The sequence below is a fragment of the Palaemon carinicauda genome, chromosome 25 (genome assembly GCF_036898095.1).
Source record: "Palaemon carinicauda isolate YSFRI2023 chromosome 25, ASM3689809v2, whole genome shotgun sequence".
In the NCBI taxonomy this organism is placed as follows: Eukaryota; Metazoa; Arthropoda; class Malacostraca; order Decapoda; family Palaemonidae; genus Palaemon; species Palaemon carinicauda.
In genome coordinates this window covers 77,806,225-78,094,582 of record NC_090749.1, presented here as the reverse complement: position 1 = coordinate 78,094,582, position 288,358 = coordinate 77,806,225, and the positions used below count along the sequence as shown (strand labels likewise).

At 44.3% G+C, this 288,358-nt stretch overlaps 1 protein-coding gene, 1 long non-coding RNA gene and 1 pseudogene across 6 annotated transcripts; 2 read left to right on the top strand and 1 right to left on the bottom strand.

Moving 5' to 3' along the window:
* Nucleotides 1-38,057: 38,057 nt before the first annotated feature.
* LOC137618671 (uncharacterized) lies at nucleotides 38,058-64,893 on the top strand. Its single transcript, XR_011039783.1, has 3 exons — nucleotides 38,058-38,090; nucleotides 63,197-63,390; nucleotides 64,133-64,893. It is a non-coding gene; the product is annotated as an uncharacterized lncRNA (long non-coding RNA).
* Nucleotides 64,894-102,364: 37,471 nt separating this feature from the next.
* On the bottom strand, nucleotides 102,365-257,715 carry LOC137618667 (zinc finger protein ZFP2-like). 5 transcript variants are annotated; one of them, XM_068348806.1, is made up of 3 exons: nucleotides 257,584-257,715; nucleotides 213,170-213,294; nucleotides 102,365-106,131 (listed from the first exon to the last, which is right to left on the bottom strand). In XM_068348806.1, exon 3 carries the CDS (start codon nucleotides 105,921-105,923, stop codon nucleotides 104,748-104,750), a length of 1,176 nt encoding a protein of 391 aa, XP_068204907.1. In that variant the 5' UTR covers nucleotides 105,924-106,131; nucleotides 213,170-213,294; nucleotides 257,584-257,715; the 3' UTR covers nucleotides 102,365-104,747. The 5 variants fall into 5 exon arrangements, with proteins under 5 accessions (XP_068204907.1, XP_068204908.1, XP_068204904.1 ...); XM_068348807.1 differs by having other exon boundaries at nucleotides 257,575-257,685; XM_068348803.1 differs by lacking the exon at nucleotides 102,365-106,131 and adding an exon at nucleotides 118,741-123,599.
* Nucleotides 235,075-235,193, top strand: LOC137619354 (5S ribosomal RNA; annotated as a pseudogene).
* Nucleotides 257,716-288,358: the final 30,643 nt, after the last annotated feature.

The window sequence follows — 288,358 nt, the reverse complement described above, 5'->3', positions numbered from 1 at the left end:
GTACTGTACACTAAATGAGTTTGTTTCTTCATTATGATCAGAGATGAACGTAAACAAAACATTGGTTGCCATTTTTTATCGTGCTTTTTAGGTGTTTAGGAAACACATGATATAAAATCGCCTTTAATATTTGTGCCTGTTTTAGTTTAGGGTGCTGTAGTACATGCATTAAGTGTTCTGTACATTAAAGGGTGGTTTGTTAACAGTACTACGTATAAGGGAAGGTTTTAAAAGTCCGAATATACATGTTAAATAAATAGGTAAATATGCTGTCACTACTTCGCGGATTTTCACCTATCGCGCCCGCGTCTGGAACCTATCTACCGCGATAAACGAGGGTTCACTGTAAATTTCTTAACTGTTTTCAACTTGGGGTTTTACTAAACAATTTAGATGCTGTTAATTCTCTATACCTTTGACTTTACTGCATACAGTCATGCCCCATTCTTTGCGAGGGTTAGGTTTACTCAAATTTGCTGCCCTAAGGTGGCATAACTCCTAACCTAACAATTCTCTGCCTATCACTTATGCTTGGATAATTAGCACTAAGTACTGCTTAATATTGTTTCTACTTGGTTTCTATTACAGTAAAAGGAGTTTGTAATTAAATGAAGACATATCAGTAAGTGTACATTGCACGCGCACATATACACTACATACTGGACACAGTAAGGCTACAGTACAGTACATATCACTATAGTACAGTACAGTACATAACACTACAGTCTACGACCTTACGAATCCATGCTGAGATTGTGTTCTTGGTGACCACCCTCTTGGTCCCTCCTGTGCTGACAAAGAGTGCAGGCACACGAGGACGGGCTGCGGCTGTTCTCTTAAGGTACAGCCTCAAACTCCTCACTGGGCAGAGTAAGAGATGATCAGGGTCATCTGTTACAGAACGAAGACTTGAAATCCAGAAGGAGTCGAATCGAGGATCCACTATTCCCGGGTTCTGGGGCTTAACAATAAACTCAGCGATGAAGCTGAACGTTACCTCTCCCCAGCAGGAACACAGTCCTCCAAGTTAGGTGACGATCTGTTGCCTGGCATAATGGTCCATAGGGAGGTCTCTTAAGAGACCTAAGAACTCGAAACACATTCCATGGGGGAGGTCTCACTTCAGACTGAGGACAGGTAAATTTATAACTCAGTATGAAAAAGGAATGTTCTAGCGATAAAGAAATGTCCATTCCATTCAGTCTAAGAGTGAGGCTTAAGGCTGAGCGATAGCCTTTCACCGCCGACACTGACAGGCTTATTTCTTGCCGCAAATACACAAGGAACTCCGCTATTGCTAAAATAGTGGCATTGAGAGGAAAGATACCTCTTCCACGACACCAACCACAGAAGACCTTCCACTTTGCTTAGTAGACTGCTGCTGATGACTTTCGCAGGTATCCAGACATCCTGATTGCAACTTGTTGCGAAAATTCTCTCTGAGAGAGATGCTGGATAGTCTCCGGGCATGAAGTCATAGCGAAACTACAGCTTTGTGGAATATGTTGGCATGTGGCTGTTTGAGTGGATCGTGTTGTGGAGGAAGTACCCTCCTCATCAGACAGAACGGAAGAAAGGCGTAAACGTCGACGTTGTTCCACCGTTGTTGGAATGCATCTTGCCAGAGAGCCTTGGGGTATGGGACTGGGGAACAGTACAGTGGGAGCCTGAAGTTCAGGGCCGTTGTGAAGAGGTCTACTGTTGGAGAACCCCACAAGGTCAGGACTTTGTTGGCTACTAGATTATCCAAAGACCACTCAGTACTCACTATCCGAGATGTTCTGCTCAGGTTGTCGACAAGCACATTCCTCTTGCCTGGAATGAAGCATGCCGATAGTGGTATCGAGTGAATCTCAGCCTATCTCAGTATCTCTACTGCTAGATGGGATAGGGGCTGCGAAAAAGTACCTCCTTGCTTGTTGATGTAAGCCACTACTGTGGTGTTGTCGCTCATCGCCACCAGTGAGTGGCCCGCCAGGAACTGTTAAAACTGTTGAAGAGCCAGAAAGATGGCTTTCATCTCTAGGAGATTTATGTGGAGGTACTCTTCTGACTCTGACCAGAGACCGTGTGGTGCCACACATGGGGTACCCCCCCTTTTATTGAAGCCTTCTGAGAACAGCATCAAATCCAGGGGGAGGACGAGAAGATCCACTCCCTTTTGTAGGTTCTCGTCTGCCACCAACCATTCGAGGTTCGCTGATCCCATGGGGATCCAAATGTCCGAGGAATCAAGAGCCTGATTCCACCAGGACTTGAGTCGCCACAAGAAAGATCTCATTCTGGGGCGACTGTTGGGAACTAGACAGGCCAGCGATGAAAGGTAACCGAGGAGACGTGACCACGTTTGGGCTGGAAGTTCTCGACTGATCAGCCTTGCTATTCTGTTGTCAGATGGGAAGCCTTTGTGGAGATTGGTGTCTATTAACATGCTAGGTATATTAGTCTTTGCGTAGGAAGCAGGGAGGACTTCTCACGGTTTACCATGATCCCCAGATATTGGCAAAACCTCAGATGTTTGTCTCAATGTTGAAGAATGGTTGGCACAGAGTCTGCTAGGATTAGCCAGTCGTCCAGATAACGAAGGAGATGGATGCCAATCCTGTATGCCCAAGATGACACTAGGGCTAACACTCTGGTGAGGACTTGAGGTGCTGTGGAAAGACCGAAACACAGCACCTTGAACTGGTATTTTCTATTGTCTAAGCTGAATCTCAAGTACTTCCTTGACGACAGATGGATTGGGATCTGGAAGTACGTGTCCTATAGGTCTAGTGTGCACATGAAGTCCTGTGGTCTTACCACTAGTCTGACCGTGTCTGCAGTCTACATGCAGAACGGAGTTTGTTTGACAAACTTGTTCGAAGCTGAGAGGTCGATGACTGGTCTCCAGCCTCCAGACGCCTTTTTCACAAGAAAGAGTCGACTGAAGAAGCCTGGGAATCTGTCGAAGACCTCCTGGAGAGCGCCCTTCTTCAACTTCTGCCCGAAGGGCCAGCCGCATTGATGATCCCATGGCAAAGGAGTCTATAGACGGCACTCATACTCTAGAGCGATATTCTTTTGAGCGATCCACTTTGAGCGATATCTGTAAAAGAGCAACGTACGTTAGAGCGATAAGAAAAAGTCAGAATTATTTATTTAAGAATAGAAGTTATGCATTTAAGAACAATAGAACGACATATTTAAGAACGATGGTACTGTAGTTGTTTAAAATTAGCATGTAGTTTTCACATAATTGCTTTCAAACGATATGTTTAAGATGATCGTAGTCGTCTAAAATAGGAGTTCATTTTAAAAGTTTTGATAACAATTTCAAGTTAGACTATATAGATATTTTCAGTTTACTGTGAAAGTGTTTCTCTACACCCATAATGGAATTTGTAGACAGTCTAAAAAACCGTGGGAAACTTGTATCTCAAAACGGATATCTATACCACAGAGACAAAGAACACAAGACTACCGTAAATTGGCGTTGCACCGTAAAAGTATGTAAAGGTTGGTTGATTACCAGCGCTGTATCTAGTACAGATGAAATTCCATGTGTAAGAGGGGAACATTACCACCTACTAAATCCATCAAAGATTGAGGTAAATAAACCTCATTCTCGGTAGAAAGAAAAAGCTGCAGCTACTGCAGATGTGTCACGCAAGATTATTCAGGATGAGGTACAAACCTTAAGTCAAGAAGCAGCTACGCAAGTTGGTACAAATAAAAATTTAGCAGCTATTATCAACAGAAAACGAAGACGTGTTCAGCACTTACCTCCAGCACCAAGTACCAAAACTGGATTTGTCCGACCTATAGAATATACAATTACTTTTTCAGGGGAGCAGTTTCTTCTATATGACTCGGGTGTGGAAGGCAAAGACTGGATTAAAATTTTTGGAATAAAATGTATGGTAAAATTGATAAATTTTCAGAAATTCATCTAGCTTTCATATTTTTTAATCTACTTTTATTTCATTTTTATTATGCTCTTTTACATATTTACTTATATGAACTAAATAAAAATGATATTTTCAATTTAAAATAAATTTTTGAATATACTTACCCGGTGAATATATACTGTACTGTATATAGCTTACGTCTCCGACGGTCGACAGATTCCAAAAACTCGCGAGCGATCGCCATGAAGGTTGCTGGGTGTGCCCACCAGCGCCGACTATCGGCCAGATACTGCATATACTTCTCAACCAATTCAGTTCTTCTCAGTCCGTAGGGTCTCTATCGGGGAGGAAGGGAGGGCCTTTAATTATATATATTCACCGGGTAAGAATATTCAAAAATTTATTTTAAATTGAAAATATCATTTTTAAATATTAAACTTAGCCAGTGAATATATATATAGCTGATTCACACCCATGGTGGTGGGTAGAGACCAGTATTAAAACAATAAAGGCATATATGCTCAAGAGTTTTTGACAAATATTCAAAAAACAAACTTAAGTATAGGTACCTGATAAGGAAGCTGACTCTGATGATTACTCTGCCTCATTAGTCCGCTCTCCTCACGAAGCCCAGCGATCCTCTCAGGATGCTGAAAGACTCCCAGGAGCTGTTATAATCAGGGTGAACACCCCTACAACAGGACCTCATCAATACCCTTAATCTGGGCGCTCTCAAGAAACAATATTTTGACCACCCGCCAAATCAAAAGATTGCGAAAGACTTCTTAGTCTCCCGTACAACCCAAAACAAGATTAAAAATTTCAAGAGAAGATTAAAAGGATATTGGGATTAAGGGAATGTAGTGGTAGAACCTTCACCCACTACTGCACTCGCTGCTACGAATGGTCCCAACGTGTAGCAGTCCTCATAAAGAGTCTGGACATCTTTCAAGTAATATGAAGCAAACACCGACTTGCTTCTCCAAAAGGTCGCATCCATAATACAGTACTTCTAAGGGATCTACTTTGTTTAAACGCTACTGAAGTTGCTACCGCTCTAACTTCATGAGCCTTAACTTTAAGCAAATTACGATCCTTCTCACTTAAATGAGAGTGTGCCTCTCTAATCAATAGTCTAATAAAATAAGACAACGCATTCTTCTACATGGGCAAAGAGGGCTTTTTAACGGAGCACCATAAAGCCTCTGAAAAACCTCGCAGCGGTTTAGTTCTAGATAAATAAAATTTAAGAGCTCTAATGGGGCACAGCACTCTTTCAACTTCATTCCCAACAATCTCAGATAGACTGGGAAGTTCAAATGATTTAGGCCATGGACGAGACGGAAGTTCATTTTTGGCCAAGAAACCAAGTTGAAGAGAACATACTGCTTTATTAGCGGAGAAGCCGATATTCTTGCTAAAAGCATGTATCTCACTAACCCTTTTCGCAGAAGCCAAGCTCACCAAGAAAAGAGTCTTGAGGGTAAGATCCTTCAGGGAGGCTGAATTTAACGGTTCAAACCTGTCTGACATAAGGAACTGCAGGACCACGTCCAAGTTCCAAGCAGGAGTAGAAATATGACGCTCCTTGGAAGTCTCGAAAGACTTAAGAAGGTCTTGAAGATCTTTGTTATTAGATAGATCCAAATTTCTATGCCTGAAAACAGAAGCTAACATGCTTCTATAGCCTTTAATGGTAGACGCAGAAAGGGAGCGACCGTTTCTCAGATAAAGCAGAAAATCTGCAATCTGCGCTACAGAGGTACTGGAAGAGGAAATAGAGGAGGACTTGCACCAGTCTCTAAATACCTCCCATTTAGATTGATAAATCCTGATGGTAGAGGATCTTCTAGCCTTTGCGATCGCTCTAGCTGCCTCCTTCGAAAACCCTCGAGCTCTAGAGAGTCTTTCGATAGTCTGAAGGCAGTTAGATGAAGCGTGGGGAGGCTTTCATGAAATCTCTTTACGTGAGGCTGACACAGGAGATCCATCCGCAACGGTAGACTTCTTGGAATGTCTACTAGCCATAGAAGTACCTCTGTGAACCACTCTCTCGCGGGCCAGAGGGGAGCAACCAACGTCAACCTGGTCCCTTCGTGAGAGGCGAACTTCTGAAGCACCTTCTTTAGGATCTTGAAGGGTGGAAAGGCATAGATGTCTAGGTGAGACCAGTCCAGAAGGAACGCGTCTATGTGGGCCGCCTCTGGATCTGGAACAGGAGAGCAATAAGTCGGGAGCCTCTTTGTCAAAGAGGTCGCAAAGAGATCGATGGTGGGTCGACCCCAAGTCATCCATAGTCTTTCGCACACATCCTTGTGCAGCGTCCACTCCGTAGGAATCACCTGTCCTCTTCGGCTGAGACAGTCCGCTAAGACATTCAACTCCCCTTGGACGAATCTCGTCAAAAGAGAGATGTTTCGATCTTTCGACCATGTGAGAAGGTCCCTTGCGATGACGAAAAGGGAGTGAGAGTGAGTGCCTCCTTGCTTCGAGATGTATGCCAAGGCCGTGGTATTGTCTGCATTCACCTCCACTACCTTGTTTCGAACCAGACTCTCGAAACTCCTTAACGCTAGATGGACTGCTAAAAGCTCTTTGCAGTTTATGTGAAGACTCCTCTGGTCTGTGGATCAAAGACCCGAGCACTCCAGATTGTCCAGCGTCGCTCCCCAACCCAAATCCAATGCGTCTGAAAACAACACATGGTTTGGGTTCTTGATTGCAAGAGAAAGACCTTCCCAAAGCCTTATGTTGCTGTCCCACCAAGCTAGACAAGTCTTGACAGAATCGGAGATTGGAATCGAGATCGTCTCTAAACCCTTCTCCTTGTTCCAATGGTGGTTTAGGTGAAACTGGAGAGGGCGCAGGTTGAGTCTCCCTAGAGAGATAAACTGCTCCAGCGACAAAAGAGTCCCTAGGAGACTCATCCAAACTCTCACAGAGCAACTGCTTTTCTCTTGCAAGAGACGGACTTTGAGCAAAGCCTGCTCCATCCTGGTGAAAGACGGAAAAGCCCGAAAAACTCGACTCTGTATCTCCATCCCCAAATAAAGAATGGTCTGGGATGGAGTCAGTTGCGACTTCTCCATGTTCACCAGGAGACCTAACTCTTTGGCCAGGTCCAAAGTCCATTTGAGGTCCTCCAGACAGCGATGAAGGGACAACGCCCTGAGTAACCAGTCGTCCAAATAAAGGGAGGCTCTGATCCCCGACAAATGTAGGAACTTCTCTACATTCCATTTGAGCCTTGTAAAAACAAGAGGAGCAGGGCTGAGGCCGAAGCACAGTGCTCGGAATTGATACACCACCTTCCTGTACACAAACCTCAGATAATGTTGAGAGTTTGGATGTATCGGAATGTGGAAGTACTCATCCTGCAGGTCGAGAGAGACCATCCAGTCGCCCTCTCTGACCGCTGCTAAAACGGATTTGGTGGTCTCCATCGTGAATTTTGTTTTTACAACAAACACGTTGAGAGCACTTACATCCAGCATTGGATTCCAACCTCCTGTGTTCTTCGGAACCAGGAAGAGACGGTTGTAAAATCCTGGGGATTGAAGGTCCGAGACTTTCACCACCGCCCCCTTCTCCAACAACAGAGAGACTTGAAGATGCAACGCCTGTCTCTTTGTCTCCTCTCGATACCTGGGAGAGAGGTCTATCGGAACTTTCACTAGCGGAGGTCTTCGTACAAAAGGAATTTTGTAACCCTCCTTCAGCAACAAAACAGACTCCCGGTCTGCACCCCTCTTCTCCCAGGCCTGCCAGAAGTTGGTCAATCTGGCCCCTACCGCTGTCTGAGGACGTGGGCAGTCAGACTCTGCCACGTGAGGATTTGGATCCTCTCTTCTTACCTCGTTTGCTATCGGAACGAGAGCTTCCCCTACTGGGGCTCTGCCACGAAAAGGCGGGATAAATCTCGCCGCTGGCGTGTCAAACTTGGGTCTGCTGACATGAGAAGAAGAAGGCAAAACCTTACTAGCAGTCTTGGCCACTAAATCGTGCGTGTCCTTCTGAACAAGAGATGCCGCGATATCTCTAATAAGATGTTGAGGGAACAAAGTAGAAGATAAGGGAGCAAAAAGAAGTTCTGACTTCTGACAGGGAGTAACCCCTGCAGAAAGAAAAGAACACAGAGTTTCTCTCTTCTTAAGAACTCCTGCTGTGAACGTAGCCACCAGTTCATTAGAGCCATCCCTTATTGCCTTGTCCATGCAAGACATTATCTGAATAGAGACATCATTGTCCGATGAAGAGACCTTCTTACTTAAGGCTCCCAGGGACCAATCCAAAAAATTGAAAACCTTGAAGGCACGGAAAATTCCTTTAAGGAGATGATCCAGATCTGTGGAGGACCAGCAAACCTTCGAGCATCTCATGGCTAGATGACGAGGAGAGTCTACAAGGCTTGAGAAGTCTCCCTAGGCAGAGGCAGGCACTCCCAAGCCGAGAACTTCTCCCGTGTCATACCAGACGCTCGCACGAGAAGCCAATTTGAAGGGGGGAAAGGCAAAAGAAGACTTCCCTAAACCTCTCCTGGTTACTAACCAGTCTCCCAACAAACGCAAGGCTCTCTTAGAAGAGCGAGAGAGAACCAACTTCGTAAACGACGGAGTCGATGAAGTCATGCCTAAAGTAAATTCAGACGGCGGCGAATGTGGAGCCGCAGTAACAAAATGATCGGGAAAAACATCCCTAAAGATAAGCATAATCTTTTTAAAGTCAAGGGATTCCTTTTCTTTACAAGTGTCGCTTTACAATAATCGCTCTAAAGTTACATCGCTTAAGTAGGCAATCGCTTAAAAAAAAAAGTGCTTTAGTAACAATAGCTCAAATAAAAAGCGCTCAAAAGAATGATCACGCTATAGACACTGGATTACTGATCAGGGAAGGGAGAGATGTTATGAGCGGGACGCGATACCCTAGACGAATCACAGAAATTGTACAGGGTTCGGCCGCGAGTTGCTTCCACCTATCCGAACAACTTTGTAGGCATCCCGTACTGGTGGACAAGCAGGGGGAGTGTCTATCCTAGCGTGTGCGACCTCGGCCGCTCCCTCCAGGATATTTTCCTCCCATGGCGAACCTAGTGCCTTTTCTGTCCTTGGAAGAAAAGGGCTTCTTAGACACCATGGTCTTTGATGCTGTCTTGTTCGTCATGGTCTTGGCTGGACAGGACTGCTGAGGAGCTGGTAGTTTATAGGGCTTGGAAGTCAAAGCCCTATGGAGGAGGGAGTCCTGATGGGAGTTCCTCCATCTCTCAGCAGCCTATTCCACGTCCTTAGGCTTGAATAGATGGGCTCCCTCAAGAGAAGAATATCTGAGCCTAGCGATCTTGGCATTTGGGACTTGTTGATGGAACCTCTCAGACACCGTGTCCCGACGTTTCTGGATGGTATCCGCCCACAAGTTCAAAACTTGGTGGACGAGAAACTCGATCATGCAAGTGCCTGAGAGCAGGAAAGTCTCCCTTGCTTTCTTGGTACATTCCTTGGAGAAATCCTCAGTCAGTACCAAGATTCCCAAGGTACCTAACCAAACATCAAGCCACGAAGTACCCTGCATAGCATACTTCGTGACCTTCTGGTTAATAATCTCGGTTGCCGAGAAAGAGACCTGTCAGTTAGAGAGTCTCTCTACAGAAACTCCCTTGGTGAGTTCTTCCAAGGAGTGATGGAGAGGAAGAGCTGGACAAGGCTCATCCAGAATCTCAAAATACTTATTCTGTTGGACACGAGGAGGTGGGAGAAGCTTATTGGTAGAGTCGGAATGTTGGGAAGAGGTATGTTCGGAGAGCTGTAGGGAGATCTTAGCCCAGGCACCATTCAGCCCCTGAGACTAGGGAAAAGCTGCACTGGTCTTTGAGGATTTCTGGGTGCCAAAGACACAGCCTAAGACCATGTCTTTGCCCTCTCGTGGGGGTATGTCTGGGTCGGTAAACCCATTGAGAACTCTCCTGAGAGTCAGAACCTGCCAGAAAGCATGTTCCGACTCTTTTTGCTCTCCTTCCGACATTGGACTTGCAATGAAGTCTTCTTCTTCCATCCCGGAGAGCTCTTCTCGCGGTGGGTCGCGAACATCCCTCGAGTGACCGGCTGTCTCTGTAGACTTGAAAGTCCAAGAAGAGGATTTTGGAAGAGTCTTGGAGTCTTTTTCTTCCAAAAAAGGAGGTAGGACTCCAGCATTGAAGGCCGAGATGTCGTGTCCCTCCTGATTTCCATTGGTGGTGGGGAACTCTCAGCGTGAGGGGAGGCTTCCTACGCACGCGGAAGGGAGGAGGACCTTTCCTCACGCGACTCCCTCGGCAGAGGTGAGGTAGGAGAGTATCCGGAGGAAGATGCGAGAGGAGCTGGCCTTGATGGTCTAATCAGAGTCCGCTTTACCTCTTCAGGAGAGAAGAAGTCATGGTTCCTTGCAGTTTCTTTAAGAGTACGCAGGAGAGTGCGGGCACACAATATGATATTTTGATTATAAAAGGGATTTTGACGTAGGAAAAATCTATTTCTGGGCGAGGGACCTGTGCCGCCCAGTGAATAAGCTCCTATTAGCACTTATTCTTAGGTAATTTACTGCTAAATATACCAGAGAAAAAATGTAAAGGAGTGCTAGGTTGACTAGCTCGCTCACCTATTGGTGTCGGTATGGAATTGGGCGTATAATCCAGAGGTCCCGCACCATTTAGATTCATCCACGACAAAGACCCCCAATAGAGGAGAGCCGTTCAACCTCACTCGGCACCACCAACTCTGCATCCGCCCAGAACCCAACTCCTTAGCACCCAAAGTTTGGGGACTCCAAGGGAGAGGAGCTGGGAGAGTTCACTGGGCGGCACAGGTCCCTCGCCCAGAAATAGATTTTTCCTACGTCAAAATCCCTTTTCTGGGCTTGAACCTGTGCCGGCCAGTGAATATATACAAGAGAAATGTCACCAAACTTGAAAAATAAAGGAAAAAACATAAACACAAGGGAAACACAAGTTACTTTAATCAGAGTTGAGTGCCAGAAACAACTATAAAGGTACCTTAAAAAGAACATAAATCCACTTGGTAGAACAATTGACAAAAAAGGTAAGGTATAATAATGCCGTGAGTGATGATATATACAGATACTCAGGAGTCAAAAAATTAACAAATATAGGAATAGTAACCAGGTGCGAAACCAACGAATACAAATAGGGTATAAATGAGGCAGGTAAGGGGGGAGAGATAAAATGACAAGGAATTAACATGTGAGTTACCTGGGGGTAACTACGCTCCCTGCAGCTACCGTAGGAAATTTAAGGGCTTCCAAATGTTTAAGATAGTGTTTCTTGAACACTGACGGTGACTTCCACCCTGTGTACCTAGAAAGGTCCGTAAAATTCATGTGGTGAAAAAAGTTCACCGAAGTAGCAACTGCTCTAATATCATGTGCAAGAGGAAAAGAGTCAGGGTTAGCTTGTTTAATAAAATACAAAATTTGTTGCCTGATCCCTTTAATGGTAATGGTACCGCCTTGTTCTCTAACGAATAGAGGCCCGGAGGAGTTAGAGGAGGTCCGGGATAAATAAGACTTAAGAGTAGTAACAGGGCACAGAGAAGGATCTTGCGTGAGGGGAACAATTTTCCAGGAGGACCATCTGTTCCGAGGGTCTTCGTTCTTAGCTAAAAAGAATTTGTTAGGTGAAAGAAGGACCTCTCCCGAAGGAAGGAACTCAATATGACCCGGGTCTCTTGACAAAGCTGCCAGTTCAGAAATTCTTGCCCCGGAAGCCAAACTCACAAGGAAAAGTGTTTTCCTGAGAAGGGGAATATAATCACAAGAACTGTTAATGGTTTCAGAAGCCAATTTGAGCACATCATTAAGGAACCAGGTAACCGGGGTAGGACGAGTAACCGGTTTCAGTCTGGCACAGGCTTTCGGAATTGAAGCTAACAAAGAGTCGGTTAAGTCTATGTTAAAACCCACTAGGAAAATCTTTTTCAAAGCAGATTTAATAGTGGTGATAGTATTGGCTGCCAGACCTGATTCTAATAAAGTTCTAAAGAAAGTGACTGTAAGGTTCAAGTTCATACAGTGTACGTCTGAGTCTATCAGAAATTTAGCCAACTTTTTAACTGCAGAATCATATTGGCGGATGGTGGAATCCCGTTTATCTGATTCTAGGAACAGGGTGTTTTGAGGATCGATATTGGCACCATGCATGGCCGCAAACTTCATGAAGTCCATAAAGTTAGGGCGCTCTGAATGTTTGAGAAAGCGTACACAACACGTGTTTGTACTATCTGAGACAGAACCGGATTGGGTATCGGGTGAGGATGTAGTCTCAACTCTCGCAGGAGAGGGTACCAATTGCTCTTGGGCCAGTTGGGTGCGACCAAGGCTACTCGTCCCTTGAAGGATCTCAGTTTGTCTAGGACTTTCAGTAAAAGATTCACCGGGGGAAAGAGATAAATCCTTTCCCAGTTGTCCCAATTCTGTGACATGGCGTCTGTGGCGTAGGCCTGAGGGTCTAGATTGGGAGCCACATATACTCTCAATTTGTGGTTGGACTCCGTGGCGAAGAGGTCTACTTGGAGACCCGGAACCCGAGAGAGAATCCACCGGAATGACTTTTGATCGAGTGACCATTCCGACTCTAGAAGGGAGGTCCGGGACAGGGCGTCTGCAACTACGTTCCGGACTCCCGCCAAGTGGACAGCTGAAAGATGCCAACGGTTCGAGGCTGCTAGGGAGAATATGGCTACTAGAACATGGTTCAGAGGCCCTGATTTTGATCCGCCTCTGTTGAGGCAGCGGACCACCACTTCGCTGTCGAGAACCAGACGAAGGTGTTGTCTCTTGGATGGAGAGAGACGTTTCAGGGTTAGTAGAACTGCCATGGCCTCCAGCACATTGATGTGAAATTGGCGGAATAAGGGAGACCAAAGACCTTGAACTTTCCTGTGCTGAGAATAGCCTCCCCAACCTGATAGGGATGCGTCCGTGTGAATGATTAACTTCGGAGGCGGAAATCGAAGGGGAACTGACTTTGACAGATTGTTGGCCTTTGTCCAAGGTAGAAGTCTTTCCCGGAGAATGGGAGGAAGGCGGACTTTCCTGTTCCGGAGCTTCCGATTCGCCCTCGAACGCCAGACACGATTGATATCTTTCAACTTTGCTTTCAGAAGTAGATCCGTCACTGAAGCAAATTGAAGGGACCCTAGGATCCTCTCTTGGAGTCGTCTGGAACTCACTTTGTCTTTGAGAAAGCGTTTGGTGTTCATTGCAATCTCTAACCTCTTGGGTTTGGGAAGACACAGAGTGTGAGATATAAGATCCCATTGCAGGCCGAGCCATTGGAACTTTGATTTCGGAAGAAGACGGGACTTCTTGAAGTTGATCTGAAAGCCTAGAGATTGAAGGTATTGGATGACTTTGTGAGTGGCTTTTAGGCAATTTTGGGAGGTGTCTGACCAAATGAGCCAGTCGTCCAGATAGGCTACTACTTGAATCCCTTGATTTCTGAGTTCCTGAACAGCAACTTCTGCTAACTTTGTGAAGATCCTTGGGGCGATGTTGAGCCCGAAAGGCATCACCTTGAAGGAGTAATTTTTGTTTCCTAGGCGGAAGCCTAGATACGGACGGAAGTGTCTCGCTATCGGAACGTGATAATAGGCGTCTGTAAGATCGATAGAGGTGGTGACGGCCCCACGGGGAAGTAAGGTCCGCACCTGCGAGACGGTAAGCATTCGAAACTTGTCGCATTGAATGGACAAGTTGAGAAGGGATAGGTCTAGAATCACTCTTCTCTTGTCCGAATCCTTCTTCGGGACACTGAACAGCCGACCCTGAAACTTCAGGTGTTTCGTTTCTTGTATGGCGTTCTTTTGTAACAGGTCCTGGACAAACTCAACTAGGTCCGGAGTGGAATGCTGATGAAATCTGTTCGGTGGAGGAGGTCCTTGAATCCAACTCCACCCCAGTCCCTTGGAGATGATACTGAAAGCCCAGGGACTGAACCTCCATTTGTTGCGGAAGGCATAAAGCCTCCCCCCTACCCGCTGCACCTCAGTATTGGCTTGAGGAGTTGCCTCCACGTCCGCCTCGGAAGTTCTTTCCTTTGCGAAAGAATCTACCTCTACCTCTGTTCTGGTATGAACCACGGTGGTAGCCTCTACCTCTGTTATAACCCTGGGAAGAGCCTTGAGCCTCATAAGATTGGTTAAAGGCTGGAGAGGTGGTGGAGGCACCGGGAAGCTGGCTCTTAGGGAGCAGAACGGTGACGTAATCGTCCGAGGAAGGAGCCTGAGAGGTGGAAGGCTGTGCAGGAACAGCAGGAGATGGTGGGAGAGGCTGCCGGAAAACGGACGAGCTACTTTGCTGTTGCCGGAACTGAGTGGAGGTATACGGGCGGAGCTTCTTCCTACCACGGACTTGGTAACTTGCGGGATCATATTTCCGCTTAGGAGTCAAACCCCAACGGGCTTTAAGGCTCTGATTAACTCTTGTAGCTTCTGTCAAGACTTCCTCTACAAGATCCTCAGGGAAAAGATTTGGACCCCAACAAGAGGACCGGATAAGTTTATTCGGTTCGTGCCTAATAGTCGCCTCAGCCAGGACGTGTTTGCGGCACCTACGTTTAGCAAGAGCAAAGTCATATAAGTCAAAGTACAAAGACTGCAAAGTAGCCTTATTGAGAGACTTAAAGATACTCTCCGTATCATAAGTTAAGGCTATCGACTCCGTAGAAGTGGCCAAGTTCAAGGTTCGACCAACACGTAGGCGGGAATCATACTCCTGTTTAATAAGGGATTCCGGGAGACGGGGAAGCCGTTCACTAAAAATTACTGACGCACAGTCCGCTGTCAGCTTGCCGGAAGTAAAGGTGGTATGGACATTGTCCCAACACTCATTATCCGAAGGAAGAAGGAGGGAGATCGGATCTACCTCTCGGATGGGAGGCAAGGGCTTCTCCTCCAGAGCGTATTGAAAGGCAAGCTCTGCAATCTTAGTGACGCATGGAGTCACGGTATTCTTGTCCATTAGGAACATTGTAAAAGAACTTTTATGAGGCGTCAACATGGTATTGGTGCAACCTATGTCATTTAAAAACCTAGCCCAAACAGATTGGGCTTGTTCCTTTGGAAAAATGACGGTCTCTTTAGGGACCTTATCCAGCCGAACCAGAGCTTCCTCGGTAAGCCTGGCATAACCATGAAACGGAAATGCAAGACCAGGAGGAAAGAATTCAAAATCCTCTAGTGGACGAGTACCAAGACCTTCCAACGTTAACATCCCGTCTGAGAACGGGGAATGAAGAGCCATGCGCCAAGGGTTATTCTTGGTAAACGGAGGAAGCTTAGAGGCATCCGGGATGAGAGAGCTTTGAACTCGCTCCGGAGCACCATGCTCTAATGCCCCAAGTCTCTGACCAATGTTAGAAAACATCGTGTCCATCTTGGCCTGCATTTCTGACACAATCTTAGATTGCATCTCCGACACAATGCGAAGCATGGCTGATTCGGAAAGGCCCGGGTTAGGAGCAGAAGTGGCGGATTGTACTCCCGGGTCGTGAGACTTAGAGGAGGAGCCGGAAGCCTTAGATGATGGGTTTGTATTCGTTCTAGAACCATGGGAAGGCTTGTGGGGCTTACGAGCTTTTGGCAAAGTTCTAGATTTAGATTTATCTTTGGGGGGAACCGGGTGTGATCGGTGAGACGAATCGCGGTCCCCAGAAAAACCATGGAAAGAAGAGAGATCAGATGAAGAAGAAAGAGCGGGGCTGAGGATAGGAATCTCAGCGCCGGTAACACCTGCCTCACTTACCACCCTACCTGCATCCGGATCATCCAACAACATGGGTTCCACGTCCAAGTTCAAGGAGGCAACATTGTCTTCCAGATCTCCGGGGGCATCAGACGTATCCTGATCTTGATCCTGATCGATGAATCCCGAAATAGTGGCATCAATGTCGGCAATGATGGGTGCCGCAACAGCTCTAGCCAGAGCGGCTGAAGACTTGGCATTAGGGTAAATCATTGCACAGTAGTCTTCAGAGAGGACGTAAGGCTGCTTTGATTTCACATTTCGGGCAAATCCCCCAACCCACACTTTCAGTGTGGCCCGAGCCGCAGACTTCTGCTCCGGGGATGCCTGAAATAATAGTGGGAATTAAAGAAAGGAAGAGTCCCGGAGGTCCTTTAAAGACCATAGAAATCTTACGAAATAGTGTATGTATACCAAATAAAAGTAAGAATAATTAGAAAAGACAACATAGCCAACGGGACTCACCGAATCAGATCCATGGGTGGTAATGAGGTCAAAACAGACCATACAATTATCAGGATGCCAGACTACGATGTCTTCCAGCTGAACTCCGCAGAGGGCGTGAGACCTACACACCGTATGGCCACAAGGCTGGTGAAGAACAGCCGCACAGGCCGTCGTCTGACAATGAACCATCTATAAAAAGAATAGTATATGAGAAACTGTAATTCTCTTAAGTAGGGGCGGGTCCGGAGGACCCGGGTCTAAACATAAGTCTAACTTAAGACTAGAGCTTAACCGTAATACTCTTAAGTAGGGGCGGGTCCGGAGGACCCGGGCCTAAACATAAGTCTAACTTAAGACTAGAGTATAACTATTCATTCCGGACGAGCCGGGATCATAAAGAAGGATGCAACAAAGAATTAACACACATGGTGCCTGACTTCCCGGAGCGAGGTTAAGCCCCGGACCGGGAATATAAAAGTACATCCATAAACTAATACATATAGGAACTCCGGGGTAGTGATCTGTCATATATAATCATAGTAACTGTTATAAAATAAGGGGGGGCCGAACCGTAGATAAGAACCACCAACAGAACCCGGAGGTTTTCGTATAACATAATTAAAAGTGTGATAGGTGAACATTATAAAATAGGGTGCATCGGGATTCCTACTCTGTTGACCGGTGGCCAACCAGTCTAGACAGAGACAAAACCACCGGGACACCCGGAGGGAGGACAAAGTCCATAAACACTGAACTACCCCCTCTGTAGGAAGGGAAGGCAACGGTCCCCTAGGGGAGGGGGGAGAGAAGCCTAGCCACCAACCTAGCGAGAGGGGGAGCTTGGGGGAGGATCACGTGACACGGAGCAGCAGGGCTACCAACTGACGATCCCCAAACACTACCAAAACAGATCATACGGAGTAATAAGCACAAATATTCATTATAAAAGTAATAGCGTTGAAAAATATATAAATATACACATAAAAAAATTAGGGCAAGGCATGCGAAATAATAAATAAATCCCGAAGGACAACAACCTGATGGCCGAAGGTCGGCAAGCCACCTACGATACGTAATCTGATATCGGCCCTAAATATGAGCCACAAGGGCTCTAAACGCTAAATAATGAATATCCACTATAAAACATATAAAAATTAAACTAATAATAAAAATAATACACTTAGTAACACCGCGAGTGAAACTAAAAGCTCTCGAAACAGGAGTACCAACCGTAAGCGGAATCGAGCAAGACCGAGATGATCGAAGAGAATAAACTCTTATAACTTAAATATTAAACGATCTGGAATGCTCAAAACACAGCAAAACATAGCTTGGTACTTAACTTAGACGGTGTCTCCTGGGAAACCGATGTAGAAGCCATAATCCAAGGAAAATAAGGCAAAAACACGAGAGCACAAACTAGCGGGTTACCACACAGGCGTGCTAAAAAGGAGTTGGGTTCTGAGCGGATGCAGAGTTGGTGGTGCCGAGTGAGGTTGAACGACTCTCCTCTATTGGGGGTCTTTGTCGTGGATGAATCTAAATGGTGCGGGACCTCTGGATTATACGCCCAATTCCATACCGACACCAAAAGGTGAGCGAGCTAGTCAACCTAGCACTCCTTTACATTTTTTCTCTGGTATATTTAGCAGTAAATTACCTAAGAATAAGTGCTAATAGGAGCTTATTCACTGGCCGGCACAGGTTCAAGCCCAGAAAATAAATTTTTGAATATACTTACCCGGTGAATATATAATAGCTGACGTCTCCGACGGCTCGACAGAATTCAAAAACTCGCGAGCGATCGCCATGAAGGTAGCGGGTGTGCCCACCAGCGCCAACTATCGGCCAGATACCGCATATACATGTAAACAGCTCCAGTTCTTCTCATCCCGCTGGGTCTCTATCGGGGAGGAAGGGGGGGGCCTTTAATTTATATATTCACCGGGTAAGTATATTCAAAAATTTATTTTATAATCAAAATATCATCTTTAGATATTAAACTTAGCCGGTGAATATATAATAGCTGATTCACACCCATGGTGGTGGGTAGAGACCAGTATTAATACAGTTTACGGCGTATATGCTTAGAGTTTTTGACAGTTATATCATAACAAAACCCAAATAAATATAGGTACCTGGTAAGGAAGCTGACTCTAACGATTACTCTGCCTCGTTAGTCCACTTTCCTCACGAAGCCCAGCCATCCTCTTAGGTTGCTGAAAGACTCCCAGGAGCTGAAGTATCTAGGAGGACAACCCATACAACAGGACCTCATCAAAACCCTTAATCTGGGCGCTCTCAAGAAATGACATTTGACCACCCGCCAAATCAAAAAGGATGCGAAAGGCTTCTTAGCCTTCCGTACAACCCAATTAAAAACATTTCAAGAGAAGATTAAAAGGATATTGGAATTAAGGGAATGTAGTGGTAGAACCCTTACCCACTACTGCACTCGCTGCAACGAATGGACCCAGTGTGTAGCAGTCCTCATAAAGAGTCTGGACATCTTTTAAGTAAAATGACGCGAATACCGACTTGCTTCTCCAAACGGTCGCGTCCATAATACTTCGCAGAGATGTTTTGCTTAAAGGCCACAGAAGTTGCTATAGCTCTTACTTCGTGCGTCTTAACCTTAAGCAAGCAACGATCTTTTTCACTCAAGTGAGAATGAGCCTCTCGGATTAAAAATCTAATAAAATAATACAAAGCATTCTTTGACATAGGCAATGAAGGCTTCTTAACTGAGCACCACAAAGCCTCAGATCCACCTCGTAAGGATTTAGTCCGAGCTAAATAAAACTTCAGAGCTCTAACTGGACACAGCACTCTTTCAAGCTCGTTGCCTACGATCTCTGACAGGCAAGGTATATCAAATGACTTAGGCCAAGGACGAGAAGGCAGTTCATTTTTGGCCAAGAAAACCAAGCTGAAGTGAACATGTGGCTTTATCTGTAGAAAAGCCGATGTTCCTACTGAAGGCATGGATCTCACTGACCCTTTTAGCCGAAGCCAAGCACACTAAGAAAAGCGTCTTGAGGGTGAGATCCTTCAGGGAGGCTGAATGTAATGGCTCAAACCTGTCGGACATTAGGAACCTTAGGACCACGTCTAAGTTCCATCCAGGAGTTGCCATACGACGCTCCTTAGAGGTCTCGAAGGACTTAAGGAGATCTTGGAGATCTTGATTATTGGACAGATCTAAGCCTCTATGTCTGAAACAGACGCCAACATGCTCCTGTAGCCCTTAATAGTGGGCGCTGAGAGGGAGCGAACATTTCTCAGATGTAGGAGAAAGTCTGCAATTTGGGCTACAGAGGTACTGGAAGAGGAAATGGATGATGACTTGCACCAGTCTCTAAAGACTTCCCACTTCGACTGATAGACCTTGATGGTAGATGCTCTCCTAGCTCTCGCAATCGTTCTGGCTGCCCCTTCGAAAATCCTCTAGCTCTTGAGAGTCTTTCGATAGTATGAAGGCAGTCAGACGAAGCGCGGGGAGGCTTTGATGAAGACTCCTTACGTGGCTGCCGTAAGAGATCCATCCTTAAAGGTAGACTCCTTGGAACGTCTACCAGCCATTGAAGTACCTCTGTTACTCACTCTCTCGCGGGCCAGAGTGGAGCAACCAATGTCAACCTGGTCCCTTCGTGAGAGGTGAACTTCTGCAGCACCTTGTCTAGGATCTTGAAAGGTGGAAAGGCATAAACGTCCAGGTGAGACCAGTCCAGCAGGAAAGCGTCTATGTGAGCTGCCTCTGGATCTGGAACTGGAAAGCAGTAAGTCGAGAGCCTCTTTGTCAGAGAGAGTAGCAAAAAGATCTATGGTGGGTAGACCCCATGTCATCCATAGCTTCTCGCACACAGTCTTATGCAACGTCCACTCCATGGAGAAGACTTGTCCTCTTCTGCTGAGGCCATCCGCCAAGACATTCATTTCTGCACAAATCTCGCCAAAGGAGAGATGTTACTGCCTTAAAAGGAGTTCCTTCTGATTCGTGGATCAAAGAACCGAGCCTTCCAGACTGTCCAGTGGAGCTCCCTAACCCAAATCCGCTGCATCTGAAAACAACACACGGTTTGGGTTCTTGATCGCAAGAGAGAGACCTTCTCGAAGTCTGATGTTGCTGTCCCACCAAGTCAGACATGTCTAGACTGAGTTGGAGATTGGGAAAGAGAAACTCACTAAGCCCTTCTCCTTGTTCCAATGTTTAGGTGAAATAGGAAAGGGCATAGGTTGAGTCTCCCCAGAGAGATAAACTACTCCAGCGATGAAAGAGTTCCCACGAGGCTAGTTCAAACTCTTACAGAGCAACTGTTTTTCTCTTGCAAGTGAAGGACTTTTAACAGAGCTTGTTCCATTCTTGCGGGAGACGAAAAGGATCGAAAAATCAGACACTGTATCTCCATTCCCAAAAAAAGAATAGTCTGGGATGGGATACTGTAAGTTACGACTTCTCTACGTTCACTATGAGACCTAGCTCCTTGGTTACGTCTAATGTCCATTAGAGGCTCTCCAGACAGCGATATAATGACGAACGCCCTGATTTGCCAGTCGTTAAAATAAAGGGAGGCTCTGAATCCTCAAAAAATGTAGAAAGCTTGCTACATTTTGCAAGGGCCTTGTAAAATCAAGAGGAGCAGGAATGAGGTCGGAGTACAGTGCTCGACAGTGGTACATTACTTTCCCGTCCACAAACCTCAGATTTAGTTGAAAGTTTGGATGAATCGGGATGTGGAAGTATGCATCCTGAAGGTCGAGAGAGACCATCCAGTCGCCTTCCCTTAATGCTGTCAAGACAGCTTGGTATACTTCAACGTGAAGTTTGTCTTGACAATGAACACATTGAGCGCACTTGCATCTTACGTACTCCTGCAGTGAACGTGGCTGCCAGATCATTGGAGCCATCCCTGATAGTCTTGTTCCTGCAGAGAACGTGGCTGTCAGATCATTGGAGCCATCCCTGATAGCCTTGTTTATGCATGACATAATTGTACAGCAAAACTTCAAACGCTCGAAAAACTCCTAACAGGAGATGGTCTAGCTCTGAAGCCGACCATAAAATCTTGGAGCGTCTCATGGCCAGGCGCCAGGGAGAGTCTATGAGGCTTGAGAAGTCTATCTGGGCAGAGGCAGGAACTCCCAAGCCGAGAACTTCTCCCGTGTCATACCAGACGCTCGCTCTATAAGCCAGTTTAAAAGGAGGGAAAGCAAAGGCTGTCTCCCCCAAACTCCTCCTGGTGATCAACCAGTCGCCTAGCAAACGTAAAGCTCTCTTAGAAGAGCGAGAGAGCACTAGCTTAGAAAACAACGGCTTCGAAGTAGCTAGGCCTAGTGTAAACTCTGACGTTTAGGCGAACGAGGAGCAGCAGTTACAAAATGATCCGGACAAAGATCCTTAAAAATCAGCATGATTTATTTAAAGTCCATAGAGGGCTGAGCAGCTTTAGGCTCCTCTCCGTCTGACAGAGTCCCCAAGGGAATATCAGTAGGAGGGGGATCAGCAACTTCCTCATCTGAAGGAACCTCTTCCGACAATTACCGAGTCTCAAGCAAGGGAGAGACCTGCCGTGGTGGCAATGCTTGACAAGCAGAGTCCACACGCAAAGGAGCATCAGTAGCAGTCAAGGACGCTACGTCATGTAACTGCTTAAAGGACTGACCAGCAACAACAACAGGTGCGGGAGGACGCTCGACGTCAAGTCGAGACTGCCTTGACTGCCTAGATAGAGCAGTTAAAACAACTCTTGACTGCGGTGCTTGACGTTCAACGTCAAAACAAAGCAACTGTAGCTGGTTGGCGAGCGTCCTGAACGTCAACACGAGACTGCGGCAGCGGCTGAATGTCAACACGAGGCTGCGGCAGCGGCTGAAAGTCAACACAGGACTGCAGCGAGTAAGGATCCAAGTCACGTGACTGACGTGACAAACTACTGACATCACGTTTCATAACGTCAAACGGACGAGTAAATGCTCATTTGGGCGGCTGACGGCCAGAGTCTCGTTTAGTGTAACGGCGACTCGAAAGCGAAGGTTCATCGTGAACCTGCTCAACGTCATACTTCTCCATAAGGGAGGCAAGCTTAGTCTGCATGTCCTGCAGGACAACCCATTTAGGATCAACAGGAGTCGGGACGGGCCGAGACGACGGTAACGTCTGTGTTGGCAAAACATTGCCTTTACCGCGACCCTCGGACCCCGTGTTATGCTTGCGTTTAAAAGGCGAATCGTCTTCCGACGACTGCAAAGGGTCAGAGCTGTCCCCATGGCTACAGCCAGGACGCTGGACCTGTCCTGAATGGACTGACTTCCGCTTTAAGGGTCTAGAAACTTTGCTCCAAGATTTCTTTTGCGAGAAGCCTTCGGATGACGAGGAGAAAAACAGCCTCGCTCGTCTTATGGTAGGGGCGATCTTGCTAGACACGCCCGATACCATAGAGGGAACGTTTGTTCGTTGGTTAAAGCCTCTCGTCCCCATAAGTCCTACGACATTACTTCTCCCTGGTAGCATGGGAGCCTGAAAGAGGTATAGGACTAGGTGAACGACAAGCACGAACAGACGAACCCTCGGTCGCAACACTAAAAAACACTTTGCGCAATTATCACTTTATCACTACGATTTTCTGTTTTTGCACTTACTTCACTGAAATCGAATTTTTCAATAATTTCACATTAGGCATGAATAAAACTGATTTCTACCTGAAGCACGCAATTCTCCCCTACATCAAAAGGTTATAATTGCGAAATAAGTCGTATAATGTAAGCACATTAATACCAGCAAAAAAACAGTAAACATATACTGTATATCGAATAAAACGGAAATATATAAAGTTAAAAGGATCAGTGACTGGGGAGGAGACTAAACACTAGTTCATTAAAAACTACGTTTTCAATCTCTCACCGTACAGTGCCTAGGGAAGAGAATAAAAACTAAAAACGTTTTATCCTTTCTACCCGTAAAGAGCCTTGGGACGAGAGTAAAAAAATGACTCGAGAACAACGTTACTCGCTTGGGACGAGAATAATATCGGAACGTTCTCTCTTCCTCTCTCCCTCTCCGTCTCTCTCTCTCTCTCTCTCTTGATTTCACACAGAAGAGAAAAGCCCACTCACACTTCGTCAATAAACAGGTTATTTGACCAAAGGAAAAAACTGAAAGGACTAAGAAATTGAAAATTAACAAGTTCCTTTAAAATAGTATTTAAAACATTTCAGTTTTAAAGAAGAATGAACAAAACGTCAAAATCGATTTACTCTTTCTGCAAAGTGAAACCGTGGTTCTCTCTTTCTCTATCGTAACGATAGAGCGCAAACTGCGTAGCATAAATAAACCAAACGTTAGTTCATCTTTGAAACAGCACGAAGACTATTCAAAGAAAATCTTTCATAAAATATCTAATAAAAAATATTCATCTAATAACTCTTACAGAGCAAATGATTTAAACTTAACGAAAATAAAAGTTGAATGGGCTCAACGTTGTTTAACTTCGGTTTCCAAGTTAGGACCGCCTACTCTCGGACTAGGGGAGGAATAGGTAAGGCCGCACATAAACAAAACATTAAAATTTATCTTGATGTTTAGTATAAATGGAAAGCTAATCGAAGAGGCCTAATAAAGGCGGGTGAGATATAAAATATATAGAGGAAAATCTATAATTAACAACAACAATTTATAACGTGATAAGATAATTGCTAAAAGCCTAAAACACACTTCCGTACACTAAGGGAAGGGTCGGCCATTTTTACTCTATGGAAAAAAAAAAAAAAAAAAAAACAGAGATAAAAGAGCAAGGGCAAAATACTTTTACTCTCCTTTCAAAAGCATTTCTTTTGAGGATAGTATTGAATAATCCAACACGGCGAAAGCAATAAAACCAAAACCAAGTACTTCACCAATTCGGTAGAAAACTCGAGGTCATAATAGCGAGTGGAATCGACTTGTCGATGAAACCGACAGAGAAGAACTGGAGCTGTTTACATGTATATGCGGTATCTGGCGATAGTTGGCGCTGGTGGGCACACCCGCTACCTTCATGGCGATCGCTCGCGAGTTTTTGAATTCTGTCGAGCCGTCGGAGACGTCAGCTATTATATATTCACCGGCTAAGTTTAATATTTAAAAAAGACCATGCGCAGGTTGTTTTGCAGTCCCCTTAGATTGCGCAAGAGAGCACTGGTATGCAGTAGGGCGCTGTGCAGGATGTTGCTGGAGAGCAACTTAAGCAGAACGCAAGTGGGCAGGTGAGCGCTGGCGAGCTGCAGAGCGCGGCCGAGCTGGAGGTTGCTGAGGAAGCTTAGGCACTGAAGAACGCAAATGTGCAGAGGAGCACTGGCACGCAGGAGAGCACTGGCACTTGTGCTATAAAAAGCGTTGTAGTAAAGGAGAGCGTCGGAAAGCCGGAGACTGAAGTTTCGGCGAACACTGACAAGCTCAGGCTGGAGAGCGCAGTTGCGCTGGCGATTGCAGGTTAGCTGGTGAGCGCTGGCGAGCTGGCGAACGTTGCTCCCTAGAATGGCGAGGTTGCGCTGGAGAGCGCCGGCAATCAGGAGATCGCTGCGCGGCATTGCTGAGGACGAGCAGGTGAAGGCTGTTTGTCTAACAAACGGCGAAGTGATATAGAGCGATGAGGAGCTGGAGAGCGTGGGCGATCTGTAAAAAGTGACGGAGTAGGCTGGCGCTGACGATATATTGGTGAGTGCTGGCGAGCTGGACAGCATTGGCGCACAGCTGCACACTTAAGTAAAGCCTCAGGAGGTTGTACCAGACACAGGAACAGTAATGGTAGGTCGGCAGGTCGGCTGGTAGGAAGAACAGGAACAGGGATGTACTCCTTGGAAGGGCGAACATCCACAGATGGAGAACGCGAACAATCTACAGCGTCGTCGGGAGAAGGTCCAGGAACGGGCGAAGGTCAAGGAGACGACTGAAACGGAGACGGCTGCGAGCTCTGCGACGGAGACGCCCTCTAGGGGCTGTTGGATCGGCAAGCTAACCATGAGCAGCAGCAGTCCTTCAAAGAGAAGTCTCTATGAGAGAACTCCCCCGAGGGAGAGAAATAATCGCAGGAGAGACAGACGTAGGACCAAGGTTCCCCCGCGAAGGATGATCAGGAATGGGGGAAACTAAGTCGGCAGCAAATGTTGGAGAGTCTGGAGGGGCAGGGGCGTCAGCAGAAGCCAAAGAAGACACCTCTAACACCACGACGTCAACGAGCACAAGAGGATCTACCTCCGAAGTCGACGACGACAGCTGCACACTTGCACATCAGAGGATGAGCTGCAGAAAGGAGTCCAAGGACGACCATACCTGTAAAACAAAAGACAAAGACAATGCCTCACCTGGGGCGAGAGGTGGGACCACTTCGCTAGGGGAAGCAACACCATCTCTCGAGGACTGGGGTTGGCCGCAATTAAAAGGGCCTACACTACTACTCAACGGTCTCTCAGAAGAGGCCATACGAGTAGGAGTGTTGGAGGAAGGTCAGGAGATGGATGAAGAGGCCTTGGGTTTTTCCCTCTTCGAAGGAGAAATATCCCACTTAGACTTCTTCCATCGTCGCCAAAAGTTCTCCCACTGGGAAGCAGACCACTCCCGACACTCACTACACTGGTTGTTACTATCACACCGTTGACCTCTGCAGGCGGGACAAAGGGTGTGGCGATCGGTCTCCTCGGCTGACATAAAGGTTCCACAGGGCCGGCCATCAAGTCCAGGGCAGGTGCGCATGGTTGCAGACGTCAACATACACACACAATAACACAAAAAAAAAGCAAAAAAAAACTAATGGCAGTCCAATAATAACGGCGAAGGATGAGGAACAGTAACGACCGTACACCATCCAAGCCAAAAACAAAGTGAGCTAAATCACTAGCGGTATGGGTGGTTAACGCTCGCTAAATTTTAATGGCTAATCACTTCAGCTTCGCCGAAAGTAATACCCCTAAATAAATAGCATAGGTTTGTATTCCAGTTACAGAACAAATATGTTATTTTCATTAGTAAAATAAATTTTTGAATATACTTACCCGATGATCATGTAGCTGTCAACTCCGTTGCCCGACAGAAATCTACGGTCGGGATACGCCAGCGATCGCTATCCAGGTGGGGGTGTACACAACAGCGCCATCTGTGAGTAGGTACTCAAGTACTTCTTGTCAACAAGAACTCAATTTTCTCCTCGGTCCACTGGTTCTCTATGGGGAGGAAGGGCGGGTTCTTTAATTCATGATCATCGGGTAAGTATATTCAAAAATTTATTTTACTAATGAAAATAAAATTTTTCAATATTAATCTTACCCGATGATCATGTAGCTGATTCACACCCAGGGTGGTGGGTGGAGACCAGCATACATGTTAACAAAGAAGCTAAGTATCCCGTATTTCATTTTATCAGTTATTCAAAATAACAAACATAAAATAAATAAGTACCTGGTAAGGAAGTCGACTTGAACTATTACTCTGCCTTTTTTAAGTACGTCTTCCTTACTGAGCCTAGCGGTCCTCTTAGGATGCTGAACGACTCCTAGGTGCTGAAGTATAAAGGGCTGCAACCCATACTAAAGGACCTCATCACAACCTCTAACCTAGGCGCTTCTCAAGAAAGAATTTGACCACCCGCCAAATCAACCAGGATGCGGAAGGCTTCTTAGCCGACCGTACAACCCAAAGAACAACAATAAAAAGTATTCAAGAGAAAGGTTAAAAAGGTTATGGGATTATGGGAATGTAGTGGCTGAGCCCTCACCTACTACTGCACTCGCTGCTACGAATGGTCCCAGGGTGTAGCAGTTCTCGTAAAGAGACTGGACATCTTTGAGATAGAATGATGCGAACACTGACTTGCTTCTCCAATAGGTTGCATCCATAACACCCTGCAGAGAACGGTTCTGTTTGAAGGCCACTGAAGTAGCAACAGCTCTCACTTCATGTGTCCTTACCTTCAACAAAGCAAGGTCTTCTTCCTTCAGATGAGAATGTGCTTCTCTAATCAGAAGCCTGATGTAGTAAGAAACTGCGTTCTTAGACATCGGTAGAGAAGGCTTCTTGATAGCACACCATAAAGCTTCTGATTGTCCTCGTAATGGCTTTGACCTTCTTAAATAGTACCTAAGAGCTCTAACTGGGCAAAGTACTCTCTCTAGTTCGTTCCACACCAAGTTGGACAGGCTTGGGATCTCGAACGACTTAGGCCAAGGACGGGAAGGAAGCTCGTTTTTAGCCAAAAAACCGAGCTGCAAGGAACATGTAGCCGTTTCAGATGTGAAACCTATGTTCCTGCTGAAGGCGTGGATCTCACTTACTCTTTTAGCTGTTGCTAAGCACACGAGGAAAAGAGTTTTTAATGTGAAGTCCTTAAAAGAGGCTGATTGGAGCGGTTCAAATCTTGATGACATCAGGAACCTTAAAACCACGTCTAGATTCCAGCCTGGAGTGGACAACCGACGTTCCTTTGAGGTCTCAAAAGACCTAAGGAGGTCCTGTAGATCTTTGTTGGTGGAAAGATCCAAGCCTCTGTGGCGGAAAACAGCTGCCAACATACTTCTGTAACCCTTGATCGTAGGAGCTGATAGGGATCTTACGTTCCTTAGATGTAACAGGAAGTCAGCAATCTGGGTTACAGTGGTACTGGTTGAGGAAACTGCATTGGCCTTGCACCAGCTTCGGAAGACTTCCCATTTAGACTGATAGACTCTGAGAGTGGATGTCCTCCTTGCTCTGGCAATCGCTCTGGCTGCCTCCTTCGAAAAGCCTCTAGCTCTTGAGAGTCTTTCGATAGTCTGAAGGCAGTCAGACGAAGAGCGTGGAGGTTTGGGTGTACCTTCTTTACGTGAGGTTGACGCAGAAGGTCCACTCTTAGAGGAAGAGTCCTGGGAACGTCGACTAGCCATTGCAGTACCTCGGTGAACCATTCTCTCGCGGGCCAGAGGGGAGCAACCAACGTCAGCCGTGTCCCTTTGTGAGAGGCGAACTTCTGAAGTACCCTGTTGACAATCTTGAACGGCGGGAACGCATACAGGTCGAGATGGGACCAATCCAGCAGAAAGGCATCCACGTGAACTGCTGCTGGGTCTGGAATCGGAGAACAATACAACGGGAGCCTCTTGGTCATCGAGGTAGCGAATAGATCTATGGTTGGCTGACCCCACAGGGCCCATAGCCTGCTGCAAACATTCTTGTGAAGGGTCCACTCTGTGGGGATGACCTGACCCTTCCGGCTGAGGCGATCTGCCATGACATTCATATCGCCCTGAATGAACCTCGTTACCAGCGTGAGCTTTCGATCTTTTGACCAAATGAGGAGGTCCCTTGCGATCTCGAACAACTTCCTCGAATGAGTCCCTCCCTGCTTGGAGATGTAAGCCAAGGCTGTGGTGTTGTCGGAGTTCACCTCCACCACCTTGTTTAGCTGGAGGGACTTGAAGTATATCAAGGCCAGATGAACCGCCAACAACTCCTTGCAATTGATGTGAAGTGTCCTTTGCTCCTGATTCCATGTGCCTGAGCATTCCTGTCCGTCCAGTGTCGCACCCCAGCCCGTGTCCGATGCGTCCGAGAAGAGACGGTGGTCGGGGGTCTGAACAGCCAATGGTAGACCTTCCTTGAGAAGAATGCTGTTCTTCCACCACGTTAGAGTAGACCTCATCTCTTCGGAAACAGGAACTGAGACCGTCTCTAGCGTCATGTCCTTTATCCAGTGAGCAGCTAAATGATACTGAAGGGGGCGGAGGTGGAGTCTCCCTAACTCGATGAACAGGGCCAGCGATGAAAGTGTCCCTGTTAGACTCATCCACTGCCTGACTGAGCATCGGTTCCTTCTCAGCATGCTCTGGATGCATTCTAGGGCTTGATTGATCCTTGAGGCCGACGGAAAAGCCCGAAAAGCTCGACTCTGAATCTCCATACCCAGGTAGACAATGGTCTGGGATGGGACGAGCTGGGACTTCTCTAAATTGACCAGGAGGCCCAGTTCCTTGGTCAGATCCATAGTCCATCTGAGATTCTCCAGACAGCGACGACTTGTGGGAGCTCTTAAAAGCCAGTCGTCTAAATAGAGGGAGGCTCTGATGTCTGCCAAGTGAAGGAATTTCGCAATATTCCTCATCAGTCTGGTAAACACAAGAGGTGCCGTGCTTAGGCCAAAGCACAGGGCTTGGAACTGGTACACAACCTTTCCAAAGACGAATCTTAGGAAAGGTTGGGAGTCTGGATGGATGGGGACGTGAAAGTACGCGTCTTTCAGGTCTAACGAGACCATCCAGTCCTCCTGCCTGACCGCTGCTAGGACCGACTTCGTCGTCTCCATCGTGAACATCTGCTTAGTGACAAAAGCATTGAGAGCACTGACGTCCAGCACCGGTCTCCAACCTCCTGTCTTCTTGGCTACCAGGAAGAGACGGTTGTAAAAGCCCGGGGATTGATGATCCCGGACTATGACCACCGCTTCCTTTTGTAGCAAGAGCGACACCTCTTGTTGCAACGCTAGCCTCTTGTCCTTCTCCTTGTAGTTGGGAGAGAGGTTGATGGGAGACGTAGCTAGAGGGGGACTGCGGCAGAACGGAATTCTGTATCCCTCCCTTAGCCACTTCACAGACTGAGCGTCTGCACCTCTGCTCTCCCAAGCTTGCCAGAAGGTCTTGAGTCTGGCTCCTACTGCTGTCTGGAAAGGAAGGCAGTCAAAACTTGCCTTTTGCGGACTTGGAACCCTTCTTGGACTTGCCACGGTGACTGTCTGCACGGGTACCTCCTCTGCTGGAGGCTCTGCCACGAAAGGGCGGGATGAACCTAGAAGCAGGTGTGTCAACTGCTGCAGGGCGGAAGGGTCTAGGCACGGAAGGTAAGGTTTTAGCCTTACGTGCAGAAGATGCCATAAGATCATGAGTATCCTTCTGGATAAGTGAGGCAGCCATCCCCTTAATCAGCTCCTCCGGAAACAGACACTTGGAGAGAGGAGCAAACAACAACTCTGACTTCTGGCAAGGAGTGATACCAGCTGATAAGAAGGAGCAAAGATGTTCTCTCTTCTTAAGGACTCCTGATACATACGAAGCCGCAAGTTCACCAGACCCATCCCGAATTGCTTTGTCCATGCTAGACATGATCAGCATGGCCGAGTCCTTATCTGAAGGGGAAGTCTTCCTGCTTAAGGCTCCCAAACACCAATCGAGGAAGTTGAATATCTCGAAGGCACGAAAGACTCCCTTCAACAGATGATCTAAATCGGAAAAGGACCAGCAGATCTTCGAACGTCTCATAGCCAACCTGCGGGGAGAGTCAACCAGACTTGAGAAGTCGGCCTGGGCAGAGGCAGGAACCCCCAAGCCGGGTTCCTCTCCCGTGGCATACCAGACGCTCGACTTAGAAGCAAGCTTGGGAGGCGGAAAGACGAAAGAAGTCCTTCCCAGTTGCTTCTTGGAATGCAACCAGTCCCCCATAACCCTCAAAGCTCTCTTAGATGATCTGGCGAGAACAAGCTTGGTGAAGGCAGGCGCAGCAGACTGCATGCCCAGAGCAAACTCGGAGGGAGGAGAACGAGGGGTTGCAGACACAAACTGCTCAGGATACAAGTCCCTGAACAAGGCAAGGACTTTACGAAAGTCTAAGGAGGGAGGCGTAGACTTGGGCCCTTCAAAATCAGAGTGAGGCTCATCCAGATGTGCAGCTTCATCATCCGATACACCATCATCCGAAAGCTGAGTTGTAAGTGGCAAAGGCAGAGCAGAAAGCTGAACGGCTGAATCCGGCAGTACGGGTGCATGCGTACCTGCGGATCCAACATCATGCCGCTGCTGGTCGGTCTGCGAGCTGGCAACAACAAAAGCAGAGGGCTGGTGTGTGGGAGGGGCTGCGGTGGGTTGAGGAGCATGCGGTATGGTATGCAGAGCATGCTGTAAGGTAAGCGGCTCATGCTGCATGGTATGCGGAGCATGCTGTAAGGTATGCAGAGCATGCTGCATGGGCTGAGGAGAATGCCGCATAGTGCTGGAACCCGGCAACTCCTGATGCGGTAGCTCACGCATGTTAGCAGATGGTGCAGCAAGAACATGCGTCTGGCAGGGAGGACTGCGCATCGGTGGAGGAGCTCTCACAGGTGGAGTGTGGGAGCAGGCAGCCGCAGTATCTGCTGAGCGCACAACCTCGGAGGGTTGTAGGTTAACAGGAGAGGTGTTAACCTCTTCGGCATGATACTCCTGCATGAATGCCGCAAGCTGAGACTGCATAGTCTGCAGCATGGACCACTTAGGGTCTACTGTGGTTGGAGCAACAACAGACGGAGCAGTAGCCTGTTGAGGGACCACTCTACCTCTCTTGGGAGGTGTGCAGTCATCAGATGACTGCGGCGAGTCCGAACTGACCCAGTGGCTACACCTGGGCCGTTGGACTCGCTCGGAAGGGACCTTACGTTTGAGCGGTCGTGAGACCTTGGTCCACCGTTTCCTCCTGGAAACTTCTTCCACAGACGAGGAATGTAAGGGCTCATTCGTCTGTATGTGGATGGGACGATCCTTAACAGATACGTCCGCAACCACTGAGGATACATTCGTGCGCCGATCAAGGCCTGCCGAACCCTTTGGTCCTTCGACATTGCTTCTCCCCTGGGCTTGGGAGCTTGCAAGAGGTCCCGGACTGGGAGGACGACTGGCACGCACAGATGTACAGTGAACCCTCGCTACTTCGCGGTTCGACCATCGCGGATTCACCACTTCGCGGGGTTTTCCCATAACCCATATATATATACATATCGCGGATTTTCCGGAAAATTCAAAAATACCGCGAAATCTGAAGACAACCAAATACGATATTTTGTTACCTGTAATTCCATTAAATTAGTAATATCTGCTCTTACTGATTGTTCATTGCATTACATATGATATATAATTCAGCACAGAAAGAAATAAAACACGAAAAGAGAATGTGATCATACGATAATTCAGTACGTAGTAAAATTAAATCGAACATGAAACGCAAATCAGATGCAGTCATACCATATTAGAATGGTGTGTACTGTAATGGATGTGCTTCTTTTCCATGAATCTTTTGTATGTATACGTACGTAGTACAGTACTGCATCCAATAATATTCTTTGTTGCAAAAATCACAATTCGAATACTGTAAGCGTACGAGAGAGAGAGAGAGAGAGAGAGAGAGAGAGAGAGAGAGAGAGAGAGAAAGAGAGAGAGAGAGAGAGAGGCGTAAAATAGCGTACGTAAATTTTTATTATTATTGTTATTATTATTATTATTGTTGTTGTTGTTAATAAAATTATTATTATTATTATTAATCATTATTATTATTATTATTACTGTACAGTATTATTATCATTATTTATTATTATTACGGTATTGTACTTAATCTACGTACGTTCAGTGTGCGCGGGACATCTTCTATGAGTAACCAACGCACCATAGTACTGTATAAGACGGGTTGTGATTGGTTCAAGCGCTGATAGATGACGAATCAAAACTCAAGTTTTGTTATCTAGCCTGTGATTGGTGTTTTGCCCGCATCTTCTACCCGCAGCATCAAAGTTCTCGCGGGGCTGCATCGTTCACTTTCTCTTTCCGCGTATTGCTGAGTAGACGTTCTTAACTTTGTGAAGTTTAATCTGTGCTGTGTGCGACTGTTTTAAGTTGAACTTTTTGTTGAACTTTCTGTTACAATGCCTCCCAAGCGTTCTGCTTCTAGTAAGGCTGGTAGTGAGCCTAAACGCCACCGAAGGATGATGACGATAGCTGAGAAGGTTACGCTTCTCGACATGTTAAAAGATGGTAGAAGTTACGCGGCCGCCGGCCGCCATTTTGGCATCAACGAATCCACCGTTCGCTACATCAAGAAGGACGAGGTGAACATTAGAAAGACTGCTGCAATCACCTTTAGCAGATCAGCGAAGCGAGTCGTTACAACGCGTAATAAAACGATCGTACGCATGGAAGGTGCTTTAGCTGTGTGGATTGCCGACTGTCGGAAGAAGAACATAGCGTTGGATACGAACACCATCCGAACAAAGGCTTTGAGCTTGTATGAGAATTTTGCGGCAAAGGAACCTCATGACGACGATGGCGACCATGCTGAAGAAGATGATGATGTAGATGATCCTCAACCAGGGACCTCCACTGATTCCCAGCGTCAGAAACAACGTTTTTCCGCCAGCAAAGGATGGTTCGCGAAGTTTCAGAAACGCTTCGCCCTGAAAAGCGTTTCTCTGCATGGGGAGTCTGCTTCCGCTGACACTGCCGCTGCTGAAACTTACGTGAACCAGGCTTTCAAGAACATTATCGCTGAAGGTGGATACAAGCCGGAACAAGTGTTTAATATGGATGAAACCGGCTTGTTTTGGAAGAGAATGCCGTCGCGAACTTTCCTGTTCAAAGAGGAAGCCAAAGCCTCTGGCTTTAAGGCATTCAAGGATCGCGTTACCCTCGTGATGTGTGGCAATGCTGCTGGATTTTTGTTAAAGCCGGGGCTTATTTATAAGTCGAAAAATCCTCGCGCTTTGAAAAATAAAAATAAGAATCTCCTTCCCGTGTACTGGATGCATAATCAAAAAGCATGGATTACGAAGATGCTGACCTCCAACTGGTTCCACCAGTGTTTCATCCCGCAAGTCCATGAATATCTCTTAGAGAAGGGCTTGCCATTCAAGATCCTTCTCCTTATGGATAACGCTGGTGGACACGCAACTGACCTGTCGCGTGAGGGCGTTCAGGTTGAGTTCCTGCCACCCAACACCACGTCATTAATTCAACCGATGGACCAGGGGGTTATCAGGGCGTTCAAGGCCCTCTACACGAAGAATACCTTGGCGGACCTCGTTGCGAGTGTGGATGCTGCCCAAGATGACGAGGATGAAGATTTCAACTTGAAGGCGTACTGGCGGCAGTACACCATAGCCACGTGCCTGCAGAATATTCAAAAGGCACTTCAAGAGATGAAACCTGCAACCGTGAATGCGAGCTGGAAGAAGTTGTGGCCCGAGATTGTTTACGACGACAAGGGATTTACTCCGTCGGAAATCTGTGCAGTTGGCTGCCATAATTGGGGGTGACGGGTTTGGCGACATGACGACTAAAGACGTCGACGAGTTGTTGGACTGCCATTCCCAGCCCCTAACTGACGCAGACCTCGAAGACCTGACGAAATCGGCAAGTGAGGAAGAGAGTGAGGGTGCCCAGGAAGAGACCCAAGAAAATGTCGAAGAAACGGGCTTAACATTAGAACGGCTTGCCAAGTTCTGCAACCATATGAAGGAGGCGAAAGAAATGTTACAAGAGTGGGACGAGGATATGGTTCGCTCGATGCAATTCTCAAATAAGGTCGATGACATCATGACTCCCTACAGGATGCTCTTGGATCGAAAAAAGAAGCAGCGGCAACAACTTCCGATCACAATGTTCTTCCAGCCTCGCAAAAAAGAGCCAGTTCCTCCTGCTAGTACGCCTTCGGAAGAAATTGAAGAAGTTGAAGAGGTGTCCTAGGAAAAGGCACCTCCGTCTGAAGAGACGTAAAATACTATCATTGACTGCACAGTAGAACACATCATCAGCTTCATCATCATCATTTCTACTGTGCAGCAAATTCATCGCCATCGTCATTCAAGTTTTTCTTGAACTTCTTTCGTGGTGAGTACAGTAACAATCTTTATTTTTTACTTTAACCTGTTTTATAGTTTAGTAATGTACGTACTGTATGCATTAAGTTAAAGGGAAGGTTTTAAAAGTCTACATGTTGTAACCTATCATATTTTTTTTGTTTAAAATTTACATTCGTACGTAAAACAATCTCTCTCTCTCTCTCTCTCTCTCTCTCTCTCTCTCTCTCTCTCTCTCTCTCTCTCTCTCTCTCAAATTGTTTTCCTGCTTTGCTACGTACAAGTACTGTATAATTTATATTTGTAAGGTAACATATTTTGTAAATGCTTTTACTGTAAATACTGTATGTACTGTATCATTATTTATCACTATCATCATGCGCGTTAAATGCCTTGTTTGTTCTGAGCGTGGTTGTTTACTGAGCGTACACGCCGTCGTTTCAGGCGGCGTCATAAAGAAAAAGATTTCATTTGGAAGTCCTAAGAAAAATACGTAAACTAAAACATTGGTAATAAAAAAATCAACATACAGTACTGTATAATCAATATAATCGATGCAAAAACTAACCTATATATGTGTACTGTACACTAAATGAGTTTGTTTCTTCATTATGATCAGAGATGAACGTAAACAAAACATTGGTTGCCATTTTTTATCGTGCTTTTTAGGTGTTTAGGAAACACATGATATAAAATCGCCTTTAATATTTGTGCCTGTTTTAGTTTAGGGTGCTGTAGTACATGCATTAAGTGTTCTGTACATTAAAGGGTGGTTTGTTAACAGTACTACGTATAAGGGAAGGTTTTAAAAGTCCGAATATACATGTTAAATAAATAGGTAAATATGCTGTCACTACTTCGCGGATTTTCACCTATCGCGCCCGCGTCTGGAACCTATCTACCGCGATAAACGAGGGTTCACTGTACCCTCATGCGCAACACTGACACTGACACTTTGCACATCACTAGCACTAACACTTCCCACTGCACTCTTCGCTTTCAGCTCTCTGACATCTGCCAAGAGCTGATTACGGTCATTAACCAATGACTCCACCTTGTCACCGAGAGCCTGAATGGCACGCAACATATCAGCCATTGCAGGCTGAGCACTCGTAGCAGGTTCGGGAGTCACCACCACAGGGGAAGGAAAAGGTTGAGGGGCATGGGGAGAGGAAAAATCCACAGAGCGAGAAGAACTCCTCCTATCTCTCTCCTTCTCTAACCTACGTGCATATCTAAGGAATTCGTTAAAATCGAATTCCGAAAGCCCAGCACATTCCCCACATCGATCTTCCAATTGACAGGATTTACCCCTACAATTGGAACATACGGTGTGAGGATCTATAGAGGCCTTCGGAAGACGCCTAGTACAAGTCCTAACGCTACACTGCCTGTACTTAGGAACTTGGGACTGGTCAGACATCTTGAATTTAGAAGTAGTCAAGGGGGGATTCCAAAATCTAGCAAAGTTCGTTAACAAATAAACCAAATTAATTCCAAAAGCTTGCTAAACTAAGGATAAAGCTTCCTGAATAGCGAAGGCTAAACTTTAGAGCAAATACATCACCAAATCGTGAACAATAACTCCAAAATCAACAGCGTATCCAAGTAGGTCTTGCCGGCGGCTCGACAGAGGAAAAATTGAGTTCTTGTTGACAAGAAGTACTTGAGTACCTACTCACAGATGGCGCTGTTGTGTACACCCCCACCTGGATAGCGATCGCTGGCGTATCCCGACCGTAGATTTCTGTCGGGCAACGGAGTTGACAGCTACATGATCATCGGGTAAGATTAATATTGAAAAACATATTTTATACAACGACCACTAACCGTCGGCGTCGTCTCTTGCATAGTACTGTAGAGAATCACATAAAGCGGGAGCTGGCTGTGTTATTATCATTATCATTATTCCATTGCCAACAACCAGACAAACAGAAGAAAATGTATTAAGCAAAGAATCAACAGCTTGAAGAGCATTTATCACAGACATGCCAACAGCACAGCAAATGAAGCAAAATTGGATAGAGGACCGATTGTAAGGTGGCAGGATTTTGTCCCACTCCCTCGCCAGTCAGATCCTAATTAAAGGACAAGGGATTGTATGTTGCATTCGAATAAACGCATGAACAGCACTGAACTGCGGACTAACAACTACCTCGATAAAGTTTAAGGCCGTTCTTGCTTCACAAAGTCATTCTTTTATTGGGTGTATATATGACAGCAGCCACCTGTATGTATGATTACAGCAGTGGTAGGGGGGTTGCAGGGGGCATTAGTCCCCCCCCCACCTCCGTTAGGTAAGTAGGTAAGGACACGGCTTGTAGGTTAGGTTAGGGGGGAAAACTTAGGTTAGTTGATGTCAATTTTTAATCCAAATGGGAGGAACTAGCTGCTGATATATAAAGGCTCCCTCTTATCAATGGAGGAGTGTTTTGTATTTGTGTAGAAACAAATTATTTAGGTTTGTTTATAACTTTGAATCTGCGTCAATGACCTTTGATGTCAGGATGCCAGAAAGCTTCAAATCATTCATTTACTCATTATAAATTGGAAAATAAGGTTTTCAGACAATCATCATCAAAATTGTATAATACTAACAAAAATACACCCCCAACGCATCATATATTTTCCAAAAGGATTATTGGTTACTTATGCAATTTTGCCGATTTGCCTAGCCTACTGGTATGGCTCTTGAGTACATTCATGGATTAACTAAGGTTACACTGCATACGAAGGTTCCAGTGACATAATTTTTATCTGAATAAGATGAATGTACTTAAAAACTTAAGTAATGTGTGTTCCTTGATTCGTAAATGTGGGATAGGTTAAAGTCTGAAAGCCGCTATCAGAACTTACCTGAATTCGTCACTAGGCCAACTATTTGTTTCGTAACAGAACAAGTACAAGCAGTTTTATACTTCGTGAATTGCAGTAACTACTTCTACCTTAGGTTCTGTTAACCAAGTTTCATCTTAAACAGTTTGTTTAACATCAACAGCTTCAGGTGTTGGAGAGCGGTGGAGGGATTTGCCTAAATTGTCTTTTCGTCTGCAAGGGACAACAAACATTTAAAAGCGTTTGGTATTACCATTTTTTCATTAATTTATTTGTTTCATATAATAATTGTTGATTCATGCAACAAAATATATTAAATATCTATATCTAGTCTTAATAAATTATAAATTTATAATTTTATAGGCAAAAGATTATCCTATTATGGTAATAAGTTAATTTTTACTGGTAAAAAAATATTTTATAAGAAACGTTTCTATTGGTACTCAAGCGAGTTCGCAACGAATACGTAAACAGTTAAAGCTAGCAAGACCTAGAAAAGGAAAGTGAAAGGAAAGCGCCGAGGAAAGACAACGAAAGGATAACGGTAGGTGTGAACGGCTGTTCAAAGATAATATAGGGGTAAATGGAGTTGATGTAATGGAAACAATTAGGTTGGGTAGGTTCGAAAAAAGATAGACAAGACGTTAGAAACCAATGCCAAATCTAGTAAAATGAAAAGTGAAATGGAAAAGTGGACAATTATAGGAAAGGCCTAAACGTTGAGAGAGAGAGAGAGAGAGAGAGAGAGAGAGAGAGAGAGAGAGAGAGAGAGATTACAAATAAAACTACAAAATGGTGAAGATGGGTGGTGCATGAAAAAAAGGAAAGATACAAAGAAGAGAAAATTTTCGCCAGAGCGAAGAAGGATTATAAGGAGAGAAGAAAATTATAATCATATAATAAGATGACTTTTTAAGATTTATTTGAACATACAATGCTTAACCAAACAAAAACTGGTGGAAGTTGAAAAGGGATTAAATTGTAGAAATAAACCTATTTGCTTTACAAAAACACACCAAAAGTTAGAAAGAGTAAACTTTGTGGAAATTTTTGCCACGCTTTATTTTAGTCATCCCCGTTATTCCATTTTTTTATTTTTAGTTTGTTATTTTCTGGGTTTTACGCATCTCTTTTTTCTTTTGTTTCCTTTTTAACTTTCATTATTATACCCTTAAATATTCATTGCTGCTAACATGTCCATCATTTCCCTGTAATGTTTTACCTTTCATCACCTCATTCCTCTGTAGATGATTTTATCTCATTTCCCGAGTACATTGCTTGACGATGCAACCGACCGTCGACAATTTTTAAAGAACAGCTCTTGGTTGCGTTCTGAAGCTTTGGATGTTTAACCACAATTGGTTTGTATTTAAGTAACTCTTTAATTCACATAACTCATTGATCTTAGCTTATTGCTATTTACATCTAAGTACCTATTTATAAGTCTGTTTAGCTAGGATTGTTTTTTTGTGTTATTGAACATCACTAAACGCCACTTAATTTTTTTGTATGTATATTAATTTTTATAAGCCAGACAGTAGGATTTCTTTATAATTACTTTCCCCTGGAGTTTCAAAAATGATCCTTGTATTTATAAAAAGCACCCTTCAGCGAACCATGTACTTATGGAAATTTGAAGAAGAAGAAGAACTGGACCTGTTTGAACCAGCTCAGTGCGGAAGGGAGAAGCGTGTGAGCGGCCCACTTAAAAACCAGGAAGCGTGTAAGGCGGACGTAGGCATAGCCTCTTCATCTGAGACGTCGTTTTAACATAGGCGTCGGTCGGTTCAACTACCTGTTGGTCAACCAGATACTGACCAACAGTATGCCTTACTTTGAACCATTATTTAGCAGATAGGCATACGAAGATAAAACACGACTGTGCAGAACTGAAGATGCACCGTGTTGTTAACAGTTTACAAGATGCTTCCACTTCAACGACTAAAATCAACCTTCAAGAGTGTGAGTACAAATTAACAGTGCTCAACCGTGGCCAAGGAACTGTCCCCACCCCCCACCCCTTTTTTTTTTTTAGCCTTTATTTGACAATGTGCACATTTAGCTAGGAAGTCATGTTCAAACTGTCTGGTTTAATCATTCGTGGCGTGTCCATTACTATAAGTTGTGTTCCCATTCCCCTCTATCAAGTTTGAAATTTTATTGCCCGAGAGGAATGTGTTCAAAGTAGTGAATAGAACTTTTGGTATTATTTCAGTCACCATTTTTACTTTCATTGGTTGATTAGTCATTTGATTATTGATTTACGATTTAATTGATTTGACAATTTTCTTGGCATTTTTCATTTTTCATATGCCATGCGGTCTTTATTCAAATTTCAATTAGGTAGTTTTGCTGTTTTTTCCTGTGTCAGTTAGGTGAAAATTCCTGTTGTACTTAATGGAAATAAACGCCATCATTAGGTTAAAATTATTAACTGTTTTTAACTTTACCTTCACATTTTGAAATGACTAAATGAGTTATCACATGAGGTGAGATATGACTCAAGGGTAAGTTTATATTTTCGTCAATCTAAAGCTATCGGTGTCAATCCTTTATTGTAATGTTCTACGGTATTACCTCCCGGTGTTCCTTAGGACGTTTTGACTTTTACAGTACTGCTCCCCCTAACTCTTTGTGAAACTGTCGTTAACGTAACTGATTCAGTCCAACTACACTTGATTGGGATTTACTATTCTGCGTCCTGGAGTAGCGTCTGAACATCAAGGTGATATCGGTGCCGACAGTCCCGGTATAGAATAATCTTTGGACTTAAACATGTGTAGGGAAAGCAAACCGTCTTCATTGCGGTTCTCTAGTTTGTTAAGTGTGAGAGTGTTGGCGCTCTATCCTTCAGGCTCAGGTCCGGAAGTCAGAAACGAGGAGGCCTTTCCCGGAATTATTTCCCACAAACTGGGAAATGGATAATATGAGGAATATGAATACGAAAGGAGAAGGTTTAATGATACTTTATAGGAATAGTGATAGTCTAGAATTGGAAAAGATAGAAACTAAAAGTAAAGACATAATGTATGTTAAGTGTAATGCCTAAAATCGTACCTTAAGATTATCATTGGTCTATTTTTTTTTCCAGCAGGAAACACTGAAGACAAAAATAGGGATAAGACAATAAAACAGGAATGTGAAAAAAAATCATGAGAAATCCAAACGAAGGCGAGGCATTAATGATGTTATGGGATTTTATTGAGCATGTAGGATTTTTAGGTTACCAAAATTTAGACAGGAATTGTGATATTATTTTAGATTGGATGAATGATCATGGGTTAGTCTTATTGAATGGAGATTTAAGATATAAAGGGGTTTACACTTGGGAAAGATTGCAACAAAAAAAAGTGTGATAGACTACGTACTAGTAAATGAGCAAATGTACAAAACTTTATGGAAATTAATAAAGACGATGAAAAATCGAACTTTGATAATTCGTTTGGATCGTAAACTGTTCACTATAGAACAAGAATTCAAGTGATCAGAATAAAAACTTCATTAAAGGAAGATGGAAAGAAGTAAAATAGTTCAGAGCATGAAAATAGATTAAGGGAATGTACTACAGTAGAGGAAATGGTAAGCGATAGACAAATACAGCTACAGTATAGGGGAATAGGATAGGTGGGGGAGGGAAGGGGGTAATTAGGATTTTGGAAGGATTGGAGGGGAAATTGTTAAAGTGATGTACAGTGGGAGGTGAAAATATTAGAGCAAACTCAGTTTTTTTTTTTCTTTGTCTTCTTTTGTCAATGTCATGCCTTGTGGACTACCAGGAGGCGAGTCCTCTTGCCAGCCTCTGACCGACTTGTGTTTTCATGATTATTCCTTTTCTATGGTTTGTCTATTTATTTGTGTTTATTTAACTTTGTTTGTTTTTGGTACTCTGGATTTCGTTCGTCCTAAGCAATGAAAGGAGCTATCCTTTTCCACCAGGAATGCTCATTTTGTGTGTCTGTTATTTCCTCGCTTGTTCTTACTAGTTCTGGGTAAGGTTTTTTAATCTTTCCCAGGCTTGAGTGACTCTTCTCTGGTACCTAACGTTTACAAGTTCAAGATTGTATATGTTATGGAGTGTTTCATTATTATTGTTATGGTTTAGGCCATGTATGTTTCCATTTTCGAATTTTTGTAGGGTTTTCATCTTTGATTTATCCATTGTGCTGTTGCTATTGGATATTCAAATGAGAGTTCTTAATAGGCTTTCATAGAGATTTATTCTTTTGTGTTTATCCAATAGTCTGAATCGCTTTTCTGCCCCTTTCTGTGTTTTGCCATTTGGAGTTTTTGTTTAATATGGCAGCTTATGACAGTTCTTTTAATAGAAAGACCAAAGATTTTAACTTCACTATAGAACGGAGTGTCTACAGGTATGTCGATTACTGTTATTGGAGCTGGTTTGCTTTTTGATACAGATAAGAGTTGGAATTTGTTGCTGTTTGTTTTTATCTTCCCCCTTTTTTTCTTAATCATTTATACTTTCGGTTTTTATTTTCTTGAATCTTTTGGCATTTGAAAGATGTATTATTACTTGTGTGATGTCATCTGCATAGGCATAGTTTATGGCATAATTGGGGGTGGTTGGTATATCTTCTGTGTAGATAATAAAAAGAATGGGGATAGTATGCCCCCTGAGACACCCCACTTTTTATATCTGTTTCACCCAGTTTCCCTTCTCTGCTACATATTCTGACACTTCTGTCTTTAATGTAGCTTTAGAGGAGATTTTCCATTATTATTGGTAGTTCCAACTGGAGTATTTTATATTTGAGGCCGCCATGCTATACTTTATCAAATGCCTTTGTGAAGAATTTTCTTCAATACTCTTCTTCACAGTTTATACGTAGCCTTTGTTATTGTTCGTGACGTCACGGCACGGATTAATGTGAGTAATGATTCTTCCTTAAGCGAGTGTCTCAAAATTAATACTTTTGTGTTTATTTTGTATTCATTATTTTACCTAAAGTATTTAGGTACTTTAAATCTCTTAAATACAACTCAAGTCTGCAAGTCTAGGAGGTATGGTTGTCCACACAGATAAGCCGGACTTGCTAAATTACATTTTCGTTTCATTTTTTGTTTTGTATGCCGGATGTTTAGAGTTAGGATTATCTTTGTCCCCTGGAGTTGCAAGATTTCTCCTTGTATTCTAAATAAGTGTATTGCTTAAAACTCGCAAGTCGCAAGTATTTCAAGCCTGTCCTGAATGAGAGTTGGCATCTCAAGACCATTGGCCAACGCATCAAGATACGCTTTCTTTTGGGAAGGAAGGAGGACGCGGCTGACCTGAACTCAACCTCAAAAACTTACAGGCAATGGTACTTAACGGACCTGCCAAGCCAGGCCCCAGGGTCAACCTCGTGCTCCCACTTTCCACCACTAGTCTGTCCCCTTGCACAATAACAAAACAAGATTTATGAAGGAGGAGGTCAAGCAGATAACTGGAGTGTTAGTGGAAAGCAGCTAATTCCACAGAACGTCTGTTCCAGTCTGGGGGCTAGTTGGAGGGGGACATTGACTCTGCAAAATAAGTGCTGTAGGCCTAGTGAAGCAAAACTGAAGACCACCACTTTCAGGACACGGGCGCCTCACAACATAAAATCTTGTGAGTTTAATTAATGGCCTGTAAGGACATCGCTCCCTCCGTCGTCCAGCATTCTCATCAAATTTTCCATTTCATTTAAATTCTCTTTTCGCCACCCTGTGGCTCACTGTATATATTTATTCCGCTCCCTCAGAGCTACAATTTTATGTATTTATCATTTCGCTATCTATTTCTATTGACTTGTATTTCAAGCATTTATACGTGTGAAAAAAACACACATATTGTGGCAGTTAGTTCAAGCCAGATTGGCGCCTACGCGCATGCTACTTTTCTGTCCGCACCTTGTATTATATTCTCGCATGTTTGAATAAACCATCAGTTGTCGTTGGTGATAGCTCGCCTCACTGACCTTACAACTGGTGACTCCGGAGTTGAAGTAGCATCAGCGGTTTTGGCTTTGCTATTAACGAACTTATTACGGCCGTGCTACCTTCTTTTACTCCGTTACCTTAGGCGTGAGCTTCGGCCTTTGGTGCTCCCACACCTCGGTGTATTTGTAAGGCAGTAGGATGAGCTTAACCGACATATCAACTTCCCACCTCTTCGCCGACTCGTCGACTGACCACAATGGCGGATTCAACGCGCCCATCACTCCCAACGGCCTCGCCTCCATGCCCAAAGTCAAACTGCCACCGTTTTCTCAACACAACACCGCTTCCTGGTTCCTAAGAGCGGACGTACTCTTCCGAGTCGCTAGGCTCAGCGACTCCTGCGCCAAGGCCGACATCGCTCTCACCTCCATCCCAGAGGAGGTATTCGACAAGATTTCCCCATGGCTCGACGCCCGGGCTGGCCAAGTTTCCTACGACGACCTGAGAACGAAACTCATCGGTATCTACTCACTCTCCATTTCAGCAAGGGCACAGAAAGTCCTGGACCTCCCCGGCAAACCCATGGGTGACCCCTCTCCTGTCGAGGCGTGGGACGAGTTGACTGGCCTGCTAATGCTTCCCGAGACCGACAGCAACGGCCGACGGTGCAAGATTAGCCTATCTCGCGAGATTTTCCTTTGACGCCTGCCGCAGGACGTAAGGGCCCAATTGACGGACGCCGTCACACTTCCGATGAACGAACTCCTGTCGAAGGCTCAGAAGCCCCACGAGGCCTCCAAAGCATCTCGACTCGGGGCATCATCAGTATCGTCTTCGTTCTCCTCCTTCAGCTGCTCTTCCATAGACTCTTCAGCTGCTCTTCCATAGACTCTTCAGCTGCTCTTCCATAGACTCTTCAGCAACGCCTCCTGACGACGACGACGAGATCAACGCTCTGGCAAGGAGGAAACCACCACAACCGACACGTCCGAACCCTAGGCCTAATCCGGCATGGTGCTTCTACCACCAGCAGTTCAGCAGCAACGCCAAAAAATGTAGGGCACCATGCAATTTCCCTAGAAGATGACGCCAGAAGAAACCACCTACCACCATCGCAGCTGCAGGAAACCAAAGCAAGAATGGTTTCTATATCCTCGACACCGTCTCCAACCATAGACTCATGGTCGACACCGGCGCTATGCAGTCAACGTTCCCACCGTCACTAGCCAACCTAGACCGTGGTCCCAGCAAAGACGCCCTCACGCTCGTCGCCGCCAACGGGTCTCCCATACGGTGTTAGGGGACTAGGATCCTCAGTATATCTATCCTGAGCCGTTCGTATTCCTGGCCCTTTGCCATCGATGACGTCAGTCGCCCCCTCCTCGGTGCAGATTTCCTCGCTCACCATGGACTACTTGTCCACGTTGCCGGGAAACGCCTCATCGACACAGGAACCTGCCGGTCCCGTGCCCTGAGAGCCGGCCCTGCCACAATGTCCGTATCCGCTGTAATGACGCATCCCTACGCCGACCTTCTGCAAGAATTTCCAGACGTTTTCAAGCCCGAGCTCTGACAATCGCCGGGATCCCCCTCCAAGCACGGGATCTACCACCACATCACGACGACGGGACCTCCTACACACGCCAAATTCCGCCGCCTCCCACCCCAGAAGCTGAAGGACGCCAAACTCGCCTTTGAGGACATGGAACACATGGGTATCTGTAAGAAAGCATTGAGCCCCTTGGCATCTCCCCTACACATGGTAAAGAAGCCTGACGGGACCTGGAGACCTTGCGGCAACTACTGGCACCTCAACCTCATCACAACGCCCGACCACTACCCTCTGCCCAACATGCAAGACCTGATGAATGCGTTGCATGGCGCAAAATACTTCACCAAGATGGACCTTCTCGTCTTACTTCCAGGTCCCCGTATTTCCAGAGGACATTCCGAAAACTGCCATTGTGACACCTTTCGGATCCTACACCTTCACATACTCAACCTTCAGTCTACGCAATGCGGAGGTGACCTTCCAACGCCTAATGGATAGTATCCTGGGCGACCTACCATTCTGTGTTTGCTACGTCGACGACGTCCTGATATTCTCAAGGAACAAGGAGGAACACCGGAGGCACGTCCGCACCGTCCTCAAACGCCTGCAGGGGAATGGCCTAGTTGTACGTTTCGACAAATGCACATTCGGCGCTGAAGAAGTGGACTTTCTCAGTCATCGCGTGTCCTCGAGTGGGGTAAAACCCATGACAACCAAGGTGGACGCCATCAGAAAGTTCCCGACGCCTACGACCACCCGCCAACTTCAGGAGTTCCTGGGGATGGTCAATTACTACAGGCGCTTCATCCCCAACATCGCACAGACCCTGACACCCCTCGACGATGTCCTGAAGGGAAAGGCGAAGAAACTTGAGTGGGGTTCCCCACAACAACATGCATTTATTGGTGTGCTACTGTTGTTAACACACATTTGGGTTCTCTTCAAATGTCATCTTAAATGTGTTATAGATTAGATTTAGTATGTTACATCTTCAAGTAAAGTCTAAGTAAGTTAACTTTAAAATAGTTTATTCTTTAAGAACAGTGTTAACATCTCCATCACAGGAGTATAGTTGGTTTGGTCGGATGACCATTACGTATGACATCTTAAAGTGAACTGATACAAATATTCAATTTCATACTAAAGTTTACACAGTTATTTCAGCATTTATGGATTTATAGTAAACACAACATTAATACCGGAAGGTAGGCTACTTGTTCCGTTCTCACAGACAACTTCTTTCTCACGGGGCTTGGATGTGTTTACTCTTCATGAAAAATGTTACATTGCTGAGGTTTGGCATTTGCATCCTGCTTAAAATATGACTATGGCATTTCTCACACTTCTCTTAATTCCACAATGACCTGTAGGTCATGTATTTTAAACAATTAATATCTAATATATTACATTAGCTCGGTCAGCTGCCTAAATTTTTATTTTAAATTTACCAATAAGTCAAAATATGTTTACTAGGAGTGTGACTGGATATATATATATATATATATTATATTTTTTTTTTAACTTTAGCCATAAGCAAATGAGGACGAATGTTCAAATAAGCACATTAAAAAAATAATAATGCATACTTAACAAATATTGCCAAAACAAAGAAAAAATGCATGATAAATACAGATCACATATATGGTACATTGCTAGCAAACGATTATATGGTACCAAAAAAAAAAAATACTGATATACATATGATTCGGTAACTTTGTTAAAGAATAGTTGTTACCTTTGTCAAAACATAGATTATTATAATACGGTAACTAATAAAAATATTTGTTACCTTGGTAAAGATATAATTTTTAGTGCACAAACACGAATTCCTGGTATGTACACGTACCACGGTTTCGTACACACACACGCACACACACACACACACACACACATATATATATATATATATATATATATATATATATATATATATATATATATATATATATATATATATATATATATATATATATATATATATATATATATATTTATATTTATATATAGGGCTTATATATTTTATTAGATGCCCACAGATCCTGTATTTTAACATTCAGGCTTATATATTTTATTAGGTGCCAAAAAACTGATTTATTTTTTAAATGTTTTTTTAAAATGCAAATGTTCTCTAGTCTCTTCAATTACATATTACTAGCGTACTAACTTCTTTTCGTGTACAACACTTTTCCAAGACAATATTACTCCTTTGAACGAATGAAGGGGCCAGTTTCAAACGGCTTTAAATTGAATTAAATAAGGAGTTTTATCTGGACATGGCAAAACGTTCTGTTTGATCTCAATCTTATTTTTCTTTAACCTACACCAAACAAGGATGTTAACGGCGATAAATATCATCACCGTAACACTAATTCCTGCTAGTAACACGTTGAATCGACGTTCTTCATAAGTCGGTGTCTGGTGGTCCATCTCGGTTAATTTCATCAACCGCTTAGCCACACGTGCATTGTATGGGAGAGGTAAAGATGGAATTGTTGTCGACCACGTGAAGTTCGCGAAGTAGGCTCGTTCTCTGATGATAGTCTTGATTCCATGCACCATGTAATTCGGGGACGTCCCGATACAACCATCTGCTGCAACGAAGATTTGGGAATAGGACGTGGATCCGTCCGGGCATGATACATTGAAGCCGGCCTTGTTGTATCGTATCCACGAGCCGATGTTCAGTCTGCAATTGAACTTATTATTGTCAAAGGGATAAAGCTTATCCAGACAATTTTCATTTGTATGGGAGAGAGCACCGTCTAGCACTATACCTAACTCGCATGAATCCATTAAGTTTTATGGAATTCAAATGAGTCAGCTGCACATATTTTTTTATCCATTGCATCTGAACAGTGAGTTAATTGATTTAAGTCTTTAATGACCGTATATGTTTCCTTGTCTGGGGAAATCAATACGTGTCCTGTTAAACTGGATATTACTGGATTTGAGTGATTCGTCATGAAAGTCGGAAATGGTGATATCCTGTAAGATTGCCAGGCATCGGAAGAATCAAAGGGAATTGTAATCATAATCCTGTGATTTTCAACGCTTACTGTAATTAGGCTGTAATAAAATTCTAACCTACGTGCGTCTGACAAAGGAACATAACCTAATTTCTCCCGTCCGTTCTCCACAATTAACGTTAAGTCTCTTATTGGCAACAAATGGGGTGACAGTACACCTTTAGTCGCTAACGTGATAGCTTCCACATAGTCTTTTGATTTCTCAATGAAATGTGCAATTCTATTATGTATGTGATCTATTTTAGTGTCGATGTAAGCGAACTCTCTGTATTAAAAGGAAAATGTGTTCTATGCATTTCATTTAATGAAACAGCAAACCTTGAAATGATGCTCTTTAAGCTAGTGAAGTCATTCTCTGGGAGAAAAATTGCTTGCATACTTGATGTAAGAAAAACGTCTTCTTGTCTTTCAACTATAGTGCCATATTTAAAATCTATACTTTTAGTTTTAGAGCTCATCCCACACGAGAAAAATGTCTGAGCGAACAATATCACTCCCAACAACAAAAACTTCATCTTGGAAACCTGTAATGAGAAAAATATATGTAATTACTCCTGTATTAAGAAGAAAAAGTTTTAACATATAATGTTTACAAAAAATTAAAAAAAATTAAAATCTTTCTCTCACTTCTTTCCCGCTTATTTTAATTTCTTATGTGAGCCAATGGTACGATTCTCTCATCAGTGGGTTAGGATACGTTTTGAACTCTAAACCTATTGGCCATTAATGTTTCCAAAATGTTAAATAGGTGTTAATTTATAATTGAGTCCTTTATGTACATTTACCTGTATGTATACATTATCACCCACGGTATATGTTTTAGTTGGCTTCGCTATTTTATCATGATTTCTTTTCATTATGATTTGAGATTCTTCTAAATTCTTTTGAAGGATATCAAAACGACTTTTGCTTGCATTTATACATTCTTTTAAAGGATTTGATAGATTAGTTGTAGGCGTTAATACATATAAAGGCGTTGTAACTGGGGTACCATACAATACCTCGTGCAGTGACATTTTAATTGATATATGATATGAATGATTCAGAGTACTCAGTACCGCAGGTATTGCAATATCCCAGTTGGGGTCTGATCCCCCTAGTGTTACTCTTAATATATTTAAAACCTTCCTATTCGCTCTTTCCACTAGCCCATTCGACTCTGGGTGATATATCATGGTATTTATTTTCTTTATACTAAGGAATTCACACAATGAGGTAAGAAAGTGATTATTAAATTCTCCACCCGAGTCTGAGATTATTATGTATGGAATTCCATGTTTACAAATGTAACACTCGTAAAACTTCCTAGCGCATTCAACTGCAGTTTTAGTTTTAAGCGCTATTAGTTCTGTATATCGAGTTAAAGCATCTACAATTACTAAGAGGTGCTTATTTCCTCTGTCTGACTCGTAAAATCCTGTTAATAAATTTAAATGTATCCTTTCAAAGGGTTGATTGGGCACGGGATAAGCCCCTAGGCTGACAGGTGTTTTCGTATGCCCTTTGTTTTCCTGACATGTGCGACAATTAGCTATGTGTTTTTTTTATATCTGTAAGCATCGTATGCCAATAAAACAATGATTTGGCTTTCTGTGACATTAATGAGAACCCCGGGTGTCCATGCAATGGATTTGCATGCAACCAATTTAGGACAGGGGAAATAAGTGAGATTGGTACCACTACCTGGTCGTTAGTTACATGTGGTGTATTGCGGGTTTTCCTTGTCACGGTCCTACACAGAATATTGTCTTTGATTATATAATTCTGCTGCTTATACTTTATATATTCCTTTTCCTTATGATTGCCTTTTAAAGCATTTATAATTTTTTCTAATTTCTGATCTTTTCTTTGCTCAGTCTGTAATAATTCAGCACTCCAGCCCAAATCTTCTTGTTCAGATATCGTTTTAACAATAGGCATGGATGTTGATATATCTATTAATTCAGCTAAAGGCTCCGTACAAGATGACACGGGGTTGCGTGATAATGCATCAGCAATGATATTTGCTTTCCCAGGTAAATACCCGATTCTCGCGCCAAAGTCTTGAATGATCAAATGCCACCGAGTTTGTTTGGGGCTGTGGCTGAAGCCTTTAAAGAAGTTGGTTAGTGGTTTATGATCAGTAAGAACCTTAACGGGATAACCGTATATTATGAACTTAAAATGCACTAGTGAATTAACAATAGCTAGCCCTTCCTTGTCTATTACTGCATACTTACTTTCAGAAGTTCTCAGTTTTCGAGAATAAAAAGCTATCAGGAAAAATTGTTTTTCATATTGCTGAAGCAATACCCCACCTACTCCTAAGTCTGAGGCATCTGTTGCAATGAAGAATTCCTTACCGAAGTCAGGAAATTTTAAGATAGGAGAGCTACACAGTTCATCTTTCAAGGTATTAAACGCCTGTTGATGCTGCTCAGACCATATGAAATCTACGCCCTTCTTCGTAAGATCAGTTAAGGGAGCGGCTATTATTGAATAATTGCGTATAAAACGCCTGTAATATCCACTACAACCCAGAAATTGCTGTATTCCCTTGACATTAGTAGGTATCAGAAAGTTACGGATAGCCGACACCTTATCATGGACTACTTTAAGACCTTGGCTTGACACCATGAAACCCAAATAGACTAATTCTGTTTTGAAAAATTCACACTTACTTATCTTTACCTTTAAGTTATGTTGTCTTAGTCTCTGTAGTACTAGTTCTAATTTACGTAGATGTTCTTCTAAAGTGTTGGAAAAGATTACAAGGTCGTCCATATAGGCATGCAATATATCCCCTAGCAAGTCTCCAAACACTATGTTAATCATTCTTGTAAATGTTATGGGAGCACAACGTAAACCAAAAGGCATCCGTAAAATTTCATAATGTCCCCTGGCTGTGCTGAAGGCTGTGTATGGGATACTATTTTCTTCTAATGATATCTGGTGAAAGCCTTTAAGTAAGTCCAAACTGGTAAAATATTTATTCTGACCTAACAAAGATAAAATATCGTCAGTACATGGCACTGGGAATCGATCAGGGATCATCTCCTCGTTTAGGCGACGAAAGTCTACGCAGATACGCCATGTTCGATCTTTTTTCGGTACAACTATTAATGGAAAATTATAAGGGCTGTTCGATTTCCTAATGATTCCTTCTTCTAGCATTTTACCTACTTCATCATTTATTTCATTCTGGAATTTCATAGGGAGTCTGTACGAGGGTACATAGATAATTTTCATATCTGTTTTTCCTAAGGATCCATCCGTAGTGGAAAAAACATCGTGATATTCAGTTAAAAGTCCAAAAATTTTCTGCTGAATTTCTTCGTCTTGAATGTCTTTATTGATTTTATTTTTAATAGATTGCAAAAGGGATTCATCTGCAACTGATTGAGCGTGATTGATTTCAGCAACGGTAAGAATATGATGTTTATAAACTTCTACATCCAAGATATGTTGATTTTTGTGAATTACTAAAGTGGTATTTAAATGATTACAGACTTCAATATTACATTGTTGATGTGAGCCTACCGTATAAATAGCTTGTGTGACAGACAATACGTTAATTTTCAAAGTGTCGGAAAGGATTAACATTTCAGATCCCGGTAATGTTTTCTTTACTTGCACTATTAAATTCGAAGGTACGTTCGGCTCGATAGATTGCGTACAAGATGATATTATGGGTGAACGAGAATTCTGTTGGGTCGCGTATATTATTTCTTTATTAGTGAGACAAGTTATTGGTTCTTCAACGTACGTCACTGTTTTATTTGTCGTCTCCTTTTTATCCAAAACTGATTTTAAGGTATTAGAAGACTTATAGAATTTTCCTTTGATATACACGCTGTGTTTGGCAGGGGATAAGATAATGTTTTGATTGCCCATAGATGGGTATCCTATAATCACAGCTGGATACATATCAATGTTTTGTACAACAACAAATGTATCGGAAAACGTGCGCTTACCGACCTTGAACTGAACATGAGTTACGCCTATTACATTTAATTCATCATTTCCTATACCCGAGAGTCTTATTCCGGATTTTTCTTTTGGGAAGTTCGAAAACAACAAATGATGTGTCCTCAAATCCATGATATTACGTGGACTACCAGAGTAAAAAAATAATGTAAATGATCTGTGTTCTAAATTTACAGCATATAATGTTGGTCGTAACTCATTTTGGCTTATTATTGTATGAATTCGTTGCAAATCTACGGGAGCATGCACTGATTTATTTGATTTGGCCGTGTGTTTCATAAGAAAATCTATTGCCTCACAATGATCTGATAAAACATTAAATGGATTATTCAATACTACTGATGTTGATATGAATGACCTTGACCCAACATCACTCTCTTCCCCACTGGAGTTAATTATGTGGTATTTGCTTTGCTCTGCACATTCTGAAAATTAGTCTGACCTTGCGAGGTCTGGTTTGACGACCCAGGATCAGCGTTATTCGAAGAACTGTTTGTTTGTTTTGGATTCTGAACTACATTGACATTTGGCTGTTTCTTCTTATTGAAATGAGGATTTTTCTTTTTATTTCCATATGGAACAGACTGTGGATTTGACTGTGTATTTCTAGGATTCTGTTGTGTCTTACGCGAGTAGCACTGACTATATGAATGAGTCGAACTATTATGTAACGAACAGAATCTCGTTCTACAGTCCGCAATCAAGTGACCTTGACGTTTGCAATTATAACAAGTCATTCCTGCAACTTGACTATTATTAACTATATTTACTTGTTGTGGCTTTGTTTCATTTTTTGCAAAAACTTGCAAACTTGGGTTAACACGGGATCAAGATCAGGACACTTAGACATGTGTTTCTTTATCTGTTTATATACATCCAATTCCGTACTTGCTGGCGTTAACTTTTTATCAAATCACCGCACTAAAGCTTCAGGCAACATAAGTGTCATGCAAGTTAAATACATTAATCGTAAGAAATCTTTCACGGAAATTTTATCTCTAGTAACCCAAGTGGAATTACCTAAAATATCTTGATATTCATTAAGCCTATCGGCTACGAGAGCTGCTCTCTCAACATTAAGCCGAGTCATAGTGGCTTGATTAAACGTATTTCTTAATGTTAAAACTACATCTAAGGCTTCTTCACCTCCATAGACCGCACGTAGCCTAACTTTGAAATCATCCCAGTAACTGATTCTTGAAATGAAACACCCCTCAAATACGCACTTGCATCTCCTTTAGAAAAGTTTATAAAACTTTTAGCTTCTTGTAATTGTACAAACGGGTCTATGATTTGTTTAGCATTTAAATGGGCATCGACGGATGAAATCCGTGACTCCACATTTTGAGGCAAGAACCCATTAACCCAACCCTGAAAAGGAAGGATTGCAGAGCAAGCATGTACTAGTGTCACAATAGGAGGGAGGTTACCATGTCCTGTGGTTGGGTTACTCGTTCCAGGGATGGGGCTCACAGGGGGCGTCATTTTTACAATATTTCTTTTTCTATCTCTACGCCCCCTTGCAATCCTATCAAAATATCTATATGAATACAGACGTCCACTGCGTAAACGCATAAGCACTAAATAATAAAGATTATAACAAAATCCCCCAAAACAATGATACTAATAAAAAGATATTTCCCGAGAACTTCTGAAAGAAAACGGAATTAGCACAGAGAGAAAAAAAAATTCTAGACGAGAATTTGAAGTTGAACACAGTTTCCTTTAATGAAAGGAAAGGAAGTGCGAGAATTCCTTCTTTGTTTGGTTTTGGGTAATATACCATTGAGAGTGTAAGGTTTGGTATATGTTGGATTCTTCCCCATGCCACTATTGGTAATTTTGATAATATTAGCTTATTTATGCAATTTTTACCTGGTGCTTTGTGTTTAAAAAATGATTTCACTGCTTTCAGTATTTCATGTATTTGCATGTCGGCTGTTAGGTATCTGTTCTCATCCAGTTTTATGTAATCTTGTAGGTATGCGGTATGACATACACGAGGTATGAGCACTAGGGATTTTGTCATTTTTCCCACGTGGTTAAAAAAACATGAAAATTCTAGACTAAGGTTTATTCTTTCTTTTAATGTTATGAGAGGAGGTGGGTGGAGTTAGCTGAGAGGGTTGCCTCGCAAGCAACGTTAGTACCCCTTCTTCAAATCCATAGTCTAACAAAGCTATGGATTCAGGGAGGGACTATGGAATAAGAATTGTACATAGAATTATTATAGAAATCTCTACGGGAGCAAAGAAGAAGAAGCAGCATATACAATAAAAAAGAGAGATAGAGTTGTTATAGTAACAGAAGATGACGAAAGACAACATTAGATGGAACACTTTAATGAGGTTATGAATAGGATATATGAAGGGAATAATTTTATTAGTATACCTGAAGCTGATGAAGACCTTGATGTGCCCATAAATGAATTCAGTGTGTTTGAAGTCGAAGCTATCCTAAAAAACTAGAGATGGAAAGCCCCTGGATATGATAGAATAACTCACAGACTACTTACAAGATTATTTTGTAGAATGTGGCATATAGAGGCAAAACCTGATGAATGGGAGTTAGGAGTGTTGGTGAAAATAGCCCCCCCCCCCCCCAAAAAAAAAGGAAACCTGACTGATTGCAATAATTACAGAGGCATAACACTTAAATCAGTTGTTATGAAAATATACAGTATGCTTATTCTAAAGAGGCTTGAGAGAAATATTGATGAAAAGCTAAGAGATGAACAATCAGGATTTAGAAAAGGTAGAAGTTGCACTGACCAAATTTTAATTTTTAGACGTACAAAAATGCGTAGAATATTGAAATCCACAGTTGATGACATTTGTGGACTATAAAAAAGCCTTTGATAGTTTGCACCGACCAATTTTGTGGAGAGTCCTGCGCTATTATGGAATTCCTCAAAAATATGTAAATTTGATTAAGTCTGTTCATGAGCATAACAAGTGCAAAGTTAATGTTAATGGAGTCTTATCAAATGAATTTCCAGTGAACAGTGGAGTACTCCAAGGGAATGTGTTGTCACCTATGTTGCTTATCCTCCTCATGGATTTTGTAATGCGTAAAACAGTCAGAGATGGTGGAGAAGGATTGGACTGGATTGGTGATAGGGACCTAGAATTTGCTGATGATGCTGTCCTCGTTAGCAGAACACCACAGGATTTGCAATGCTTGCTTACCAGAATGCATGAAATATCACACGAGGTAGGGCTGAAAATAAATAGAAGACAGAGATAATGAGAACAGCGTATGCAATGGAAGGTGCAATATTATTAGAAGGAGGAAGGAAAAATGAGATAAAATCATTCAAGTATTTAGGCACTATGATCTCCGATAAAGGGTCTTCAGAATTAGTTTGGTGAAAGATTGAAAAAAATCAAATCAGACAATGGCTGGGTTAAGTAAAATTTGGAAATCAAATCGCCTGAAATTACATATAAAAATCAGACCATATATCAGTTTAGTGAGATTGGTGTTACTGTATGGACATAAGTCCATGGTATGACAATGAAACAATCTCCAATAGATTTAGTAGATTTGAAAATAAAGCCCTCAGAAGGATATTGGGAGTTAAATGGCAGGATAGGATTAGAAATGAAGCTATAAGAGATTACTCAATTAACACATGCTGATTAGATCATGACGAGGAGTAGATGGAGATGGTTTGGGTATGCTCTTCGCACTCCCCAAGAGGGATTAGTTCACCAAACGTTCAGTAGGGCTCCACAAGGCACTAGAAGAGTTGGGAGACCCAGGCCTACATGGCTGAGGACTATGAAGTACGAAATAGATGATGAATAGAGAAGTATTCAATTAAAAGCTCAAGATAGAGACGACTGGCGAAATATAATCAAGGCCCTTTACGTCAATGGACGTAGAAGGAGATGATGATAATGATGAAATATCAGTGCAGATTACATAAGTTTTAACTAAAAATATATTCAATTAATAAATTAATAGAGAGAGAGGGAGAGAGAGAGAGAGAGAGAGAGGCAAACTACCAATAGTCCAAAAGGAGATTTCGACTGCAGAAGATCTGGACTATAACCTCATAATATGTACTATTACCATGGAGCTAGATTCATTGTTTTGAATAAGTGAGTTTAATATATATATATATATATATATATATATATATATATATATATATATATATATATATATATATATATATATATATATATATATATATATATATATATATGTATATATATATATATATATATATATATATATATATATATATATATATATATATATATATATTGTCACCCATCTGCCAGATTGGCATCTTGATTTTGTATATATCTCTAATTTTAATTTGTTGTGGAAATGTACAGTTCATTCCTGTACCTGTTTTTAAGATCCTTGGCTGTATCTTTAGTTATCCCGTTTACAGAGTGCTTTCTTTAAGTTTTCTTCGGACCACTTATTTCATGCATAGTTAGTCTCCCCTGGTCCTCTACTCTGATAAGTGTCCTATTGGAGTAGCTGTCTTCTTATTCTTCAGTTTTTGTAATGTATTAATGTTCTTTATATAAGTCTTGAGTGAACCTTAGTGAAATTGGTAACGTGATTTATATTTAAAATTTAGTATATTAAGGTTTATTGGTTTTGGTATTTGTGCGGTGCAGGATTGTTTGAGCGTTCTTCTTGTTTATTTCGGTGAGAAAGGGATTAACGTACTTATGTAAACTGTTTCAATATTAAAGTGTTAAATTTTGTTCCGTTTTGAAATTAAACCTTTCCTTACTTATTTTATGTGACCTATGGAACTTATTATTCTCTGAACCTTGGCCATAAAGCCGTTACAGAAATTGGGGGCCTAATCCGGGATATATCCCGTTTACTGTATTGATGACAATTGTTGCTGTAAATAGTTCACTATTTTTAGTTTCACTCAAGATTTATTGTAAACATTCTGAATACCTGTTATTAGGGTTAATGATATATATGTGTGCGCTGTGAAACCATTTTCGTATTATTGGTTATAGACGGTTTGTACTTTTGGGTAATGTTAACGCAGTAGTATTTTTCATTTTCACCCTCACCGAGTCGACGACTCCTCGAGACTCACGAGAGCTATCCGGAAGCTCTTATCCATATTTTCTCCTTATATAATTACAACTACATGGGTGACTTAAATGCTAGAGTGGGCGCTGGAGAGGTAGAAGGTGTCATTGGGAAGTATGGCGTACCAGGTGAAAATGAGAGTGGTGAGAGACTGGTAGATATGTGTGTTGAACAAGAGATGGTAATAAGTGCTAACTTTTTTAAAAAGAAAGATAAAAATAAGTATACATGGGTAAGAGTGGCAAATGGAAGAGTAGTAGAAAGGGCATTAATGGATTATGTGTTGATAACTAAAAGAATGTTTGGAAGATTGAAAGACGTGCATGTGTTTAGGGGTATGGCTAACGGCATGTCTGATCATTTTTTGGTGGAAGGAAAATTAGTTGTAGCAAAAGAGTGGGGGAATAGAGTAGGTGGATGTAAAAGGGAGCTAGTGAGGGTTGAAGAGCTAATAAAACCGGGGGTTAAAAGATATAATTGCTGTTCCAGGTGTTGAGGTGCCAGTGATGGGAGATGAGAATGAGAGAGAGATTACAATAGAGGAAGTGAGGAGAGCACTAGATGAAACGAGAGCAGGAAAAGCATCTGGTATGGATGGTGTGAAAGCTGAGATGTTGAAGGAAGGGGGTGTGACTGTACTTGAATGGTTGGTGAGATTGTTTAATATGTGTTTTGTGTTGTCAATGGTACCAGTAGATTGGGTTTGTGCATGTATTGTACCACTATACAAGGGTAAGGGAGATGTGCATGAGTGTTGTAATTCAAGAGGTATTAGTTTGTTGAGTGTAGTTGGAAAAGTGTATGGTAGAGTAATGATTAATAGGATTAAGGATAAAACAGAGAATGCAATCTTGGAAGTACAGGGTGGTTTTAGAAGAGGTAGGGGTTGTATGAATCAGATTTTTACAGTTAGGCAGATATGCAAGAAATATTTAGCAAAAGGTAAGGAGGTGTATGTTGCATTTATGGATCTAGAGAAAGCATATGATAGAGTTGATAGGGAAGCAATGTGGAATGGGATGAGGTTATATTGAGTTGGTGGAAGGTTGTTGCAAGCAGTGAAAAGTTTCTACAAAGGTAGTAAAGCATGTGTTAGAATAGGAAATGAAGTGAGTGATTGATTTCTGGTGAGAGTGGGACTGAGACAGGGATGTGTGATGTTGCCGTGGTTGTTTAACTTGTATGTTGATGGAGTGGTGAGAGAGGTGAATGCTCGAGTGCTTGGACGAGGATTAAAACTGGTAGGCGAAAATGACCATGAATGGGAGGTAAATCAGTTGTTGTTTGCGGATGATACTGTACTGGTAGCAGACAGAAGAGAAGCTTGGCCGACTAGTGACAGAATTTGGAAGGGTGTGTGAGAGAAGGAAGTTGAGAGTTAATGTGGGTAAGAGTTAAGGTTATGAGATGTACGAGAAGGGAAGGTGGTGCAAGGTTGAATGTTATTTTGAATGGAGAGTTACTTGAGGAGGTGGATCAGTTTAAGTACTTGGGGTCTGTTGTTGCAGCAAATGGTGGAATGGAAGCAGATGTACGTCAGAGAGTGAATGAAGGTTGCAAAGTGTTGGGGCAGTTAAGGGAGTAGTAAAAAATAGAGGGCTGGGCATGAATGTAAAGAGAGTTCTATATGAGAAAGTGATTGTACCAACTGTGATGTATGGATCGGAGTTGTGGGGAATGAAAGTGATGGAGAGACAGAAATTGAATGTGTTTGAGATGAAGTGTCTAAGGAGTATGGCTGGTGTATCTCGAGTAGATAGGGTTAGGAACGAAGTGGTGAGGGTGAGAACGGGTGTAAGAAATGAGTTAGTGGCTAGAGTGGATATGAATGTGTTGAGGTGGTTTGGCCATGTTGAGAGAATAGAAAATGGCTGTCTGCTAAAGAAGGTGATGAATGCAAGAGTTGATGGGAGAAGTACAAGAGGAAGGCCAAGGTTTGGGTGGATGGATGGTGTGAAGAAAGCTCTGGGTGATAGGAGGATAGATCTGAGAGAGGCAAGAGAGCGTGCTAGAAATAGAAATGAATGGCGAGCGATTGTGACGTAGTTCTGGTAGGCCCTGCTGCTTCCTCCGGTGCCTTAGATGACCGCGGAGGTAGCAGCAGTAGGGGATTCAGCATTATGAAGCTTCATCTGTGGTGGATAATGTGGGAGGTTGGGCTGTGGCAACCTAGCAGTACCATCTGAACTCGGTTGAGTCCCTGGTTAGGCTGGAGGAACGTAGAGAGTAGAGGTCCCCTTTTTGTTTTGTTTCATTTGTTGATGTCGGCTACCCCCCAAAATTGGGGGAAGTGCCTTTGGTATATGTATGTATGTATGTATAATTTGTGCAGTCATTTCCCCTGGGTTGGACGATACCAGGATCGCGTAGTTTAGACGATAGGTGAGGAATCGTTTAAACCTTTTATTTACTTTATTTTTTCTCTGCGCCGACATTTAAGTTTGTAATTTGTCATTCAAGTTGTTTGGAGTAAATAACGCTTGTTTAGGACCAACGTGTTATTTCCTTAGTTCCTCCATATCAGCTTGAATCGGGAATGTAAAAATTGTTTTCACTCCCTCGTGTTCTTTATTACCTTTTGCTTTCGAATCGGGACTGTCCCTTTTCCTTGAAAACCCTAAAATAATCGTATTACTTGTAATGTTTGTTGTTTAATTTTGTTGGGAAACTATAAAATCGCTAACATGATAATTTTGTATTGTGGTTTGTAATGCATTTACTTGAATGGCAGCAGGAACGTGTTAGTCTATTAATTGTAAAACAGGAATTCAATTGTTTACTAAAGGAAGTTTTCTCTAAACTTTAACCATGGCTCAATTTAACGTTCAGAAGTTTGCTGCGGATCCCTCTGCTGAGTTAGCTAGTATCCCAATTGCTAAGAAAGTAGAGCTTCTCGAGTTAGCTAGTCATTTGTCAATTGCAACTAGGAGTAGTATGCGGAAGAATGAAATTCGTAACTTTATTCTTGAGCATTATATGCGTGTGGGTAAACTAGGCAATGAAGCTAGACAGTATATAACTCGTGAACCAGCTGTACTATCCCACGAGCAGCAGTTAGAATATGAGCGCATTTCCCTTGAACATGAGAAACTTGCGGCACAAAGGTTAGAATCAGAAAGACAATTTGCATTGTTGGAGAAACAAGCCGAATAGAAAAGGTTAGAATCTGAAAGATTAGCGGAAGCTCAAAGGTTAGAGTCAGAGAGACAAATGTCGAAACTTAAATTAGAATTCGAGATAGAGAAAGCTAAACTTCAGTTAGCTTTAGAGAGAGAGAAAAAAAAATGGACTATGAATCGTCGTTAGCACTTAAATTTGAACAGGAAAAAGGCAAGCTTTCTAGAGAGAATAAGGAACCTGAAATTTCGGCTTTGGAGGCTCAGGAGAAACTCTTTGATTTAGCAAAAAACATTAAGTTGGTTCCCACATTCACAGATTATGACCCTGAAGATTATTTTAAGACTTTTGAAGAGACGGCCTTGCATTTGGATTGGCCAAGCGATCAGTGGGTTTGGCTATTAAGGTCGAAATTAACTGGGAAAGCTGCGAAAGTTTGTAGACATCTCGAAAATACTACAGATTACCAGAATGTTAAACAAGCAATCTTGGATGCTTTTTTAATCTCTGTCGAGGGATATCGTCAAACCTTTCGTAATAAAACTAAGTTCACAACTCAAACCTATGTAGAATTTGCTTCAGAGAAATTAAGGGAGTTTAGGAAATGGGTAAAATCTGCCGCAGTAAATACATTTGCTGAATTAGAGAATTTGATTGTACTTGAAGAGTTTAAACGAAAGCTTCCTTTGAACATTATGATGTATTTAGAGGATAGGGAAGAAAAAGACTTGTTAAAGGCAGCTTCTCTAGCAGACACTTACTCTTTAATACATAAATTTGGCAACAGTAAGAGAAACGACCGGAACGTAAAACCATTTCCAGCTAAAAACTCTGAAACTCTGACTGATATGGCAAAAGCGTTTAATTTTCGTTGTAATTATTGTAAGAAAGACGGTCACACAATTAAAAACTGTCCAGATCCTAAATGTAAAACTTCCTTGCCTTTTCGGAACCCATTTAACCCTTTTCTTTACTTTAAAGGTAAAACAGATGGTCAGATTAAGCCTGTCTCCCACATCCATTCTGAAAAGCCTGTAAGTCTATTTGATGATTTTACTTTTGATGGAACTGTAGCTTTGAACTCTGATGGGGATAAATATAAAGTCAGGATACTTCGTGACACAGGTGCTTCGCAAAGTTAGCTCCAAATGTTGAAGCTAACGTAACTAATGAACATGTTCTCGTGAAAGACCTTTCACAAATATCTAAAGTTCCCCTTGCTAATGTTCATCTTGATTGTCCTATAAAGAAGGGTAATGTGCTGGTAGGCATAAGAGATATTGAATTTCCAGTAAAAGGTGTAACTTTATTATTGGCAAATGACCTTGCAGGACGTTTGGTAGTTCCTAACGTCATTGTAATGGAAAAACCTGTAGGGGAAAACATTGAACCTGATCCCGATTGCTTTGTATATCCTTCGTGTGTTGTCACTCGTAGCCAGAAATCTAGTTTGGATGAATCTAAAGTCACTTCTGTAAATTTTGAAGCATGAAATGTTATGAATAGAGATAACCTTATTAAAGCTCAGAAGCACGATCACACTTTAAGTAAGCTTTATGACCAAACGGTTTCTAGAAGTGAGATTAGCAAATCCCCGTGTTTTTACTTTGAATCTGATTTGTTAATGAGGTTTTACCGTTCCCCTAAGAGATCTAGTGAAGACACATGGAGTGAAAAGCGACAAATTGTGCTACCTCTTTTTGTTACGAATTCTGTAATGGAAATAGATCATGATTCCTATGGAGGACATTTAGGAATTCATAAGACCTATCGTAAGATTTTGAATTGTTTCTTTTGGCCTAATATAAAAAAGGATGTAGCAGAATTTGTTCGCACTTGTCATGTATGTCAGATATCAGGAAAACCTAACCAGGTAATACCCAAGGCACCTTTACAATCGATCTTAGTCCCTGATGAACCTTTTAGTAAGATAATTATAGATAACGTTGGTCCTTTACCAAAAACCAAGAAAGGTAATCAATACTTGCTCACTTTAATATGTCCTACGACCCGATATCCTATTGCCATCCCTCTTCGTAACATTTCTGCTAAGAACATTGCTAATTCTTTACTGAAAGTTTTCACGAATTTCGGTATCCCAAAGGAAATACAAAGTGATAGAGGTTCAAATTTCACCAGTGACCTTTTTGCCCAGGTACTTAAAGAACTAAATATCAAACAAACTTTGTCTGCTGCCTATAACCCAGAGTCTCAGGGTGCCCTCGAGCGTTGGCACCAAACTTTCAAGAGTATGCTTAGGAAATTTTGTGTTGAAAGTCTAACTTGAGTGGGACGAGGGCATTGATTTTCTTCTATTTGCTATCAGGGAAGTTCCCTATGAGTCCCTTGGTTTTTCACCCTACGATATGTTGTTTGGGAGGTCAGTTAGAGGACCTCTTTCAGTAATTAAAGAGGAATGGTTGAACACCCCTTCTGAGTCTAGCCAAACCATTCAACAATATATGAATAAACTTAAAAGCACATTAATGCAGGTTAGGAAAATTACTGGGGAGAAATTAAGGGGTCAACAGATCTTAATGAAGAGAAACTATGATAAAGCTTGTAAAGTTAGAAAATTTAAACCTAATGACCTTGTGTTAGCCTACCTTCCTGTCCCTGGTTCCCCTCTTAAAGCTAAGTTTTGTGGGCCCTATCCTATCATAAAAAAAATGTAAACAATAATACCTACATTATCAGAACTCCAGATCGTAGAAAACCCACTCAGATTATTCATGTTAATTTACTCAGGGCTTATCACTCTAGGGAAACTGGAAATGATTCTAATGAGACGGTTGTTAATCTTAATTTTAAGGTAGACACACCAGGAGAGGAAAATTCATTGGAAGACCTTATTGCTTCCTCCATGCCACAAACCAATACTGAGATTCTAAATAACCTGGATCTATTCCTGAGCCACCTCTCTCCTTGGCAGTTGAAAGACTTAAAGAATGTAATCTCTAGCCATTCAACTCTTTTTAATGATTTTCCTAGGAAAAGTGATTTGCTGCTACATGACATCGAGCTGGTTCCTGGTACAACACCCATTCGTCAGCAGTCCTATCATGTGGGTCCTGAGAAGAAGAGCAAAATGAAGGAGGAAGTCGAATATCTTCTCCGGCATGGTCTAGCAAGACCGAGTAAATCGCCATGGGCTTCACCTTGCATCCTAGTTCCAAAAGAGGATGGTAGCTACAGATTTTGTACATACTATAGAAAGATTAATAATATCACCATTAAAGATTCCTACCCTTTGCCACTCATTGATGATTTAATAGATTCAGTAGGGCAAGCCAAGTTTGCAATGAAGATAGACCTCTTAAAGGGCTATCATCAGGTAGGATTAACGGAAAGAGCTAAGTTAATATCTACTTTCATTACACCCTTTGGACTCTTTCAGTACGAGGTCATGCCTTTTGGCCCTACCTTTCAGCGCCTTGTAAACTTCATCATCCAAGATTTGGAAGGTGTTTATTGTTACCTTGATGATATAGTAGTCACTGGACAGACTTGGGAAGAACATGGGAATAGGCTCAAGTGTTTGTTCTGTAGGTTAGAAGAGGCTGGATTAACCATAATTCTTAAAAAAAAAAATCTGTCTTTTGTAAAGCTACTGTTACCTACTTGGGCCACATTGTTGGGATTGTAATGTTCGACCAAAAACTGCCAATGTAGAAGCTGTTCTAGAGTACCCTGTTCCGACCACCAGAAAGTCCTTACAAAGATTTTTAGGGTTAGCCTCATACTACAGGAGATTCTGTAAGAACTTTTCTTCAGTTGCTGCCCCTTTAACATCCCCAACCAGTCCCAACGTTAAATTCATTTGGACTGAAGAATGTCAAGCCTCTTTTGAAGCCTTAAAGCTGTTTTTAATAAACAACCCTGTTCTTAAATCCCCCAATTTTAACAAGCCTTTTATCCTTCAAATAGATGCTAGCGATGCGGGAGCTGGAGGGGTGCTACTCCAAGAGTCAGACGGTATACTTCACCCAGTCAGCTACACCTCCACTAAGTTCAAGCATCACCAGAAGTCCTACAGCACCATTGAGAAGGAAGCACTTAGTTTGGTACTCGCCTTGCAAAAATATGAATGCTACTTACTAGGTGCTGCTGAGGTAATAGTCTTCACTGAACACAACCCCTTGACCTTCCTCGACAAGATGAAGTCCCACAACCAACGTCTACTACGCTGGTCCATCTATCTGCAGAAGTTCCCTCTGCAGATCCGTCACATCAGAGGAACCGAAAACATAATGGCAGATGCCTTATTGCGACTGCGTCCTTAACATGATACCTCCTTCACCAGTCTACAGTATCGTCTGTCTTCGCCTCATTGGCCTCTTTTTCTACGAGCCACTCTGTTGGGCTCGTCTTCTAAGGGGGAGGTGTCACCCATCAGCCAGATTGGCATCTTGATTTTGTATATATCTCTAATTTTAATTTGTTGTGGAAATTTACAGTTCATTCCTGTACCTGTTTTTAAGATCCTTGGCTGTATCTTTAGTTATCCCGTTTACAGAGTGCTTTCTGTTTTCCCCGTCTTCTTTAAGTTTTCTTCGGACCACTTATTTCATGCATAGTTAGTCTCCCCTGGTCCTCTACTCTGATAAGTGTCCTATTGGAGTAGCTGTCTTCTTATTCTTCAGTTTTTGTAATGTATCAATGTTCTTTATATAAGTCTTGAGTGAACCTTAGTGAAATTGGTAACATGATTTATATTTAAAATTTAGTATATTAATGTTTATTGGTTTTGGTATTTGTGCGGTGCAGGATTGTTTGAGTGTTCTTCTTGTTTATTTCGGTGAGAAAGGGATTAACGTACTTATGTAAACTGTTTCAATATTAAAGTGTTAAATTTTGTTCCGTTTTGAAATTAAACCTTTCCTTACTTATTTTATGTGACCTATGGAACTTATTATTCTCTGAACCTTGGCCATAAAGCCGTCACAATATATATATATATATATATATATATATATATATATATATATATATATATATATATATATATATATATATATATATATATATATATCAGATGTTGCAAGTTCACTGTAGGATAAAGGCCGCTTTAGCCATATCCATCCACTCCTGTCTCTTTATGGTCTTTCTCTGTCTAACTATACTAAAAAATTTTCTCAGCTAGTTAGTCCATCGTTTTTCCTTCCTTCCCCTGTTTCTTTTGCAATATCTGTCCTTCTCATGTGCCTTGCCCATGTCTATTTCTTTTTCTTACATGTTTTTAGAATATCCTCTACTTTAGTTTGGACTTGTATCCTTGTTACTCTTTTTCTGTCTGTTTGTTTTAATACCATCATTATTCTCTCTATAGCCCTTGGAGTTGTAACTAACTTATGTTCTAATACTTCTGTAAGGCTCCAAGTTTCTGATGCATAAGAGCATCTGATTAAGTATTTTTCTCTTTAGAGAAAGTGGGAGTGTACTTTTCAGTCTTTTTTTGGGGGGGGTGGGGGGGGGGCTCGAGCCATGTTGTCCTGATGGAAGTTCCTTCGGGCAGCTTCCTACTGTATAATATTTCTGTGAGTGATATTAGAAGATAATTACCGTCAGGTATCACGGGGTTCTAACCACCGGAACGACTATCCTAAGATATCGTGTATAATCAGTGTGACGAGCTGAGAAAAGGTTGTAACTCAAAAGCAGGATGAAAACAACTGCGTAACTTTATTACAGAACATTCATTTATATATACATAAACTCCAGGCAAAAAGGGCTTAAAAGATATAACTGGCAATTTCATGTTCAATCGACACTGCACCGGTTAACAGTTAACAGTAAGAAAAACAGAAGTTAACAGTTAACGGTGAGAAAAACATACATGTTATTTCAGGTCCTTATCAGTGCGAGGGGAGAGCGAAGATACCTGCGGTATTGGACTTTTAAGCTTAGCCTAGCCTGGTGGCGATTGGATTAGTCCTCGTCGGCGAATCCGTTGAGCCGCCATGCTACATACGTTCTTGATCTCCCATGGTTGGACTGCGCAGTTTTTTGGAGTTCCCCTTTGCGAAGGGTGATCTTTCCTTGTCGGTGTTCTGATTTACCTGTTCTGCCGTTCCATCATAGCTTCTGGGTTTAATCGATTGACCTGTGGCATCGACCTATTAGGCTTTGCCATTCTGCTTTCGCTCGTGATCTCTCGTGCTAGGACTGTGCAGTCTTTTGGAACTCCCCTTTGTGAAGGATGATTTCATCATGTCGGTGTACCGACTTACATGTACTGCTTTTACTTCTTAGCCTTTGAAATTTCTCGATCGGACGGCAGCCCCCGCCTCTGATGGCGTGGTGTTTATTTTGTTGCATGGGTATAGCTTCTCCATGTCGTCACCTCTCTTTTTATCCTAGTTTTTCCGGGACGGACATTGCATGAATTTTATCGTTATACTGCTGTGTATTTTGCTTTTGCTTATTTTGGGAGTTGGTTCCCTCTGGGATCTGACCTTCCATGGCCGTCGGCGTGCTTCTCCCTGAGGGGTGAGCTATCAGACTGATGACAGTGCCGGTGCCTGCGGCTTTGCTGCCACCTTTGGCACACTATCCTATTGTACCTGTACTGGCGATGCGTCGCTGCTTGTAGCAGTGCCTCCACTGGCAGAACTGCCTTCAGCTACGGCATGGTGTTTTCTGCTGGAACCATTGCCATTTGTCTCTGCCACCTTAGGCACCTTTGCCCCTAACGGTGTTGCCGTTACTGGCGGCGGGGTTAGTACTAGTCGGCAGGAGGGGTTGACTGTGCCAGCGCCTTTAGTCACATAAGAGGCTGGCGGCAATACTTTTAACCCTTAGCGATGCCGGTGCTTCCGGCAACACTGGTATATCTGGCGTACATGCCTATGGCAGCGCCAGAATAACGGTTATGTCGCCACCTTTAGACACCCAAACATTGATTTTTCCTAGGTCAAAATCTGTTTTATAGTAACCGTTCTGGCGATACATCGCTGCTTACGGCTGTGGCTCCACTGGTGACACTGCCTTAACCTTTGGCAAGGTGTTTTCTGCGGAAACCCTTGACCATTATCTCCGCCACCCTTGGGCACTATTGCCACTGACGGGATTATTGTTACTGGCGGCGGGGTGTAGTTATCGGTATCAGTGCCTTAGGTCACATAAGATATTGGCGACAATGCTGTTCCCCCCTGCCGTTGCCGGTACTTCCGGCAACACCGGTACCTTTAGGGCACATATCTTTCTGCCCTTTTTTATCTGAGACCGTCTTACATAACTAAGATGAGTTCTCCACTTACTGTAGGTGAATTCTACTACAGGTTAACATAAAACCCTTACTCCTTCAACATTTGAGGCTTCTTTATATAGGTTGGGCCTGGGAACTCCTTCTACGAAAGGGTTCTAGGCTCCTGCATTGAATAACCACTACATATGGTTATTGGTTTTCTACCAATTTGTCCATTTCCCTTTGAGGGTGTGGATTGGATAGATGGTTGGTAACTCTATAGGCTAGTTACCCCTTCCGAGTTTTTTCTATTAAGGTTATCACCTTGCTCATTAATTGATGCGTCGATTGCTTAATGATTAGGTTTACCTGTACCGTGCCCTCTAATTGGCTATTTCTCTGTGGAGATGTAGGAGCAACGGTTCTTTCCATGAGCATTTCCCCTCTCCTCTTTTCCCCTTTTGGGACTATAGTACCAGACCTTTATGGGGCTAATTTTTCCAATCTCACATTCTTTATAGGGGAATGGACGTTTCATAATTTTTCTCCCTTTTTCTCACCAATTGCATTTACACACAATTTGGAGATTACTATTCCTCAGTTGTTTACATGGAGTGTTAATGACCCATTTCTTTCAGCTTTTGGTGTCTGCTAGAGGATGTAGTACTCATTTGACCACTTTTCTCGTTACAGGCGGTGCCTAAACGGAGATACACTGTTGAGTGCAGATTTGTGTCAGAGCTGTCAGACATCCCTGTGGTCTCAATTTTTGCCACCCACTTGCTAAGTGTTGGAGCATGAAACCCCCAATATTGTACTGGGACTATCAGGATTGCAGTGTTTGTAAGGATTTACTTCACTACGGATGGGTCTCGGAGGATACCTCCGGTGACGCCTGCATGTTCTTCCCGCGGTACCTTCACACCTCGGTAAGAGGATGAGGTAGTCTGGTCTTATCAAGGATTCAGTCATGTCTACCAATTTCGACTCCACTATGATATCGGTCTCCTGATCTAAGGTTAAGATTGCTTCTCCCGTGACTGGGGCTGTTCCTGCCCATTTCTCCTCCTAACATCTTCTGCTAGGCTCAGGGATCCCCCCAGGTCCTGAGTACCTTATGTACTACAATGCATCTGGTACTTATGGCTAACAGGAAAGCCTTCATAGAGGGGAATTAGTAATACCAGGTGATGATGTTCAAGGTCTCATGTAAAGAGATCCAGGCCTTGGAGAAGCAAGAAGAGTTGACTAGATATACTGTAAGGTCTTGCACTCCTAGCTACCTTATTACATGCAGCAATGATGATGGTAATGGTTATCAATATACAGATTGCCGCCCTTGGTAAGAGCTTGGCCTCCTTCATGGCTCAGGACAAAGTGGTCTTCCACTTTGTTTCTAAGAACTTCATCAGTGGAGTTAGCCTTTTGTGAGGGTGAGCCTCTCCCAGCTTTAGAAGTGTGCACACCAGTCTCACCTTTCTTATCACACGATTCTGTCCACTAGACTAATGTCCAGTTTACTTTTGCTGAGAGTAAACTGGAAATGGATGCGGCCGGCCACCAATTTCTTGAGAAGCTGCCCACGATTCCTGAACACCTTCTTAAGTCTGAGTCATAGACCAGATAATGGTTGTCAGTGTTGATGTCTCTGTAGTACTTTATGGGGATGATGATCGGGCATTTTGCAGATGCCTTCGTCTTTCCTTGCTGGCCAAAACTCATGTCGACACCTTTATGAAAGATCTTTTTGGGCTCGAGCCATGTCGTCCTGATGGAAGTTCCTTCTGGCAACTTCTACAGTATAATATTTATGCGATTGATACTACAAGAGAATGACCGTCAGGTATCACGAGGTTCCAACCCCCGGAAACGACTATCTGAAAATATCGTGTATAATCAGGGACGCATCCTAAGATAACCATAGATATCTGCACCCCAAACAGACCTTACCCAGTCTAATCCACTAAGGGGAAGGATAAATAAGGAGCCATTACGCATCCTATCACCTTTGAGTGCCCCTGTAAGTTCTTGCTTCTCATTCCTTCAAACGCAGCTGATGACTACAGTTCAGTTGATTTTTTGGGTGCTTCTTTTGCAGTTTTTGAGGGATTATCATGTGAAATGGCTTCCTCTTCTTCGTCAAAGTTGAGTATTTACCTCTCTTTGCCTTTATTTATGCTAATTTTGGTTTCACTCCCTTCGGGGACTTATATTTTAGCTTTTGGTTAGAGGAAGCCAAAGTGCTTTGAGTCCTGCTAGCATGGCTTCGGGCTTAGTCCCTGATGGCCTCTTATTTATCGTGTTTACTTTATTTTTATGGGTAAGTTTCACATTAGCTAGTTTTTGTTTAGCATTACAATGCTAAGGACTCAATTTTATATATATTTTCATTACGATTAGCATTACGATGCTAAGGACTCAATTTTATATATTTTCATTACGATTTATTATTTCAGTCTTTTGTGAGTTTGTATCAGTTTTGGCATGTCCGTTGGGCTATAGTGCTACATAGGCTCTCTAGTTGGCTACGGTATTCCTTTCGAGTTCCCCTTTGCGAAGGGCGAGAACACTTTTTTCTGTCGGTGCACTGACAGTTGTATGATGCCGTATTCTAACCCTTTTTAAACTTTGAGAGAATAATTATTTCGTTGATCCCCGTTACTGATATCGAACTTATATTTATTGTGAGTGTTTTATTGTATGAAGGCCTAGCCCTTCGGGGTTTCTGGCCTATTAACCCGGCAGCATTCTCCTTTATAAAGAGAGTTGTCAGACTGCTGGCAATGCTGGTACTTATGGCTTCGTCGTCTCCGACAGCTCTCCTTTTCTGGGCCATTCTATAGCGATACGCTGCTATATTACCTGTGGCCTATGCTGCCACACTCTTTTTTATGACATGATGTTTGTTACATACGATCGTCCTTTTAGTTTGCTGCCGTCGTTACCGTCACTGTCGTAACTGGCGGCAGTTCTTCCCCAGTATTGGGTATAGTTTTTGTGCCCTTGATTTATGAATAGCCTTGGGAGGCGGCGATGTTGTTGCCTATCTGTGCCGTTATTAACGGCAAGGATATTATGTTATGAAGGCAGATGTTTTTATTATTAGAGACTGCGTTTCTATAGAGATATCTGTTGATGAGTACAAACCTAAAATTGGCATAAGGAAAGGATATTATGCTATGAAGGCAGATGTTTTTAATATTAGTGACTGCCTTTTTATAGAGATATCTGTTGATAAGTACAAACCTCAAATTGGCATAAAAACCTTACTTCAACAACTTGTGAGGTATCTTTATGCTAGTCAGCTTTGGAGTTCTCTTTTGCGAAAGGTTCTCCTTAACTCTATTGTGTGTTTTACAATTGTTTGAAGGCCTTGCCCTTTGGGGTTCTGGCCTATTAACCCGACAGCATTCTCCTTTATAAAGAGAGACGTCAGTCTGTTGGCAATACCGCTACTTGCGGATTCGTCGTCTCCAACGGCATTTCCTTTTCTAAGGTTTAGTCCTTCGGGGTTCTGGCCTTTTAACCCGGCAGCATTCTTCTTTATAAAGAGAGTTGTCAGAATGTTGGCAATGCCGGTATTTACAGCTTCGTAGTTTCCAACGGCATTATTTTTCTGGGCCATTTTATGGTGATACGTTGCTATGTTATTGATGTGGCTTATACTGTCACACACTTTTTGTTATGACATGATATTGATACAAATTATTGTTGTTTACTTTGCTGCCGTCATTACCGACACTGTCGTAACTGGCGGCAGTTCTCGCCCAGTCTTGGGTATGATTATTGTCCCCCTGATTTAGGAATAGCCTTGGGAGTTGACGATGCTGTTACCTATGTGTGCCGTCAAGGATGGCATGTATATTATGTTATGACAGCATATGATTTATGAGTATAAACCTCAAGTGTCAACCTTGGGAGTTGACGATGCCGTTACCTATATGTGCCGTTAAGGACGGCATGGATATTATGTTATGACGGCATATGATTTATGAGTATAAACCTTAAGTGCCATAAAGACCTTACTTCTACGACTTGTGAGGTATCTTTATGCTACTCAGTTTTGGAGTTCTCTTTTGCGAAAGATTCTCCTTAACTAGACTTTAGATTTAACTATTATATTTAGTTAATTATTTCCATCATTTTATTCAGATCCGTTGAGGACGTGGATTGGATTGTGCATCTTACAAGTGGCATTCTATTACAATCCCCCCTTGTCAGATTTTGGTTTAAAAAATAGCCTTCCATTTATCTTTGATTGCTCCAATTATCGATGCATTGATATATTTGTAAGGTAGGTGACTCCATTACCTTCCTATGAGCCCTTTCTCTGCGGAAAGAGTAGGATATTGTTTTTGAGGAGCATTCTTGTTCCCTCTTTTTTCTGAACGATATTCAAATGATAAAAGGGGACAATTTCAGTTGGCTTTACTTCTAATCTAACGCCATTATAGGAGTCTGAATATTGTGGCCCTTTTTTCTCTTTCTGATTAAAATTGTTAATACACATTTTGGGATTTAATTTCCCAAATTTTTGACAGAAATTTTGATTGATATTAACTCATTCCTTTCAGTGTGGTGATCTAAAGAGACTAAGATACTCATGGTTGTTTTTCCTCTTTACAGGCAGAATCTTCAAAGAAGATACACTGTCGAGTTCCGATCTGTGCCAGGACCATGAGGTATCCCTGTGGTCATGATACCTGCAGGATACATCCTCAATGCAGGTGAATGAAGGGTCCAATCTTCTATTGGGGCCCTCAGGACTGCAATATGTTAAGGACTTACATTATTCTGGATGGATATTGGAGGGTGTTCTTCCACAAAAAGAATGCTGAGCCAAAAGCTCCTTATCTTCCTTCTGTAGCTTGGAAGGATATTCTTTTCCGAATTAGGTCCCGGACTCGGTTTTGGGGTACGCTCCACCATTTCTACCGTTCAGTTCCTTGTAGATGAAACTTTAAGTTTTTTGAGCCTTGACGTGAACAATTTATCCTCGGTTTCTTCTTTATCTTGGGATTGAGAATCGACTATTCTACCGGTAGTAGATTTGGATGAACCCCTCCCTCATGTGGATGATTTTTACCTGTCCGAATGGGACGAGGTTAGTGTGACTTCCATGAGAGACTCAGTGCGTTCCGTTGTTTCAACTGCCGTCACTACGGTGGCTGCTCTATCACAAATAGGTACTTTTACTGAAAGGTTGGCCACTTTTTAGCACCCGAAACAATGTTTTTTTCCTTTGCTTTGAAAGCCTTTTTGGCTGTGGAAAAGGCCTTCAAGGAGGGTAAGTTTCTTCTGGTCTTGGAAGAAGGGAAACCTATGTAACTCATTCTTCCCCTTAACACTAAACACTGGTTGGGTATTCAGTTTACTTTTGCTAAAGGGAAATTAGATAAGGATATAACCAGCTGGCAATTAATGAAAGACTGCCGAGATTTCCGGCACACCTACTTAAGGCGAAATTGGAGGCTAGGGAGAGACCTTCAGCTTCGATGTCTCTTCAATGCTTTGTAGAAAAGATGATGGGTAATCTGCTGATGCCTCTGTCTTTTCGCTTTTGGCCAAGATACACATGGCTACTTTTATGAGGGATCTTTTTATCTTTTTTTCAGGCTCGAAGTCTGCTGGAAGCATGTTTTAGCTTCCGCGATCATTTGTCTTGAACCGAAGCGTCTTATTGACGCCTGTATCTGGGGTAAAGATCTTTATCCACAGAATTTAGTAAGGAGATCTTGGATAAAGCGGCAGCAGAACATGAGAGTCTTTTCCGGAGAAGGGGAAGATTTCAAAAAAGGGAAATTATTCCTGAGGTTGGCCCTAAACCTAAGAGGGTCCGTACACCAACATACCTTAGGAGGCCCTTCATCTCTGCTTCAGGTAGTGCTTTGCAGAATCTATTCACTGTTCCTCACCCAGTGACTTCACGGTCCCCAGCATTCAATCCTAGATTTGAACAAGGGACCTCGTCCTTTTGTCCCCCCACGACTCTAAGAGGGGGTAGAGGTCGGTCCGATGAAGGTCATAGGCCAAGGAGTCAGGGTCTCCAAAGTAACAGGGGAACTAAGGGCCATCATCCTCAACCAAGCAATGAGGATACTCCAGTAGGGGGAAGACTGTAATGGTTCAAGGACAGATGGCTGTTCAGTCCTTAACCACAAAGCGTGATTTCCAGCAGTTTAGGCTGGAAATGGAAGAGAAAAACCACGAGGACCAAGAGATTTTTCTAGAAATTAATACCACATCTGGTACAATATGTGCAGGACCTTCTGGGAAGAGAGTTATCCATTGCACGAAATCTATGAAGTTTCAAGGTCGTCTATTCTGTTTGGCAAAGAAAGTTTTGATAATTCCTCGAACTATTCTCGACTTGTCCCATCTAATTCTATTCGTTCTTTGCGACAAGTTCTGGAGGCTTACTATTTCGCAGATATGGACCTTACTTTCTCGGTGGGTTTACGTTGTCTCTATAGATCTTACCGACGCTTATTGGCATCTCCCCTGTCTGCATCTCACCTCACGGAATCCGGAATGGGATGGTACACTCCCAATCTCGAACACATCCACTAGAGACAGAATGGTCTCTAGATGAATCATTCCCTTTCATGCAGGAGGTAGTCCCAGGTCTTCAAGTGGACCTGTTTGCAATGAGTCTCAACAAGACACTTCCCAATTATGTGGCACCATATGTAGATCTAGAGGTGATAGTCATGGATGTGTTATTCATGAATTGGAATCATTAACGTATTCCTACCCTTCAATCTTCTCTTGAAGGTGTTAGACGAGTTCTGATCGTTCAGGTGGACAGCAGCCCCTGCATTTGTGGGAAATTATAGAACTTCCACTACTTTGAATCCGTATGAAACTTCGTGGAAGAATTGGGTTCCATATGTGGAAGATTAAAATCCTTCTTCTAAATCTATGGATTTTTGTTTAGGCTTTCTGATCGACCTACATGCGAAAGATTTAGCATCCTCCACGATTGCCTCATGCAAGTCGGCCCTGGCTGGACCCATTTTATATGCTTTTGACATAGATTTTAACTCTGTCCTCGTCGCCACAATTCCAAAAGTTTACGCCAGGCTGAGACCAGCAGTCCTGCTGAGGCCAATCTCCAGGGTATTGGATAAAGCTTTATAACTAGCTTCAGAAATTGACGATGTGTCTTTCCGAGTTTTATCTCGAAGAGTGATTTTTATATTCGCTATGGCTTCTGGTGCTTTGATTAATGGAGTTATGGCTCTCTATAGAGATGAGGGTCACATAGAATTTACAGGCAATGGTGAAGTTAATTTATACCCTGATCCTACCCTTTTGGCTAAGATAAGCTACCATCTAAACCTTGGGGACCATGAAAAATAGTTCCCCTCGAAAGTGATCTCGCTCCGTGTCCAGTATAGTGTTTAAAGACATATCTGGTCAGGACAAAAAAGGTTAAACGGGTCAATTGTTTGGAGGTGAGACGGTCGGTTCAGAGTTGTCTTTGAAACAACTGAAACCAATATTGGCTTATTTTCTTGAAGATCAGACCCCACTAGCATGCTGTTGGGTCATGACCCTAGGAAAGTGGAATCATCTCTGAATTCCTTTCAGTATATGTCATTCGAAGCTTTACAAGCTTATCCTGGTTGGAAGTCCACCAGGGTGTTTTTCAAGCATTATATGAAGCAATTGGATGAAGTTGGTCATTTTGTGGTGGCCGCAGGTGATGTTATAAAACCTGCTGCAATGACGTAGCCCTCAAGTGTGTCCTTTGGGCATTCTTCCAGCTTATTTTCTTTCATAAGTAAACTGTCGGTTTTTTGTTTCATGATCTACATTAAACAATTTCAAATATTTTAAAATTCAGGATTCAATTTGGTTTCTCTGAATTTTATAACTGTACCTACGCAAGCATACTATTCCTATTTTAGAACTGAGTTTAATATAATTCAGTTTCTTTGATTGGGTTTGACACTGTATTTTGCATTTAGCCATATACAGCAATATTCTTCATCTTAAAATCTCCTTCTTCAGGAGTTCAGGGATATATCATCTTGTCTCCCCTCATGATTACTTAGGTAAAGAATTTTATCGGGAATATATTTTGGGGTACACTGGTAGATCACAATGGTGTTCATATATACTGTATTAAAATTTGCTCAAATAGATGGTCTAATGAAAATGATATAATGTTGGATGATTTTATTGCTAGACTTAATTCCTAGTAGAATTAAACTTAGCACACTATAGTCAATTTCTACCAAAGCTGCACATTAAGAATTTATTTAACGATGAGTATTAGTTCTTCAATGATTACTCACTACACTCGTGATATTGGTAACATGTGTTCTCTGATACAGGGAGTGTTCTTCACCATAGGAATGGTGGGTAGAGGGTCATAGATTCTTCTCTCTTGAAATACTACCATATTTACCAAATCAAGTTCACTTTGGATTTTTCTTAAGGTAGAAATTTATGATTATACTTCATCATATAAGGGGTGAGCCCCCATTTATGGCAGGTTTTTTCGATGGAGAAGCCTCACACTGAGTATAAATAATTCTCTGGTACACTTCCATCAGGACGACATGGCTCGAGCCCAATAAAGGGATTTTGACGTAGGCAAAATCTATTTCTGGGTGAGATGGCCCACCCGTTACGTTCTAGTTTTCCCCGCCCCTTTGCTCGTTGGAGGCTTCTATTTCACAGTAGCTCAGCTGCGACATGGAATAAAAAGCAGGAAAGTATAGGGGCACTCGAAGGTGATAGGATGTGTAACGGCTCCTTATTTATCCTTCCCCTTAGTGGATTAGACTGGGTAAGGTCTGTTTGGGGTGCAGGTATCTATGGTTATCTTAGGATACGTCCCTGATTATACATAATATCTTCAGATGGTCGTTTCCGGGGGTTGGAACTCTGTGATACCTGACTGTCATTCTATTGTAATATCAATCGCAGAAATATTATGCTGTAGAAGTTGCCAGAAGGAACTTCCATCAGGACGACATGGCTATCTCACCCAAAAATAGATTTTTTCTACGTCAAAATCCCTTTTTTCTTTCTTTTCAGGTCTCTCAAGCCTGTAGTGAGCATGTACTTGACACAGCTACCATGTGCCACGAGCTGAAACGTTTCTCACCTCTAGCATCTGGGGAAAAGACCACTTTCCTTAGAAAATTGTGAAGAAAGTTACGGATAAGGCTGTTGCAGAGCTTAGAGCCTTTTCCCAGAAGTGGGGTATCTCATTTAAGAGGTAATTCACCCCTGGAAAGGCTACAACCAAGAGGTCTCACAAACTGACTTATCATTATAAGTCGTTTGTTCTTTCTTATGCCGCTATCTCTCAGAATGTCTACGCTGTGCCCTTACAAGTGGTGTCACAGTCCCTCGCCTTCCACCCTATGTATGTGTAAGGGTTGTCTTCCAAGGCTGTCTTGACAAGTGGAGGCAAGTCTAGGGGTCGTGGACTTTGAAACGGCAGTGAAGGTTACGGTTCATGTCCTCAACACAAAATAATGAAGGCCTCCAGTAGGGGGATGGTTAGCCTTGTTCAAGTATTGTGGGTTCTTCAGTCCTTTGACACAGAACGTCATTTCCAACAGCTTTGGTTGGAAGTAGTAACAATGGCTACTAAAGTTCAGGAGATTCTTCCTGGAACATCACCTTGTCTGGAACAGTATGTATAAGATCTCTTGAAGAGGGGAGTTATCTGCTGCGTGAAATCTATAAGATTTCAAGATCGTCTGTTTTGGATGCCGAAACGGTTTCGAGCTTACCTCAAGCTAGTCTCGTCTTTTCCGGTCTAAACCTGTTCTTTCAGTGGGACAGATTCTGGATGTTGGCTATTTCGCAGATATGGACCTTACCACTCTGGAGGCTTTCACTGTTTCTATAGATTTTACTGACATCTTCGTATTGTCAGTTAGGTCGACACTTATCCCCCTAACTTGGTTGCAGCCTGTGGGAGAAAGGTCTACGTATTCAGATCTATGCCATTTGGGCTCAGCATAACACTGAGGATTTTCACGAAGTTTACTGACGTAGTCATACAACAACTGCGGTAGACAGGCTTTTAATTAGAAGCGTACCTGGTTCACTGGCTAGTGTGAGTTCCCTTGGCACAGAGTGCTTGGAAGCAGCCAATTGAGTTTTTGGTTCCTCTAATCCCTTGAACTTCAGATCAACATTAAGAAATCAGAACTGGCTCCAGCTCAGGACTTCTAGCGGTTGGAGATTTGTTGTGAATTTAAGTCTCACTCCCGTTCTATCCCTCCCTCTAAGGGAGAGGAAATAGAAATGTCAGTCAAGTCCCTGATCAAGTCGGGGACGATCACAAGGCTACGTTCAGAGGAGGTTCGAGGATCTTTACGATTCCCGAATTTTGTCCTGAATGTATGATTCAAAGATGCAAACAGAGTTTGGAGAAAGAGAACCTCCAACGCTCTTCCCGACCATCAGAAGAAGACCCCGGTATTACTGCAGAAGCAACTTAGACCGTGGTCCACTGCCATAAGTCTTTCACAGACATTGCTGTTGCGCTTTCCTCCTCCAGTAGTGACACTGTTCGGACACCTCGTTGGAAGGTTGGGTGGGTCATAACCCATCCAAGAAAGTGCAAAGCTGTTGGTCTCAGAAATTTTAACAATAACACATCAATATTCTGGAGTCCATGGCAGTCTTCTTATCCCTCATGAAATTATACCTTAAGGAGAACATTCATATCCACTTAAACCTCAATAACAGGGTTATAGTCTATTGAATCAACAGACAAGGTTCGAGGTCTCCTCAATTAAGCCCCGTAATAATAACCGTCTTTATGTTGGCTCAGAAGAAAGGTTGGCATTTGTCAACGTCTCTTCTTCAGTGAGACCAAGTCTCTGGCCTTCAAGTGGATCTGTTTGCGATGAGCTTCAGCATGACATTTCCCTGCTAGGTAGCACCGAAAGTGGTTCAAACAGCAGTGGGCATGGACACTAAAGTTTGTCAATGTCCCTGGATGGGAGTTGTTGGATGATGATTTGTCTGTTTCCACTGTTCAACCTCCTCATAAAGGTTTTGGACAGGCTTAGATCTTTCAAGGGATGGCGGCTCTGGTGGCTCCTTGGTAGCCAATGAGCAACTGGTTTCCCATGGTCACGGATTTGAACCCCAATTTGTGCCGTGACCAACCTGATTCTGTCTCAGGATGGACAGCAGGGGATTGTTTATGCTACATCATGGAGATAGTACAATCCTCATCTCATGATTGATTTCACCCTATTCCTGGGAATGAATTTGAAAATTCAACGTGATAAGTGGGTATTTGAGGAAACTATGAGTCATATAACACCATGACTCAGTATGAAACGTCATGGACAAAATGGGTCAAATATGTCGAAGACATAAATCTAGGGTTGATTACTATGGATTATTGTTTAAGTTTCAAGCTTACTTTGCATGTTTAAAGTCTAGCTTCCTCCATGATTTTGTCGTACAATTCAGTCCTCACTAGATCTATACTATACGCCTTTGATGTCGAATTTTACTCGGATCTCTTCAACAAGGCTCTGAAGGTTTGTGCGAGGCTACGGCTGTTAGCTCCACTGAAGCCTATCTCTTGGTCTTTGGATAAAGTTTTGCATTCGCTTCAGACATAGGAAATCAAAAGGCTTCTATTCATGATCCCACTCAGAAAGTCAACTTTTTAATTGCGATGGCTTCCGGTGCTCAGGTTAGTGACATTGTAACGATTTCTAGAGACGAGAACCACATTGAATTTATGGATAATGGTGAGGTTAATTTATATCCTGATCCCACTTTTCTGGCTAAAAATAAACTTCCCTTTCTACCTTGGGGTCTATGGAAAATAGTTCCCCTTCAAAGTGATCCTTTCCTATGTCCAATACATTGTCCAAAAGTGCATTTGCTGAGAACAGTGCAGTTTAAGGGTAGTCTTTTGTTTCAAAATGATACAGTGGGGTCTGAATTGTCTCTAAACCAGTTACGAAATAAGATTCCTTACTTTATATGAAGAGCAGACCCGGCTCGTAAGACTTCGGGTCTCGGCCCTAAAGTCGTGACTTCCTTCTAGAACTTTTTCCAGTATGTCTAATGAGGGACTGCAGGCATATACTGGTCGGAAGTCCACTTGGGTTTTTTTCAGGCATTATATGAAGCAATTGGAGGAGACACGATATTTTTTGGTGGTTGCAGGAATATCATCAAACCGGCAGCAACGACGTAGCCCACGATGCGTCCTAGGGCACTCCTTCAGCTTGTTATTAGCAATGAGTAAACAGAAGTTTTTGCTTCACGTTCCCAGGTGTCTTTACGATGCTTTGTGTGTTCCTTCAGTGCTACAGCCTAACTGTCTAAATGTAGTTAAGCTATATCTAATTTGGTTTGGGTGATTAACCCCTTGTTTGGTACAGAAGTGATCAGGTGTCTCTTGATCAGGTTTACCTTGTCATAAGTTTCCTATGGTTCCTTATGTCATGTATTTGCCCCCTTATGCTACCTTATGTGTAGGTAGGGACAGGATGCATTTATTTGTAAAAAAAATTTCCGTGTGAAGTTAATGATGGTTACTTGCTAACCTTGGCACTGATTATTGTGAGTAAAAGGCTATGAATTGTTCCATGACTTTTACTTTTACGCCCTACTATTATAATTATAATTACTGTAGTGGCTCTATCTTTAGTGTGCCTTCTCATTATTATCCTTTCTGAACATAACTGAATTTAATCTCAAGGCGGGTTTTGGTTACATTCACCTCACCTTTGATGTCTCCTTTAGTTTCGGCCTCCTTAGAGTTCCCGACACTAGCATCAGGTGCTTTTCCAATTGTGGAGAGCGGTTCCTTGGGTCTTTATTGCCTCTTTTTGGGCTCAGGCCATGTCATCGTGATGGAAGTTCCTTCGAAGGTATCTTCCTAGGTATATTTGACTACAGTGATATATCCCAGAGAATTTAACAAAGGTATCCAGAATTCTAACTCCTGGAGCGAATATCCCTTAAAATTTTACGAAGGGATATCGCGTAATATCAGAGGACGTATTCTTGACACGTCTCATGGCTATCTACGCCTCCAATAGAGCTTTCACTTCGAGGGGAAAGAGAGGCAAAAATAAGGAGAGTCGTTACAGAGACATCGCTCTCGACGCTCCCTACTGCTCTGCAAAAAGTGCGCCAATCCGCCACCGCGAGGCGCCACCAAGTCATTCTTTCTATCGTAGCTTCGTTTGACTGGTGTTATCCCGTGTTCTCTCTTGCTATTTTGGAGTTTTTGGACGCTATGATGTCTTCACCAGCCTTATCAGCTTCTGGAAAGTTAAGTAACATTTTTATCTTGTGTAAATGTAAGCTCTTGCCAGTTTTGCTTTTCGATTGAGATCGTAATTAACGTAACAAGAGCTTTTGCCAGCTGGATGGCGTCATGGACGCGGTCGTTCTTTCTGTACATTTAGTTAGCCAGAACGACCCTTTCCCGGCATTATACGCTTTAATAACTTTAGCTATTTAGAAATTTAGCTAGGGATTCTTATATTATGTCATTTTTGTCGTGAATTTGGCTATTTATTTCGAGCCTCACGAGTGCTAGGCTTCCTAGCCTAGGCACTTACACACTTCATGCATGATGTCACCTTCCTGGTAAAGTTTTATGGAAGTACAGGCAATATTTTTACACATTTATGATATTACTTAATTATGCTTTCCTCTTCCAAGATAGTATACAGAGAGTTTTGGTGATCGATTCTCAATGCTCCTAGTCTACTAGCCTAGGGGCTTTAGTATACTTTCATACATGTCCCCATTGCTCTTGTATTGTCTTTTAAGGGAGACTAACACCTCCTATACCTTTTAAGTCGATACTAATCTCCTAGGATATTTAAGAGCAATCCCCCTTCCCTCTGATTAGCCTAGGCTATTCTCAGTTTACTTTGCTGTGAACAGAGTTCTGGCAAAGATTTACTGAGACGTTCCGTTTTCTTTCTCCTAACCATTGAGTCGGTTTTGAGTTTAGAACGGGACATCAGAGTATCAGTCTGTGTTAGGCATCTTCCTGTCTTGGTGAAATGATTTCCCATGTCAGGTTAAGCTGCTTTTACAGGAGGCTAGACCTCCCTAGACCATACTTGGGGGTTTTGTATGACAATTCCCCCTTCCTTGGCCTAGCAGACAGTCCTGTGCTGGTAGACCCTAGACCGAAGAAATGATTTCTTCACTGCCTAGGGTCTCTGGCAGGAGATTCTGCTCTCCTGTGAGATAGAGTCCTACGGACACCTTCTCCCTTGACTAACCCAACCTGGGGAAATGATTTCTCCTACCTGAGGTTACTCCATGAGACCAGAATCCTTTAGGTTAAGTAGTGCCTTCGGGCATTACCTTACCTGTAGGACACCTACCCCCTCCCCTTTATCTCTTTCGTGTTGAATAAACCAACACCCTCCTGGCCGTTGTTCTACATTGACCCTAAGGGTTCTTCTAGGACTGGCCTGAGGTTCACGTCTGCCGCCGGCTGGGCTGGCTGCCAGCGGGTACCCTCGTATTCTTTAGAGTGTTCTTCAGTCCTCCATTGGACTGCCTTCCATAGCCCTTATGACTGGGATATGGTTGAGTGGAAGCCCGAATTTAATTCCCCCTTCCACTTGAACCCTCATTCTGGATGCAGGCCGGCAAGGCTGAGCCCTTGCCTTCCTCCATCCTCTCTTTCTCTCATACTTTCGTACTGGGCCTTGTCAATTGTCTGCCGGCTGGCAGTTGCCCTGCCGCCGCTTACTGGGAGCATCGTTGACCGACAACCCAAATACAATGGACATTCAGGGACTGACTGCCGGCTGCTGAGTTGCCGGCCGGCAGCCGGCCACCCATACCTGGTCATCTGCCGCCGACTGCCGCCGGGTCCCCTTGATGGAAGGATCCTCGGCTGCCGGCCGGCAGAACTGCCGCCGCCGACAGAGCCGCCGGCAGTCGGCAGTCTGGCGGTCTACCACACAATTTATGAAGACAATAACTGCCTTAAATAGCCCAGAATAGGCCGGCATGTGCCGGCTTACCCAGCAGACGCCGGCAGGCGCCGTCAGGCCTGACAGGACTGGCAACTTGTTACCAAACAGTCAGTACTGTAGCCCAAAGTTTTTCCAACCTACAAGGTGCTTCATTTGCAGCCTATTGTGAGACCATCACATATAAGAGAGTGATTCTCTCTTCCTTTAATGGTTATGATCCATTATTGTCCTTAATCCCCAATATTGAAACTGGAAGACTGTGTTAAGAGACACTTTATATCATAGGATATCATCTTCCTCTAGAAAATTCTTAGGAATTCTACTTTCAATATTGGAGGAGGTCATAACAATTGGCTGGACAGGAAACACATGTAGGTGTCTTTCCTATTTATAGCTTACCCTATCCAAGCTAATATAAAATATTATATGTATGCTGAAATTTGAGAATTTCACCGAATACTTATATGCTTTTCTCTCTTTACAGGAGGAGCATCAAGAGTGCGGGAATAGTTTTTGCAGGGTCCGTAGTAAGAACTTCTACGGCCATGACATGTGCAAGGCCCATGCTCGCTACGCAGTCACTAAGGGGGCTCTCAAGTACTGGGACCCACAGGTATGTACCGTTTGTGAAAAACTGGTAAGAGAGGCTTTTGATGATCGAAAGTCCACTGAGTCAAGGGACGCAGCAAGGGAAATGCTGCGTAAATGGGTTAGAGGTTTCTAGAAGAACACTTCTGGGCCATACCTCCCTAACGAAAAGATGAGGGCTTGTCTTTTCCCTAGGGCATCTTCGGATGCAGTTATTCCCCAGGCTCAACCTGAGATTTCCCTGGTTCAGATTTCTGTAGAATCTGAAGTTTCGGATGCCTTAGAGAGCATCCAGTTAGAGGACAACATGTCAGTTGTCTCAGAGGAGACTGAGAACAATCTCCTAGTGGAGGAATTGGATCAGGCGGATGACGTTCCACCTGAGACAGAAACCGAGAAAGCCGAAACGATTTCGGTGTCATGGGCCACAATGAATGAGCCGGTGCCTTCGACCTCCTCCACTGCACCCCAACTAGATTCAATCACGAGTACGTTACACTCGTTGCTGTCCATGGTGCAGGACATCCAAAAGAAATCGTCCGAGAAGGAGGCCTCTCTTCAGACTGAAATGCATCAGCTAGTTGCAACACGTTTGGCCCCGAAGAAGCTAAACGTTAAAGATCTCCCCGCCTTCTCTGACGTTAACCCCTGGAGGTACGCAGAGCACATGCCTATGTCGGGGGGGGGGGGAAGATCTTCCTCTCAGAAAAAATGGCCACTGTCCCAATGGAGGAAATTGAGTTCTGGCCCAGCAAAGGGGCCTACCCGGATTGTTATGTCCGTCTCAGGACGGAACCTGCATCCAAGGAGGAAACAGAGCCAAAGGACACTATTGTCCTTGAACTCTCTAAGGCTCAGGCCTTATATACCACCACCTTAAAAGAGAGGGCCTTTACTAGCTCTAAGGTGCCGGCTCTCAGCAAGAAGCACCCGTCCTTCATTGCTGAACCTAAACGTGCCTTTCCCTTTATGAACAAAGGGCTCAAGGCAGCCTTAAAGGCAGTTGAGGCAGGGATACCGTGCCCTACACTGGAGGAGTGTAGACCCTTCTCCCTTGCCTTCCCATCAGACGATGCGGACTGGAAGGATGTACACAACGCCTTCACAGTTGGGAAGCTGGAGGCAGATATTACCGGACGACAGTTCGGCGAAGACTCCCCCAAGCTGTCAGACTTTCTCCTGCGTAGGGAACAGGAGACGAAAGAACGTCTTGCTGCTTCCTTGTCTCTGCAGACTGGCCTGGAGACAATGGCAAGCATCCAAGATACCCCGGACATGTACACGGTCTTCACCAAAGCCTATCTGGCGACAGTAACAAAAGACCTGTACAACTTTATTAAAGCCCGAAGGGCTTGCAGAGAGTTCATGTTCGCCTCGGCTGCGGTGAGACATGAACCAAGGAAGCTGATAGCTTCTAACATCTGGGGAAAAGACCTCTTCCCAGGTGAAGTGGTCAAAGAGGCCGTGGACAGAGCCACCACTGAGAACAGAAACCTTCTTTCTAAATGGGGCTTGTCCTCTAAAAGAAAATCTTTGGCTGACGAGGGTCCCCAGCCGATGAATAGACCAAATTGACCTAAAGTGCCCTCTCGGCCTAAGCAACAGCAACAGCTTCCCGTGGCCACGGTGTCCCAGACTGTGGCACAATCACCCACCACTTTCCAACTGGTGCCCCAAACACTGGCGACTCAGTCACCAGTGTTCACCCCAGTGTTTGAAAGACAGTCTACGACCTTTCGGCCGAAGTCTCGAGGTTCCTTTCGAGGTTCCTCCAGACGCCCCTCCAGAGGTAGGGGCAACAAGGGTGGACGTGGCCAAGGAGTAAATCCTCCACCCAGCACTCAAAGTGAGATGCTACCGGTAGGAGGGAGACTCTTCTTCTTACAGGATCATTGGACCTTCGATCCCTGGGGCCACAGCCTAATCAAGAACGGACTAGGGTGGAGTTGGAGCTCAACTCACCAACCTTCCCTCAATTCTTCCAACACTCAACCCCCATATTGGAAGAATATGTTCAGGAACTCTTGAGCAAAAGAGTTATAAGGAAGGTGAAGTCTGTCAGATTCCAAGGAAGGCTATTTTGTGTTCCGAAGAAGGACTCGGAAAAGCTCAGAGTAATTCTGGACTTGTCACCACTCAACAAGTTCATAGTGAATTACAAGTTCAAAATGCTGACGCTTCAACACATCAGGACCCTGTTGCCCAAACGGGCATGCACAGTCTCCAGAGACATGACGGATGCATACTGGCACGTTCCGATCAGCCGTCAAGTTTCCCCCTACCTGGGATTCAAACTACAAAGAAGACAGTATGTTTCCAGAGCCATGCCCTTTGGACTGAACATAGCTCCAAGGGTATTCACCAAGCTTGCGAATGCAGTCATTCATCAACTACGCCTAAAGGGAATCCAGGTGGTAGCCTACCTGGATGACTGGCTGGTGTGGGCAGCATCCGAAGAAGAGTGCAGGCAAGCCTCCAAGGAAGTGATCCAGTTCCTGGAACACTTGGGATTCAAGATCAACTTGGAAAAATCTCGACTGTCTCCAGCTCAAAAGTTTCCGTGGCTGGGCGTTCACTGGAACTTGCAGTCGCATTGCCTTTCCATTCCATCAAAGAAAAGGAAAGAGATAGCAGGATCTGTCAGAAGCCTTCTTTGGTCCGCAAGGATATCAAGAAGGCAACAGGAGAGAGTGTTGGGGTCCCTCCAGTTCACCTCAGTGACACATCCAGTATTGAGAGCACAATTAAAAGATGCATCAGGAGTCTGGAGAAAATACGCATCAAACGCTCGAAGAGATCTACAAAGACCAATACCAAATCGTCTGCGATCCCTACTCAAGCCATGGTCGGAGGCCAAAAGCTTAAAGAACAAGGTTCCCTTACAACCACCTCCATCGTCAGTCACCGTTCACACGGATGCCTCGAAAGAAGGATGGGGAGGTCACTCTCATCATCGGAAAGTCCAAGGAACCTGGTCTCCCTTCTTCAAAACCTTCCACATGAATTTCCTGGAAGCCATGGCAGTTTTTCTTTCCCTAAAGAAACTAAAACTCCGTTGCTCAATCCACATCCGTCTGGTTCTAGACAGTGAAGTCATAATGAGATGCCTAAACCGACAGGGCTCGAGATCGCCTCACATAAATCAAGTGATACTAGCCATCCTCCGCCTAGCGAATCTTACGCAAAGTCCCAGGACTACAGATAGACCTCTTCGAAATGAGCGACAACAAGAAGCTACCCTGGTATGTAGCCCCATACGAGGATCCTCTAGCGGAAGCAATGGATGCAATGTCCATAGATTGGAACAGATGGTCCAAGATCTACCTATTCCCTCCAACCAACCTTCTGCTGAAAGTCCTCGACAAACTGAGATCCTTTCGGGGGACGGCAGCAATAGTGGCCCACAAGTGGCCCAACAGCGTTTGGTTCCCCCTGGTAACGGAACTACGCCTGAAACTGATCCCGTAGCCGGACCCAGTTCTGACTCAGCAAGTGCACAAATTGACTGTCTCCGCTTCATCAGTGAAAACCCAGAACCTTCATCTCATGATATTCTCGCCTTAGCGGTCAAGAAATGGTTTGGGATTTCTAGGGACAGTATTAACTTCCTAGAAGAATACAAGTCAAAGTCAACAAGAAGACAATATGAGTCTTCCTGGAAGAAATGGGTGGCCTTTGTCAAGGCAAAGAAACCTAAGGAGATCTCTACGGACTTTTGTTTGTCCTTCTTCATCAATCTTCATGAACAAGGTTTAGCAGCCAATACGATTACTACATGTAAATCCGCTCTGGCCAGACCAATACTTTACGCCTTCCAGGTAGACTTTTCCAACGAAATCTTCAACAAGATCCCTAAAGCCTGCACTAAATTTCAGCCCGCAGCTCCTCCCAAGCCCATTTCATGGTCTTTGGACAAAGTTCTTCATTTAACATCAACCCTGAACAATGAGGATTGCTCGCTGAAAGACTTGAATCAGAAGGTGATATTCTTATTTGCACTAGCCTTGGGAGCCAGAGTTAGCGAAATAGTGGCCCTCTCGAGGGATAATGGCCACATTCAGTTCACAGACAATGGAGAACTGACCTTCTTTCCGGACCCGACGTTTCTCGCCAAGAACGAGCTGTCCACTAAGAGATGGGGTCCCTGGAGAATCTGCCCTCTGAAAGAAGAAGCATCCCTCTGCCCAGTGGAATGCCTAAAGGTCTATCTTCGTAGAACTTCAGACTTTAAGGGAGGTCAGCTTTTCAGGGGAGAGACTTCCGGTTCAACGTTATCCTTGAAACAGATAAGGGCGAAAATCACCTAATTTATTCGCAGAGCGGATCCAGACAGTACACCCGCAGGTCATGATCCGAGAAAAGTTGCCTCGTCTCTGAATTTCTTCCAAACGATGTCGTTTGAAAGCCTTCATGCTTATACTGGATGGAAGTCCTCGAGGGTCTTCTTCAAGCACTACGTGAAGCAATTGCAAGAAATTAAATTTCATGTGGTGGCGGCGGGCAGTGTAATAAAACCCGCTGATTGATTACTGCGAAGAACAGTGCACTATTCGGGACTTATAGTGAAGGGTGTACATGATAGACTCGTAAGGCATATCATGTTGAGTTTTGTGTATAAGTGATAACACTATAGACTGTTCTCCCTACACAGGTGACATTAAGCATAATAAGCTGACACAAGTGCCAGGCATTCTTATATGCACAGTGTTCCTAGTAACAACAGAATGTATAGTGAAATTCTTTTATTTCCCTTAGAGTGGCTAATGTTTTCCTTTTCAGGTAAACCCTATTTATTCCTGTTATTACTGTTTATGCTTTTATGCAGAATTATTCAGCATACATTGTAATTGATTACAACCATGATTTCTATTTCTGGGCTCGAACCTGTGCCGCCCAGTGAATAAGCTCCATTTAGCACTTATTCTTAGGTAATTTACTGCTAAATATACCAGAGAAAAAATGTAAAGGAGTGCTAGGTTAACTAGCTCGCTCACCTATTGGTGTCGGTATAAAATTGGGCGTATAATCCAGAGGTCCCGCACTATTTAGATTCATCCACGACAAAGACCCCAATAGAGGAGAGCCATTCAACCTCACTCGGCACCACCAACTCTGCATCCGCTCAGAACCCAACTCCTTTTAGCACGCCTGTGTTGTAACCCGCTTTTTTGTTGTGCTCTCGTATTTCGCTTATTTTCCACTGGATTATGGCTTCTTCGTCGGTTTCCCAGGAGACACCGTCTAAGTTAAGTACCAAGCTATGTTTTGCTGTGTTTTGAGCATTCTAGATCGTTTAATATTTAAATTATAGGAGTTTATTCTCTTCGTTCATATCGATCTTGCTTGATTCCGCTTACAGTTGGTACTCCTGTTTTGAGAGCTTTTAGTTTCACTCGCGGTGTTACTATGTGTATTATTTTTATTATTAATTAAATGTTATTTGTTATTGTGGATATTCATTATTTAGCGTTTAGAACCCTCGTGGTTCATTTTTAGAGCCGATATCAGTTACGTATCGTTATGGCTTGCCGACCTTCGTTACTAGGCGGCAATTTTATTTTATAAGTCATCAGGTGTGTCCTTTGTGATTTATTTATTATGTTGCATGCCTTGCCCTAAATTTTTTATGTGTATATTTATATAATTTTTCAACGCTATTACTATTATAATGAATATTTGTGCTATTACTCCGTTTGATCTGTCTGGTTGGGGATCGTCAGTTGGTAGCCCTGCTGCTCCGTATCACGTGATCCTCCCCCAAGCTCCCCCTCTCGCTAGGTGGGCGGCTAGGCTTCTCTCCCCCTTCCCCTAGGGGACCGTTGCCTTCCCTCCTTTTAGAGGGGGTAGTTCAGTGTTTATGGACTTTGGCCTCCGGGTGTCCCGACGGGTTCGTCTCTGTCTAGACGGGTTGGCCACCGGTCAACAGAGTTGGATCCCGGTGCACCCTATTTTATATTCACTTATCACACTTTTATTATGTTATACGAAACCCTCCGGGTTCGGTTGGCGGTTCTTATCTACAGTTCCGCCCCCCTATTAATTTATAACAGTTCCTATGATTATATATGATTATATATATGACAGATTACTATCTCGGAGTTCCTATATGAATTGGTTTATGGATATACTTTTATTTCCCGGCCCGGGGCTTAACCTCGCCCCGGGAAATCAGACACTATGTGTCTTAATCCTTTGTTGCATCCTTTTTATGCTCCCGGCTCGACCGGAATGGATAGCTATACTCTAGTCTTAAGTTAGACTTATGTTTAGGCCCGGGTCCTCCGGACCCGCCCCTACTTAAGAGTATCACAGTTAAGTTCTTGTCTTAAGTTAGACTTATGTTAGTCCCGGGTCCTCCGGACCCGCCCCTACTTAAGAGAATTACAGTTTCTCATATACTATTCCTTTTATAGATGGTGCATTGTCAGACGACGGCCTGTGCGGCTGTTCTGCATCAGCCTTGTGGGCATACCGTATGTCGGTCTCACGCCCTCTGCGGGGTTCAGCTGGTGGACATCGTGGTCTGGCACCCTGATAACTGCATGGTCTGTTTTGACCTCATCACCACCCTTGGATCTGACTCGGTGAGTCCTGTTGGCTATGTTGCCTTCTTGTTTATCTTACCTTTTTTGGTATACATACACTATTTAGTAAGATTTCTATGGTCTTGAAGGACCACTGGGAGTCTGCCTTTTTATAATTCCCACTATTATTTCAGGCATCCCCGGAGCAAAAGTCTGCGGCCCGGGCCACACTGAAAGTGTGGGTTGGTGGTTTTGCCCGAAACGTCAAATCCAAGCAGCCTTACGTCCTATCCGAAGACTATTGTGCCATGGTCTATCCTAACGCCAAGTCTTCAGCCGCTGTGGCTAGGCATGTTGCAGCTCCCATCATTGCCCACATTGATGCCACCATAGCGGGGTTTATTGATCAAGATCAAGATCCGTCGGATGCCCCCGGAGATCTGGAAGACAATGTTGCTTCCATGAACCTGGGCGTCGAACCCATGTTATTGGATGATCCGGACGCAGGTAGGGTGGTAAGTGAGGCAGGTGTTACCGGCGCTGAGATTCCTATCCTCAGCCCCGCTCTTTCTTCTTCTTCTGATCGCTCTTCCTTTCATGGTTTTTCTGGGGACCGTGATTCGTCTCAACGATCACACCCGGTTCCCCCCAAGGATAAGTCTACATCTAGAACCTTACCTAAAGCTCGTAAGCCTCACAAGGCTTCCCATAGTTCTAAGCTGAATACAAACCCGTCATCTAAGGCTTCCGGCTCCTCCTCTAAGTCTCACGACCCGGGAGTACAATCCGCCACTCCTGCTCCTAGCCCGGGCCTTTCCGAATCAGCCATGCTTCGCATTGTGTCGGAGATGCAACCTAAGTTGGTGTCGGAAATGCAGGCCAAGATGGAAACGATGTTCTCTAACATCGGTCAGAGACTTGGGGCATTAGAGCAAGGTGCTCCGGAGCGAGTCCAAAGCTCTCTCATCCCGGATGCCTCTAAGCTCCCGCCGTTTACCAAGAATAATCCTTGGCGCATGGCTCTCCATTCTCCGTTCTCAGACGGAATGTTAACTTTGGAAGGTCTTGGCACTCGTCCTCTAGAGGACTTTGAATTCTTTCCTCCTGGTCTGGCATTTCCATTTCATGGTTATGCCAGGCTTACCGAGGAAGCTCTGGTTCGGGTAGATAAGGTCCCCAAAGAGACCGTCATCTTCCCAAAAGAACAAGCCCAATCTGTTTGGGCTAGGTTCCTGAACGACATTGGTTGCACCAACACCATGTTGACGCCGTATAAGAGTTCCTTCACAATGTTTTTAATGGATAAAAACACCGTGACTCCATGCGTCAATAAGGTAGCAGAGCTTGCTTTCCAATATGCTCTGGAGGAGAAGCCCTTGCCTCCCATCCGAGAGGTGGATCCGATCTCCCTCCTTCTTCCTTCTGGCATTGAGTGTTGGGACAATGTCCATACCACTTTTACCTCTGGCAAGCTATCAGCGGACTGTGCCTCAGTTTTGTTTAGTGAGCGGCTTCCCCGTCTCCCGGAATCCCTCATTAAACAGGAGTATGATTCCCGCCTACGTGTTGGCCGAACTCTGAACTTGGCCACATCCACGGAGTCGATAGCCTTGACTTATGATACTGAGAGTATCTTTAAGTCTCTCAATAAGGCTACGTTGCAGTCATTGTATTATGATCTTTATGACTTCGCTATTGCTAAACGTAGGTGCCGCAAACACGTCCTGGCTGAGGCGACTATTAGGCATGAGCCTAATAAGCTTATCCGGTCCTCCTGCTGGGGTTCAAATCTCTTCCCTGAGGATCTTGTGGAGGAAGTCTTGGCAGAGGCCACTAGAGTCAATCAGAGCCTTAAAGCCCGTTGGGGTTTGACTCCTAAACGAAAATATGACCCCACAAATTACCAAGCCCGGGGTAGGAAGAAGCTCCGCCCGTATACCTCCACCCAGTTCAGGCAACAGCAGAGTAGTTCGTCCAATTTCCGACTGCCTCTTCCTCCATCTCCCGTTGCTCCTGCGCAGCCTTCTACCTCTCAGGCTCCTTCGGACGACTATGTCACCGTTCTGCTCCCTAAGAGCCAGCTTTCCGGTGCCTCCACCACCTCTCCTGCCTTTAACCAGTCTTATGAGGCTCATAGCTCTTCCCAGAGTTATAACAGAGGTAGAGGCTACCACCGTGGTTCAAACCAGAACAGGGGTAGAGGAAAATTTTTTCGCAAGGGAAAGAACTTCCGAGGCGGACGTGGAGGCAACTCCTCAAGCCAATACTGAGGTGCAGCAGGTAGGGGGGAGGCTTTATGCCTTCCGCAACAAATGGAGGTTCAGTCCCTGGGCTTTCAGTATCATCTCCAAGGGACTGGGGTGGAGTTGGATTCCAGGGCCTCCTCCTCCGAACAAATTTCATCAACATTCCACTCCGGACCTAGTCGAATTCGTCCAGGATCTGTTACAAAAGAACGCCATACAAGAAACGAAACACCTGAAGTTTCAGGGTCGGCTGTTCAGTGTCCCGAAGAAGGATTCGGACAAGAGAAGAGTGATTCTAGACCTATCCCTTCTCAACTTGTCCATTCAATGCGACAAGTTTCGAATGCTTACCGTCTCGCAGGTGCGGACCTTACTTCCCCGTGGGGCCGTCACCACCTCTATCGATCTTACAGACGCCTATTATCACGTCCCGATAGCGAGACACTTCCGTCTGTATCTAGGCTTCCGCCTAGGGGACAAAAATTACTCCTTCAAGGTGATGCCTTTCGGGCTCAACATCGCCCCAAGGATCTTCACAAAGTTAGCAGAAGTCGCTGTTCAGGAACTCAGAAATCAGGGGATTCAAGTAGTAGCCTATCTGGACGACTGGCTCATTTGGTCAGACACCTCCCAAAATTGCCTAAAAGCCACTCACAGAGTCATCCAATATCTTCAATCTCTAGGCTTCCAGATCAACTTCAAGAAGTCCCGTCTTCTTCCGAAATCAAAGTTCCATTGGCTCGGCCTGCAATGGGACCTTATATCTCATACTCTGTGTCTTCCCAAACCCAAGAGGTTAGAGATTGGGAGGAACACCAAACGCTTTCTCAAAGACAAAGTAAGTTCCAGACGACTCCAAGAGAGGATTCTGGGGTCCCTTCAATTTGCCTCAGTGACGGATCTACTTCTGAAGGCAAAATTGAAAGATATCAACCGTGTCTGGCGTTCGAGGGCGAACCGGAAGCTCCGGGACAGGAAAGTCCGCCTTCCTCCCATTCTACGGGAGAGACTTCTTCCTTGGACAAGAGCCAACAATCTGTCAAAGTCAGTTCCCCTTCGGTTTCCGCCTCCGAAGCTAATCATTCACACGGACGCATCCCTATCAGGTTGGGGCGGCTATTCTCAGCTCAGGAAAGTTCAAGGTCTTTGGTCTCCCTTATTCCGCCAATTTCACATCAATGTGCTGGAGGCCATGGCAGTTCTTCTAACCCTGAAACGTCTCGCTCTACCCAAGAGACAACACCTTTGTCTGGTCCTCGACAGCGAAGTGGTGGTCCGCTGCCTCAACAGAGGCGGGTCAAAATCAGGGCCAATGAACCATGTTCTAGTAGCCATATTCTCCCTAGCAGCCTCGAACCGTTGGCATCTTTCAGCTGTCCACCTGGCGGGAGTCCGGAACGTAGTGGCAGACGCCTTGTCCCGGACCTCCCCTCTAGAATCGGAATGGTCACTCGATCTAAAGTCATTCCGGTGGATTCTCTCTCGGGTTCCCGGTCTCCAAGTGGACCTCTTCGCCACGGAGTCCAACCACAAATTGAGAGTATATGTGGCTCCCAATCTAGACCCTCAGGCTTACGCCACAGACGCCATGTCACAGAATTGGGACATCTGGGAAAGGATTTATCTCTTTCCCCCGGTGAATCTTTTACTGAAAGTCCTAGACAAACTGAGATCCTTCAAGGGACAAGTAGCCTTGGTCGCACCCAATTGGCCCAAGAGCAACTGGTATCCTCTCCTGCGAGAGTTGAGACCATATCCTCACCCGATACCCAATCCGGTTCTGTCTCAGATAGTACAAACACGTGTTGTGTACGCTTTCTCAAACATTCAGAGCGCCCTAACTTTATGGACTTCATGAAGTTTGCGGCCATGCATGGTGCCAATATCGATCCTCAAAACACCTTGTTTCTAGAATCAGATAAACGGGATTCCACCATCCGCCAATATGATTCTGCAGTTAAAAAGTTGGCAAAATTTTTGATGGACTCAGACGTGCACTGTATGAACTTGAACCTTACAGTCCCTTTCTTTAGAACTTTATTAGAATCAGGTCTGGCAGCCAATACTATCACCACTATTAAATCTGCTTTGAAAAAGATCTTCCTAGTAGGTTTTAACATAGACTTAACCGACTCTTTGTTAGCTTCAATTCCGAAAGCTTGTGCCAGACTGAAACCGGTTACTCGTCCTACCCCGGTGACCTGGTTCCTTAATGATGTACTCAAATTGGCTTCTGATACCATTAACAGTTCTTGTGATTACATTCCCCTTCTCAGGAAAACACTTTTCCTGGTGAGCTTGGCTTCCGGGGCAAGAATTTCTGAACTGGCAGCCTTGTCGAGAGACCCGGGTCATATTGAGTTCCTTCCTTCGGGAGAGGTCCTTCTTTCGCCTAACAAATTCTTTTTGGCTAAGAACGAAGACCCTCAGAACAGATGGTCCTCCTGGAAAATTGTTCCCCTCACGCAAGATCCGTCTCTGTGCCCTGTTGCTACTCTTAGGTCTTATTTATCCCGGACCTCCTCTAACTCCTCGGGGCCTCTATTCGTTAGAGAACAAGGTGGTACCATTACCATTAAAGGGATCAGGCAACAAATTTTGTATTTTATTAAACAAGCTAGCCCTGACTCTTTCCCTCTTGCACATGATATCAGAGCGGTTGCTACTTCGGTGAACTTTTTTCACCACATGAATTTTACGGACCTTTCCAGGTATACAGGGTGGAAATCACCGTCAGTGTTCAAGAAACACTACCTTAAACATTTGGAAGCCCTAAAATTTTCTACAGTAGCTGCAGGGAGCGTAGTTACTCCCAGGTAACTCACATGTTAATTCCTTGTCACTTTATCTCTCCCCCTTACCTGCCTCATTTATACCCTATTTGTATTCGTTGGTTCCGCACCTGAATACTATTATTATATTTGTAAATCTTTAACTCCTGAGTATCTGTATATATTATCACTCACGGCATTATTATACCTACCTTATTTGTCAGTTGTTCTACCAAGTGGATTTATGTTCCTTTCAAGACACTCTTATAATTGTTTTTTGGCACTCATCTCTGATTAAAGCATCTTGTATTTTCCTTACGCTTATGTTTTTCCTTTATTTTGCAAGTTTGGTGACATTTCTCTTGTATAGATTCACTGGGCGGCACAGGTTCGAGCCCAGAAAAGGGATTTTGACGTAGGAAAAATCTATTTCTGGGCGAGGGACCTCTGCCGCCCAGTGAACCCTCCCAGCTCCTCTCCCTTGGAGTCCCCAAACTTTGGGTGCTAAGGAGTTGGGTTCTGAGCGGATGCAGAGTTGGTGGTGCCGAGTGAGGTTGAACGGCTCTCCTCTATTGGTGTCTTTGTCGTGGATGAATCTAAATAGTGCGGGACCTCTGGATTATACGCCCAATTTTATACCGACACCAATAGGTGAGCGAGCTAGTTAACCTAGCACTCCTTTACATTTTTTCTCTGGTATATTTAGCAGTAAATTACCTAAGAATAAGTGCTAAATGGAGCTTATTCACTGGGCGGCACAGGTCCCTCGCCCAGAAATAGATTTTTCCTACGTCAAAATCCCTTTTTTATAATAAACAATAGAACGAATATTTGCGTCTCTTTCGCCCTAAATATTTCAGTGTTTGTATAAGTCAGAGCACCCTTGACTCTTTTGATATTTAAGTAAATATCGGAACTAAGATTCATATTGTTCCAGGCAAACAGGTAAGATCTTATCGTACTAGACTGTTCATTTTACTGTTTAAGGTTTCCTATACGTATATAAACCTGTCCGTCTCTTTATCGACAGACCTGGGAGGTACAGTAACCTGCCCAGACCAATACCATCCTAGTACGAACTATGCTTTACGTATATGATGACACTAATATACAAACTGTTTGCTAGATTGTTCCTTGAACTCACAATCCTCGGGGTTTTTCCTCGAGTCTACCCAGACTCTTCCCTGTAGGGGGCAGGAAGCACTGACATATTTCATGATCAGCTGATTGATGTATAACGGTAACATCAAGTGTCTCTAAGTCTAAAGACCAAAGAGGAAAGATTTAGCTCGAGATAAACGGCACTATTGAAAATCCACAGATACATTAATGCTCTGGTACACTTCCATCACGACGACATGGCCTGAGCCCAAAAAACGGATTTTGAGCAAAGCGAAAAATCTATTCTTGGGTGAGGTAGCCATGTCGTCCTGATGGACTCACCCTCTTTTGGGACAAAAGGATAATGAATCCCTCCCTATGGTGCTGTATCTGCAACACCTACAAAGCTACAAAGAATGACTTGGTGGCGCCTCGCGGTGGCGGATTGGCGCACTATTTGCAGAGCGGTAGGGAGCGTCGAGAGCGATGTCTCTGTAATGACTCTCCTTATTCTTGCCTCTCTTTTCCCTCGAAGTGAAAGCTCTATTGGGGGCATAGATAGCCATGAGACGTGTCAAGAATACGTCCTCTGATATTACGCGATATCCCTTCGTAAAAGTTTAAGGGATATTCGCTCAAGGAGTTAGAATTCTGGATACCTTTGATAAATTCTCTGGGATATATCACTGTAGTCAAATATACCTAGGAAGCTACCTTCAAAGGAACTTCTATCAGGACAACATGGCTACCTCACCCAAAAATAGATTTTTTGCTTCGCTCAAAATCCGTTTTGTCGTACCATCATGATTGTCAATTCTACCTTCAAACTGTTCTGGGATATATAGTTGAGAGTGATGCCTATGCCCTGACGGAGTAATCCTGTAAGTGCATTTCAGCGTTGGGACCTCTCCCTTTGAGGCTTCCTACCGAGGCATAGGTAATTCTCTGGTACACTTCCATCAGGACAACATGGCTCGAGCCCAAAAAACGGATTTTAACGTAGGAAAAATCTATTTTTAGGGTTGTAACCCTACCAGGTGTGGCCTGGGGGGCGGGGGGGGGGGGGGCAGAGGCCCCCTCCCTTTTGCCGTCTAGCGGACACCAAAAGGAGAGTTCATTCACCTAATGGGGTAAAAGGGGGCAAACGAGTGATACTCTGAGGTTCTGACCCTAACTCAAAGCTCATGAACTATGGCTCTGGGCAGGGACAGAGAAATCCTAGCCTATCCTCACTTGAATACGATTCAAGGGAAGGAGGGCTAGGATGTAGCCTAGGCTACCTCAGAGGGAGGAGAGATTACCTTAGCGTAAAGGTAACCGGGGAGGTGTGAAAGTATACAAAAGCCCCTAAGCCGTTAGGTTAGGAGCAGAGGAATTGACTAACAAGATCATCAAAACCCCTTGTATACTCTCTAGAAGGAGAAAAGAGAAAATTCATGTGCAATCACTGAATCTTATATGTATAATTGCCTAATATATTCATTTAAATTAACACCAGGAACACTTATTATATCATGCATGAAAGTAAACTAAAACGCCTAGGCTAGCATGCCTAGGCAACTGGGCTAGCATCTCTAGCGTCATAAAGTCGGCTACCTACACTCACCGAAATTAAAGAATACTATCGGCATAATATAACTAATTCCTAGCAATGAAGACTAAATAACTAATACTGATAATTAGTTAAGAAACCGGGACAGTTGTTCTGGCTAACTAAATAAAGCATGCAAAGCGAACAACAGTGTCAGGGACGCCTCCGGTTAGGCAATAGCTCTGCCACAAAACACAGTATTTAAAGATAAAAAAGCGTTACTTTACAGCCAGAGGTAATTTATACAATATAAGAATAAGGTACTCAACTTTCCACAGGCAGAAGAAGCTGAAGATTGCGACATGCTGACAGTAAATAGCGAACAACTGGGAAAAAACACATGGTCATAGACGCTACTACAGAAGGAATGGAGGACGCGGGCGGTGATGACGTCAGCCAAGATGGCGTCGTTTATGACGTCATCCGAGTACCTTAACAGTAACGGAGGAAGAGAACTTTGTAACGGCTCCTCCTATATCCTGCCACCAACTTTCCCCTCGAAGCGTAAACGCTATGTGGGGTGCAGATAGCTATGTGGCATGTCAAGAATACGTCCCCTGTTATTATACGATATCCTAAAGGGAAACCTTAAGGGTACTCGCGCCAGAAGTTAGAATTCTGGAAAACCTTTAGTTTAATTCTCTGGTAATATCACTGTAGTCATATAAACCCTTAGGAAGCTACTAAAGGAACCTTCCACCAGGACGACATGGCTATCTTACCCAAAAATAGATTTTTCGCTTCACTCAAAATCCGTTTTTTGGGTGAGATAGCCATGTCGTCCTCATGGCCCTCCCCAATGCCTTGCCGGATGCCTCTTCTCAAGGTAGTTGCGTTGTTGTGTGGAATGAGTTTATCATAGACGAGTAGTACTATGAAGAGAGAGGATTTGAAATGGCTCCTCACCTATCCTCCTCCTTAGATTCCTGGACTGGGTTAAGTCTGTTTGGGTTGCTATCTATGGTTATATACGGATATGTCCCTGATTATACATGATATCTTAGGATAGTCATTCCGTGGGTTAGAACCCCGTGATACCTGACGTTAGTTCTCTTGTCATATCACTCACAGAAATATTATACAGTAGGAAGCTGCCCGAAGGAACTATCGGGACGACATGGCTATCTCGCCCAAAAATAGATTTTTCCTACGTCAAAATCCGTTTTGTTTACCCAAATGTGGATGTGGAAGCCATAAGATTCAGGTAATAAAAGTTTGTGGCAGGCATAACAGCTTCTATTTGTGTTCGATCTACTTGAATCTGGACATGGAGGATTCTATCTTTAACTGTCTTCATACTATTATGGCTAAAATTCAAGATGATAGAAATGCCTCTTTTGTTTTTGTTGGTGATTTCAAAGCACACTGTAGGGAGTGGTTAAATTATGTTTCTCCTACTGAACACTATGGCTTGAGAGCTTTGGACTTTGCCTCTAAATCAGGATGTGAGGAAATTGTAAGTGATCCAATTCACAGGTCTGTAATTCCTGTATAGCTATCTTCAAGTGTTCTAACATAAGATTCATCTATTCCATGTCTTTGAAGGGCTTTCAATACTGCTGAAGTTTTTGACAGAATCAAAATCTTTTTGGCGGTTTGTCATACTCTTTTGGCTTTTCCATTAGCTGGTTAATTATATGGTTATGGAAATTTGTTAAATACCCACTTCTAAAGCCTGCCTGCTCTCTTGGTTCATTAAAGTTTAGCTGTCTTTATATTCAGCCTAATATGATCTTTGCAAATATTCTACATATTACTGAGAGTAAACTTATTAGCAGGTTGTTTTTCAGGTCTTTTGTATCTTCTTTTTTTATGAATTAGTATAATGATAGTTTTTCCAAGCTGTAAGTGTAGAGAATTCTTGCAGATATTTTGTGTAAAGTTCACAGAGTTTTAGCCTACTACTATGATTCCCGGCCTGTCAGAAGCTATTGTCTTTGTGTGATTTCGCCTGGGGCTCTGATCCCGAGGTCAGTAAGAGAATCCAGACATTAATGCATAAAAAATATATAGCTTATTTAAATATGAAAAACACTTCTAAATGTGCAAAATTTATCATTAATCGAATGCCATGTCACTAACAAATCAATTAGCTATGATGGTGAAGATGGGTTGATTTCAATTCTAAGTACAAAACACCTGAATTCAACATGTATAAGTAGAGAAGAATTGTCATTGACTTTTATCTTTCTTCATGGCCAAGTGGTATGTCATTGTTCATACAAGTTTCCTGGACCAGGGTTCGATTCCCGGCCAGTCAGAAGCTATTGTCTTTCTGTGATTTTGCCTGGGGCTCTGATCCCGAGGTCGGTAAGAGAATCTAGACATTAATATATCAAATAAATATATGGCTTATTCAAATATGAAAAACATCTAAATGTGCACAATTTATCACACACACACACACACACACACACACACACATATATATATATATATATATATATATATATATATATATATATATATATATATATATATATATATATATATCTTGAGTGGATGTACACACACACACACACACACACACACACACACACACACACACACATATATATATATATATATATATATATATATATATATATATATATATATATGTCCTAATCCTTGTATGTATAATATGTGTTTTATACATCATGGTTAATGACCCTTTTAAGAGTACTATGAGTGTCATAAATTGGAGGGTGCGATCACTGAACTCTGTTATACTTGAAGTGTCCCTAGAATCATAAGGTGATGTGTTTGATAGTATATTTCCATCACAGTGGAGAATTCCACAAAACCTAACAATTCAGCATGTTGATAGCGCAACATTGCATCTTGCTTGCCAAGGGTTAGTCAGTACCATTCGAGCGATCATTAGACAAGGTACTCACCTGAGAGTATCGGCTGTACACAGTGTATTAAAAAAACTTTTTGTAATAAAGTGAAAAATACCTATGTACCGATGTCTCATTATCCATTGACATGGGACATATTGATGTCAGGTGTACAAATACGTCTGTTTGTGTATGCTGCGAGCGAAGTTGTTCTTTAAGCCAATAAAGTAAAAGTTCAAGATGCCTAGATACGCAAGAGCTAACATAACAGACACTGCTACTGCTGAAGATGAAAACAAAGGAGCAGCTGGTTATAGTGATGTCGATGAAGAATATAGAAATGCAAGACTTAAAAAACAAGTTAGATAACCTAGCAGACTTAATGAACAGAGTCTTGGTTGAATGAGAAGAGGAGCGGCGCGCAACCACAGCATATTCGACATACATAAATGAAGTTCAGATGCACACAAGTGAAAGTACACATGCATAGGCGAGTGAAAATATGCTAAACATCGTAGTTCAAAAACTGCCAGATCTCCAGGCAAGTGTTAGGCCTTTTGATGATCATCAGCCTAACAAAGGGTGTCAATCAAACGAAGTGTTTTTGAGAGACGTTGAAGTAGCCACATATGGGTGGTCAAAAAGAAAAAAAGCTATTCAAGTTATTATGTTGCTGAAAGATGCTCCGGCAATTGAGATAATGTGTTGGCCACAAGACAGTTCAAGAAGTTATACTGAAATAAAACAACGTTTAATGCTTTCATCTTATAGACCTAGATTGTGTTCAAAGAAATGGTAGTGGCATATCTTTTCACATATCCTAAATTTGTCACTTGTTGCAGCATATAAATTCTATAAGTATGCAAGTCCTACCACAAATGTTCAGCATAAGGAATTTAGGCGAGAAATAGCTCGGACACTTACCAAAATCAAAACAGGAAGAGAGAGGCAAGAAGGTCCTTCAACAGCCCCTCAAAAGGCAACCAAATCTGATTATGTTAACCATTTTCTAGAATCTACTGCGCAAGGAAGATGTTGGGTTTGTTAGAAAAACACATGACTGAATATATCAAGTGCGAATAAAGACTACAAAAGAAATGAGAAATATGCAGAATCTACAGTATCAGATTTTCTTTTTTTGTGTGAAACATTTCATTTTTAAGCATGCATATTTAGATGTAATAATGAATGCAGAGATATTTAGAGTTTAATTTCCGGCTATTTTATAATACCTTCCTAATGAAAAGTATCCATTATTTTCTTATAAATCGGCAATTTTAACAATAACGTTATTCTCATTTCCATGATATAAGACCTTTCCATAAACCACATAAAGTCTTCTATTATCCTTAAAAACTTTTGTGCAAATATGCCATTTTGGGAACACAGATTTTACTGAAACTCTCAGGATTAAGACAAATTATGACATATTTTATCCAAGAGTGAGTGGAAATTAGTATTGCTAAAGTGATATTAACACAGGTTAGGCATTGAAGGGTATATTATGGACATGGGTCATGGTATGACAATTAAACAATATCCAACAGATTTTGTAGATTAAAGAATAAAACCCTCCAAAGAATATTGAGAGTTAAATGGCAGGTCAGGATTAAAAATGAAGCTGTAAGAGAGATTAATCAAGTGCCATTCGTCAATGAGATCATGGTGAGGGGTAGATGGAGATGGTTTGGGCATGCTCTTTGCCCTCCCAAGGATAGATTAGTTCACTAAACTTTTAATTGAGCTCCACAAGGTACGAGAAGAATTGGAACACCCAGACCTATATGACTGAGGACTATAAAGGGTGAAGTAGGAGATAATGAATAGAGAAGTATTGATTTAAAAGCTCAAGATAGAGACGACTGGCGAAATGTAACCGAGGTCCTTTGAATCAATAGGCATAGGATGAGATGATGGTGATGAAACTCAAATGTCTCCCAGGTTATTCAGTTGCAAACTACAGTACGTAATCATTATACTGTACACCATTTTAAACCCATGATTGTAAAGTGACCTACTGTGGCATCAAACTGTCTAGCACAGATATATACTGAAATACATTTGTTGATCATAAGTACAGAATTTTCTAAATGTTAAATAAAAATAAACTAGGGTTGTTAAATTTTGACCTCATCAAAGACCAAGTTTAAAAGTCACGAGCAACGCTGTCAGTTTTCATAATCCAACTTCAATAAGATCAGGTTACTTATATAAACAAAATCAAAGATACTTTAATTTCTTAGAGTAAACAAGGCGCCAACATAACACCTAAATTGCTTACCAAAATGGAATAAACACAACAGTATTATGAAGGAATCTTAATATGTAATCAAACTTTCACCCACTTGTCAATGCAAGTTCAGAGTTCCATGGCTTATGTTCTTCTCTTTGAATATTTATTTGTTAACTGTCAGTGTCTCAGATTGAGAAGAAAATATCTCATATCATGAATACTTTCCCTATCGGGATCTTTGCATTTAATAATAGAGGAAGTGAAAAATTACTTTTAATGGAATTTGAAAGGAACAAGACTGTAAAGGATATACTGAAATTGCTATACATTAATTTATCAAGTTATGAAATACATGTTAAAAATAGGATATTACCTTATCTTTTACTTTAATTTTGTATTCTTTACACATTTTCCAAAGTATATAATTACAAATCTTATTGTAGCGAGCTGAATAGTGATCATCTGCAAGTAGGGTCTGGCAGGCTAAAACCAAATGACCAATACTCTAAACTGCTGCATACCAAAACATACACTGGTTGCTCTCTTGATATGCTTGCCATTTTCTTAAAGCCATTTGAAGCTGTTTGTTTGGAGGCCTTGGTCTTGTGTGCTCCTATCATCATCCTTTCTAAATTAAAATTTAAATTTTCATTCCTTATCCATATGAGTGACTCTTCTTTGTGTATGTAAACTTTTTCGAGTTCATCTTGGAATCTTCCTGCTCTTCCATGATGTTTCCACCTTTCCATTCTAAGCTTCTCCTCTCTATAACTGAATTTCTGCCAAGTCTTCCTGGCTATCCTTGTTGCTGGAGTCTGTTCAGTGCCCTTTTTCCTTCCTGTAAGTCTCCTGCAAAGTTCTCAGCCTACTTTGTTATTGATGTTAGAGGGCTTAAGGCTTCATCATGAAGTTGGGAAACCTTTTTGATGTTTTCATCCTCGGAGCTTTTTAAGTATTACCCTAAATTTACTATTGCTGCTCTGTAGGCTTGATTGATCTCAGTTAAGCCTAGTCTACCTTCTCAGCATGGGATATATATTCCAGTGTTTATACGTGACTTTATGCAGGCTGAGAATCTTCATGGTCTTAGTATCCATCCTATCTCTCTCACCTTGTGGCCAGTCTACATTACTAAAACCATAGGTCACCACTGGTATAAATAGCTGATTTATGGCAGTGATCTTATTCTTAGGTGTCAATTCTATCTTAAAGCTCTTCTTTAGGCAGCTGATATAATCTTCCTTTATCTTTCATTTTCTTGTGTTCAGTTCAATTATTTCCTTGTATTCAGAATTACTTATATGAACGCTCCTCTTACAGATCTTCTACAGACATGCCTTACTCTACTTTTATTCCTTCTGATATTACTTTCTTCCTTTCATGATGGCAATCTTAGCACATTTATCTAATCCAAAGTCCATGCAAATGACACTTGAAAATCAGTGGACTATCCTAACTAGTTCCTCCAATTTTCTTCTGTGTCTGCATATAGTTTGAGGTCATCCATGAAGAGCTGGTGATTCACTCTCATTATCTTTTCTACTTCTGCTTTTTCTTAGGTCATAGTCGGTGTTAAGGTCATTCAAGATTTTACTAAGCAGATCTCTGGTCAGGCAGAAGAGAAGACACGAGAGGCAGTCACCCTGGAATATTCCTCCTTGCAATTTTATATCTGGAATTACTATATGGTCCTCGGAGTGTTTACGATAGATAATGGTCATCCACTTAATCATCTGAGCTGCTAGGAATGATCTTATTTCCTCACTGATGTTATATAATTCCAGACATTTAAGTATCCAGGAGTGTGGCACGCTGTTAAATGCATTCTTATAGTCTATCCAAACCATATTAAGGTTCCCTTGCCTTTTCTTACAGTTTTCTAATATTGTTCTGTTAATTAGCAATTGATCTTTGGTTCCAAGTTTGTTTCTTATTACTCCCTTTTGTTCTTTTTTAATATATTTGCCTTGATCTAGGTGTTCATAGATCTCATTTGCTATGACTGCTGTGAGCCATTTGTAGGTTGTTGGTAGACAGCAGATGAGCTTATATTTGTTGGGGAGTTCAGCCTCAAAGGTCCTAGGGAACAGAGTGGTGTTTCCCATTGTGAGCCACTCTGAGGATTCTTCTTCTCCTTGTATCATTCTTGAGAATACTTGTTCATAGTTGTGGTATAGTGCTGTGATCTTTATTTAGCCAGACATTTGGAATCTTGTTTACTTCTAGTGTCTTAAAATGAATAAATTCTTAGATTATTCTTGCTAACTTTTCTGTGGTGAACCTTCTTGGGGGCATTTGTTGTTTCTGACTGTTCTTCTGTCGAATGGTGTCAATCCATGATTTCTCTTGGTGTTGTCTCGGGTCTTCAAACAGTGGCTTCCAAAACTTCTCCAGATCTTCCATGCTTGGTTGGGTCCGTACTTCACTGTTTCTTTCACCATATTCCTATAAACCATTTTTGGATTTTAACTAAATTCCCTGTTTATCTGTTTTACTTTTATCTGATGTTCTTTATTTCTTATTTGTGCAGCTAGGGCCTTTACTTTGGCTTTGTGTTGTGCCAGTTTTGCCAGTGTGAATTCTATGATGTACAGTGAGACCATTTTTCCGACGAAATGCCTTTAGACAGACATTGCACTTAAATGGCATCTCCCCAGTGTGAATTCTATGATGATCTCTGAGATGACCTCTCCAACAAAATGCTTTGTCACAGACATTGCACTTGAATGGTTTCTCTCCAGTGTGAATTCTATGATGATCTGTGAGACGACTTTTCGCAGGAAAGGCTTTGTCACAGACATTGCACTTGAATGGCTTTTCTTCGGTGTGAATCCTTTGATGTGCAGTGAGAATACTTCTCCGATAAAATGCTTGGCTACAGACATTGCACTTGAATGGCTTCTCCCCAGTGTGAATTCTATGATGATCTCTGAGATGACCTCTCCAAGAAAATGCTTTGTCACAGAATTTGCACTTGAATGGCTTCTCCCCAGTGTGAATTCTATAATGATCTGTGAGACGATTTTTCCCAGAAAATCCTTTGTCACAGACATTGCACTTGAATGGCTTTTCTCCGGTGGTAATTCTGTAATGTGTTGTGAGATAAATTCTCTGAGAAAATGGTTTGTCACAGTCACTGTTTTTTATTTTCTCTTTCTGTAAACATTCTTTCTTTCTTCCTCTTCCCTTTCCTTTGTCCTCTTTCCTACTGGATCCCAACTGTGTGTCATATTCCTCTTCCACGCCTGTTTTTATATTCTCTTCCTCCTCTTTATCAACTTCCCTTTTGCTGATATGTAAATCCTCCTCACTCACTGATGCATCAGAGTCCAAAGCACACTTCATATCATCTTCACTTGACTCAAATATTTCTGGCTCTGCTTTGAATTCTGGCTCTGCTTTGAATTCTGGATCTGCTTTGAATTCTGGCTCTGCTTTGAATTCTGGATCTGTTTCGAATTCTGGCTCTGCTTTAAATTCTGGCTCTGCTTTGAATTCTGACTCTACTTTGGATTCCATGTTTGGATCTATGAAAAGAGAGTCATCATTACAGACCCCAACACTGATAAATAAATCATTATTTTCCAACTTAACTGCAGAGTGTGGAAACGAATCTTCCATTTCAACTTTTATTGGAAATTTCAATGATTCAGAGTTCCTAATCATCTCCCTGTCATAAGATGACATCCTCTTCAATAATATCTTCAACAGTGTTAGAATATAAAGTTAATGCTAAACTTCCTTTTCTTTACATCAAAGTCTTACACCATGAACGACCATAGACCCTTCTTCATTTTTCCCACTCCTGTTTCTCTTCCAGATATCTTCATTAATTCAGTAGTTTACACAATCTTGTCACAAGAATTGGACGATTATTTCCTTTAGGACTAAAACTCTGAAATAATAAAGAATAACTATCATTGGAGAAGGCCAAGATGAAAATGCTAGTTTTTTGTTTTTAAATAAAATGACAGTTTTTAAAACTATAATCAATTTTAGAAGTAATTTGCATTTTTCCTATCCACACAAACTTGAGTCCATTAATTTGGAAGATTACATTGGCATGAGCTAGAATCGGTAGTTGAAATGGATAACGACCGGTTATACGACTGCAAGGCGAAGGTCCTGACCCCCTTCCAATCAATTTTCAATTCAATTTTGCTACTTCAACTCAGGACTTAGAGAGGTGGTTAGAGGAGTGAAGTCATATTAAATGACTCAGGTCTGTTATTTGTCCTGATGCTTCATACAAACCATCATGCTTTAATTAGGGAGACTCACTAATTAGAGGGTAGGAATTCCCCTTGGAACCAATAGTGGAAGGTTCTATAACTTCCCTGGAGGTTTTCCAAGATTGATCTGTGAAGATGAGAAGCGGGGGCACTAATCACCCCAAATATGTAATTATCATCAGGATGAGAAACTGATAGGTCCTGGGTCATACATGAACTAACCGTACCATCTATAGAGAAACCCTAACCCAGGAGGGGACGTCAGTAAGAAACACTTACCATATATAAGAATAAAGGGTTGGTAGTGATTCACCATCCTCCAGCTCATATGGAGGATTGGTAGATATACTTCTTTGTATACAAAGAACGGTGCTCAGAAGTACAACTTACCAGCATTTGGTCCAACCAGCAAGTAACACCTCGACCTCTGACCCAAGAGAGGGTGCAAAGCATGAAGAGGAAGAGACTGTTATAATACCTTTTATTCCAGACTTATGTCGAAACACTACCACAATCGAGAGGCATCTTTGTCACCATGTGGGAGCTGGGTTGGTTACACAAAATGCTAGAACAGCCACCACAGGGCCAATCAAAAAGGTGTCAAGGGACTTGTGTGCATACTCTCGCAAATAAAAGGTCATGAAGGATGTCTGCCTTTCAAGACACCTAGCCAACTGACAGATTTCTCTTGAAAGCAAGTGCAGGACCAATATCATTATTATTATCATTACTAGCTAAGCTACAACCCTAGTTGGAAAACAAAATGCTATAAGCCCAGGGGCTGCAGCCTGGAAAAATAACCGAGTGAAGAAAGGAAATAAGGCAATAAATAAACAATATGAGAAATAATGAAAAACTAAAATAAAATATCTTAAAAACTGTAACAACATTAATACAAATATTTCATATATAAACTATAAAAAGACCAATGTCAGCCTCTTTATCATAAAAAAAATTTGCCATTTGCTGCAAGTTTGAACTTTTGAAGTTCTACCAATTCAACTACCCAATTAGGAAGATCATTCCACAACTTGGTCACAGCTGGAATAAAACTTCTAGAATTGTGTAGTATTGAGCCTCATGGTGGAGAATGCCTGACTATTAGAATTAACAGCATGCCTAGTATTACAAACAGGATGTACCTGTCTGGGAAGATCTAAATGTAAAGGATGATCAGAATTATGAAAAATTTTTGTGCAATTGAAGAAGACACAGATCTAATGTTTTTCTCAAAAGTAAATTTGCTGTCGAGAATCACTCCTAAAATTTAAAAAAAAAGTCATACAGAGTTAAAGAAAAATTATCAATGCTGAGATCAGGATGTAGAGGAGCAACTATCCTTGACCTACTTTCAATCATACTTTGAGTTTTGTCAGGATTCAACCTCATGCCCCATAAATTGCACAATGAACTAATTTTAGCTAGATCTCTATTAGGGGATTCAGCAACCTCAGATCTATATTCAGGAGAGGGAATTGATGCAAACAGTGTAGCATCATCTGCATATGCAACAAGCTTGTTTTCTAGGGCAAACCAAATGTCACGTGTATATATAGTATGAAAAGTAATGCACCAAGAACACTACACAAAGGCACACCCAATATCCCATTCCTACATTCACTATGGTTCCCATCAACAGCAAGGGCCTCATGATTAACAGTGTCAAAGGCAGCACTAAAAGATAGGCAAATCATACGAACATCCTGACCACAATCAAGAGATTTCTGTACAAGACTATGTGAGCCTTAGTCCTGTCTGGCACCTCGACTTTCTCGTCAGCCGAGGTGAAGTCCTATGGATTGTTGCGGATACATTTTTATTATTTATTTATTTATTTATTTATTCATTTAGAGAGAGAGAGAGAGAGAGAGAGAGAGAGAGAGAGAGAGAGAGAGAGAGAGAGAGAGAGAGAGAGAGAGAGAGAGAGAGAGCATACCATCAAGGAAGAGGTAATTGGTGTAATGAGTGTTTGCAGTGAGGAAAACTGTTGTATAATTGAGGTTGATGTTTACATTTTTTGTGGTAGCTATTTTTGACTGGTACTGATTACCTCAAGAAAATGCATTTTTGATTCTGACTATTGCAAGAGTCTGTTGTGAATGCTATTTATTTATTTACTTCAACCAGCTTGGAAGCATTGTGTTGATTTAACAGTAAGTGCAGTTAGTTTATCTTTGCTTGTAATTGTTGTGAATGATAGAATCCATTTATTATTTATCTGTGACAGTTCAGTTACCTACGAATGTCTATAGGTGTTTTTTTTTTCTTTTTTTATTCCTCCTTTAGAGTTTTTTAGGCTGTTGTTCCAAAACAATTCTTGTAACCATTGATGTGCAAGCTTGTATTATGAAACATTACTCTTGTTTGTGATGATGATGATGATGATGATGATGACCACCATGAAGTGGCTGCTCAGTCAAGTTGACTGAAAGATTGTTCGGCTTATGTGCGGATGAGTCCATATATATATATATATATATATATATATATATATATATATATATATGTATGTATGTATGTATATATACAGTATTATATATATATATATATATATATATATATATATATATATATATATATATATATATATACATAAACATATATACATATACAAATACTGTATATATATATATATATATATATATATATATATATATATATATATATATATATATATATACAGTATATATTTATATATATGCATATATAATTAAATACTGTATATATATATATGTATATATATATATATATATATATATATATATATATATATATATATATATATATATATATATATATATATATATATATATATATATATGTTTGATTTTGGTAAATTTTATTTTAATGTTTTGTTCGTGGTATGTACACGTTTATTTGAATGTTCTTTTATTTATTTACAGTAATGATAGTAATATGTTTGGTTGTTTGTTGATGTTTGGCTTTAAGGAATAGTGTAAAGAATTATGTTGTGTTTTACCGTTCCTTCTGTTCAAGAGTCCAGTTAACGTAAAAGTTCGGGGAAAGTTTGTGTTGTAAACTAATTGTCTGTTGAGAATGATCAATGTAACATCCTGTCACAGTATCATCTCACAAAGCCAGAAAGAGACCTTGTTCCTTGACACCGCTATTTTGGACCTGCCACTGCTAACAAAAAGTCTCCTACCCTTTGGCCTGAGGTTTCAGCTCCTTTTCAGATAGCATCTCGTCATCATCATCAACCAATACCTTTCTGAGAGAGAAATTTAGTCTTGACCACAAGTCAAGCACGAGTCTAAGAGATCTCTTTCCATCCATGATCGTGGCTGGCTACGAGAGAGACATCCCCCCCCCCACCCCTTGGAGTCTGAGACCGGGTGGGCAACACTGCTTCAAAGCTCCTCACGAGAATAAACAACTCTAATGAAATGGAGAGAGCTAGATTTTTAAGTCAAAACACCAGACTCAAGGCTGAACAGTAGTCTTCAACAGTCACGATTGAACTCTGCGTAGGAAGACATGGAAATCCCCGACCTGTGCAACAGAAGAGTGACCAGAGGGGCACCTCTCTCGGGACTTCAACAGAAAGAGCAAGCAGATTGGTATACCACTCAGCATGAGGTAGTCTGAGGACATCCAGGGTTACCCTGACTCAGTGTAATTAACAATGTTGATTACCAGCCGAATACGGCTGAACAGTGAAAAGGCTTAAACATTCAGGTGACCCTTATGGGTGTTGAAAGGCATCTCTGAATAGTCTATGCATGCAAGGAACTTCCTGTTCAACAGCTTGGCAAACTGATCAATCCACAGAGAACCCCACGGGGCCAGACACTTTTCCGACCAGAGGATGTAGGGACCACTTTGCTCCCACAACCTTCACCCGGCAGCTGAGTATGTCTTCTAGCCAATGAATGTACCTATCTGACAACTCAGGTAGTTCTGTTGCTCATCAGCACTATTGAGTGCCTTCTCAAACGTTCATAGAGTGCCTGCAAGTCTCAAAAGCCTGCTTACATCTATAGAATGCTGAAATGTAGATACCTCTCTTCCTCAGACCACACTCCTGAGGCAACCAGGTCATCCAGGTGCACTCCCCACCCCTTATTCAATGCATCCAAGAACAGATGCAACTGAGTCGGGCAATTGGAAGTAACACAGCTGGAAGTCTTGCAATTAGGAGTCACTGGCATTGGAGAGGTGTGCGTAGTGAGGCTTGTATATACACTTAAGAGATGCACGACAGGAACTAACTACATCATCAGGCTCTTAACATGAAGCTCGCATTGCAAGATTTGAATGCGAAGTTCAAATGTGAGGCTCGCAAAGCGATGTTCGTGAAGCTAAGATCCTCAGCAAAACACCTATAGAAAGAAGTGGGACTTGATGTGACATGACCGCTAGAAGAAACACCCAGAATTGGAAAAGCCCCATCTAAGAGAGCCAGCCTTGGAGGCGTCTGAAAGGGGTCCAGCAATGCAGGAGAGTCAACTCCTGAAGGACAAGATGAAATAAACTGCCTACAAAGGCGAGTGTAATCCTGCTGCGATAAAAAGAGTAAGAAACAAAGATGAAACATCACCCAGTGAGCACACTTAGAGAAGCAACACTCTGAAAGCACACTCTATCGGCAAAGAGAGGATCACATTCTGAAGGGTGCTTCTTTCGGGAAGGCGCCTAGAAAAAGAATTTCCTTCCAAAGGCAGGGAACAATGCCACTCTCTCAAAGATACCAAATGGAGGAAGGTCTAGACTCTAGATGATTTACATACTTTACTTTAAGGGCTACTTATCTGGTCCTATACAGCAGGGGAACCTTGCTCTTTACAGGACCTTCATGGTTGTTTTACGATGTTCATTAGGGAGTATTTAACATTTTAAAATGTGTATTGTTCGCTTACTGTTTGATCACTGTCAAAACACTCACAAAATAAGGTCTTCAGTTTCCTCTTGAAGGCCTTAATACCTTCAATAATTCGGATGTCTCGTGGGAGCCTATTGTATAGTCTTGGAGCCGCATATCTAAAGGATCTAGAGCCTACAATAGACATGTATCTAGGTTCTGATAGTTTGAAACCATCTGTAACTATTCTCATGTCAGGACGATTTGATGGTTGCACAATATGTAGCAATTCTCTTAGATATTTTGGACGACCGGCTCTGAGACCTTGGTGGGTTATTGTACATATTTCAAATTCAATTCTCCCTTTAATTGGCAGCCATATAGATCAATTAGCATAGAAGAGATCCTTTCTCTAGGTGGGACACCTTTTATCACCCTTGCTCTTCTGTTCATTATGTTTTGTAATTTCTTAAGTTGTACTTTTGGTAGATTGTAGTAGTCAATTCTAGTAATCACACATTTTATCAAATGTTTCTTTCCGGAACATTCAACCGGGTGCTTTTTTTATAAAAGCAATATTTCTTAGATGATAGCCAGTAGTTTTTACTACATGATTCATTTGGGCAATGAGAGACAAGCTGCAGTCAAGAAATATGCCTAGACCACAAACTTTACTAGATATCGGTACTGAGTCATTATTTATGTTCATTTGAATATCACCCAAACTTCTCAGAGTGTTCCATTCTCTAACACTATCAAGGATTCAGTTTAAGAGTTTAAGAAGTGTTGTCTATACCATTTATGGAGAAGTAAAAAGTATGAGAAACTCAAGGAAAATTCATGGCACTTAAGATCCTCCACCGAATAGAAAGGGTCTAAACAAGGTTGACTAGAAGCCTTGTGAAAACACTCCATCCTGAAGGAGCAAACCTGAAGTTTGTCAAACTGACGACAGTTTCCAAAGTCGTTGGAAGGACCAAGCCCTGAAGTAATCCTTAGGAGGGGCAGCAGAGGAAGTCAACTCCCCAGGAAAGTGTTTCGGTTTTGCGGAACTTTGAGCAAGTCACAAGACAAAGACAATGTTGAGGCCCAAAAGTCCCAACTACACCAGTAGTGACAACAACCGGTCCTGAAAGGAAGACCTCGAAGGAAAAACGACTGCGTCCCGCACTATCTGAGAGAACTTTACAAAACAACCTCAAGACTCCCCCAGAAGGAAGCCGCTCACGTAACCAAGAGGAAAAACGAGAAATGCTTCTTAACAAGGGAACAGGGTACTGGTAATCACTTCAAGGAAAATGCCAAAGGAGAGGAATGCACGTCTCATCTCAAAAACTGCGTTCTATAAAGGATAACCATACATTGGCTTGAGAGGGTAAAAAATCCCTGTCAAGGAGATTGACAGGCTGGTAACCAACCAAAGGCCCACCATAAGGACATCAGTCACAGAAAACACTCTCAAAAGAAGTAATTCATAAGCAGGACGGGCATGAGGGGGGAGAGACACAACATCCATAAACACTAATCATAATCATGTTGAAAAAGAAGTAATAGAAATTAAAGAAAAACTGCACAAAATTTCAGGCAACGAGAATGTCTGTTCTCACCAACAGAAACTAGCTAAATGGATTGTCAGTGAGCCAGTGGGGAATGGAACATTCCAGCTACAATAAGGTAAACCACCTGTCAGTTGTTACACATCATTATAGGTTTTTAAATGCTGCATTCTTGCTTCACTGTTATCTATCTCCTATAGGAAAGGACGATAGCTGACTGCTTTGATTATAAAATACAAACACAAATGAAATTAAGAGTTTAGTATTCACCTTTGATATTTACCAATTTTTTGTGTTACTTCAGGGGAAATCGTATGAAGATTATGAACCCTAGGTTATCTTTTTTAAGTTTTGCCTAGCGGTTCACTTGTCTTGCATAATCTTCACTAAATTCCAGAACCAGTTCTGCTATAGGGACCACTGGATTCTTAGGTAGTAGGAACTCAGGATTAATGCTTTTATACCTTTATAAGTGTAAATATTTAATAGTTCCTGTAGAAAAGTTTTTTTTTTTTTAAATATAACTTTAGAAATGAATTTTGACCATGACTCAGTGGTCTATGTAGTCTCTTCCCTTTGGAGGGAAGTATGGGGCTCCCCGAGTTCATTTACCAGTTGGATACAGAAAAGAATGTGTATGAAGGTGAACGCAGAATCACCCTGCACAGTGTCAAGAGCCTTAGGGTTGGCTGATGCTAAGAGAGCACCTGCTAAATAGTCTAAATCATCACCCATTGGGTCATCCACCTCCCGGCTGGGGTGAGTCATTGTCGTCATCGGGCACCTCTTTAGGGGATTAATGCCGAGGTGGAAAATCACCTGCTGAACGAGCTAACATAGCAGCTACTGCCTATTGAACTAGCTTATGTAAGTTTGGATTCTCCACAAGTTTGGAAGCCAAATTCTTGGGAAGCGAGTTTGTATCCTTCAAGTTCAGATCTTACTTGTGAAAGTAGCTAAAACATTGCTAGTCTTCTTCAGTTGAGTGACGGCTTAGCGGAGACAATGGGAGGGCCTGGGGGCGGGATGGAAGGGGTAGTGTATGTCAACTCAGTTGGCAACAGGGTATACGAGTCTATGTCCCTATGGATCCTAGAGTGGAATGTGTCTCCTGCAGGGGGTTTGACCAGCCTCTTATGCCCCCATAAACACACAGTTTTGCCAGACACTGAGAGTGCCTACTCATTATTCAGTTCTGCCATCCGTCTAACCTGTGTTGATACCCAGTCAGTACTATGGCAAATTGTCCCCCTCTCCAACATCTGGAGACTGCGGTTTCTACCTAGCCAGGGTTTGACAAGCAACAAAAAAAGCACCAAAGTAATGGTGTAAACAATGGTTCTGTGGCAAGAGATGATCCATTATATTCTAGCATATAATGAAGTATTACTAACATGAGGAGTAAGTGTTAAAGTGAATATACAGTATATATCGTCGTCTTCATAATCATTATCATCAGCCATTACTATCACACTGCAGAACAAAAGCCTCCGACATGTTCTTCCATTTGCGTCTATTTATGGTCTTTCTATGCCACTCCACACCCGCAAACATTCTTAATTCTTCAATCAATCGTCTTCTCTTCTTTTCCTTGCTTCTTTTGCCATATCTAGGGACCTATTCTGTTATTCTCAATGTCCATCTATTATCTGTCATTCTCATTATATGTCCTACCATGTCCATATTTTTTGTTACAAGTTGTTATAATATCCTCTAACTTTGGTTTGCCCTCATATCTATGGTGCTCTTTTTCTGTTTCTTAGTGTTACTCCCATCATTATCTATCTATACCTCCTTGGGTTGCAACTAGCTTATAATCTAAGGCTTTAGTATAAGTTAATACTAGTACAGACATCTGATCAAATACTTTTCTTAAATTTCTGTCTTGTGTTCTAGGAAAGGCTTATTGTCTGTCCTAAGTATGTAAAGGTTCGTCCATAACTCTTATTTGTTGTCTGCATTTGCATTGAACATAATCTTAGTTTTACTCATGTTCATTTTCAATCATACATTTTTGCTTTCTTTATTCAAATATTCTATCACCTTTTGCAATTCCTCCCATGATTCACTAAACACAACTATGTCATCTGCAAATTTTGAGTTGTTAAGGTATTCCCCATTTTAATCAATTCCTAGTATTTCCCCATCTAAATTTTTAAAACTTCTTCTAGGCATGCTGTGAATAATTTAGCAGTGATGGAGTCTCCCTGTCTAACTCCTTTCTCAATTGGTATTTTAACACTATCCTTGTGTAGTTTTAGGATTGCTGTACTTCATGTATGAATATATTCCAGTGTTTTAACATAAGATTCATCTATTTCTTGTCTTTAAAGGGCTTTCATTACTGCTTAAGTTTTGACAGACTCCAAACCTTTCTCATAGTCTATAAATGCCAAACAGAGGGGTTTGTCATACTCAGTTGGTTTTTCCATTAGTTGGTTAATTACATGGATACTGACCATTATTGAATACCCACTTCTAAAGATTGCCTGGTCTCTTGGTTGATCAAAGTCTAGCCAGTCTTTCTTTTCAGCCTTATATGATCTTTGTAAATATTCTATATATTATGGATAGAAAACCTATTGGGAAGTAATGTTTTAGGTTTTTTTGTCTCCACTTTTGTGAATTATTATGATGATAATGTTTTACCAAGCAAATTGATTGATTGAGAGTTTTCTGGCATTCTGACATCTAAGGTTATTGATGCCAAGATCATTTGTTATAAATATAGAATAAAAGGAAATTCAATTTAAAACAATAAAAGTAAAGATGTCCTTATAAAACTAAATTACTTTCAGAAGACTGCTTCTGAAATAAATCTAAAAATACCACTAGCATGGTATGACATATGTCCAAAAATCTTGGTAAGGATGAACCTGCCATCCTCACCTCAAGCCTCAAACAGATATCTATTTCTTAATGTACTAAAAGTGGAACCTTCTGTCAACAAGTGCCTCCCTGTCAAGGGTACCAAACAGTCATCGCAATATGGTTGATGATGCCATTTCATAAGAAATTCGTGTGTCAGCCGAGTGTGACCAATGAGGAGATGACAAGGAGTAGTCTCCCACTTTCGAGGCATCATGTTATACCTCCAAGATGATATACAATTCATTATTTCTCTCATTTTATTTCCTTTTGAACTATCCCAATGCTGTTGCCAATTATCATAAAAATAATTCTTAATGCTGGGTAAATAATCATTATAGAGGATGAGATACCTTCCTTGTAGCAACTCAGCTGCAGCATTCTTTGCCAGTAAATTTGCCTTCTCATTACCAGACATACCTACATTTGCCAGAACCCAATAACATCGAATTGTTATATCTCTCAGCCCAATAATAAAAAGCCACTCTAAAATCTTTAAAACTGAAGGGTTACTGGAATTAAAAACGTCTAAAGCTTTTAGCGAACTTCTTGCATTACTAAAAATGGTAAAATTGCCCTCCTCTTTTATCGCTATCTTTTCAATAGTGGTGAGTATGCCATATAGTTTGGTAGTAAATATAAAAGATGTTAACCTCTACAGATAAAAGCATAACTGTATACTTTAAATCCAACTCCAGCATCAGATTAGGAGCCATCAGTATATAGAAAAGTCAATTCCTTATGTTCTGCAACATTTTCCATGAAAAGAGACCTGGCTTCTAAGTCAAAATATTCTTATAATACCAATAAAATATTTACAGAAAGATGTCTCTTGTAATTTCCATGGAGGGGTTGATGATATCTTAAATGGAAGCACCTTACTTCAAGCTATATCAAGACTAAGTAACAATTGCTTTACCCAAAAACCATAAGGTTGAGGAGATTTTGGGTGCAACTCAAAGTATCTAAAATGCCCTACCAGGTTTGCAGTCTGATACACAAAATACTTAGGAAGTCTTTTCAATTTAAACCAATATTGAATAACAGAAAACTTTTAGTAAAGGTCTAACGGTAATTCTCCGTTATCAACAAGGAGGCTTGGGATAGGCGAACCTAAAATCTTTAATCAGCTTGGGGTGGCTGAGGAGTATATTTCACACACATACCTAATTAAAAAAAAAATCAAGGCCTTGTATAACTTTAAAATATTTTTGCAGTCTGTCCTCCATAATGTAAGGGACAAAACTTTTAAAAGCTTCAAAGCATCAAGACATTTTACTTTTTATGCTTTTAAGTGAGAAACCCATGTCAGCCTGCAATCAAATATCAAGCCTAAAAACCTAGCTTCACTTACACATGGGATCCATTGACCTTTGATGTACACAATCAGGGTCTGGATGTACTCCCAAAATAAAACAGAAATGGACAACAGTAGTTTTGCTTGTCGAAAACTCAATTCCATTCATATCTGCCCATTGAATAATTTTGTCAATTAGGAGTTGCAGTTTTGTCTCACCATTGCCATTCTAGCTCCAGCAAATGATACAGAGGTCATCTACAAATAATGTTGAGAGAATATCTTGGGGAATGACAGAGGATATCCTATTAATGGCTCAGGCAAATCGGTTACACTTAGCACACTACCTTGGGGAACTCCTTCTTCCTGACATTTCCTCTCTGATAGAGTTTCCCCCACTCTCACTTGAAAAAATGTATTTGAAATAAATGATTGAATGAACAATGGTAGCTCTCCTCTTAATCTCAAACTATGAATGGTTTCAAGTATACCATATCTCCATGCAATATCATATGTCATTTCAAAGTAAAAAGAAAAGAATGTTACATGTTGCTGTTTGAATGCAAAGGCTTCACAAATAGAGGACTCAAGTTGTAAGAACACATCAGTTGTTGAATGCATTTTTCTAAATCCATACTGGATAGGTAATAAAATACCCTTCTTTTACAGGTACCATATCAGTCTTGCATTGACAATGTTCCCCATGATATTACATAAGCAATATTATATAGTTTTCTGCTAAAAACTTATCCTAACTGGGTTTTAAAAAGCCTAAAATAATGGCTAGTTTCTAAATACTTAAATAACTATGGTCATGCCATATTCTGCTAATATTGCTTAAAATATATAACTTAATATTGACAGGTACATGTTTAATCATTGCATATGAAATTCAATAGGGTCCAGGGGCTGTATCATTGCAAGTAGCAAGTAGGGAATCAAATTCTCTTTCAGTAAAAGAAGAATTGCCAGATTCTTCCTTTCCTGTTGCAAAATTTAAAACTTTCTGTTCTTCACTGCTAATGGTACTTTCCATGTATATCTCAGTATAAATTAATCTATGATTCACTACCATGAGTATTACAGTGCAAACAGTTTTAAAATCAAACCTGTGAGATTTGGTTATAAAATGTGATTGCTCTGCTGTGCAGATGATTGGATATTCTTATAATTTTGAAATATACTGTGGTAAAGGAACAGAAAGAGCCATACCTCTCGGAACCCATGTTGTCATGAATATGTGTCAGCCAGTGGCTAATAGAGAAGAACATGTATTTTTTTATAATTCTTTTACTAGTTATGATCTCCTGAGTGAGCTAGCAAATTCAAATATCCTTCCATGTGAAATAGTTCGTGAAAACCATAAAAGAAAATGTCCTCTCACTTGAAAGAAAGAAATGGAGAAAAAGGTAAAGGTTCCTTTGATTATAGGTCAGACGGAACAATACTATGTACAAAATGGAATATTAATAGTATTATCACTGTAACAAGCAACTATTATTGTACTTCCCCATTACAGAAATATGAAATAAATATGAAAAATCAGGGTTTTTAAATTTTGACCTCATCAAAGACCAACAAGTTTAAAAGTCACGAGCAACGCTGTCAGTTTTCATAATCCAACTTTAACAAGATCAGGTTAATTATATCAACAAAAACATAATTTCTTAGAGTAAACAAAGTGTCAACATAACACCTAAATTGCTTACCAAAGTGGAATAAACACAACAGTATTATAAAGGAATCTATATGCAATCAAACGTTCACCCACTGTCAATGTGGGTTCAGAGTTCCATACCTTATGTTCTTCTCTTTGAATATTTATTTGTTAACTGTCAGTGTCTCAGATCAAGAAGTAAATATCTCAAATCATGAATACTTTCCCTATCGGGATCTTTGCATTTAATACTAGAGGAAGTGAAAAATTACTTTTAATGAAATTTGAAAGGAACAAAAGTGTAAATGACATAATGAAATTGCTATACAATAATTTATCAAGTTATAAAATACATGTTAAAAATAAGATATTTTGAATTAATCATCATTTGTTATAAGTAAAGATTATTACAATATAACCTTTAATTAATTACAAATAAGCAGCATTTTTTCTTAAATAATCAAAATCAATTACAAATTTTTTCTGTCACAAATCTTCATAGGATTTGAAAGAGTACGCCAGGTAAAATCCACACCAAAGACATTGCACTTGAATGACTTCTCGTTCTTTGTCTTAATACCTTAATTGGTTTCAATTTATATCAGGGGTTCAATGGACCACAACCTAGGGTATATGGTTGCACCTCTATGCTCCACTAGCCTTGTATCCGAGGGGTCTTTTCAAGATGGTCACTCTTCCCTTGATGGGTGCAATCTGCCCCTCATTTATGCTTGGGCAACTTGGTATTGCCTGAAGGTATTGTCTCAGGTTTTTTTTCATAAGTCCTGTTCCCCCCCCCACCAAAGGTATTATGCATATTTCTTTCAGTTTACATGTATTTTTATGTCGTTCTTTGGTTCTTGGTATTTTGTTATTTTCTGCCTCTCACCTAATTCTATTAAGGCCAAAATCATTGGGTACTGTCAAATCTTTTCCTTCTTTATTCCAGGCCACATTATCAGGTTTTATAGCATCTTCTTCTATATATTTTTTATGTTGGAATTATCTTATAAAAGATGGTAATGGTCCTGTTGGAGGTAACTGGATCTGGTTCATGGTCCCATACCTTATCTTTTACTTCAATTTTGTATTCTTTACACATTTTCCAAAGTATATATTTACAGATCTTATTGTGACGAGCTGTGTAGTGATCCTCTGCAAGTAGGGTCTGGCAGGCTGAAACTAGATGACCAAAACGCTCTTAACAGCTGCATGGCGAAATCTACACAGGTCGTTTCCTGATATGCCCGCCATTTTCTTGAAGCCGTTTGTTAGGCCTTGGTCTTGTACTCCTATTAAAACCCTTTTTCCATCAAAACTTAGATTTCCATTCCTTATTCATTTGAGTGACTCTTCTTTGTCTATGTAACCTTTTTCCAGTTCTTGGAATCTTCCTGCTCTTCAATGGTGTTTCCACCTTTCCATGCTAAGCTTCTCCTCTCTATAACTGAGTTTCTGCCTGGTCTTCCCGGCTATCATTGTTGCTGGAGTCTATTCAGTGTCCTTTTTTCTTCCAGCAAGTCTCCTGCAAAACTCTTAGCCTACTTTGTTATTGATGTTAGTTGGCTCAGGGTTTCATTATGATGTTGGGCAACCTTTTTTATATCATCCTCAGAGCTTCTCAAGTATTGCCCTAAACTTACTATTTCTGTTCTGTAGGCTTGATTGATCTCAATTAAGCCTAGTTCACCTTCTCAGCATGGGAGGTATATTCTGTTCATACACTTGTGACTATACGTGACTTTATGCAGGGTGAGAATCTTCCTTGTCTTAGTATCCATCCTATCTATCTCACCTTGTGGACAGTTTACAATACCAAAACCATAGGTCACCACTGTTATCGCTAGCTGATTTATGGCAGTGATCTTATTCTTTGGTGTTAATTCTGACTTAGAGATCTTTTTAGGCAGCTGATGTACTCTTCCTTTATCTCTCATATTCTTGTGTTTGATACAGGTATTTTATTTTATTCACAAGTACTTATATGCAAACTTCTGCGACAGATCTCCTACAGACATGCCTTACTCTACTTATATTCCTTCTAATATTACTTTCTTCCTTTCCTGATAGCAATCTTAGCACATTTATCTAATCCAAAGTCCATGCAAATGTCATTTGAAAATCAGTGGACTGTTCCAATATTTCTTGAGTCAGCATATAGTTTGAGGTCATCCATAATGAGCAGGTAATTCACTATTTTGTTGTCTCTTTTACTTCTGCTTTTGCTAAGGTCATATCTGGTGTTAAGGTCATTCAAGATTTTACTAAGCGGATCTCTGGTCAAGCAGAAGAGAAGTCATGGGAAGCTGTCACCCTGGAATATTCCTCCTTGTAATTTTATGTCTTGAATTACTATATGGTCCTCGGAGTGTTTACTATTGATAATGGCTTTCCACTTAACCATCTGGGCTGCTAGGAATGATCTTATTTCCTCATTGATGTTGTATAATTCCAGAAATTAAAGTATCCAGGTGTGTGGCACACTGTCAAATGCCTTCTTATAATCTATACAAAGCATATTAAGGTTTCTTTGCCTTTTTTACAGTCTTCTAATATTGTTTTGTTAATTAGCAATTGATCTTTGGTTCGAAGGTTTTTTCTTATACATCCCTTCTGTTCTTTTTCCATACATTTGCCTTTATCTAGGTGTTCATAGATCTCATCTGCTATGACTGCTGTGAGCCATTTGTAAGTCATTAGTAGACGGCAGATGAACCTATATTTGTTGGGGAGTTTGGTCTCAGAGTGGTGTTTCCAGTTGTGAGCCACTCTGGTGATTCTTCTTCTCGTATCACTCTTGAGAATTCTTGTTCATAGTTGTGGTATAGTGATGTGATCTTTTTTTAGCCAGAAATTCAAAATCTTGTTTACTCTTGGTGTTTTAAAATTACTATATTCTTTAATTTTTCTTGCTAACTTTTCTGTGGTGAACCTTATTGGGGGTATTTGTTGTTTTTGACTGTTCTTTCGCCTAATGGTGTCAATCCATGATTTCTCTTAGTGTTATCTCAAGTCTTCAAACACTGGCTTCCAAAACCTCTCCAGATCTTCCATGTTCGGTTGAGTCCGCACTTGACAGTTTCTTTCACCATATTCCTATAAACAATTATTAGATTTTCACCAAATTCCCTGTTTATCTGTTTTGCTTTTATCTTATGTTCTCTATTTCTTATTTGTGCAACTGGGGCCTTTACTTTGGCTTGACGTTCTGCCAGTTTTGCCAGTGTGAATTCTATGATGTACAGTGAGAGCACTTTTCCGACAAAATGCTTTGCTACAGACATTGCATTTGAATGGCTTCTCACCTGTGTGAATTCTATGATGTGCCGTGAGAGTACTTCTCCGACAAAATGCTTGGCTACAGATAATGCACTTAAATGGCTTCTCCCCAGTATGAATTCTATGATGATCTCTGAGATGACCTCTCCAAGAAAATGCTTTGTCACAGAAATTGCACTTAAATGGCTTCTCCCCAGTGTGAATTCTATGATGATCTGTGAGACGACTTTTCCCAGAAAATGCTTTGTCACAGACATTGCACTTGAATGGCTTTTCTCCAGTGTGAATTCTGTAATGTGCTGTGAGATAAATTCTCTGAGAAAATGCTTTGTCACAGACACTGCACTTATATTGCTTCTCCTCAGTGTGAATTCTACGATGTTTTACAAGACTACTTCTCACAGTATATCCTTTGTCACAGACATTACACTTGAATGGTTTCTCTCCGGTGTGAATTCTGTAATGTGTTGTGAGATAAATTCTCTGAGAAAATGCTTTGTCACAGACACTGCACTTAAATTGCTTTTCCTCATTGTGAATTCTATTATGCCCTAAGAGACTACTTCTATCAAAATATGCTTTGCCACAGATATTACACTTAAAAGACTTCTCCCCAATGTGAATTCTTAAATGACGTATGAGATGACTTTTCCGAAAAAACACTTTGCCACAGTGACTACATTTGAATGACCTTCTCCCAATGTGAGTTTCATAATGTGCTTCAAGATCAACTTCCTTGAAAAATGTTTCTCTGCATCTGGACTGGCCTTCAGTGTCAATTAGCTTGTGAGTGTTAGGGTTAATTACTCCACTAAATTGTTTTTCATGATTCCAACCCACCAATGAATTTTCTCTTGTACCAAAATCAGTGTTGGCTTTTGAGTCACTTTCCTGACAAAGAGGGTCTTCACAGCAACTGTTTTCGATCTGCTCTTTCTGTAAACATTCTTTCTCCCTTCCTCTTCCCTTTCCTTTGTCCTCTTTCCTACTGGATCCCAACTGTGTGTCATATTCCTCTTTTACGCCTGATTTTAAACTCTCCTCCTTTTTGTTCACTTCCCTTTTGCAAATTTGTAAATCCTCCTCACTTACTGATGCATCAGAGTCCAAAGCATGCTCCATGTCATATTCGCTTGATTGAAATATTTCTGGCTCTGATTTGAATTCTGGCTCTGCTTTGAATTCTGGCTCTGCTTTGAATTCTGGCTCTGCTTTAAATTCTGACTCTGCTTTGAATTCTGGCTCTACTTTGAATTCTGGCTCTGCTTTGATTTCCATGTCTGGATCTATGAAAAGAGAGTCATCATCACAGAGCCCAACAATGGTAACTAAATCATTATTTTCTAACTTCACTGCAGAGTGTGGAAATGAATCTTTCATTTCACCTTTTACTGGAAATTCCAATGATTCACAGTTCCTCATCCTCTCCCTGTCACAAGATGACATCCTCTTCAATAATATCTTCAACAGTGTTAGAATATAAAGTTAATGCTAAAATTCCTATTCTTTACATCAAAGCCTTGAACATGAACAAACATAGGCCGTTCTTCCTTTTTCCCAGTCCTGTTTCTCTAGCAGATATCTCAGTAATTTAGTAGTTTACATTATCCTGCCACAAGAGGTGGATGATTATTTCCATTAGGATTGAAAGTCTGAAATAATAGAGAATAACTATCATTGGAAAAAGGTAGGATGTAAGTGTTAGAGCAATTCTTTACAAAAAAAAAAAAAAAATTAAAAGTTATTTTTATCCATACAAACTTGAGTTCATTAATTAGGAAGATTACATTGGCATGAGCTGGAATCGGTAGTTGAAATGGATAACGACTGGTTATACAATTGGAGAAGGTGCAAGGCGAAGGTCCTGACCCCCTTCCAATCAGTATTCAATTCAATTTTGCTACTTCAACTCAGGACTTAGAGAGGTGGTTAGGGGAGGGAAGTCATATTAAAGGACTTAGGTCTGTTATTTGCTCTAATGCTTCATACAAACCCTTATCCTTTAATTAGGGAGACTTACTAATTAGAGGGTTGGAGGTCTCATTGGACCCAAAAGTGAAAGGTTCTGTAACTTCCCTGGAAGTGTTCGAAGATTGATCTGTGAAGATGCAATGCGAGGGCACTATCACCCCTTATATGTAATTATCACAAGGATGAGAAACTGATAGGCCCTGGGTCATACATGAACTGCACTGTACAATGTAAAGAGAAACATTAACCCAGGAGGGAACATCAGCAAGAAACACTTACCATGTATAAGAATAAAGGGTTGATAGTGATTCACCATCCTCCAGCTCATATGGAGGATTGGTAGATATACTTCTTTGTATAAGGCTGCTTGCATCTATAGGATGTTTAATTGCAGATGCTTCTTTTCCTCAGACCACACTCTTGAGGCAACTAGGTCATTCAGGTACACTCCCCCCGCCTTTTTCTTTAACACATCCGAGAACAGATGTGACCGAGTCGCCCAATTGGAGGTTACACAACTGGGAGTCTTGCAATTATGAGTTACTTGCACTGCGAGACTCAAATAGAGGGGCTAGTGCAGCGAGGCTTGTGTGCTCATCTGAGAGATGCACAACTCGAACTACCCGCATCGTGAGGCTTACATTGCAAGACTTGAATGCGAGGTTCCAATGTGAGGCTCATGAAGCGATGTTTGTGAAGTGAGGATCCTCAGCAAAACTACTTTACAAAGAAGTGAGACTTAATGTGACATGACTCCAAGAAGATACACCCAGTATTGGAAGAGCCATGTCTGGGAAAGGTTGATCTAGAGACGTCTGAAAGGGATACAGCAATGCAGGAGAGTCAACTCCTGACGGACTAAATGACAGACTGCCAACACATGTGAGTCTATAATCTTGCTCCGAAAAAAACCGTAAGAACCAAAGCTGAAACATTACCCAGCGAGAGCAGTTAGACAAGCAACTCTCCCAAGGCACACTTTATCAGCACTCTAAGGGAGGGGCCCAAAAGTAGAATTTTCTTCCAAAGGCAGTGAACAATGCCACTCTCTTCAAAGACTCCAGATGGAAGGTCTAGAAGAATTATGATAAAAACCCAAGATAAATGCATGGCATCTAAGATCCTCCACTAAAGAGAATAGATCCAAACAAGGTTGACTACAAGCCTTGTGAGGATGCTCTATACTGAAGGAGCAAACCTGAAGGTCACCAAGCAAATGAAGGTCTCAGAATTTATTGGCAGGACCAAGCCATGAAGCGATCATCATGAGGGGCAGGAGAAGAAGTCAACTTCCCAGGAAAGTGGTTGGGTCCTGCACAACTCTGAACAAGTCACAAGGCAAAGACGATGTTCAGGCCTAAAAGTGCCAACTACACTGGTAGTGACATTAACCGCTTCGGAATGAAACCCTCGAAGAAAAAACGTCTGCCTCCACTGGTATCTAAGAGAACTTTGCAACATAACCTTAAGAGGTCCGGCCGGTATGCCAATAAATGGTGGTATGGGACGAAAAACACAGAATCCTGAAAAAAACTCACTGAGCCTCATACGGCAATGGAGAATGCTTATACGAAATATTTTGACAAAAATCCTCTTACTTTCATAATTACAGGGTAATTAGTAAAAGTAACTCGTTAAACAAAAAACATTGATTCCTACAAGAAAATGCAGTATTTCTTCTGTTATCAAAAATTTTTATAATTATTACATTTTAATATAAAACAAATTGTGAAAAATGGCATCTGTATAGATTCCATGAGTAACAAAACGATGTATTACACTGTAAATACACCCTTCGGTCTTCAGTTCTAGCATAAACCTCAGAGAGAGAGTACACGTTTGAGTTTGATCTCTGACATTCACTTGCTTTTACGTCTGTTTTTCTTTGTTTCGGCAAGAATTTCATCATGTCTAAGAGGAAAAGAAAATTTTCAACATCTCGCTAACATAAGGAAGTAGAAAATTCGCTCTAATAAGAGTTCAGAAGTGGGTAATAGAGGTGAAATTAGCGGAGTTAGTGAAGGATGGAGATGATGAAGGAGCTACCATCTCGCCTAAAGAAGCAAGTTATTAAGCAAGGGGATCTTCATTTATGATTAAATTATGATACATAACTTTAACTTGGTTTATTAATATCCAAAAGGAACATAAAATTCATAATAATCATGATTAATTAACATTGTCTTTGTAAAAATACAAGGAAAAACTTTAAACTCCCATATCTCGAAACTATACTTATTGACCTTCAAATTCTATCTTCTCCCTTAGTTTTAAAGATATAGCATTGAAATTTGGTATATAATTTAGAAAGACATTATAACATGATCAAATGTTGTCCTTTTTTCAATTTTTTGTTTCATTTTTTTTTTCTTGATTTTTTTCCCTCTGATTTTTAGGGTTTACCTTTTTACTATAATGAAAAAAAATATATCTAGCAAAACCTGCATCCTATGAAGGCTCTAAAGGGTAAAAAAACCCTGAAAAGGAGATTGAAAGGCTGGTAACCAACCAAAGGGCCACCAGAAAGACATCAGTTACAAAAAACGGCCTTAATAGCAGTAATTCCAAAGCAGGAAAGCCACGAGAAGAGAGAAACACTCCATCCATTACAGTAATCATAATCATGTTGGAAAAAAAGAAATAGAAATGAAAGAAAAACAGCACAAAATTCCAGACAACAAGAACATCTGTCCTTACCAACAGATGCTAACTAACGGGGGAAAAAGCATTCCCGCTACCAACTGGTAAATCACCTGTCGGTTATTGCACCTCGTTGTAAGTTTTTAAATGCTGTATTCCGGCTTCGCTGTTATCTATCTCCTATAGTAAAAGATGCTAGCCGACTGGTTTGATTATGAAATACAAACACAAATGAAATTAAGAGTTTAGTATACGCCTTTTAGTATTTATCGTTGTTTGCATTTAGTTCTCCAGGAAATCCAGAGAAGACAGAGACCCATAGGGTACCTTTTTTAAATTTCATCTAGTGGTCCAGTTTTCTTCTTGCGTAATATTCACTAAATTTCTCACTCAGTTCTGTTTCAGGGACCACTGGATTCCAAGGTAGTAGCAGCTCATGATCATCCCTTTTATACTTATTATGGTGTAAATATTTAATAGTTTCTATAAAAAAGGAATTTAGGCAATGATTCAGTGGTCTATATAGTCTCTTCCCTTTGGGGGGAAGTACAGGGCTCAACAAATCCATTTACTAGGGTGATACAGGAAAGAACCTGTAAGAAAGTTAACTCGGAATCGCCCTGCTCAGTGTCCAGAGCCTCAAGGATGGCTGGTGCTGGCAGACCACCTGCTGAACCATCCAAATCATCGTCCATGGTGTCATCCACCTCCTGGCTTGGTTGAATCATTGTCGTCATCGGCACATCTTTAGGGGATCAAGTCCTAGGTGGAGCATTGCCTGCCGAACGAGCCAACATAACAACTACTGCCTGTTGAACTTGCCTCTGTAAGTTTGGATCCTCCACAAGTTTGGAAGCCCAATTCTTTGGAACGAGCCTGTATCCTTCTGAACTTGGATCTTACTTCTGAAGACGCTAAGACGCTGCTAGTCTCCTTCTGCTGAGCCTCTGAGGGCTTAGAGGAGGCAATTGAAGGCCCTATGGGCTCGGATGGAAGAGGCAGTGTATGTCGACTCGATCAGCGACAGGCTTTATGAATCAATGTCCATATGGATCCTAGGGTGGATTGTGTCTCCTACACGGGGTGTGACCAGCCTCTTATGCCCTCATACAAGCACAGTTTTAACTGACATGCCGTCTGAACTGACAACTCTGCCATACACTGAGAGTGTCCACATATTATTCAATTCTGCCATCCGTCTAACCTCAGTTAATACCCAGCCAGCACTATGGCAACATCTGAAGACTGTGTTCTCTGCCTAGCCAAGGTGTAACGTGCAAGAAAAAAGCACCAAAGTAAATGGTGTAAACAATGGTTCTTTGGCAAGAGAAGATGTTCCACTAAATTATAGCATATAATGAAGTAGTACTAACATGAGAAGCAAGTGTAAAAGTTAATATATATATCGTCATCCTCATTATCATCAGCCGTTACTAATACAATGCAGAACAAAGGCCTCAGACATGTCCTTCCATTTGTGTCTGTTTATGGTCTTTCTATGCCATTTCACACCCTCAAACTTTCTTAGTTAGTAATCATCTTCTCTTCCTTACCCTAGTTCTTTTGCCATCTCTTAGGACCCATTCGGTTATTCATAATGCCCCTTTATTATCTCTCATTCTAATTATATGTTCTGCCCATGTCCATTTTTTTTTTTTTACAAGTTGTTAGAATATCCTCTACTTTACTTTGCCCTCATATCCATGTTACTCTTTTTCTATCTCTTTATGTTATTCCCATCATTATATTTCCAAAGCTCCTTGAGTTGCAACTAACTTATAATCTAGGGCTTCAGTAAGGCTCCAAGTTTCTGATCCATAATTTAATACTGGTACGGCCATCTAATTAAATACTTTTCTTTTTAGAGAAAATGGCCCTTTGCCTTTAATAATCTCATTTAGTTTACATAAAGCTCTCGATCCAACTGTTATCTTTTTTTTTTTTTTTTAAATTTCGGTCTCATTTCTGGGGAAACACTGTCTGTCCTAAGTATGTACTGTATATGCCTTAACAGTCTCTAAAGATTTGTCCAAAACTCTTATTTGTTGTCTGTGCATTTTCATTAAACATTTTGGTTTTACTTATTCATTTTCAGTCTTACATTTCTACTTTCTCTATTCAAAGCTTCTATCACCTTTTGCAATTGTTCCCGTGATTCATTAAACACAATTATGTCATCTCAAAATTTTGAGTTGTTAAGGTATTCCCCATTAATATTAATTCCTACATTTTTTCCAATCTAAATTTTTTTTTCAAACTTCTTCTGGGCATGCTGTGAATAATTTAACAGAGATGGGGTCACCCTGTCTAACTCCTTTCTCAATTGGAATTTTCTCACTAAACTTGAGTAGTTTTAGGATTGCTTTACTTCATTTATAAATATCTTCAAGTGTTTTAACATAAGATTCGTCTATTCCTTGCATGTAAAGGGTTTTCATTACTACTGAAGTTTTTACAGAATCAAAAGCATTCTCATATTCTATAAATCCCATACATAGTAATATGATATACTCTGTTGATTTTTCCATTAGTTGGTTAATTACATGGATATTGTCCATTGTTGAATACTAACTTCTAAAGCCTACCTGTTCTCTTGGTTGATTAAGCCTGCATGCGTATTGTGGACCCCATGTGGGGACCTAGTGCATGTGCAGAACCACATTTTTTTAGATTCCCTGGGTTCTTTCAGCTTTTCCCGAGAATTAGAGGTACGTCAGTTGGTGAGTTGTATCGGTCGAGGTAAAATGCATCAAACTAAGCCTCAGATATTCCCCAGATTACAGTCCCTCAAACCTTCGTCGGTCACCAGATGAGGACCATGTTATCAAACAATGCACAAATCTTAATATCGTACACTTTTACATTTTGATATTTATAAAAGTTAATTAGATTTTCAGAGAACATTGGTGAATAGTGTTGCTATGCAGTGATGTTGTCATCTTGAGGCTGAATGGTCACTTTATATAATTTGAGGGTCTTATATTGATTTCTGAGTGAACTATATGGGAAATATCCTACGTTAAAGGGCCTTCTCGGAATTCTTTTTTTTTATACCTTTTAATTGCTCATATTTACTATTTTTCAGGTTTTGTATTATAGGGTGGTAAATACTCAAGATATTTTAATATTTAGGTGGTTTACAGTGTACATTTTAAAGTACTGGTTTTTCTCACCAAATTAATTTCCTTTTTTTTTTTTTTTACCCCCGTCACAGATTTGGGGTTTTTGGCCCATATCCTACTTCATCGTTAACATCATCATAAGAACTCAGGAAAAGTGTACACAATTTTATAGCCTATTTTGTTAATGTATATATTTTTATCAATATATATATATATATATATATATATATATATATATATATATATATATATATATATATATATATATATATATATATATATATATATATATATATATATATATATATATATATATATATATATATATATATATATATATATATATATATATATATATATATATATATATATATATATATATATATATATATATATATATATATATATTCTTTTTTTCCTACGCACCTGAAATAGTATTTGGGAATGATTACTGACCAATGTCCAAGATACAGTTTTTCTGACATCTTTAATAAAAATGGAGTTATTTGATCCAAAAATTGAGGTCACTGTGCAGGTACCTGGTTACCAACAACGGACCACAAATTCAAGGTTACTGACGCAAGGTTAAAGTCTAGCTGTCTTTGTTTTCATCCTAATATGATCTTTGTAAAGATTTTATATATTACTGTACCAACTATGTGTCACACGATCGTACATAGTTCATTTTGTGTATATATTATGCTTGTATCTTTGCTCTTCACTAAAATGAACCAGATTAAACATGTCTGCTTTTCTCCTCTGTAACAGTGTCTGTTTTTTAAACATGAAATTTCTTGTTGCTTTGAGCTTTTGTATACAAAGGAGAGTGTTCTATAATAAATTTACTCAGTTGCTTTCAATCTGCCTTTTTGTCACAACCTTCTCTCGGCCCGTCACATTGGTGACCCCGGAAGTCGACTCGCTCCTCTCGCCTTCCAATACCCCCCCCCCCTCGCCCCTCCATCGTTGGTACTATGGAGGACTCTACGGAAATTATTGCTGCGACTCCCCCATTGAAACTTTCATCATTCGCCAGCGGAGAGGCGTTTGCTTGGTTTCAGCGCGCAGAAGTCCAGTTTCGCATCAAGGGCGTGACTCGCTCATCCCCCAAAGCATACTATGTTCTCGCGGCGATACCCGAGGACACCTTCCCGGAAATATCCGACTGGCTTTGTGAACAAGGAGACACCCCAAAAGCATATGACGCCCTCAAAACATACCTTCTGCAGCAGTACTCGTCGTCGCCAGTCGCCCGTATAACAAAGCCTTTTCAGATCTCGCAACAACCGTTGGGGACCAAAGGTCTTCGCTCGCCCTCAGGGAAATGACCAGTATGGCTCGCCTGCAACCTGCCGCAGACGGCTCTCCTTGTGAGGTGAACCTACTTCGTGCCCTTTGGATACGTGTTTACCGGGACCTATACGCGCTGCCATACCCGATGTCGATAGTTTACCCATAAAGGACTTGATGACCAAAGCCGACACCCTTATGGACAGCCACTTCAAGACCTCCATCAACGCCTCCACCCCTGACGAAGAGGACGCCTATTCAACGTCACCCGAAGCTGACGTGAATGCTGTAGGACATACACGCCTACCCCGTGACGTGCCGAAGCGGCAACAAAGCCACCCACCACTCACTCGCGCCCCAACCAATGACTTCTACGGCCACTTACTACCTCCCATTCGCCGCAGTTTTGCTACTACCACTTCAGATTCAGGGCAACCGCGAAGAAATGTGCCAAGGATTGTCAGTGGCCAAAAAACGAGTAAGTAGGCCATCGCTCGTGGCGGTGGCCTCCCATGTTTCTAATCTTTTCTTTTTATATGATGCAGGAACGGGCCTGCGATTTTTGGTAGACGCGGGTGCTTGTCGTTCTCTTTTGCCAAGGGAACTCTTCAGGACACGACTTAGTCTGTCTACGTCTGCCGACGTCCGCTTGGTAGCAGCCAATGGATCTGCGATACCCACCTACGGTTACGAGAACCTCACATTATCGTTCGGAAATGGTAAATTTAATTGGAAGTTTCTCATTGCTGACGTCACATTGCCAATCCTCGGTGCGGATTTCCTCTCTTATTTCCACTTTCTGGTCGATGCCCCCCACCGACGATTGGTCAACGCAGACTCGTACTTGTCAACACCTCTTCAACCCGCCCCCTACAACCTCGCTCTCCACATCAGCGCACCCACGGATGCCTACGCCCACCTCCTCACGTTGTACCCGGAAGTTTTCCGTCCAGAACTTCGCCAAACGCCCACGGCTCCTGCCAAGCACGGTATTTATCACCATATCAAGATGACGGGACCCCCAGTCTTCGCAAAATTCAGACGTCTGGCACCGGAACGATTGGCAGCCGCCAAACAGACGTACGCCGAAATGGAGGAAATGGGCCTTTGCCAAAAGGCCTCCAGCCCATGGTCGTCACTCTTACACATCGTTCTGAAGAAAGACGGCTCCCTCCGTCCGTGCGGGGATTACAGGCGCCTGAACATGCAAACAGAACCGGATCACTACCCCCTCCCAAACATTGCCGACGTGACCTCCTACCTGTAAAAAGCAAAGGTTTTCTCTACGCTCGACCTCCTGAAGGGTTATTATCAGGTGCCTATGAACCCAGAAGACATCCCCAAGACCGCCATCACCACTCCGTTTGGTGCATACACCTTCAATTACTCCTGTTTTGGCCTTCGTAATGCTGGGGCCACGTTTCAACATCTCATTGATGGCATCTTAGGGGACCTCCCCTTCTGTGTGTTATGTGGACGACATACTTGTGTTCTCCTCCTCAAAAGAGGAACACCTCCGTCACCTGCACATCGTGCTCGACCGCCTGTAACAAAACGGCCTTGTAGGCGGTACAACAAGTGTACCTTTGGCTCCAACGAAGTGTCGTTCTTAGGGCACCGCATCACTCCTGAAGGAGTCCATCCCCTCCCTGAGAAGGTAGCAGCTGTTCAGGACTTCCCCGCGCCCTCGACCGTCAAAGCTCTGCAGGAATTTTTGGGCATGATCAACTATTATCACCGTTTTTTGCCAGCCATTGCTGCCACTCTTGCTCCCCTCTATGCCTCCCTCAAGGGCAAGCCAAAGGACCTGAAGTGGGGTCCCCTTCAAGAAGCAGCCTTCTGCAAAGCAAATAAGGCCCTATCAACCGCTGCAGCTCTCACTTTTCCTATCCCACATGCCCCTCTCCGTCCCTCCACCGATACCAGCAATGTCGCTATTGGTGCTGTACTCGAGCAGGTGGTCAACGGCTCGCCCCGCCCATTGGCCTTCTTCAGCAGAAAACTATCCAAGGCAGAATCGGGTTATTCTACCTTCGATCGCGAATTGCTGGCGGTGCACTTGGCTGTCCATCACTTTCGCCATTTCTTAGAAGGTACGCCCTTCGTCATTCGCACAGACCACATGCCTCTGGTGCACGCCTTCACTCGACAGTCTGACGCCTGGTCCGCCCGTCAACGCCGACATCTCTCTGCCGTGGCTGAATACAATTGCATCCTTCAATACGTCCCTGGGAAAATGAATCCCGTTGCCAATGCCCTGTCAAAAAACACGTTGGCTGCCGTTCAACTGGGATTGGATTACAACGCCCTGGCTGAAGCCCAACAACAGGATCCAGAGTATCAAGCATTTAGGACATCCTGCGCATCCCTCCGTTGGGAAGACATACCCCTCGAAGACTCCAACACCACCCTCCTCTGTGACGTCAGTACTGGTAGACCGCGACCATGGATCCCTGCTCCCATGCGCCGGCAGGTGTTTGATTTCATTCACGGTCTTTCACATCCCTCGTGCCGTTCTACTGCACAGCTGCTGAAGACGAAATTCATTTGGCACAGCATTTCTAAGGATGCTAAGGATTGGGTCCGCGCCTGTACTTCTTGCCAAACTTCCAAAGTACATCAACACACGGATTCAGGAGTGGGCACCTTTCCTCAACCTCAGCGTTGTTTGGCACACATTCACGTCGGCGTTGTAGGTCCCCTACCCACATCACAAGGACATCGTTACCTGTTTACCGTCATCGACCGCTCCACTCGTTGGCCTGAAGCCATTCCCATGGAAACTGCAACGTCCGCCTCATGTACAACTGCCTTACTCTCAGGATGGATTGCAAGATTTGGTATCCCTGAGCATATTACTTCTGACAGGGGTACCACTTTCACCTCTCAATTGTAGACATCATTAGCAAATCTCCTGGGCATCCCACTACATCAGACAACGGCCTATAACCCCGCTGCCAATGGAATGGTTGAACGTTTTCATCGCACCCTCAAAGCAGCTTTGATGTCCCGCTGCAAGGATTCCAACTGGTTTACTCAGCTTCCCTGGGTCCTCCTGGGACTAAGGACCACTCCTAAAGACGCCCTCGACGTCTCGGCAGCTTAAATGGTGTATGGCGATCCGTTAGTCGTCCCTGCCGAATTTTTTCCTTCTACAACCTCCTCCGACGATCTCAAGCGCATACGTCACGTCGTGGGAAAATTTACTCCATGCCGCCAGACTTACTAGCCCCCAGCGAAGCATCACATACCAACAGACTTGCACTCTGCAACGCACGTCTTCCTGCGCAACGACACTAGCAAGCCACCGCTAACGCCCCCTTACACGGGCCCTTTCCTTGTGATCCGCCGCAGTCCGAAAGCATTCCTACTAAACATTCGTGGCAAAGAAGACTGGGTCTCCATTGATCGTCTTAAACCTGCTTATCTCCTGCCAGATGACCCGCCTACAGTTCGCCTCTCTAGATCAGGGCACCCTATTTAACATGTACAGTATGTAATTTTTAGGGGGGGAGCCATGTACCAACCGTGTATCACACGATCGTACATGTAACAATATGTGAATGTTGTGGTCAGGATTTCGTATGTAATCAGTGTATGAATATTGTTTGGTACGCTGTCTATGTTTGTAAATGATATCTGTTGTTTATGTTTGGGTAAGTCACGTGACCACACAGTCTTCCGCATTCTCCCCCGCTCTACACATGTTGGCTCGGCAATGCTGTATAACTTGCTGTTTAACTTGTATAATAAACTAAGGTTAATTACCCTCAGCTTATCAATGAGAACCCATAACATGGTGTCAGAAGTGGTTCTTATCTACATATAAGCTGGATTAAAGAAGAAATGAGGGTAAGTGACAACTTACAAGTTACGGACCAGTTTGTTGATGTCCTAGGCTACGCCGTTTGCCGACGTGCATAATTTTTCCCAGTGGGATAAGTTTATTTTTTCTCATCATAATTAAGGTAGTTTTGTACCATAAAGATGAATGTACAGCTAACTCCACCAAGTCCTATGGACTTTAGTGCAAGTACTAATGTAGCCCCCAAATGGAAGAAATTTAAAGAAGCTTTTTTTGGGCTCAAGCCATGTCGTCCTGATGGAAGTTCCTCTAAAGTAGCTTCCTAGGGTATATTACATCAGGACGACATGGCCATCTTACCCAAAAATAGATTTTTCGCTTCGCTCAAAATCCGTTTTCTATGTAGTGAAGGAAAATGTTTCTTCTGTAATAGGTTATGAGGATGGACAGAGACTGAAATTGATCAAAATTCTTGTGAATGATAACCCAAGTGCTAAGCAAGAAATAAATGAGGTTTCTCCGAAAGTGTTAGATAGAAACAAGATTATTTCTGATTTTCCTGATTTATTCGAAGGATTGGGGGAATTAGGACCTCCATGTAAGATAAATATTGATGATACAGTGTCACCAGTGATCCATGCTCCAATAAAAGTTCCTTTTGCCCTTAAGAGAAAATTGAAGCAGCAGTTAAGTAGTATGGAAGGTACCATTATTTAAAAGGTCTCAGAACCTACAAATTGGGTTTCTAGCATGGTTTTAGTAACAAAACCAAATTCAGATTTAAGGATTTGTTTAGATCCTACAGATCTGAACAAAGCTATCAGGAGACCCCATTATCCACTTCCAACAATTGAGGAAATTTTACCAAGATTGAGTAAAGCTAAAATATTTTCAATACTTGATGCAAAGAACGGATTTTGGCAAGTGCAACTTGACAAAGAGTCAAGTTATTTGACTACATTTAATACGCCTTTTGGTAGGTATAGATGGAAGAGAATGCCTTTTGGTATATCATCGGCACCAGAAGAGTACCAGAGACGAATGCATGATGCCTTACATAATTTAGATGGCATAGAAGTAATAGCAGACGATATCCTAGTTTATGGCAAAGGAAATACTGATCAGGAAGCTTTGGAAAACCATGATAAGAACCTATTGGCGTTACTACAAAGATGCCAAAAAGAAAACATCAAGTTAAATCAAGAGAAGATGAAATTACATGTGACTGAAGTTAAGTACATTGGACATTTGCTAACAAAGGATGGTGTTTGTCCAGATCCAAAGAAAATTGAAGCTATTAATTGTCTAAAAGTGCCAAGTGATGTTAAATCATTGAAAAGATTTCTAGGGATGGTTAATTATCTTTCAAAGTTTTTACCAAGGTTGTCAGAAGTAACTCAACCATTAAGAAATCTGGAAAAGAAAAATGTTGAATGGCAGTGGAACTCTTCTCATGATGAAGCATTCTCCAAGATTAAGAAACTAATTGTTGAAGCTCCTTGCTTGAAATATTTTGACAGTAATTGTAATGTGTCTTTACAGTGTGATGCTTCAATGTCAGGATTAGGTGCTGTCCTAATGCAAAACGGTCACCCTGTGGCTTATGCTTCTAAATCGTTAAATGAAACAGAACAGTAATATGCTCAAATAGAAAAAGAGATGTTAGCCATTGTTTTTGCAGCGTTACGGTTTAATCAATACCTTTTTGGGCTCAAGCCATGGCGTCCTGATGGAAGGTTCCTTTTTGGTAGCTTCCTTGGGTATATAACTACTAAGATATTCCCAGAGAATTTAACCACAGGTTATCACAGAATTCTAACTTCTGGAGCGAGTATCCTAAAGGTTTCCCTTTAAGACATCGTATATCAACAGGGGACGCATGTATTAACGCGCCACATAGCTATCTGCACCCCATACAGAGTTAACACTTCGATATGGAGGGACGGAGAATAGCTGGGGAGCTGTTCCACAGCTAATCCCGTCCGTGGCTACTTTTGGTACTCGAGACGTAAACAAACGAGCGCCATTGCTAAATGACGTCACGTCCGTCCTCATCCTTCATTTAGTGGCTTGCCTTACTAGTCGGACTTTTCCCTGTGTGATCTTTATCGACTTGCATCTTAGCCATGTCTCTACCCTCGGCCTCGCCTTCTTCTGGAAAGTTGAGTACAAGGTTCCAGTATTGTTTAAATAAGCTCTGACCGTAAAGTAACTTTTACTTTTCGAGATATTTGATGTTTTGTGGCAGAGCTGTGCCTCGACCAGACCGGCCATTTTATGGCGTCGCTGTTGTTTTGCAAGTCCCCGACCACTACATGGTGCTCGCCAAGACGCATCTGGCGACTGTAGTCAAGGACTTATACAGCTTCATGAAGGCTCGGAGAGCCTGTCGTGAATTCGTGTTCTCAAGTGCCACAGTGAGACACGAACCCCGGAAGCTGATTTCCTCCAACATCTGGGGTAAGCACCTCTTTCCCTCTGATCTGGTGAAAGAGATCACCGACAAGGCCGTCACGGAGAACAGGAACCTTCTTCACAAGTGGGGCATGTCGAAGAAGAGGAAATCCTCTAAGGACGACGGCCCTCAACCTAAGAGGAGATCCTCCAAGCCGAAACCACAGCAACGTCAACAGAGACGGCAGATTCCGGGACCCGGAGCAACAGACGACTACCTTTCGTCCCGAAGGTTGAGGCTCAAGCAGAGGTGCAGGCAGAGACGCATCTCGCCGTCCCTCCAGAGGCAGAGGAGGAAAGGGAGCTAGCGGCCGAGGTGGTACACCCTCGGGACACCAGAAGCAATGAAGTGCTTCCGGTGGGAGGAAGACTCCGCCAATTCCAGGATCGTCGGACCTTCGATCCCTGGGCACACAGCATCGTCGACAAGGGTCTAGGCTGGAGTTGGACTCAACCACCCCCAACCTTCCAGCAATTCTTCCAACAATCTCCCCCCTTCTGGAAGAATATGTCCTAGATCTCTTGAACAAGAAGGTGATTAGGAGGGTAAAGTCAACCAGGTTCCAAGGGAGACTGTTTTGCGTCCCCAAGAAGGACTCCGACAAGCTCAGAGTCATTCTAGACTTATCCCCCCTCAACAAGTTCATAGCGAACAACAAGTTCAAGATGCTGACTCTTCATCAGATAAGGACCCCTCTGCCTCAGGGTTCCTACACGGTCTCCATAGACCTGGCGGATGCCTATTGGTACATTCCAATGAACCACCACGCTCCCTCCTACCTAGGATTTCGACTCCAAAGGGAAAAGCTACGCCTTCCGGGCCATGCCATTCGGCCTCAACGTGGCCCCTCGGATCTTCACAAAGCTGGCAGATGCCATCGTTCAACAGCTGCGCCTCCGAGACGTCCAGGTGATGGCCTACCTCTACAACTGGCTAGTCTGGGCTCCATTGCCCGAGGATTGTTTAAAATCCTACAACAAAGTCACCCAGTTCCTAGAACACCTGGGATTCAAGATAAACGCGAAGAAATCTCGACTCTCTCCAGCTCAAAGGTTCCAATGGCTAAGAACCCAGTGGAACCTTCAGTCACACCGCCTTTGCATCCCCCAGAAGAAAAGGAAGGAAATAGCAGGGTCTGTCAAGCGACTGCTGAAATCCAAACGGATCTCAAGACGTCAGCAGGAACGAGTTCTAGGCTCTCTACAGTTCGCCTCAGTGACAAACCCAGTGCTACGTGCACAGCTAAAGGATGCCGCGGGAGTCTGGAGACGTTCCGCATCCATCGCTCGAAGAGACCTCAAGAGACGGCTCCCAAACGGACTTCGGCTGCTCCTCAAGCCGTGGTCGGAAGCAAAGGCCCTGAAAAGGTCCATTCCTCTTCAACACCCACCTCCATCACTCAACATCCACACGGATGCTTCGCTGGAGGGTTGGGGAGGTCACTCCCACCAAAAATAGGCTCAAGGCACATGGTCTCCCCTATTCAAGACGTTTCACATCAACATCTTGGAGGCCATGGCGGTCCTTCTAACGCTGAAGAAACTCTCCCCGCCTCCCTCGATCCATATTCGTCTATCCCTAGACAACTTGGTGGTAGTTCGATGTCTCAATCGCCAAGGCTCAAGATCGCCCCAGATAATCAGGTGCTTCTGACAATCTTCCGTCTGGCAGAGAAGAAGAAATGGCACCTGTCTGCAGTTCACCTACAAGGATCCCGCAACGTGACGGCGGACGCTCTATCCCGGACAAGTCCGATAGAGTCGGAATGGTCTCTAGACGCAAGATCATTCTCCTTCATCTCTCACCAAGTCCCAGAACTTCAGACCGATCTCTTCGCAACGAGCGACAATAATCAACTTCCTCGATATGTAGCCCGTCCGAGGACCCCAAGGCAGAAGCAGTGGACGCCATGTCACTGGACTGGAACAGATGGTCCAAGATCTACCTGTTCCCTCCCACCAACCTTCTGCTGAAAGTCCTCTCCAAGCTGAGAACCTTCAAAGGGACAGCGGCCCTAGTGGCTCCCAAGTGGCCCCGGAGCAATTGGTACCCCCTGGTCCTAGAGCTGCAGCCCACGCTGATCCCTCTCCCGGGCCCAGTACTCTCCCAGCAAGTACAGAAGTCGACTGTCTTCGCTTCATCATCGAAAATCAAGGACCTTCATCTCATGATTTTCTCTCCCTAGCCGCGAAGAAAAGGTTTGGGATCTTGAAGAAAAGTCTAGACTTCCTCGAGGAATACAAGACCGAATCCACACGACGGCAATATGAATCATCCTGGAAAAAAAATGGGTCTCATTCGTCAAGGCAAAAATCCTACGGAAATCACCATTGATTTTTGCATGTCCTTCTTTATTCACCTTCACGGACAGGGCTTGGCAGCCAACACGATTTCTACTTGCAAATCGGCCTTGACTAGACCACTAATGTATGCCTTCCAGATTGATCTGTCTAACGACATCTTCAATAAACTCCATTTTGCCTCCAACTTGGACAATGATTCGTGCCCTCTCAAGGATCTGACTCAGAAAGTTATCTTTCTTTTTGCTCTTGCTTCAGGAGCCCGAGTCAGCGAAATAGTGGCATTATCAAGGGACGAGGGCCACATCCTGTTTACAGATTCAGGTGACCATACCCTCTTCCCGGATCCGACGTTTCTCGCCAAAAACGAATTACCCACCAAAAGATGGGGCCCTTGGAGAATATGCCCCCTGAAAGAAGATGCCTCTCTATGTCCAGTAGAGAGCCTCAAGGTCTATCTTCATAGAACTTCGGACTTTGGGGGAGGCCAACTCTTTAAAGGAGAAACTTCGGACAGCGACCTGTCACTGAAACAACTAAGAGCGAAAATCACCTACTTCATTCGCAGAGCGGATCCTGACAGTTCACCCGCCGGTCACGATCCTAGAAAAGTTGCATCGTCTCTGAATTTCTTTCAGAGTAAGGATTTCAAAAGTCTTAAGAGTTTCACAGGCTGGAAATCCTCGCGTGTTTTCTTCAAACATTATGCGAAACAAGTGCACGAAGTCAAACATTTGTGGTAGCCACAGGTAGTGTTATGAAACCTGCACCTAACTCTGCATAGAACAGTGAGTTACTTGGGACTCTAACTCCTCGGGTGCCTATGATGACCCTCGCGTGATACGTAGTGATTTAAAAAACACTTAGTGTTTTTTCATAGACTGTTCTTCTCCCAGGTGAAATGTCATAGTCGTCACATGAGTGCCGCATGCCTAGAGCATGATGTGTTTTATTTTAATAGACTGACGTTCCTCTGGAACGAGTGCCTACTAATAATTTGAAATTCCCTTTCAGATTCAAGAGCAAGTCTTTCATGACTATGTACATTATAATTTATTATAATAACTTTTACAATTTTATTGCATTTCCTTAACATGTTCTGCAATGGTGAAATAAAATTTCTATTTTATTACTTGTGCGTCTCAATCCGCTCCTACTTATACTATGAAATACATGACTGTCATAGTTTTATTATCCCCTTCCTCTTATGTCGATGAAGATGACTAAGGGTTCAACCCTTATCATATACTCACTTCTGCAATGTAATATTCCTACTCGAATACTTACTTACATCATACCTTAGAGACCAGATGACTCTATTCACATACAGTGCCTAACCACCACTTGTCTGCCTTTGTGAATGTTCCTATATGAATGCCAACCATTCAGTCTTGTCTCCGAGTTCTTCATGTTCTCCCAGCAAGGTGAGTAGCCCTTCGATGACCACTTTGATCTTTGGCATGGTCCGTTGGGACTTCGCTGCCAAGGGGGGCAGGAAGTTTCTTCCCATCGGTTCTCTTATTGAGGTTACTATGCTTATCCTGTCAAAGCCCTAGGCACTTATACTACAAGGGGAAAATCTACCATGATACATTGATTCTCTGGTACTCTTCCATCAGGACGCCATGGCTTGAGCCCAAAAAACGGATTTTGAGCGAAGCGAAAAATCTATTTTTGGGTGAGATAGCCATGGCGTCCTGATGGACCCTCCCTGCTACTTCGTTCAGTTTGTCAGGTCCCACCCTGCGCTGCTGTATCATGGTGATCGGCAAGCAACTGGCTTCAGGATGAGGACGGACGTGACGTCATTTAGCAATGGCGCCCGTTTGTTTACGTCTCGAGTACCAAAAGTAGCCACGGACGAGATTAGCTGTGGAACAGCTCCCCAGCTATTCTCCGTCCCTCCATATCGAAGTGTTAACTCTGTATGGGGTGCAGATAGCTATGTGGCGCGTTAATACATGCGTCCCCTGTTGATATACGATGTCTTAAAGGGAAACCTTTAGGATACTCGCTCCAGAAGTTAGAATTCTGTGATAACCTGTGGTTAAATTCTCTGGGAATATCTTAGTAGTTATATACCCAAGGAAGCTACCAAAAAGGAACCTTCCATCAGGACGCCATGGCTATCTCACCCAAAAATAGATTTTTCGCTTCGCTCAAAATCCGTTTTATGGCAAAGATGTTATTGTAGAAATTGATCACAAACCTTTGGAAAGTATTTTTTAGAAACCATTAATGAAATGTCCCAAGAGGTTACAAAGTATGTTATTGCAATTGCAGAAGTTTAATTTGAGTGTTAAGTATAAACCAGGTAGTAAAATATATATAGCAGATACATTGAGTAGAGATTTCTTGTCGAATACATTTTCAGGTGCTGATAAATCTGATGTAATTGCATTATTTGAAGAGGTTGGTAATGTAAATATGACAGAACATGTTGCTGTGACAAATGAAAGACTTGAGGATATTAGACAAAAGACCATAAGTGATATTGCATTGCAAACATTAAAAGAAACAATTCTAAAAGGTTAGCCCACTCATTGTATAGAGGTTCCTGAAACCATAAGATCTTTTTTTAAATTTAGGGATGAACTTACTATTGATAATGATATAATATTTAGAGGTAATTGCATTGTAGTCCCATCATGTTTAAGGTCTTACATGGTGAAGAAAATTCATTATGCTCACAATGGGATTGAAGCTACTGTTAGATATGGTAGAGATATATTGTTCTGGCCTGGCATGAGTGCAGATATAAAGAATTATGTTTCTTCTTGTGTGGTGTGTAATAAGTATGGTAGTAAACAAACCAAGGAATCCTTAAATTCACATGATTTTCCTTCTAGGCCTTGGTCTAGAATTGGAATGGATATTTTTAGTGTTGGCAATTGTAACTATTTGATTTTGGTAGATTATTATTCATCATATTTTGAGATAAATTCATTGGAAAATATGTTAGCGTCAAATTTTGTAAGCATGTTAAGGAGTCATTTTTCACGCTATGGTATACCAGACATTGTAGTAAGTGACTGTGGCTCACAATTTACATCAAGTGAATTTCAAACTTTTTTAAAGAAATGGTCATTTAAACATGTAAAATCATCCCCTTACCACCACCAGTCAAATGGCAAAGCTGAAAATGCAGTTAAAATAATGAAACAGTTGTTCACAAAATCAAAGGAGGATGGCCATGATCCTTTATTAGCACTTCTTGAATGGAGAAACACTCCAACTGAGGGATTTAACTCTTCACCTGCTCAAAGATTTTTTGGTAGAAGAACTAGAAGTCTATTACCTATAACAGAAAATTTACTTAAACCCAAGATTGTTGATGGGGTACCAGAAGTTCAAACTAAAAAATTGGTTAGGCAAGCTAAATATTATAACAGATCAAGTAAGAATTTAGTCTCATTAAAACTAGGTGATGTCATCCGTGTACAACCAGTTCCAGGAAAAAAGGAATGGAAGAAAGGTAAGGTAATAAAAGAGGTTGCAAAAAGGAAATACAAAATAGAAGTAGAAGGCAAAATATATTTTAGAAATCGTAAATTTTTGAGAAAGACATCAGAGACAGTAACTGATAATTATATCGATTCTGATATTGAAATTGAAACTGATGTAAATACGAATGATGTTGCAAATAAATCTTTTATACTTCCTGAAGCTGATAACTTAGAATCACAAAGAACCAGAAGTGGTCGTGTTGTAAGGAAACCTCAATATCTTGAGGATTATTTGTGATAAATTTAAAGAGCCAATTAGGTATGTAGGATTAAATGTATGTTGCAGGGACCATTTATGTAGAAGAAAAGTTCTTTCAAGATTTTCTTGAGAAAATGTAAAAGAAGGGAGATGTAACAATACGTGAATGTTGTGGTCAGGATTTCGTATGTAATCAGTGTATGAATATTGTTTGTTACGCTGTCTAAGTTTGTAAATGATATCTGTTGTTTATGTTTGGGTAAGTCACGTGACCACACAGTCTTCCGCATTCTCCCCCGCTCTACACATGTTGGCTCGGCAATGCTGTATAACTTGCTGTTTAACTTGTATAATAAACTAAGGTTAATTACCCTCAGCTTATCAATCAGAACCCATAACAGTACATAGTTCATTTTGTGTATATATTATGCTTGTATCTTCGCTCTTCCCTCGCACTAAAATGAACCAGATTAAACATGTCTGCTTTTCTCCTCTGTAACAATGTCTGTTTTTTAAACATGAAATTTCTTGTTGTTTTGAGCTTTTGTATATAAAGGAGAGTGTTCTATAATAAATTTACTCAGTTGCTTTCAACCTGCCTTCGAGTCACAACCTTCTCTCGGCCTGTCACATTACATAGAGTAAACTTACTGGAAGGTAAGTTTTAGGTCTTTTGTGTCTCCATTTTTGTGGATTAGTACGGTGATAAAGTTTTTCCAAGGTCAGGGTATAGAACATTCTTTCAGACATTTTGTGTAAAGTTCAGCGAGTTTTACTACTATTAAATCTCCTCCATCTATCATTAAATGAATTATTAGGCCATCTTCTCCTGCTACTTTGCCTCTTTTCATGGCTTTTAATGCTTTCTTTACTTCTCCTACTCTTATATTTTGCATGGCTCAGGTGTTTCATTATTTCTATTGGCAAAGTTATATCTTATATCACTACTGTATAGCATCGTATAGAAATCCCAAGTAATTTTTTATCACTCCATCTCTATTGGTGATATTTCCCTTTTCATCCTTTCAAGAAAACATCTGTTAGCACTCTGTTCCAAGTCTTGTTTCCTCATTTTTTGACTGACTGTGATTACGAATGTCTTGGTTCCTTAGTTTGTCTATTGTTTTTTATAGTTCTATTTCATCTCTCTTGGATTTTACCCTCATTTCCAATCTTTTCTTTATTAGGTTTTTGGTCTTTTCTGTTTTTTTGTTTTTTATCTTGTTTAGGAACTATTCCACCTGCCTCTTGTGCCAATTCCAAAACAAATTTGGTTGAATTACTGTTCATTTCTTCTTTATTTGCTTCCATTTAATCGTGTAGCTGGGAGTACCTATTTTTCATTGCTAAACTCATCAGATTTTTCTCTCATTACAGAAGTGTTTTTTCTTTCTTACAATTAATTTTTCTCTTTCTTTCCTTAGATCTAAACAAAATTTGCTTCTTGCTATTCTAAGGTCGCTTGACTAACTGTTTTTAGCACTAAATTAACTATTTTCGTTTCTCGATTTGGGCTTCTCCATGTCCATTTGCTATGTTTCATTTTATAAATAAAAGTGTTCATGATTTTAAGATTTTTTTTTATCAAGAAAATTATACATGCATGTCTCATCAGTCATTCCTTGTGCCTACTTCAAATGTTCTTACTGCTGATTCTACTCTTTTATTTTTACCTACTTTAGCATTGAAATCACAAAAAACAAATGTAAATTGAGTCTTCTGTTTTGTCACAGATCTTCATAAAAAAAAACTTCTATTTCTTCCTCTGTATGGGATGTTGGTGCTACTGCCTACATAAAAATTATCTTTAGTTTATACTTCTTATTCAGTTTGATGATTAATCCTGCAATTATATCACTAGCAATACAACATTTTTTTAGGCTACCTGCAAGATTTTTATTAATAAGAAACCCTGCTTCATTTGCTTTTTTCCTTTTATGTCCTCTGAAAGAAATATATGGTCCTCTTTAAACTATATAGATTCCCTAGTTCTTCTATATATATATATATATATATATATATATATATATATATATATATATATATATATATATATATATATATATATATATATATATATATATATATATATATATATATATATATATATATATATATATATATATATATATATATATATATATATATATATATATATATATATATATATATATATATATATATATATATATATATATATATATACACATACATATATTTATATATATATATATATATATATATATATATATATATATATATATATATATATATATATATATATATATATATATTTCAAATAAGCCATATATATCAATACTTTAAAGTCTGGATTTTCTTAATGACCTCGGGATCAGAGCCCCATGCAAAATCACTCAACGATTATAGTATCTGACAAGCCAGGTTTTGAACCCTGGTACAGGATGCTTGTATGCCATTGACCATACAACTCAGCCACCAAGAAAGATAATAGTCAATGACAATTCTTCTGTACATATACCTGTCAAATTCAGGTTTTTTGTACTTAGAATTGAAATCCACCCATCTTCACCATCATAGCTAATTTGTAGGTTTGGGACTTTGCATTCAATTAATGATAAATTTTGCACATTTAAACGTGTTTTTCATTTTTCAAATAAGCCATATATATCAATACATTAAAGTCTGGATTCTCTTAACAACCTCGGGATCAGAGCCCCATGCAAAATCACTCAAAGACTATAGTATCTGACCGGCCGGGTTTCGAACCCTGGTCCAGGATACTTGTATGCCACTGACCATACCACTCAGCCACGAAGAAAGATTAAAGTCAATGACAATTCTTCTGTACATATACTGGTCAAATTCAGGTTTTTTGTACTTAGAATTGAAATCAACCCATCTTAACCATCGTAGCTAATTGGTAGGTTTGGGACTTGGCATTCGATTAATGAAAAATTTTGCACATTTAAACATGTTTTCATATCTTAAATAAACCATATATTTTAATTCACTAAAGTCTGGATTCTCTTAACGACCTCGGGATCAGAGCCTCAGGCGAAATCACTCATAGACTATATATATATGGCAGTCTTGCAAAACAATGTACGTGTAGCTGACTGAGTGCATGCCACTGGTGCATGAGCCTGGCATGCATACAGCACCTCCATTTGCTCAGGAAAGGGAGGGGCCGAGGCCAACCCAGGAGGGAGTAACAATGTTACCCTGCTGTGCCCCTCAACTCAACACCTACAAAAGCCTGTCCTTCGAGGGGGGACCCGGAAGTCTCAAGGAGAGCTACAAAAGACATTGAGCATCTAGAGAAGCAGACTCCCTTCTGGGGGAAAGTGGTGGCACTTCACTATGGGAAGAACTGGGGTCTCCTCACCCGAAGGTTGTCTGAGGGTTAAACGGTCATTGCACTTACCCGATCGTCCTCCAGAGGATGGAGAACAGCGGGAGGTGGATGAAAGACGGGATCTCTGTGACATCCAATATGAACCTGAAGACATAGAGTACTTTTCAAACTTCTTCCATCACCTATGATACTGCTCACACTAGGAGGATGTCACTCCCGGCACTCTTCACATGGAGACACTTCCATGCAGGAGTGTCTTTGGCATGAAAAGCAAAGGCAGTGAGGTTCTGCCTCTACAGCTGACATTAACGGCATGTTATGCCAAGACAAACGAGCATGTTTGCCAAGTTCCTTGGTGCAAGCACACAACATGTTTACACCTGAAAAGAGAAAGCAAAGAGAAAGTTATAATTGTATACCCAAGTCAGTGAATGGAAGAGTTCAGCGAGACACGTCTCCTCTCTACCATAGCTGAAACCAAAGTGTTCTTGGTAGTGAATAAGCAGTTGGGCAGGGCTTTCCCCCACCAGATGGGTAACAACTGGGAGGTTTTTAACATCTCATCTAAAGTTTTTATGGCCATACGTTAGCTCATGCTGAAATCTTCTTTGTAAAGAACAAGGGTTTGTATTCATGTAGAAGAAAAAAAAAAATTTAATGATAAAAGCGACAAATTTTAGAAATAATCTGAATGTTTCCTAGCTGAGTACTTTAAATGGGTAAGCTCTGGCACACTTTGTTATTACAAGATGGAAGAATTCTAGTGGGAATACAACACTGTATGGTTGCACAATGTACTCACTCACTGGTGAGTTGATGCTAGTGTAAACGCAGCAACTTTGTCTCTAGCTACGGACTTGCAAGGTGGTAGAGGTGGACAATATATGTTATCTACCCATTTTTTCCAGGAAGAAAAGTATTACCGTTTCGTAATAGCAGACTTGTATTCTTCTATAAAGCCAATTCTCTCCTTTGCAACTCCGAATATTGTTTTAGCCGCTAGGGTGAGAAAATTATGAGCTGAAGGCTTTTCAGTATCCAGGAGGAAGCAAAGACAGACTTCTGTTGAACATCCTGGGACAGCAGTGGGGATGGTAGAAGGATCTGGAAAGGTTTGATGTCCAGAACAAGAGGGTACCTATTGCTCTTGGGCCAATTCGGGGCAACTAATGCTGCTGTCCCTTTGAAAGTCTGCAATTTGATCAGGACTTTCATTAGAAGGTTGAACAGTGGAAAGAGATAAATGTGAGACCACTGGTTCCAATCCAGTGCCATCGCATTTGTTCATGTCACTTCTGGATGCAGTGAACTTTAGTCTTGCTGTCCAGAACTAATTTGATGTGTGATTTTTTTCTTTGGGTTCAGTCTCTTCAGAGTTAGAAACACTGCCATGGCTTCCAGAAAATTGATATGGAACTTCTGGAATGTGGTTGACCACTGACCCTGTATCTTCTTGGAAGGGAAATGTTCCCCCACCCCCCAAACTCTGTTCTGAGGCGTCTGTGTGGATTGTCATGGCAAGAGGAGGATACTGTAGAGGGAAGGGAGTCGACCAGCTCTTGGAAGTTGTTTGCGAAGTAAAGCCAGGTTTTGTGGTGAAAATCTCTCCAACCATTTGATGCCTTTCTTCTGCAGACTCTGTTGGCATCCTTGAGTCTTGCTCTTAGGATTGGGTTTGTAACAGCAGCGAATTGCGATGATCCTAAGACTCTTTCCTGTTGATGTCTGGTGATTATTTTTGATCGAAGTTACTTGGTGGACATCTAGGGACTCATCAGAGGCTCCTGTAGTCAGGAGGATTCTCTCTCTCTCTCTCTCTCTCTCTCTCTCTCTCTCTCTCTGACATCACGGATGAAGTCTTAAACATGTTATCGGCCTCCAGGCTCATCACCTGAGGAGCGTTCCTAACTTCATCATCTGCCTAGTCCAGCTGTACCTTCGAGAGTTGTACCGTCGGTATCTGGTGACCGAAAACAGCAGTCAGCTCGGCCTTGGGGAAGAAGAGGTCCTCAAGTTCCATTGAAGAAAGGTTGGGGGTATTTTGTTGAGAGTTCTTCTGGAAGCCTCTCACCCAAAGACGAATGGTCTTCTGATCCCAGGCTCTCTCGTCCTGGAAGACGTTGGTGAGTGGAAACCAGTATATATTAGGTCCTTGCACACACTGTAGTTGGTAGGTTCCCAGAAACCAAAGGAGCCTTTTGAAATATGGCACTCAGCATGCTTCAGTCAAGTCTTGTGACCACAAGGCAACCTAACCCGTCTGGTGCAAGGTTACCATAGCACAATCCATGTCCTCAGCAACCTGTAAAGATAGAAAAGTACAAATGGAGCATTGGAAATTTCTCATATCCTATGTTATACAGGAAAATTTTGTAGAAGTAAAATTTTCAAAACAGCATCTAAATTGAAAATTTCTACCTACACAAGCTATGGCTAAAGCTACACTACAGCAGAAGCTCATGCCAAACAGCTTAGAATTCCCTAAGAATTCAACAGTTTGGTAGAATAGGGAAAACAGTTCACATCAACAGTACACCATTTCCAACAAAGTCGGTCTATTAGACAAGCCAAGGTGGTAAATTCACATACCATCCTGCCTAAGCTGGCAGTGGCTGCACCTGACATGGCAGCAGTCGTGCCATAGTAAGCAGCTATTTCTAGCAACCATGAGTTACAATTCTGGAGACCCAAAGGTCAATTCTCTGGGAATATCACTGTAGCCAAATATCCCTTAGAAAGCTACCAATAGGAACCTTCCATCAGGATGACATGGCTTGAGCCAAAAAATACAGTATTATGATTTTCCAACATACTCTGTGTATCCTTTCACAGTCCATTGTTGAGACCGCTAAGCAACATACTCTGTGTATCCTTTCACAGTCCATTGTTGAGACCGCTAAGCAAATGTTGAGGTGAAGCATTCCTTCAACATTCTGATGTATCCTAGATCATCAGAACACCATTATTACCCTGCAGTATTAATACTTCAATTGCGGTGGAGTTAGTATTAGTATACACTGACTTCAGCTCTAAGTACTAGGGCTTTTCCACCCTCTAATTTCCCTAATAAGGAAATTAAAAAAACAGATTTTGAGCAAAGCGAAAAATCTGACCTTCATCCTTCTTTTTGGACTGATAGAATAGTGTGTAATTTGTGGTGCTCTCAATCGTTTTTAACATTCATGGATTTATTTCGTCATGTCCGAAGCTCCATCTTCACACATTCCAATATTAAGTACCATAGTTTGTTTTGACAGCTTTTTATAGTACCGGGCTTTTGTTTTATATCCAGTATAGTTTGTTTTATTATTCCCGTCTGGCCCTTCATGGCGGCCATTGTTTGTTCACTTGTTTGGGAATTCATCTTTGTCTGCCCGTTTAGTACTCTGTCACTTAGGTTCTTGGTTAAGTCCTGGCCTTATGCCTTTAGAACCGTTATTATTTTTGTGTTTTTATGCTCATGGTACTTTTTGCTAGCAAGTCCAGCCTACGAACGAGATAGCGGTCTAGCTTTGTTTTTGTTTAGGACCCGCCCCTCCGGGGCGTTTGTCACTCGGCTGTGCTTTTTATTTTAAGTTTTAGCAGATGCTATTCTTCGTTCGTAGTCTTATCTTGATGTACATTTTTATTTTATACGTTTATAATAGTGTTGCGTGATTTTTAGTCCTGATATTATGTCCAAGAGAGCGAGAGCTTGGGGTCCCCGTTTTCTGTTCGTGGTCACGAGTTACCCCTTTCTCTCGTTTACTTTCTTAGCTCCGGTGGGTGAGCGGATTTCCCGTTTTCCGTTTTGTGCGTTCAACGGGTTCTCCCTCCCTCACCTCTCCCCCTCTGGGTGTATGATAACTTACGAGTTACAGTATTTATTTTTGGTTACTTTTCAATTGTTAGCGTTATTTTAGGTCCGTGTTTCGTCCTCTCCCCGTTACGGCTCGGGAGTAGTTATGAACGTTTTCCACTCCGCCTTGAGTTCTACTCCAGCATGAGGGATTCTTAATGACTTTCGTTCTATTGTTATATTTATATATTGTTTACTGCATGGGACGGGCTTCATATTGTTTAGATACGACCCTCCGGTGGCCCTTACTGCGGTCTCAGGCCACGGCCATATCCACAATAGCCATTGTTATTACAATTGTGTTTTTATTCACAATAATTATTCAGGACCTTTCTTCTCCCTCCGGCCTCACCGGGGATCGTAAATACGCTTTGCTATGATCTAAGCCTTAGCCTTTAGCTGCGGCTTGGCTTTTATATCTTTCACAATTGAATTAATAGCCACAATTGAATTATTCAGGGCATCTCATTATCCTCCGGCGTCCCCGGAGGTCGCCCATACACGTCACACTTATTTGCCTTGCCTTTGGCTAAGGCGGCATTATTCAGGACATCCCATTACGCTCCGGCTTCACCGGAGGTCGCCCATACACTTAACATTTATATTTGCCTTGCCTTTAGCTAAGGCTGGTGTTTAAATTTATTTTAAGGGCATGTCACTGCTTCCCCGACCCTCGGAGGTCGGCAGATTGCTTTAAGTTATTTATCCTTTTGTCATTAACAGACGTTAGGTAAATTACAGATATACAAACAGTTGGATATTATAGTGCCAACTATGGTATGGGGCAAATAGCGATTTAAACATTTAGCGATTTAGTCTGTTAGTTTGTACTCGCCTCAGGAAGGCTCGATTTAGACTATATCCTTGTTTATTGGTTACGTTGTCGTTATTCTTCGTTCTTGGTTATTACAATGACTAAAAAAAAAAAAAAAAAAAAAAAAAAAAGCAATCAATGGTTTACTTTTCTTATATTATTGTGTGATGTTAGTTTTTTATTATGTAACCTTGAGAGTGAGAGCATAGGGTGCTCGTTTATTAGCTCAAGTAAGAGAGGTGAATTTCCCGTTCTCCGTTTTTATACGATCACGAGTTATTCAGGCCTCCTCTTATTATCAGAGTTGATGATAGTACGTTTAATGTTATACACGTTTTATTGATGTGGTTACTGTTAATATAGCTAACACTATTAGTAGGAACGTTAGTGTATGAGTCATTAATTGGGGTCATTTTATACCGACACCCTTAGCTCCGCCTTGAGTTATGCTTAGCTCCGCCTTGAGTTATACTCCGCTATAATGGATACTCATTGGGTGAGAACTAGTCAGATATTTGGAGTGCAAGGGTGAAATCCGGCACTCAGACTCCGGCTGAGGCCTTTTGCACACGAACCTTTGTCATGTTTGATCTCAATTACACCTTTATGGCCCCTTTTTTCATCGAATCTCCGGCTTCGTTGGAGATAACACAAACATTCATTGAGGTTAATGTTATCGTACCGGTGACGGTCACGATCTCACAGTGACGGGCCTTTGCTACCGGATCTCCGGTACAAACAGAGATCAAGCAGACGTCCAGAACCGGAGTTAACAATGTGATACCGATGAGGATTTCACAGTTTCATTATTACGGTCCCTTTTTCATCGAATCTCCGGCTTCACTGGAGATAGCACAGACATTCAGTATTGGGGAATGTTATCGTACCGCTGAGGATCACGTTTTCACGATGACGGACCTTTGTCACTGGTTCTCCGGTACAAACAGAGATCAATCAGACGATCAGAATCAGGGTATGAACCCTTTTTCATGAATAATCACAATATCGTCATTACGATCCTTTTCATCGAATCTCCGGCTTATCCGGATATCGTACAGGCGATCAGCATTGAGGTTAATATTAGATTTCCTCTGGTGTTCACGTTGTCACTATGACGGACCTTTGTTTGTACCGGGGATGGTTACCGGAGCTCCGGTACAGACAGAGATCACTCAGACCACGGGTGGCCAATCTTTTGTTTTACCTGTAAAGGAACGGATTTAACATGAATACAAAAAAAAAAAAAAAATATATATGAACGTAACTATGCCTATATTTATGCATATATTTAATTCTAACTATGTATAAATATGGATAAATATCCATACAACATCGTGTTCAAATAGAATTAAATTAATTATGCCTATATTTATGCATATTCAATCCTAACTATGTCTAAATATGGATAAATATCCATACAACATAGTGTTCAAATAGAAATAAATTAATTATGCCTATATTTATGCATAGTCAATTCTAACTATGTCTAAATATGGATAAATATCCATACAACATAGTGTTCATATAGAAATAAATTTCCACCCAGTGGCGAATGCGCCAACAGTGTCACATTTCATGAATACAAGTGTCGCACTACACCCCAAAAGATAGTACATTAAATTACTTTTCTTTAAAATTGCTTTTTAAGAGTTATACAGCTGATCCCAGCCTGTGAATAGGATCGCTAACCAAAGTTCAAGGAACATCCAGACTTATGTCCCCTTTCTGTTACAGAAGGTTCGCCTGCATGGTTCCCATCAGGATGATGATGAATCTCTCTGGCCTGCAAGAGAGGCTCTCCGCCCTTGGGTATCAAGGTTGGGAAGGAATGCTCCATCTAGAGGTCCCTATCTCCTCGGAGTGTCCTCTCTAAGGTTGGACGACGACCCCATGGACGGGCAGGTAGGTGGGGATGAGTTTTGAGCCTTCAGCTTTGCAATTACCTACATCACCGACCTAGGACCCTTAAAGGATCCTGATGTTCATGTTACCCTGCATAAACCGTGACTGCTAAAAGCAACACATTCTAGGGAAAACCAAGGAGCTATGACGCAGCTCTAAGGTATGGTGGTGAGTCAGAGCCGTTCATGAACTTGGATATAGGTGGTACCATAAATCTGGATGGCATAGACGTCCTCCCTCTGGGGGACCTAGATTTTACTCCCAGGTACTAGAAGTCCCATTCAACGGATTCGTTCGATTGAAAGAGATTGCCTTGGTTAGGTTAGACAAGGTACCGAAGGTAACGGTATTATTTCCTAAAGGGCAGGCCCGATCTGTCTGGACCAGGATGTTGTCAGCCTGGGGGGTACGATAATTCCAAGATCTGCCCTTCCAGTTCGACCTACACGTTTGTTGGTCTGATCGGGTCAGTTGTGGGAAGTACGTTCTGTCTGAAACCTCTATCAGACAGGAATCGATAGTCGGTTACCCACTCGTCATCACAGCCTTCCTCTGGTTCGACGCCTTTGCATCTGAATCCCCATCATCAGGTGGTCTACCTCACTGATTCCCCAGGTACACAGCCCAACCCCGTTGGGATGTTTTGCCTGCATACAGCCCTAGATCCGAACCCTCAGGCTCCTTTCATGGACACCAGAGAGGAAGCTACAGGAGTAGAAGACAGTCCCGCCATCAAGGCGGACCTAGGAAAAAGGGGGCTCGGAGAAGGGAAGGACCTAGATTCACTCCCTCACAACACGGTGGTCCCGGTAGGGGGGAAGACTTTACCACTTTCGAGACCATTGGACCTTCGGTCTGTGGGATCATAGCATAATCACTAACGGTTTGAGATGAAAATGGCCTCAAGGTCCTCCTCCTCCGCCAGTGACCTTCTCCCAGAAATCCACTCCCATCCTGAAAGAGTACACCACAGGGTTACTCAAGAAAAAGCAATCAAACGGGATCGATCACTGAAGTTCCAAAGCCGCCTGTTCACATTTCCGAAGAAAGGCTTGTCGGCATTGAGAGTGGACCTGGACTTGTCAAGCTAAACTCTTTCATTCTCTGCGGCAAGTTCCGGATGTTGACTATCTCTCAGGTACGGACCTTACTTCCCCGTGGGACCGTCACCACCTCTGTCGATCTTACCGACGGCTATTAGCTTGCGCCTATAGCTCGAAACTTCTCTTCTTTTCTGGGTTTCCACCTAAGCAGGAAAGCCTTTGTGTTCAAGACATGCCCTTCGGCCTCAACATTGATCCCAGGATATTCACGAAACTGGGAGAGGCAGTGTTAGAACAACTCAGGAACCAAGAGATACAGATCATTGCTTATCTGGCCGGTTGGCTCATTTGGGCCCGGCCGGCCATAGAAGGCAACAGAGCTACGAAGGAATTACTTCGATTGCTCGACAACCTGTGATTTCGGGTCAATCTCCAAAAGTCTCGCCTGCGACCATCAGGCCACTTAGAATGGTTAGCCATTCAGTGGGACCTTTCGAAGCACACGTTGTCTATCCGTTCCAAATGTAAGAGGAATAGGTTCCAAGATCAAGAATTTTCTCAAACACAAACAGGTGTCCAAAGAGCCTAGAAAGTATCCTCGGCCTTTTCCAATTCACTTCAGTAACAGATCTCCTAATAAAAGCCAAACTCAAAGACATCAATCGATTTTGGAGAAAGAGAGCTACAGTACTTATAAGAAAACAAGGTCTCGAAGATCCCCGGTCTGGAAAATGAGACTACGCCCATGGTCCGAACCGAAGAACCTCTCCAAAGCGGTTCCTCTACAATTCCCACCTCCACAAGTGACATTCCATTCAGCTGTGTCTCTAAGTGGATGGGGGGATTACTCCGAACATCAGATGTTTCAGGTTCTTGGTCACTCGCCATGAAACAGTCCCATATCAATGTTCTCGAAGCCATGGCAGTGTTCTTGACCCTGAAGAGAGACTCTCCTCCGAGGTCGACCCACATCAGAGTAGTGTCAGACAGCACAGACGCGGTACACTACGTCAACAGGGGAGGATCCAAGTCACCCAACCTGAATCAGATCCTGGTCACTTTCTTCGCCTGGGCAACGGAAAAGAACTGGTTCCTGTCAGCACCTCACCTAGCGGGAGGCCAGGATGTGAGAGCGGACTCACTATCCAGGACGAGTCCCCTGGAGTCAGAATTTAATTCCGGGGGATACTCAGGCTCGTTCCAGGCATCCAGGTAGATCTATTCGCAACTCAGATCAATCACAAACTTCCTTGTTATGTGACCCCAACCCTGGACCCTCGGGCTTATGCCATGGACGCATTACCCCGGGATTGGAACCATTAGAAGAAGATTTCCCTATCTCCCCCAGTGAATCTTCTAAAAACTTTTACACCAACTACGCTCCTTCCGGGGCGCAGTGGCTTTAGTACCACCTCTCTGCCCAAGAACAGTTGGTTTCCTCTCCTCCTCGAGTGGAAACTCCGTCCCATCCGGATCCCGTTCCTCAAACTGACCCGAGTATTCCAAACTCACTGTGTCAGATTACTCAAGGATGGCCAAAACTCTAACTTTGTAGACTACAGGAAGTTGGCAGCTCGTAGAGACGCGAACATTGAACCGGAAAACGATTTCTTCATCGAATCAGACAGAAGGGACTCGACAATTCGCCAATATGATTCGGCCGTTAACCCCCAAAATAGGTGGTCCCCTTGGAAGGTTATTCCTCTTCTCCAAGATACTTCTCTATGTCCGGTCACCACTCTCAGGGCCTTTTTAGCCAGGACTGCTACCCGATCGTCTGGCCCCTTGTTTATCAGAGAACAAGGAGGTACCATTTCCATACGTGGTATTAGACAATAGATCCTATACTTCATTAAACAAGCCAATCCGGGATCATTTCCCCATGCTCATGATATCCGGTCCGTAGCTAACTCCATCAATTATTTCCAGAAGATGGACTTTGATGACCTTATAAAGTTCACGGGTTGGGAATCTCCTATGGCCTTCAAACGCCACTATCTAATGAACTTACAGGCTCTTAAATACCCAACAGTTGCGGGTGGGAGCCTTATCTTTCCCCAGTGATCTTTTGTTCTTCCTTTCTTCCATCTCTCTTCTTTTACCTCCTACCCGCCACTCGCACCACGACGCCGCTTCCTTGGTGGTTCGTTAGCCCTAAGTTTATTACATATTAGGTTATTATGATTGTAACTATTATTGATTACCGTTGTTATAGGGTTGGGATATTCTTAGCCATGTCAGTTTTGTTGCATGTTTCCTCTGATACTCGGAGGCTTCCCTGTTATCATGTTTGTTTAACCTTACTCCCACTATGCCCTGTGGCTAGTTTATGTGTTATGCCTACTTACCTTAATTATTTATGATTTCCTTTACATGGTGCTGTTTCTCTCCGCTCATTAAATTAGTTGTTATTGTTGGGCTTGGAAGGCATTCTCTGGTACATTTTCACCGGCCGCCACAGGTCGACCCAGAAAAGGGATTTTGACGAAGGAAAAATCTATTTCTGGGGAGAGACCTGTGGCGCCCGGTGAAACCCTTCCCCTTTATTTTACACGATCCCACCCTTTCCTTTCCAAGCCGTCATGGCCATTACAGAAGGATGTTGTTCAGATGGCGCTCGCGTCGTGGCGTGGTGGTGTGGCGCTAGTGGTTGGCTAGGGCCTTTGTATCGGCCCATCCCTTTGACGAAGGAATTAACTAAATGGAAGACAACCTGTGAATAGTGGTTTTCACACGCCTTTGCTTTATACACGACACCCAAAAGGTGCTCGCGCGAGGGTAGTAACCTCAGCATTCCATGCTTTTATCTTTCTCTGGTATAATTGGAAGGTTTTATCAGAAAAGATATATAAGAAGGACTCTTTTCACCGGGCGCCACAGGTCTCTCCCCAGAAATAGATTTTTCCTTCGTCAAAATCCCTTTTTTGGGTGAGATGGCCATGTCATCCTAATGGAAGGTTCCTTTAGGCAGCTTTCTAAGGGATATCTGGCTACAGTGATACTCCCAGAGAATTGACCACAGGTCTCCAGAATACTAACTCCTGGCGCGAGTATCCTTAATATAACTCTTAATATCACGGGACGTATTTCTTGATACGACACATAGCAATCTTTACCCCAAATAGAGTTTTCGCTCTGAGGGGGAAGTGGCGAAATTGAAGGGGAGCCGCTATCAAGGTTACCCGGTGGATCCCCTTCCGTACCATCCCAGTGAACTATTCCTTGTTGCAATTAAGCATGGATAGCCGCAGATAAAGTAGTTTTGGGTGGGGACTTTGTTACATATATGTATACTCCTTTTTAGAAAGGAGGGAGGGTCCATCTGGACGACATGGCCATATCACCCAAAAATAGATTTTTCGCTTTGCTCAAAATCCGTTTTTTGGGCTCAGCCATGTCGTCCTGATGGAAGTTTACCAGAGAATTACTTAAAAGTACTATATCTGTGGGTTTGTATAAGTGCCTTTACTTTGAATGAGCTCCTTATATGGTCACCTGGACCTTTATATATGACATTACCATTATTTGTCATATCCACTAAGCTTCGACTAGCTTAGGGCTTCCTGCCCCCTGCAGGGAAAATATCGACTTAGACTATAAGGATTCGTCTCAAAGGTGTATAGAAGAGGTCTAGTCAAGGCCGACTTACACATGGTTATTGTAGTGGAAGTCAGGCCTCGTTCAAGTAGTTAAAAGAAGAGAGAGAGACAGAAACCTTTGAAATTTCTGTTGGTCACCTTGCTTCGCGAGGGGTGCCCCTTTCTTCCAAGACAATTCACATTGTCTCCTGGTTGGACTTGACTTGTACTCTACAATGAAGTCGGTCACATTCTTCGAGATCCTGAACTTTTGTTCGCTGTTAGGGCGAAAAAAACCCTGAAATGCAGGTTGTTCGGTTCTCGGGGATGAAATGTAACAGCCGACTTCTGCACCAGATTTGATAAAGCTGGGTACGGCAGAGGAAACAGCTACAGTTTCAATTCTAGGATTAGAGGAAACCAATTGTTTTTTGGGCCATTTGGGGGCCACTACAGGAGCTGTTCCTCTGTAGGATACTAGCTTGTCGAGGTCTTTAGGCAGGAGATTGGTTGGTGGAAGCAGATACAATCGATTCCATACGTTCCAGTCGAAAGACATGACGTCTATCGCTTCTGCTTAAGGTTCTCGTAAGTGGCTACTAGTTCTTATTGTCACTCGTTGCGAAGAGGCCAGTCTGCAGTTCTGGGACTTTAATCGAGAATAAAGGTGAATGGGTCTGCGTCTAGGGACCATTCTGTCTCTATCGGCTTTCGCCTGGATAGAGCATCAGCCGTCACATCGCGGAACCCTTGAAGGTGAACTGCTTGATAATGCCATCTTCTCTTCCTTACCAGGCGGAGGATGGCTAGCATCACATGGTTGATGTGAGGTGAACTCGAGCCTTGTCGATTAGACATATTACTATCACCTCGTTGTTGAGAGCCAATCTGATGTGGACTGTTCTGCGAGGGGATAGTCTCCTCAACGTCAGGAGGACTGTCATAGCCTCCATGATGTTGATGTGGAAGTTTTGAACTGGAATGATCAATTTCTGGCCCTTTCTTTCCATACGGATGGCCTCCCTGTTCTTTCAGGGAGGTTTCCGAGTTTATTGCCACCGATGTTTGTGGTGGTTGCAAGAAAATTGTCTGTGCTAGGCTCTTATTCATTGATCAAGCCTCAGTAGCGTGCGCGATCGGGTCGGTGTCAACCTTGTCGATCTCTTCAAGTGTTTGATGCGTATCTTCTCCACACTCCTGGCGCATCCTTTGGCTGTGCTTCTTAGCACTGGATCTGTCACTATTGCGAACCGGAGAGAGCCCAGTGCTCTTTCCTGTTGGCATTTTGAAATCCTCTTGTGTTGGATTAGTCTCCTGACAGATACCGCTATTTTTCTCCCCTTATTTAGTAGAATGGAGAGGATTGATTGATTTAAAGTTTTCAGGCATCCTGAAATCTGAGGTCATTGACGCCGGTAACATTTAATTTATGTATACAAAAATGAAAAATAAAATAAAATAAAAACTAAAAGAGTATTCAATTAAAATCATAAAAGTTGAATGTCATAAAAGTTAAATCTTTTTCAGAAGACCTGCTTCTGAAATAAATCTAAAAATGCCACTTACATGGTAGGACACATCATTTCCAAGAATCTTGGCAAGGATGAACCTGCCACCCTCACCTCGAGCCTCAAACAAATATCTATTCCTTAAGTTGTTATAATTGGGGCATTCGGTCAACAAATGCCTTACTGTTAGAGGTACTAAACAGTCGTCACAATACAGTTGGTGTTGGCCCTTCAGCAGAAACTCGTGTGTCAACCGAGTGTGTGACCAATACGGAGACGACAAAGAGACGTCTCCCATTTTCGGGACATCATATTATACCTCCAAGGAGATATGTCATTTGTTACCTCTAGCATTTTATTCCCATCTAGGCTATCCCATTGCTGTTGCCATTTATTGCAAACCAATTTCTTGATGCAGGTAAGAAATCATTACAGGGAATGGGATACCTTCTTGGCAGCAACTCGGATGCAGCCTTCTTAGCCAGTGAATCTGCCTTCTCATTCCCACACACACCTACATGTGCTGGAACCCAACAAAATTGAACTGTTATACCTCTCCGTCCAATAATAAAAAGCCATTCTAAAATATTCAAAACTAGAGGGTATTAGAATTAAAAACTTCTATAGCTTGAAGGACACTCCTTGCATCACTAAAAATTGTAAAATTACCCTCCTTCTCCAACGCTATTTTCTATATAGCGGTTAATATGCCATACAGTTCAGCAGTAAATATGGAAGCGGTCAGAGGAAGTGCACTTCTACAATTAAAACCATTACTATGTACTCCAAATCCAACGCCAGCATCAGATTTCGAGCCATCAGTGTAGATAAATGTTGATCCTCTATGTTCTTTAACATGTTCATTAAAAAGAGACCTGGCTTCTACGTCTTGACATATTCTTCTTATCTCCAATAAAATATTTACAAAAAGATATCTCTGGTAACTTCCATGGAGGTGTTGATGATACCTTGAATGGAAGTACCTTATTTCTAATTATATCCAGACTATTTAATAATCGTTTCACCCGAAACCCATAAGGTTGAGATTTTGGGTGCAACTCAAAGTATGATGCGTGTCTTACAAGGCTTGCAGTCTGAAAGGCTAGAGAGTTAGGGAGTCTTTGCACTCTAAACAAAGACCGAATAATGGAAGACATTCGGAAAAAGTCTAGAGGTAACTCTCCAGCATCAACAAGGAGACTTGGGATAGGCGAGGTTTTAAAAGCTCCAGTACACAATCTAATACCTGCATGATGTACCGAGTCTAATATTTTTAACCGGGTTTGGGGTGGCTGAAGAATATATTTCACAACCATAACTAATTTTGGAAAAAATCAAGGCCTTGTATAATCTTAAAATAGTATTGCGGTCTGCCCCCCATGATGTATGGGACAATACTTTTAAGATATTCAGAGCTTCAACACATTTAGCTTTTAACGCTTTTAAGTGAGAAACCCATGTAAGCCTACAGTCAAATATCAAACCTAAAAATTTAGCTTCTCTTGCACATGGTATCCGTTGACCTTTAATGTATATATCCGGGTCTGGGTGTACTCCCTGGATACGACAAAAATGGACAATGGTAGTTTTACTTGTCGAGAACCTAAATCCATTCATGTCGGCCCACTGGATAATTTTATCAATAGAGAGTTGGATTTTTCTCTCAACCATTGCCATTCTAGTGCCAGCAAATGATATTGAGAGATCATCCACAAATAATGTTGAGAGAACATCCTGGGGAATGGCTGAGGATATCCCATTAATTGCTAGTGCAAAAAGGGTTACACTCAGCACACTACCCTGAGGAACTCCTTCTTTCTGGCACTTACTCTCTGATAGAGTATCCCCAACTCTCACTTGAAAAACTCTACGTGAAAGAAATGCCCGAATAAATAGTGGCAGCTCTCCTCTCAATCCGATTTCATGAATGGTTTTAAGAATACCATATCTCCATGTGGTATCATATGCCTTTTCAAGGTCAAAAAATACTGTAACATGGTGCTGTTTGGAAGCAAAGGCTTCACAAATAGAAGACTCAAGTCGTATCAACACATCAGTCGATGAGTGCATTTTTCGGAATCCACATTGAATCGATGATAAAATACCTTTCTTTTCAAGGTACCACATCAGCCTTGCATTGACCATCTTCTCCATGATTTTACATAAACAAGATGTCAATGCAATAGGACGATAGTTTGCTGCTAAAAACTTGTCTTTACCGGGTTTTAAAAAGGCTAAAATAATGGCTAGTTCCCAAACATTTGGGTAACTATGATCATGCCATATTCTATTAATAATGCTTAAAATAAATAGCTTTGTATTAAAATGTACATGTTTAATCATTGCATATGAAATTCCATCGGGTCCAGGGGCTGTATCATTGCAATGAGCAAGTGCGGAATCAAATTCTCTTTCAGTGAAAGGAGAATTATACGACTCTTCCCTTCTTGTTGCAAAATTTAAAATTTTCTTTTTTTCAGTGCTCCTATACTGGTGACCAGGGGCTCCTTCACACTTGCTGGATACATTTGAAAAATGATTAGCCAGGGCATTGCTAACTTCATTTGCTTCAGTTACATACTGGCCATTCACCTTCAACACTGGTGGTGGGTTGGGGGTGAATTTGCCAGCTATCTTTTTTACTTTCCTCCACACAGAAGATGGTGGTGTTCTACTGTTAATGGAGGAAACAAAAGACATCCATGACTGGCGCCTTGCTTCTTTCATGGCACGACGGAACTGTGCTCTACATTTCTTGTACATAGTTAAATTCTCATCAGTTCTGCATCTACGCAATCGTGTTAGAGATCTTCTTGTGGCTCTGTGGAGGGCAGTTAGTTCTGAAGGGTGTTTGCTAAGAACAACCTCCAAACGTTCCAGTTCGACCTGCACGATTTCTGGACATCCCGGATAAACTGCAGGAAGCATGTTCTGGCTGAAGCGTCCATTAGGCATGAGCCAAATAGACTCATAGCCTCCTCTTAATGGGGCAAGACTCTGTTTCCACAGGAGGAAGTAGACAAAGTCCTACAAGAGGCGGCAAGGGCTAACCAGAACTTGCAAGTGAGATGGGGTTTTTCAACCAAAAGAAAGGTAGATTCAGGGAAGCAGTCTTTCTTCAGAAAGAAACAACGCTTCACCCCATACAAGACCAGCCATGGACAGTTCCATCAAAGCCCTCACTTGTCAATTCCTTCTACCTCTAAGACGGCTTCTCCGCATACAGGTCCTCCACCGCAGGTGGTATACCTTCCTGCTCCCACAGGTACCCAACCTACCCCCATGGCTCCTTGGATGCCCTCCCCTGCCTTCAATCCAGCTTATGAAACCTCTAGTACCTTTCAAGGATACTCTAGAGGCGGCAACAGGGGTAGAGGTCAGTTCCGCCACCGAGGCGGACCAAAAACCAAGGGTCCTCGTGGAGGACATGGATCTAAATTCACCCCCTCTCAATGAAGGGAATCAGGTAGGAGGGAGACTATACCACTTCCGGGACCAATGGACCTTCAGTCCTTGGGCCCACAGCATAGTCTCGAAAGGCCTAGGTTGGAAATGGTCGCAAGGATTTCCACCTCCAGCAGTGACCTTCTTCCAGAAACCGACTCCAATCTTGGAGGAATACACCAAAGAATTACTCAAGAAGAAACCCATAAAGAGAGTACGGTCACTGAAATTTCAAGGGCGCCTGTTCAAAGTCCCCAAGAAGAATTTGTCGGTGCTGAGAGTAGTCCTGGACTTGTCAAAACTGAATTCTTACATTCTTTGCAACAAGTTCCGTATGCTGACTGTCTCGCAGGTGCGGACCTTACTTCCCCGTGGGGCCATCACCACCTCTATCGACCTTACAGACACCTATTATCACGTCCCAGTAGCACGAAACTTCTCCTCTTACCTCGGCTTCCGCCTAGGTAAGAAGGCCTTCGCCTTCAAGGTCATGCCCTTCGGCCTCAGCACAGCCCCCAGGATATTTATAAAACTGGGGGAAACAGTGCTCGAACAACTCAGGATCCAAGGGATCAAAGTAGTTGCCTATCTGGACGATTGGCTAATCTGGGCACAGTCGATCCCGGAATGCAACAAAGCTACAGCCAAAGTGATCCAATTCCTCAGCAAGCTGGGTTTCAAGGTCAATTTACAAAAGTCTCGCCTGCAACCGGCAAGCCAGTTCGAATGGTTAGGCATTCAATGGGACCTCACAAGTCACAGGCTCTCTCTTCCTCCCAAAAAGGTCAGAGAGATAGCATCCAAGACAAAGAACTTCCTCAAACACAAACAGGTGTCCAGAAGAGCCTTAGAAAGAATCCTCGGCTTACTTCAATTTGCATCAGTGACAGAACTCTTATTGAAAGCCAAACTCAATGACATCAACCGAGTTTGGAGAAAGAGAGCTACAATACGTTTACGAGACATCTCAGCGATCCCCTCAATCCTGAGAAAGAGACTCCAGCCATGGTCCAAACCAGAGAACCTTTCCAAATTGGTTCCTCTGCAATTCCCTCCTCCACAAGTGACGATTCATACAGACGCGTCTCTGAGTGGTTGGGGGGGCTATTACAACCAACAGATGTTCAAGGCTCCTGGTCCCCCGCCATGAGACACTTCCACATCAATGTACTAGAAGCCATGGCAGTATTCCTACCCTGAAGCGGCTATCCCCTCCACGGTCCACTCATATCAGGATAGTCTCAGACAGCACAGCAGTTGTACACTGCATAAACAGACGAATCAAAATCTCCCAACCTCATTCAAGTCCTTGTCATGATTTTGCCTTGGCAGTAGAAAAGAACTGGTTCCTGTCGGCAACTCACCTGGCAGGTGTCCAGAACGTGATAGCGGACTCACTATCCAGGACGAAACCACTGGAGTCAGAATGGTCTCTGGACATGAATTCTTTCCAGTGGATTTCCAGGCTGGTTCCCGGTCTCCAGGTAGATCTATTCGCGACACAACTGAACTGCAAGCTTCCTTGTTATGTGACCCCAAACCTGGACCCTCAGGCATATGCTATGGATGCATTAACCCTAGATTGGAACCATTGGAAGAAGATTTACCTATTCCCTCCGGTGAATCTTCTGATGAAAGTCTTACACAAGCTACGCTCCTTCCAAGGGGCAGTGGCATTAGTAGCACCGCACTGGCCAAAGAGCAGTTGGTTTCCTCTCCTCCTCGAGTTGAAACTCCGTCCCTTCCGGATCCCATTCCCCAAGCTGACCCAATTAGTCCAAACTCAGACTGTGTCAGATTCCTCAAGGATAGCCAAAACCCTAACTTTGTGGATTTCATGAAGTTTGCAGCCCATAGGAATGCGAACATTGACCCGGAAAATGTCCTCTTCATAGAATCAGACAAAAGGGACTCTACAATTAGACAGTACGATTCGGCTGTTAAGAAATTAGCAGATTTCCTAAAGAAGTCAGAACATTCTCGTATGACCTCTAATCTGGCCATCTCATTCTTTAAGTCCCTAGTTGACAAGGGCCTAGCAGCTAGCACTATAACCACGATTAAGTCAGCTCTGAAAAAGATCTTCCTCGTGGGTTTCAATATTAACCTGGCAGATTCCTATTTCTCATCTATTCCGAAGGCATGCGCTAGGCTCAGACCTTCGGTTCGCCCACAAAAGGTCTCTTGGTCTCTGAACGACGTACTAAAGCTAGCTTCGGACACGGATAACGAATCCTGCTCCTAAATCACTCTTCTTAGGAAGACCTTATTCCTAACGGCCTTGGTCTCAGGTGCTAGAATCTCAGAATTAGCAGGTCTCTCACGTAATCCTGAAAATATAGATTTCCTCCCGTCATGTGAAGTACCACTTTCTCCAGACAGAGCTTTCCTAGCTAAAAACGAGGACCCGCAAAATAGGTGGTACCCTTGGAAGATTATCCCTCTTCTCCAAGATACTTCTCTGTGTCCAGTCACTACACTCAGGGCCTTTTTAGCTAGAACCGCCACCCGCTCGTCTGGCCCCTTGTTTCTCAGAGAACAAGGAGGCACTATTTCCATTCAAGACATCAGGCAACAGATCCTGTACTTTATTAAGCAAGCTAACCCGGAATCATTTCCCCATGCTCATGATATCCGGTCGGTAGCAACCTCCATCAATTACTTTCAGAACATAGATTTTGATGACCTTAAGAAGTATACGGGTTGGAAATTGCCTATGGTTTTCAAACGCCACTATTTGAAGAATCTACAGTCCCTTAAATTCCCCACGGTTGCAGCTGGGAGTCTTATCTCCCCCCAATAATCTCTTTGCTCTTCCCTTTCATCCATCTCTCTCCTTCTCCCTCCTACCTGCCAATCTCGCCACGTCGCCGCTCTCCTGGGTGGTTCGTTAGCCCTAGAATTATGTTACCATTGCTTCATTACCCTGGTTATTACCCTTTAGTATGTTTAACCTTACCTTATATTATTTCTTGTTACCATTCTTTAACCATGTAAGGATTGATTTCGTGTTATGATTTGATTCTCGGGATGCTTCTCTGCATTTCCTTTATTGTTACTCCATATTTTTTAATTCCTGTTAGGCTAATTTGTTATATTTTATATTTTACTTACCTTAATATAGTATTTTGTTTTTGGTACATGGTGTTTGACTGTATCCTTATCATTTTATAGTGTTTTTTGGGCTTGGAAGGCATTCTCCGGTACATTTTCACCGGGTGTCACAGGTCGACCCAGAAAAGGGATTTTGACAAAGGAAAAATCTATATCTGGGGAGATACCTGTGACGCCCGGTGAAACCCTTCCCTTTCTTTACCCCACCCTTTCCTTTCCAAGCCATAGTTCTTGCAGAAGGATGTAGTACAGATGTCGCTAGTGTCGGGCATCGGTGGGGTGGCTCAGGTAAGGTAGCTAGGGCCTCTGTTACGGCCCTTCCCTTTGATGAAGGAATTATCTAAATGGAAGACAGCCTGTGAATAGTGGTTTTCACACGCCCCTGCTTTATACACGACGCCCACTGGGTGCTCGCGCGAGGGTAGTAACCTCTGCATTCCATACTTTTAACTTTCTCTGGTATATTTGGAAGTATTTATATCAGAAAAGTGTAAGGAAGGACTCTTTTCACCGGGCATCACAGGTATCTCCCCAGAAATAGATTTTTCCTTTGTCAAAATCCTTTTTTTCTATAACATACAAACATTAAAGTTTTCTTAGACACAAACCCCTATATATTGCAATGTCTGAAGTGTCCACAGACACGGAGAAGGATCTCCTTCAAGAAGATCCTGATGAAGAGGTGACTCTACCACCCGGAGGAGACGAGGATCACAACACGACAGAAGCGGAAGACCCCCTCTGCATGTGCCGGAAGTCCAGCCAACGCCGTCTACATCTTCGGCTCCTACCTCTCCATTAGACTCGATGGGTCATGCAGTTTTGGCCCACATTATCACACTAATGGAAAATCTACGTAAGGAGAACGTAGACTTGAAGGAAAAGATGACGAGAGAGTTCCGCCAAGCAACTCAAATCGTCACTTCCCAAGGGTCTTACAAGCGTCCCAGAATGAAGGAGCTGCCACCCTGCTCCGAGACCAATCCTTGGAGGTATGCAGAGTTTATGCCAATTACCAACGGCAAACTCTACATTTCGGAGAAGTTGGGAGCCATCCACCTGGACGACATTGAGTTTTGGCCAAACTTTGCGGCTTACCCGCAGTGCTTTATCCGGCTGAAGAGTAAGCCAGTGTCTAAGGAAGAGACGGAACCAAAGGAGGTCATGGTCTTTGACCACGACCAGGCACAGGCCAGGCTCTCTTGACGAGTAGACTGAAGAAGGCAGGGTACGCTAACTCAAGAGTTTCTGCACTGAGCAAGAAACACCCTACTTTTCTTGCTCTCTCTTCAAGAGCTTTCCCCTTCACGTCGAAGGCTCTTCAAAGCGTGCTAAAGGCCGCCAATGCAGGCAAACCATGCCTACACTAGAGGAGTGTAGGCCTTTGTCTCTGGCCTTGCCCACAGACGAGAAGGAATGGAAGGAGGTCCACCTAACCTTCTCAGTAGCGAAGCTTGATGCAGACATCGCAGGACAGCAGTTCAGCGAGAACCTACCGAAGCTATTGGACTTTCTCCTGCGAAGAGAGCAGAAGACAAAGGAGAGGCTAGCCGCCTCCCTTTCCCTCCACAACTGCATGGAGATGTGTGCAGGCAATGCCAGCACCCCAGATATGTACACGGTCCTGGCCAAGATGCACATGGCCACTCTCGTCAAGGACCTGTATGCTTTCGTGAAGTCCAGGAGGGCCTGTAGAGAATTTGTGTTTGCCAGTGCAACGGTAAAACGAGAACCCAGGAAGTTGATTACTTCCTGTATCTGGGGTAAGGACCTCTTCCCAAAGGAAGCAGTCCAAGAGGTAGTCGAGAAAGCCGCCACAGAGAATAGGAACTTTCTCCAAAAGTGGAACATCTCCTCGAAGTGGAGGTCTTCCCCGGATGCTGCTCCCCAACCCAAGAGGAAGACAAAGAAGCCAAGACTACCTTCTCGGCCTACTCAGCAACATCCCACGGTCACCATGACTGCGATGCCCCAAGTGGTCGCTCAACCACAGACCACCTTCCAAGTGGTGCCTCAACAGCTGGTTGCCCAGTCACCATCCTTCAACCCAGGGTTTGAAAGGCACACCACTACCTTTCGCCCGAAAGGAAGAGGATCTCGACGGGGCTCCTCAAGAAACCCCTCACGAGGTAGGGGAGGACGCGGTCAGGGTGGGGGTGGCAAACCCTCAGGACCATCTAAGCAATGCGATGCTCCAGGTAGGAGGGAGACTCCACCACTTTCGAGATCGTTGGACCTTCGATCCTTGGGCCCACAGCCTAATCAAAAATGAACTAGGATGGAAATGGAACAGATCTCCACCTTCATTTCCTCAGTTCTTCCAACACTCCACCCCCTTACTGGAAGAATATACCTTAGAACTCTTGAACATGAAGGTTATAAGGAAAGCAAAGTCCTTCAAATTCCAGGGAAGGCTGTTCTGTGTTCCCAAGAAGGACTCGGACAAACTCAGAGTCATTCTAGACTTGTCGCCACTCAACAAATTCATCGAGAACAACAAGTTCAGGATGTTAACCCTTCAACACATCAGGACCCTGTTACCCAAAGGGGCGTACAGTCTCAATAGACCTGGCAGATGCTTACTGGCACCTTCCAGTCAGCCGGGGATTCAAGTTACAGAAGACAAAGTATGTCTTTAGAGCCATGCCCTTCGGACTAAACATAGCCCCAAGGATCTTCACAAAACTTGCAGACACAGTTGTACAACAACTACGCCTACAAGGCATTCAGGTAGCAGCATACCTGGACAACTGGCTGGTGTGGGCAGCATCCAAGACTGCTTGTCTGCAAGCATCCAAGAAAGTGATCCAGTTCCTGGAACATCTGGGATTCAAGATCAACTTCAAGAAGTCTCGCCTCTCTCCAGCTCAGGAGTTTCAATGGCTGGGAATCTATTGGAACTTGAAGTCACACCGCCTCTCCATTCCACCAAAGAAGAGGAGAGAGATTACTGAAATCCGACAGGATCTCAAGACGCCAACAGAAAAGAGTACTGGGCTCTCTCCAGTTCGCAGCAGTCACAAACCCAGTGCTAAGAGCACAGCTGAAAGATGCGTCACGAGTCTGGAGAAGATACGCATCAAACGCTCGAAGAGATCTACAGAGACCGATACTGACCTTACTACGATCATTTCTCAAGCCGTGGTCGAAGGTCAAGAGCCTAACAAGGACCATTCCCTTACAACCACCACCCCCATCGGTGACCATCCACTCGGATGCCTCGATGGAAGGATGGGGAGGTCACTCCCATTAAAGGAAAGCCCAAGGGACCTGGTTATCCCTGTTCAAGACCTTTCACATCAATATTCTGGAGACCATGGCAGTCCTCTTGACGTTGAAGAAGCTATCCCCTCGCAGATCAGCCCACATCAGGCTGGTCTTAGACAGCGAAGTGATAATGGGATGTCTGAACCGACAAGGTTCGAGATCGCCCCACATCAATCATGTGATGCTAGCCATCTTTCGTTTAGCAAGAAAGAAGAGATGGCACTTATCAGCAGTTCACCTAAAAGGGTTCCGCAACGTGACGGCGGACGCTCTATCCAGGCTAAAGCCGATAGTTTCAGAATGGTCCCTAGATGCAGACTCATTCTCCTTCATCTTGAAAAAAGTCCCAGAACTGCAGATCGACCTCTTCGCAACGAACGACAACAAGAAACTACCTCGATACGTAGCCCCGTACGAGGACCCTCTGGCAGAGGCGACGGATGCTATGTCCCTCAATTGGAACAGATGGACCCGTATCTACCTGTTCCCTCCATCGAATCTCCTGCTGAAGGTCCTCAACAAGCTGAGATCCTTCAAGGGAACTGCAGCAGAAGTGGCCCCCAAGTGGCCCAAGAGCAATTGGTTCCCTCTGGTGATGGAACTGAAGCTGAGGCTGGTCCCTCTACCGAACCCAGCTCTATCCCATTTGGTTCAGAAGTCGACTGTCTTCGCTTCATCACAGAGAACCCAAAACCTTCTTTTCATGATTTTCTCGCCTTAGCGGTTAAGAAAAGATTTGGGATCTCAAAAGACAGTATAGACACTCTAGAAGAATACAAGTCAAAGTCAACCAGAAGAAAATATGAATAGTCTTGGAAGAAGTGGGTTGCTTTCGTAAAAGCAAAAAAGCCAAAGGAAATCTCAATAGACTTCTGCCTGTCCTTCTTCATCCACCTTCACGAACAAGGCTTGGCTGCCACCACGATAACTGCGTGTAAGTCAACTTTGACTAGACCTCTTCTATACGCCTTCCAGGTGGACCTGGCGAACAAAATCTTCAATAAGATTCCGAAGGCATACGCTAGACTTAAACCAGCAGCCCCTCCGAAGCCTATTTCATGGTCTCTGGACAAAATCTTACACTATGCTTCAACCTTGAACAATGAAGATTGCTCTTTAAAGGATCTAACGCAAAAAGTGATATTTCTGATCGCTATAGCCTCAGGGGCTAGAGTTAGTGAAATAGTAGCCCTATCGAGAGACAAGGGCCATATTCAGTTCACAGAAGAGGGAGAACTGAATCTTTTTCCCGATCCTACCTTTCTCGCCAAAAACAAGCTACCCACCAAATTCTCCTTGGAGATTCTGCCCTCTGAAGGAAGATGTCTCTCTATGTTCAGTAGAGTGTCTAAAGGTCTATCTTCGAAGAACTTCAGACTTCAGGGGAGGACAGCTCTTCAAAGGTGAAACCTCAGGATCAAACTTATCCCTAAAAAAACTGAGGGCGAAGCTCACCTACTTCATTCACAGAACGGATCCTGATAGTACACCCGCAGGTCATGATCCGAGAAAGATTGCCTCCTCACTGAACTTTTTTCAGTATATGGACTTTGAGAGACTCCACTCATACACTGGTTGGAAGACCTCCAGAGTCTTCTAGAAACATTATGCGAAGCAAGTGCACGCCTTAAAACATTTTGTGGTGGCAGCAGGTAGTGTTGTGAAACCTGTCATCTAGTGCTGCGATGAACAGTGAACTGTTTGGGACTGTTTCAGTTAGGGTGAAAAGGTGTTAACACCTTGCAGTGCAACACCTTTTATTAAGTGTCACCCTGGTGACAATAGGACTGTTCTTTATAGGTGCATAATTATACCAATGACACCAGTGCCATGTGTACACATGTACACAGTGTTGATAATTATCCAACATCTACAGTGAAATTATCTTAATAATTAATCATTCTACAAGAGAAGGCTTGGAAAGGAAAGGGTTGGGGAAATAATCAGGGAAGGGTTTCACCGGGCGTCACAGGTATCTCCCCAGAAATAGATTTTTCCTTCGTCAAAATCCCTTTTCTGGGTCGACCTGTGATGCCCGGTGAAAAAGTACCAGAGAATGCCTTCCCAGCCCACAAAGCAACAGGTTAAATAAAAAAACTTAAGTATAACTGGAGATTACTATACTAAGGCACGTAACGTGACCGACATAAACATTAAATCTCATCAAAATAAGGTAAAGTAAAAACATATGAAACTGGAGGTAAAGTATAATAAGTAAACAACTTCCCCAGACAAATAACAATACCGTAAAAATTAACAACGCCAGGTAGGCACAAGTAAATAAATGTACATAACTCCAGAACATCATAATAGACGAACCAAAAACACAGGTAGCAATGGAATCAAAAATGGCATAAGGCAAAACATAATAACATGGGTACAAAGACAAGATAAACTGTACAATACTCTAGGATACCAAAAATATATACAATCCAAAATGAAGAGCTACCATTATGAGTAAGTCAACATGACATAAAATAAAAGTGGACTAATCCATGGACATAACACATCAAAGAGGCAAAAACACCGACCAAGGTGAGAGGCAACGTGGTGGGAGTGGCAGGGGGGAGGGAGAAGGTTGAGAGGAGGACGAAAAGGAGAAAGGCAAGAAATTAATCGGGGGAGATGATACTCCCAGCTGCAATAGTAGGGAACTTAAGGGCCTGCAAGTTCTTCAAATGGTGGCGTTTGAAAACCATCGGGGATTTCCAACCTGTGTACTTCTTAAGGTCATCAAAATCCATAGTCTGAAAATAATTGATGGAGGTGGCTACTGCCCGGATATCATGTGCATGTGGAAAAGATTCCGGGTTAGCTTGTTTGATAAAATAAAGGATTTGCTGTCTGATGCCTTGGATGGGAATAGTACCCCCTTGTTCCCTGACAAACAAGGGTCCAGATGAGCGTGACGCAGTCCTCGCTAAAAAGGCCCGGAGTGTAACGACAGGACACAAAGAAGCGTCTTGGGGAAGAGGAATAATTTTCCAAGGAGACCACCTATTTTGCGGGTCCTCATTCTTGGCTAAGAAAGCTCTATCTGGAGAGAGTAAGACTTCTCCTGACGGAAGGAAATCTAGGTTTTCAGGATTACGGGAGAGAGCTGCTAATTCCAAAATTCTAGCACCTGAGGCCATGGCCGTGAGAAATAAGGTCTTCCTAAGCAGCGATATCTAAGAGCAGGATTCGTTAACAGTGTCTGACGCGAGCTTGAGGACGTCGTTCAGAAACCACGAGACCTTTCTTGGACGAACAGAAGGTCGGAGCCTAGCACAGGCTTTAGGAATGGATGAAAAATAGGAATCTGCGAGGTCAATATTGAACCCCACATAGAAGATCTTTTTCAAGGCTGATTTGATTGTGGTTAGAGTACTAGCTGCGAGGCCCTTGTCAAAAAGGGACCGAAAAAACGAAATGGCCAGGTTCGGGGTCATTCGAGTTTCATCTGAATTTTTAAGAAATTCCGCTAGTTTCTTAACTGCTGAATCATACTGTCTAATCGTGGAGTCCCTCTTGTCTGATTTAATAAAACGGACATTTTCCGGATCAATATTTGCGTGCTTATGGGCTGCAAATTTCATGAAATCCACAAAGTTAGGGTTTGCACTATCCTTGAGGAATCTGACACAGTCCGTGTTTGAACCACTTGGGTCAGCTTGGGGAACGGGATCCGGAACGGGCAAAGTTTCAACTCCAGGAGGAGAGGAAACCAGCTGCTTTTTGGCCACTGAGGTGCTACCAAAGCTACCTTTCCATGGAAGGAGCGTAGCTTGGGTAAAATTTTCATCAGAAGATTCACCGGAGGGAACAGGTAAATCTTCCTCCAACGGTTCCAATCCAGGGTTAGTGCGTCCATAGCGCAAGCCTGAGGGTCCAGGTTCGGGGCCACGTAACAGGGAAGTTTGTCGTTGAGCTGTGTCACGAACAAGTCTACCTGGAGACCTGGAACCAGTCTGGAAATCCACCGGAATGAATTTGCGTCTCGGGACCATTCTGATTCTAGTGGTTTTGTCCTGGATAGTGAGTCCGCTATCACGTTCTGAACTCCTGCGAGGTGAGTGGCTGACAGGAACCAGTTCTTTTCGTTTGCCAAGGTAAAGATTGTGACCAGGACTTGAGTGAGATTGGGAGATTTCGATCCGCCTCTGTTGATGCAGTGAACTACTGCCGTGCTGTCGGAGACTAACCTGATGTGGGTGGAGCGTGGAGGGGATAGTCGTTTTAAGGTCAGTAACACTGCCATGGCCTCCAACATGTTGATGTAGAACTGTTTCATCGCAGGGGACCAAGAGCCCTGAAACATCTAGTGTTGATAATAGCCCCCCCAGCCACTGCGAGACGCATCTGTGTGAATCGTCACACGTGGAGGAGGGAATTGCAGAGGAACCGATTTGGAGAGGTTCTCTGGTTTCCACCACGGTCGGAGGCGACGAACCAAGACTGAGGGGATCTTGGATATTTTGTCTCGTAATCGGGTTGTAGCTCTCTTTCTCCAAACTCGGTTGATGTCTTTGAGTTTGGCCTTCAATAAGAGGTCTGTCACGGAAGCGAATTGGAGTAAGCCTAGAACTCTTTCTAAGGCTATTCGTGAAATATGTTTGTTCTTGATGAAATGTCTTGTCTTCGAAGCTATCTCTTTGACCTTTTTGGGAGGAAGAGACAGTTCGTGACTCATGAGGTCCCAGCGGATGCCTAACCACTCGAATTTGCTTGCTGGTTGAAGGCGAGAATTCCGTAAGTTGACTTGGAATCCGATCTTGTGCAGGAACTGAACCACTTTGGTTGTAGCCTTGTGGCAGTCGTGAATCGTCCGTGCCCAGATGAGCCAGTCATCCAGATATGCGATCACCATGATCCCCTGGCGCCTGAGCTGTTCTAGCACCGTCTCCCCGAGCTTTGTAAAGATCCTGGGAGCAACGTTGAGACCGAACGGCATCACTTTGAACGCATAAGATTTCCTGCCTAGGCGGAAGCCGAGGTAAGGAGAGAAGTTTCTTTCTACTGGGACGTGATAGTAGGCGTCTGTAAGATCGATAGAGGTGGTGACGGCCACACGGGGAAGTAAGGTCCGTACCTGAGAGATAATCAGCATGCGGAACCTGTCGCAAAGAATGTAAGAATTCAGTTTGGACAGGTCCAGGACCACTCTCAACGCCGATGAATCTTTTTTGGGAACCGTGAACAGACGGCCTTGAAATTTAAGTGACCGTACTCTCTTTATTGCCTTTTTCTTCAAGAGGTCCTTGGTGTACTCCTCTAGGATGGGAGTGGGCTTCTGGAAGAAGGACACTATCGGGGGTGGAGAGCCTAGTGCCCATTTCCAGCCCAGGCCTTTGGAGACTATACTGTGGGCCCAAGAACTGAAGATCCACTGGTCCCAAAACTGATACAGTCTCCCCCCTACCGGAGTTGCTTCATTGTGTGGGGTTGAACTTAGCCCCACGTCCTCCTCGAGAACCTCTGGCTCTAGGTCCGCCTCGTTGGCGGAACTGACCTCTACCCCTGGTGCCGCCTCTATGGTATCCTCGAAAGAAACCCGAAGTCTCGTACGCCTGATTGAAGGCAGGGGAGGTCATCCAAGAAGTAGCCGAAGTCGGTTGGGAACCTTGAGGAGCCGGGAGGAAGACAATCTGTTGAGGAGGGGCGGCTTTAGCCGTAGAGGCAGTTGAGGAGTGAGGGCCTGCGGAATGATGGAGTTGGCCTCTACCCGTCTTGTAAGGAACATAGGACCTTCGTTTTTTCTTTGGGAAGGGTTGACGAGGCATGTTCTCAAATTTATGTTTATTTGAGAGGCCCCATCTAACCTGAAGGTTCTGATTAGCCCTCGCTGCATCCTGGAGAACCTTATCGACTTCTTCCTGGGGGAACAGGGTTTTACCCCAACAGGAGGAGGCGATGAGTCTGTTGGGTTCATGCTGAATAGAGGCTTCCGCGAGAACATACTTCCAACAATTAGTTCTCGCAGTCCAGAAGTCATGTAGGTCCGACTGGAACGACTGCAGGAGGTTCTTTGCCTGCACTCGAAAGAGTGGCTCGTCGCTGTATAAGGAAGCTATTAGCTCTGAGGAAACTACAGAGTTGAGAGTTCTCGCCAGCCGGTTTCTCGTCTCTAACTCTATTTTCAATAAGTGGTCCGGGTCGCAGTCAGGGTCTAATTTACCCATCGTGAACGTAGAAGAAGCTTCGTTCCAGAGCGCCGAGGTGCCAGGAACGAGGAGAGAGGTGGGATCCGTTTCCTTAAGGGTCGGCATGGGGATGCCGTCCTTAACTGACTGAATAGTCAATTCCGCGATCTTGTAAGTAAGCGGAGACGGGATGGACGGAGGAGTGATAAAGATTGTATACGCTCCTTTGTGGGGGGTTAACTTAGAATTAGTACAACCCCATTCCGCCAGGGTACGGGCCCAGACAGCTTGGGCCTGCTCTTTCGGGAATATTATCGTCTCCTTTGGGACCTTGTCCATCAGTACTAAAGCGTGCTCACGTAAACGAACAAAGCCATTGAAGGGGAACTGGAGGTCCGGAGGGAAGAACTCCAGATTGTCTAGAGGGCGGGTCCCCAACCCTTCAATCGTAAGCGTACCATCCAAATAAGGGGCATGCTTCGCGAACCTCCAAGGGTTATTCTTATCGAAGGGTGGAAGCTTCGATGCATCAGGAACTGGGGACGGATCAGGGTGAGACTTGTCTCTTATGAGGCTAGCCAACATGTCCTTTAGCTCTGATATGACCCCGGAGTGTCTTTGCAGCTTCGACTCCACCATATCTTGAATGAATTCCAAGGTTACTTGCACATCCGAGGAGCTACCTACAGCGGAAGCCTTGGACTTAGCGGACTTACCCTTCTGTCCTTTAGGACGAAGAGGGGTGCGTGAAAGCATTGGAATGTCAGGGGCTGAGGAAGGTCCTGGGACCGGAGATACAGACTGTGGCGAATCTGAAGTATTGCTTTTGGGTTTAATCTTACGAATAGGCTTCACCATGGGACGGACCGAGACGGAACCTTCCCAAGGAGAAGCCTGAGGTTTGTCAAAGCTGTGGAAAGAGGAAGAGGAGGAAGGAGTAGGGGAAAGAAAGGTTTCTGCCATATCCACACCACTCACCTGCTCATCCATTGGTTCGGTGTGAATGTCCAGGGATGAGATGTCTCCTGAGAGCAGGTGTTCCTCTTCTACCGGAAGTGCCGCCCTGATACTCTCAATGATGAGGGCAGCTTGTTCCAGAGGTACTGCAGCCGAGGAGGAACCAGGGAATAACCGGGAGGCCATGTCTGTATCAAGGAGGTAGGGGCAACCGGTCGGGGCATTTCGTCCGAAACCAGACACCCAGGAGCGGAGGCTGGTCTTGGCCGTCCGGAGTGAATCCTCGTCAGCCTGAAAAAGGAGGGGTAAGTTAAAACGGCAGACGGGAAACATTACAACAGAAAGGATTAGGATAATACCTGAATACGCTGCGTCGCCATATAAAAGCAATAGAAACACAAACAACCAAATATATAAAGCGGAGCCTTAAAAACTAGCATGCAGATAACATCGCTAACTTACCTCATCATTGAGGAGAATGGATGAAAGCTCATAGCAGAGCGCACATGCTTCCGGGAACCAGATCATATAGGGTGATTGGCCATCTTCCCGGACAAAGGAGATCGCACAGTGGGCATGCGACCGGCAAACGTCATGGCCTACCGGATCGAGAAAGGTTGCGGAACAGCCCTTGGCAGCACAGCGTACTTTCTGTAATAAAAAGGATCAATAAGTACAGCACAAAGTTTCCTATGGGCTTTACTAAGTAAAATAACAGTAAAGACAAGGAAGCTTATAGATGATGTGCCGAATTGAGGTCGTGTAACTAAAGGAGCCGGAGCTCCGTCGTAATTACTACAAATTAAAAATAAAGATATACTAAGATAGATTACGATAAAGAAAGTGCATATGTAGGAGCCGGAGCTCCGAGGTAATTACTTTTTAACAATTATGGCTTACGTAATGGGAAAGCCGGAGGGCGATGGAAGCCCGGCGGCTATGAGGGGGGGGGTGTGTTTGGTAATAGATCCTTAACCCAATGAAGGGATACGTTAACTGGATGTAGTAATAAATCTCCATAGCACTCCGGGAGGATGCGCCGGAGAGTAAAAAACAAAAGGAAGATACATCAGATTCGTGTGAATGGAAGGCCGAAGCCGGAGTCAAGTTGCGGAAAGCCAACGAGGGGAGGATTCCCTGTCGAAGGGGCGCAAAAGGTAATAGGTAATAAGCATTCCCAGATAGGTTGAAACTCACGGCGGAGTATGAATAATGTTCCGACCCAACTCCCATGCCGGAGCGAGGAGAGAGTGGAACTAAGGGGGGGGGGGGGGAACATAAGGCCGCGCAAGGCAGGCCGATACCTTAAGCGACTCTAACACGAAACGGATCGAACACCGACTATAAGCAAAGAAAGATCGTCGTAACCTAAAAACAATCACGTCTATAACGTAGTCAGCCCTAAGTGAGACAGAGAGAACGGGCTCCCGAGTCTATAAGAAAGAAAACGGGAATCCCATTCTCTCGGACTCGTCGGTTACGACAGTCAATCTAACAAGCACGAACCTCACAAATAAAGCACATCTGTCCGAAAATAACAATAAAAGACTAACAAAGAATAGCGACAGGGGAATACAGTCAAATGATAATAATAAAGGACCTACTGAATCGGCGGTACTAAACTGTAATGAAACCCCTGAATGCTATTTTTCGATAACAGAAACGGACTTGTAAACGACTAATAAGTACCACACAAAAGATAAAGGTTCAAACAGAGGCATGGAGCCTACAATCTTAAAATAAGATTAAAATAAAATTACTTAAGATTAATGAACCTAACAGATAACAGTACCAAAAGGGCAACGAAAAGCAAATAGAAAACGCACTGAGCGTACACAATAAAAATGGCCGCGTGGACCACGGAAGGCACAAGGCCGAACGTATTAAAAAAGACTTCCTATTACTTAACAATACTTGCCCGGTACTAGAAAAAACTGTCAAACCAATCTGTGGTACTTAACATTGGTGCAGGAGTAAGGAGAGCTTCAGCCATGATGAAGAAATCCACAAAAACAGCTAAAAAGTGAGACACAAAACAAAGCAATCGTCGTTAGTACAAGTCCAACAGAAGGATGTGTAGAGGGCGCTCGAGGCAGGCGTCGCTGAGTGGATCAGGTGAGTTCAGTTGGTGCCGTTAGGGCGGCTCCCCCTTTTGAGGAAGGATTGATCTAAATGGAAGACGACCTGTGAATAGTGGTTATCACACGCCCTTTCTTTATACATGACGCCCTTAGGGTGCTCATGCGAGGGTAGTAACCTCTGCATTCCATGCTTTAACTTTCTCTGGTATACTTGGAAGTATTTATATCAGAAAAGAGATAAGAAGGACCCTTTTCACCGGGCGTCACAGGTATCTCCCCAGAAATAGATTTTTCCTTCGTCAAAATCCCTTTTCTACTGACTTAGAGTGGCTAATGACTTTTCTTTAGCTTTTTTGGGCTCAAGCCAAGTCAAGTATACTAAAGCGCCTAGGCTAGTAGCCTAGTGCCAGGCGAGATTCGGTTACCCAAATCGCCGAAAATCTAACGTATACAATCGATGAGGAAGAGGAAATACATACAATCAATATATCTTTACAAGTATAAAATGCCTAAATAGCTTCCTATTTTAATGCTATTACAACTAGGAATGTCCTATATCATGCATGAAGGTAAACTAAAGCGCGAAGGCTAAGAAGCCTAGCGCTTGCAAGGTTCAGTTACCTAAATCGCCGAAACTCTAAAGAATAAAATCGACATAATAAATAACTTCCTAGTAAATATTTAACTGAATAGCTTCATAAATATTCATGCTATTATAGCCGTGAAAATCGTTCAGCTAACTAAATAACACATGCGTTATGAACGACAGCGCCCATGCCGCCTTCGGTGAAGGTGAAGCTCCAACTCTTAAAATTACTCTAATATGACAAATTCGTAGATAATTCGTATTTTTCCTAACTATAAAAACTTTAGCTATTTAATAAGGGTATTACTTTCGGCATAGCTGAAATGACGAACCATTAAAATTTAATGAGGGTTTACTACACAAACCGCTAGTTAGCGGGGGTAGAGGAGGGTAGCTTGCTACCCCCCCCCCCCCCCCATCACACACCTATGCTTAAACTCACTTTGCTTGGAGGTAAGACTTCAAGGGGGATAGGGTTGGCGGGCAAGTTTGGTTTAATAGCTAAGGTTTGTATAGTTAGGAAAAATACAAATTATCTACAAATTTGTCATTTGTTCCGTAACTGGAATACAAACCCCGCTATTTAATAGGGGTGATTCACCCATTAGGAAGGGTGGACGTCCCAGCCAGTTCTGGCTTTTTGGCTTTGCCCGGGGGCTCGTTATTTGAGTGTATTAGCACTCAGGAAATAAAAAGCCCCTGCACCTCGCTAGAACCTTGATACGCAAGGACTGCGGCCTACGCAAGCTGTGTGTGAAGGTATGAAGAAGTGTGACTCGTCCTAGGAAGTTGTTCTGAAGTTCTTTAGATGGAAACTTGTAGACTAGGACTTAACCAATACCACCTCGTCAGGGTATCGGGACGTAACAGTATTACCTTAATACTGTACTAGGAACACAAGGGAGCATGGTTTACCTGCAGTGGTTTGAGGTCAGCTATGCAGAGAACCCAGGATGCTGCCTTCCCCAAGAGAGGGGATGATGAAGAAAAGAATAAGAGCCAGTCAAACCTTTTCATTCATGCAGACTAAAACTGGGTGACAATGCCCTCAACCGTCTGCTACTTGTCCAATAAGGAGCTTCAGGTTTTAAACCAGCTGTTGTGCAGCCACCACAGGGCCGATAAAGAACGTATCGAGCCTCCTGTGCGTCACGTCTTGCAGGTAGTGGGCTGTGAACGTTGTTTGACGCTTCCACACCCCCGCTTGTAGAACCTGCTTCACAGAGAAATTTCTTTTGAAGGCCACGGACGTAGCAATGCCCATGACATCATGTGGTCTTGGGCGACATGACGGAGGAGGATCTGGATTCAAGGCCAGATCAATGACCCTACAAATCCATGCCGAGATGATGTTCTTGGTGACCCTCCTCTTAGTCCTTCTTGTGCTGACGAACATTGCTGGAACATGAGGACGGACTGCAGCTGTTCTTTTGAGATATAGCCTCAAACTCCTTATTGGGCATAGTAAGAGATGGTCTGGGTCATCTGTTACAGAGCAGAGACTAGAAATCCGGAAGGAGTCAAATCAAGGATCTGCTACTCCAGGATTCTGAGTCTTAACAATAAATTCAGGGACAAACCTGAACGTTACCTCCCCCCATCCCCTTGAATGGGCAATGTCATACGAGAGACCATGAAGTTCGCTGACTCGCTTGGCCGAAGCCAAAGCTAGCAGGAACACCGTCTTCCAAGTTAGGTGGCGATCTGATGCCTGGCGTAACGGTTCGTAGGGAGGTCTCTTAAGAGACCTGAGAACTCGAACCACGTTCCATGGGGGAGGTCTCACTTCCGACTGAGGGCAGGTAAGTTCATAACTACGTATGAGTAGAGAAAGTTCTAGCAATGAAATGTCCATTCCTTTCAGCCTGAAGGCTAGACTTGAGGCTGAGCGATAGCCTTTCACTGCCGAGACTGAAAGGCACATTTCTTCACGCAAATATACTAGGAAGTACGCTATTGTTGGAATAGTGGCATCGAGTGGAGAGATACCCCTTCCATGACACCAATCACAGAAGACTTTCCACTTTGCCTGGTAGACTGCTGCGGATGACTTTTGCATGTGTCCAGACATCCTGACAGCAACTTGCTGCGAAAATCCTCTCTCAGAGAGGAGATGCTGGATAGTCTCCAGGCGTGAAGTCGTAGTGAAGCTACGGCTTTGTGTAAGATGTTGGCATGTGGTTGCTTGAGAAGATTGTGTCGTGGAGGGAGCTCTCTTGGTAGCTCTGTTAGGAGTTGCAGAAGGTCCGGGAACCATTCAGCATGATGCCATAGCGGAGCTATGAGGGTCATTGAAAGATTGACCGATGTTCTGGTCTTGTTGAGAACCCTCCTCATCAGACAGAACGGGGGAAAGGCGTAAACGTTGATGTTGTCCCACCGTTGTTGGAAAGCATCTTGCCAGAGAGCCTTGGGGTCTGGGACTGGGGAGCAGTACAGCGGGAGCCTGAAGTTCAGGCCCGTTGCGAAAAGATCCACAGTCGGAGAACCCCAAAAAGTCAGAACTTTGTTGGCTACTAGATGATCCAAAGACCACTCGGTACTCACTATCTAAGACGCTCTGCTCAGATTGTCGGCGAGCACATTCCTCTTGCCTGGAATGAAGCATGCCGATACTGGTATCGAGTGGATTTCGGCCCATCTCAGTATCTCTACTGCTAGATGGGATAGCTGCTTCGAAAAGGTACCTCCTTGCTTGTTGATGTAAGCCACTACTGTGGTGTTGTCGCTCATCACCACCACAGAGTGACCCGCCAGGTATTGTTGGAACTGTTGAAGGGCCAAAAAGACGGCCTTCATCTCCAGGAGATTTATATGGAGATACTTTTCTGACTCTGACCACAAGCCTGAGGTCTTGTGGTGCAGCACGTGGGGCCCCCACCCTTTCTTTGAAGCCTCCGAAAACAGCATCAAATCCGGGGGGGAGGAAAAGAAGATCCACTCCTTTGCGTAGGTTCTCGTCTGCCACCCACCACTGGAGGTCCGTCAGTTCCGTCGATCCCATAGGGATCAGGACGTCCGGGGAATCGTAACCTTGATTCCACCAGGACTTGAGTCGCCACTGGAGGGATCTCATCCTGAGGCGACCGTTGGGAACTAGGCTAGCCAACGATGAAAGGTGACCGAGGAGACGTAACCACGATTGGGCTGGAAGTTCCTCTCGTCTGGGAAAAGGACTTGCGACCTTTCTCAGTCTTGCTATCCTGTCGTCTGATGGGAAGGCTTTGAGGAGATTGATGTCTATAACCATGTCTAGATATACCAGTCTTTGAGTGGGAAGCAATGAGGACTTCTCGAGATTTACCAAGATCCCCAGATCCTGGCAAAGTCCCAGAAGTTTGTCCCGGTGTTGAAGAAGGGATGACACCGAGTCTGCTAGGATTAACCAGTCATCCAGATAACGGAGGAGACAGATGCCAATCCTGTGTGCCCATGAAGATATTAGGGTGACCACTCTGGTGAAAACCTATGGTGCTGTGGAGAGACCGAAGCAAAGCACCTTGAACTGGTACTTTTTGTTGTCTAGACTGAATCTTAAGTACTTCCTTGAAGACGGATGGACTGGGATCTGGAAGTACGCGTCCTTTAGATCCAGTATACACATGTCTTGCGGTTTCACTGCTAGTCTGACCGTGTCTGCTGTCTCCATGCTGAACGGAGTTTGTTTGACAAACTTGTTCAGAGCGGAGAGGTCGATGACTGGTCTCCAGCCTCCAGACGCCTTCTGTACAAGAAAGAGTCGACTGAAGAAGCCTGGAGACCCGTCGAGGACCTCTTGGAGAGCGCCTTTCTTCAACAGGGTCTGGACTTCTTCCCGAAGGGCCTGCCCCCTTGCCGATCCCATAGCAAGGGAGCTCAATGACACTGGATTCGTCGTCAGGGGAGGTAGAGATGTTGTGAATGGGACACGATACCCGACTGATTACGGAAATCGTCCAGGAATCGGCCGCGAGTTGCTGCCACCTGTCTGCGCAACTTTGTAGGCATCCCCCCACTGGTGGACATACAGGGGCACTGCCAATCCTAGCGTTTGCGGCCTCGGACTTTTTGCCTTTCCTATCCTTGACAGGAAAGGACTTAGACACCACTGTCTTCGCTGCTGCCGTTGGTTTTGCGATCTTGGTTGGACGGGACTGCTGGGGTGCTGGAGACTTATAGGGCTTGGATGTCAAAGTCCTATGAAGGAGGGAGTCTTGGTGAGACTTCCTCCACCTCTCAGCAGCCTGTTCCACAACCTTAGGCTCAAATAAGTTCGTTCCTTCCAAGGAAGAATGTCTGAGCCTATTGATCTCGGTGCTAGGGACCTTCTGATGGAACTTCTCAGCCACCGCATCCCGACGTTTCAGGATGGTGTTTGCCCACAAGTTCAAGACTTGGTGGGCCAGAAACTCGATCGTGCGAGTGCCTGGGAGTAGGAACGTCTCCATAGCTTTCCTGGTACGTTCTTTGGAGAAATCCTCAGAACGTATCAGGATACCTAAGGTCCCTAACTAGATGTCCAGCCACGAAGTGGCTTGCATAGCACCCTCCGCAACCTTCTCCTGGTTAAGGATCTCGGTTGCCGAGAACGAGACCTGCCGGTTGGAGAGTCTCTCAAGAGGGACTCCCCTGGTAAGCTCTTCCAACGAGTGGTGGAGAGGAAGAGCTAAACAAGGCTCCTCTACCTCCTCTGCTGTACGCGAGGAGGTGGAAGGAGCATGTTGGTGGCACTGGAACGGTTGGAGGAGGACATCTCGGAGAGCTGTACAGCGATCTTGTCTCTGGTGCTCTTAACCCCTTGAGACCAGGGCAGAGCTGCACTGGTCTTAGAGGGTTTTTGAGTACCGAATACACGGTCCAAGACCGTGTCCTTGCCCTCTCGAGGAGGGATCTCATTAGAGTCAGAACTTGCCAAAACGCATGTTCTGACTCTTGCTGTTCTCCTCCTGATGTCGGACTTGCAGTGAAGTCTCCTGTCCCCAAAGGCTCTTCTTGGGGAGAGTCGCGGACGTTCTCCGACTGGCTAGTTGGCTCCGTCCTTGGTCTTGTAGAGGACTTTGGTAAAGTCTTAGAGTCCTTCAATTCCTTCCTGGGAAGGATGTAGGACTCTAACATCGAAGATGGTAAGTTCCTTCCAGCCCCCACTTGAGAAGACCTCTCAGCGTGAGGAGAGGTTTCCCTCATTGGTACGATGGGGGAAAATCTCACCTCACGTGATTCCCCTGATGACGGGAATTCCTCGTCTGACAGGGAAGGAGAGATCTGGCGGAGTGAAGGAACCTGCCTCGAAGGCTTGCGTGGAGTCAACTTAGCCCTTGGAGAAGTTACCGCGTCCGGAACTCCTCTTTTTCTCTTCAGAGGGGTAGAGACAGCCAAGGATCTGTGACCTAATTCGGAGAAATCAGGCTTGAACGCCTGTGTAACTGCTCTGATTAGTGCACCGAACCAAGGTTGTTGGCTGACAGACGCGCTGTCAGACACCCCCTTTGAAGGGCCAGGGATAGAAGGATCCCTGGGAGGAATTCCTATAGGTGGGTTCACCTGAAAAGATTTAGGGATCCTGGACCCTTCTGGATGTTTCCCTTCCGCCGCAATACACGCTGTTATGCGTTTGCGGGGAGGGGAATGAAGCGATGACGACCTTGCCGTGCGTTGTTCAGCAGTCTCGCGCGTGGGAGGATATTTACGCTCGCACGGGGGTGCGTGATGGTGCTCGCGCGATGGAGAATACCAGGAGTCGCGCGCGGCAGACTGCTGGCGCGCGCGTGGACGCGCAGGAAACTGATGGTACACAGGAGCGCACGCGGGAGACTGTAGGTGCACAGGCGAGGGCGCAGGAGACTGATGGCGCGGGCGCGGGAGAATATTTGCGTGCACGTGGGTGCGCAGGACCAGGGCGTTGAACGCGCGGGCGAGAGTTCGCGCGCCCCTGAAGAAGCTGTAGGGCGAGCGGCCGCAGGAGAGACACCCGTGGCGCGCGGGCATGCAGTTCAAGTCTGTGCTGCTCGTGGGCACGCGTCAGAATGGTGGCGCGCAACTGTAGGAGAGGATGCGCGAGGGCGCGCGCTTATCCTCATGAATGCGTGCGGGTAACTGCGTGCATCGGCGCGATGGCGAGCGCTGGAGAAAACTGGCGCATAGGCGAGTGATGGCGCGTTGGCGAGCGCTGGCGCGTGGGAGAAGTCAAGATGCACTTCCCAACAGCTCCCAGATCAGAAGATCGTGGGCGCGCAGGAGAGATGATTGCTGGGCGTGGGCGCTGGAGCGCGGGCGAGTGCTGTCACGCAGGAGAGCGCTGGCGCGCAGGAGAGCGCTGGCGCGCAGGAGAGCGCTGGCGCGCAGGAGGTAGCTGGCGTTTGCTCAGCATAGCGCGAGGGAAGTAAGCGCGCGTTGCATACGCCCTTGATGCCCTGTATTAGGGTTGGATGACGAGACCTGACGAGTGTGGAGGTCAGGTTTTGTAGGCGCGTAGCGCGCATCAGCATTCAGGAACAGTGACGGCAGGTCGGCAGGTCTGTCGGGTGGAAGGTCGACGTGTCCTTTGAAAGGACGACCTTCCCCGGAAGGGGATCGCGAACGATCCGCATAGAGGTCCAGGACCAAAGAAGGAACAGTCGGTGATCGATGACGAGGCTCCTCTGCGGGGGACTGCAACGAAGATGTAGAACCAAAGAGGCGCCTACTCACCGCAGGTGAAGGAAGGCCTCTCTGGAGAAGAAGAAGGCGAGCCTTGCGACGAATACGCCCTCTGGGAGCCGTGGGATCAGCAAGCTGACCTTTTGCAGTCCTCCGAAGAGGAGTCTCTGTAAGTGAACTTCCCCGAGGGAGAGAAACACTAGCAGGGGAGACTGTTGGACTTAGTTTCTCCCTCGTTGGTTGAACAGGAACGGGAGAAACTAAGCCATCAGCTACCGTAGGGTTTGAAGAGGCAGAGGTGATGGGAGATACCGCATTGGATACCTCTGACACCACAACGTCGACAATCGACAGAGGATCAACCTCTGCCGGAGGCGGCGATTGCTTGACAGCGGCACCCAATCGGATGTACAGTAGTCAAGTAAGACTTCCTTGGAGGGTGAACCCTCGAGCCCCAAGGAAGACCAAAGCTGAAAAAGATGGATTAGTGATACATCCTCCCCCGGGGGGAGAGATGGAGCTGCTTCGCTAGGGGAAGCAACGCCATCTCTCGAACCCCGAGTACAACGGTCTACGCTACCACTTGACGGTCTCTCGAGAGTGGGAGCTTCGGAGGAGGTTTGAGCAACGGAAGAAGAGGCCTTGGGTTTTTCTCCTTTCAAAGAAACCTTCAAAGGATAAATATCCCGTCTGGACTTCTTCTTCTGTCGCCGCGAAAACCTCTCCCACTGGGAGGCAGACCACTCCCTGCACTCACTACACTTATTATCGCTATTACACCGTTGACCTCTACAGTAAGGGAAAGGGTGGGAGGGTCTGTCTCGACCGCCGACATGAATGTTCCACAGGGGCGGTCGGGTAATCCAGGGCAGGTGCGCAAAATAGCAGAGGCCAACTTCACACACAACTGTCAAAAAGAGAAAGCAAATAAGCATTAATGGCTGCCAATGAGCGGCGAGGATGACACCGGACACGTCCGACTACCATCCGAGCCAAGAGCAAAGTGAGTTCAAGCACAGGTGTGTGAGGGAGGGTAGCAAGCTACCCTCCCCTACCCCCACTAACTTGCGGTGTGGGTAGTAAACCCTTGTTAAATTTTAATGGCTCATCATTTCAGCTACGCCGAAAGTAACACCCCTATTAAATAGCGTGGTTTGTATTCCAGTTACGGAACAATTCACTGAGGCAGGAGCTAAAAATTACTGTAAAGATCAAATACTCAACTTTCCAGAGGCAGAAGAGGCTGGTGATTGCATGATAAATCCTCAAAAAATGAGCATAAACGACAGAGCAACAGGGGAAACCACCGTGCGAAACTGCTACAACAATGGGAATAAGGCACCATCTTGGATACAGTGCCATCTAGATACCCAATAGTAGTACGGGAAGAAGGGTACCTTGATAACGGCTCCCCTTCTATTTTTGCCACTTTCCCCCTCGAAGCGAAGATATACATCCCCTGATTTATGCGATATCCTTAAGAAAAATTTTAAGGATATTCGCACCAGGAGTTTGAATTCTGGAGACCTAAAGGTAAATTCTCTGGGAATATCACTGTAGCAAATATCCCTTAGAAAGCTACTTATAGGACCCTTCCATCAGGACGACATGGCTATCACACCCAAAAATAGATTTTTCGCTTCGCTCAAAATCCGTTTTATATGTTTGATGTATAATTCTGTTACTAATTTTAATACACCAATTGTTACATTTAAGTTATTATTTCAAATAAATGGTTAACGTGTACAGTATTTGCGTCTCATTTGCCCCAAAAGTAGTTGAATAAAATTAGCCGCAGTTTTTTACTTATTTTCCTAAGTAAATTATATGCTTGAGGGTACTTGTATATGTGAACAAAATAACTGAAAGATATTTACATTTGTTCCTATATAGATACAAACCTTGCTGCTTCTACTGTCGAGGATATTTCTCTGCAGGGGGCAGGAAGCCCTGACATTGTTCCATGATTAGGTGTTATGACATATAACGGTATCGTCATATATTTCTGTGGTCTGGATGACCATATAGAAGCTGACCCAAGGTTGAGGCACTTATACAAACCAACAGATACAATACTTTCAAGTAATTCTCTGGTAAACTTCCATCAGGACGACATGAGTTGAGCCAAAAAAATGACAAATTCGTAGATAATTTGTATTTTTCCTAACCATACAAACCTCAGCTATTTAAATAGGGTATTACTTTCGGCGTAACTGAAATGATGAGCCATTAGAATTTTAACGAGGGTTTACTACACCCTCGCTAGTTAGCGAGGGGGGTAGGGGAGGGGTAGCTAGCTACCCCTCCCCCCTCACGCACTGGTGAACTAGTTCACTTTGTTTAGAGGTAGGACTTCCCAGGGGACAGGGCTGGCGGGCAAGTTTGATTAAATAGCTAAGGTTTGTATGGTTAGGAAAAATACAAATTATCTACGAATTTGTCATCTGTTCCGTAACCGAAATACAAACCACGCTATTTAAATAGGGTGACTTAACTCTGAGGAAGGGTGGTAAGTCCCAGCCAGTACTGGCTTTGGCTTTTTGCCCGGGGACTCAGTATCTGAGTGTGTAGAACTCAAGATAAGGAGTCCCTGCACCTCGCAAGTACCTTGCTCTGCAAGGATCGCGGCCTACGTAAGCTTGTGTGTGAAGGAATGAAGTGTGACTCATCCTAGGAAGTTGACCTGGAGTCCTTTAGATGGAATTCTAGGTTAGGACGTTCCCAATACCACCTCAAAAGGGTATGGGGAACGCGACAGTATCATCTAAATACTAGGAACACAAGGAAGAATGGTTTACCAGCAGTGGTTTGAGGTCAGCTGTGCAGAGAACCCAGGATGCTGCTTTCCCCAAGAGAGGGGAGGATGAAGAAAAGAATAAGGGCTAGGCATACCTTTTCATTCATGCAGATTAAAACCGGGTAACAATGCCCTCAACCTTCTGCTACTTGTCCATTAAGGAGCTTGAGGTTTAGACCAGCTGTTGTGCAGCCACCACAGGGCCGATAAAGAATGTATCGAGCCTCCTGTGGGTCACGTCTTGCAGGTAGTAGGCTGTGAAGGTCATTTGACGCTTCCAAACTCCTGCGTCACTGAGTAGTTTCTCTTAAATGCCAGGGACGTAGCGATGCCTCTGACATCATGTGCTCTAGGGCGACGTGACGGAGGAGGGTCTGATTTCAGGAAATGGTGGATGACCCTGCGAATCCATGCTGAGATAGTATTCTTAGTGACCCTCCTCTTCCTCTTCGTCCTTCCTGTGCTCACAAACAATGCTTACACTCGAGGACGAACTGCAGCCATTCTTTTAAGATAGAGCCTCAGACTCCTTACTGGGCACAGTAGGAGATGGTCTGGGTCATCTGTTACAGAACGGAGACTCAAAATCCGGAAAGAGTCGAATCGGGGGTCCGGCACTCCTGGATTCTGAGTCTTAGCTACAAACTCAGGGACGAACCTGAACGTTACCTCCCCCCATCCCCTTGAATAGGCGATGTCATACGAGAGATCATGAAGTTCGCTGACTCGCTTGGCCGAGGCCAAAGCATGTAGGAACACCGTCTTCCAAGAAAGGTGGGGATCAGAAGCCTGGCGTAATGGTTCGAACGGAGGTCTCTTAAGAGCCCTGAGGACTCGAACCACGTTCCATGGAGGAGGTCTCACTTCCGACTGAGGGCAGGTAAGTTCATAACTTTGTATGAGTAGAGAAAGTTCTAGCGAGGAGGAAATGTCCTTCCTTTTAGCCTGAAGGCAAGACTTAAGGCTGAGAGATAGCTTTTCACTGCCGAGACTGAAAGGCGCATCTCTTCCCACAAATACACGAGAAACTCCGCTATTGCTGGAATAGTGGCATCGAGTGGAGAGATAGCCCTTCCACGACACCAACCACAGAAGACTCTCCACTTCGCCTGGTAGACTCCTGCGGATGACTTTCGCAGGTGTCGAGACATCCTTTCCGCAACTTGTTGCGAAAAGCCTCTCTCTGTGAGGAGATGCTGGATAGTCTCCAGGCGTGAAGCCGCAGAGATGCTACGGCTTTGTGTAAGATGTTGGTGTGTGGTTGCTTGAGTAGCTCGTGTCGAGGAGGGAGTTCTCTCGGGAGTTCCGTCAGGAGCTGCAGAAGGTCCGGGAACCACTCTGCGTGATGCCATAGCAGAGCTATAAAGGTCATTGACAGGTTGACCGATATTCTGGTCTTATTGAGCACTCTTCTCATCAGACAGAATGGGGGAAAGGCATAAACGTCGATGTTGTCCCACCGTTGTTGGAAGGAATCTTGCCAGAGTGCCTTGGGGTCCGGGACTGGGGAGCAGTACAGCGGAAGCTTGAAATTCAAGGCTGTCGCGAACAGATCCACCGTCGGGGAATCCAACAAAGTCAAGACTTTGTTGGCTACTTGACGATCCAAAGACCACTCGGTACTCACTATCTGGGATACTCTGCTCAGACTGTCGGCGAGCACATTTCTTTTGCCCGAAATGAAGCGAGCCGATAGTGGAATCGAGTGGACTTCGGTCCATCTCAGTATCTCTACTGCAAGATGGGATAGCTGTTGTGAAAAGGTACCTCCCTGCTTGCTGATGTGAGCCACTACCGTGGTGTTGTCATTCATCACCACCACGGAGTGACCCGCCAGGTACTGTTGGAACTGTTGAAGTGCCAGATATAAGGCCTTCATCTCTAGCAGGTTTATGTGGAGGCACTTTTCTGATTCTGACCATAGGGCTGAGGTCCTGTGGTTCAGAACGTGGGCCCCCCACCCTTCTTTTGAGGCGTCCGAAAACAGCATCAAATCCAGGGGAAGGACGAGAAGAGCCACTTCCTTTCGGAGGTTTTCGTCTGTCACCCACCACTGAAGGTCCGTCCGTTCCGCAGGACCCATAGGGACCAAAACGTCCGGGGAATCGTGACCTTGATTCCACCGGGACTTGAGCCGCCATTGCAGGGATCTCATCCTGAGGCGCCCATTTGGAACTAGACGGGCCAGGGAGGAAAGGTGACCGAGGAGATATAACCACGATTGGGCTGGGAGTTCTTCTCGTCTGAGGAAAGGATCTGCGACCCTCCTCAGCCTTTCTATCCTGTCGTCTGATGGAAAGGCTTTGTGGAGATTGGTGTCCAAGATCATGCCTAGATATACCAGTCATTGAGATGGAAGCAGAGAAGACTTCTCAAGATTTAACATGATTCCTAGATCTTGGCAATGTCCCAGAAGCTTGTCCGGGTGTCAAAGAAGGGTCGACTCCGAGTCTGCCAGGATCAGCCAGTCGTCCAGATAACGGAGGAGACGGATGACGATCCTGTGTGCCCACGAAGAGATCAGGGTGAACATTCTGGTGAAAACCTGAGGTCCTGTGGAGAGACCGAAACACAGCACCTTGAACTGGTAGATCTTGTTGACTAGGCTGAATCTTAAGTACTTCCTTGAAGACGGATGGATTGGGATCTGGAAGTACGCGTCCTTCAGATCCAGTGTACACATGAAGTCTTGTGGTCTCACTGCAAGTCTGACCGTGTCTGCTGTCTCCATGCTGAATAGAATTTGTTTGACAAACCTGTTCAGAGCTGAGAGGTCGATGACTGGTCTCCAGCCTCCAGACACCTTCTTTACAAGAAAGAGTCGACTGAAGAAGCCTGGGGAACCGTCGACGACCTCAGAAATCGTCCAGGAATCTGCCCCGAGTTGCTGCCACCTGATTGCGCAACTTTGCAGGCATCCCCCCACTGGTGGACATGCAGGGGGATTGCCAATCCTAGCGTTTGCGGTCTCGGCCACTCCCCCTAGGATTCTTGCCTCCCCTGGAGGACTTTTTGCCCCTCTTGTCTTTAACAGGAAAGGGCTTCTGTTTGGACACCGTCGTCTTCGCTGCCGCTGCCGGTTTCGTCGTCTTGGACGGGCGAGGTTGTTGTTGAGGTGCTGGAGGTTTGTAGGGCTTCGTTGTGAGAGCCCTTTGGAGGAGAGAATCCTGATTGGATTTCCTCCACCTCTCAGCTGCCTGTTCACATCCTTGGGCTCAAACAGGTTCTTTCCCATAAGGGAAGAGTGTCTGAGCTTGCTGACTTCGACGATCGAGACCTTCAAATGGAACCTCTCTGCCACCGCATCACGTCGTTTCAAGATCGAATTGGTCCACAAGTTCGAGACTTGGTGGGCCAGAAACTCAATGGTGCAGGTGCCTGAAAGGAGGAAGGTCTCCAGGGCCTTCATGGTGCTTTCCTTGGACAGATCCTCGGATCGCAACAGGATGCCAAGAGACCTCAACCAGACGTCCAGCCACGAAGTAGCCTGCATGGCACACTTCGCGACCTTCTCCTGGTTTAGGATCTCTGTCGCCGAGAAAGTCACTTGCTGGCTAGAGAATCTCTCAAGAGGGACTCCCTTGGTAAGCTCTTCCACAGAGTGATGCAACGGAAGAGCTAAGCAAGACTCCTCCATGATCTCAAAATACCTCCTCTGGTGGACACGAGGAGGTGGGAGGAGCTTGTTGCCAGCAGTGGAACGGATGGAGGAGGCGAGCTCGGAGAGCTGGCCCTCAACCTTATCACTGGCACTCTTCACCCCTTGGGACCAGGGCAAAGCCACACTGGCCTTAGCGGGCTTCTGAGTGCCAAAGACTCGGTCCAGGACCGTGTCCTTGCCCTCACGAGGAGGAATCTCAGGGTCCGGGAACCCGATGAGATGCCTCATCAGAGTCAAGACCTGCCAAAAGGCATGCTCTGACTCTTGCTGCTCTCCCCCTGGAGAACTGGCAGCAAAGTCTCCCGTCCCCAAAGGCTCTACTTGGGGGGACACGTGGACGTTCTCCGCGGGTCTCGTTGGCTCTGGACGAATCCTTGAAGAAGACTTTGGGATGGTCTTAGAGTCCTTCGGTTCCCTCCTAGGAGAGATACAGGACTCCAACAACGAAGTCTGAGGGCTCTTCTCCGCCCCCACACGGGACGATTCTCCTGCTCGAGGTGGGGTTTCTCCTACTGGTGCGGTGGACGAAGGCCTCACCTCGGTAGACTCCCGAGGACGGAAAAGCCTCGTCTACAGGAGATGGGGAGAAAGTCTGAGACGGGGAAGGAGCCTTCCTTACGGACTTCTTAGGAGCCAGCTTGACCCTGGGAGAAGCCATCGCGACCTCTACTCCTCTCTTCCACTTCAGTGGGGTCGGATCTGCCCTTGGTTTGAAGCCCAACTCAGAGAAGGCTGGCTTAACAGCCTGGACAACAGCTCTGGTAAGGGACCCATACCATGGCTGCTTACTGACAGACGCAGTGTCAGAGACTCCCTCTGGAAGGAAGGGGATCGGGCGATCCTTAGGAGTAGATACTACAACAGGGCCTGCCTGAAAAGAAAGGGAAGAAGATTGGTGCCTGGAACTATCTGAAGACCTCCCCTCCTCCTGCGAGCGCGCTGGTCTGCGCTTGCAGACGGGGGAACGTGAAGAAGACGACCTGGTTGTTCTCGTTCCTGAAGACTCGCTCGGGAGCTCACGTTGCAAAACCCGGTGGGAATCGCACGTGGGCTCACGCTGGCGCTGGCGCGAGGGAATAATCCCAGGTTCACGCGCGGGCACGCGGAGATGAAGTGCGCGTGGGCGAGGGCGCGCGTGGGCGAGTGGGCGAGTGCTGGTGAGCAGGAGAGCGATGGCGCCCCTGGGCGAGTGGGCGAGTGCTGGTGAGCAGGAGAGCGATGGCGCGCCTGGGCGAGTGGGCGAGTGCTGGCGAGCAGGAGAGCGATGGTGCACAGGCGAGCAATGGCGCGCAGGCGAGCGATGGCGCACAGGCGAGCGATGGAGCGCAGGCGAGCGATGGCGCGCAGGCGAGCGATGGCGCGCAGGCGAACGATGGCGCGCAGGCGAGCGATGGCGCGCAGGCGAGCGATGGCGCGCAGGCGAGCGATGTCGCACAGGCCAGCGATGGCGCGCAGACCAGCGATGGCGCGCAGGCAAGCCATAGCGCAGGCCAGCGATGGCGCGCAGGCCAGCGATGTCGCACAGGCCAGCGATGGCGCGCAGGCCAGCAATAGCGCGCAGGCAAGCGATGGCGCGCAGGCAAGCGAAAGCGCGCAGGCAAGCCATAGCGCAGGCCAGCGATGGCGCGCAGGCCAGCGATGGCGCACAGGAGAGCGATGGCGCGCAGGTGAGCGACTACGCACAGGTGAGGGTGCGTGTGGGCGCGCAGGCGATCTTCGGCGAGCAGGCTCGTGGGCGCGTGGGCGTGCTGGGGAGTGATGGCGCGCAGGAGATGGTGCGCGTGGGCGCGCAGGAGATGGTGCGCGTGGGCGCGCAGGAGATGGTGCCAGTGGGCGCGCAGGAGATAGGTGGCTCACAGGTGCGCGATCTGGTGAAGGCAGAGGGCGCGCAGAAGTACCAGCAAGCGTAGAAGCGCGTGAAGGAGACTGCTCGTGGAAGCGTAGGCGCATAGGATCTCGGAGGCCTCTGGAAGAGCGCACGGTAGGGGCTGAAACCTGTGCGCGCGATGGTGCGCAGGTGAGGGCTAACGAGAGGGCAAGTTCCAAGGGTTCACAGGAGATCGCTGGCGAGAAGGCGAAGGACGACTCTTCTCTCCTGTGCCCAGATCCGGAGATCGTGGGCGAGCAATGGCGCGCAGGTGCGCACTGGCAAGCAGGTAAAGAGCGCTGGCGAGCTGGAGATTGTGGGTGCACAGGAGATCGTGGCCGCGCATGGCGCGTATCAGGATCAGGGCGCGCAGATGTGCGCTGGCGAGCAGGAGATCGATGGTGAGCAGGAGAGCGCTGGCGCATCGACTCTGCAGCAGCAGATCGCTGGCACGTTGTCCCTGGCATAAGATGTCTCTGGTTCGTTGTCTCAGGAACATCAGGAACAGGCAAGCGCTTGCGCGCGATGCGCAATTGCGCGCAAGCGCGCAGTATTGTGAACCCTCGTTTATCGCGGTAGAGAGGTTCCAGACCCGGCCGCGATAGGTGAAAATCCGCGAAGTAGTGACACCATATTTACCTATTTATTTAACATGTATATTCAGACTTTTAAAACCTTCCCTTGTACGTAGTACTGTTAACAAACTACCCTACCCTTTAATGTACAGAACACTTAATGCATGTACTACAGTACCCTAACCTAAACCAGGCACAAATATTAAAGGCGATTTTATATCATGCGTTTCCTAAACACGCCAAAAAGCACGATAAAAAATGGCAACCAATGTTTTGTTTACGTTTCTCTGATCATAATGAAGAAACAAACGCATTTAGTGTACACATCTGTGTATAGGTTAGTTTTTGCATCGATTATATTGATTATACAGTATGTTGATTTTGTTATTACCAATGTTTCACTTAATTTTTCTTAGGACTTCCAAATGAAATGTTTTTCTTTATGACGCCGCCTGAAACGACGGCGTCATAAAGTACGCTCAGTAAACAATCACGCTCAGTAAACAAAGAAGGCATTTAACGCGCATGATGAAAGTGATAAATAATGATATTTACACTAAAAGCTTTTAGAAAATATGTTATTACAAATATTATTTACCGTATCTATATAAAATTATACAGTACATACTGTACGTAGCAAAGCAGGAAAACAATTTACGAGAGAGAGAGAGAGAGAGAGAGAGAGAGAGAGAGAGAGAGAGAGAGAGAGAGAGAGAGAGAGAGAGAGAGAGAGATTGTTTTACGTACGTAAATGTAAATTTTAAACAAAAAAAATATGATAGGTTACAACATGTATACTCTTCAGACTTTTAAAACCTTCCCTTTAACTTAATGCATACAGTACTAAACTAAAACAGGCACAAATATTAAAATGTTAGAATATCAAAGTAAAAAATAAAGATTGTTACTGTACTCACCACGAAAGAAGTTCAAGAAAAACTTGAATGATGATGGCGATGAATTTGCTGCACAGTAGAAATGATGATGATGAAGCTCATGATGTCTTCTACTGTGCAGCCAATGATAGTATTTTATGTCTCTTCAGACGGAGGTGTCTTTTCCTGGGACACCTCTTCAACTTCTTCCTGGGAAACTTCTTCAATTTCTTCCAAAGGCGTACTAGCAGGAGGAACTGGCTCTTTTTTGCGAGGCTGGAAGAACATTGTGATCGGAAGTTGCTGCCGCTGCTTCTTTTTTCGCTCTAAGAGCATCCTGTAGGGAGTCATGTCTTCATCGATCTTGTTGCAGAATTGCATAGACCGAACCATATCCTCGTCCCACTCTTGCAACATTACTTTCACCTCCTTTATATGGTTGCAGACCTTGGCAAGCCGTTCTAATGTTAAGCCCGTTTCTTCGACATTTTCTTGGGTCTCTTCCTGTGTTTCGCTCTCTTCTTCACTGGCCGATTTTGTCAGGTCTTCTAGGTCTGCGTCAGTTAGCGGCTGGGAAAGGCAGTCCAACAACTCGTCGACGTCTTCAGTCGTCATGTCGCCAAACCCGTCACCTCCAATTATCGCAGCCAACTGCACAGATTTGTGTATTGCAGAGTGTTGGATTTCAGACGGAGTAAATCCCTCGTCGTCGTAAACAATCTGGGGCCACAACTTCTTTCAGCTCGCATTCACGGTTGCAGGTTTCATTTCTTGCAGTGCCTTCTGAATGTTCTGCAGGCACGTGGCTATGGTGTACTGCCGCCAGTACGCCTTCAAATTAAAATCTTCATCTTCATCTTCTTGGGCAGCATCCACACACGCAACGAGGTCCGCCAAGGTATTCTTCGTGTAGAGGGCCTTGAACGCCCTGATAACCCCCTGGTCCATCGGTTGAATTAATGACGTGGTGTTGGGTGGCAGGAACTCAACCTGAACGCCCTCACGCGACAGGTCAGTTGCGTGTCCACCACCGTTATCCATAAGGAGAAGGATCTTGAATGGCAAGCCCTTTTCTAATAGATATTGACTGACTTGGGGGATGAAACACTGGTGGAACCAGTTGGAGGTCAGCATCTTCATAATCTATGCTTTTGGATTATGCATCCAGTACACGGGAAGGAGATTCTTATTCTTATTTTTCAAAGCGCAAGGATTTTTCAACTTGTAAATAAGCCCCGGCTTTAGCAAAAATCCAGCAGCATTGCCACACATCACGAGGGTAACGCGATCCTTGAATGCTTTAAAGCCAGAGGCTTTGGCTTCTTCTTTGAACAGGAAAGTTTGCGACTGCATTCTCTTCCAAAACAAGCCGGTTTCATCCATATTAAACACTTGATCCAGCTTGTATCCACAATCGGCGATAATATTCTTGAACGTCTCGTTCACGTAAGTTTCAGCAGCGGCAGTGTCAGCGGAAGCAGCCTCGCTATGCAGGGAAACGCTTTTCAGGCCGAAGCGTTTCTGAAACTTCGCGAACCACCCTTTGCTGGCGGAAAAACGTTGTTTCTGACGCTGGGAATCAGTGGATGTCCCTGGTTGAGGTTCATCTACATCATCATCTTCTTCAGCATGGTCGTCATCGTCGTCTTGAGGTTCCTTTGCCACAAAATTCTCATACAAGCTCAAAGCCTTGGTTCGCATGGTGTTCGTATCCAAGGCTATGTTCTTCTTCCGGCAGTCGGCAATCCACACTGCTAAAGCACCTTCCATGCGTACGATAGTTTTATTACGCGTGGTAACGACTCGCTTCGCTGATCTGCTAAAGGTGATGGTAGCCGTCTTTCTAATGTTCGCCTCGTCCTTCTTGATATAGCGAATGGTGGATTCGTTGACTCCAAAATGGCGGGCTGCGGCCGCGTAACTTCTACCGTCTTTTAACATATCGAGAAGCGTCACCTTCTCAGCAATCGTCATCATCTTTCGGTGGCATTTAGGCTCACTACCAGCCTTAGTAGAAGCAGAACGCTTGGGAGGCATTGTACAGTAGGGTTTAACAGAAAGTTCAACAAAAAGTTCAACTTAAACAGTCACGCACAGCACAGATTAAAGTCCACAATAACTTAACAACATCTACACAGCGATACGGCGGGAGACAAAGTGACCGCGAATACGTAGATGCTGCAGGTTGGAGATGCAGGCAAAACACCAATCACAGGCTAGATAACAAAACTTGGGTTCTGATTCGTCATCTATCAGCGCTTGAACCAATCACAATCCGTCTTATATGCTACGTAGGTTACCAATTCAAAGTACAAGGTACCCTACGTATACTGTACAGTAATAATAATAATAATAATAATAATAAATAATGATAATGAAAATAATAATAATACTGAAAATAATAATAATAATAATAACAATAATTTTAATAACAACAACAATAATAATAATAATAATAATAATAATAATAATAATAATAATAATACAGCTTTACGTATGCTATTTTACGCTTGTTTTGTTGGAGGCTTTGTCTCTCTCTCACTCTCTCTCTCTCTCTCTCTCTCTCTCTCTCTCTCGTACGCTTATTCGAGATGTGATTTTTGCAACAAAGAATATTTTTGGGCTCAAGCCATGTCGTCCTGATTGAAGTTCCTATAGGGTAGCTTCCTAGGGTATACTACAACTACGGCGATATTCTTATAGGTAGTAGGTTGGCCTGGGCACCAGCCGCCCGTTGAGATACTACCGCTAGAGAGTTATGGGGTCCTTTGACTGGCCAGACAGTACTACATAGGACCCTTCTCTCTAGTTACGGTTCTTTCCCTTTGCCTACACAGACACCGAATAGTGTGGCCTATCCTTTACAGATTCTCCTCTGTCCTCATACACCTGACAACACTGTGATTACTAGACAATTCTTCTTCACCCAAGGGGTTAACTACTGCACTGTAATTGTTCAGTGGCTACTTTCCTCTTGGTAAGGGTAGAAGAGACTCTTTAGCTATGGTAAGCAGCTCTTCTAGGAGAAGGACACTCCAAAATCAAACCATTGTTCTCTATTCCTGGGTAGTGCCATAGCCTCTGTACCATGGTCTTACACTGCCTTGGGTTAGAGTTCTCTTGCTTGAGGGTACACTTGGGCACACTTTTCTATCTAGTTTCTCTTCCACTTGTTCTGTTAAAGTTTTTATATTTTAAATAGGAAATATTTATTTTAATATTGTTACTATTCCTAAAATGTTCTATTTTTCCTTATCTCCTTATTTCCTTATTTCCTTTCCTCCCTGGGCTATTTTCCCTGTTGGGGCCCCTGGGCTTATAGCATCCTGCTTTTCCAACTAGGGTTGTAGCTTAGCATTTAATAATAATAATAATAATTCCCAGAGAATTTACCTTAAGGTACCCAGAATTCTAACTCCTGGAGCGAATATCCCTAATGAAAGTACCAGGGATATCGCGAAATATCAGCGGACGTATTCTTGACACGCCACATGGCAATCTGCACCCCGAACAGAGATAACACTTCGAAGGGGTCAATTGGCAAGAAAACGAAAACGAGAAAGAAAAAGGAGAGCCGATTGTAAGGCGCTCTCTTCTCCCGTTTCGTAAGCATGCATTGCGCCGATTCTGGCGCCATCTGTATTCCTTTTTGCGTAGCTTAACAACTCGGTGTTTTTTCCTGTGTTTCTCGCAAAATCTTGGATTTAATCGATTTATTATGCTTTCTCCAACTTCGTCTGCCTCTGATAAGTTGAGTATTATTTCTTTTATGTATAAATGTAGGCTCTTGGTAATTTTTAAAGTGATTAATAGTAATAATCTTTGTTACAAGAGCCGTTGCCTACCGGAGGCGTCCTGGACGCTGTCGCTCGCTAGGTATGAGTTTTAGTTAGCCAGACCGACGTTCCCGGCTGTTTTGCTTTAATAATTTTAGCTGTTTAGCGTTACATAGGATTTCCTTTTTCGTGCTTTTAGTATTTGTTTTGGCGAAGTATTCGCCAATTCTGGCCTACGCTAGACCATGTAGCCTAGTCGTTAGGCCCTAGTACTTTCCTGCATGATTTTTGGATTTCCGAGTGTTTTTAAAATTTTATTGAAGCTTTAGGCAGTTTTATACATTTAAGATTATTTTGATTATTTCCAAGATAGTATACGAGTGAGTTTTGGTGATTTAGGTAATCGATTCTCTTGGTGCCTAGGCTAAGTTGCCTATGGAGCCTTAGTATACTTTCTCATACTCCCTGGTTGCTTTCTTTTCTTCGGAGAAGGTATGCAATCCCTTCCCTCTGTTTAAGCCTTGGGCTTAGCCCTAGTGGTTTATCTGAATTAACTTTCGATACAACTATATTGGGGTGTTACTGTACCTTCCTGTTCCAGTAAGTCTGGCTTCAGAGAGGGGCAGAACATCAGAGTTTTTAGTCTGAGTCTGTGTTTGTCTGGCTTGGGGTAGAGTCTCCCTCGCTAGCCTGACGCAGACATAGGAGGCTTAGCCTCCTTAGGTCACTGCCGAAGGTTTCTGTACGAGATGATTCCTTCTTTTGTGATCTAGCAGACTAGTCCTTGTTGCTGTTCTCGGTGGGAGGATAAGATCCTTTCCCTGGGAGTAGCAACACCTTCCTTGCTTTGGTTCAGTGGGGGTTGGCAAGTATTGCTGGCCTCCCTCCTTGGATCTCCCTTAGGCTAAGATGAGTTTTCTTGGCTGTGGGTGATTCTTTACTAAAGCAAGGTTGGTAGGACCCTCTTTGTCCCTTCCCCCTCTATCTCTGTAATGGCCTAGCCGTTACAGTACTGTACGTCATTCTACATCTGGACCTAGTATAGGTTAGGATGTGGAATTGACTCAGTCCCTTGCCGGCCGGCAGAGTGTGCCGGCCGGCAAAGGTCTCCTGCTTTGAGTGCTGCCCGGACCTCCCTTGGTCCCTCATCCATGTCTGTCTGTAGAGCCAGACGGCATTGGTCAGGAAGCCTGAATTAGATTCTCCCCTTCCTTATATGCACTCTTTCGGATTGCCGGGCTTGGAGGTAGTAAACCCTCTTATCCTGGCATCCATTCTGTTTTCTTCTAGTGCTGTACCCGACCCGGCTGCCGGCCTATGAGGCCGGCAGCCGGGCAGTCGAAGTTCTCTGGTTCTTTTGTTGCTGGCCGGCTTCGGTTGTTTACCTTTGCCGGCCGGCTATTGTCAAGCCCTTGTCTGCCGGTCGCTATGAGCGGTGGCCGGCAGCCGGGTGCTACCTTGTGTAGTTGCCAGCCGGCAGTTACTGCCGGCCGACACATGCATTTGAACCAGCGTTCTGCTGCCTTATAGCTGTTAAGTAGTATACTTTAAAGCTAGTTATGGTGTGTGCCGGTCGGCAAGTGCCGGCCGGCGCATTACCTTCTATACTGTACCAGTATTCTTCAGTATAGCATATACTGTAGGAAGAAAACTAGAGTATAGTTTTGGTACAACACTGTGTTTTCTAACACTTTTGTGTGTTGTCTTGCACAGCCCTTTGGTGTTGCCTTACAGATAAGAAAGTGATTTCTTTCTTGTCTGTTATCCGGTATTTTAAAATCATATCTTAGGTGTGAGCTACACCTGTTTCCTCTGGAAATTTTTCATTGGTTACTCTAGGACAGATTAACCATTCGATTTTATTATCTGGAAGGCTGCAACAATTGGTTGTGCGGGAAACACAAGTGTGTGTCTTTCCTTTCTGATTTGTTATGCTAAACTGTGCATATCCAGTGATACGTAGTTCACTTGATACTCATGGAAATTTCTTCTCTTTACAGGAGGACCATCCGAAGTGCGGAAGTGTTTTCTGCAACGTCCGCAGCAAGAGCCTCTGCGGACATGAGTTTGGTAGGAGACACGCAGCATGCGCTGTCTCCAAGGGTGATCTCCGGTATTGGGACCCTCAGGTATGTACTGTGTGCTCTAACCTGATTACTGAGGCTTTTGATTCCCCTAGGACGGCGGAATCAAGGGATATAGCAAGGGAGAAGCTTCGTACCTGGGTAAGGGGCTTCCAGAAGAACACCTCTGGACCTTATCTTCCAAGTGAGAAGATGAGGGCTTACCTTTTCCCTAGGGCATCAGCTGATGCAGTGATTCCCCAGCCTCAAGAGGAGACCCCCCCTAGTTCAGATCCAGGTGGATGCTGAAGTTGCGGTCGCCTTGCAAGACATCCAGTTGGACGACAGGATGTCAGACGTATCCGAACGTCTGGAGGAAGACCTCCTGGCAGGAGGCCAGGATGAAGTTCAAGCCCCAGACATTGTAAAGGAAGAGGCCGACGAGGTGTCGGCTGCTCCGGTTCAGATCCCTGAACCTATTCCCTCAACATCGTCCGCTCTCCCAGTAGAGCTGGGACAGGCCCTCTCCTCCATTGCTGGAATGATCCAACAAATGCAGAAGGAGAATAATGAGAAGGCGGCTGCAATGGAACTGCAGATGCAGAAGCTTGCAGCATCACGTGGGCCCCGGAAAAGGCTCAATGTGAAAGACCTTCCCTTGTGCTCAGATGCTAACCCGTGGAGATATTCTGAGCACATGCCGATGACGACTGGAAAGATCGTCATGTCGGATAAGTTGGGTTCAGTTCCCCTAGAGGAGGTGGAATTCTGGCCCAGCAAGGGGTCATATCCGGACTGTTATGTCCGGTTGAGGAAGGAACCAGCTCCAAAGGAGGAGACAGAGCGGAAGGAGGTCATAGTGATGGACCATGCTAAGGCTCAAGCTTTGCTTTCATCTTCGATGAAAGAGAGGGGCTTCACGAACTCAAAGGTAGCTGCATTGAGTAAGAAACTCCCTTCCTTTGTGTCCTCTCCTGCTAGAGCCTTCCCCTTTTTACAGAAAGGGTTTGCGGCTGTATTAAAAGCAGTCGAGGCTGCAAGCCTTGCCCCTCCCTGGAGGAGTGTAAACCCTTGTCGCTGGCCCTACCTATGGACCACAAGGACTGGAAGGACGTCCATCTTACCTTCTCAGTCGGGAAGTTGGAGGCTGATATTGCCGGACATCAGTTCGGTGAGAACCTCCCTAAGCTGTCTGACTTTCTTTTGCGGAGAGAGCTCGAGACAAAAGAAAGACTGGCTGCCTCGATGTCTCTTCAGACCACTCTTGAGACGATGGCAAGTGACCCCAAGGTCCATGAAATGTTCATGGTAATGGCCAAGACTCATCTGGCCACAGTGACGAAGGATCTTTACAGCTTCGTCAGGGCGAGGAGAGCTTGTAGGGAGTTCGTGTTCACCTCGGCTACGGTAAGGCACGAGCCAAGGAAACTAATCTCCTCCAACATTTGGGGCAAAGACCTTTTCCCTAGCGAATCGGTCAAAGAAGTTGTTGATAAGGCCGCCACGGAGAATAGAAACCTTCTCCAGAAGTGGGGCCTGTCTATCAAGAGAAAGTCTTCCCCGGATGAGGGTCCCCAACCAAAGAGGAAGACTAAGAGGACTAGGCTTTCGTCTCGGCCAGCCAAGCCATTTAGACAGCAACGGCAACAGAAATTGCCGATGCCTTCAGTGCCCCATATGGTGGCACAAACCCCGACCACATTCCAGTGGGTACCTCAGGCCGTGTCGACACAGTCCTCGGCATTCAACCCAACGTTCGAAGGGCAGTTAACTTCCTTTCGAGCAAAGCCTAGAGGAGCAGCCAGAGGCTCGTCTAGGCGCCCCTCAAGGGGAAGGGGATTCAGGGGTGGTCGCGGTCAGGGAGGCAAGACCTCAGGACAACAGTCCAAGTGAGATGATACCGGTAGGAGGGAGACTTCAGAATTTTTGGGATCGGTGGACCTTCGATCCCTGGGCCCACAGCCTACTCAAGAATGGACTGGGCTGGAGCTGGTACAGCACTCCACCCCCGTGCCCTCGGTTTTTCCAACACTCCATCCCCGTTCTGGAGGAGTACATCCAAGATCTGTTGGAGAAAAAAGTGATCCGAAGGGTAAAGTCCATTAAATTCCAAGGGGGGCTGTTTTGTGTTCCCAAGAAGGACTCGGAAAAACTCAGAGTCATTCTGGACTTGTCGCCACTCAACAAGTTCATAGTGAACTGCAAGTTCAAGATGCTAACACTGCAACACATAAGGACCTTACTGCCCGAGAGGGCATTTACCGTCTCCATAGATTTGTCAGACGCCTATAGGCACGTTCCAATCAATCGTCGACTCTCCCCCTACCCAGGGTTCAAGCTATAACGAAGACTATACGCCTTCAGAGCCATGCCATTCGGGCTAAATATAGCCCCAAGGATCTTCACGAAGCTTGCGAGCGTAGCTCTCAAACAATTACGCCTAAAAGGAATTCAGGTAGTAGCCTACCTGGACGACTGGCTGGTGTGGGCAGCATCCAAGACAGAATGCTTGCAAGCTTCCCTGCAGGTGATCCAGTTCCTAGAGTATCTAGGCTTCAAGATCAACAGAAAAAAGTCTCGACTTTCTCCATCTCAAAAGTTCCAGTGGTTGGGAATCCACTGGGACCTAATGTCACACCATTTCTCCATCCCGGCGAAGAAAAGGAAGGAGATAGCAGGGTCTGTCAAGAGACTTCTAGATTCCGAAAGGATATCAAGACGCAAACAGGAGAGAGTACTGGGTTCTCTCCAGTTTGCTTCGGTAACAGACCCGGTGCTAAGAGCACAGCTAAAGGATGCAACCGGAGTTTGGAGAAGTTATGCATCAAACGCGCGAAGAGATCTGAGAAGACCAGTTCCGCTTCGTCTACGTACTCTTCTCAGGCCTTGGTCCCAAGCCAGACACCAGGTGATGTTGGCCATCTTCCGATTGGCGGAAAAGAAGAAGTGGTACCTGTCGGCAGTTCACCTTCAAGGAGTCCGCAATGTGACAGCGGACGCTCTATCCAGGTTCACACAGATAGAGTCGGAGTGGTCCCTAGACGCAGGATCATTTTCCTTCATCTTGAGTCAAGTCCCAGAACTGCAGATAGACCTCTTTGCGATGAAAGACAACAAGAAGTTGCCCCTGTACGTGTCCCCGTACGAGGACCCCTTGGCGGAAGCAGTGGACGCGATGTCCCTCGACTGGAACAGATGGTCCAGGATTTATCTGTTCCCTCCTCACAACCTTCTGTTGAGGGTCCTCAACAAACTGAGATCCTTCAAGGGAGTAGCGGCAATAGTGGCCCACAAGTGGCCGAACAGCGTGTGGTTCCCTCTGGCATTGGAACTACGGTTGAAGTTTCTGCCGCTACCAGATCCAGTTCTGACCCAGCGAGTCCAGAAGTCGACTGTCTGCACTTCATTACAGAAAACCCGGACCCTGCAGCTCATGATTTTCTCTCCTTAGCGGTGAGAAAGCGTTTCGGGATTTCGAAAGCCAGCATAGACTTCCTAGAGGAATATAAGTGCAAATCTACTAGAAGGCAATATGAGTCATCTTGCAGAAAATGGGTGGCCTTTGTCAAGGCGAAGAATCCGCAGGAGATCTCGACGGACTTCTGCTTATCTTTCTTCATCCACCTCCATGGTCAAGGGTTGGCAGCTAACACGATTTCAACGTGTAAGTCTGCTTTGACAAGACCCATTCTATATGCCTTCCAGGTCGACCTCGCTAACGAGATCTTTAATAAAGTTTCGAAAGCCTGCGCTAGGCCCAGACCTTCAGCACCTCCAGAGCCCATTTCATGGTCTTTAGATAAAGTTCTTCATTTTGCTTCACTGTTGAAGAATGAGGAGTGTGCGTTAAAGGATTTGACCCAAAAAGTTATTTTCCTATTTGCACTCGCGTCCGAGGCCAGGGTTAGTGAGATTGTAGCCCTCTCGAGAGAGGAAGGTCGTGTTCAGTTCCTGGATGGGGGAGAACTGAACCTGTTTCCGGATCCTATGTTTCTCGCCAAGAATGAGTTACCCACCAACAGGTGGGGTCCCAGGAGAATCTGCCCTCTGAAAGAAGATGCATCTCTATGTCCAGTAGAATGCCTAAAGGTCTATCTTCGTAGAACTTCAGACTTCAAGGGTGGTCAACTATTCAGGGGAGAAACGTCAGGCTCAAATTTATCACTGAAACAACTCAGGGCGAAAATCACATATTTTATTCACAGAGCGGATCCTGACAGTACACCCGCAGGTCACGATCCGAGGAAAGTTGCCTCATCATTAAATTTCTTTAATTGTATGGATTTTGAACATCTTCGTTCATACACTGGCTGGAAGTCTTCCAGAGTGTTCTTTCGTCACTATGCGAAGCAAGTGGAGCAACTAAAGAGATCTGTGGTAGCAGTGAGTTGCGTCGTTAACCCTGCTGTTTAACTCTGCGAGGAACAGTGGTTTTAATTGGGACGATTAATTCCAGGGTGAGTGTGTAGTTACATACTGTGCTACAAACTAAGTGAGGGCACCGAGTTGCCACGTTGACTGTTCCACTTCCAAAGGTGAACCTAGAATAAGTGCAGACATGTGTGCCGAGCGTTTCTAACGCTAATGTGAATGATTAGTAATACAGACTTTTATAACTTTGATACTTCGGTATGTTAAAAGTGGCACTAATGTTTTTCTTTCAGATAAACAAGTTTCTGTTTACTATCATACTCATGCTTAAAGTTTTGGTTATCCTCCTCTATATATATATATATATATATATATATATATATATAATTGTTGTTAACCTGTCGATTTATTGCCTGTCAATAAACTGGTTCTTGAGAACCTTGCGTCTCCTTCACCTGTGTCAATTTTTGAGCATTCATTCTATGTATATTTATCTGGGATAATTCTAATAGATTGTTCCTTTCTGCAAGCTAATGTTGCATTGGTTTATGCTTTCCCTTAGCGGGAGGACTCCATCCCATAAGGGGACGGTGGCGGATTTACAAGTTTCCTCCTATGCGGATATAAACCTTTGTCCAATACAAGTATTGAGCGGAGAACTGGTCGATATTTCATATTGACGCAGTGGTTCTTTACAAACTATGCTTTACTTAATATAGGGTGAGACCACTATATTGGCTTGCCTGGTATTCACACATAGGTATATGTACTCTTTGAGACTTTTCCAGAGTCTAGTAGGACTCTTCCCTGTAGGGGGCAGGAAGCTCAAACATGGTTTATGGTTAGTTGAAAAGATGTATAACGGTAACATCTTAGGTCTCTAGGTCTAGTCGACCGGGGAAATACCTCCGGGGAGTACGGCACGTTCTGAGAATCCACAGATACAGTAATGCTCTGGTATACTTCCATTAGGACGACATGGCTTGAGCCCAAAAAAACGGATTTTGAGCGAAGCGAAAAATCTATTTTTGGGTGAGATGGCCATGTCGTCCTGATGGACCGGCCCTTCCCTTTCTATGAAAGGGTTGTAGGACCCCTCCCTACATACAGTATCTGTAGCACCTCGTGTATCGCTACAAGGAATACAGATGGCGCCAGAATCGGCGCAATGCACGCTTACGAAACGGGAGAAGAGAGCGCCTTGCGATCGGCTCTCCTTTTTCTTTCTCGTTTTCGTTTTCTTGCCAATTGACCCCTTCGAAGTGTTATCTCTGTTCGGGGTGCAGATTGCCATGTGGCGTGTCAAGAATACGTCTGCTGATATTTCGCGATATCCCTGGTACTTTCATTAGGGATATTCGCTCCAGGAGTTAGAATTCTGGGTACCTTAAGGTAAATTCTCTGGGAATATCGCCGTAGTTGTAATATACCCTAGGAAGCTACCCTATAGGAACTTCCATCAGGACGACATGGCCATCTCACCCAAAAATAGATTTTTCGCTTCGCTCAAAATCCGTTTATTGGATGCAGTACTACGTACGTATACATACAAAAGATTCATGGAAAAGATGCACATCCATTACATTTGTAGTACAGTAGTAGCCATCAGCAGCCTTACACCATTCTAATATGGTATGACTGCATCTGATTTGCGTTTCATGTTCGATTTAATTTTACTACGTACTGTATACATTACTGAATTATCGTATGATCACATTCTCTTTTCGTGCTTTATTTCTTTCTGTGCTGAATTATATGTCATATGTAATGCAATGAACAATCAGTAAGAGCACATATTACTAATTACAGTATTAATGGAATTACAGGTAACGAAATATCGTATTTGGGGTCTTCAGATATCGCGGTATTTTCAAAATTTCCGGAAATTTTGGGTGAGATGGCCATGTCGTCCTGATGGACCGGCCCTTCCCTTTCTATGAAAGGGCTGTAGGACCCCTCCCTACATACAGTATCTGTAGCACCTCGTGTATCGCTACAAGGAATACAGATGGCGCCAGAATCGGCGCAATGCACGCTTACGAAACGGGAGAAGAGAGCGCCTTGCGATCGGCTCTCCTTTTTCTTTCTCGTTTTCGTTTTCTTGCCAATTGACCCCTTCGAAGTGTTATGTCTGTTCGGGGTGCAGATTGCCATGTGGCGTGTCAAGAATACGTCTGCTGATATTTCGCGATATCCCTGGTACTTTCATTAGGGATATTCGCTCCAGGAGTTAGAATTCTGGGTACCTTAAGGTAAATTCTCTGGGAATATCGCCGTAGTTGTAATATACCCTAGGAAGCTACCCTATAGGAACTTCCATCAGGACGACATGGCCATCTCACCCAAAAATAGATTTTTCGCTTCGCTCAAAATCCGTTTATTGGATGCAGTACTACGTACGTATACATACAAAAGATTCGTGGAAAAGATGCACATCCATTACATTTGTAGTACAGTAGTAGCCATCAGCAGCCTTACACCATTCTAATATGGTATGACTGCATCTGATTTGCGTTTCATGTTCGATTTAATTTTACTACGTACTGTATACATTACTGAATTATCGTATGATCACATTCTCTTTTCGTGCTTTATTTCTTTCTGTGCTGAATTATATGTCATATGTAATGCAATGAACAATCAGTAAGAGCACATATTACTAATTACAGTATTACTGTAATGGAATTACAGGTAACGAAATATCGTATTTGGGGTCTTCAGATATCGCGGTATTTTCAAAATTTCCGGAAATTTTGGGTGAGATGGCCATGTCGTCCTGATGGACCGGCCCTTCCCTTTCTATGAAAGGGCTGTAGGACCCCTCCCTACATACAGTATCTGTAGCACCTCGTGTATCGCTACAAGGAATACAGATGGCGCCAGAATCGGCGCAATGCACGCTTACGAAACGGGAGAAGAGAGCGCCTTGCAATCGGCTCTCCTTTTTCTTTCTCGTTTTCGTTTTCTTGCCAATTGACCCCTTCGAAGTGTTATCTCTGTTCGGGGTGCAGATTGCCATGTGGCGTGTCAAGAATACGTCTGCTGATATTTCGCGATATCCCTGGTACTTTCATTAGGGATATTCGCTCCAGGAGTTAGAATTCTGGGTACCTTAAGGTAAATTCTCTGGGAATATCGCCGTAGTTGTAATATACCCTAGGAAGCTACCCTATAGGAACTTCCATCAGGACGACATGGCCATCTCACCCAAAAATAGATTTTTCGCTTCGCTCAAAATCCGTTTATTGGATGCAGTACTACGTACGTATACATACAAAAGATTCGTGGAAAAGATGCACATCCATTACATTTGTAGTACAGTAGTAGCCATCAGCAGCCTTACACCATTCTAATATGGTATGACTGCATCTGATTTGCGTTTCATGTTCGATTTAATTTTACTACGTACTGTATACATTACTGAATTATCGTATGATCACATTCTCTTTTCGTGCTTTATTTCTTTCTGTGCTGAATTATATGTCATATGTAATGCAATGAACAATCAGTAAGAGCACATATTACTAATTACAGTATTAATGGAATTACAGGTAACGAAATATCGTATTTGGGGTCTTCAGATATCGCGGTATTTTCAAAATTTCCGGAAATTTTGGGTGAGATGGCCATGTCGTCCTGATGGACCGGCCCTTCCCTTTCTATGAAAGGGCTGTAGGACCCCTCCCTACATACAGTATCTGTAGCACCTCGTGTATCGCTACAAGGAATACAGATGGCGCCAGAATCGGCGCAATGCACGCTTACGAAACGGGAGAAGAGAGCGCCTTGCGATCGGCTCTCCTTTTTCTTTCTCGTTTTCGTTTTCTTGCCAATTGACCCCTTCGAAGTGTTATCTCTGTTCGGGGTGCAGATTGCCATGTGGCGTGTCAAGAATACGTCTGCTGATATTTCGCGATATCCCTGGTACTTTCATTAGGGATATTCGCTCCAGGAGTTAGAATTCTGGGTACCTTAAGGTAAATTCTCTGGGAATATCGCCGTAGTTGTAATATACCCTAGGAAGCTACCCTATAGGAACTTCCATCAGGACGACATGGCCATCTCACCCAAAAATAGATTTTTCGCTTCGCTCAAAATCCGTTTATTGGATGCAGTACTACGTACGTATACATACAAAAGATTCGTGGAAAAGATGCACATCCATTACATTTGTAGTACAGTAGTAGCCATCAGCAGCCTTACACCATTCTAATATGGTATGACTGCATCTGATTTGCGTTTCATGTTCAATTTAATTTTACTACATACTGTATACATTACTGAATTATCGTATGATCACATTCTCTTTTCGTGCTTTATTTCTTTCTGTGCTGAATTATATGTCATATGTAATGCAATGAACAATCAGTAAGAGCACATATTACTAATTACAGTATTAATGGAATTACAGGTAACGAAATATCGGATTTGGGGTCTTCAGATATCGCGGTATTTTCAAAATTTCCGGAAAATCCGCGATATGTATACTGTATATATATGGGTTATGAAAAAAACCCGCGAAGTGGTGAATCCGCGATGGTCGAACCGCAAAGTAGCGAGGGCTCACTGTAGATCGTGGGCGCGCAGGGGATATCTGGCACTTAGGGGACTTGCTCACATTGTGAGAAAGCCCCTTTTGCCCCGAAGGGACCGGTGCCCGTTGGATAACGGGGTGCGTGGGCGCCCACAGCGTGTCAGCTGCCAGGAACGGAGAAGGAAGGTCAGCATGTCTGGCAGGCGTAGGAGATCGCGAACGATCTGCAGAGAGGTCCAGTGATGCAGCTGCAACGGTCAAAGCATGGCGAGGAGGATCCTCTGCGGGGGACTGCGAGGGCGAGTAGCCGAAGAGGTCCCTCCTAACTCCCTTGTGGGGAGAAGGAAGTCCTCTACGGCGAAGAGGAAGACGAGCCTTACGTCGGAGACGTCCTTTGGGGGCAGCAGGCAAACCATCGTCAGTCCTCCGAAGAGGAGTCTCTGTTAGTGAACTCCCCTGAGGGGGAGATTCACCTGCAGGAGAGACCGTTGGACTTGGCTCCTCCCTCGAAGGATGTTCGGAGGGGGGAACCAAGCCTTCAGCAACATCAGCACCCAAGGCAGAGGTTTGACTCAACTCGTCGGAAGCCTCTGCCACAACAACGTCGACGATAGACAGAGGGTCAACTGGATTAGGTCAAACAGGGCTTCCCTGGAGGGCAAACCCTTAAGCCCCAAGGAAGCCCAAAGCTGCAACAAATCATCATTAGCAACAGAAATAGATAAATCCTCCCCCGGAGGAGGAGGAGGAGCTGCCTTGCTATGGGAGGCAACTCCCTCTCCCGAACCCCGAGGTCGGTCAACAACAGTATGGCCTATGCTACCACTCGACGGCCTCTCGAGAGAGACCGATTGAGTGGGAGCTTCGGAGGAGGTTCAGGCAACGAAAGAAGAGTCCTTGGAAATTTCCTTCTTCAAGGAGATCCTTGAAGGAGAAAGATCCCGCTTGGACTTCTTCTTTCGGCGCCGGGAAAACCTCTCTCACTGGGAGGTAGACCACTCCCTGCACTCACTACACACTTTATCCTTATCACACTGTTGGCCCATGCAGAACGGACATAAGGTGTGAGGGTCCGTTTCAACCGCCGACACATATGTACCACAAGGGCGGTCAGGTAATCCGGGGCACTTCCGCATAATAGAGGCTAACTTCCAAACACACAAACTGCAAAGAAAAAGCAAAAAAGATCAAAAGCCTGTCAAGCGAGGGTGGGAGCAGACACGTCTATTCATCACCCGAGCCAAAAGCAAAGTGAACTAGTTCACCGGTGTGTGAGGGGGGAGGGGTAGCTAGCTACCCCTCCCCTACCCCCTCACTAGTAAACCCTTTTTAAAATTCTAATGGCTCGTTATTTCAGCTACGCCGAGAGTAATACCCTATTTAAATAGCGTGGTTTGTATTTCAGTTACGGAACAAATGGAATTTGAAGCAAAGCAAAACATCTATTTTTGGGTGAGATGGCCATGTCATCCTGATGGACCCACCCTCCTTTTCTAAAGAGAAGGATTGTATAACAATCCCCAACCGAAACTACTCTATCTGTAGCACCATGCTTAATTGCTACAAGGAATGGGTAGCCATATTGGACCCTGTAGTAGTTCGGTTAGGATCCACTGGGTAACCTTGATGATGGCTCCCCTTCAGTTTCGCCACTCTTCCCCTCAGAGCGAAAACTCTATTTGGGGTGAAGATTGCCATGTGTCGTATCAAGAAATACATCCCCTGATATTATGCGATATCCTTAAGAACATTTTTAAGGATACTCATGCCAGGAGTTAGAATTCTGGAGACCTGTGGTCAATTCTCTGGGAGTATCACTGTAGCCTAATATCCCTTAGAAAGTTGCCTAAAGGAACCTTCCATCAGGACGACATGGCCATCTCACCCAAAAATAGATTTTTCGCTTTGCTTCAAAATCCGTTATATGAGCATGAGTAGCCTAGCTCTGGTAGGAGCCCCGGCCAAGGTAGTTGGTACCGCCGGGGTTCCCGCCACATATGATAAGTAAAGCCACATAATAGGAAGAGAAATAATTTTCATGTATGTAATATCACAGCTTTTATAATTTGCCTAACTAGCTAACATTATAGCTTAATACCGGGAAGTGTCGTCCTACTGACTAAATAAAATGCGTATGTAACGGGCTACTGCAGTCATAAAATGGCTGCCTTCGGTCTCGGCAACGCTCACCCAAACACGCTTAAATTATTGAAATTCAACTGTGAAAAGGGAGACTAAAATTATACACAGGAAAGAATTAATACTCAACTTTCCAGAAAATGAAGATGCTGGAGATTGCATGATGATATTCCAAAACTAGTAACAAAACACCGGGCTAACGGGGAGCACAACGCGATTAGCTGGCTACTAGATAAGGAATGGGGTGGCGGTAGAAGTAGGGAAGGAGGTCCACCGGGTACCTAGAACGGCACCCCCTTCTTTTGCCACTCTTCCCCCTTATATCAAAGAGTTAAATCTATTCGGGGTGAAGATTACCATGTGTCGTATCTAGAATACGTCCCCTGATATTATGCGATATCCTTTATTGGATACTCGCGCCAGGGGTTAGAATCCTGGAGACCTTCGGTTTATTTCTCTGGGCGTATCACGGAAGCAAATTTCCCTTAGAGGCTACCTAAAGGAACCCTTCCATCAGGACAACATGGCCTGAGCCTAAAAAACACTGCTGATCATGTTAAATTTTTATTTCATTTTGTATTTTAAATATATATATATCTATGCAATAAAGTACTTATACAAGTACAAGTTTCTGATTTACGTTTTTGTGTTTTAATCTTTGCGTTTACATCAGTTTTAGACTAATCGACATTAGACTAATAGGTCTATTGGACAAATCAGTTTTAGACTAATCGACATTAGACTAATAGGTCTATTGGACAAATCAGTTTTAGACTAAATGTCTTTGGACGATTCACTTTGGACGAATTGGTATTAGACCAACCGTCGTTAGATCAGTCGTACCAAACCCATGGTTTCATACCAACCTGATATCAATATACTAAACACAGTCCCCTTATCCCCCCTCATTACAAGGATAGAAATGGGCAATTTTCATTTTGTGGTAAAAATCAACTTTTAAACAGCTATGAGATACAATCAATATGAACATCAGGAGAGCACAGTAAAAATATACTAAATTTCATCATTTTAATTCCGTTTCTTATCCATCCTACAGTATCCATACAAACCTGAGCAAGTCTTCTGCAACGTTGGACCGGCCATTGGTTCACTAATGAGGTGGTGTGTAAGCGCGTGCAGTAGCCCCGCCCACTTTTCTTTCACAGACTCTTTGCTTTTGATCATCGGCTCAGAACTGAAAGGGGAGGTTAAGGTGATAAGGTTAACTTTAAAGTACTCAAGATTGTAAATCTAAATTCTGAAACAATCTCAACAGTTTTTCTGTATTTTTTCAAATTACCATACAAAGCTGAGTGTTTCAATAGGATTAGAAATTTAACAAGCTTGGTTGGTGCTGTGTACAGCATCGTCTTTCTCACTTGTACTGTACATGTGGAGAGATCGATCGGAGTCTTACGAAACTCCGACAGAATGGTCTTCCTTGACTTGGAGGCAAAAGGAATAATAGCATCAGAAGGGTCATCACTTGAGGATGAGTTTGAAGAAGAAAGCAAAGAGATGAAAGTGGAAGAGAAGCGCGTACAATTCTTATTATTATCAATTTTCAAAGTTGAGATTTTAGAGGCAGCAACAACAATACTGCGGCAAGAGGGGTCACAGGATCCTTCTCAACAGTGGATGAAAACACATCATCAGAGGTCACATCCTCCTCTGGCGCCTCCACAAATGGAGGATACAGGGAAGACAACAAGGCCCTGGCATCTGCCAGCACCTCTAAGAGCTTCTATGCAAATGGAAAAAATGCAATGCCCAAAGAAGGCCATAACTTTCACGGGGCCAAGTGCTCTCCGATGTTGTTGTCGGTCAGAACAGAAGAATGCATAATACGTCAAGAGAAAAGGGTTCCCTCCCCCCTATGAATTCCTTACGACAACCTAGGCCTAAAGGAATTGGAAGGAGACACAATAGCTTTGGATGTGGAAGGAGAGAAAAAGGAACTACTAAAGAGTTACTTTGGCATAAGCTTGGGCGTTGTCACATCAGAAGCAAAAGAATCTCTATTGGTCTTCTTTTTGTTCTAAATACCAAACACTGCCTACTGCACAGGAGGCAAGGACCAGCACTCATGGGGATTACTCGACCAAAACACAGGCAAATAATCCTCAATAGAATAGCACTTGCCCGCTCTTCTTCATATTGACAATACATCATGTGGCACTCTTCTTTATAGTGATGATCCTTACGTTTACAGACTTTCCGGAGTATGAGGATCAGGCAAAAAAACGGGGTCTTTTGGTTCCCTTCAGAGGGTAATTTCGATCTTTTGACGATCTCTCCCATTTCACTTATTGCTCTGACCTATCTTGGGAAGACATACAATCACGTGATCGTGGTAGATTTAGTTTCCTACCAAGTGTTGCAACCGGTCCAATTATATTCTCTGTTCTTGTAGCAGGGGAATAAGGAGGAGCCACTGGGATGAGAAACTTGCTCTTGGGACTAATGGAGGAATTGAGGGAGGATGTGGAGAAAGAAAGGGAGCCAGAAGACTCGCCAACTCTTTGTCATGAAGATGAGCATATTTTAATAACCTCTTGAAGCTCCCCAATAATGGGGCTTTACTCAACCACAGGAAGACCACAACTCCTTTGCCAACTTATCATTAACCTTCAACAAAGGATCCTCCATTCCTTCAAAATCTGTGTTCTCTTTGGCAACAAGTGAAAAACGTGCAATACGCAGACAAGGAATCATCTTCCGAAGACCCAGAGTTCTTGGATATTCCAGAGGGCGAATTATTTTCTTTTTTTTTTTTTGCCTTCTTTGTCTTCATTTTACCGTACTTGATCCATTGTTTAGTAGGCCAAGTCCTGCATTTGGGACAAGGGGAATCCTGAGTTCAACCAAGCTTCCTACGTATACAGTATTACAGTTTGAGTGAAGGTTCATATGTTTACCAATGAAATTATTGCAAGTCTTTCCCCTAACTCCAGGACAAAGCCGCATCTTTAGCCGCTCTTTGTCTGCAATGATTACTTCATTACATGATGAAAATTGAAGCACAACGAGGAAGGTCATCATGCGACGCTTGCCAAAAAAGAAAAGAGGAGCTATCGACATCCCAGAGGCATCCTGGGTCAACATACCAGTGATGGGCTCCAACGCCACTACAATAAGTAGAACAAATGTTTTTATGGTCAGATGCAACAAAAGCTGAACTTTCTCATCAATGAAGGACTTCAACAGGGAAAAATAAAGTAGAGAGGAAAGGAAACATGGAAATAAATAAACTATAAGAGAAAAATAAACAATCTAAATAAATATTTCAAGAAAATTAACAACATTAAATTGAATGGAGGAATCAATTAAATGTAGGAATCAATTTAATATAGGAATCGATTTGTAGTCTTAGAGACTTTAAGAGAAGAAAAGCAGACAATTAATAAAGAACTGTGTGATATTAAGAACATATATCAGTCAGTTGGTAATGAAATTTGGGGACATGCAATTACAATAGATATCAGATGATACTTGAGATACTATAAAAAGGACACAGACAAATTGATTGTTGGAAGTTTTTGAGGAAGTAATGAAAAATGACAAATTCGTATATAATTTGTATTTTTCCTAACTATACAAACGTTAGCTATTTAATAGGGGTATTACTTTCGGTGTAGCTGAAATGACGAGCCATTAGAATTTTAACGAGGGTTTACTACCCCACCGCTAGTTAGCGGAGGGTAGAGGGGTAACTTGCTACCCCCCCCCCCCCCCCACACACACACATCTGTGCTTGAGCTACTTTGCTTGGAGGTAGGACTTCAAGGGGGATAGGGCTGGCAGGAAAGATTGATTAAATAGCTAAGGTTTGTATAGTTAGGAAAAATACAAATTATCTACGAATTTGTCATTTGTTCCGTAACTGACATACAAACCATGCTATTTAATAGGGGTGACTCACCCATTAGGAAGGGTGGAAAGTCCCAGTCAGTACTGGCTTTTGGCTTTGCCCGGGGACTCCTTACTTGAGTGTGTCAGCACTCAACAATAAGGAGTCCCTGCACCTCGCTAGAACCTTGCTACGCAAGGACTGCGGCCTACGCAAGCTGTGTGTGCAGCTATGATAAAGTATGACGTCCTAGAAAGTTGACCTCGAGTCCTTTAAATGGAAACTTAAGGCTAGGACTCTCCCAATACCACCTCGTCAGGGTATGGGGACGTGACAGTATTAGCTTAATACTAGGAACACAAGGAAACAAGGTTTACCTGTGGTGGTTTGAGGTCAGCTGTGCAGAGAACCCAGGATGCTCCTTTCCCCAAGAGAGGGGAAGATGAAGAAAAGAATAAGGGCCAGACAAACCTTTTCATTCATGCAGACTAAAACCGGGTAACAATGCCCTCAACCTTCTGCTACTTGTCCACTAAGGAGCCTGAGGTACTAAACCAGCTGTTGTGCAGCCACCACAGGGCCGATAGAGAACGTATCGAGCCTCCTGTGGGTCACGTCTTGCAGGTAGTGGGCTGTGAAGGTTGTCTGACGTTTCCACACCCCAGCCTGAAGAACCTGCGTCACTGAGAAATTCTTCTTGAAGGCCAGGGATGTAGCTACGCCCCTGACATCATGTGCTCTAGGGCGACGTGATGGAGGAGGGTTTGGATTCAGGGACAGATGGATCACCCTACGAATCCATGCCGAAATGGTGTTCTTGGTGACCCTCATCTTAGTCCTCCCAGTGCTAACAAACAATGCTTGCACTCGAGGACGGACTGCAGCCGTTCTTTTGAGATATAACCTCAGACTCCTTACTGGGCACAGTAGGAGATGGTCTGGGTCATCTGTTAGAGAACGAAGACTCGAAATCTGGAAGGAGTCGAACCGGGGATCCGGCACCCCCAGATTCTGAGTCTTAGCAATAAACTCAGGGACAAATTTGAACGTTATCTCCCCCCATCCCCTTGAATGGGCGATGTCATATGAGAGATCATTAAGTTCATCAACTTGCTTGGCCGAAGCCAAAGCTAGTAGGAACACCGTCTTCCAAGTTAGGTGGCGATCTGAAGCCTGGCGTAAGGGTTTATAGGGAGGTCTCTTAAGAGACCTGAGAACTTGAATCACGTTCCATGGAGGAGGTCTCACTTCCAACTGAGGGCAGGTAAGTTCATAACTTTGTATGAGTAGGGAAAGTTCCAGCGAGGAAGAAATGTCCATTCCTTTGAGCCTGAAGGCTAGACTTAAGGCTGAGCGATAGCCTTTCACCGCCGAGACTGAAAGGCGCATTTCTTCCCGCAAATACACGAGGAACTCCGCTATTATTGGAATAGTGGCATCGAGTGGAGAGATACCCCTTCCACGACACCAACCACAGAAGACTTTCCACTTTGCCTGGTAGACAAATGCGGATGACTTTCGCAGATGTCCAGACTTCCTAATCGCAACATGTTGCGAAAATCCTCTCTCAGCGAGGAGATGCTGGATAGTCTCCAGGCGTGAAGTCGTAGCGAAGCTACGGCTTTGTGGAAGATGTTGGCATGTGGTTGTCTGAGTAGATCGTGTCATGGAGGGAGTTCTCTCGGAAGTTCCGTTAGAAGTTGCAGAAGGTCCGGAAACCATTCCGCGTGATGCCATAGCGGAGCTATGAGGGTCATTGATAGATTGACCGATATTCTGGTCTTGATGAGTACCCTCCTCATCTAACAGAACAGGAGAAAGGCGTACACGTCGATGTTGTCCCACCGTTGTTGGAAGGCATCTTGCCAAAGTGCCTTGGGATCCGGGACTGGGGAGCAGTATAGCGGGAGCTTGAAGTTCAGTGCTGTAGCGAACAGATCCACAGTCGGGGAACCCCACAAAGTCAGGACTTTCTTGGCTACCTTATGATCCAAAGACCACTCGGTACTCACTATCTGTGTCGCTCTGCTCAGACTGTCGGGGAGCACATTCCTCTTGCCTGGAATTAAGCGAGCTGATAGTGGGATCGAGTGGACTTTGGTCCATCTCAGCATCTCTACCGCGAGATAAGATAGCTGCTCTAAAAAGGTACCTCCCTGCTTGTTGATGTAAGCCACTACTGTGGTGTTGTCGCTCATCACCACCACCGAGTGACCCGCCAGGTATTGTTGGAACTGTTGAAGGGCCAAGAAAACGGCCTTCATCTCTAGAAGATTTAAATGGAGGCACTTTTCTGATTCTGACCACAGGCCTGAGGTCCTGTGGTGTAGAACGTGGGTCCCCCACCCTTTCTTTTAGGCGTCCGAAAACAGCATCAAATCCGGGGGGAGGACGAGAAGATCCACTCCTCTTCGTAGGTTCTCGTCTGTCACCCACCACTGAAGGTCCGTCCGTTCCGCAGGTCCCATAGGGATCATGACGTCCGGGGAATCGCAACCCTGATTCCACCGGGACTTGAGTCGCCACTGGAGGGATCTCATCCTGAGGCGACCGTTGGGAACTAGACGAGCCAAAGATGAGAGGTGACCGAGGAGACGTAACCACGATTGGGCTGGAAGGTCTTCTCGTCTGAAAAAAGGGTTTGTGACCTTCCTCAGCCTTGCTATCCTGTCGTCTGATGGGAAGGCTTTGTGGAGATTGGTGTCTACAATCATGCCTAGGTATACCAGTCTTTGAGTGGGAAGCAGAGAGGACTTCTCGAGATTTACCATGATCCCCAGATCCTGGCAAAGTCCCAGAAGTTTGTCTCGGTGTTGAAGAAGGGATGACACCGAGTCTGCTAGGATCAGCAAGTCGTTCAGATAATGGAGGAGACGAATGCTGATCCTGTGTGCCCACGACGATATTAGGGTGAGCACTCTGGTGAAAATCTGTGGTGCTGTGGAGAGACCGAAACACAGCACCTTGAACTGGTATACCTTGTTGTCTAGGCTGAATCTTAAGTACTTCCGTGAAGACGGATGGATTGGGATCTGGAAGTACGCGTCCTTCAGATCCAGTGTACACATGAAGTCTTGAGGTCTCACTGCAAGTCTGACCGTGTCTGCGGTCTCCATGCTGAACGGAGTTTGCTTGACAAACTTGTTCAGAGCCGAGAGGTTGATGACTGGTCTCCAGCCTCCAGACGCCTTCTTTTCAAGAAAGAGTCGACTGTAGAAGCCTGGGGACCCGTCGAGGACCTCCTGGAGAGCGCCCTTTTTCAACATGGTCTGGACTTCTGCCCGAAGGGCCTGCCCCCTTGCTGATCCCATAGCAAGGGAGCTCAATGACACTGGATTTGTCGTCAGGGGAGGTAGAGATGTTGTGAACGGGACGCGATGTCCCTGACTGATTACAGAAATCGTCCAGGAATCAGCTCCGAGTTGCTGCCACCTGTCTGCGCAACTTTGAAGGCATCCCCCCACTAGTGTTTGCGGCCTCGGCTGCTCCCTCTAGGATTCTTGCCTCCCCTGGAGGGCTTCTTGCCTTTCCTGTCCTTGGCAGGAAAGGGCTTAGACGCCACTGCCTTCGCTGCCGTTGTCGGTTTTGTGGTCTTGGTAGGACGGGGCTGCTAGGGTGCTGGAGGTTTATAGGGCTTGGATGTCAATGCCCTATGTAGGAGGGAGTCCTGGTGAGACTTCATCCACCTCTCAGTGGCATGCTCCACGTCCTTAGGCTCAAACAGGTTCGTTCCCATAACAGAAGAATGTCTGAGCCTGCTTATCTCGGTGCTAGGGACCTTCTGGTGGAACCTCTCAGACACCGCATCCCGACGTTTCAGGATGGTGTTTGCCCACAAGTTCGAGACTTGGTGGGCCAGAAACTTGATCGTGCGAGTGCCTGAGAGTAAAAAGGTCTCCATAGCTTTCCTGGTATGTTCTTTGGACAAATCCTCCGAACGTATCAGGATACCTAGGTCCCTAACCAAAGATCCAGCCACGAAGTGGCTTGCATGGCACACTTCGCAACCTTCTCTTGATTAAGGATCTCAGTCACCGAGAATGAGACCTGACAGTTGGAGAGTCTCTCAAGAGGGACTCCCTTAGTAAGCTCTTCCAAGGAATGGTGAAGGGGAAGAGCTAAACAAGGCTCCTCTAAGATCTCGAAGTACCTCCTCTGCTGTACACGAGGAGGTGGGAGAAGCTTGTTGCCGGCGCTGGATCGACTGGAGGAGGCTAGCTCAGAGAGCTGGACTGCGATCTTGTCCCTGGTACTCTTAACCCCTTGAGACCAGGGCAAAGCTGCACTGGCCTTAGAGGGTTTTTGAGTCCCAAAAACTCGGTCCAAGACCGTGTCTTTGTCCTCTCGAGGAGGAATCTCTGGGTCAGCAAACCCATTGAGAGTCCTCATAAGGGTCAGATCCTGCCAGAATGCATGTTCTGACTCCTGTAGCTCTCCTCCAGAAGGACTAGCAACGAAGTCTCCTGTCCCCAAAGGCTCTTCTTGGGGAGACTCGCGGACGTTCTCCGAGTGACTGGCTGGCTCTGGTCTAAGGCTTGACGAGGACTTCGGTACTGTCTTGGAGTCCTTCGACTCCCTCCTGGGAGGGATGCAGGGCTCCAACAACGACGGAGGTAGGCTCTTCTCCACCCCTACCCGAGAAGACTTTTCAACGCGAGGTGGGGTTTCCCTCATCGGTGCGATGAAGGAACGTCTCACCTCACGCGACTCCCCTGAGGATGGAAAATACTCGTCCGAAGGGGAGGGAAAAAAAGTCTCGGGGGGGAGAGGGCCTACCTTGGAGACTTATGAGGAGACAGCTTCGTCCTCGGAGAAGTCCCCGCGTCCGAAACTTCTCTTTTTCTCTTCAAGAGAGTAGATGCAGCCAAGAATTTGTGGCCTAACTCAGAGAGAACAGGCTTGAAAGCCTGCGTGACCGCTCTGATTAGAGCCCCAAACCAGGGCAGCTGGCTGACGGCTGCGCTGTCAGACACTCCCTCTTGAGGGACAGGGATCGACTGATCCCTGGGAGGAGTTTCCATAGAGGGGTTCGCCTGTAAATAAAAAGAAGATAAAGAAATATCCCTAGACTTTTCTGGAACCTTCCCCCCTACCGGCGTGTGCACTGTTCTGCGCTTGCGGGGGGGGGGGGGGGGGGAATGCGGCGATGGCAACCTTACCGTGCGTTGTCCTGCAGCCTCGCGCGTGGGAGGGTATTGACGATCGCGCTGGGGAGCGTGCTGGCGCTCGCGCGATAGGGAATACCCGGGGTCGCGCGCGGGAGACTGCTGATGTGCGCGCGCGAGGGCGATTACGAGGGCGCGCGGGCGAGTGATGGCGCGTAGGGGCGTGCGCAGGAGACATCGTAGAGTGCGCAGGAAGCCGATTGCGCACTCGCGCGCGCGAGGGTGAATGTTCGCGCGCGCAGGGTCAGGATGAAGAGCCTGTGCGGGCGAGAGACCATGTACTCTAGAATATGTCGTTGGGCACGCGTGCGCAGGAGAGATATCTCTTGCGCGCGGGCGCACAGCTGGAACCTGCCTTCGTTGGCGCGCCTCTTGTGGGCACACATCAGGATGGCGATGTTCAGTTGCTGTGGGAGATGGGCGTGGGCGCGCATCCTCATAGGCGTTTGTAGGTGCAGGCTGGCGAGGGATGGCGCGCAGGTGCAGGCAGACGGCACGCTGGCGCATTGGAGAGCGCTGGCGAGTAGGGGAAGTTCTAAACTTCCCTACTGCGCCCAGATCCAAAGATCAGGAGAACGTTGGCGGGGAGAGCACTGGCGCGCAGGAGAGCGCTGGCGTGTTGGTGAATGCGGCCGCGCAGGAGAACGTTGGCGCGCATGGCGCACAGTAGGTTGAGAGCGCACAGTAGTGCGTTGGCAAGCAGGTGAGCGCTGGCGCGCAGGTGAGCACAGGCGCACTTTATCAGGAACCTTGGCAGTAGGTGCGCGCTGGCGCGCTATAACAGCAACAGGAGAGCGCTGACGCGCTATCTCCGAAACCTCAGAGAGGTCAGAATAACGTTGGCGCACATGTCTGGCATGGCGCGTAAGGGACGTGTGCGCTAATTGGCGCGTAAGGGACGTGTGCGCTAATTGGCGCGTAAGGGACGTGTGCGCTAATTTGCGCGTACACCCTTGTTGCCCCGAAGGGACCGGTGCCTGTTTTATAAAAACAGGTTTAGTTGGCGCCCACAGCGCATCAGCAGCCTGGAACGGCGACTGCAGGTAAGCAGGTCTGACGGGTGGAAGGTCGGCGTGCCCATTGTAAGGATGACCTTCCACCGAAGGGGATCGCGAACGATCCGCAAAGAGGTCCAGGGTTGTAGTAGGAACAGTCGGAGATCGATGACGAGGCTCCTCTGCGGAGGACTGCGGCGATGAAGACGAACCGAAGAGGCGCCTCATCACACCCTTATGAGGTGAAGGAAGGCCTCTCCGGCGAAGAGGAAGGCGAGCCTTACGACATATGCACCCTCTGGGGGCCGTTGGGTCAGCAAGCTGACCATCAGCAATCCTCCGAAGAGGAGTTTCTCTGAGTGAACTCCCCCGTGGGGGAGAATCACCGGAAGGAGAGACTGTTGGACTTAGTTCCTCCCTCGAAGGTTGAGCAGAGGGAGAAACTAAACCTTCCGCTACAGCAGGTTGAGCAGTTGCAGAGGTATAAGGAGATACCGCATCGGATACCTCTGCCACCACAACGTCGACGATAGACAGAGGATCAACCTCTGCCACCGTCGGCGATTGCTTGACAGCGGCACCAAACCGGATAATGTCAAACAAGGCTTCCTTGGAGGGCGAACCCTCGAGCCCCAAGGAAGACCAAAGCTGGAATAAATCAGAAGTATTAACATTAATATTTAAATCCTCCCCTGGGAGAAGAGGTGGAGCTGCCTCGCTAGGGGAGGCAATGCCATCTCTCGAACCCTGAGATCGGTAAACAGAACCATGGTCTATGCTACCACTTGACGGTTTCTCGGAAGAAACCGATCGAGTGCGAGCTTCGGAGGAGGTTCGGGCAACAGAAGAAGAGTCCTTGGGTTTTTCTGCTTTCGAAGCAATCTTCGAAGGAGAAATATCCCGCCTGGACTTCTTCTTACGTCGGCGAGAAAACCTCTCCCACTGGGAGGTAGACCACTCCCTACACTCACCACACTTATTATCACTATCACACCGTTGGCCCCTACAGTAAGGACACAAGGTGTGAGGGTCCGTCTCGACCGCCGACATAAATATACCACAAGGGCGGTCGGGTAATCCAGGACATTTGCGCATAATCGTAGAGGCCAACTTCACACACAAATCTGTAGAAGAGAAAGCAAAAAAACATTAATGGCTGTCAGAGAGGCGAGGATGAGAGCAGACACGTCCGTCTACCACCCAAGCCGATAGCAAAGTGGGCTCAAGCACAGGTGTGTGAGGGGGGGGTAGCAAGGTACCCTCCCTACCCCCCGCTAACTAGCGGTGGGGTAGTAAACCCTCGTTAAAATTCTAATGGCTCGTCATTTCAGCTACGCCGAAAGTAATACCCCCTATTAAATAGCATGGTTTGTATGTCAGTTACGGAACAATTACAAGGTAAAGTATGCTAAGTATTCCAGTAATGATAGTGAGGTCAAAAGAAAAGCCAGAAATGACTGGAGAGAATATTTACAGTAAAACAGATGAGGCTGACAAGGCTATGAATTCAAGGAGCTGGATATGGTATAAGAATTGCTCATAAAATTAATAATGAAATCTCCACAAGCTCAAAGAAGAAGAAACACACACCCATCAAAAAGAGAGATGGATCTTTTATAAAAACATACATACATATACCCAGGCACTTCCCCCAATTTTGGGGGGTAGCCGACACCAACAATGAAACAAAACAAAAAAGGGGACCTCTACTCTCTACGTTCCTTCAGCCTAACCAGGGACTCAGCCGAGTTCAGCTGGTACTGCTAGGGTGCCACAGCTCAACCTCCCACATTTCCACCACAGATGAAGCTTCATAATGCTGAGTCCCCTACTGCTGCTACCTCCGCGGTCATCTAAGGCACCGGAGGAAGCAGCAGGGCCTACTGGAACTGCGTCACAATCGCTCGCCATTCATTCCTATTTCTAGCACGCTCTCTTGCCTCTCACATCTATCCTCCTATCACCCAGAGCTTTCTTCACACCATCCATCCACCCAAACCTTGGCCTTCTTCTTGTACTTCTCCCATCAACTCTTGCATTCATCACCTTCTTTAGCAGACAACCATTTTCCATTCTCTCAACATGGCCAAACCACCTCAACACATTCATATCCACTCTAGCCGCTAACTCATTTCTTACACCCGTTCTCTCCCTCACCACTTCGTTCCTAACCCTATCTACTCGAGATACACCAGCCATACTCCTTAGACACTTCATCTCAAACACATTCAATTTCTGTCTCTCCGTCACTTTCATTCCCCACAACTCCGATCCATACATCACAGTTGGTACAATCACTTTCTCATATAGAACTCTCTTTACATTCATGCCCAACCCTCTATTTTTTACTACTCCCTTAACTGCCCCCAACACTTTGCAACCTTCATTCACTCTCTGACGTACATCTGCTTCCACTCCACCATTTGCTGCAACAACAGACCCCAAGTACTTAAACTGATCCACCTCCTCAAGTAACTCTCCATTCAACATGACATTCAACCTTGCACCACCTTCCCTTCTCGTACATCTCATAACCTTACTCTTACCCACATTAACTCTCAACTTCCTTCTCTCACACACCCTTCCAAATTCTGTCACTAGTCGGTCAAGCTTCTCTTCTGTGTCTGCTACCAGTACAGTATCATCCGCAAACAACAACTGATTTACCTCCCATTCATGGTCATTCTCGCCTACCAGTTTTAATCCTCGTCCAAGCACTCGAGCATTCACCTCTCTCACCACTCCATCAACATACAAGTTAAACAACCACGGCGACATCACACATCCCTGTCTCAGCCCCACTCTCACCGGAAACCAATCACTCACTTCATTTCCTATTCTAACACATGCTTTACTACCTTTGTAGAAACTTTTCACTGCTTGCAACAACCTTCCACCAACTCCATATAACCTCATCACATTCCACATTGCTTCCCTATCAACTCTATCATATGCTTTCTCCAGATCCATAAACGCAACATACACCTCCTTACCTTTTGCTAAATATTTCTCGCATATCTGCCTAACTGTAAAAATCTGATTCATACAACCCCTACCTTTTCTAAAACCACCCTGTACTTCCAAGATTGCATTCTCTGTTTTATCCTTAATCCTATTAATCAATACTCTACCATACACTTTTCCAACTACACTCAACAACTAATACCTCTTGAATTACAACACTCATGCACATCTCCCTTACCCTTATATAGTGGTACAATACATGCACAAACCCAATCTACTGGTACCATTGACAACACAAAACACACATTAAACAATCTCACCAACCATTCAAGTACAGTCACACCCCCTTCCTTCAACATCTCAGCTTTCACACCATCCATACCAGAAACATAGTATGAAGAAATAAGTTGGATGGAACACTTTAGTAAGGTTATGAATAGAAGATACAAAGGGAATAATTTGATTGATATATCTAAGGCTTCAGAAGACCTTGATGTGCCCATAAATGAATTCAGTGTTTGAAGTCGAAGCTATCACTGAAAAACTCAAGATGAAAAGCCCCTGGATACGATGGAATAACTGCTGAGATGATACTGGCTGAAAATGAAGTGACTCCCAGACTATTATTATTATTATTATTATTACTTACTAAGCTACAACCCTAGTTGGAAAAGCAGTATGCTATAAGCCCAGGGGCTCCAACAGGGAAAATAGCTCAGTGCGGAAAGGAAAAAAGGAAAATAAAATATTCTAAGAAGAGTAACAACAATAAATATCTCCTATATAAACTATAAAAACTTTAACAAAACAAGAGGAAGAGAAATAAGATAGGAGTGTGTGCTCGAGTGTACCCTCAAGCAAGAGAACTCTAACCCAAGACAGTGAAAGGCCATGGTACAGAGGCTATGGCACTACCCAAGACTAGAGAACAGTGGTTTGATTTTGGAGTGTCCTTCTCCTAGAAGAGCTGCTTACCATAGCTAAAGAGTCTCTTCTACCCTTACCAAGAGGAAAGTGGCACTGAACAAGTACAGTGCAGTAACCCCTTGGGTGATGAAGAATTGTTTGGTAATCTGTGTTGTCAGGTGTATGAGGATAGAGGAGAATATGTAAAGAATATGCCAGACTATTCAGTGTGTATGTAGGCAAAGGGAAAATGAACCGTAACCAGAGAGGAGGATCCAATGTAGTACTGTCTGGCCAGTCAAAAGACCCCATAACTCTCTAGCGGTAGTATCTCAACGGGTGGCTGGTGCCCTGGCCAACCTACTACCTACTTACAAGATTATTTTGTAGAATGTGGCATGAGGAGGCTAAACCTGATGAATGAGAGTCAGGAGTCTTGCTGAAAAATGTAAAAAAAAGGAGACCTGACTGATTGCAATAATTACAGAGGCATCACACTTACGTCAGTTGTTATGGAAATGACAAATTCGGAGGTAGTTTGTATTTTTCCTAACGATACAAGCCTTAGCTATTTATAGGGGTATACTTTCGGTGAAAGCTGAAAGGACGAGCCACCAAATTTAGTGAGGGTTAACTACCCATCCCGCTAGTGAGCGGTGGCTAGGGGGGATAGCTTGCTACCCCTCCCACTCATTCACCTGTGATTGAGCTCACTCTACTTGGAGCTAAGACTTCAAGGGGGACAGGGTTGGCGGGCAAGTATGTATAAATAGCAAAGGTTTGTATCATTAGGAAAAATACAAATTACCTTCAAATTTGTCATTTGTTCCGTAACTGGAATACAACCCAATGCTATTTATAGGGGTGACTCACCCATTAGGAGGATGGATGTCCCTGCCAATCTGGCTTTTTGGCCTTACCCAGGGTACTTCCTATTGTGGAGGGATTAGTGCGACAATAAGGAGACCCTAACACCTCACTAGACCTACTAAGCATGGTCTGCTGCCAACGCAAACTGTGTGTGATGAGAAACTAGCAATGTGACTGTCAAGGTAAAGGTTATTCTGAGACTTGAAGGGAATAACCGAGGAGACCGAGACATTCCCAATATCACCTCGCCAGGGGATGGGTACGCAACATTATTGGGACAATACTAGGATACACAAGGGAGCAATGGTTTACCTGCAGATGTTTGAGGTCAGCTTCTGCAGAGGACCCAGGATGCGGATTTCCCCAAGAGAGGGTAGGATGAAGAAAGGAAAAGAGCCAGACTTTCCCTTTCATTCACTCAGACTAAAAACTGGGTAACCAATGCCCTCAACCTTCGGCTACTTGTCCAGTAAGGAACTTGAAGTACTAAACCGGCTATTGTGCATCCACCGCAGGACCGATAGAAAACGTATCGAGGTTCCTGTGTGTCACGCCTTGCAGGTAGTGGGCGGTGAACGTGGTTTGGCGTTTCCACACGGCCACTTGCAATACCTGCGTCACAGAGTAGTTCTTCTTGAGGGCCAGAGAAGTAGCTACGCCCGACATCATAGGCTCTGTGACGATGTGCACCATCCAATTTTATGGAGAGTCCTTAATTATTATAGAATTCCTCTTAAATATGTAAATTTGATTAGGGTAAGATCTCTTTCTTTAACTTGAGCATTAGGAGAAAAAAAAATAAACTAAAGGCTGGAACGTGTGACATCTTATGAAAGGAAACAGCTTGAACAGAAAAAATATTACTAGGAGCAAGCTTCCTAGCACTCACACCCTTCTTCAATGTAGCCCCATCATTTATACCAGAGGTCTGATGTTTAATGTCTTATCATACTCCTCGGTTCTAGATGACTTCCAAGTCTTTGATTTCTTGCTCTTCTTCTTCTTTTCAACAGACCCAGAAGAAGCACCGGATTCACTCCAACTTCGGCTCTCCCTGCTACTGGTCGAACTAGAGTAGGACGACGGGGTCGGATTAGCGTTCACAGGTACTGCCTTCCACCCAAGAGTCTGAACAGAAGGGGTTTCCTTCCCAGGGCTGTGGCCAGTAGCTGAGTTCTGGACAGGTGATCTGTGCATTGTGGGTGCCTGTTGCCCATTTTGCGTGACATGGTGGTTAGCCGAGCCACAGAGTAGGTTGAGGCGTCTGCAACACTCATTCAGATGATGCCCTTGTTTCTTACACCAAGTACAGTACCTCCTTTGGAACTGCGGAGACATATCTGGGGTGGGCGATGGTGGCAAGTGCACTTAAACAGGTATAGGCTTGGGGACAGGTCGAGGAGGAGTGCGTGGGTAAACTCGGTCCGGTGCAGGTGAACGGTTGGAGGCAGTCATATCTGGGTACAGTACGAGATCTCAGACCCACTATTGCTGAGAAAGCCTCTTTGATCTCCCCTTTATGGTACCTTCCTAGCTCACCGGTCCACCGACCGTAACTTCCTGCGATATACCTAATGGCACAGTTTCTAGCTGGAAGATCCCAGGCTTGGGGCTCTTCCTGGAGTCAAGAGCCTTCAACAGGTCAAACGGTGGTCTGACTGAAGGGACTGGACGTTGTCGATTGAAACACTATCAGGTGAACTGACACTGGAACAGGAGCTGGAAGTGTCACCAGAAGTCTCACTACCAGAATCTTCACTGGTTGACTCCTGCGACAAAGTCAAAATTTCGGGTATGGCTGGTCTGGTATTGTTCTTGGTCTGGCGTCTCGGCAAGAACTGCCTCAGCCGTAGCTGCTAGACTCTTTTCAGGTCTGCCGGACATTGCTTGATCAACCAAGAACTGTTCCCTAGTCCACTTCCTGAAGTCTCTGGTGAACTAAAAATGTTGGTTGACAGAACAGGCTAGGAGGCAAGAGGCACACTCAAAGCAGGACACTCCTAGAATCCTGGTACAGGGGGGGAAGTACCGTTGAGAACCCTGGAGGGGGCTGGAGACCTCCCATCACTGGTCCCCCCTCCAGTTACTAGAATGGCCAGACCATTGACATCTGGCCAAGCCGGGAACATAGAAGGGGCACTGGTGGTCACTGTGGTTATAACCCTAGTGGCAACGTGGCATGTTGATGACAACTCGACATTCTTTAGCGCCGCTACCTGGAGTGTCAGGGATCTCACCCGAGTCACTAGGTCTCTGACAATTGAGATGAGGCCCTCCACAACTTGACTATGGCTCATCTTGAACTTTCTGCCCTTAGTCTACACCCATGCTATATCCAAAGGTTAAGTGTTTCCTGGGTCTGTGCACCAAAAATTATGCAGTGGTTTGCGGACTGTGGGCGGACATAGCACACACATTGCCTAGTGTCAGAAGGACGTCCACACTTTAACTTCCCACTACACTAAAAATATGACAAATTCATAGATAATTTGTATTTTTCCTAACTACACAAACCAGAGCTATTTAATAGGGGTATTACTTTCGGCGTAGCTGAAATGACGAGCCATTAAAATTTAACGAGGGTTTACTACCCACACCGCTAGTTAGCAGGGGTAGGGGAGGGTAGCTTGTTACTACCCCCCCTTTCCTCACACACATCTGTGCTTGAGCTCACTTTGCTTGGAGGTAGGACTTCAAGGGGGATAGGGTTGGCGGGCAAGTTTGATTAAATAGCTAAGGTTTGTATAGTTAGGAAAAATACAAATTATCTACGAATTTGTCATTTGTTCCGAACTGACATACAAACCACGCTATTCAATAGGGGTGACTCACCCATTAGGAAGGGTGGACGTCCCAGCCAGTACTGGCTTTTTGGCTTTGCCCGGGGGCTCGTTATTTGAGTGTGTCAGCACCCAAGAAATAAGGAGTCCCTGCACCTCGATAGAACCTTGCTACGCAAGGACTGCGGCCTACGCAAGCTGTGTGTGAAGGTATAACAAAGTGTAACTCGTCCTAGGAAGTTGATCTGAAGTTCTTTAGATGGAAGCTTTAGGCTAGGACTCTCCCAATACCACCTCATCAGGGTATGGGGACGTGACAGTATTAGCTTAATACTAGGAACAGAAGGAAACATAGTTTACCTGCAGTGGTTTGAGGTCAGCTATGCAGAGAACCCAGGATGCTGCTTTCCCCAAGAGAGGGGATGATGAAGAAAAGAATAAGGGCCAGTCAAACCTTTTCATTCATGCAGACTAAAACCGGGTAACAATGCCCTCAACCTTCTGCTACTTGTCCAATAAGGAGCTTGAGGTTTTAAACCAGCTGTTGTGCAGCCAACACAGGGCCGATAGAGAACATATTGAGCCTCCTGTGGGTCACGTCTTGCAGGTAGTGGGCTGTGAACGTTGTCTGACGCTTCCACACCCCTGCTTGTAGAACCTGCGTCACTGAAAAATTCTTTGTTCCGTAACCGAAATACAAACCACGCTATTTACATTGGGTTTACCTTTTAGCGTAGCTGAAATGGCGAGCCATTAGAATTTAACGAGGGTGTATTACCCCCGCGCTAGTTAGCGGGGGGGGGTAGGGGAGTGGTAGCTAGCTACCCCTCCCCCCCCCCCTCACACACCGGTGAAGCTCACTTTCACTTTTGGCTCGGACTGGGACAGACGTGTCTGTCTTTGTCCTCGCTTGGCAGTCATTGTTTGTTTTGTCTTTACTTAATCACTTACTTTTCTTTTACTCAATATATATGTAAACATTTTTTTCATGTTTGTATATATACTTGAGTATAGAAATCAGTAAGTTTCCTTTTCAGAGATGTGTGTAGTGTACGATATCTCCGTGGAGCCCTCGGCAGTTTAGGCCACCACGGTGTAATTTTATGGGTTGCGATCGAGTTTGACTGCAGTCTTTCTCTCTCTCTCTCTTGAGGTCGTTCACCCTTTTACTATGTTACTACCCCTTTGTAGCTTCCTTCCCGTGTGGGGGGGTTGCTACGCCGTACGTTTGTCTCAATTAGTTTATGAATCTAATTGTATTTGTTAATTTTTCAGCTTTGTAGAACGATTCCTTTCGGGGTTTTCGTTCTTTCTTTAGTGTTCATTCATTTTTCAATTACATAATTACATAGTTACATAATTATAATTGTTATAATTCTGTTTTGGTTATAGCTCTCCTTCCGTGAGTGTAAGTGGTTGTGAGGGCACGTGCCTGTTGTGTAATTCTTGTTTTCCTTTCCCTCGGGATTCCTCTTCGGAGCCTTCCCGGGGGAATGAATGTGTACTAATGATTTTTGTTTTATTTTTTTACAGTTACCGATCTAGTTCGTTTCTGTAATATGGCAACGGTGTGAGCTCTCTTGTTGAGGCCTGGGGATTCGGCTGTTGCTGCCTCCCCTGTGGATTTTCGTCAAGGGCGTGTCTCCTTCTACTGGAAGTACTCCCGTGACGATTGACAGCTCTCCAGTTCATTTTAGAACTCTCAGGCTGGGTTGGTAACTTTCCTTCCGAGGGAAGTTTTTCCTGTCCAGGCTTGAGTTTTCCCCTTTTGGGGGTTCTACTCTTGCCTTTTTTTCGTGCGACTATGCTCTTGGTGCTGAGCGGTCACACCTGCAATTTCGCTCAAGGGGCTGGGCAACTGCAGGAGCCCCTCTTCGGAGGATTGCTCCTTTTAGGTCACTGGCTGACCAGTCTCTTCTACGAAGTGTTTCTCTTTCGTTCGCGGGAGAGTACACTCATAGAGACTCCTCTTCGGAGGGTTCTTCTGCTGTTGTTGCTGTTGGCCTCATTCGCCGTAAGGCTCACCGTCCACCTCGTCGTAAGGGCCTCCCATCTCCCTATAAGGGTGCTAAGAGGCGCCTTTTTGAATCTCCGTATGCAGCCTACAACTCCTTCTTCTTGATCTTCCGCCCCTGGTGCAGATGGACAGCAGTCTGACCTCGTCTTCCGACGGGCAACGGTCTTCCCGACGGACAACGGTCTTCCGACGGACATCAGTCTCCCAGCGGACAGACAACGGTCTTCCGACGGACATCGGTCTCCCAGCGGACAGACAACGGTCGTCCGACAGACATCAGTCTCCCAACGGACAACGTTCCCTTCGAAGCAAAGGGTTGCCTCCCACGGGGGTTCTTCCCTTGCATATCAGGGTTCCCCTGCGCGCCCTTCTGCTGTGTTCTCTCCTGCTCAGTGTTAGCGCACAGGCGCTCTCCTGCTCCTGCTCAGTGTTAGCGCACAGGCGCTCTCCTGCTCATCAGCGCTTCCCTGATCGCTAGCGCTCTCCTGTTTGCCAGCGCTCTCCTGTTCGTCAGCGCTCTCCTGTTCGTCAGCGCTCTCATGATGATCATTTCTGCTGTTCCTGTTGGTTCCTGTTACGCGCCCTGTGCGCCCACGTTCGCCCTCGCGATCTAAAACTTCGGTTCAGGTCTGGGTCAAGGACTCTTCTTCTACGCGCAGGCTTCCACGCGTTGCCTTCTGCTCGCCAGCGATCAACAGCTCGCCAGCGACCTTAGACGCGTCAACGTTCACCTGCTCGTCAGAGATCTCCTACACGTCAACGATCGCCATCGATCTGCCACGCGTGTCAGTTCCCCATAACACCATCAGTAGCGATCTAGCGCTCGCCTGCTGTGGACCACGATCTCCGGTAGCTGAGTTTTGCCGTAGATCTTTTTCTTGCTCCCCACCGCTCACCTTTACTTCTGTCCTTCTGTGCGCCAGCTTTCTTCAATCGCCAGCGCACATCTGCGCGCCCTTCTTTGCCACGCATCAATGGGCGCCAACGGTTTTCTGACCGTCTAGGATCGCCTGATTAACAGCTTGCTTCAGCGCTCACCTTCCTGATGCACCTGCGCGCCTTCTGTTAGCGCGATGCGCGCTAACCATCACTTGTCTCTCTCGCGTTGGCAATCGCCTACGCGCCCGCGCGATTCTTCACCTGCGCGCTAGCGTTTTGTTAACGCACCACCGCTCGCGACGAGCCATCGTTTGCCGACGCGCCATCGCTTGACAACGCGCCTTCACTCTCCTACAGGCTATCGCTCGCCAAAACGCGCCATCGCTCGTCAACGCGCCATCGCTCGTCAACGCGCCATCGCTCGTCAACGCGCCATCGCCCTTCTACGCGTCATCGGTCTTCCGATAGCCTACGCTCACCCGCGCGCCCACGTGCCTGCGCGGCCACACGCCCACGTGCCCGCGCGACCGCACGCCCACGTACCTGCACGCCTACGCTCATGCGCGACCGCGCATATGCTCTCCAATGTTCGCCCGCGCGCGAACCAACGGTATTCCATTGCGCAGACGGATGGTGTTCCGTCGCGCGGACCGACAGTGTTCCGTCGCGCGAACCAACGGTGTTCCGTCGTGCGAACCTACGGTGTTCCGTCGCGCGAACCGACGGTGTTCCGTCACGCGAACCGACGGTGTTCCGTCACGCGAACTGACGGTGTTCCATCGCGCGAACGTCGGCTTAATTCTTGCAGTATCCATTGCTCGCCTATGGATTATCGCTCGCCGACCACCAGCTTTCGCCCTTCCTACCACGCTTGCCCTCCTGCGCTCCTTTGCTCACCTTCGTTTGCATTCATGCGTGCCCGCGCATGGGCGCTTCCACGTTCGCCCACGCGCAGATCATTGATTTACCCTTGCGCGAGCGCCAGGGCGATTGCGACCGCGATTCCCATTGGGGTTTCGCAGCATGGCCAGCCTGGCGAGTCTTCTGGAGCGTATTTCCAGAACACGGCCTCACCCCGTAAACGCAGAGCATGGCACATGCAAGAATAAGAAGAATCTTCAGGGAGGTCTGAGCAACATTCTTCTTTCCAGAACCTGGGTTGGCCCTTCCCCGTCATTCCCTGGAAGGGTTTTTGGCGGGGGGCTTTCCGTTCGAGATTTCTCCATCGGCCAAGGGGTGACTGGTTTACCCCTTCCTCTTCTCCATCTCGTGAAAGGGGCTTACCAGGTCCTTTCCCTCCTCGGTTGCGACCCGAGGTTTTGTTCAAGGAAGCTACAGGAAGGTCATAGGTACTTTCCTCTTCTCGGGCTCAAGCACCTTGGCGTTTCGTCGTCAAGTATCGAACTTGCGGGCAAGCTCGATGTTGGACCATCTGGATGCAATGACCGAGGGCTTCCTTTCGGGTGTCTCATCCGTGGATGTTGACAATCTCAGACACCCTTCCATCCTTGAGAAGAGTTTGTTTGTGCCCAAGGACAGAGACATAGGAAGCGGCTGCGCGGAGGAAGTCGACTTCCGTTTTCACTCCTCCAAGGCGCTTTCTTCCAGACCCTGCAGGGCTCCAGCGCCTCTTTCTTTCTGCCACGTCGGCCTAAGTTATCGGACCGGCTACGACAACTAAGACAAGGTGTCCAATTGCAGTTCCCTTCTGTCAGGAACAGATGGCATGGGAGGCTTTCCCGGGGGGGGGCATAGTCCTAGAGGGAGCGGCAGAGTTCACGAACTCTAGGATTGGCACCCACCCCTTTCACGCTGGGAGGATGCCTAAGGTTACTCATCCGGATGACAGCTTCCCGATGCCCATTCCGGTACGATCTCTGTGATCAGCCAAGGATATCGCGCCTGCCGTCTCTGTCAGCAAATTCAGTGTCTCTGAACCTCTATGCCATAGGGTCGGCAAGAGTTTGCCCGTTTGGGCAAAATGATCCATGCTTGGGGAGAAGGTCCTCCATAGGATCGTCGACGGCTTCACCCCCCGGCTTCTTCAGTCGATCCTTCTCTTAAGGAAGTATCTGAGACGGGAGTTCCGTAGTCGATCTCTCAGCCCTGATCAAGTTTGTCGAACAAACTTCGTCCAGCGTGGAACAGCAGAATCGATCAGACTGGTAACGAGGCGACAGGACTTCTTAGGCCCTGGATCGGAAAGACAGGTACTTTCAGTTTCCATTCCATCCATCTTCCAGGAAGCTCGTGGAGTTCAGCCTAGACTACAGGTATTCCTGCTTAAGATGCAGTGTGGCGATCCCGCCGTGGCATCGCAGGTTTTTTCCCCAGAGAACTCTCCCTGCTTTCCTCATGGCCGCTCAGGTGCAGGCTTCCGCCTCCTTTGCCTTTTGGAGGTCTGGTCAACTCCGGTAGGCTCGGGTTCGACCTTCTTCAGCGCTGGGACAAGCTTCCGGATGCTTACCATGAGTGGGGATTCATGGTATTTTGCTAGGAGCCTTCTCTTCTTCTGCCTCAACATCTGGAGTATATAGCCATGATATTGAGTCAACGGCCTTACCACGTTGGAAACCCCGCTTCTCGTCCGTCCAGCGAGGTTAAGCAACGTCGGTTCTGGTCAGTAATTGGATGGGTGACCGCCTGGGGACGCCAGATTCTGTTGCCACCTCCTCCGAGCCTTCCCTTCAGTTGACTGTGGCAAGGCTGAGGAGAGTCGCAGTACCTGTTCTCAGTCAAGCGGAGCTTTCAGCCCTACCTTGGAACGTTTCCTAGTTCTCTTTTCCTCATTGACCCGTCTAAAGTTCCGAACGGTCGCCTCAGGATAAGTTCCCTGTGGGGCGGCCCAAGTTCCGGTGGTTTCAAAGCAACAATTAACCGGACTTTCTGGCCCTATGGGACCAGCGGAACGATTAGACCTGCAATGGGTGTTGACCTATGGAACCTCTTGATGGTAGTGGATATTCTCGTCCTTTCCCCACATTTTTTATGCTGTTCTCGGACTCGTCAAAGAAAAGGGGGGGGCATGTTCCGGTCCAGGCCTATGGTCAGGACCTGAAGGGTACCTCTCCATCATTCAGGCAGACTTAGGGGCCGTAGTCTGGCCCCTCTACAGATCCTACAGCTCCTGCCGAGTCGCTCCGTGCGCGTCGACTTCATGATTCTGGCATGTTCTAACCAGCAGGGGACGCATTTTCACACCTTCGCATCTTGCAGTAGTGATACCGAGATGATCTGAGATACTCCCAATACCACCATCGGCTCTCTCATTCCGGGCAGAGGTATGTTCTCTCCGACTATCCGAGCAGAGCCTCGTAGAGAGAATGTACCTGGGGGTCTTTGGCCTTGAGTAACCAGCAAGTCCTGGTCTGGGGGACCTAATCGCGACAGCTTGGAACCTCAAGCTTCCGCTGTTCTTCCCCCCAGTCTCAGACCCTGAGACTCTGGCAAGATGCATTCCGGTGATGGTGGGACAACATCGATGCCTGCGTCTTCCCTCCTTTGTTGTCTGTTGAGAATGGGTCTCAACAAGACCAGGTTGTCTGTCAACCTTTCAATGGCCCTGGGAGCTCCACTGGGACTATGTGCGGAACGGTTTCCGGGCCCTCTGCTTCCCCTGACGGAACTCCCGGGAGGGCTTCTCCCACTGCACAGGCTACTCAAACAACCACACTGCAACATCTTTTACGAGCCGGGGCGTCGATTCGGCTTCTTGCCTGGGGACACTACGCCTCCTCTTCAAGAAGAGACAACCCGCTACAGTCGCGGGACAGAGATCGCGGGACAGAGGTCGCGGGACGGAGGTCGCGGGACGGAGGTCGCGGGACGGAGGTCGCGGGACGGAGGTCGCGTCATGTGCGATAGTCATCCGCAGGGGTCTTCCAGGCAAAGTGGAGAGTCTTCGGTGGTTGGTGTCGTGGGAGATATACCTCCTCCCTTGAGGCCTCTTCTCCAGCAATAACGATCTTATTGCCTTTCGGCGGGAGGAAACTCCTTTCCGCTTTCGGCAGTGATGCCTGTTGCTTGGCCTTTCCCTGACCTTCAGGCTTAAAGGAATAACTTTTTTCTTCCCGCTGGACCTTTCCTCGCTCATGCGAAGCTGCGAACGTCCCTGCCCTAGTCGGAGTGAGACCTCCAACTTGGAGCATGGCTCGGACTTTTTAGTCCCTTAAGAGATCTTCTCAAGACCCTTTACGTCAGGCCTCTGATCGTATTCCGTCTTGGGGCTCCTGCTACCTCTGGCCGCGGCCAGTGTGTAAGCAATCTTCTTGGTCTCGTACGACTCCGCCCTTTCTAAGGAATGGGGGAAGGCAACATTCAGGTTCGCTCCTGAGTTGTTGGCTAGACTAAGAATCTTGGGGTCCCGGCCCTTCGGTCCAATTCCTTCAAGATTTCGAGTCACCATTCTGTATCTGATGTCCCAAAACTTTCTCCTTCTTGCCAGTAAAGGAATCGAGAGGTTAGCTTTGGGAACAGCTGCAGTTTGTCCTCAGTTGCTGCCGGTTTGGGAGCACAAGAAGGACACGGGGAAGAATCACCAGTATACCTCTTCAGCTCAGACTCAAGGACATTCATCTCGACCTGACTCCAGACCCTCCCCCATCACGTCGCCCTACAGCACGATGTCGGATACATCGCAACGTCCCTCGCCTTCGAGTAATACTACTCTGTGACGCAGGTGCTACAAGCTGGAGTCTGGAAGCGTCTAATGACCTTCGCAGCCCGCTTCCTGCAGGGCGCGACCCACAGGAGTTTCGATACGTTTTCTATCGCTCTGTGGTGGCTACACAACAGCTGGTCTAACCTCAGGCTCCTTTTTGGACAGGTAGCAGAAGGTTGAGGGCATTGTTATCAGGTTTCAGTCTTCATGAACGAAAGAAGTATGTCTGGCCCTTACTTCTTTCTTCATCATCCCCTCTACTGGGAAGCAGCATCCTGGTCTCTGCATAGCTGACCTCAAACCTCTGCAGGTAAACCATGCTTCCTTGTGTTCCGAGTATTGAGTCAATACTGTCGCGTCCCCCATACCCTGACGAGGTGGTATTGGGAACGTCCTAACCCAGAGTTCCTTCTGGAACTCCAGGTCAACTGCCTAGGACGGGTCACACTTCATCCTTCACATACAAGCTTATGTAGGCCACACAGTTCCTTGCGGAGCAAGGAACTTGTGAGGTGCAGGGACTCCTTTTCTCGAGTGTGACTCACTCGGATTCTGAGTCCCCGGGTAAAGCCAAAGCCAGTATGGCTGGGGACTTTCCACCCTACCTAAGGGGTAAGTCAACCAATGTAAATAGCGTGGTTTGTATTTCGGTTACGGAACAAATAACAAATTCGGAGATGATTTGTATTTTTCCTAACCATACAAACCTTAGCTATTTACACATATTTGCCCGCCAGCCCTGTCCCCCCAAGACAAGACCTACCTCTAAGTGAAAGTGAGCTTCACCTGTGTGTGAGGGGGGCGAGGGGTAGCTAGCTACCACTCCCCTACCCCCCCGCTAACTAGCGCGGGGGTAATACACCATCGTTAAATTCTAATGGCTCGCCATTTCAGCTACGCTAAAAGGTAAACCCAATGTAAATAGCTAAGGTTTGTATGGTTAGGAAAAATACAAATTATCTTCGAATTTGTCATTTTTGAAGGCCAGAGACGTAGCTACGCCCGACATCATGTGTTCTAGGGTGACGTGATGGAGGAGGGTCTGGATTCAGGGACAGATGAATCTCCCTACGAATCCATGCCGAGAGGGTGTTCTTAGTGACCCTCCTCTTAGTCCTCCCTGTGCTAACGAATAAAGCTGGCACATGAGGACGGACTGCAGCCGTTCTTTTAAGATATAGCCTCAAACTCCTTACTGGGCATAGTAGGAGATGGTCTGGGTCATCTGTTACAGAACAGAGACTAGAAATCTGGAAGGAGTCGAACCGAGGGTCCGCTACTCCCGGATTCTGAGTCTTAGAAATAAACTCAGAGACGAATCTAAACGTTAACTCCCCCCATCCCCTTGAATGGGCGATGTCATACGAGAGACCATGAAGTTCGCTAACACGCTTGGCCGAAGCCAAAGCTAGTAGGAACACCGTTTTCCAAGTTAGGTGGCAGTCTGAAGCCTGGCGTAATGGTTCTTAGGGAGGTCTCTTAAGAGACCTGAGAACTCGAACCACGTTTCAAGGAGGAGGTCTCACTTCCGACTGAGGGCAGGTAAGTTCATAACTTCGTATGAGTAGGGAAAGTTCCAGCGAAGAAGAAATGTCCATTCCTTTTAGCCTGAAGGCTAGACTTAAGGCTGAGCGATAGCCTTTCACTGCCGAGACTGAAAGGCGCATTTCTCCCGGAAATGCACGAGGAACTCCGCTATTGTTGGAATAGTGGCATCGAGTGGAGAGATACCCCTTCCACGACACCAACCACAGAAGACTTTCCACTTTGCCTGGTTGACAGCTGCGGATGATTTTCGCAGATGTCCAGACATCCTGACCGCAACTTGTTGCGAAAATCCTCTCTCAGTGAGGAGATGCTGGATAGTCTCCAGGCGTGAAGTCGTAGCGAAGCTACGGCTTTGTGGAAGATGTTGGCATGTGGCTGTCCGATTAGATTGTGTCGTGGAAGGAGCTCTCTCGGTAGCTCCGTTAGGAGTTGCAGAAGGTCCGGAAACCATTCCGTATGATGCCATAGCGGAGCTATGAGGGTCATCGAAAGATTGACCAATGTTCTGGTCTTGTTGAGTACCCTCCTCATCAAACGGAACGGAGGAAAGGCATAAACGTCGATGTTGTCCCACCATTGTTGGAAGGAATCTTGCCAGAGAGCCTTGGGATCCGGGACTGGGGAGCAGTATAGCGGAAGCTTGAAGTTCAACGCTGTCGCGAACAGATCCACAGTCGGGGAATCCCACAAAGTCAGAACTTTGTTGGCTACTAGATGATCTAAAGACCACTCGGTACTCGCTATCTGAGACGCTCTGCTCAGATTGTTGGCGAGCACATTCCTCTTGCCTGGAATGAAACGAGCCGATAGTGGAATCGAGTGGACTTCGGTCCATCTCAGTATCTCTACTGCAAGATGGGATAGCTGCTTTGAAAAGGTACCTCCTTGTTTGTTGATGTAAGCCACTACTGTGGTGTTGTCGCTAATCACCACCACAGAGTGACCCGCCAGGTATTGTTGGAACTGTTGAAGGGACAAAAAGACGGCCTTTATCTCTAGAAAATTTATACGGAGGCACTTTTCTGATTCTGACAACAGGCCTGAGGTCGTGTGGTGCAGTACGTGGCCCCCCCCCCCCCTTCTTTGAGGAATCGAGTGGATTTCGGTTCATCTCAGTATCTCTACTGCAAGATGGGATAGCTGCTTCGAAAAGGTACCTCCTTGTTTGTTGATGTAAGCCACTACTGTGGTGTTGTCGCTCATTACCACCACAGAGTGACCCGCCAGGTATTGTTGGAACTGTTGAAGGGCCAAAAAGACGGCCTTCATCTCTAGAAGATTTATACGGAGGCACTTTTCTGATTCTGACAACAGGCCTGAAGTCGTGTAGTGCAGTACGTGGACCCCCCCCCCTTTCTTTGAGGCGTCCGAAAACAGCATCAAATCCGGGGGAGGACGAGAAGATCCACTCCTCTTCGTAGGTTCTCGTCTCTCACCCACCACTGGAGGTCCATCTGTTCCGCAGGTCCCATAGGGATCATGACGTCCGGGGAATCGTAACCTTGATTCCACCGGGACTTGAGCCACCACTGGAGGGATCTCATCCTGAGGCGACCGTTGGGAACTAGACGAGCCAAAGATGAAAGGTGACCGAGGAGACGTAACCACGATTGGGCTGGAAGTTCTTCTCGTCTGAGAAAAGGGCTTGCGACCTTCCTCAGCCTTGCTATCCTGCCGTCTGATGGGAAGGCTTTGTGGAGATTGGTGTCTATAATCATGCCTAGGTATACCAGTCTTTGAGTGGGAAGCAGAGAGGACTTCTCGAGATTTACCATGATCCCCAGATCCTGGCAAAGTCCCAGAAGTTTGTCCCGGTATTGAAGAAGGGATGACACCAAGTCTGCTAGGATCAGCCAGTTGTCCAGATAACGGAGGAGACGGATGATGATCCTGTGTGCCCACAAAGATATTAGGGTGAACACTATGGTGAAAACCTGCGGTGCTGTGGAGAGACCGAAACACAGCACCTTGAACTGGTACTCCTTGTTGTCTAGGCTGAATCTAAAGTACTTCCTTGAAGACGGATAGACTTGGATCTGGAAGTACGCATCCTTCAGATCTAGTGTACACATGAAGTCTTGCGGTCTCAATGCTAGTCTGACCATGTCTGCGGTCTCCATGCTGAACGGGCTTTGTTTGACAAACTTGTTCAGCGCCAAGAGGTCGATGACTGGTCTCCAGCCTCCAGATGCCTTCTTTACAAGAAAGAGTCGACTGAAGAAGCCTGAGGATCTGTCGACGACCTCTTGGAGAGCGCCCTTCTTCAACAGGGTCTGGACTTCTGCCCGAAGGGCTTGCCCCCTTGCTGATCCCATGGCAAGGGAGCTCAACGACACTGGATTCGTCGTCAGAGGAGGTAGAGATGTTGTGAACTGAACGCGATATCCCTGACTGATTACGGAAATTGTCCAGGAATCAGCCCCGAGTTGCTGACACCTGTCTGCGCAACTTTGTAGGCATCCCCCCACTGGTGGGCATGCAGGGGGACTGCCAATCCTAGCGTTTGCGGCTTCGGCTGCTCCCTCCAGGATTCTTACCTTCCCTGGAGGACTTTTTGCCTTTCCTGTCCTTGACAGAAAAGGGCTTAGACGCCACTGTCTTTGCTGCTACTGTCGATTTTGTGGTCTTGGTAGGACGGAACTGCTGGGATGCTGGAGGCTTATAGGGCTTGTATGTCAAAGCCCTATGCAGGAGGGAGTCTTGGTGGTACTCCTTCCACCTCTCAGCAGCCTGTTCCACATCCTTAGGCTCAAATAAGTTCGTTCCTTCCAAGGAAGAATGCCTGAGCCTATTTATCTCGGTGCTAGGGACCTTCTGATGGAACCTCTCAGCCACCGCATCCTGACGTTTCAGGATGGTGCTCGCCCACAAGTTCGAGACTTGGTGGGCCAGAAACTCGATCGTGCGAGTGCGTGAGAGGAGGAACGTCTCCATAGCTTTCCTGGTACGTTCTTTGGAGAAGTCCTCAGAGCGTATCAGGATACCTAAGCTCCCTAACAGGATATCCAGCCAAGAAGTGGCTTGTATAGCACACTTCGCAACCTTCTCCTGGTTAAGGATCTCGGTTGCCGAGAACGAGACCTGCCGGTTGGAGAGTCTCTCAAGAGGGACTCCCCTGGTAAGCTCTTCCAATGAATGGTGGAGAGGAAAAGCTAAACAAGGCTCCCCCAGGATCTCGAAGTACCTCCTCTGCTGTACGCGAGGAGGTGGGAGAAGCTTGTTGCCGGCACTGGATCAGTTGGAGGAGGCCAACTCAGAGAGCTGGACAGCGATCTTGTCCCTGGTACTCTTAACCCCCTGAGACCAGGGCAGAGCAGCACTGGCCTTAGAAGGTTTTTGAGTGCCAAATACACGGTCCTAGACCGTGTCTTTGCCCTCTCGAGGGAGAATCTCTGGGTCGGCAAACCCATTGAGAGCCCTCATAAGAGTCAGGACCTGCCAAGATGCATGCTCTGACTCTTGTAGTTCTCCGGATGTCGGACTTGCAGCGAAGTCTCCTGTCCCCAAAGGCTCTTCTTGGGGAGATTCGCGGACGTTCTGCGAGTGACTAGCTGGCTCCGTCCTAAGTCTTGTCGAGGATTTTGGCACTGTCTTTGAGTCCTTCGACTCCTTCCTGGGAAGGATGTAAGACTCTAACATAGACGGTGGCAAGTTCTTCTCCGCCCCTACCCGAGAAGACTTTTCAACGCGAGGTGGGGTTTCCCTCATTGATGCGAGGGGGGAATGTCTCACCTCACATGACTCCCCTGAGGATGGGAAATCCTCTTCCAACAAGGAAGGAGAAAAAGTCTGGGGGGGTGAAGGAACTTGCCTCAAAGGCTTACGAGGAGACAACTTAGCTCTCGACCTTGCCGTGCGTTGTCCAGCAGCCTCGCGTGTGGGAGGGTATTAACGCTCGCGCGGGGGCGCGTAATGGTGCTTGCGCGATAGAGAATACCCAGGGTCGCGCGCGGGAGACTGCTGATGCGCGTGCGTGCGCGCGCGGGCGATTGCGAGGGCACGCAGGAGAGTGATGGTGAGTAGGAGCGCGCGCAGGAGACTGTGGGCTCACAGGAGAGTGCGCAGGAGAGTGATTGCACGCCCGCGTAGGGGTGAATGTTCGCGCGCACGTGGGTGCGCAGGGTCAGAGTTAGCAGGCCCCAGTAGATGTCGTAGGGCACGCGCGCACAGGAGAGATACCCCTGGCGCGCGGGCGCGTAGTTGGAGTCTGTGCGTGTGGGCGCGCGTCAGTATGGTGGCGCGCAACTGCAGGAGAGGATGGGCGCGGGCGCGTATCCTCGTGGGCGCAAGAGGGTGACTGCGCGCAACTGCGCGATGGCGAGGGATGGCGCGCTGGAGACAGCAGTCAGCGCATTGGCGAGCTCTGGTGCGTAGGCGAAGTCTTTTGACTTCCCAACAGCTCCCAGATCCGAAGATCGTGGGCGCGCAAGAGAGATAGCTGTGCATGGGCGCTGGCGCGCGGGAGAGCGCTGACGTGCTGGAGAGCGCTGGGGCGTTGGCGAGCGCTGATGAATCGGAGAGCGCTGACGCGTAGGAGAGCGCTGGCGCGCAGGAGGTTGCTAGCGCGCAGGAGGTTGATGGCGCACAGGAGAACGTTGGCGCGCATGCCCATCATGGCGCGTAAGGGACGTTTGCGCGCGATGATGCGTACGCCCTTGATGCCCCGTAATATGATTCGATGCCTGACGAGCATGGTACAGTAGTCAGGTTTCGTGTGCGCGTAACGCACATCAGCTCTCAGGAACGGCGACGGCAGGTCAGCAGGTCTGTCGGGTGGAAGGTCGACGTGTCCTTTGAAAGGACGACCTTCCACCGAAGGGGATCACGAACGATCCGCTGAGAGGTCCAGGACCATAGCAGGAACAGTCGGTGAACGCTGACGAGGCTCCTCTGCGGCGGACTGCAACGATGGTGATGAACCAAAGAAGCGCCTCCTCACCGCAGGTGAAGGAAGGCCTCTCTGGCGAAGAGGAAGGCGAGCCTTGCGACGGATGCGCCCTCTGGGGGCCGTTGGATCAGCAAGCTGAACTTCTGCAGTCCTCCGAAGAGGAGTCTCTGTAAGTGAACTCCCCCAAGGGGAAGAAACACCAGCAGGAGAGACTGTTGGACTTAGTTTCTCCCTTGTAGGTTGAGCAGACACGGGAGAAACTAAGCCTTCAGCTACTGCGGGATGTGAAGAGGCAGAGGTATTAGGAGATACCGCATTGGATACCTCTGACACCACAACGTCAACAATTGACAGAGGATTAACCTCTGCCAAAGTTGGCGATTGCTTGACAACGGCACCCAATCAGATGTAGTCAAGTAATGCTTCCTTGGAGGGCGAACCCTCGAGCCCCAAGGAAGACCAAAGCTGAAAAAGATTGGTTAATGACAAATCCTCCCCCGGGGGAAGAGGTGGAGCTGCCTTGCTAGGGGAGGCAATGCCATCTCTCGAACCCCGAGTTTGGAAAACAGAACCATGGTCTACGCTACCACTCGACGGTCTCTCGAAAGAGACCGATTGAGTGGGAGCTTCGGAGGAGGTTTGGGCAACGGAAGAAGAGTCCTTGGGTTTTTCTCCTTTCAAAGAAACCTTCGAAGGAGAAATATCCCGCCTGGACTTCTTACGTCGCCGAGAAAACCTCTCCCACTGGGAGGTAGACCACTCCCTACACTCACCACACTTATTATTACTATCACACCGTTGGCCTCTACAGTAAGGGCAAAGGGTGTGAGGGTCTGTCTCGACCACCGACATAAATGTTCCGCAGGGGCAGTCGGGTAATCCAGGACAAGTGCGCATAATCGCAGAGGCCAACTTCACACACAAACTTGTTAAAGAAAAAGCAAAAAAGCATTAATGGCTGCCAAGAGAGAGGCGAGGATGAGAGAGGACACGTCCGTCTACCATCCGAGCCGAGAGCAAAGTGAGCTCAAGCACAGGTGTGTGTGAGGGCGGGGGGGTAGCAAGGTACCCTCCCCTACCCCCGCTAACTAGTGGTGTGGGTAGTAAACCCTCGTTAAATTTTAATGGCTCGTCATTTCAGCTACGCCGAAAGTAATACCCCTATTAAATAGCGTGGTTTGTATGTCAGTTACGGAACAAACAATGGAGTACCCAGAGATCTGGGAAAAATGTAAACAGTCAAGAATGAACTGGGCACTGGGCACCACCCCTTGATTTTATACTAGGCATGGGGACCTAGGGAAAACCTTAGAATTACCTAATACATTATTCTATCTTGAGTATTATAGAAGTTGTATTCCAGCTGTAATCAAGTTGTGGAATAATCTTCCTAATCGGGTAGTTGAATCGGTAGAACTTCAAAAGTTCAAATTTACAGCAAATGTTTTTATGTTAACAGGCTGACATAAGTCTTTTTATAATTTATATATGGAATATATTTTGAAGTCTTTACTGTTTTTGAAAATATGACAAATTTGGAGATAATTTGTATTTTTACAAAGAATACAAATCTTTACCTATTTATTAGGGGTTATTACTTTTAGCGAAGCTAAAAAGAAGAGCCATTAAAATCTACCGAGGGTTAAACTACCAATCCCGCTAGTTAGCGGAGGTAGGGGGATTAGCTTGCTACCACTCCCACTCACACACCGGTGATTTACCTCACTTTGATTGGAGATAGGATTTCAAGAGGGATAGGGCTGGCGGATAAGTTTGTATAAATAGCTAAAGGTTTGTTTCGTTAAGAAAAACACAAATTATCTCCGAATTTGTCATTTGTTCCATAACTGGAATAGAAACCTACGCTATTTATTAGGGGTAACTCACCCATTAGGAAGGCGGGATGTACCTGCAAAATGACAATTTGTCCTAAATCGTATTTTTCCTAGCTATACAAACCCGTAATCATTTAATATAGGAATTCACTTAAGCGCAACTGAAACAGCCATAGAGAAAGAAAACCAGGCAGTAGTGCTGAATGGTTGGCTGGCAGTATGGGGCGTCTTAGCTCCCCCCACACCGCCAGCCCGCTTTCCTCATTCAAAAGCTTTAGGCTCAATGTGGAACAAGAGAGCGTTGGAGAGCCGGAGACCGAGATTGCGCAGGAGCGCACTCAGGTTTTGGTGAGCGCTGTTGTGCCGGGGAACGCTGACGAGCTCGGGCTGGAGAGTGCAGTTGCGCTGGCGAGGGTAGATAGGCTGGTGAGCGCTGGCAAGCTGGCAAACGTTACTCCCTGGAACGGCGAGGCTGCGCTAGAGAGCACTGAAGGGCGCTGAGGACGAGCAGGAGAAGGCTGTAGGTTTAGCGAACGCCGAAGCACTATAGAGCGCTGACGAGCTGGAGAGCTTAGGCGCTCTAGAAAGCATGAAGGAGCAGGCTGGCGCTGACGAGATATTGGTGAGCGCTGGTGCACTGCAGGGCTCTGGTGAGCAGGAGAGCATTGGCGTACAGATGCACGCTTTGGTAGGGCCTTAGGAGGCTGTACCGGAGATAGAAACGGTGAGAGCAGGATGGCAGATCGGCCGGTACGACAAACAGAAACTGGGATGTGCCCTTTGGAAGGGCTAAACGTCCACCGATGGAGATCGCGAGCGATCTACTGAAGAGTCCTGGACCGAAGTCTGAGGACTAGCAGCAGCATCGTCGGGAGAAGGTCGAGGGCCAGGAAACCACTGAAGCGGAGACTCCTCTGCGGGGATGGCTGCGATGACAAGGCTGAGGACCCGAATAGGCGCCTTTTCACTGATGGCAAAGAACGCTCCCTAAGGCAAAGCAGAGGGCAAGCTCTGCGACGGAGACTCCCTCTAGGGGCCGTTGGATTAGCAAGCCAACCATGAGCAGCAGCAGTTCTCCGAAAAAGAGTCTCTAGGAGAGAACTCCCACGAGGGGGAGAAACACTCGCAGGAGAGACAGACGAAGGACTAAGTTTCTCCCCTCAAAGGATGATCAGGAACAGGGGAAACTATTTTGGCAGCAACAGCTGGAGAGTCTGGAGAGGCAGGGGCATCGGCAGAAGCCACAGAAGACGCCCCTGACACCCCGACGTCAACGAGCGCAAGAGGATCCACCTCCGATGTCGACAACAGCTGCACACTCGTATCTCGAGGGATGAGTCATTGGAGGGTGGACCCAGAAGCCAAAAGGAGGATCACACCTGCAAAACAGAAGACATAGACAAGGCCTCACCTGGGAGGAAGAAGTGGGGCCGCTTCGCTAGGGGGAAGCAACACCATCTCTCGAGGAAGCAACACCATCTCTCAAGGACTGGGGCTGGCCACAAATAAAAGGGTCCACGCTACTACTCAACGGTCTCTCGGAAGAAGCCGAACAAGTAGGAGCTTCAGAGGAAGGTTGGAAGACAGAAGAAGAGGTCTTGGGTTTTTTCCCCTTCGAAGGAAACTTCAAAAGAGAAATATGACAAATTCGTAGATAATTTGTATTTTTCCTAACCATACAAACCTTAGCTATTTAAATAGGGTATTACTTTCGGCATAGCTGAAATGATGAGCCATTAGAATTTTAATGAAGGTTTACTACCCCCTCGCTAGTTAGCGAGGGGGTAGGGGAGGGGTAGCTAGCTATCCCTCCCCCCTCACACACCGGTGAACTAGTTCACTTTGCTTAGAGGTAGGACTTCTCCCGGGGGACAGGGCTGGCAGGCAAGTTTGATTAAATAGCTAAGGTTTGTATGGTTAGGAAAAATGCAAATTATCTACGAATTTGTCATTTGTTCCGTAACCGAAATACAAACCACGCTATTTAAATAGGGTGACTTAACCCTTAGGAAGGTGGTAAGTCCCAGCCAGTACTGGCTTTGGCTTTCTACCCGGGGACTCAGTATCTGAGTGTGTAGAACTCAAGATAAGGAGTCCCTGCACCTCGCAAGTACCTTGCTCTGCAAGGATCGCGGCCTACGTAAGCTTGTGTGTGAAGGAATGAAGTGTGACTCATCCTAGGAAGTTTACCTGGAGTCCTTTAGATGGAATTCTAGGTTAGGACGTTCCCAATACCACCTCATAAGGGTATGGGGAACGCGACAGTATTATCTTAATACTAGGAACACAAGGAAGCATGATTTACCTGCAGTGGTTTGAGGTCAGCTGTGCAGAGAACCCAGGATGCTGCTTTCCCAAGAGAGGGGAGGATGAAGAAAAGAATAAGGGCCAGGCATACCTTTTCATTCATGCAGACTAAAACCGGGTAACAATGCCCTCAACCTTCTGCTACTTGTCCATTAAGGAGCTTGAGGTTTGGACCAGCTGTTGTGCAGCCACAACAGGGCCGATAAAGAATGTATCGAGCCTCCTGTGGGTCACGTCTTGCAGGTAGTAGGCTGTGAAGGTCGTTTGACGCTTCCAAAGCCCTGCTTGTAGAACCTGCGTCACTGAGTAGTTTCTCTTAAATGCCAGGGACGTAGCGATGCCTCTGACATCATGTGCTCTAGGGCGACGTGACGGAGGAGGGTCTGATTTCAGGGAATGGTGGATGACCCTGCGATTCCATGCTGAGATAGTATTCTTAGTGACCCTCCTATTTGTCCGTCCTGTGCTCACAAACAATGCTTACACTCGAGGACGAACTGCAGCCATTCTTTTAAGATAGAGCCTCAGACTCCTTACTGGGCACAGTAGGAGATGATCTGGGTCATCTTTTACTGAACGGAGACTCAAAATCCGGAAAGAGTCGAACCGGGGCTCCGGCACTCCTGGATTTTGAGTCTTAGCTACAAACTCAGGGACAAACCTGAACGTTACCTCCCCCCATCCCCTTGAATGGGCGATGTCATACGAGAGATCATGAAGTTCGCTGACTCGCTTGGCCGAGGCCAAAGCATGTAGGAACATCGTCTTCCAAGTAAGGTGGCGATCTGAAGCCTGGCGTAATGGTTCGAACGGAGGTATCTTAAGAGCCCTGAGGACTCGAACCACGTTCCATGGTGGAGGTCTCACTTCCGACTGAGGGCAGGTAAGTTCATAACTTTGTATGAGTAGAGAAAGTTCCAGCGAGGAGGAAATGTCCATTCCTTTTAGCCTGAAGGCAAGACTTAAGGCTGAGCGATAGCCTTTCAATGCCGAGACTGAAAGGCGCATTTCTTCCCGCAAATACACAAGAAACTCCGCTATTGCTGGAATAGTGGCATCGAGTGGAGAGATAGCCCTTCCACGACACCAACCACAGAAGACTCTCCACTTCGCCTGGTAGACTCCTGCAGATGACTTTCGCAGGTGTCGAGACATCCTTTCCGCAACTTGTTGCGAAAAACCTCTCTCTGTGAGGAGATACTGGATAGCCTCCAGACGTGAAGCCGCAGCGATGCTACGGCTTTGTGGAAGATGTTGGTGTGTGGTTGCTTGAGTAGCTCGTGTCGAGGAGGGAGTTCTCTCGGGAGTTCCGTCAGGAGCTGCAGAAGGTCCGGGAACCCCTCTGCGTGATGCCATAGCGGAGCTATTAAGGTCATTGACAGGTTGACCGATGTTCTGGTCTTGTTGAGCACCCTTCTCATCAGACGGAACGGGGGAAAGGCGTAAACGTCGATGTTGTCCCACCGTTGTTGGAAGGCATCTTGCCAGAGTGCCTTGGGGTCCGGGACTGGGGAGCAGTACAGTGGAAGCTTGAAATTCAAGGCTGTCGCGAACAGATCCACCGTCGGGGAACCCCACAAAGTCAGGACTTTCTTGGCTACTAGAGGATCCAAAGACCACTCGGTACTCACTATCTGCGAAGCTCTGCTCAAACTGTCGGCGAGCACATTCCTTTTGCCCGGAATGAAGCGAGCCGATAGTGGAATCGAGTGGACTTCGGTCCATCTCAGTATCTCTACTGCAAGATGGGATAGCTGTTGTGAAAAGGTACCTCCCTGCTTGTTGATGTAAGCCACTACTGTGGTGTTGGCGCTCATCACCACCACGGAGTGACCCGCCAGGTACTGTTGGAACTGTTGAAGTGCCAGATAGACGGCCTTCATCTCTAGCAGGTTTATGTGGAGGCACTTTTCTGATTCTGACCATAGGCCTGAGGTCCTGTGGTTCAGAACGTGGGCCCCCACCCTTCTTTTGAGGCGTCCGAAAACAGCATCAAATCCGGGGGGAGGACGAGAAGAGCCACTTCCTTTCGGAGGTTTTTGTCTGTCACCCACCATTGAAGGTCCGTCCGTTCCGCAGGACCCATAGAGACCAAAACGTACGGGGAATCGTGACCTTGATTCCACCGGGACTTGAGTCGCCATTGCAGGGATCTAATCCTGAAGCGCCCATTTGGAACTAGACGGGCCAGAGAGGAAAAGTGAACGAGGAGACGTAACCACGATTGGGCTGGGAGTTCTTCTCGTCTGAGGAAAGGATCTGCGACCCTCCTCAGCCTTGCTATCCTGTCGTCTGATGGGAAGGCTTTGTGGAGATTGGTGTCTATAATCATGCCTAGGTATACCAGTCATTGAGATGGAAGACTTCTCGAGATTTACCATGATCCCTAGATCTTGGCAAAGTCCCAGAAGCTTGTCCCGGTGTTGAAGAAGGGTCGACTAAGAGTCTGCCAGGATCAACCAGTCGTCCAGATAACGGAGGAGACGGATGACGATCCTGTGTGCCCACGAAAAGATCAGGGTGAACACTCTGGTGAAAACCTGAGGTGCTGTGGAGAGACCGAAACACAGCACCTTGAACTGGTAGATCTTGTTGTCTAGGCTGAATCTTAAGTACTTCCTTGAAGACGGATGGATTGGGATCTGGAAGTACGCGTCCTTCAGATCCAGTGTACACATGAAGTCTTGTGGTCTCACTGCAAGTCTGACCGTGTCTGCTGTCTCCATGCTGAACTAGGTTTGTTTGACAAACCTGTTCAGAGCTGAGAGGTCAATGACTGGTCTCCAGCCTCCAGGCGCCTTCTTTACAAGAAAGAGTCGACTGAAGAAGCCTGGGGACCCGTCGATGACCTCTTGGAGAGCATCCTTCTTTAGCATGGTTTCGACTTCTGCCCATAGGGCTAGCCCCTTTGCCGATCCCATGGCATAGGAGCTCAACGACACTGGATTCGCTGTCAGGGGAGGTAGAGATGTTGTGAACGGGATGCGATATCCCTGACAGAAATCGTCCAGGAATCTGCCCCGAGTTGCTGCCACCTGATTGCGCAACTTTGCAGGCATCCCCCCACTGGTGGACACGCAGGGGGATTGCCAATCCTAGCGTTTGCGGTCTCGGCCACTCTCCCTAGGATTCTTGCCTCCCCTGGAGGACTTTTTGCCCCTCTTGTCTTTGACAGGAAAGGGCTTCTGTTTGGACACCGTCGTCTTCGCTGCCGCTGCCGGTTTCGTCGTCTTGGACGGGCGAGGTTGTTGTTGAGGTGCTGGAGGTTTGTAGGGCTTCGTTGTGAGAGCCCTTTGGAGGAGAGAATCCTGATTGGATTTCCTCCACCTCTCAGCTGCCTGTTCCACATCCTTGGGCTCAAACAGGTTCTTTCCCATAAGAGAAGAGTGTCTGAGCTTGCTGACTTCGACGGTCGAGACCTTCGAATGGAACCTCTCTGCCACCGCATCACGTCGTTTCAAGATCGAATTGGCCCACAAGTTCGAGACTTGGTGGGCCAGAAACTCAATGGTGCGGGTGCCCGAGAGGAGGAAGGTCTCCAGGGCCTTCCTAGTGCTTTCCTTGGACAGATCCTCGGATCGCAAAAGGAGGCCCAGAGACCCCAACCAGACATCCAGCCACGAAGTAGCCTGCATGGCACACTTCACGACCTTCTCCTGGTTTAGGATCTCTGTTGCCGAGAAAGTCACTTGCCAGCTAGAGAGTCTCTCAAGAGGGACTCCCTTGGTAAGACTCCTCCATGATCTCAAAATACCTCCTCTGGTGGACACGAGGAGTCGGGAGGAGCTTGTTGCCAGCAGTGGAACGGCTGGAGGAGGCAAGCTCGGAGAGCTGGCCCTCAACCTTATCCCTGGCACTCTTCACCCCTTGGGACCAGGGCAGAGCCACACTGGCCTTAGTGGGTTTCTGAGTGCCAAAGACTCAGTCCAGGACCGTGTCCTTGCCCTCACGAGGAGGAATCTCAGGGTCCGGGAACCTGTTGAGATGCCTCATCAGAGTCAAGATCTGCCAGAAGGCATGCTCCGACTCTTGCTGCTCTCCCCCTGGAGAACTGACAGCGAAGTCTCCCGTCCCAAAATGTTCTACTTGGGGGGACACGTGGACGTTCTCCGCGGGTCTCGTTGGCTCTGGTCGAATCCTGGAAGAAGATTTCGGGATGGTCTTCGAGTCCTTCGGTTCCCTCCTAGGAGGGATACAGGACTCCAGCAACGAAGTCTGAGGGCTCTTCTCCGCCCCCACACGGGACGATTCTCCTGCTCGAGGTGGGGTTGCTTCCATTGGTGCGTTGGGAGAAGGTCTCACCTCGGTAGACTCCCCTGAGGACGGAAAATCCTCGTCCACAGGAGATGGAGAAAACGTCTGAGGGAGGAAGGAGCCTTCCTGACGGACTTCTTAGGAGCCAGCTTGACCGGAGGAGAAGTCACCACGACCTCTACTCCTCTCTTCCTCTTCAGTGGGGTCGGAGCTGCCCTTGGTTTGAGGCCTAAATTAGAGTTAAGCCTGGACAACAGCTCTAATAAGGGACTCAAACCATGGCTGCTTACTGACAGACGCAGTGTCAGAGACTCTCGGGCGATCCTTTGGAGTGGAGACTACAACATGGCCTGCCTGGAAAGAAAGGGAAGAAGATGGGTGCCTGGACCTATCTGAAAATCTCCCCTCCTCCTGCGAGCACGCTGGTCTGCGCTTGCGGGGGGGGGGGGGGGGGGGGGGATGTGAAGACAAGCTAGCTGCTCCCGTTCCTGAAGACTCGCTCGGGAACCCCGATGGGAATTGCGCTTGGGCTCGCGCGAGGGAATAATCCCAGGTTCGCGCGCGGGCGAACGTTAGCGCACATGGGCGTGCGCGCGGGCGAGTGCTGGCGAGCAGGAGAATGATGGTACGCAGGCGAGCGATGGTGCGCAGGGTAGCGATGGCGCACAGGAGAGTGATGGCGCGCAGGACGCGCAGGTGAGCGACTGCGCACAGGTGACAGTGCGCGTGGGCGCGTAGGTGATCTACGGCGAGCAGGCTCGTGGGCGCGTGAGAGTGCTAGGGAGTGATGGCACGCAGGAGATGGTGCGCGTGGGCGCGCGGTCTGATGAAGACAGAGGGAGCGCAGAAGGACAAGCAAGCGTGGAAGCGCGTGAAGGAGACTGCTCGTGGGCGCGCAGGATCTCGGAAGCCTCTGGAAGGGCGCACGGTAGGGGTTGGAACGCGCGATGGTGCGCAGGCGAGGGCTGACGGGTGGGCGAGTTCCGAGGACGCGCAGGAGATCGCTGGCGAGAAGGCGAAGGACAACTCCTCTTTCCTGTGCTCAGATCTGGAGATCGTGGGCGCGCAGGCGAGCGATGGCGCGCGCTGGCGAGCAGTTGAAGAGCGCTGGCGAGGTGGAGATTGTGGGCTCGCATAGCGCATAACAGGATCAGGGCGCGCAGATGTGCGCTGGCGAGTAGGAGATCGCTAGCGTACAGGAGATCGCTGGCGCGCAGGTGAGCACTGGCGAGCAGGAGAGCGGTGGCACGTCGACTCTGCAGCAGGAGATCGCTGGCACGTTGTCCCTGGCATAGGATGTCTCTGGGTCGTTGTCTCAGGAACATCAGGAACAGGCGAGCGCTTGCGCGCAATTACGCGCGAGCGCGCAGGAGAGCATGGGCGCGGAAGGGATACCTGGCACTTAAGGGACTTGCTCACATTGTGAGAAAGCCCCTTTTGCCCCGAAGGGACCGGTGCCCGTTGGATAACGGGGTGCGTGGGCACCCACAGCGCTTCAGCTGCCAGGAACGGAGAAGGAAGGTCAGCAGGTCTGGCAGGCGAAGGAGATCGCGAATGATCTGCAGAGAGGTCCAGTGATGCAGCTGCAACGGTCAAAGCACGGCGAGGAGGATCCTCTGTGGGGGACTGCGAGGGCGAGGAGCCGAAGAGGCGCCTCCTAACTCCCCTGTGGAGAGAAGGAAGGCCTCTACGGCGAAGAGGAAGACGAGCCTTGTGTCGGATACGTCCTCAGGGGGCATCAGGAACACCATCGTCAGTCCTCCGAAGAGGAGTCTCTGTTAGTGAACTTTCCCGAGAGGGAGAATCACCTGCAGGAGAGACCGTTGGACTTGGCTCCTCCCTTGAAGGATGTTCGGAGGGGGGAACCAAGCCTTCAGCAACATCAGCACCCAAGGCAGAGGTTTGACCCAACTCGCCGGAAGCTTCTGCCACAACAACGTCGACGATAAACAGAGGGTCAACCTCCGCTATCACCGGCGACTATTTGACAGCTGGATAAGGTCAAAAGGGCTCCCCTGGAGGGCGAACCCTTAAGCCCCAAGGAAGCCCAAAGCTGCACAAATCATCATTAGCAACATTCATAGATAAATCCTCCCCCAGAGGAGGAGGAGGAGCTGCCTCGCTATGGGAGGCAACTCCCTCTCCCGAACCCCGAGGTTGGTCAACAAAAGTACGGCCTACGCTACCACTCGACGGCCTCTCGGGAGAGACCGATCGAGTGGGAGCTTCGGAGGAGGTTCAGGTAACAAAAGAAGAGTCCTTGGAAATTTCCTTCTTCAAGGAGATCCTTGAAAGAGAAAGATCCCGCTTGGACTTCTTCTTTCAGCGCCGGGAAAACCTCTCCCACTGGGAGGTAGACCACTCCCTGCACTCACTACAAACTTTATCCTTATCACACCGTTGGCCCCTGCAGAACAGATACAAGGTGTGAGGGTCCGTCTCGACCGCCGACATTTATGTCCCACAAGGGCGGTCTGGTAATCCGGGGCACTTCCGCATGATAAAGAGAGAGGCCAACTTCCAAACACACAACTGAAAGAAAAAGTAAAAAAAAAGATTAAGGCTGTCAATACGCGAGGGTGGGAGCAAACACGTCTGTTCATCACCCGAGCCAAAAGCAAAGAGAACTAGTTCACCGGTGTGTGAGGGGGAAGGGGTAGCTAGCTACCCCTCCCCTACCCCCTCGCTAACTAGCGAGGGGGTAGTAAACCCACGTTAAAATTCTAATGGCTCGTCATTTCAGCTACGCCGAAAGTAATACTGTACCCTATTCAAATAGCGTGGTTTGTATTTTGGTTACGGAACAAATCCCGTTTAGACTTTAGACTTTTTCCGTTGTCGTCCAAACCTCTCCCACTGGGAGGCAGACCACTCCCAACACTCAACACACTGATTACCACTATCACACCGTTGACCTCTGCAGGCAGGAAAAAGGGTGTGGTGATCAGTTTCCAAGGCCGACATGAAGGTTCCACAGGGCCGGCCATCAAGTCCTGGGCAGGTGCTGATGGTCGCAGAAGTCAACACACACACATTAATACTAAGAGGAAGCACAAATAGATTAATGGCAGTCCAATTATAACAGCGAAGGATGAGGAACGGCAACGACCGTACACAATCCGAGCCAAAAGCAAAGTGAGCTAAATCATCGGTGTGTGAGTGGGAGCAGTAGCAAGCTCCCCCCCCTGCCCCCACTAACTAGTGGTATGGGTAGTTAACCCTCGCTGAATTTTAATGGCTCATCATTTCAGCTTTGCTAAAAGTAATAACCCCTAAAAAATAGCATAGGTTTGGATTCCAGTTACGGAACAAATGGTGTTTTTTTGTGACCCACCTCTCTGAAAGTAATTCCCCTAGATAAATAGCTTAGGTTTGTATTCCAGTTATGGAAAAAACGTGCTACTGCTTCCTCACTCCCACAAGGGTAGAACATTCTGGTGTAGGCAACCTCTCGCACATTTGCGAGAGTGGCCAACATACCTTGGAGGGACGGTAAGCACAGAAGGGGAAGGAAGATTCAAAATTTTTTATCAGCTGTGTAAGCTTAGCAAGCGCTTCCACCTCAGGAGGAGAAAGTGCTAAAGGAGAACTCTAGCGAGAACCACCCTGCAGAACCTAAGGAGCGGAAATCTTCTCCCGTTGGGCACCTTTCGCCAACACTTCCAGTAACCTGTCCTTAGAGGGTAGACCAGAGTCCTATGGACGACCACAGCAGACGCAAGACGTCTTGAGACAAGGTCTCCCCTTGGGTGGCTGTTCCTTCTACGTCACTAGGGTAGGGGGTGGAGATACAACCTGGCCAGGTCAACCGGCCATCACTCACACTCGACCGTTCCCCAAAGAAGACCGATCAAGAGGAGTCAAAAAGGCGGGGTGAGGAAGAGAAGTAGGGACTTCTTTGACTTCAAGGAAGACCCAAAGGCAAAGAATTCATTTTTGTCTTCTTCTTCCTCCTCCTCCAAACCACTCCCACTGGGAGGATGGCCACTCCTTACACACTGAGCAAGGGGAAGTCTCCATGCATTAGTGTCCTCTGCACACAGGATAAAGATGGTGAGCCCATGTCCGTGTACTCCTGGGCGCAGGACCCTTGCCTGGGCAAATGCGCATGCTGCACTTTCACGCGAAACTCCACCCAAAAAGACAAAAGGGAAAGTTTATAATATTTACCCAAGGTAAGTTAATGTGGAAGGAGACATCGGTTCTCGACCACAGCTGAGATGGAAAATGAGAAAGGTATGAGTGAGGGAGGGTGGAGGCAGTGCTTCTCCATGCTACCATTCTGGCACTACAGGCTGCCAATGCATAAGCCCTGGTTTTACATAAGGCAAATAAATCTAAAAGTAAGTAAGTACCACCCTGGTTAACAACCGAGCAGTTGTTTACACCTCATTAAAAGTTTTATAGCCGTATGTAAGCTAGAGCTGGTTTCTTCTCTTATAGTGATGAACGTAAAAGTTTGTATACAGTGTAGGATCTACTTAATTTACCTACCATTACCTAACTTAACCTTACCTTAGCAACCTAACTCACCTACCCTACTCATAACCTAACAATTAAAGATATATGTACTAATCCTACAAACTGCAAAATTCACTATGACAGTAATACTACAGTTGTATTTATTTCAAATGAGTTATTTACATTATTTTAACTGAATCAAGAGATTTTCTACGCATTGTAACGGTTCTTGAGCAATAATATTTCTTGGAGCCTTTGTCATTCATTGGGACAGAATGGGTGTAAAATTTCTAGTTATAACTGAAAACCCACACTTTTAAAGAGAAACAAAAACACCACCTAACCTAAACTTATCTAACCTAACATAGCCTAGAAGCCATATCCTTACTCCCCCCAATTTAGAAAGCCGTATTCTTAGCAAGTCTCAACTCTGTGATTACATCCCAACTGGCTTTACGACTAGCAAGGTAACACTAAATCATAATATTTTGTAAATGGTAAAATTAGCTTCATATCTTATTTTGAGCCAAAATAAACAAAACTTTCCCCATAAAGAAAATCGATGTAACAAATAACAAGAAAGTTTACACCTGTCCCAGCGACCTACATTCACCCCTATTTCTTCCATACAGCATTGTAACATAAAATAAGAGCATTATTCATAGAAATCACAATCATTCTCTCAGCCAAAACGGATAAATTACCGGTACAAATCTAAAGTGACTTTCAAAACATTTTACGCAAAAGCCACTGTTTAAATAACCTACTTGATGTAAGAATTTATATGACCTACTCAACACTCCTTTGAGGTCTGCATGTCAGGGGGGGGGGGGAGAATTGAGTTGACCAAACATAAAACTGTTTGAAGAGATTGTAGCTTGAATGTGACCTCACAAAATTACAGATAAGGAAGAGACAACATTTCGACCTTAGGTACAATAAATGCACCAATATCTTGTCCATACACTCAAATCTCTTTGGCATAAATATGTCCACCATCGTCACTCTAATGTAAGCCTGAACACAAGAAATTAAAAAGCCAGTTCATTGTACATTACTCTATTGCAATATATCTTTATTCTGATTACAAAATTACCTTAAATACCTTTTAAACTATACTTAAAATGTTCGAAGTAAATTTCCCATAATGAAATGCCTTGTCGAACACAACAGGACAGACAAAGAAGAGTGGTTTGTTTATTTACATTTTGAATCAGCTGATTCGGATGACATAAAAATTCATAGATACCCTACCATAATAGATGCATAAACCGTTCCAGAAACGTGTAGACGACAGCCATCTTGCCCGGGAACTTGTCAAGGCGATTCTATAAAAAGTTAAATTCTCGATGAAACTCTCCGGAAAGATCTAATTGTAAAGAATTATCAGAATTATGAACAATCTTATGTAACATACACAAAGAACTAATTGAACGACGATGCCAGATATTAATATTTGATGAGGAATAAGAAATTCAATAGACTATAAGTTCCTGTCCTACAAATTAAGATGAGAATCAGAAGCTGAAGACCAGATAGGAAAATAATACTCTAAATAAGGTAGAATGAAATAATTAAAACAGTTCTTCAAAATAGATTGATAACCAAAAATCTTAAAAGACTTTCTCAATAAGTCCTTTTTGTCTAATTAAAGAAGACAAAGACCTAATGTGTTTCTCAAAAAAGTAAATTTGCTGTCGAGAATCACCCCTAAAATTCTAAAAGAGTTATACAGAATTAAAGAAACATTATCAATGCTGAAATCTGGATGTTGAGGACCCACTGTCCTTGACCCACTTACAGTCATACTTTGAATTGTGTTAGGATTCAACTTCATGCGGCATAATTTGCACCATGCACTAATTTTAGCTAAATCTCCGTTAAGGAATTCAGCAACCCCGAGATCTACATTCAGGAGATGGAATTGGTGCAAAAAATGTAGCATCATCTGCATATACAACAAGCTTGTTTTCTAGGCCAAACCACATGTCATTTGTATATGTTGGTGTGAGAATGTTATACGCACACATTCGTTGTTCTGTCTCATATCTCTTCAATGTGATATAGAATTATTAAGAGTTGGGGGTTACTTCCTAAATAAGTCAAAGTTAAATTAACTTTAAACAAATTTATTGTTAACTCCATCACTGGAGTATGGATGGTTTTGTCGGAAGACCATTCCGTATGGAAATATAAGTAGAACTAACTTTAACATAGGTTTGCGTTGATAACGTGACATTAGCTATCTCAGCATTTATTACAAATATGATCACACAAGATTATAATCGGAACGATCTGGTTCCGTGTAGAGATAAAAAAGGTCAACTGTTTCTCACGGGATGCTTGTGATATGTTGACTCTACATAACAAAATGTTACCTATGCTGTCGTGAATTTCACTTCAACAAATATATATTAAGTTCTAAGCCCAATGTTAAGGGGCGGATAGCAAGACCTTGAAGAGGTAAGATTCCCAAAACCTTCCAGGAATCAACAAAATACAGCTACACTTTAGCAACTTTATTGCAAAAATAGTTATTTAAGAAAGGGAATAACATAATAAAACATTTACTCTGCATACTAAATTAAATATATGACTTGAAATAATCTCATGTGTTCCCAAAAACACTAAGTCCACATCGGACTCAAAATAAGAAAAAATACACACAATTTCAGCAATATACCTTGGTAGACCGCATACCAAGGCTTTCTAACGTAATTTAATGAATAACACTGACCCCCAATCACAAGGATCAGCTAAATATACATAGATACAAATCTCACATAACACTTGCAAATACTATAGGGAAACCGACCTGGTTACAAAAGGGGGAGAGACACAACAATTGGAGACCACTTACTTAGGCTGGGGAGATTAGGCAAAAGAGACCGATCTGAGCTCCGTAGCTCCGACGAAAACTCTGATTTCCCGCGCTTCCTAATGGGTCCTTGGCAAAGGGGAGGGAATTCTTACTTTATTTATTTATAAGGGGTTATTTAAGCTTCTTATTTTACCACAAGACTGAGAAACGGTTAAAGTTTTACTTTAAATACAAGTGGGGGTTAATGATTCGGCTGAAGGCCATGATTTGCCATAATCCACCAGCTTAGGGAGTCCTTGACTCTAAACATATACATAGGATATTTTCATCATGATACAATAAAATGACATTACATTCGTGAATCATAAATTACAAATACTCAATTTCTTTAACATCCGCTCCTTCCCTACCAGGTGGTTAATTTTTAGGCTCTAATACTGTCTCATATTAGACCATAGTCATTCGTCTCAACGCCCGTGAGTTCTTCCAGCCTTCCCACAATTTAACGTAACGTTTGTGGTGTTAAATGTTGGACTTTCGAATGATCAGTTCGAAATTCCCGACATATGCAATGATTTAGCTTGGTCTTACTTTCGCATCCTGTTATGGCTTGTCGTTCACACGCGCAGGTAAATTGGGGGTGAGTAGGGATTAGAGGGGTAAACGTTAAAGGGGGGTAAGTTTTGTGACGACAGTAAGCACCACTGGCTGGCGAAAGAACACCTTTCAGTCAGAACTTATTTTGCAAAAGTTCATAATTCTTTCTTATCCAGTTAAGAATATCATTACTATTTCAGAAAATATAATATTTCAAGATATTTTGATGACTGGATTTCATGATAAAATACTTCTTATGAGAAGGTTTTGAAAAAAAAAAAATGGTTTATAAAGACGCACATCAGGAAAGAATAAAATATTAAAATTCTTTATATCAGTCAGTAAATATACAAATAAGTAACGTGCATGCATACATGAAAAAATTATTTTAAACTAATTATATACTAAAAAACTACATTTTGAAAAATCTATACAAATATGGTTGCACAAATAAACTTAAACTTGAAAAATTCTGATTATTACACTTTACAACCTTTTAACTTTATTCATAATTTTCCTTGTGGAAATTGTTTCCCTATTTGATATTCTTACTCTCAAGAATGTCCAACAACGAACAAAATAAGTAACTAAATCTAGTGGCAATCCCATTACATTTGTAATTTCTGCTGCTAAATTTTTTACTGTTCCTTTACCAAGTTTTAAACCTTTTTCCCCATGATAACATTTGAATATTTTTTCTATAGTCTTGATTTGATCAGAAAATTCTTTTGATGGCTTTACTAGTTTATTATCTGCTCTGCTAATTATACTCGTCCATGAATTGTCTCCCATTGATACATATGACCCAAGATCTGGGTATTTAGGAAACTTATGGGTAATAAAACTAGCTAAATACTCTAGACCCCCTTTCGCTATTGCATCCTCCAGCTGTTCGTTAATAACTTCCCCTATACTTTCTGTAATATCATTATCTTTTTCTTCACCGTCACATTCATCCGGCAAACAAAATATCATCGCGGAGAGACTTAGCTCACATTGTAACGATTCGTCGTCTTTATCTTGAAAGGAAGTTTCATTACTAAGAAAAGAAAAGGTTCCAGCTGTAAAGTTATCTACTTTTCTTTTGGTTTCTGTATTACATTTCGACCCCAGGAGATAATTATCCTTCCCTAAAAGATGAGATCGAATGCGATATTTAACGGCAACTGAAGTTGGGTGCTGATAACAGGCTCCCATTTGTCGTAGGCAACCAAAGAAATGTTCCAGTCCATCTTGATTCAGTCTGTATGTCAGTATATATGATATATTGAATTTATTTTTTACCATCTCTAACAATTTGTGCAAAGATTCGCATGAAATTGTCACTCCTTTTTGGAATGGGTAAAGACTTTTACTTCCAATTACCTTCATTGATTTTACTGTCTGTGTCATGCATTTGATCATTTTATTCTGATTTTCTATGTCCAACCCATAGGCGTTACTGGACATCTCTGAGTCATACGGAACTTGCTTCTTTGATACTGATAGACATAACAAAAGTAGCATTCACTTTCATCATTTACAATATCTACTCCACTTCAAAACAAAAGATATAGAAATGCATTGCCATATATTTTTCAAAATTAAAAATTGGATCGAGTGTTTATGCGTTTATTAAAAAAATACCGATATATTGTTAGTTTTCATATCGTTTACCAAAAATATATTTCAGTTTTGAACCTTACCTTGTGATAGAGGTAATGATAATGTTGGAATTGATCCTTCCTTTAATCGTCGTTGGTTTTTTTGGCATTGACTCTCCAAGCAATTCATATTTCAGGTTTCTTTCAAATGCATCAGGTTCAAAATGTAAACTACACATGATTGCATTCCTTTTACATGAATTTATCCACAGCTTTCTAGTTTCCACGTGCTTGGGAAAGCTGTGAAGAGTTACTCCATTTCTGATTAGAAGAACACCCATATACAGCACAGTAACGAGGCATTTTAACCAATAGTAATTAATTCAAGCACTCTGCAAATGCGACTCAACAAATAGTTAATTGGGAAACGGAAGAGCATCACACTGAATAATAACACCAGATTCCTTGTAAACTAACTGTAGATACTGGAAAACAAAGGCTGGTAAATCAGAGCATGATACGGTGTGACGTCATTAATCTCCGCATGGGTGGTCTGCGCAGTAGATGACAAATTTTGGGTCGCTGATTGGTAGACCTTGTATTCTATAGACTTTGGTTCACACACTCCCAACTTCTCCAATGATCCCTTGGGTCATGGGTTATATAATGTATACATTACATTAGCTCGGACAGCTACCTTCAAATATTTGAACAATAAAAATTATGTTAAAAATATGTTTTCTAGGAGTGTGGATACATATTTTTTTCAGAGCCATAAACAAGTGATTAAGGATGAATATGCAAAAAGGTATATGTTAAAAAATACATACCTAACGGACATAGTAAAAAATAAAGAAAAATGCATGGATAATACATATCTATATATGGTATATTACTAGCAAATGATTATGTGGTACCCCCCCAAAAAAGCTGAATGTACATGTGAATTGGTAACTTGTTAAAGAATAGTTGTTACCTTTGTCAAAAATACAGATTATTATTATAAGGTAACTAATAAAGAATATTTGTTACCTTGGTAAAGATATAATTACATCAAAGTTGTCATTACAGTGCACAAAAAAAATTCCTAGTACGTACACGCACCATGGTTTCATATATATATATATATATATATATATATATATATATATATATATATATATATATATATATATATATATATATATATATATATATATATATATATATATATATATATATATATATATATATATATATATATATATATAATTTCTCTTCCCAATTAAAGTCTGGGCCTTACACATTCGACAAACTGGCTGTGTGCGTGTGGGTAAGTGATATAGCGAGTTACTATATGCTTAATCAAGCCGATTAATTACGTTAATGCTTCACAAGTCAAAGGTAGAAGATCCGGTTCGAAGGACCACTCGTGTGGAGAATTTTTTATGGTATGTGTTCTGAGTGGGAACTTAGTCCGGGAAAGTCTCCTTATAACAGTTAGGCCTACATGAAGTTCAACAGGGGAGGATATGAGCACTTACTCTCGGGGCACAAACACCCTGCTAATACTTTACTGTCACAATTCACTAACCATCACTCTCAAATACAAAAGGGAAATTTACTGTCCAGAGGCCGGAGTACTCCACTCGTAGAAATATCAACAATTTATGGCCTACTCTAGCTTTGTCAGGTCTATAGTCATCTCATTCTCAGGCTCTGTTCCGGCTCCGTCCCAGCTACCCCCAATGAAATGCTGGACAGGTATTTTACGTTTATGTAATCAGACAAAATCCAAAATGGGAGCAGTGATGTAAAGTAGTTTAAAAGTTTATAAAGATAAGGATCTTTACCTTCGAAGCAAATATATTAATGCAAAGTACCTCGCTGTTACCACCTATAGACTTACTCTTCAAATATTCCCAGTTTAAACATTAAATAAATGAGGGAGCAAAAATACTAAGAAGGTTTAATTAACCTAATATTGATTTATTCACAAATTTACATCAAAGAAACGGACATCTTAACAAAGACCAAATGGAATCATAAAAATGCAATTCAAAATGATGAAAATTAGTTAGTTAAACGCGTGGTCTACAATAATTAAAAATCAAAATGGGGTCGGACACGTGGCCCATGTGACCCAGAGACTGTGTTAGTCTCAAAAGGCAAAAAATTGTATAGAAAAAAATATATACACACAATCCCACTGCACACAGTCCGAATATTGTAATTAGCCAGGTTCCCTATCAAGTTAAAATTAGTCTAAGCTAAATAATGGGGGAATAACTATATGGCCATTGATGTAGTACCTGCACTCCTTTGAAGATTAGTCCTATGCCCGTGATAGCTGTTGACCTGGTTGTCGCACTAATTGGCACGTTGGACTCTTGCCTGGCTCACCCCAAAAATTCTCACTTTGGCTGCAACTAGGTACACCAAGGTCCTCTTCTTCTCAATCTCTCCGAACGGCAGCAATCTTTTGCGAGTCGAGTTTTGGGAGAGAGGGGGATGGGGGTAAGCCAGAAGTGCACGGATTCACTGACCAAGTGACCAGGCAGGTCCGTAGGCCAGGGCAGCTTCTTGAAGAATGGGCTCGACGCTAAGGTCGAAGAGATCACCTGGCTTCACCTTTCCAGACAGGTGAGGAGCATGGTGTGCATAGTACTTCATTGGGGGTGCCATATCGGGACTTCAGGACAGGGCAGTATATTGTTGCAAGGAGTGCAGAGGAGGCAGGATTTTGTACTAAATACTTTAGAGAAATCTTGCTGCTCTAAGGGAGTTTATACATACAACAATCCTACCTATTCTAGCTTGCTAAAAATTAATAGTTTAAATGACTAATTAGCAATGGACTGGTGCGATGGGCATACATCTTAAAATTAACAAACCTTAATTGGTATTGAGAAATATAAGAGGCATTAATTCAGCAGTATTGGAATTTATATAAAAAATGCAGTTTAGGAATTTAATCTCGACCCACGTAGTTTAAGGAAAGAACCAACATACGCCGGGGTTACCATCTGTTGTGCGTATCTACGCTGTGACGTCACGAGCATGGCGTGCGCCACTGTCAACAAGTTTAAGTTTAGAATAGTCCTTCCTATGTTTTGTTAAAGAAAACTGGATGTAGGAGAGAATGTTTAAGGGGTAGCTATAGTATTAGTAGAAGAGAGCTAAAAATACGATTGAATGAAGAAGAGTGAAGAAAATTCTTCACAACCTGCAATGAGAAAAATATATGTAATTACTCATGTATTAAGAAGAAAAAAATGTTAACATACAAATATACATATTTCATAGATACAAAACCTCTTATTTTAATTTCTTATGTGAGCAATGGTACAATTCTCTCATCAGTGGGTTGGGATACATTTTGAACTCTAAATCTGTTGGCCGTTGATGTTTCCAAAATGTTAAATGGGCCTTCAAACTTAGGTGTCAGTTTATAATTGAGTCCTTTATGTACATTTACCTGTATGTATACATAATCACCCACGGTATATGTTTTAGTTGGCTTCGCTATTTCATCATGATTCCTTTTCATTATAATTTGTGATTCTCCTAAATTTTCTCGAAGGATATCATAACGACTTTTGCTTGCATTTATAAATTCCTTTAAAGGATTTCATAAATTAGTTGTAGGCGTTATTACATGGAAAGGCGTTCTAACTGGGGCACCATACAATCCCTCGTGCGGCGACATTTTAATAGAAAACATGATATGAGTGATTCAGAGTACTTAGTACCGCAGGTATTGCAATATCCCAGTTGAGGTCTGATCCCCCTAGTGTAACTCTCAATATATTTAAAACCTTCCCATTCGCTCTTTCCACTAGCCCATTCGACTTTGGGTGATAGATCATGGTATTGATTTTCTTTATGCTAAGGAATTCACACAATGAGTTCAGGAAATGATTATTAAATTCTCCACCCGAGTCTGAGATTATCATGTGTGGAATTAAATGTTTACAAATGTAACACTCGTAAAACTTCCTAGCACATTCAATCGCAGTTTTAGTTTTAAGCGCTATCAGTTCTATATATCGAGTCAAAGCATCTATAATTACTAAGAGGTGCTTATTTCCTCTGTCTGACTCGTAAAATCCTGTTAATAAATCTAAATGTATTCTTTCAAAGGGTTGATTGGGCACGGGATAAGCCCCTAGGCTGACAGGTGTTTTCGTGTGCCCTTTGTTTTCCTGACAAGTGCGACAATTAGCTATGTGTTTTTTTTATATCTGTGAGCATTGTATGCCAATAAAACAATGATTTGGCTTTCTGTGACATTATGTAGAACCCCGGGTGTTCATGCAATGGATTTGCATGTAACCAATTTAGGACAATGGGTATAAGTGAGATTGGTACCAGTACCTGGTCGTTAGTCACCTGTGGTGTATTGCGGGTTTTCCTTATCACGGATCTACACAGAATATTATCCTTGATTATATAATTCTGCTCCGTATACTTTATATATTCCTTTTCCTTAGGATTTCCTTTCAAAGCATTTATGATTTTTTCTAATTTCTGATCTTTTCTTTGCTCAATCTGTATTAGTTCAGCGCTCCAGCCCAGATCTTCCTGTTCAGATACAGTTTTAACAATAGGCATGGATGTGGATATATCTATTAATTCAGCTAATGGCTCCGTACAAGATGACACGGGGTTGCGTGATAATGCATCAGCAATGATATTTGCTTTCCTGGTAAATACCCGATTCTCGCACCAAAATCTTGGATGATCAAATGCCACCGAGTTCGTTTGGGGCTGTGACTAAAGCCTTTAAAGAAGTCGGTTAGGGGTTTATGATCAGTAAGAACCTTGACGGGATAACCGTATATTATGAACTTAAAATGCTCTAGTGAATTAACAATAGCTAGCCCTTCCTTGTCTATTACTGCGTATTTATTTTTGGAAGGTCTCAGTTTACGTGAATAAAAAGCTATCGGAAAAAGTGTTTGTCATATTGCTGAAGCAATACCCCACCTACTCCTAGGTCTGAGGCATTTGTTGCAATGAATAATTCCTTACCGAAGTCAGGAAATTTTAAGATAGGAGAACTACACAGTTCATCTTTCAAGGTATTAAACGCCTGTTGATGCTGCTCAGACCATATGAAATCTACGCCCTTCTTCGTAAGATCAGTTAGTGGAGCGGCTATTATTGAATAATTGCGTATAAAACGCCTGTAATATCCACTACACCCCAGAAATTGCTGTATTCCCTTGACATTAGTAGGTATTAGAAAGTTACGGATAGCCGACACCTTATCGTGGACTACTTTAAGACCTTGGCTCGACACCGTAAAACCTAAATAGACTAATTCTGTTTTGAAGAATTCACACTTACTAATCTTTACTCTTAAGTTATGCTGTCTTAGTCTCCGTAGTACTAGTTTCACTTTACGTAGATGTTCTTCTAAGGTATTAGAAAAGATTACAAGGTCGTCCATATAGGCGTGCAATATGTCTCCAAACACTATGTTGATCATTCTAGTAAATGTTATGGGAGCACAACGTAAACCAAAAGGCATACGCAAAAATTCATAATATACCCTGGCTGTGCTGAAGGCAGTGTATGGGATACTATTTTCTTCTAATATCTGGTGAAAGCCTTTAAGTAAGTCCAAACTGGTAAAATAATTGTTCTGACCTAGCAAAGATGAAATATCGTCAGTACATGGCACTGGGAATCGATCAGGAATCGTTTCCTCATTTAAGCGATGGAAGTCTAAGCTCTAAGCAGATACACCATGTTCGATCTTTTTTCGCTACAACTATTAATGGAAAATTATAAGGGCTGTTTGATTTCCTAATGACTCCTTCTTCTAGCATTTTACATACTTCATCATTTATCTCATTCTGGAATTTCATAGGGAGTCTGTACGAGGGTACATAGATAATTTTATGCTTGTCTCTTAACCTTATTTGATGTTCTATGACATCTGTTTTACCTAAGGATCCATCTGTAGTGGAGAAAACATCATGATATTCAGTTAAAAGTCCAAAAAATTTCTGCTGAATTTCCTCTTCTTGAATGTCTTATTTAAATGATTACAGACTTCAATATTACATTGTTGTTGTGAGCCAACTGTATAAATAGCTTGTGTGATGGGCAATCCGTTAGTTTTCAAAGTGTCGGAAAGGATTAATATTTCAGATCCCGGCAAAGTTTTCTTTACTCGCACTATTATATTCGAAGTTACGTTCGGCTCGATAGATTGCGTGCAAGATGATATTACGGGTGAACGAGAATTCTGTTGGGTCGCGTATATTATTTCTTTATTCATGAGACAAATGATTGATTCTTCAACATACGTTACTGTTTTATTTGTCGTCTCCTTTTTATCCAAAACTGATTTTAAGGTATTAGAAGACTTATAGAATTTTCTTTTGATATACACGCCGTGTTTGGCAGGGGCTAAGATAATGTTTTGATTGCCCATAGACGGGTATCCTATAATTACAGCTGGATACATATCAACGTTTTGTACAACAATAAAGGTATCGGCAAACGTGTGCTTACCGACCTTGTACTGAACGTGAGTTACTCCTATTACATTTAATTCATTATTTCCTATACCCGAGAGCCTTACTCCGGACTTTTCTATAGTGAAGTTCGAAAATAACAAGTGATGAGTCCTCAAATCCATGATATTACGTGGACTGCCAAAGTCAAAATATAATGTAAAGGAACGGTGTTCTAAATTTACAGCATATAATGTTGGTCGTAACTCATTTTGGCTTATTATTGCGTGAATTTGTTGCAAATCTACGGAAACCTATACTGATTTATTTGATTCAGCCGTGTGTTTCATAAGAAAATCTATTGCCTCACAATGATCCGGTAAATTATTAAATGGATTATTTGATACAAAGGGTGTTGATACAAATGACCCAACATCACTCTCTTCCCCATTGGAGTTAATTATGTGGTATTTGCTTTGCTTTGCACATTCTGAAAATTCGTCTGACTTTGCGAATTCTGGGTAGACGGCTCAGCACTATTTGTTTGTTTTTTATTTTGAACTGCATTGACGTTTGGCTGTTTCTTCTTATTGAACTGAGGTGTGTTTCTATGATTCTGTTGTTGATTACGCGAGTAGCATCGACTATATGAATGGGTTGAACTACTATGAATCGAACAAAATCGCGTTCTGCAGTCTGCAATCAAGTGACCTTGACATTTGCAATTATAACACATCATCCCTGCAACTTGATTATTATTAACTACGTTTACTTGTTGTGGCTTAGTTTCATTTTTTGCAAAAACTTGTGTAAACAAGGGATCAAGATCAGTACACTTAGACATGTCTTTCTTTATCTGTTTATATACATCTAATTCTGTACTTTCGGGCGTTAAATTTTTATCAAAACACCGCACTAAAGCCTCTGGCAACATAATTGTCATGCAAGTTAAATACATTAATCGTAAGAAATCTTTCACGGCGATGTTATCTCCTGTAACCCATGTCGAATTACCTAAAATATCCTGATATTCATTAAGCCTATCGGCAATGAGAGCCGCTCTTTCTATAACATTAAGCTGAGACATAGAGGCTTGATTAAGTGTATTTCTTAATGTTAAAACTACATCTAAGGCTTCTTCACCGCCATAGATCGCACATAGCCTAACTTTAAAATCGTCCCATGTAACTGCCTCTTGAAAAGAAACTCCCCTAAGATACGAGCTTGCATCTCCTTTAGCAAAGTCTATAAAACTTTTAGCTTCTTGTAATTGTACAAATGGGTCTGTGATTTGTTTTGCGTTTAAGTGAGCGTCAACTGAAGATATCCAAGACTCGACATTCTGAGGTAAGAACCCATTGACCCGACCTTGAAAAGGAAGGATAGCCGATCTAGCACTCACTAGGGTTACTACGGGAGCGGGGTTACTCAGTCCGGGAGTGGGGTTACTCGGTCCGGGATTCACAGGAGGCGTCATGTTTACTTTAACTTTTTTTCTATCTCTACGATTCCTTGCGATCCTATCAAAATCTCTATATGAATACAGACGTCCACTGCGTAAACGCATAAGCACTATACAATAAAGATATGTTGCACATTATAATAAAATCCCCCAAAATAATGATATTAAGACAAAGATATTTCCCGAGAACTTCTGCAAGAAAACGGAATTAGCACAGAGAAAAAAAATTCTAGACGAGAATTCGAAGTTGAATATAGATTCCTTTAATGAAGGAAAATGAAGATTTGCAAATAACTCACCCCTGCAATAATGGACGATCGACTCGTGATATAAAGCTCTTCACTGCATAAAACTGAATGAATAAAGAATGTACTTAGTGTTCAGTATATATGGGCGATGATCGATGACGTCATTTCCTCTCTCTCTCTGGTTTTGTAAGAATTTAGCTGGTTGATGAATGTTTCGATTTGATTTCCTGTCGTGCGTTGTTTAATGTTTTATTTCCTGGATGTGATTCTTGAATGTTTGTTCAGTAAACGTTGATAAAGTTGAAGTACATTCCTTCGTCTTCTTAAGATGTTTTAATGATGTATGTTGATTGAAGATCCAGTTCCTCAGTTTGTATAATATTTATAGTTGATGTTCGATGCGTTCATTTCTTCGGTGGACGTAGATACTTCGTCGAAATTGTAGATTCATTACTGTTGTAACTGCTAATTATTACAGTTGAAATCTCTGGTTGTTAAAGTTGAAATCTCCGGTTGTTAAAGTTGAAATCGCTGCCACCAATTGTTGGTGTGAGAATGTTATACGCACACATTCGTTGTTCTGTCTCATATCTCTTCAATGTGATATAGAATTATTTAGAGTTGTAGGTTACTTCTTGAATAAGTCAAAGTTAAATCAACTTTAAACAAATTTATTGTTAACTCCATCACTGGAGTATGGATGGTTTTGTCGGAAGACCATTCCGTAGGGAAATATAAGTATAACTAACTCTAACATAGGTTTGCGTTGATAGCATGGCATTAGTTATCTCAGCATTTATTACAAATATGATCACACAAGATTATAATCGGAACGATCTGGTTCCGTGTAGAGATAAAAAAGGTCAACTGTTTCTCACGGGATGCTTGTGATATGTTGACTCTACATAAGAAAATGTTACCTATGCAATGATTTAGCTTGGTCTTACTTTTGCATCCTGTTATGGCTTGTCGTTCACACACTCCCAACTTCTCCAATGATCCCTTGGGTCATGGGTTTATAATGTATACATTACATATATAGTATTGTCAGGTATGAGAGACAGACCATAGTCGAGTGATGCTTTATTTCCGAGTTGTATCGATTTGTGTGTGTGTGTGTGTGTGTGTGTGTGTGTGTGTAGATTGCCTTGTCTTATGCAAGACATGGGCTCTTGCACTGGCAGCCCGTAAGAGAATGTAAATGTATTGTGTTTTAGTTTAACTTTGAGAGAGGGAGGCGTATCGAATACATTGACCTGTGCGGACAGAATTGTAATGATCTGGGTAGGTGACTGTCCGACTGCGAACAGGTGAGAAATGCGGGGCATTTATGTTTTCTTACATTGACTTTATGGTTAATATAAAAGCCCAGACTTGACATTAATAATGAGTCTTACATAAAAATGAAGGGCATGAGATTCTGCGCCCAAATGCATAAACAATATTTACAGGGTATTTACACAGAATATGTACAAAGGTAAAAAGAATACTACAAGCGTTGTAGGACATTGTCCTTGCAACTACTCCCCCCCCCAAGACAATTATTAAAAAGGGAACATTTTTAATGATTGTATGAAAAGAATATAAATGGGTCAACATAAATATGCTTTTTAATCTCTGTAGCGAGACGGGGACACTAGGACTGGAGGGCCGTTACACTCGATACGCCCTGGTGTGGAGAACCATGGCGTTTGACTGCTGGTTGTGGTTTCTTTGAACCGCATCTGGTCGGGCTTCTTGCGTCCTCTATTTGTTTGTTCTGGGGAGGCACGCGTGGGCGCCGCTCTTGCTGTTCGTGCAGGTTGTTGTCGCTTTCTATATGAGCAGGCTTTAATCTATCCATGGTCAGCCAGTCTTCTGCTCTGTGGACCATGATTTTGAATGCCTTAATTCTCTCCAGCACACGATAGAGCCCTTTGAAAGGACGTGAGAGCAGGGGCCGGTGACCATCCTTCTTGATGAAAACGTAGGAGCAGGTTTCCAGCAACGCAGGCCTGAAATGCTTAGTCCTGTCCACGTACGTTTTGTGGCAAGGCATGAATTTTTCTACCCTTTCCCATAGCTGGGTGAGGCTGACATCTTCGGTGTCTGGATTGGAGAGGAAGAACTCGCCAGGGACCATGAGTGTCTCCCCATAGACTTTTTTTGTCGAAGAGGTGTCGCAGTTTGCTTTCAGGGTCATTCGAAGACCGAGGAAGTCCCAGAGAAGTTGCTTGACCCAATGCTCGTCTTTGCATCGGGCCATTAAGGCTGCCTTCAGGGACCGGTAGCTTCTTTCGACCATGCAGTTGGCTGCGGGGTTGTAGGCCGTCATGCTGTGCAGATTGGTCCCCATAAGGCGGGCGAGGGATGCTCACAGGTCTGAGATGAAAGCGGGACCTCTGTCTGTTGTCATGTCGCCCGGGACCTCAAAATGGCTGACCCAGCTGTGGGTAAGGGCCCGGGCACAGGCGTCTGATGATGCTTCGGTCATGGCAGTCGATGATTGTGAGAAGGTACCTGGCGTCACCCGAGGGTTGTAAGGGCCCCACGATGTCGACCTGGATATGTCCGAACCGTCGTTTGGGTTGAGGGAAACTGCCGACTATTGACTCGTTGTGACGGCCGACCTTGCTGGTTTGGCAGGCCATGCATGCACGTTCCCACTCGCGTGCATCCTTCCTGACCCTGGCCACACAAACTTGTTGGTCATCAGCTTGGTGATAGTCCTTGATGAGGGGTGTGAGAGGCCGTGGATGACATCGAATACCAGCCTTCATCTCGATGGGGGGATGAAAGGCTGAGGGCAGCCTGCACTGGTATAACAGAGCGGAGTGTGGTCGTTGGGATGTAACTTGGTGAAAGCGTGGACCAGAGGCTGATGGTCCGCCTGGATTGTGAATGAGGTTCCCTCCAGCAAGTATTTGAAGTGTCTGACAGCCTGGTACACTGCTAGAAGCTCGCAGTCGAAAGTACTGTAGCAAGTCTCAGATGGTTTTAACATCCTGCTGAAGAAGGGGAGTGGTTGGGGCATGTTGTTGATCACCTGCTCCAGGATGGCACTGCAAGCAATGTTATTGGCGTCCGTAGTTAACCTACGAGGGGCCCCTGTGTTCTGGTAGGCCAAGGTTGTGGCCTTACAGAGGGCAATCTTTGTTTGCGTGGAGGCTTCTTGTTGAGGGGGACCCCACTGTAGTATATTCAGTTTCCCCTTCAGGACGTTGAGAAGGGGGGCATCAGGCCAGCGATGTTTGATATGAACCTCCGGTGGTAGTTCGCCATGCCGATGAATTCCTGGAGGGACCTCACGGAGGTCAGTGTTTGGAACTTGTTTATGGAATCCACCTTCAACATCACGGGACACACGCCCCTTTCAGAGAGTTCGTGCCCCAGAAATTCCACCTTCTCAGCCCCGAAAGTGCATTTGTCAAAGCGTACCACGAGGACATTCTCCTGCAGTCGCTTCCTAGCAGGGATCTGGTCACATTCATAAGAAGGGCAAAATGCCTTTGAAAGAAGTATTTAAAAATTCCAAACTGACCACAATATGTTGTCAAAACTGAGGATAGCAGGGTGTTATCCTAGCTGATTTCAAGGTAGAATGGAATAAGAGTAAAGACTGAGAATTTCATTATTAATTTATTTATGTCAACGGTAAAATAAGCTTGATTACAATAATAAGAATAAGCTTAGAGATTTTGCACCTATCTATAAGGCGATAGAATACCCGCAAACTTATTTTGCGGGATGAGCAATTAGGAACGAGGAACCAGGTTCCTTTATTTCTACAGTTATCATTTGTAACTGACATGTTGGACTCTTTCTCCATATCAATTAACATTTTTCTTGATTTTGGGATGATTCTTTATTGTTCCTCATATTTCCCACTTTGCAATTGGAGTCACCTCTAATTATGACTACATTTTCTTATTTTGCCTTATCAGTAACAATCTCATGATATTGATCTATACATTTTCCAAATCATCTGTTTTAGTTTCATTTTCTCACTGTTCAAAAATCCTTCCTATTCGAACTTGTGTTTTCTCAATGTTAACCTATTGACACTCATAGATACTTTTTATTTCCAATGCTAAGCTTTTGGATTCTAAATCTTTCTTTCTTTAATTAATGCAATCAACACTCCTATGTGATTCAACTGTCTATTATTATTAAACACCCCATAACTATATATATATATATATGTATATATATATATATATATATATATATATATATATATATATATATATATATATATATATATATATATATATATATATATATATATATATATTAAAGTTTCTCCATCCTTCAAGTAGGTTTCAGTGATGCAGATTATAACTGGTTTCCCCTTTTTTTACTAACTCCTCACTGAGTCTAATTTTGATTTCATATGCTCCTTACATTAATGTGGTATGATTTGAATGCTTTATGAAATTTTGCCTACTTTCCCTTCTTTCTTTTTATTTCTTCTTCCTTCTTCCTTTTTTACTGGGAAATGCTCTATTCTGACTGGACCACGTCTTGTGGTATAAGATATTCCATCCCTTGGGCAGTATAGGTGTTTACCATTACCCTTTTCTTGAGCGATTATACCAATTTCTTTCATTTTGTAACTTAAAAAGATATCCCTTCTCCTAGTCCAGGATCTCTCTCTCTCTCTCTCTCTCTCTCTCTCTCTCTCTCTCTCTCTCTCTCTCTCTCTCTCTCTCTCTCTCTCTCTCTCTGTCTCCTGGATGGTTGTATTCTTGGTTTCTGACTTTTTTGCTTCCCATTGCATGTTACAACTACATGGTTCCTTTTCACTTCCATAGATTCCTTCTTAGATTATTATGGCTGAACTCGCAAGTTCGTCCTCATATAGTCTCTAAATAATATATTTCACCCAAGTTTTATATTATTACTTACCTTATATGAATTATCTTTCTTTTAATGCTGAATGCCTTGGAATGCTTACTGTAAAGGTTCTGTAGAGCGTAGGGTTTCCCTGTGGTATAAGGACCAGAAAAGCACCCCTTAAAGTAAAGTAAAATGTTCATATTCACATTATTTTTTTATACATTTAAGTCTTGTTTGTGTAATTAAAATTTATGTTTGTTTCTTTACCTGGTGACTCCGTAAACCAAATTTATCATACTGGCTGCGTGTGTGGAGGAATCCACATGCCCGGTGTTTTTTTTTTTTTTTTTTTTTTTTTTCAGAATTCCCTTTTAGATAGATTTGGGCCTACACACATTTTTTTTTTTGGATCTTTCTTTCAATACTTGTAGGTGAGTCCTGTTCTGGACATCCTTTATATCTGTACATTCTCTGCTTTGTCTTCTTTTAATAATTCTTTGTTGAGAATTTCCAGATTCCTCGTCTCTGGCTTCCATCATACAGATTTTTCCATCAGTAACATATTTAACACTTATAAGTGACATTATCTTCCCAGATGCCAATTCTAGTTCTTTTATACAGGAAATATTTATTGTAATGTTGTTACTCTTCTTAAAATATTTTATTTTCCCCTGTTTCCTTTCCTCACTGGGCTGTTTTCCTGTTGGGCCCCTGGTCTTCCAGCGTCCTGCTTTTACAACTGAGGTTGTGGCTTGATAAGTTGTAAGGAAATCACTTCCTCCGTCGTCCAGCAATTTCACCGAATTCTCTATTTTATTTACATTCTCCTTTCACCACACTGTGGTTAACTGTATATATTTATTCCGCTCCCTCAGAGCTACAATTTCTTGTATTTATTATTTCATTACCTATTTCTATTGACTTGTAATTCAAGTATTTGTGCGTGTGTAAAAACACACATATTTTGGCGGTTAGTTCAAGCCGAATTGGCGCCTGCGCGCATGCTACTTTTCCGTACTCACCCTGTATTATATTCCCACGTATGTTTGAATAAACTGTCAGTTGTCGTTGGTGAAGCTTGTCTCACTATCCTTACAACTGGTGACCCGGGAGTTGAAGTAGCATCAGTGGTTTTGGCTTTGCCATTAACGGACTTATTATGGCCGTGCTACCTTCTTTTACTCTGTTACCTTAGGCGTGAGCTTCGGCCTTTGGTGCTCCCACAGCTCGGTGCATGTAAGGCAATAGGATGAGTTTAATCGACATATCAACTTCCAACCTCTTCGCTGACTCGTCGACTGACCACAATGGCGGATTCAACCCGCCCATCACGCCGAACGGCCTCGCCTCCACACCCAAAGTCAAACTGCTGCCGTTTTCTCAACAAAACACCGCTTCCTGGTTCCTGAGAGCGGACGTACTCTTCCTAGTCACTAGGCTCAGCCACTCCTGCGCCAAGGCCGACATCATTCTCACCTCCATCCCAGAGGAGGTATTTGACAAGATTTCCCCATGGCTCGACGCCCAGGCTGGCCAAGTTTCTTACGGCGACCTGAGAACGAAACTCATCGGTATCTACTCACTCTCCGTTTCAGCAAGGACACAGAAAGTCCTGGACCTCCCCGGCAAACCCATGGGTGACACCTCTCCTGTCGAGGCATGGGACGAGTTAACCGGCCTGCTAATGCTCCCCGAAACCGACAGCAACGGCCGACGGTGCGAGATTAGCCTATCTCGTGAGATTTTCCTTCGACGCCTACCGCAGGACGTAAGGGCCCAAGTAACGGACGCCGACACACTTCCGATGAACGAACTCCTGTCGAAGGCTCAGAAGCTTGTAGTGTTGTACTTTGGTAGGAAGTTCTATTAACCATAATAATTACCTGGAACATAGATGAACAATTGTTAGTAATTATTTCTCAGCTGATCCCATCTCTTGTCGTCAATTTGTTGTGTGGTGGGATGAATAAGACGTTGGTATTCTTAAAATACACGTTTAATGCAACTTATGACTACATTGTTCTATGACGGCTGACTCCCAAGTGTATGTGGAGCGTCATACACAATCTGACAAAACCAAAACATTGCTAAACAAAAGAGCATCGCTCTGAAAAGACTTAAATCCTACTCCAGTACAAAACTATAAAGAATCACATCCTATCTTTGAGGTAATCAACAAATGTTTGAATCCTAATACCAAAACAAATCATTACTCTTATGTACAAAGCATAACATGTTTTATTCATGCAATATGATGCAATGTTGCGCAATACCTGCAACACTTGAAATAATATAGTACATTCTTACAATAATACATAACAGTCTCCTCCCCCTTAACTTGACATTGTAAAAATCTTCATAAATCTAATCTCTCAGGGGGCTTTCCTCTCTTAATCCTATTAGGAAGCACTTTAACCTCATCTTGTACTGGTACATGAATTGGTTCTGAATCTACATTGGATGTTGGACCATCTTGGTTAATATTTGACTCATTTGATCTAACTACTTCTCTAAGTTTCTCATCTCTAACATTCACATGCTCTACTGTCTTTCTGTTTAACGGCTGTAATTGATCAACATGACGTTTTACAACATTATCATCAACACGAACATCATAATGTATATTTCCTATCTCTCTTACAATCTCTCCTGGTACCCACTTCTCTGGAGTGTTGTACAATCTTACCATGACATCAGACAAAGGCAAAAAATGTCTTACATTAGGAAGCTTTACTACTTGTTTATACCCTTTATCTTCTAAATCACTTTGCAAACTTGGATACAACAAATCTAACTTACACCTTATCCTCCTCCCCATCAACAAATTTGAGGGTGCCACGCCTGTTGTGCTGTGCGGCGTTGTTCTATAAGACAATAAAAATTTTGACACATGCAAAAATATATTACCTGAATTTGCTTTTCTACACTTCATATTATGTTTAAATGTTTGGACAAATCTTTCAGCCTCTCCATTAGTAGATGGATGATATGTAGCTGAAAATGTATGCTTTATACCATTGACATTACAAAATTCTTTAAACTCTTGTGAGGTAAATTGTGGACCATTATCTGTAACAATTCTTTCCGGAATACCGGGAGTTGAAAAAATTTGCATTAACTCTTTTATTGTGGCGTAAGACCTTGTTGTCTTCATTGGGATAATTTCTGGCCACTTACTGTAAGCATCTACTGCTATCAAAAACAAGTAATTTAAAAAAGGACCTGCAAAATCTATATGCACTCTTTGCCATGGATACCTGGGTAACTCCCACGGGTGCATTCTAGCAAATTGAGGATTGTTCTGTTGTATAACACAATTCATACAATTCTTTATATAAGATTCCACATCTTTACCTACACCTGGCCACCATACAAAAGTTCTCGCAATTGACTTTGATCTTACAATACCTTGGTGATCAGCATGTATTTCAGACAAAACCTTATTTCTCAGTGAATTAGGAATAACTACCCTGGAACCTCTCATCACTATTCCTTGTGTTACACTCAGTTCATACCATATATCCTTATACGGTTTACAATTTTCCTCTTTTCCACATAAGTCCCTACCTGTCATTAAACTCTCCAAAACCTTACTAAGTACTGGGTCTCTCTTGGTACTGTGTGCTACATCTTTTGCAGTTATTGGTACATCATATACAGAAATTAACAGAACACTGTCATCATACTCCTCTGGAGCTTTGTCTACGGGTAATCTGGATAAAGCATCTGCATTACCCATGTTTGATGTTGGACGGTATTCTATATCATAGTGGTACGCTGCTAACGTAACTGCCCAACGTTGTAATCTTGCAGCTACCAACGTAGGTAAACTTGCTTTTGGACCCAATATTGCTAATAAAGGTTTATGATCTGTAACAAGTGTGAACTTTTTCCTACCATAAAGATACATATGGAATTTTTTAACTCCATAAACTAATGCTAACCCTTCCTTTTCTATTTGAGAGTAATTCCTTTCTGCCTTGTTCAATACTCTAGAAGTGAATGCAATTGGTTTTTCTGTTCCATTTGGCATTACATGAGATAATACTGCACCTAAACCTATGCTTGATGCATCACATACTAATTTAACTGGTGAATCCATTTGATAATGTACTAAGAATGTAGGTGATGTTATTTCCTGCTTGATTCTTTCAAAAGATTCCTGACACTCTTTTGTCCACTTCTGTGGAGAATTTTTTATGTGTGTTCTGAGTGGGAACTTAGTCCGGGAAAGTCTCCTTATAACAGTTACATAAAGTTCAACAGGGGAGGATAGGAGCACTTACTCTCTGGGCACAAACACCCTGCTAATACTTTACTGTCACAATTCACTAACCATCACTCTCAAATACAAAAGGGGGAAATTTTACTGTCCAGAGGCCGGAGAACTCCACACGTAGGATTAGCAATAATTTATGGCCTACTCTAGCTTTGTCAGGTCTATAGTCATCTCATTCTCAGGCTCTGTTCCGGCTCCGTCCCAGCTACCCCAATGAGATGCTGGACAGGTATTTTATGTTAATGTAATCAGACAAAATCCAAAATGGGAGCAGTGATGTAAAGTAGTTTAAAAGTTTAAAGATAAGGATCTTTACCTTCGAAGCAAATATATTAATGCAAAGTTCCTCGCTGTTACCACCTATAGACTTACTTAGGTTTTACTCTTTAAATATTCCTAGTTTAAACATTAAATAAATGAGGGAGCAAAAAATACTAAAGAGGTTTAATTAACCTAATATTGATTTATTCACAAATTTACATTAAAAGAAAACGTTCATCTTAACAACACAAAAAATGGTATCAAAAGAAATGCAATTCAAATAATGAAAATGATGGGTTAGACACGTGGTCTGCAACAATCAAAAATCAAAATGGGGTCTGGCACGTGGCCCACGTGACCCAGAGACTATGCTAGTCTCAAACCAGAAATGATAACGGAAAAATATTTACACACAATCCCACCGCACACAGTCCGAATAGTGTAAAAGCCAGGTTCCCTATCAAGTTAAAATTAGTCTAAGCTAAATAATGGGGGAATAACTATGGCCATTGATGTAGTACCTGCACTCCTTTGAAGATTAGTCCTATGCCCGTGATAGCTGTTGACCTGGTTGCACTTTGCACTTTGCACTTTGCACTCTTGCCTGGCTCACCCCAAGAATCCTCGTTTGTGGTAATTAAGGTTCCCAGGTTCCACTCCTTCACAGTCTCCAGCCGGCAGCCACAGAACTCCTTGGTGAGTCACATTTGGAAGAGGGGGATGGGGGTGAGCCAGAGGTGCACGGATTCACTGACCAGGCAGGTCAGTAGGCCAGGGCAGCTTCTAGTTGAATGGGCTCGACGCTAAGGTCGAAGAGATCACCTGGCTTCACCTTTCCAGACAGGTGAGGAGCTTGATGCGCAAGGTAATCCATTGGGGGTGCTATATCGGGACTTCAGGACAGGGCAATATATTGTTGTAAGGAGTGCAGAGGAGGCAGGATTTTGTACTAAATACTTTAGAGAAATCTTGCTGCTCTAAGGGAGTTTATATATACAATAATCCTACCTATTCTAGCTTGCTAAAAATTAATAGTTTAAATGACTAATTAGCAATGGACTGGTGCGATGGGCATACATCTTAAAATTAACAAACCTTAATTGGTATTGAGAAATAAAAGATGTATTAATTTAGCAGTATTGAAATTTATATAAAAAATGTAGTTTAGGAATTTAATCTCGACACATGGAGTTAAGGAAAAAACCAACATACGCCGGGGTTACTACTAAGGCCCTCTGTTGTGCGTATCTAAGCTGTGACGTCACGAGCATGGCGTGCGCCACTGTCAACACGTTTAAGTTTAGATTAGTTTTCCCTATGTTTCGTTAAAGAAAATTGAATGTAGAAGAGAACGTTTAAGGGGTAGCTATAGTATTAGTAGAAGAGAGCTAAAATTACGATTGAAAGAAGAAGAGTGAAGAAAAATTCTTCACAACTTCCATTCTACCCCCTTATTCAACAGATTATGCAATGGATGTGCAATTGTAGACAAATTCTGAATCCATAAAATGTTACTAAACCTGGAAATGATTGTAATTCCTTAACATTTTCTGGCACTTTTGTTGATTGTACAGCTTTAATCTTCTCTTTAGTTTTGTGAATACCCTTGCCATTTATTACAAAACCTAAGTATTTCACTGAATCAACTTCTAAAATACATTTGTTCTTATTTACTCTAATATTATGTTCCTTCAACTTCTTCAGAACTGTTCGCAATCTTTCTCTATGTTCTCTTGTGTCTTTACCAGCAGTTAAAATATCATCTATAAATATGAATACTCCTTGCATTCCTGAAAAAATCTTATCCATAGTTTATTGCCATATAGCTGGACTACTTGCAACTCCATAAGGTAATCTCTTTGGTCTAAACAAACCTAAGGACGTATTTACTGTACATAATTCTTGTGAAGTTTCATCCATGGGAAGCTGTTGAAATGCTTGTCTTAAATCTAATTTAAAAGAAACACTGCATCCTGACATAGTTGCACACATGTCTTTCGGATTTGGTAAGGGATGTTGAGCTACTTGCAGTTGTGGATTTAACGTTACTTTGTAATCTCCACATAACCTAACCTGTCCACTTTCCTTCACAATAGGAACTAATGGTGTAGCCCAATCTGAATTGTAACCTTTTCCCAGGAACCTTTTCAATGCATACGGTACTGGTCTCGGAGCACAAAATCTAGGAGAACTGTCAGGTTTCAAAACTTAAATTGCCTTTGCGTTCTTTACTGTACCTATTTTATCTTCAAATACGTCTTGAAACTCTGATATGATAGGCCTATTATCCATAAATATTTCATTTTTGTTTTCATCTTGTCTACCTGTAACCTTCAAAATACTAGGCCAATCTAACTTCAAATACTGTAGCTAATCTAAACATAGCAAAGTTTGTCCATTACCTTTTACTATTGTTAATGGCATTCTCTCTAATTTCTGTTCTTTGTACTGTACCTCTACGTTCGAAGCACCTATCACCTGAATATCAAAACCATTATAACCTTTCAAAACTATTTGTACCTTCTAATAACAAATTAGGAATGCTTCTAGCCATTTTTTCAAATACGTATTGAAACTCTGATATGATAGGCCTATTATCCATAAATATTTCATTTTTGTTTTCATCTTGTCTATCTGTAGGCCTAACCTTCAAAATACTAGGCCAATCTAACTTCAAATACTGTAGCCAATCTAAACCTAGCAAAGTTTGTCCATTACCTTTTACTATTGTTAATGGCATTCTCTCTAATTTCTGTTCTTTGTACTGTACTTCTACGTTCGAAGCACCTATCACCTGAATATCAAAACCATTATCAAAACTCTATTTGTACCTTCTAATAACAAATTAGGAATGCTTCTAGCCATTTTCTCAGACATAATTGATACATCGGCTGCTGTGTCAACTTGCATCAAAATTGGTTTACCATTTATGATTACTTCTACCATGATATGTTTCTTTGCACCTTTGTTGACTGAATTTATGCGAAACGCAAAATCAGTTTCTGACTTAACCTGATTATCATGAACATTTTCCTCATTATTCTCTTGACCAATAGTATCAACTGTAGCATTTATTTTCTTTGCGTACTGTTTAGGGAATCTACAAGCAGTTGCAAAATGACCCATCTTTCTGCAATTCTGGCATGTCTGTCCAGTAGCAGGGCATTTCTTTGCTTCGTATGCAAGATGATCAGTTTTACCACACCTATAACACTTGGGTTTTTCCTGTTGTTTCTTTGTATAAGCCTGATTCTGATATTTATGAACATTAGTGTTAGGCACTTTTCTATGACTAGGCTTTGACATATTCCTTCTCTGATTCTCATTAGTTTTCCACTTAGAACCTACTGTATTAATTTTAGAAATTTCCATTCTATTGCTTGTAGAACTACCTATTATGTTACTTTGCCTATTTGATGTTTCTAAAGCTCTGCCTGTTATCAATACCTTTTCTAATGTTAAATCTTTATCTTGCAATAATTTCTTTCTTAGCTCTTCTGGTGTGCAAAGTGCAATTACTTGATCTATGATAACATTTTCTAACTCTAGAAATTCACATGAAACGGCTAAATTCTTTTTTGGGCTCAAGCCATGGCGTCCTGATGGAAGGTTCCTTTTTGGTAGCTTCCTTGGGTATATAAACTACTAGATATTCCCAGAGAATTTAACCACAGGTTATCACAGAATTCTAACTTCTGGAGCGAGTATCCTAAAGGTTTCCCTTTAAGACATCGTATATCAACAGGGGACGCATGTATTAACGCGCCACATAGCTATCTGCACCCCACATAGAGTTAACACTTCGATGTGTAGGGGCGGAGAATAGCTGGGGAGCCGTTCCACAGCTAATCTCGTCCGTGGCTACTTTTGGTACTCGAGACGTAAACAAACGGGCGCCATTGCTAAATGACATCACGTCCGTCCTCATCCTTCGCTTAGTAGCTTGCCTTACTAGACGGATTTTTCCCTGTGCTTATCTTATCGACTTGCATCTTAGCCATATCTCTACCCTCGGCCTCGCCTTCTTCTGGAAAGTTGAGTACAAGGTTCCAGTATTGTTTAGTTAAGCTCTGACCGTAAAGTAACTTTTACTTTTCGAGATAATTTATGTTTTTTGGCAGAGCTGTGCTGCTACCGGACCCGCTATTTTATGGCGTCGCTGTTGTTTTGCATGCCTTATTTAGCTAGCCTCAACAGCTTTTCCGGCCTCATTAACTAATGGATACTATTAGTTATTTAGTCTTCATAGCTAGGAACTTTATATATCGTGTTTTGACGCTCTTTTATTGGTCATCGCCTGACCCCATACCAGTTCGCTAGTCTAGCCCCTAGGCCAGAGTGCCTATCATCAGTGTTCATGCATGATATATTACAGTACAGTGATCCTAGGTTTATTATGAAGATAGTGGCATTATTTTATGATACTGTTTACTGTGATGCAAGTGTTTTCGCCTTCAGGGACCATATAGGGGATAGGTTTGACAGTGTGCCTCTCTAACCTAACCTAATTGTAGGCCCCCTATATGCTCCCTTCACCCCCTGCCTTAGGGCATTCCCTCTGCGTAGCCTTGCTCCCCCTACCACGTAAGGGGATCAAGCTCATACCAGAGTACTTATCGCTTCTCTGTCCTCCCTGAGGGAATGATCCCCCCTTAGGGTTGCGTCCAAGAATGAGGAACGGCCTGCCCTTCCTCTATTGCTGAGGCTAGGTTACCTGACCTTCCCTGCATTGCGATACGTCTTCCAACCTTCCTGGTTCAGGGTGTAACATCCCTGCTCTAGGTTAGGCTTGGGGGGAGTTAGTCTTGTGTCTTGCTGAAACGGTACCCATGCACCGTTCTCAGACAGGCTGCCTACCTTAGGCTAGGGAGCGTCCTCCCTTCCTTGGTGGCCGCTTTGGTACAGAGCCTCCCCTATGGAAGACCCTTCTTCTTCTCCCCTCCCCACCTATCTCTTGTATGGCCTAGCCTATACTTAGGTTAGCCTATACCCATCTGTCCCCTGTCCTACAACTCCTCCTTAGGGTGGAGTGATAGGGCTACCTTGAGTCCCTGTGTGCAGTCCGCTCTGGTACATATACCCTTCTTAGTGTCCTATGGGGTTAGCCACTGGATGCGTTTTGTCCGCAGGGGTTCTCCCCCCCTCTTGGGTGTTCCCTAGCCCTCCCTTGGGCTACACTGGCTCCCGGCTGCCTGCGGCCCCTGCCACTGGGTGATAGGGCTAGCCTCTATCATGGCTACACCCATTCAGGTGGGATGCCTTGGGGTTCGTGTCCGTACCCCTACATCCCTCCTTCTGTCTCTTTCACTGTCCTGGTGCCGGTCCCTTGCCGCCTCTACTGTCGGTGATACCGACCTCCCCCCTTGGTGACACATTTCTTGACCCCGGGCCGTCAGTCCTCCGTGTGCCGGAGGGCTGCCGCCTCCCGTCGGCGTACAGCCGATGGATTACCCTCATACCTCCTAGCTTCGGTCGTCCGTTCATCGGACCGGCCCCCGGAGTGCCGGCATCCATTACCGGCGGTCCGGTTCTGGTATAGCTCATCCTTGTCCCTGTCACCAAGCCGGCAACCTTCGGCTGCCGGAGCCTCCGCCTCCCGCCGGCGTGCCGCCGTTGTGCCGGCGGCCGCCATCCTGGCATTACTCCTGACTTTTATATTTGTCTTCCCTAATGCCAGAAACTCTGCTGGAGCGGCCTCCGGCGTGCCGCCGGTCTGCCGGAACATTCCGGAGGCGCCAAAGTGACTTGCACCCCTTCTCCCAGCTATCAACACCATGCTGATAGCCCTACACTGCATCCAGATGGTTTGACTACATAAATAGATAGGTATTGTCTTACCATTCTATTAGTAGCCGTGCTGTCTTCTTGCATATCACAAATTTCCAGCATGCTGTGTGTATCTTAGCACGGCTGGTTTCCGGAAACCGTTACCCTATGGGATCTTCTACATCCCCAATTCAATGGTCTGAGTGGTCTCAGTCCCAGATTTATATCCTTGGCAATTCCTACTAGAATTCCCCCTGCCTCCCTGGCAATCTATGAAGAATTCTGCCTTGTGTACTCGGTCACAAACAAATTGCCTATGGATAAGGTTACGGTAACCAGCCGGGCGGGTTACACGGAGTATGTGTCTATCTACTTCATTTCCCGCTCCACTCTCAAACATCACAATGTTTATATCACTTAATATTAAAGATTAACCTTTTAATATTTAACTTTAGAATATAAGTCATTAATATGACTTCTCCTTACTCATGTTCTCTTTCTCTTACAGGAGGAGTACGTGAAGTGCGACCACGGCTTCTGTGGAGTGAAGCGCCCGCAATTCTACGGGCACACGGCGTGTAGGACCCACGCCCCTTGCGCCAACAAGAAAGGCGATCTGAAGTTTTGGGACCCGCAGAACTGTACAGTCTGCAAGGACCGCCTGGTCGAGGCGTTCAATAATCCTCCCTCAGCGGAGGTTAGGGACGCTTCTCGAGAGAAGCTACGAAAGTGGGTGCGTGGCTTCCAGAAGAACGACATTGGACCATACCTTGCCACCGAAGACTTGAGGGCCTTGCTTTTCCCGAAGGCATCCGCAGACTCTGTGGTCCCCAAGGATCAGATTCCCACCGTCCAGATAACGGTGGAACCCGATGTAGTCATGGCCCAGTCCATGCACGAGTGTCGCCTGGATACCGACAACGCGGAACGTATGTCGGAAGTGTCGGAGAACACGGAGAGGAACCTCATGGTCGAAGAACTGGACTATGAGGAAGACCAAGTGGAATACACCGAGTCGGAGCAGGAGGTCACTCCGCCTTCCACCCCCACACCGACTCCTACACTGACGGATGTATCACTCCCGTCTACCTCCGCTACCCCGGACCCCATCCCATCCAGCGCCCAGATGTTCCGAATGCTCGAAGCTCTCATGGACAAGAAACTCCGTGAGACACACGAATACATCAGGACCATGGGAAGTTCAAAGCAGCCGAAAAGGATTTCGGTTAAGGACCTCCCGGCATGCTCGGACGCCAACCCCTGGAGGTATGCCGAGCACATGCCAATCACAACGGGCAGGATCTTCATCAGTGAGAAGATCGGCTTGGTTGCCCTGGAAGAAGTGGAATTCTTCCCGAATTTTGAGGCTTATCCGGACTGTTACGTCCGACTTCGATCCGAACCTGCCTCTAAAGAAGAGACCGAACCGAAGGAGGTGATTGTGTTCGATCTCCCGAAGGCCCAGGCTATGCTGGCCAATACTGTTAAAAGTAGGGGTTTTACCTGCTCAAAACTTCCGGCACTAAGCAAGAAGCACCCTACCTACGTCGCACCAGACGATGCGATCTTCCCCTTCATGGAAAAGGCCTTCGCTGCGGTACACAAGGCAGTGGAAGAAGGAAAACCTTGCCCTGCACTGGAGGAGTGCAGACCCTTCTCCCTGATTACTCCCCCCGATGTTCGACACTGGAAAGATGCCAGCATACATTCGTGGTAGGGAAACTAGAACCTGACGTTGCTGGACGTCAGTTTAACGAAGACCTCCCAAAACTTAATGACCATCTCCTTCGTCGGGAACATGACACGAAGGAAAGGCTCGCCGCATCCATGTCCCTCCAGGTACAGCTCGACGTCATGGCCGGTGACACTAGAGTCCCCAACTACTACATGGTGCTCGCCAAAACGCATTTGGCGACTGTAGTAAAAGACCTGTACAGCTTCATGAAGGCTCGTAGAGCCTGTCGTGAATTCGTGTTCTCCAGTGCCACAGTGAGACATGAACCCCGGAGGCTGATTTCCTCCAACATCTGGGGTAAGCACCTCTTTCCCTCTTCCCTTGTGAAAGAGATCACCGACAAGGCCGCCACGGAGAACAGGAACCTTCTCCACAAGTGGGGCATGTCGAAGAAAAGGAAATTCTCTCAGGACGACGGCCCTCAGCCTAAGAGGAAATCCTCCAAGCCGAAACCCCAGCAACGTCAACAGAGACGGCAGTTTCCGGGATCCACTACTCCCCAAGTGGCAGCTCAGCCACAGCAGACCTTTCAGCTGGTCACCCAACCGGTCTTGTCACAGTCGCCGGTTTTCACCCCTGCTTTCGAGCAACAGTCGACTACCTTTCGTCCCAAAGGTAGAGGCTCAAACAGAGGTGCAGGCAGAGACGCATCTCGCCGTCCCTCCAGAGGCAGAGGAGGAAGGGGAGCTAGCGGCCGAGGCAGTAAACCCTCGGGACACCAGAAGCAATGAAGTGCTTCCGGTGGGAGGAAGACTCCGCCAATTCCAGGATCGTTGGACCTTCGATCCCTGGGCACACAGCATCGTCAAGAAGGGTCTAGGCTGGAGTTGGACTCAACCACCCCCAACCTTCCAGCAATTCTTCCAACAATCAACCCCCCTTCTGGAAGAATATGTCCTAGATCTCTTGAACAAGAAGGTGATAAGGAGGGTAAAGTCAACCAGGTTCCAAGGGAGACTGTTTTGCGTCCCCAAGAAGGACTCCGACAAACTCAGAGTCATTCTAGACTTATCCCCCCTCAACAAGTTCATAGCGAACAACAAGTTCAAGATGCTGACTCTTCAACAGATAAGGACCCTTCTTCCTCAAGGTTCCTACACGGTCTCCATAGACCTGGCGGATGCCTACTGGCACGTTCCAATGAACCACCACGCTTCCTCCTACCTAGGATTTCGACTCCAAAGGAAAAGCTACGCCTTCAGGGCCATGCCCTTCGGCCTCAACGTGGCCCCTCGGATCTTTACAAAGCTGTCAGACGCCATCGTTCAACAGCTTCGCCTCCGAGGCGTCCAGGTGATGGCCTACCTCGACGACTGGCTGGTCTGGGCTCCATCGCCCGAGAATTGTTTAAGATCCTGCAACAAAGTTACCCAGTTCCTAGAACACCTGGGATTCAAGATAAACGCGAAGAAATCTCACCTCTCTCCAGCTCAGAAGTTCCAATGGTTAGGAATCCAGTGGAACCTTCAGTCACACCGCCTTTCCATCCCCCAGAAGAAAAGGCAGGAAATAGCAGGGTCTGTCAAGCGACTGCTGAAATCCAAACGGATCTCAAGACATCAGCAGGAACGAGTTCTAGGCTCTCTACAGTTCGCCTCAGTGACAAACCCAGTGCTACGTGCACAGCTAAAGGATGCCGCTGGAGTCTGGAGACGTTCCGCATCCATCGCTCGAAGAGACCTCAAGAGACGGCTCCCAAACAGACTTCGGCTGCTCCTAAAGCCGTGGTCGGAAGCAAAGGCCCTGAAAAGGTCCATCCCTCTTCAACACCCACCTCCATCACTCAACATCCACACGGACGCTTCGCTGGAGGGTTGGGGAGGTCACTCCCACCAAAAACAGGCTCAAGGATCATGGTCTC

What these genes read in the sequence shown, in the direction of transcription:
- LOC137618667 (XM_068348803.1), bottom strand. Translation starts at nt 123,393, where the DNA reads ATGTCATCTTGTGACAGGGAGAGGATGAGGAACTGTGAATCATTGGAA.